This window comes from Peromyscus californicus, unplaced genomic scaffold, assembly GCF_007827085.1.
Source record: "Peromyscus californicus insignis strain IS unplaced genomic scaffold, ASM782708v3 Scaffold_13__1_contigs__length_99412109, whole genome shotgun sequence".
In the NCBI taxonomy this organism is placed as follows: Eukaryota; Metazoa; Chordata; class Mammalia; order Rodentia; family Cricetidae; genus Peromyscus; species Peromyscus californicus.
The window spans coordinates 7,782,324-8,031,926 of NW_026294424.1; the positions used below are offsets into that span (position 1 = coordinate 7,782,324).

The window sequence follows — 249,603 nt, forward strand, 5'->3', positions numbered from 1 at the left end:
TGTTGGGTCCTATACGGTGATCAAGCCTGTAATCCTAACATTTACTTGAGGCAGGAGGATTATGAATTCAAGTCCAGCCTAAACTGCATAAAAAGCATAATAAGACCCCATTAAAAAAAAAAGAAAAAAGAAAAAAGAAAAAAGAAAAGAAAGCCAGGTGATGGTGGCACTCCGGAGGCAGAGGTAGGTGGATCTCTGAGTTTGAGACCGGCATGGTCCACAGAGCGAGTTCCACGACAGCCGGGGATATACAGAGAAACTCTGCAGAAAAAAAAAAAAAAAAAAAAAAGAGAAGGAGGAGGAGGAAGAGGAGGAGGAGGAAGAGGAGGAGGAGGAGGAGGAGGAGGAGGAGGAGGAGGAGGAGGAAGAGGAGGAGGAGAAATGAAACTGAGCTATGTTTGGAGAAATTAGGTTATTTCACCCCTGATTTTTGTTGTTGTTGAGACCTGCACCTAGACCTTGAACTCCACCACCGAACCATACCTACAGTCCCAAGTTGGGTATTTCATTGGATGGGTTTTGTCTGTCTATCATTGTAGTATGTAGTTCCAAGATGTCAGTGATTTGAGCATGTTTGTACTCATAGGAAAAGATGAAAACAGTACATTAATTTCCCCCAGAAGTCCTAACTTAAATGTTCCTTGTACCAAAGGCAGGTACACATGATTTCCTCCTAACCAATCACCAAAATACAGACCAGATTTCCTTTGTGCCAAACATGTATGTTGACAAAAAAAAACAAGACAGTCCTTTCCATGACAACAGAAGATTAGATTGACTAAAATACGACAATGGTAGCCGGGCGGTGGTGGCGCACGCCTTTAATCCCAGCACTCGGGAGGCAGAGCCAGGCGGATCTCTGTGAGTTCGAGGCCAGCCTGGTCTCCAAAGCGAGTTCCAGGAAAGGCGCAAAGCTACACAGAGAAACCCTGTCTCGAAAAACCAAAAAAAAAAAAAAAAAAAAAAAAAATACGACAATGGTACGGGAAGTACACATTATCCTGACACAGTCTGTGGCATTTGGTCACAGAGTTTTTTACTAGACGTGAGATTCCTCTAAACTTAGCTCTTGAGCCTTAGGAAGGCCCTTGGCAAGAAGGTCACGGAGATAGGTTCTGGAGCCATACAGGGATAATTATATCTCCATTGTACTCTCTTACTAGCTCTAGGACTCTGATTTAGTCTCTAAACTTCTCTACAAAATGACCTGGAACTTGCTATATAAGTCAGGCTAGCCTTGAACTGGTTATCCTCTTGTCTCAGGCACCCAAGAACTGGGATTATAGGTATGTATCACTACAACTGCTTTCTACTTCTTACAATTTTTGTAGTCAAGGAAATAATATATATGAAATTCACAATCCATTATCTGGACTAAAACAAGGTTATAACAAATATTTTCATTATATTATAACTACCTCTACTGTGTCCTCCAACCCAGGGTAGATGGGTGATTTCTACTTGGCAGGCCAACTCTAAGATGGTTCTTTCTGATCCCCATATCCTGGTGCTCATGCCCTTGGCAGGAGTTGTGACTTGCTTCTAACCAGCAGACACAGTAAAAGAGAAATCACCTTTGTGATATGGTGAGATTATTTCTGTCTCCCTAGACGCCTTCTCAGTTTTCATTCTTTGAAGCAAGCTACTCTTTTTTTTTTAAAGACTTTTTTTAATGTACATTGGGTTTTTGCCTGCATGTATGATTGTGTGAGGATGCTAGATCCCTTCGAACTGGTGTTACAGATAGTTGTGAGCTGCCCTGTGGGTGCCGGGAATTGAACCTGGGTTCTTTGGAAGAGTAGCCAGTACTTCTGATCGCTGAGTCATCTCTTCATCCCTGTCTAGATTCTTAACCCACAGAAAATGTGGGCTGTGTTATTATATGCTGCAAAGTCTATGAGAATTTGTTACATAGTAAAATATAACCAATTAGCAAACCCTTCTCATCCCATTTCTGGTTTAAAGCCCATCTCCCCACTTCTTCAGCGACTTAACATCTATCACGTTACTTCATAGTTATTAGTTTTCTTGTTTCTCCTACAGTGTGAGCTCTTCCAGGGTATAGCCTTGGCTGGCCTGGAATTCTCAGACATACTAATACTACTAGCACTGGAAATCTCCCAAGTGCTAGTATTACAGGCAGAACCACCAACAGCAGCAGATGAGTATTATCAACTAGTTTTCTGTGATGATTCTTATCCAGGCTTGTGAGCTTTGCATCATCTGAGACATTTCCATGGAAAAATTGCATCCTGCTCTTAAGATAGCTTTACTCAGCCTTTCCGATTTAAACAACTCGTTGTACTGATGGTAGACACTTGTAATTCCAGCACCTGGGAGGCTGAGGCAGGAAGATAACCACCAGTTCCAAGCTACACTGAGTTCCATAGTAAATTCTGTGTCAACCTGCCTACAGTGCACCCGTCTAAATAATTTTGTATTGCGTACATATAGAAAAGTGGAAAAATCTTCAGTTTACAATTTGCTAAGTTTTCCTAAGTAAATTCATGTGTATATAGCCACCACCAAGATGAAGACCTCCATCTTCATTTGTGGGACCTTCTTCTTCAACAACCTGAGATGTAACTATCAAAATCCTCTCCTACTTGCTACTCTACACTAGCTCGTCTACCTTCTTCCGCTCTCTTAAAATCACGTTTGTGATTTTGACTCATTAAAACTTCTCTGGATTAAATTTGTAAAATGGTAACTGAGAAAGTGGAAGCCTGGGATTCTGAGAGCTTCCCAAACTGGAGAGAATACCTTAACCCAAGGGTAGCCACGGAGAGGGAAGGAGCAAGAGTCAACCCTGGGTACCTCCAGGGGGCGGGGTCGTATCGTAGGGGCGTGGCCCGGCATCCTCCGGGAATGTTGGCTCCGGGGGCGGGGCCGGGTAGAGCGGGGCAGGGCTTCCTGTCTGCGCCTGCGGTATTGCCGTTTGACCCCGGAAGTGTTGGTTCCGTGGAAGCTGTCACCGTGTACGGCGGCTGCACGTCGCGGGTGTGGAGCCTGGAGGTGAGTGCGTGCCCATTCCCCACCGGTGGAGCTCGGCAGGACCCAGGGCCGTGCTTCGGGCACCCTCGGCACCCCCAGTCCACCGGCTTCACGGCGGGGCCAGGCTTATATTGCCCCAGGGGCCGTGAGTCGCCACCACAAGGCCAGGAGAATCCACACCTGGAGTTCCAGTTCGGTTTAAGGCTTGGTCCCAGAGTGACCTGGGACGAACCCCAGTCCCCACCTCCTCCTCCTAAGCTTTAGTTTCTTCGGCATTCATTCGTTCAGCATGTGTTTGTTGACCGGCTCCCATGTGCTTGGTACAGAACTAGGCGCCGGGGGTACAAACAGCAGGACAGACAAGGCTCTTGTGCTGTGGAACTTACAGTCTAGAGGAAGGAGACAGTCATCAAGTAAATGCATAAAGCAATTAAAGATATGACAGTGAGTAACAAGGAGAGAGATTGCTTCAGGGAGGACCTGGGAAGGTTTCTAAGTAGAGTGATGTTGAACCAAGACCAGCAAAGTAATGGATGACAGTCAGAGAAACTGAGGCAGTAGTAGCCCTGGAGATGCTCACTGGCCATATAACAGTTGTTAATTGTATCAAGCCCTGTCCCTGGAAAACACTTTAACTTTTGGCCTTTGCTGCCCTGCCCAGAAGAGGAGGTATAGTGGTTCACAGCTGTCCTGGTTTTTTGCAACTCAAAGTCTAGTCTTTGCTTTATTTTCTACCCATGCCTTAAGTGAAAACTTAACTCCTCTGTGATGCTCCCTCACATAGGTCATTTCTCTTGGTTAAATGCTTCGTGAAACTTGCATATTCGGCAAACATGGCACTGATAATTTTTTGTTTGGCAATTGGCTTTGTATCTGTTGTTCTCAGGAAGGCTAAGCTTTGTGAATGGCACCGCCAGGTCAGTTCTTTGCCCATGTTGGTATTTTCTGAACATCATTATCTGCTACATAGTAGGGGCCAAAGTATCTAGAGCCAGGTGTGGTAATCCCAGCACTCAGGAGGCTGAGTCAGGAGGATTGGTTCAAAACCAGCTTAAGCTACGTGAGACCCTATCTGCCCTGTCTGAAAATTTAAAAAATAAGATACAATAAAAAGAGAAGAAAAGAGTGAACCAGATGTAATGTTGCATGTTGTGGTGTATACCAGTACTCAAGAGACTGAAGCAGGAGATTGCTGGAGTTAAGAACCAGCCTATATCACAAGACCTTGTCTCATAAATATCTTAAAAGGTAGATTAAAGTGCCAAGAAAAACACTTAGAAGAGCACTCAGTATCTAACAAGCATGTTGCTATTGTCTTGTCAATATGTCTCATCACCAGGGCTGGGCCAGATATCTGAAGTATGGGGCACCAGGTAACAAATGACTGATTATATCCTCAATTTTTATTTGTGAGGACTACTGGCATGTCTTTTGAAAGGCTTAATTGACCTCCATTCCATGATTCAACCAATACATGTGTCCTTCCTGAGAATAAGGTCAAGTGGTGTTATAAAAAGGGAACACAGAAGAGCTGGTCTGCTAGTTTGGCTTTGTGAACTATGTTTACATATACGTGGGTACAAATGTATATGCATGGAGGTCAAAGAGCAACCTCAGGAGTTGGAATTGTTCCTCAGAAGTCATCCACTTTTTTTTTTTTTGTTTGTTTTTGTTTTTTTGAGACAGGGTCTCTCATTGGCCTGGAGTGTGCCTAGTGGACTATGCTGACTGCCAAGGAAGCTTTTGCCTTCCGCTTTCTCAATGCTGAGATTAGAAGCATGTACCATCACTTCCCACTTTTTTTTAATGTGGTTTTGGGAATTGAACTCAGATTCTCATGCTTATACAGTCTGGACAACAATGACTGAGCTATCTCCACATCCACTTTGTGACCATTTTATCATTTTATTTTGTTTTATTTTATTGTTTTGTTTTATTTTTATTTTTATTTTTTTTATTTTTTTTTGTGGCTGGAGAGACAGCCGTGGGTGCTGGGAACCGAACTCTTATATTTTTGGTTGTGAGCCTAGCCTTTAACGGCTGAGCCATCTCTCCAGCCCTATTGTTTTGTTTTTTGAGACAGGGTTTCTCTGTGTAATTTTGATACCTTTTATCTTTATTTATTTATTTATTTATTTATTTATTTATTTATTTATTTATTTATTTATTTATTTTTCTTTTTTCAGACACAGGGTTTCTCTGTGTAGCTTTGTAGCCTGTCCTGATCTCACTCTGTAGCCCAGGCTGGCCTCAAACTCACAGAGATCCGCCTGCCTCTGCCTCCCTGGGATTAAAGGCATTAACCACCACCACCCAGCTGTTATCATTTTATTTTTGTTTGAGATTGAACCCAGGGATTTGCATGTGATAAGCACATATTCTATCACTGAGCTGTGTGGAGCTGACCAACTCCTGGCTTTGAATCCAGCTTGGCCCCTCAGTGGAAGGAACATGTGTTGGCAGATTTCTGTGGATTTTCTCTTCCCTCCTCTGAAGCCTGGAGAAGTTGTTAAGTCTTAACATACTCTACAAATGAGGAAATGTCCACTGTTCCAACCCCAAAGAGACCTAAGATCACGTGAGAATTGAGAAGACTATTTTTGTTCTGAAGAATAGAGCTCAGAAGCAGAGTTAGCCTATCGTTCATGATTGGTTCTAGCCCCATCACAGCAAAGAAGATCTCTCTTCATACTCATTCATCAAACATTTGGTGAGGCCTGTGCTGGTTATAAGAAAGACAGCAAGAAAAAGAACTGTGGGTAGTGTCTTCCCAGTGCCCACAGGCTGCTTGAGTACAGCTTGAAGTCCTGGGTTCCACCCCAGCACTATAAAAACAAAACACGAAAGACAGTCTGGGTACTTTAGCTAGGACTTCCTTCTTATAGTGAGTGGGGGTTATCTGGAAGGTATTTCCTTCAGAGGTGAGAACTAGTTTAAGCAAAAATTATCATTTTAGGTCAGCAAATGCATACCAGGTCTTGAAAGCCCACATTAGGATTTCACTGTGGCTAGGGGTTGGTGCCGGTGCTGGGATCAGTCCCAGAGTAGGCCCTGCCCCTAGGAGTCTGTGTGTCTGCTCCCTTCTTCCCGTCCATATTCCTTTCAGGAGGGTCACACAGCACAATGCCAGCTCTGCCTTTGGATCAACTCCAGATCACCCACAAAGACCCGAAGACAGGAAAGCCGAGGACTTCACCAGCGCTGGTGAGCCCATGTTTTGATGATGTTTAGCCTGATAGGAATCAGCATTGCAATTTCAGGAGCAAAAAGTAAAGTCCTTCCTTTTCTGTTCCAAGAATGACCCTAGGGCCAGTGGCTACTGTTGAGTAGTTGAGACACTGCTAGGCCCTGGCAAGCCTAGTATAGAATTTGCTTCTGAGCAGCAGTGCAAATTTGAGTAGTCAAGTCCCCTCCCCAAAGCATTTAATTTCCAACCAATCTGAAGGCAGTTCTGACTTAGCCTAAGCTGGACTGGAAATGGTTCCAAGTCCTGTTTTGGTGATTTGTGGGGGACTTAAGGTTTGATGTATATATATGTGTATATGTATGTGTGTATGTGTGTGTGTGTGTGTGTGTGTGTGTGTGTGTGTGTGTGTGTGTGTGCATGTATGTTTAAATCTGAACTGCTGCTCATACCTCTGTTGGATCACTGATTTTCAGAGGTTGGGCCGGACTCTCTTAGTTGGGCCGGTCTCTCTTATCTGGGACAAGAAATGAGACATTCAGAGACTCTGACAGGACCTGTGAGACCGAAAACTAAGGAGGCTGTGAACCTGCCAGTTCCCAGCATCAGAGAGAGATTAGAGCCATGGAGAGGTGCCAGGCTGCTAAAGAAAGAGACAGAAGTGGGGATTTGAGTCCTTGTACCCTCTTGTAGATTTCCCAAGAATATGAGCTTACTTGCACAAGGTGGGAAGAAGTAGTTTCTGGAGGCCTGAGTAAAGTTGTGGGAAATGGGAGCTAAGTGTTTTATTTCCTGCAATTTGGTTGTCTTTTATTCCTATTCAGTCTCTAATAATAGAACTTGACAAGTACAGGGTACCTCATGTGGGCCAAGCCATTCTGAACAAGTCACCCAGATTAACTTTTCTTCTTCCTTTTCCCCCTCATTTTAAACTAGTTCTTTGAGAATTGTGTGCAGATTCCTTGCCCAGCTAACTTTGTGTTCTCTTGTTTTGTGAAGCCTATCAAGTCTAGTTGGTGCTACCCGTATGCTTTTGGATGTGTGGCCTTTCTTGAAAAGTGCTCAACCCACCAGCGCCTGTGCCCTTAGAGAGAACTGATTTTACCTTCCCTCAGCTATCAGTTACCAACAGTTCCATCGCTAGGGATGGGACTTCGTGCCCACCTCCCCAGGTTGTCTTATTTCAGCTGCATCACAGCCCTAGGAGTGGATGCTTTGATTGTCACTATTTGACAGAGTTCAAGGTCACAAAACCAGGAAACTCGGAGAGCCAGGCTAGTCCCAGAATATCCCATAGTCTTAACCTTTCTGCTGTAAAGCTACTTGCTTTCCTGTTAGTATTTGTCAGAAAAGCTAGAACTGTACTGTGAAGTGCAGTGGCCATCTAGTAGGTAGCGTGTAGTAACAGTTGTAATATGTCTAGGGCTTGAAATGTAGACTCTGGAACAGGATTTTTTTTTTTCTTTTTCTTTTTTTCTTTTTAGAGGGAAGGTTTTTCTTTGTAACCCTGGCTGTCCTGGAACTTGCTCTGTAGACCAGGCTGGCCTCAAACTGCCTCTGTCTCCCAAGTGCTGGAACTAAAGGCATGCACCATCACTCCTGACTTGGAGTCAACGGGATTTTAATTAATCAGAGTAAATGAAGTTCCATCTGTGATGTGCTGCAGTTGTTCAGGCAGATGGTGCAGTCCCGCCGTCACAGACTGTTCCGTTGGCAGGACAGTGCTGGTGAGGACTTGAGTGCTTAGGTCTGCTTTTCAACCTCAGTCCTTCCCACGTGCTGAATGAACACCTGGATTGTTAGTTGTGGGGACTGGGAGAGCAGGGGTCTGCTCCCTTTCTTTCCTCTCTGGCTTCTCAGTGACAAGTACACAGTACGCTCTCTGGAAACATTCCTTAAGTCAGAAAGCACAATCAGATCTAGCGCTTGAAGTTAGAGCTACAAAGAGAAAATATGTAGTCCTGTCCTTGTGGGGTCCACAGCATGAGCCCAGTAGCTTTAGCAGTGTGGTGACATGAAGGAGGAAGGCCAGGTCCTGACATTATGACAGCTGATTCAGAGCAGAGGCTTGGAGTGCCGAGACGGAAGTAGGAGGGCTATGCAGCTGGGGATGGCTTCCTGGAGGAGAGAGATCCTGAACTGGGTGTTGAAAGGTGAATTAGCTCTATCTAGACAAAGCAGGAGGAGAAGGCAGGCCCTGGTTGGAGAACTCAGGAATGCTTGAGGGAGCCTGACTCTGAGATCAAGCACAGATCCATCCCTGAGGGGGCACCATAGCAGAGCTAGTGAACACAGGCTTTGTACATATTTAGCAAGTTATTTAAGCTCACGAGGGCTCAGGATCCACAAAAGATAACGATGGGCCAGACGTGGTGGGGTGGCTGCGAGAATTAAATGAAACATCTGTGAGTTAGTACTCTGCCTGGAACAGCAGGCACGCAATAGATTGCAATTATGATGGTAATGACAAGTAGCAGCTGTGAATCGAATAGGGGCTAGGGTGGGGAGCGAGATTAGCTGGAGACAGTTGCCTAGTTGAAGACAGTCTTGTTGGTCATACTGAGGAACATTAAGCTCCTGAAACACTGTTCTGAGATAAGTAAGTATAGGGTTTTGTTTTTGGAGTCTCAGCTTGGGACAAAAAGATCTCTGCCCTAGGAGCAGTCATTACAGTGCCTCTGCACAGTGATAGGTGGAGCTTATTGGTGTTTATTGAGTAGTTACTGTTCAAGGAGCATGCACTTGAAAACCTATGAGAGGTAGTGTTGGACCCTTAGGCCATTCCTTGAAGGACAATAAGAAAACGAGTTCCTCTCAAGATACAGAGAGGCCTGAAGGGCAGGGAGTGTTTTCCTAGTTTTCCAGAGCAGATAGGCCCTAAGCTAGTCTTGTAGAAAGGTGGGATTAGATTTGGTAGGATAGACACACCTGGGGCCTGCTACGCTCCTCTTCTGAAACCATCTATGGTTACTCGTTATGGAGTAGAGTTCCCTTTTACAAAGCTTGCCATTTTAAGCCCTTCAGAGGCAGGATCTGGCCCTTCATTCCTTTGTCCAGCTAATGAATGTGCAGAGTGTCCTCTCAGTGTCAAGCACTGTGGAAGTAGCATTGAAAGACAATAAACTGCATATTTAAAGTCAACAATCTGATTGTTTTTGACACTGGTAATATATCAATGTAACTGTCACCAATGGTCAAGACAGTGGACATTTTTACCTTCTCTGAAAGTCCCCTGTGTCCTTCTATAATCCATTCCTTTTTTTCCCCTTGTACCCAACAACTGATCCAAAAATGACTTTGATGCAGTTTAGCAAGTGCGAGAGTCAGGTAAGCACAATGCAGGTGCTGGGCAGAGCTGTGGGAAACCCCTAGTCCAGGAGGCAGTAATGTCAGAAGGACAAGCACTGAGATCAAGGTAGCACATGTGTGCCGTAGGTCAGTTGGTCTGCATCATAAGCTTTGCTTCAAATCCTGCCTCAGCACCTATTTAACCCCAAGGCCTTTAGGAAAGTTCCTGGACCTTACTGAGTGTTTGTTTTCTTCTCTGACAAACAAAAGGAATACTGTCTCCCTTTTAGCTAATTGTAGATGAAAAAAAGCAATAGGGAGTTGACATACCTGCTCCTCCGCAGCTGGCGCAGGGTGGGTCCTCAATAAGTGGTAGATTTCTTGTCATCGTTCTGCCACCCTCTAAACTCATTCCCCAGTGCCCAGTTCTGTCTGTGCACTTTGTGTGACTGCTTTTATGACTCTGTAAGACCAATTTCTTCCACCAATTGTGGTACACAATTCAATCCCAGAGGCAGGCACATCTGTAAGTCTGAGCCCAGCCTAGTCTAGTTCATAGCACATTCCAGGTCTGCCAGGGCTATATAGTAAGAACATGTGAGAAAGAGAGAGGGAGGGAGGGCAAGGTAACTTTCCTCCACCTAAAAATCCTTTTCCTCCAGGGCCCAGTTTAGGTATGGCCTCACTGGAGAAGCATCCCTTTTCCAGGGGCTGCTAAAATTGTCACTTCATCTGTTTAGGGCTCCCTTGGTGGCTTAGATGTGCATCCTCTCCTGTGGAACGTGAACCTTGTGACTTGGAGAAAACTTGAGACTGAGCTGAGACGTTCAGCACACAGATGCTTTTATTCATGTGCCCCAACACCCAGCACAGTAGGGACCCCATGAAGAGTGTCAGCAGGGCAAGGAGGAAGTAAACTTGGAATGCAGGGAGATGAACTCTTTTCAACAGATTAGTGGCTGGAATGCTGCCACTAAATAAATGGGATTTAAATGGGAGAGGGTCCCACAGACCTACATGCTAAATGACTGCAGTGAATCATTATGGATCCTGCATACTCCTGCAAAGGCCCACAAGGTTCTTAAGGAGCCTAATCATCAGTCTTGATTGTTCTAGAGCCGGCTCTGGAAGTGGGAGGCTGTGCTTGATAACAGCTGAGGCCTGGCCCTCCTCCTATTACAACTGGCCCCTGAGAAAGCCACTCTCCCGTAGACTGGGGTGAAAACTGAGCCACTGAGCCCATCAGCTCTTCATTATGGTGAACAAAGTGGGGTTTGTTCAGGGCTGGAAGAGAGAACTTGGGACTCTAAGCTGAGATCTGCAGCTACTTGATTAGAATCTTCAAAAAAAATGAGTAGAGGGTTTTTGTTTTGTTTTATTTTTTTCTGGTTATATAAAGGAAAGTAGTGATGTATAGAGTGTGATGCTGTTTATATCAGAAAGGAAAAACATACTCAAACAAATCCTTGATGTGCATACACTACATTCTAAAGTAAATACCTAGAGAGGTGACCAGGAGAGCATACGGTCAGTGGTTTCCCCTGGGAGGTCATGGAGACTAGGAATGTGCTTCCCCTCTCCCTCCCTCCCTCTCTCCTCTCCCTCCCTCTCTCCTTTTCTTTTCTCTCTTCCCTCTCCTGCCCCCACCATGCTGAGGGCCTCGTTTATATACTCTGCCACTGAGCTATACCCTCAGCCCACATAGTAAAAAGAGATGCTTGTGCGTTACTTGGATAATTACATATTAACTTAAAAAATACATGTCCACTGTTTTAAAATGGGAAATAGGTCAAACATGGTGGTTATACCTTTATCCCAGCATTTGGGAGGCAGAGGCAGGCAGATCTCTAAGTTTGATGCCAGCTGGCTACAGAGTGAGCCCTTGTCTCAAGAAAAAATACTGAAAATATATTGAAGTCATAATTCCCTAGCCCCAAGATAACCAGTGTAAATTTTAGGGATTCTCTCTCTCTCTCTCTCTTTTTTTTTTTTTTTTGCATTGGTGTTTTGCTTGCATGTATGTCTGTGTGAAGATGCCAGATCCCCTGGAACTGGAGTTACAGACAGTTGTGAGCTGTCATGTGATGCTGGGAATTGAACCTGGATTCTCTGGAAGAGCAGCCAGTGCTCTTAACCGCTAAGCCATCTCTTGTCTCCCCGACTCCCCCATACTTCTTTTTTAAAAATCTGTACCAATATGTGAATACATAGACTTTAAAAAACATTCCAAACCTGGTTTATTAAAGTTTTGTGTCCTTTCTCTTCCCTTAATCTGTCCCCACACCACTAAAAATTCTCCAAAAACATGTTTTTTAACAGCCACCTGTGTTCCCTGCAAACGACCATAACACCTCTGTTACATACACTGGGTTCTTTATACTTACAAGCTCCTTGGAGGGTCTCTGGTTGGAACAGTCAAGTACTGTCATTGCTGTGGGTTGGCAAATGGGCCCTCGCTGACTAACCTCTGCCACGTTAACACGTGGTTTTTGGATCCGTAGCACCCTGAGCAGAAGGCAGACCGGTATTTTGTGTTGTACAAACCGCCCCCTAAAGACAACATTCCCGCCCTAGTGGAGGAGTACCTGGAACGCGCCACCTTCGTAGCCAATGACCTCGACTGGCTCCTGGCCTTGCCTCACGATCAATTCTGGTGCCAGGTAACAGTCTATCAAAGTTAACCCTAAGAGAAAGCACATGACATGCCTTTGGTTGGTTGCTGGTTTTCTCTCCCCTAAGAGTTGCTTTTTTGTCTCCTTTCCTTCGATCCTTAGCAGCAAATAGTGGTTTGGATTGCTGTCTCATATTGCAACCTTCCTAATGTTTACACACTGCCTGCCATCTTGAGAAACTTGTATTTAGCCCTGGGCTCATTCATACCTCCTTGGTCCCTTGGGTTGGAGTGTTTGCTGATGGGCCGTGTACACCTGTGTAGTCTACCTCAGGAATCCATCCTTGATCTCCTCTCTCCTGGCCTAGGTTGTTTTTGATGAGACCCTGCAGAAGTGCCTGGACTCCTACCTGCGCTATGTGCCCCGAAAGTTTGATGAGTGGGTGGCCCCGACCCCTGAGGTGGCCGACATGCAGAAGCGCCTACACCGGAGCATTTTCCTCACCTTCCTCCGAATGTCCACTCACAAGGAGTCCAAAGTGAGCCCCATCCTGTGACAAGTCTCCCCTCGACACCCAGGAGAGTGTCAGCTCTCCTCTTTGTCTCCCTCTTCATTCTCATCTTTGGGAAAAACCTGTGCCACTTACATCCTTTATCCTCTAACCCACCAGTCTGACCACAGCACCCAGTGTTTTCCTCAGCAGGAACCTGGGTCCTCGGCACAGTTGACAGTGCCTATTCATGTGACAGAGGGTAAAGACATTGATTCTGACTTTTCAAAGAACTCATAGTGTCCTTTTTTTTTTTTTTAAAGATTTATTTATCTGGGGAGTGGTACTGCGTGCCTTTAATCCCAGCACAGAAGCAGCGGCACACAGATCTCTGAGTTCGAGGCCAGCCTGGTGTACAGAGCAAGTTCCAGGACAGCCAGGACTGTTATATAGAGAAACCTTGTCTCAGGGGAAAAAAAAAAAAAAAAGATTTATTTATTTATGTATGAGTGCCTTGTCTTCATTCGTACCAGAAGAAGAAATCTGATCCCATTACAGATGGTTGTGAACCACCATGTGGTCACTGGGAATTGAACTCAAGACCTCTGGAAGAGCAGTTGAGTGCTCTTAACCACTGAGCCATCTCTCCAGCCCTCATATGTTTACTTTTAAAAATATTTATTTTATTTTTAATTAATTTATATATGTGTGTATTTCTCCATATACATATATGCACATGTGTGTGGGTGCCAGAAAGGGCATAAGATTTCTTGGAGCTGTAGTTATAGGTAGTTGTGAACCACCCATGTAGGTGCCGGGAACTCTAGGATTCTGTAAGAGCCATAATCATGCTTAACCACTGAATCATCTCTCTAGCCCCTCATGTATGCACTTAAAAAAAATCATGCCGGGCGGTGGTGGCGCACGCCTTTAATCCCAGCACTCGGGAGGCAGAGCCAGGCGGATCTCTGTGAGTTCGAGGCCAGCCTGGGCTACAGAGTGAGATCCAGGAAAGGTGCAGAACTACAGAGAAACCCTGTCTCGAAAAACCAAAAAAAAAAAAAAAAAAAAATCATTACTTGGGCTGGGAGTTTGGCATAGTGGTAGAGCCTGGCATGATGGAAGATTCATCTCCAATACTGAAAAAACATCGTCAAATGCTATCAATTTAATCATCCAATGTTATAGAAATATTAGAAAGATAATGAGTGCCACTCACAAAAATCTCCTGTCTTAAAGTTATTACTGTTTTTTTTTTTAATTGTATTTCTTTACTTATTTGTGTATGTATGTGTAGGTGCCGGGGTCAGGGGACAACTTGCAGGAATTGGTTCTCTGTTTTTACCATGTGGGTCCAGAGGGTAGAATCCAGGTCATCAGACATGGCTACAAGTGCCTTCACCCACTGAGACACCTTGTCAGCACTCAGTATCACTACTGTTTGTACATGTTCCTTCAGGGACTTTTTGTCCATTGAGTGTATGTGCACGTGTGGAGGTCAGGGGACAAACTTGTGGGAGTGACTTCTACTTCTACCCTGTAGGTTCTGGGAATTGAACTCAGGTCATCAGACTTGTTGGCAGGTCCCTTTACATACTGAGCCATCACACCAGCCTTCGAAGTCACTACTGTTAATGTGCATGTTCCTTCGTGGAATCTAAAAATTTTTTAAATATCTGTTTTGTGAGGAATAATGGTGCACACCTTTAATCTCAGTAATTTAGGAAGCAGAGGCAGGCAGATTTCTGTGAGTTTAAGTCCAGCCTGGTCTACTTAGTGAAACTCTGTTTTAAAAAATATATATTTTTTTATTATTGTAACTATTCTTTTTTTTTTTTTTTTTTTTTTTTTTTTGGTTTTTCGAGACAGGGTTTCTCTGTGTAGCTTTGAGCCTTTCCTGGAACTCACTTGGTAGCCCAGGCTGGCCTCGAACTCACAGTGATCCGCCTGACTCTGCCTCCCGAGTGCTGGGATTAAAGGCGTGCGCCACCACCGCCCGGCTATTGTAACTATTCTTATTTTGGTTTTTTGAGATTGGATTTCTCTGCGTAGCCCTGGCTGTCCTGGAACTCACTCTGTAAACCAGGCTGGCCTCAAACTCAGAGATCCTCCTGCCTCCACCTCCCAAGTGATGGGATTAAAGGCCTGCATTATCATGCCAGGCTCTGAATACTGATTTTTACAGGCATTCACCAACAAACCCAATGGATCTTGATTTTTAAATCATATTTTCATTATAATTAAATTTCAAATATATGCATATACTTGAGTGAAAGTTTCGTGTCTACATAATAATGAATCCCATGTCCCCTCACACCACTTGTGTACTTACCAATGTTTTGTTAGTCTTGTTTAATCTCTCTTGAGTTTGCTTATTTTGTTGATATATAACCCCAGACACTGCTGATTTACCCATAAATACTTAAAAACAAACCCCAGCTGACCCATTCATGGTGTTTCTGTTTTTGTTTACATGAAAATGCAGAATCACTGTAATTTTGGGTCTTTTCATAAAGCTCAGACACACACACACACACACACACACACACACACAGACATGACACATGCACACGCGCACACACACAGTATAGGCATGCTACCGTCAGTTAGCCTGTCCCCAGCTGATGAGCCTCAAGGTGGTTTCTTAGGAGTTTGCTATTGCAGTGTCTGCACACTCAGCCTCCATCCTCTCTCTGTAATTTCCCCTTAGGATCACTTCATTTCTCCGTCTGCATTTGGAGAAATCCTCTACAATAACTTCCTCTTTGACATCCCAAAGATCCTGGACCTCTGTGTGCTCTTTGGAAAAGGCAACTCACCACTGCTCCAGAAAATGATAGGTACGTAGGATGTAGGACTCGGAGGTGCACAAAGATGGCCACCATATGCCAAACCAGAGGTCACAAATACTTGTGCTTCCATAGCACAGGAGTATTAGAGGTAGGTGATGCTGGGAAAATATTGCACAGATGTAATATATACGTATGTACATAATACACCCATAGATGCATCAGCTCTGAAATAAATGCCTGGGGAGTTGAAACAAAACCTAAACAGTGTGCCAGGCAGTGCCTCAAGAATCTGCAGGTCTTGCTGGGTGGTTCATAACCACAATCCCAGCACTCAGGAGGCTGTGAGTTTGAGGCCAGCTTGGGCTACATGCCGCACTGGCTATTAAATTGGAACCTTGTCTTAAAACAACAGCCAAAACAAATTGTCTGGCTTTCTTAGTGTTAGGACAGGTGTCAGTCAGTGACAAGAATGAGAAATTTGCTTTGGCAATGAAAGTCAGATTGCAGTGACATTAGCCTTCATTGGAATGTGGCCTGGACTCTGTCATGACATGCATATCCTATTTGTTATCTCCACTGGATGCACATCACTGTCTAAGATCAGTACTGTCATTGTCCCCATTTATAGATGAAAAGACTGAGGTTGAACTGAAAGTCTGTAGTACTCACGTAGCCACACTGGAGTTATGGACAAGTGACCCTGGAACCCTTGCTCTGTTTGCTCCCTGCTTCAGGGTAATGGGGGTGCCTCCAAAATGTGCAGCATTGCTGAGGGCAGATGGGTTCATAGTGTGGAGACTCTGTGATTGTGAAAAGAGCAAGCACTAAGTTGGATTCCTAACACAGAAGTGGGCTGTAGGTTCACTCAGAAATGGAAGTGGCGGGGTTGCTGCAGAGGGTGTCTCAGTTGATCCCTTCTTGAATTGTAGTTCATAGTATTGGGCCTGGAACAGGGCGATGTTCATTGGAGCACTCCTGCCAGCCTTCCTCATCTTCAGACTGTAGGGTGTAGTCTTCTAAATATCTGAATGCAAAACTGGGTAGCACTTGGAGCCTGAAGTAAGAGCCTCATGAGTTCAAGTCCAGCCTAGACTACATAGTGAATCCTGGCTTTAAAAAAAAACAACCCAGACAACTATCCCTTGGGATGGTCCTCTCTCCCTCCCTTCATTCCTCCCCCCTTGTTTTCTTTTACCTAACAGAGTTTATATACATATATATGTAGATAGTTATATATATATATAGCTACAAACTTTATATATAATTTTATAAGTATATAAAGCAAATACAAATAGTTGTATATATATATATGTAAAGTTATGTGTGAAAACCTGAATTTTACATATAACTATAAATATGTAACTGTTTTAGTAGATATTTACAAGAGTCTACTACTTATTTACTTCATGTCATTTCTCTATATATGATTTTTTGTTTTTTGTTTTTTTAGCTTCTGGAGGATCTGGGTCAATACCCAATGGCTCAGAACTTTATTCAAAAGGGCTATTTATTTATTTATTTATTTATTTATTTATTTATTTTAATGCTGAATGCTGTTTATTGAAGGAGGGAGGAGGTCTTTGTTTTGTTTTGTTTTTTGTTTTTTCAAGACAGGGTTTCTCTGTGTAGTTTTGGTGCCTGTCCTGATCTCACTCTGCAGACCAGGCTGACCTCGAACTCACAGGGATCCGCCTGGTTCTGCCTCCCGAGTGCTGAGATTAAAGGCGTGCGCCACCACCGCCTGGTGGGAGGAGGTCTTAAATACAGGCTTACAGCACAATGGGAGAACCCTGGAGGGCAGAAGTTCGCTACCTACCGATATTTTACAATCTTGCATCTAAGCTGTTAATGCCCATTATGCAGGATACACAGACAAGGAACTTCCCTTAAGCATTCAGGAGGGTGGAACCCGGCAGGGAATTATCATAGGGAGGATATCAAGGTCAAGGTCAGCAAGCAAGGCAACAGTTACCCAAAACGGGGGCCAGGACCCTACAGGTCCCCCTTTTGCTAGAAAATGAGCTTCTGACTTAGGTTGTGTGGGACGTCAGCCGGTCCTAGGCCACACAGGCACTCTGTCTTAAGTTGGTGAGCGCCCCCCAGGCATTACCCATCTCTGAATACTCATTATCATACAGCCTCAATCGTGTGTGAGGTGCTGAGTTAACTGCTGCCAAAGATCTCAAAGTGGTGCTGGGTTTGCAATCTGTGTGTTCGACACACAGATTACTTATTTACTTCATGTCATTTCTCTGTATATGGGTTTTTTTTTATAATTTTATTTAACTTTATTTTATGTGCATTGGTGTGAAGGTGTCAGATCTCCTAGAACTGAAGTAACAGACAGTTGTGAGCTGCCATGTGGATGCTGGGATTTGAACCTGGTCCTCTGGAAGAGCAGCCAGTGCTCTTATCCGCTGAGCCATCTCTCCAGCCCCTGTGTATGTTTTTAATATATTAGATCATAATATATGTGAAATTTTACACCTGTCATTTTCATTGAAACACTCTGGTTTTTTTATTCGAGTCTAATTATTGCCTGAGTATGGGTTAATCTTGTTTATTTTCCAAGAGGGACACCCTTCCTAAATTCACTGTAGACTTAGAGGATGGGGTGAGTAAGCAACAGAAAGCAGAGTGAGTTAGGGAAATAGTTTCAGGCCATTTTGGTTAGAGTGGAAGGATCCGAGAGAGCGGCAGCAAGAGCTCGGGAGAGGCACTGGAAGGGCTCCGTTCTGCTTTCTGAGGAGTGATGCTGCCCAGTGGTGGAGATGACAGGTCCTCCCCTGAACACCCCATCTACACTCAGCTCTCTTTTTGGGTCTATCAGCTTCACCAAGTCAGTGAGCCTTTCTGAGTCTCAAGTGTAGAGGAAGGAAAGGCTGATGGTCTGCCTTCTCTGAGTTGGTGTGGGATTGGATCGGAAAAAAGTGAACAGCACACATAAAACTGGGCCTGGCAGGACACATGCACTTGGCAAACGTAAGCTCTTCCTGTGATGAGGCTGTGGAGCCTCCAGGAGCTTGGAGCAGGAGGTTAATCTATTAAGGCAGTATGCATGCGGGAAAAGTGGAAACAGTAAGCAATTGGAAAGCAGGGACATCATCTGGCAGTGAAGATGGTTCCTGGTTGGCTACTGGAACAGAAGGGGACATTTGAGAGGCAGAGTAGAACCCAGAGAAATCTTAACAGTTCTGGAGAAAATGGGGAGAGAGAATGGTATGGAAAAAACAGGCTTTAGGACCCAGTGGTGTGGGTTGTTAGAAGCAAGCACATCTTTGAGTGTTGGTACAAGATTGCTGTGAGGAGGTGCTAGGAGAGGAAGTGGTAAGGACAGACCAAGAAAGCTCTGCCTGCTGCCTAGGCTTTAATCATTTGAGCCACCGATTCCTTTAAGAATCATAGATTTTGAGAGTTGTTTCTTTTTTGTTTGAACTTTTAAATTACATTTCAAATTTTTACTTTGTGTGGGAGTAGGTTCTATCCATCCTGGAGATCAAACTTAAACTAAGGTCACTAAGCATGGTGAAAGGTGCATATACTTGTTGAGCTGTCTTGCTGACTATCTTAGTTAGATTTCTATTGCTGTGATAAACACCATGACCAGAAGTAAGCTGGGGAGATAAGGGTTTATTCAGCTTACAGTTCCATACCACAGTGCATCATTGAAGAAGTCAGGGCAGGAACTCAAGGCAGAAATGGAAGCAGAAGCCATGAAGGAATGCTGCTTACTGCTGTCCATGGCTTGCTCAGCCTGATTTCTTGTACCATTCAGGACCACCTGCCTGGAGGTGGCACCACATGCAACCCTCCTACATCAGTCATCGGCTCAGAAAATGTCCCACAAGCTTGGCTACAGGCCAATCTGGTGGTGGCATTTTCTGAATTGAGGTTCCCCCCAAATTACTCTACCTTGTGTCTGGTTGACATTAAACTAGCCAGCATACCATGCTTTTGTTTGTTTTCATTTTTAACACATTTGTTTATTTATTTAGTTTGGTTTTTAGAAGTAGGGTTTCTCTGTGCATCCCTGGCTATCCTGGAACTGGTTCTGTAGACCAGGCTTGCCCTGAATTCAGAGATTTGCCTGCTTCTGCCTTTGGAGTGGTGGGATTAAAGTTCAGTGACACCACTGCAAGATTTTTTCTTTTCTTTCTTTTTTTTTTTTCCGAGACAGGGCTTTTCTGTGTAGTTTTGGTGCCTGTCCTGGATCTCGCTCTGTAGACCAGGCTGGCCTCGAACTCAAAGAGATCCGCCTGGCTCTGCCCCCCAAGTGCTGGGATTAAAGGTGTGTACCACCACCACCCGGCCCGCAAGATTTTTGGTTTTTCTTACTAATGATATGAAGCCCAGGTTGGAACTGCTAACCTCTGCCTCACAAGTGCTGAGATTACAGATGTGGGCCACCATGCCTAGCTTTTTTCCCCCCTTTTGTTTTTTGGGGTTGTTTCTTACTATGTAGCCCAGATCAGCCTGGAAGTTGCTACATAGCCCAGGCTGGCCTTAAAGACAGGCTCCTCCTGCCTCTGCTTCCCAAATGCTGGGGTGTACATCACTGTGCCTGGCTCCATGTTCTTTTAAACCATGAGATTGAGGATTCTAAACTGACTTATTAAGGAGAGTCTCATTTTTGGCTTCTAGAAGGTGGTTGATTCAAAAAAGGTTCAGACCAGGCATCTGGATCCTCTATGTGTGTGTCTGTCTGTTTGTTTGTGTGTGTGTGTGTGTGTGTGTGTGTGTGTGTGTGTGTGTGTGTGTGTGTCTGTCTGTCTGTCTGTCTGTCTGTCTGTCTCTGTGTGTGTCTGTCTGCCTGTGTCTGTGTCTCTGTGTCTGTATGTGTGCATGTGCGTTCGTGAGTGTGTGTGGTGGCAGATGTAGAGAAGGAGCCTACAGAGGCACCCCCCACCTCAGAGCAGCTCTCTTTTTAATCCTTAAGGAGAAGGCACAAGGGCAGCCTTCACTTTGAATACACGGAGTCTCTTGGGCAAAGCAGTTACTTGTAGGAAGACTGATGAGGACGAAAAGCTGAGATAGGATGAGCTGCCCTGCGGGCACAAACACAGTCCTTACTCTAGCCTTTTTAGTAAACTGGCAAGACTGGCGTTGAGTATCAGCCATCAGCTTTTGAAAGCAGGGCTCATCAGTCCGTCTCTCTTGAGCTCCTTTGCACATTAGGAGAAAATGAAGTCATTGCTCCCTCGTAGGTTGATGATCTGTGTGGCGGTGTCTGCTGCTCACCATGGGCTTGTCTGGGAAGAGGGAACTCAGAGGACGACGCCACTGCTTGTTTCTTGCCTTTTAGTATTTCTTTTTTTATTTTCAAGACAGGGTTTCTCTGTGTAGTTTCGGTGCTTGTCCAAGATCTTGCTCTGTAGACCAGGCTGGCCTGGAACTCACAGAGATCCTCCTGACTCTACCTCCCAAGTGCTGGGATTAAAGGCGTGCGCCACCACCGCCCAGTAAATTGGTTTATCTTAATAATCATTTTTCAATTTTATTTGCTTTTTATATGTATGAGTGCTTTGCCTGCATGTATGTGTGCTCACGTGCATGCAGTGTCTGCAAGGGCCAGAAGAGAGCATTAGATCCCCTAGCACTGGAGTTATAAGTGGTTGTTAGACACCATATGGGTCCTGAGAATCTAACCCAGGTCCTCTGGAAGAGCAACCAGTGCCCTTAACCAATGAACCATCTCTCCAGCCCCAAGATGTATCTATTTTAATTGGGTTTTTTTTTTTTTTTTTTTTTTTGGTTTTTCAAGACAGGCTATTTTAATTTTATATGTATAGGTGTTTTGCCTCCACAGATATTTGTGCACTCTGTGTATGCTAGACACCCATGTAGGCCAGAAGAGGGCATCTGGTCTCCTAGAACAGAGTTACAGATGGTTGTGAGCCATACCATTTGAGTCCTGGAAACTGAACCTGAATCCTCTGCAAGGGCAGCAAGTGCTCTTAACTGTTGAGCCATCTCTCTGGGCCTGCTTTGGTTTTGGTTTGGGGGGACTTTGTGTTTTTTGTGTTTTGGTGGTGGTGGTTTTTTTGGGTTTTTTTTTGTTTTTTAGTCAAAAGCAAAGGAGATCTTTGTTGTCCCCCAAGGATAGATTGTGAAATTTGAGTTATCTTTCTAGACTTAGTGTTACACGCCTTTTTTGTTGTTGTTGTTTCGGGGCGGGGTTTCTCTGTGAGGTTTGGTGCCTGTTCTGGATCTCACTCTGTATAGACCAGGCTGGCCTCAAACTCACAGAAATCTGCCTGGCTCTGCCTCCCGAGTGCTGGGATCAAAGGCATGCACCACCACCACTACCACCACCACCACCTGGCCTGGTACACGCCTTTAATCCTAGCACTTGGTAGGCAGGCGGATCTCTGAGTTTGAGGCCAGCCTGGTCTACAAAGAGAGTTCTAGGACATCCAGGGCTTTTACACAGAGAAACCTTTGTCTTGGAAAAAATTGACAAAATTTGAGTTTTCTTGATGCTAGCAAAAAAAAAAAAAAAAAAAAAAGAAGCAGCTCTATTTTTCTGGCGAGCAATGAGAAAATGTTCTGCGTGGTCAAGGTAAGAGGAGTATGCCAGGGCTCTGGGAGTGCCTGTGTCAGAGTACTACCTGAGGAGGAGACACATGTCTTATGGTGCGGTGAGCTCTGGATGGTCATTTTAGGCAGAAGGAAGAGACAGGACTTGTTATCTGAGGTTAAGGATGGTTCAGGGGAGGGCTCCATTGCAGGGACTGGAAGCAGGGTGACCTAGGATGCCAGCAGGGACTAGATGTCTCAGGGCTTTTTGAATCAGGAGTTTAGACTTGCCCTAGAGGATCAGGACAAGAGGAACAAGGAGGAGCAAAGATTGGTGAGGGGCTGGCTCAGACATTCCTTGCCTATGTGGAGGAGGAGGATGTAGATGGTCCAGGCACACCTTCGTAGATTATAGGGTCAGCACCTGTGGGAGGTAGGAGCCCTGAGCTGAGGAGGCCAGGCTAGGAAAAAACAAACAAAACAGAAAAACAACTCAGCTTTTTGGAATCAAGGAGTAAACGCCATCCCGGACTGTACTGATGAAAAGCCCGCTACTTGCTTGTTCATCAGCCTCACCTGGCATCTGATTGCCTTCCTGTTTAGATGCCCTGGAATCAGACTAGGGCTACAGAATTATCGATAGTGTATGCTCTGGCCATTATACACAGTGCAGGAGAGAGACAGAGAGAGGCAGAAAGAAAAACTTCTTTCTCCCTAGATGGTTTCTTTGTGCTGCTCTTGGCCATGACCCTTTGAATTCACCCTTTGCCCTTCTCAAACAGTAGTAAAATCTAAGCATTGTCTGCACTTAATTAAAAACCAGACCTCAGGCCGGGCGGTGGTGGCGGCGCACGCCTTTAATCCCAGCACTCGGGAGGCAAAGCCAGGCGGATCTCTGTGAGTTCGAGGCCAGCCTGGGCTACCAAGTGAGTCCCAGGAAAGGCGCAAAGCTGCACAGAGAAACCCTGTCTCGAAAACCAAAAAAAAAAAAAAAAAAAAAAAAAACCAGACCTCCACAGAAACAGCGGGGCTCAAAGCTGACTACCATCCTGAGGGGTAAAGCTATAATGAACTGAGGCATCTCAGACTCTTCAGGGCACTGGCCTTCCTCACCGTCATGTCCCCAGCTAGAGTTCTTTCCCGGGTCTTCCTCTTGCTCTAATTAACAAGGCAATTCCACGTAGTTTATCTGGTGATTAAAAGAGGTTTATTTCAGGGGTAACTTAACGACCAGTAAGGGGTCGATTACAGGATCCAGGAGAGATGAGGTACAATCCAGTGTAGTTCTCTGGAGAACTCTGACTTGGTCTGCAAATCCAGCCTCCAGGACCATGAAGAGCTAAGAGAGTGAACACGTACGCATCTTGGGTCTTAAGGGGTCTCCTCTTGGCCACACCCCAGGGGCCGGTCATAGGCAGTGTGGCAGCGTTTCAAGGTTGAAGCTGGAACAGCTGCCCACTACATCCCTCCCTCGACATTTAGATGGAGAAACACTGGGTTCTGTCCCAGCCACCATATGCTCTGAGCACGCACATGTTGCAGCAGGTAGAGCGTAGTAAACATCGGAAATGGCTTCCATCTGAACAGAACAACTACAGATGTGTGCCAAGTCCATCTCCGTGCGTCACTCCTGCCTCCTGTTCACAGGAGGCTGAATTGATATGGTAGCACGTTCAAAAGCAACGACTTCCAGACATTTCTCCCTGGCGGCTCCTCACACTTTCTAAGGTGTGGCTTGGCAAGCATCCTGAGTTATTGTAGGTTTATTGAATAAAGGGATTATAGTTCCCAACTTTCCAGGATAATGCAACTCCCAGTACCACAGTGCTGTCATGGGAGGCATGGTGGCCAAGTTTCTCTCTCTGGGGACATCAGAGACCAGGGCTGCTCTTTGTTTGATATAGTTCAGAGGTACTTAAAAAGTTAAATTGTACTGAATAACTTCCTTTCGCAGCCCTGGGGAGGGTTCTCAGTGAGGACAAAGCTCTGTGCCACCTGGGCCTGAAACAAGACTCATCCTCCATCCTCCCCACAGTGGCTTAGGGAACAGGAGAGGGTCACAGAACATGCTGATGATCAATTAATGTGTCCTCTCTACCCCTCTTGACCTCCCCACTTCTGCCCTTTCTCTTCTCTTTTAGGAAACATATTTATCCAACAGCCAAGTTATTATACTGACCTGGATGAAACCATTCCCACCATACTTCAGGTACCATCTCTTAGCCCTGCCCAGGGGAAATAAGCTGAGTGGGAGGAGACAAGTCTCTGGACTTTTCTTAAAGAATCTGGAGAAATGTTTGCTTTCCACTCCTTTTCCAGACACATTTTGAAGTGGCACAGTGGTAGAGCACTTACCTAGCATGCCAAGCCCCAGATTCCATCCTCAGCAGGAGAGAGAGAGGGAAAGAGGAGGGGGAGAAAGAGCTCATCTCTCAGATTTTCTCTTTGTCCTTCTCTTTTTTTTGGTTTTTCCAGACAGGGTTTCTCTGTGTAGTTTTCATGCCTGTCCTGGGTGTCGCTCTATAGACCAGGCTGGCCTCGAACTCACAGAGATCCGCCAGGCTCTGCCTCTTGAGTGCTGGGATTAAAGGCATGCGCCACCACCGCCCAGCCCTTTCTCCTACTCTTGGCTACAAGCCTTATAATTCAACCTTTGCCCTTCTTGAACAAGATGAAGTCTAAAGATTATCTGGCACTCACACAGAAGGATTTGGTTCGCAGTTTATGTTTTCTGACAGCCCTATACCTCCAAAAGTTACTCCTTTTAGAGACCTGCATTTCTCAAATAGGAACTGTGAAGGGTTATGAAACGATTTCATGAAAGAATAATGTGTATTGTAGAAAATATGAGGAATAAGGGCTGGAGAAGAGCACTGGCTGCTCTTCCGGAAGACCTGGGTTCAATTCCCAGCACCCACATGGCATCTGTAACTATACATACATGCAGGCAAAACACCAATGTACAGAAAATAAAAATAAGTTATTTTTAAAAAAGAAAATATGCCGGGCGGTGGTGGCGCACGCCTTTAATCCCAGCACTCGGGAGGCAGAGCCAGGCGGATCTCTGTGAGTTCGAGGCCAGCCTGGGCTACAGAGTGAGTTCCAGGAAAGGCGCAAAGCTACACAGAGAAACCCTGTCTTGAAAAACCAAAAAAAAAAAAAAAAAAAAAAAAAAGAAAATATGAGGAATGTAAAAAGCTGCAAGGAGCTAGGCATGGTGACTCCTGTCTGTAACCCCAGCTCTTGGGGGGCTAAGGCAGGAAATTGTCTTGAGTTCAAAGCCTGTCTAAGCTATATAGTAAGTAAAACCCTGTCTCAAAAAAAAATACAAAAAGTAAACAATAATGTTATTATTATTATTATTATTATTATTCCCCCATAATCCCACTATAAAGAGATCCCTATACGTACATCTGTTTCAAGTAACTTTTGGAATAGTTATATGGTAGTCTGTTTAATGATAACATGGTAGCACTCAGAAGGCAGAGGCAGGAGGATCCCTGTGAGTTGGAGGCCAGCCTGGTCTACATATTAAGTTCTAGGACAGCCAAGGCTATATAGCAAGACTTTGTCTCAAAAAAAAAAAAAAAAAAAATTTAGCCAGGCGGTGGTGGCACATGCCTTTAATCCCAGCACTCAGAAGGCAGAGGTGGACGGTCCGATCTCTTTGTCTACAAAGCAAGTTCCAGGACAGACTCCAAAGCTACACAGAGAAACCCTGTCTCAAAAAAACAAAAAGAAAAAACAAAAAAATTTTTTCTTTTTAATTATAAAAATAAAGATAACTGGGCGGTGGTGGTGCACACCTTTAATCCCAGCACTCGGGAGGTAGAGGCAGGCGGATCTCTGTGAGTTCGAGGCCAGCCTGGTCTACAGAGCGAGTTCCAGGACAGGCACCAAAACTACACAGAGAAACCCTGTCTCAGAAAAAAATAAATAAATAAAAAATAAAATAAAAATTAATTAATTAAAAAAGTAAAGATAATATGCCCTGGCAAGATGGCTTAGTGGGTAAAGGTGCCTGCCACCAAGCCTGAGAACCTGATTTTGATCTGCAGAACCCACACAGTGGAAGGAAATAATGGGCTTCCACCGTTGTCCCCTGACCTTCACACACATGCACACACACACACAAGAAAGACAGCCCTACCAATTCAGTCTTGCTTGATTTTATGACAGGTTCTGTTTTCAACTCTCTGTTAATTTGTCTTTTGTTTTAATAAAGCTCTGATAATCACTGAATGTGATGGCACACATCTGTAATCCCTGCACTTGGGAAGTAGAGATAGGAGGATTAGGGGTTCGAGGTCATCCTTATCTGCATAATGAGATCAAAGGCATCCTGGCCTACATGAGACCCTATTCAAAACAACAAACAAAACATACATATATGCACATATATAACATCATCCTATAAGTAGTCATCTACAAAGGAGTCTAGACATTTCTTAAATGTTGCTGAAGGTATTTCTCAGGTGTTACATATTGTTGAGTCTATCCAGTCAAGTCATGGGTACAGAATTCTTGGGGCTTTATATTTATATGCATGCTATATGTGTGTTACTAAAGGTCGAACTCAGGGTCCTGTTTGTTTTTTGAAGCAGAGTCTCATTCTGTAGCCTTGGCTGGCCTAGAACTGGCTATGTAGACCAGGCTGGCTTTGAAGAGATCCACCCTTCTCTGCCTTCTGAGAGCTGGGATTAAAGGTGTGGAATACCACACCTGGCCTGGAGCCCAGGGTCTTCCATGTACTTAGCCTGCACACTGTCACCGAGTGACAGTATCAGCCCTGCACGGTTTTCATTTAGTCCTAGTCAGCATCCCATTGGATGGCCTGTCCCTAGGTTCCAAGGCAGTTCGTGGGTCACCTCTCACTGGTTGTATGGTGGAGCTCCTAGGTGCCCATTCAGGATGTGGAAGAGAGCCCTCTTTTTCCCTGTCTTAGGTCTTCAGCAATATCCTCCAGCACTGTGGCTTGCAAGGGGATGGGACCAGCACCACACCCCAGAAACTCGGGGAGAAGGGTCGGTTGACCCCCAGTGACATGCCTCTCTTGGTAAGGTTGCCCCTCAGCCTGGCTTCTTCTGGCTGGGGTCCTTAAGCCTGGCTCTTCTGGGGCTGAGAAGATTGCCAGTGCTGCAGGGCACAGTGGTTTCTTCCCCTGCCTTTGACCTCTTCCTTTGATTTAATCCAGTTTCTACCTGCCCGATGGGTTAGACTTTTCAGCAGGTTTTGTTCCTCCTGGGGAACCTTTGTGGAGTACCAGAAAGGACAAGGCACTAGGGTTTGAGACTGGGTCTACTCCTCAGTTAGTTTTGCTCAGCAGGCCCACTCTTTGAGCCCGTCATTGATTCCATGAGTCTATGCTGAGGGACTGTGTGCCAGGTCCTGTGTGGAGCCTGGGGGATAAAGCAGCAAGCAGAAGCAGACATGGTGCCCATCTCATGGCACTTAGAACTTCAGTGAGGATGCCATACAGAAAGTAAACTTTAAGGAGCCTGGGTGCTGTGCTAAGCACTCCAGACAGCTGGAATGTGGCAGCTGTGAGCTCCCGTCGTGGCATTTGTTTGCCATGTGGTGGGAAAATATCCATTGAGCAAATGTTTCAGAAGAGTCATGCCAGGAGCGGCGGGAGCAAATCATCTTAGCACTCTGAGCCTCAGTTTCCTTATCTGTAACATGAAGAGCCACCCAGTCTGCTCCTTCGAGTTGTCATGAGAATAAGCAGAGCAGATGAGCAAACATCCTGTGTTCTATGTACCATCTTCAAAATGTGAGCAAAGGGTGGGCTTGCTACTCCTTCTCACCAGGCCGGGTGATCTCTCTCAACAGCGTTCACTTTCCTGCAGCACAGGAGAGAGACTTTCTCAGCGTTACAGGGGACCTTAGCTGTCCTTGAGTGTAGGCCACTAATGGTGAACTCTGAGAAGGATGGCTAAGTGGCGCAGGTTGCCCTCCAAGAGAGAGAGAGAGACAGACAGACAGACAGACAGAGACAGAGAGACAGAGACCATTCAGGCTGTCTCTAGGGCCTCTACTTCCCTGTTCCTCTCAAGCAACTTCCTGCCTTCTGGGGACTCTGGCTTTGTCAGTTATGATTCAGGCCTCTGCAGAGCTGTCTTGTGGGGCTTGAAAATAATGCTGTGTCTTCTCTTGACAACAGGAATTAAAGGACATTGTTCTCTACCTATGTGATACCTGCACCACACTCTGGGCCTTTCTGGATATCTTCCCTTTGGCCTGCCAAACCTTCCAGAAACATGACTTTTGTTACAGGTACATTGGGACTTCTGACTGTTAAAGCAGGGGCTCTGGTCCATGCATCACTCAAACGCATATTGGCTTGGTCCTTAGAAGATTGACCAGTCCAGGGGCATGATGACCCAGCAGTTAAGAGCACTAGCCCAAGTTCAATTCCCAGCATCCACATGACAGTTCACAGCTGTCTGTAATTCCAACTCTAGGGGATCTGACATCCTTACACAGACATCCATGCAGGCAAAACACTAATGCATATGAAATTAACAGAAAAAGAATAGACCAGTCCATCTTCCAGCCTGGGGATACACAATGAGGAACACAGGTAAAACTAATGCTGGAGGAGCCCTTCCAGTTCCGGCTGAGAGGAAGACAAGGTGGGGCAAAACCCACAGCAGGAAGATGACTGTTTCAAGTCTGCCTTCTTTCTCGTGCCTTATCCTGGAGCACAGAGTAACAGCTAGTAAGAACTGGCATGAGGAAGCAGCAGAGGTGTTCCTTCTTTGCTGCAGGGGTGTGCAGGAGAAAGACTCCTAAAAACAGCCTTAGGTACTGAGCTAGAAGCCTGGCACACTGGCTGTTCCTTCCATCCCAACTCTCAGGAGGCTAAGGCAAGAGGGTCACTCAAGCTCCAGGATTTGAGGCTAGCCTAGTCAACGTATCTAAGAAGAAAAGGAATCAGAATGTTCTAGACAGAAAGGTTATGGTGACAGGAAGGGTGTTGAAGCAGGTGTGAAATGTACAAAAAGTTCAGACTAACTGCCAGATGTGGTGGCACACGCCGTTAATCCCAGAACTTGGGAGGCAGAGGCAGGTGGATCTCTGTGAGTTCAAGGCCAATCTGGTCTACAGAGCAAGTTCCAGGACCTCCAGGGCTACATAAAGAGACCCTGTTTCAGAAAAAAACAAAAACAAACAAACAAAAAAAACGAACAACAGGGAAAGGAGTTGATAATAAAAACTGAGGAGTCCACTGCTTGGTGCCAGCGTGGTGAAATAGTGGCGGAGAGTGGCCTCGATCTGTGGGAGTGGAAACCACTGGAGAGGCCTTAGGAAGATTGTGCTGAGGTGGAGAAGAGCTCGGAGGAACTTACGGCAAGGAGGGAGACTGCCCGGTTAACATCAGGAGAGCTTTCTGTGCGGTGAGAAGGTGGGGAGCATGGGCTTGGGCATTCCCAGGCTGGTGTGAAAGGACCAGCAGCCTGCTTATTGCCTGGCAACAAAAAGTACTGGCCCATTCCCAGTGGCCTCTAACTGTTGCTCTTGCCGGGCATCTCTCCCAGCCATTTGCAGCAGCTTCTGGGAGCTGCCCAACTCCATTTACCCACCCATCTATCCGTCCATTCTGTCATTTACTCACCCATTCAACAAAACATTTATCTAGCTCTGACATGTGCCAGAGATGGCAGCTGGTCCCTGACTCCTCTTTGGTCTCCCCTGCTTGTGAGAGTCAGATATTAGGGTTGATCAGCTTCCCAGGGATCATTAGAATAAAATGCTGACCAGTATTCTCCAGAGAAGAAAGGGCTTGGGCTAGGACTGTAGCTGTCCACTTTAGGGAGGAAAGGTATTTCAGTGTGATAGAAGAGCATGTGGAAATGTAGAAAAGGTAGAAAGCCAGAAACTGAAATCACTCTTAGGAATACGCTGCTCTCGGCATGTTCTCCTCTGCCTGTTTTCATTCACTTTAAGCAGTTTTGTCCAAGTGTCTCCCCCAGTCAGCACAGATGGCTTCTGAGGGTGGAAGCTTTGGGAGAGCAGGTTTTTCCTGCATGAGAGTGGAAACAGAGTCCCACCCATCTTGGAATATGGGAAGAAAGGGTTGCACTTTGGAAGTGACGCTTGCTGCCTTTGACTCACGTTCAACCTGCAGCTGGCCCAGCCTGGTCCAGCCTGTGCTGCAAGCTAGGAAATCCTTTGCTAGCTACACCCACATATACACACAACCCCAGCTCCCACAGCTCTTCGTTAGGGGTCACACTTACCCAAAGAGCTCTTTGACTTGGCCCTCTCAAAACAGCTTCCTCCGTTCTCCACTCCCATCCACTTACCCAGTTTGCAGCTTCTGCTCTTGGGTCATGAGTCAGTAGTACTTTCACTTTTGACAGAACTCAGAAAGTATAAAATAGGGGCTGGAGAGACGGCTTAGTAAAGAGCAGGTTCTTCCTTCCAAAGGACAGAGTTCATTTCCCAGCACCTGTGTCTGAGGCTCACAACTGCCAGTAACACCAGCTCCAGGTCTTCTGGCCTCTGTGGGCACCCTCACATGTGACACACACAGAGACACAAAAAACAACCTTTAAAAATGTAAACTATATGGGGACCTCTCTCCCTCCCCTCTTTGTAGTTCTTTTTCTCACTTGTCAATGCTGTCGTAGTTCAGAGGGATTTTCCAGAGATATGCAGTATAGGGAAACATACACATTATACATTCCCCTCCCTTTGCTTTTGCAGTGATGAGAATGGAACCCAGGGTTTTATAAATGCTCAGTAGGAACTCTACCACTGAGCTATACTCTCAACCCCACCCCCCTTTGTTAAAATTGAAAAGCTGGGGCTCGGGGAGATGGCTCAGTGTCTTAGAATGACTGGGCAGCACTGTGCATCTGGTGCACTGGACACCAGAGATAGATTTTTTATTTTTATATTTTCCTTATGGCTTTTTCAGTTATTTGCTATTTCAAAATAAATAACATCATACACACATGACTTTGTACCTTTGCAAGCATATTTGAGGATTAATTCCTAGAAGTAGAAATGCAGGGACAGATGGTGTGTGCATCTTTAATTCTCACATATCTTGCCAAATCACCTTCCATGGGGGCTGTTCCAGTTTACCCAACAACAACACAGCCTGGCAAGTGTTGAATCAGCTTGGGCCAAACTGCCCTCTCCGGCCTCTGCTGAGGCTGTGTCTAGTAGGGCCTGTTCTGTTCGGCTTAGCTCTTCTTTGCCACTAGCTTGCTGCTGTGAGATGGACGGTGCAGAAAGCCAGGCAGAGGATGGGCATGCGCTTGCCGAACACCTGCAAGCACTAGTCAGCACTACACTGGGCACTTGAGTGCATCTCTGACCCTGGGAAACAAGATGTTTGGAGGAGGAGTTACATCACAGAAGAGCAGCAGCTGCTCTGTCAGTTGCCAGGGCAGTATGTTCTGGGTGCAGTGAATCTGGCCCCTGGAAGGAAGAGCCCTGTGGTTAAGGATAGCCAGGAAGGACACAGTGAGGAGGTAGGCTGCCCAGTTTGAGAAGGACGAGGGGAGGAGGAGATGCAGGAGGAAAAGGACAGCTGCCTCCTGGGTTGCTCACCCATGCTAATCTCAAACTCCTGGCTCAAGCTGTCTTCCTGCCTCAGCCTCCCAGCTAGCTACAAGTATAGTCATATGTAACTGTGCTGAAACTCCTAATGTGTGTGTGTATAGTTTTTTGAGAAAAATTTTACATTTATTTAATTTATGTGTATGAGTGTTTTGTCTGAATGCATGTGTATGCAACATGAGCATGCCTAATGCCCGTGGAGTTCAGAAGAGGGCATCAGATCCTCTGGACCTAGAGTTACAGATGGTGTGAGTCACCATGTGAGAGCTGGGAACCGAACCCAGGTTCTCTGAAAGAGCAACAAGTGTTCCTAACTACTGAGCCACCTCTCCAACCCTGTGTGTGTGTGTGTGTGTGTATAATTTTTAATTGTTTTGCTATTGAGACAGTGTCTCTCTGTATAGTTCAGTCTGGTTTCCAGCTTGCGATCTTCCTGCCTCAGTTTCCCAAATGCTAGAATTACAAGCATGGACCATCACATCTAACTTATAACTTTTTATTAAGAGTTGTAGAAAACAGGCTGGAGAGTCTCAGCACTCATATCAGGTGGCTCACAACCATCTGTAACTCCAGCTACAAGGGATGGCACCTTCTTTTGACTTCTGTGAGCATCTGTACTCATGTCCACACCAACTGACAGACAGACACACACACATAATTAAAATAAATCTTTTTTAAAAAAGAGTTATAGTTAAGCTAACTGGCTTAGTTCATAAAACAAATATAGAGTGCATGATACATGTAAGTCCTGGGCACATTTAGCCTGTTCTGAATAAATACATTGTGTTGACATTGTCACATGTTAACAATATGTAGAGATTTCAAATCATGTAAAAAAAACAAAACTTCATATCTTAGAACCAAAATGAGAAAGATTATTGGTAACTGCATTTCAGAGCTCCTAGAACTGGCAAATTTTGAGCAAGAAAAAAGATAATCTGTCTGTTTCATAAACCCAGAGAATCCTGTGTAGCCCTCTGATCACTTTGTTAGAATAGACACAGCTGGGGCTGGAGAGATGGCTCGGTGGTTAAGAACATTGACTTTTCTTCCAGAGGACCTGGGTTCAATTCCCAGCACCCACATGGCTGCTTACTGCCTGTAACTCCAGTTGCAGGGGATCCAACACCCTCACACAGACCTACATGCAAGCAAAACACCAATGCACATAAAATTAAAAAAAAAGAATAGACATACTATGGTCACTTTCCATGATGGGGCAGCACAGTATATCATTCCGGGGTAGGCTCAGGAAAGCCCCTGGGTACCCCAGAAACTAGGTTTAGGATGGGATGGGGGCAGGGGGTTGATTCAGTAAAGCCAAGTGAGGCCCTGAGTTTGATCTCTTCAGAACCCATGTGAAAATGTAGAGTGCGGTGTTACTCTGTGTGCAGTACCAGTGCTGAGGAGGCAGAGACAGGAAGATCCTGGTGCTCTGACCAGTTCTGATTGGTGAGCATCAGGACTGCTTTCCTGGACTAACACTGAAGTTAGCCTGTGGCTTCCACACACACACACACACACACACACACACACACACACACACAACACCACCCACATTGTGGATTTATGGGAGAAAGAAATGAACCTTCCTGCTCCTTTGGGTTGGCTTTTGTTTTCCATCAAAATGTGGTATTTGGGAATTAATCTGGCCTTTTACCTGTGTTTGCTTCTGTAGACTAGCTTCCTTTTATGAGACGGCAATTCCTGAAATGGAGACTGCAATTAAGAAGAGGAGGCTCGAAGACAGCAAGTGAGTGGGAAGGGGAGCCTGAGGACAGGCTGTGGCACCCTCACTCTGAGGACAAAGGGCGACCAAGGACTGTGGTAGCTTGGGCTCCTAGTCCTGGACTTGGTGATCTTCTCGCCCTACTTTTTTTTTTTTATAACTCCTGAAGTTTTAGTGTAACTTTTTATTAAAAAAATAAGGATTGAGGATTGAACCCTTGGCCTTGTGCATGCTGAGCACATGTTCTTTTACCACAGACCTTAAAGATTGTTGTTGTTTTCTTTTTCTTTTTTTTTTTTTTTTTTTGGTTTTTCGAGACAGGGTTTCTCTGTGTAGCTTTGCGCCTTTCCTGGAACTCACTTGGTAGCCCAGGCTGGCCTCGAACTCACAGAGATCCGCCTGGCTCTGCCTCCCGAGTGCTGGGATTAAAGGCGTGCGCCACCACCGCCCGGCTTCTTTTTTTTTTTTTTAGTGGGGAGAGTGGGAGGCTCAAGACAAAGATTCTCTTTGTAGCCCTAGCTGTCCTGGACCTCAATTTGTAGCCCAGGCTGGCCTTAAACTCACTGCCGCTGCCTCCTGAGTGCTGGGATTAAAGGCATGGGCCACCACTGCCATCCAGGGAAGATTGTTTTTTTGGGGTTTTTTTTTTTTTTGGTTTTTCGAGACAGGGTTTCTCTGTGTAGCTTTGCGCCTCTCCTGGAACTCACTTGGTAGCCCAGGCTGGCCTCGAACTCACAGAGATCCGCCTGGCTCTGCCTCCCGAGTGCTGGGATTAAAGGCGTGCGCCACCACCGCCCGGCTGTTTTTTTTATATATGCTTTGTGAGGACCTAATGAGAAATACTTTGGCAAGTAGAGATTTATTGTTTACTTGCTTTATTTTTTTTAATTTTTTTTTTTTTTTTTTGGTTTTTCGAGACAGGGTTTCTCTGTGTAGCTTTGTGCCTTTCCTGGATTTTTTAATTTTTATTGAGCTCTTTGAGAACTTCATACAATTTATTTTGACCGTATTTGTCCTTCCTCCAGCTCCTCCCTGATTCTCCCCCGTCCTCTACCTACCCAGCTTTATCTCCTCTTTTTTCTTTCCTTCCTTCTTTCTTTCTTTCTTTTCTTAGCATGACAAGTCAAATCTGTGCTGTCCATGTACTCTTGGACATGTAGCCTTCCACTGTGGTGTGCTCACCCTACCAGGGGCCACACCTTTAAAGAAGACTGACTCTCCCCCAATAGCTATCAGTTGCCAATAGCTCCTCAGCTGGGGTAGGACTTTGTGCCCCCCACCCATACTGAGATTTGGTCTGGTTTGAGTTTGCGCATGTCTTGCTCATTTTTCCACAAGTGCTGTGAATTTATGTGTGCACTGTCCTGCTGTGTCCAGAAAACAGTCTCCTTGTAGCCCCCCACAGCCTCTGGCTCTAATGGTCTTCCACCCCTTCTTCCGTAATGATCCCTGACCTTGGGAGAAGGGGGTTTGATGGAGATGTACCATTTAGGCTTAGCTTTCTGTAGTCTGTCGTTCTCTGCACACTGACCAGTTAGTCTGCATTAGTCTCCATATACTGCACAAATAGAGACTCAGATATTAATTGGACACTGTCTTGCTACAGGCTACCTTGTGAGAATTGTCTTGAGAGTCCTCCTTGTCCACCAAATCCATTAATTCAGTGTCCCCCAAATCCTGGCAGATAATGGCTGGTCCCTGCATGTAAGCTCAGCTGTGGCTTCAAGCTCTTGGTAACTGACCTTGCTATTCCTGACCCTCTGTTTAACTGAGACCCAGTGGTCTGAAGCTGGCTACCCAGTATTTGTAGCTTTTTGTCGGCTGCCCCATTACTGACCTTGAGGATCACCTCAGCTCTAGCTGGGGAAGCGGTTGCAACTGCTAGGAAGAAGTTCCCACAGTTCCTTTCATCTCTTAAGTCTACTGCTCTTCTCTCTGGCCATCAAAGGCTGCTAGGTGACTTGTGGCAGAGGCTTTCCCATTCCAAGAAAAAGCTAATGGAGGTGTTTCACATCATCCTGAACCAGATCTGCCTCCTTCCCATTCTAGAGAGCAGGTAAGCTCCTAGGAGCCTCTCCACATAGCAGGTGCTTCTCATCACTCCTCCACTCCTTTCTTCCTCTCTGCCAGACATAATGGGAAACTCCAAAAAAGCCTTTCTCCAACTGGCCAGAGACTGCAGGGGGGTAGGGTGAACACCCAAGGGACCTGCAGGTCATCTTACATTGCCTGAGCTCATCTTCCCTCATGTCCTGTCCTAGCGGTGACAACATTCAAGGCTTCATTGAAGAATTCCTTCAGATCTTCAGCTCCTTGCTGCAGGAAAAGAGGTGAATGGGGCTGAATGGGGACCAGCTATGGGACAGGCCCATGTCCCTCTCTCCAGTCCCATGAGGCCTTGCACAGTGCAGTCACTAATACATACTTACCTGGAACATAGGCTCTGGATCCTGTGGTTGGGTAGCAGACACAAGGTGAGCTGCCAGAGAATATTCCCGTGTTCCCAACCCCGACCCTCCTTTCTGTGCTCTGCCCCACAGATTCCTCCGGGACTATGACTCATTCTTCCCTGTAGCCGAAGACATCAGCCTGCTACAGCAGGCTTCATCAGCCTTGTATCCTACTATAGCTCACTGGGCCAAGGTCTGCCTAGGTCAGACATGGCATTCTGGGACCCAGGGGGGCAGAAGGTAACCCCCAAAACACTTACATCAAGAAGTCCACCAAGGCCCCAGTTCTCCTTTTCCTAGAAGTGACACCTGCTCTGATGTTGGGACAAGGGAGAGTCTGCTCTCTCTAGATGTGTTGTGAGTCTGGGTCTGAGTGCTCAAGTTGTATTCGAGAAACCTTGAACCCCGTTGTAGGAGATGAGAAGTGAATGGTCAATTAGCGAGTGTCACATGAGAAGTAGGACTACATCTCACATAGCAGAGCTCAGAGGACTAGGAAAGAGCCGGCCTTTGGGCCATTTCTGTTGCTGGGTCAGGTCCAGTCCTGCCTCAGGGACCCCCAGTGGGCCCTCAGCCTTTAAAGAATACCCTCAGCTTGGTGGACAGGAAGTCCTGAATATCCGAGCAGAAGAGTAGCTGTCAGACCATCTCGTCTGGGACACTGATGGTAATCCCCAGCCCTGTCTGCCCAGAGTTGCTCTGCCTAGCAGCAGGTGCTCGGGTTCAGTACGGCAGTATTCTGGCCTGCTCTTCCACATGACACCCACTGGACAGGCGAGCAAGCCCTTGGAAAAAGCATGGTGCATGGTCAGATACTGGACAGGGACTGAGACGTCATACTACCCAGAGCTGGGGAGATGGATCCTGAGCAAGAGAGTCCTTAACACTGCCTCATAGGGATGAGACCCGGACTGCCTACATCCTACAGGCTGTGGAAGGTGCATGGGAAGGGGTGGACAGACAGAAAATCAAGGACATTAAAGACCCATCAGGGCCCAAGGATCCTAATAATGAAGTCACCATGACAGCAAAGCCAGTTAGTGAAATGCCGTCACAGCTGGAGAACTCAGAGGAGGATGAGGAGGTGTGTATCTGGGAGTTCCTGCCCCGATCCCTGATTCCTTAGCCTTCCTGGCCACCCTTTGAGAGATAGGCAAGTGCCCAAGCTCCCTTCCTTGTTTTTACTTTAGAGAAGTGTCTTTTCGGATTGGTAGCCTCAAGCACTGGGGCTGCTTGTAATACCTGGGTACAGAAGAGAACACAGCCCTGAAGCCTTTGAACTTGCTCATGCTCTCTCTCTCTCTCTCTCTCTCTCTCTCTCTCTCTCTCTCTCTCTCTCTCTCTCTCTCTCTCTCTCTCTCTCTCTCTCTCTCATTTTGAAACAAGAATCTTGCTCTGTGGTCCAGGCTAGCCTTGAACTCACAGCAATCCTCCTGTTTTTACCTCCAACTGCTGGGATTACAGGCATGTACTACCATGCCCAGTCCTGTTTCCCTCTATAAAATGAAGAGGTAAAGCTTTTGCTGGTGGACTCCTTCCCCAGCCCTTCCCCTCACTGGGTAAGGTGGAACTCCTTTGGTGGCAGCTGAGCGGGTGCCTGACCCACCTCCCAGGAATCACAGGACTCCACTGAACAAGGTGGGAAGTCCTGGACCTAGTGCTTGCTCTCCTGGCTTTTTCAAGGTCAGCCAAGTCTGTATGGAAGGGCCACGGAGCCCAAGACTTCTCCCTGTGTGGTAGGAGACCACACGCTCTCGACAGGCTGCTCAGTGGTAACCTGACGTACTGCTTGCCAGTTGTGTGTGGCATAGCTCTTGTGCTGAGTGTAATTGCTCCTCTGGACATAGAGATAGGTGCAGTGCCTGCTTCTATGAGGTTGTTGGGGTTCCTGGGGCTGCTATGTGGAGCACGTTCATTCTAGTTGCTCCTCAATGCCCAGTTAGCAAATGCTACTGTTCTTCCTGTTAGATCCCTGATCCTTTCTTCCCTGTTCTGCAGCTTCTCTGAGCCATGGAAGTTTTTGTCATCATCATGATCATTTGTGATGTTCTAGTGCTGGGCCTGGACCCAGGGCCTTGCTGGTGCTAGGCAAGCATTCTACCACCAAGCTGTATCTCCAGCCCTTTATTGTTTTTATTACCCATCTCCTTAAAAGGCATTTTAAAATGAAGCCACATTGGGCAGTATGTGAAATGAAGTCTCCTTACTGAAAAGAATGTTACTTAAGGGAGCATTTCCACATGGCCTCACTGGTAGCTGCTATTGTCCTTCAAAGGCTGTCACCTTGGTAGAGTTGGGCAAGGACTTGGTCACTAACACATGACTGTCTGTGGAGACCCTCCTGCATACCAGGTGCTCTTCTTTATGGGTAATGTGCATCTCTTCATTGAACCATTTGAGATAACCCCATGAGATCAATGATATCTTGTCCATTTCATAAGGAGGGGACAGTTCAAAGAGGACGTACAGTGCTCCAAATCACACAGACAGGGGTAACTCACCTAGGAAAAAATAGGCCCCTCTTTTCACAAATGAAAAAAATAGGGGCTCAGATTTAAGTCACTTGGCGAAAGTCCTCCAACGAGGAGGGGCAAGGCCAGGGCCGATGACCAGTGCACTGCTGTTTGGAGACTGACCTGTTCACTTGGGCAGTCAGCCTTTCCTCCAGCACTCTGGCTTTCATTGCAGTGCGTGGGGGCAGCAGCTGCCCCGGGCCCAACCGTGTGTGGTGTGGAACTAGACTCACTTATCTCCCAAGTGAAAGACCTGCTGCCAGACCTCGGGGAGGGCTTTATCCTGGCCTGCCTGGAGCACTACAGCTATGACACAGAGCAGGTGATCAACAACATCCTGGAGGATCGGCTGGCCCCTGAACTCAGCCAGCTGGACCGCAGCCTAGAAAGGTGAGAGATGGATGGGAAGAGGTCCTCAAGGCAGGGGCCCCTTTCACTGCCTCTCACTCTCTTCCCCTAGACTAGAGGACACAATTTCCTACTTTGTCACAGCAGTGTTTCCAGCATTTGAACTAGTGCCCTCTTTAAAGAAGGCAAGCTGGGGGCCTGTAAGGTTCTCAGCATACAGCTGCCTGTCCCTGCAGGGCCTGATAGGAAGACTTACTAGAGACCAGCAGTGTGGCAAAGGGCACTGACACACCCCAGCTCCAGATCGGCCTCATTCTTGGCTTATTTCCAGTTTCTGAGCTAGGCCAGCCAAAGCTACTCTCTGTCCTGAACCACATGGTTTTGGCCACTGCTGTCCTGAGAGCCTCAGGAGCCAGCAAGAACAAGGACACAAGTGGATGCTGCTTCCATGAACAAAGGATGCTCGCCAAATGAATGGATGAAGTTCGCTTTGTGCCTTTAGACACGTTCCTCTGCCCTGTTTGTGTCCCATTTTACAGATGGCAGTGAGGAGACACAAGGAGGAGCTGAGGGTGTAGCTCAGTGGTAGAGCTTAGCTTGTGTGAGGTTATACATTACATTCCTAGTACCAAAAGCAAACGCAACTGCCCTCCACCACCCCACCACCACCCCCAAAAAAAGAGGTTGAGTGACCTATAACTCCCTGTCTCATAGGGCCATTGTGGGCATTTAAATGAGGGGCAGAGCTTTGAAGAAATAGAAAACTGGTATGCATGGCACACAGAGAATGAGGGTGAGGTGTGGTTGTGGGCTCTTGAAGGGGCCAGGTTAAGTAAAGCCTAATTAAAGACTCCCTATTAAAGGACTTATGTCCTAGGCATGGCTTTTGGAATGGAGTGAAGAGTATGATGCGGGGAACACAGTGGGACTTGGGACACGAGTAGATGTCAGCCAGTAGGGCTCTTTCAGTTGGTTTCTGTGCTGTGGCCCCCAGACAGGTGAAGCCAGACCCTACACCCCTGCTGACATCTCGTCACAACGTCTTCCAGAACGATGAGTTTGATGTGTTCAGCAGGGACTCAGTGGACCTGAGCAGAGTGCACAAGGGCAGGAGGTGAGTGTGGCAGAACCCGGGGCTCTGCAGCCAGTTCTGGTATGGAGAGAAAGCAAAGGCCTTTCTTGAGAGAACTAGCCCTGAGTTTTCCCCGTTTTCATTTATTTTTATTTTATGTTTGTCTCCATGTATGTGTGTGCACCATGTGCATGCCTGGTGGCCATAGAGGCGCCCAGAAAAGTGCAGGGACTGGAATTTCAGACAACTGTAAGCTGCCATGTGGATGCTGGGAATCAAACCTGGGTCCTCTGTAAGAGCAGACTGTGCTCTTAACTGCTAAGCCATCTCTCCAGCCCCTCAGGGGTCCCTCTGAAGCCTGGCCTTACGCACTGGCAGCCTACAAGATCAGGTTCTTTAACAATGTGCTTTAAGTCCAGCTTTGTGTGGGGTGACTGTTAGTGATCCACCTCCTTGTAGGTGGTAAAAGCCAGAGGGCCAGATCTGTCCCCTTGTTTCTTCTCTTATGTCTTTTGATGTGTGGACTGCTGGCTCTGGGGGTGTAGAGCTAGACAGCACTTCCTAGAAGCCATTTTTGACCTGATCTGTCTCCAGGCTGCGACAAAACAAGAAAATCAAGTTGCGTGAGTAAGTTTTTTCCAAAGATGAAAGAATTCTGTTTCAAGGTTCCTTGTAGTTTTAGTTTATCTTCTGCCTACTTTTTCAGCATTATAATCCATTTCATGACCTATCATTCAGTCAACAAACAATTGCCTGGTCCTTATTGTCCTGGATTACTTCAGGGCCGGAGCTGTAGTGGGAAGTAAGGCAGACACTGCCTACATCCATGTGAAATTTGCATTATTCAGCTCATCAAACAGTCACGATATGGGCAGCCTCCTGGGCCCTTGCTAGGGCCATCAGTCTAGACAGGAGGGCTCCCCTGAGAAAGTGACAGAGAGCTAAAGGATGTGTAGGGGTGGCTCTGCAGAGCAGGGAGGAACCTTCCCAAGCTGAGTGAGCAAAAGCAACAGTGGCTTCCAGGCCCGTGGGAGTGTGACCAAGGTCCCTTCAACTCGGGAGCTTTGTGTTATAAACGTCACCCAAGCTGGGCAATAGCTCACACCTCTAACTTACACACTTGGGAACCTGAGAGGACTTTCACGATTGCAGAGTGACTTCCAATCTAATCTAAGAGACCCTGTCTCACAGATAAGTAAAAAGAATCTGCTGGGCTCTTGAATGGCTTCCCCTGGAAGAAACTGAAATCAGTGGTGATGGCAGGGAGACTGACAGCCAGGGAAGGGATGGAGTGGGGAGAGTTAAGAATTCTGCTGCAGAGTTCTGTAATCACACTGATTCATAGAACCCAGAAACCCATGGGTTCAAGTGCTGTCTGTGCTGTCCCCATCATAATAGTGAGGACAAGAGGGTCTAGAAAGAGAGGAGACTGCCCATCCTGTGGCCTTGTTCTGGTAAGAGCCCCGAGCAGAAACATGTGTTGCTGCTTCAGTTAGAGCCCAGGGCTACTCCCCTCCCTGGGGCTGTGTGCTGCCAGAAGCTTGCTGGCTGAAGGCTCAGCAGGCACAGGGCAACTCCGAAGCCATCTGGCTCACTGCACAGGAAGCTCTGACACACTGCTTCATCAGTCACATTGTGACACCCCTGGATCCCAGGCAGAGCTGTTATTACTATTGGTGACTGCTGTGTGGTCCCCCAGGCCAGCAGAAGGCATGGGGAGCCCGACTGGTAGATCCCTCCACAGAGCTTAGACTCTCTGGACCCAGGTTTCCCCTTGCCGTTCATCTGTAGATTCACCTAGGTCACTCCTCATCCTCACCCAGTTGGAGGTAACCTTTGAGCATTTGCTAGTGGGCTGCTCTCAGCTGTCAGGGTCATCAGAAGGGCTGAAGCAGCCAGGTGTCCTGAAGGCTGTGTCCCAATTCTGTGACACTCTGGCTGCCAGCAGAGACTGGGTGAGCAGTGTTTACCAATCCTACTCTGCTGGGCAGCCCAGGGGCAAGGATTGTAAAGAGGTAAAGCCTTCATTCATGGTTCAGTATTTATCCACTCAGCAAATATTTATTAAGTCCTTTACTAGCACAAGATCCTGTGTGGGCACCAGGAAAACAAGGTGAGCAGGGTACTCTGGCTTTGCCCATAAAGGGCAGAGACCGTGGGAAAGACAGATCGTCAAATAAGCAAGTGCACGAGGAGTTTACCAGGGACACCTGCCTAGTCAGGGCAAGGTGGAAGGGCAAGGGCCCTGCCTTCAGGTAGCAGGTGGAGAATTAAGTAGCACAAAGCAAATCACACCTGTGTACATACGCATTGACTCTGAGGAACATGCTTGGCAGCTTTAGGAACAAGTAGGGTCTGGTCTGTTCCCTTACACACGAAGAGCTACAGGGGGCAGAGGTGGGGCTTGGTTACCCTGTGGTTTGTATTTGGTAACAAGCACAAGATGGGGCTTTTCTGTCTTCTGGGACCCTGGCTTAGGGGTCCCTAGAGGGCTAGAGGGGGCTTCAGCTATTTGAACTCTGGCTACTAGAAACAATAATGCCAGAGGGAGTCTAGACAGGTATTGCCTCTCTTTTATCTTTTGTTTATTTTTGTTTGTTGGTTTGTTTTGTTTTTTGATAATGCTAGGGACCAAACCCAGGGCCTTGCCCATGCCAGGCAAGTGCTCTACCATTGTGCACTACCCCAGCCCCATCTCTTTTTTAGAGAATTGCAAAGCGTGCTCAGAAACTTCCCTATTTTTCTCATATGTCATCAACAGCACTGGGCCAGATTTGGGGGCTCCTAACATGGAGAGCGATCTGAACCCGAGTCCAAGCTAGGCCTGGCTCACACAGTACCAGCACATGGGAGGTTTTAGAGCTTGAGGCCAACCTGGACTACACCAGGAGACCCTGTCAAAATAAGAAAAAAAAAAAAAGGTCTGTTAGGAGCGTATCCAGACTGGAGGGTAGCTTTGGTTGAACACCAAGCACCTGTGTACACAAAACGTGGTCCTCTGACTCCTTTGGATACTCTATAGAACCCTGGAAGATAACAAGAGCTCCCCTCAACAAAGGTCCTGTGGCCAGATATGTCTGTGTGTTTTGTCTGCCTCTTGGAGAATCACAGAGTACACTAGCATGTAAGACTGACAGAAGAAACGAGTCATTTTGTTGAGCCCAGCAGATGCTGGTCTGGGTCTGTATCTTTTCTGTCTTCTTTTTCCTTTGGTTTTGTTATTGTTGTTTGTTTTGTTTTCTGTTTGAGACAGAGTCTAGTGTAACTCCAGCTAGCCTTAGACTCACTAAGCAGCCAAAGCTGACCCTGAACTCATAGTCTTCCTGTCCCTACATCCCAAGCCCTGGGATTACAGCAGTGCACAGTGCACCACAGTGTATCATAGCATTCTCAGCTCATCCCTGAGAAGCGAATACTGTAAGCAGGAACTGGAGGGGGGCGGTTGTATTGCTTTGAGATAGGGTCTCACTGTGTTGCTCTAGCTGTCCTGGAACTCACTGTGTAAACCAGGCTGACCTGAAACTCACAAAAATCCTCTTGTCTCTGCCGCCTTACAGCTGGGTTAACCACCCCTTGTTTATTTTTTTAGTTACAGGTGGTTGTGAGCCCCCATGTGAGTGGTGGAAATTGAGCCTGAGATCTTTACAAGAGCAGCCAGTGCTCTAACCCACCGAACCACCTCTCCAGTCCCACTAGTGCTAGGTTAAAGGCAAGCACCCCCACACCATGCACGCCAGCCACTGTGATTCAGTGAGGCTAGCTAGAGACTTGCTGTGATCACACAGCTTAGGAAGTGCAGCGCTAACCAAGTCCTTTTTTCCTGAACCTTTTTACCAGCTCTGTGACTCTGGGCGGGTTTCTCTCTCTTTCTTTGTCCCAGAACTTTCACCTGGGATGTTTATTGACTCTGTAGGCCACTAGGGACCTGTTTGAATCGGTCTTTACAGAACAGGGTTGAGTGCCTGAGAAGAGGAAAGGTGACCAGCTTCAGGAGGGCAGGCATGTTCCTGGCCTTGCTGCCACTTTGTAGGAGGCCAAGACTCCAAAACACTCTGGGAAGCCTCTGTTGGCTGTTTCTAGAGGAGGCTGAAGGCCGGGCTTATGAATGCATCTTTCCCAGATGCTTGTGTGGGATCTTCCTTCTTCGTGGCTCCAGATCCATCAAGGAAGCAAAGTGCAGTGCCCTAGACAGGCTGCCCAGGCCCCTGGCTCTGCTGCCTGGCCTCTCCCAAGGCCCAAGTGGGGTCCATAAAGGGCAACTTCTCCATCTGGCCCTACAGAAAGCCACATAGCTGGACACTCTCCACCTTCACTGCCCAGAACCTGGGATGACAGGAACCAGGAGTCTCAGGGAGCTGCCAGACGATGATGACACCTCTCCCACTTCACGGGCCCCTGGCCCAGCACAGAACCTGGCATCCCGGAAAGCACAGCTGAGTGCGTGAATGAATGTGTTCTCACCAGCGGTACCAGCCACCTGGAGAGGCTTGGATCCCTTTCACTTTTCTCCCTCTTTACCAGCTTGGCAAAGAGAGCCAGGTGCAGCACCAAGGCCATGGTCACAGATCCACAGCCCAATCCTGGCAGCTGGGAAAGATTCCTGCATTGGTCTTTCTGTTTGTTTGTTTGTTTGTTTGTTTTAAGATAAGGGCTCCTGTAGCCTAAGCTGGCCTCCAGCTCACCGTGTAGCTGAGGCTGACCTTGAACTCCTCATCCTCCTGCTTCTTTCTCAAGTGCTGGGATCATATACTTTTGCTACCATGCTCAGCTTTGTTTTTTTTTTTTTTTTTAAGGTAGGGGTCTCTGTAGCCCAGGTTAGCCTTTAACTCTTGGCAGTCCTCCTACCCCAGCCTCTCAAATACTAGGAGTAGGACTATAGGCAGGCATGAGTCACTGCAGCGAGCTAAGATTCCTATTTGCCTAAGGTATCTCTCAAATCCAAATCAAATGCAACATCCTTTGTGTCCCACTGAGGGCTCCTGGTGCAATCAAATACCTTCCTGTTATGGGTTTCCTCCAGACCATGCTGGCACCCTCCGTCCTGTCTGGCGGGTGGTAGCCCACCTCATTCAGCATGTTCTGTGCCTTTCACCCCCAGCTCTCCTGTGAGTGCAGATACATGTCTGACCCATTTCTGAATCTCCTCCCTCCTCAGCCTTAGAGTATAGCCTGACATATAGGAAGCTCTTAATAAAGATTGTCCCATGGCAGCAAAGCTTTCCTGACCATACTAAGGCTGCAGTCCCAACCTATCCCAGGCTCCCAGACAACCCTGCAGACCCAGACGCCTGCCACCCACCCAGAGCCAGTCATTAGAAGATCTGCATAGAATCTGCATGGCTCTGTGTCTCGCTTTTTTTTTTTTTTCTTCTCAGACCCCTTCCTTTTGATACATTCCAGAGATCAGATCTCATCATTAAGCTAGATTTCTTGCCTGGCATCTCTAACTGATTTTCCCCTGCAGGGCCAAAAAACCCACATTCCATGAGTCTGTGTTTGTGGCTGCCAAGCCAAGATTCTCTACAAGTTTGCAAAGCCATGGTCAAAAGACCTGAGGCCCTGCTGACACTGTGATGCTGTTCAGTGTGAGCCAGGTGTGTCCCTTCCCCCTCCTGCTCCATCTGTCCTCACTTTGGACAACTGACATTGGCAGTTGTGCTCCCAGACTTTCCTCCTCCCATGGTGCTCTCACATGGAAGCTGGCGCTGCAAAACAGGCATGGGAGCTGCTGGAGGGGCCCCTCCCGCCTCCCCCAAGAGTGCCTGGGCCGTTCCTGAGCTTAGGACAAAAACTGCATGTGGCCTCAGCAGGGGCTGCAGTATCAAGAAGTGAACCCAGCGTCTCTCTGGACCTTTTGCCCAGATTGCCTCCGCAGTCTTCCAGACCTGATGGTGTCCTCCCTCTCTCCCTGCTGTCCCTGGCTCCAGGAAGGAGGAGAACGTGAGGAGCCTGGTGAACGACAAGCGGGCTGTGGTGGCACAGCGGCATCGCTGCCAGCAGTACAGCGTGGTAGTGGAGGAGGTAGGCTGCCCGGCCGGGCCTCTGCTGGGTGTGGGAAGTCCAGCACCCCAGTTCTCTGACCCGCGAGTCTACTGTTGCAGGTCCCACTGCGGCCAGGAGAATACCAGGTCGATGACTACGAGGACGAGTACGATGACACGTATGATGGCAACCAGGTGGGCGCCAATGACGCGGACTCTGACGATGAGCTCATCAGCCGCAGGTGAGGAAGCCGGGACCCACCCCCACCCTCTGCTGCTCCACCCAGCCCACACCAAATCATGAAGCTTTTTTTTTTTTTTTGTCTTAGCAAGTCATGTTTTTTCCTAAGTGCAGAACATTTTTCTCAGCAGAATTTTGTAGGGATTCCCCTGTGCAGATCAAAGCAGGGCTTCCCTGGTGAAGAAAAAGACTGGAGATCCCTTAGCTACCCCCTGCTCTCTCCACATCAGACCATGGGACCTTTAAAGAATCTGGAGACTAAAGCAAAGCCTGCTTGAAGACCCCTGTGGGGTTCCCTGGCCTCCTGAGCAGTGCCCCTCCCCAGCCTTCTCCAAGCCAGCCTTTGATCTCACTTTCTTTTCCAACCCTCAGGCCCTTCACCATCCCTCAGGTGCTGAGAACCAGAGCGCCTGGAGAAGGACTGGAGGAAGAAGATGATGAAGTGGAGGAGGTTGAAGAGGAGGCCCCCAAGGTACGTCCTGGGCAGGTGCCAGTAAAAGAGATGCAGCTCTGAAGGGCCAGTTAGAGGCCCTGTGCCTGACTTTCCTGCCTCTGACCTGCTGGTTTGGGGAAGGTTCTTTCAAGCACACGCTGTTGGAGAGCTGCTGGCTTTGATCTCACTCCACTGCCCAGGGGGCCCCCAGGGGACAGGTCTGGGAACAGCTGAGTCATTAAGAGTTAGGGTCTGGCCGGGCGGTGGTGGCGCACGCCTTTAATCCCAGCACTCGGGAGGCAGAGCCAGGCGGATCTCTGTGAGTTCGAGGCCAGCCTGGGCTACCAAGTGAGTTCCAGGAAAAGGCGCAAAGCTACACAGAGAAACCCTGTCTCGAAAAACCAAAAAAAAAAAAAAAAAAAAAAAAAAAAAAAAGAGAGTTAGGGTCTGGAAGAAGGAAGGGTAGCTGTAGGCTGTTGTGCCCAGGCTGACCTTCTTAAAATCAGAGAAGACTTGGAGCCCTGAGGCTCTGGAGGGTCAGCTAGACCTCATAAGTCTGAAAATTCAGTTTTAGCAGCTAAACTTTTCCTTCAGCTGAAATCTTAACTTGAAACTCAACATAGAAAACAGATGAAAGGTGATTTTGCTCCATTTGAGGATAGTAGCCAGGCATTCTGCAGTCCCAAGCAGCCCCCAACAGGGACAAAGGCAGATGTTCCTAGGGCTGGCTGTGTGGAGGGCCTGGCAGGAGTTAGCATTAAGTGATGGGAAGTAGCTGACCTGCCACAGGGCTCTCAGTCGCTTGGCTCCATCCCTCCTCTTCGCCTAACCAGGGGCAAGTCCAGATTTGCATTTGAAGTATACCATCTTCCCATGTCACTAATTCTACTCCTCCGGACTGTTTGAAGATACACTGTGTGTCAAAGCCCCCTTATTTCCTGAGGTCCCAGCTTTCCCCTCCGTAGGTCCACCACACACTGAGCACGGAAAGCTGTCCTCAAGAGCTCTTACACTGCCCTCTGCTGTGGCACCAGAGTGCAGGGGCCTGCCTTCGTCAGCTTTCATGGCCTTTTGTGTCCTTTCTGTTGGCCATCTTGGCCAAACCCATACACTCCCATTGATGTGCCTGCTGTGGTCCTTTCACCCCACCAGCCTGCCCCACGTCCCTTCAGCTCCCTCCTCCCTAAAGGAAGCTCCCGGTGGCGACCAGCCGGCTCAGTCCCGAAGATCGCCTACCCTGCTTGCTGTAGCAGTCCCCACGAAGGTGCATCAAGATTATTCCTTCCAGGAGGGCTCCACACAGCCTAGGGAAACGGAATGCAGATTTTCTCTTCTTTTCCTTCCACAGCTGGACCATTTCATCCAGGATCCTGCAGTACTGAGAGAAAAGGCTGAAGCCAGGCGCATGACCTTCCTCGCCAGGAAGGGGTGAGCATTGGAGGGGTTAATTCACCTGGAGGAGACCCATGGGGGAGCCCAGCTGGCCATGCAGAAAATCCTGGGGGCTTTTTGTTTTTTCTTCCAAGACAGAGTTTCTCTGTGTAGTCCTGGCTATCCTGGAACTCACTCTGTAGACCAGGTGGCCTCTGTAGACCAGGCTGGCCTCAAACTCAGAACTCTGAGTTTGACCCTGAGACATTAAATAACTTAGTAAAGGTCATACAGCATTAAATGTCAGTCACATAAAGATCGAAGCCAATCAAAGTGTGTGCCTATAGTCTTAGCTATTTGGGAGGCTGAAGCAGGAGAATCATTTAAAACCAGAATTTCAAAATCAATCTGGGCAACATAGCAAAACCCTGTCCCACATGAGAGCCTCACCTCACAAGGTGAGCCCAGCACTCAGGTGACAAAGGCAGAGGGTGTGATCATACAGAGAGCTGGTTTCCTGTGAACGCCCACCTTAGTGTGGCGTACTTCCAGCCAGCCTTCCTTACCTAATTATCCTGTCTGCCTTGTCTGGGCTTTTACCTCTTTATTTCTGCACATCATTCCTTCCTTCCTTCTTATTTTTCGTGTGTGGCTGCCCCCACCCCCCCCACCACCCCACCTCCCTCTTTTCTTTTCTCCTCCTGTTTATTCTCTCTGTCTGCCAGCCATACCTATCCTGTCTCCTGCCTAGCAGTTGGCAGTTCAGCCCTTTATTAGACCAATCAGGTGTTTTAGGCAGGCACAGTAACACAGCTTCACAGAGTTAAACAAATGCAACATAAAAAAATATAACACATCTTTACATTATTAAACAAATGTTCCACAGCATAAACAACTGTAACATATCTTCAACTAATATTCCACAACAAGAGGGCCTCTGGTTCCGAGGGTACATAGTGAGAGCCTGTCTCAGAAACAAGTAAATAAACAGGGTTGAGCCCAGATGGCTCAGCTTTGTGTTCCACACTCATAATCAGTGTAAATCTGTCACTCAGCATGGGGTTGTGTTCAAGGCTCGCTGGTATCAGCAGAATAAGCCCAGGCAGAAGACACATCCTTAGTGGTTTAGAGTCATGGTAAGGGACACAGATGCACTTGAACTAAGTAAGCCCTTAGGGTAGAAAGGGTGTGGAAGAGTTTTGTTTTGTTTTTCCAGACAGGGTTTCTCTGTGTAGCCTTGGCTGTCCTGGAACTTACTAGTCCAGACTAGCCTCAAACTCAGAGATCTGCCTGCCTCTGCCTCCCGGGTACTCAGGTTAAAGGCGTGCACCACTGCCCAGCTGTGGGGGAGTTTTATCAGGGTAAAAGTCAAGGAATTACAAGTCTGTCAGAGAGAGAGAGTCTTAGCAAGGATCCCTGAGGCAACTGTCACGTTCCTTCTTTTGCTAGTGAAGAAACTGGCCAAATGGGCCAAGAGCAGAAGCATAGGCCAGGGGTGGAAGTCTAGTCCCAACCTAGGCTCTGGGGGTAGGTGACCTCGCCAAGAGACATTGGATTTCTGAAGGCAATAGGGAGTCACAGGTTGTTGATCAGGAAGCAAAACTGTTGTGATTTTCTTCCATCCAACACCCTGAAGGAATGCTTTGAGTAGACTCCAGAGGTTGGTGGGCTGAAGGGACCAAGTTAGTGCCTGTTGTGAAAAAGTAGAGCATTGCCCCATGTGGCTGAGGGAAGGAGCCTGCCATCCAGCCCCCTAACAGTTCATGCTCACAGATAGGTGATGGGCCCATCTGCAGGGGCTAGGAGAAAATCAGACCCAGGGCTAGGGCTCCATTTCCCTTCCTATCCAGACCTGGGCCAGGGTGTGACTTCAGTGGTACTCCCCAGGGTGGACTGTGGAGGTCTTCCCATCAGAGCCTCTTCCAACTGATGTCCCTCATCATGGGGTGGGTGTTGCTCCTTCAGGTACCGGCCTGAGAATTCCGCAGCAGTGTCGGGCAGCCCCCGGGGCCATGGGCAAAGCCGAGAAACCACCCAGGAGCGCAGGAAGAAAGAAGCTAAGAAGGCAACCAGAGCCAACCACAGCCGTAGAACCATGGCTGACCGAAAGAGAAACAAAGGCATGATCCCATCCTGAGGCCACAAAGCTGCCTGGGTGAGGGAGTCCCCTCAAGGCCACCACCACACCTCACCTGCCAGCCAGCGGTGAGCGCCTTCTTGTTGAACACAAAGTGCCTTATCCCTTGGTGCAGGAACCCAGTGCCATCAAGCAGGCTGTCTCCCAGCTGTGCTGGCGGAAAAGGATGGGGCTGCAAAAGTAAGGTGTCCTTATCTTGTGCAACAAGACACCGTCTCACGGGAGTCCTGGATGGCAGGAGACCTGTGTATTCAGAAGCAGAAACAAGCCCGTGAATAAAGTTTCTGACCTTCCACGGTGTCCATGACAGGCTCCAGCCCTTTCCCTCCATCATTCCTCAGTGACACCGCCACCCGAAAGACAAGAAGGCACAGTGCTCCCCGTTCGTTCGTTCGTTCGTTCTGTCTGTTGACTCCGTGCGTGCCCTCAGCGCTCTTCCTTGCTGTGTGGCCTTTTCTCTGTGCCGGTGGAAGGAAGTCACCAGTGGGAGACCTAAGGTCCCTTCTACTGCTACCTCATGCACCTCCTCCCCAGGAGGTGGCGCTGTTTCCAGTTCACAGTACAGACTGGGGAAGTGAGCCGTGGAGGGCTGAGAGTGTGCTCCTAGGCTGCAGGCAGGCAGTGGCAGAGCAGGTCTTAGAAACTCAGTCTGATCCCTGGCTGTACAGGTTACAGATCCATGTAGATGATGTCAACCCCTATGTCACAGCTGGAACAAGGACACTTAGCCAGTTACAGAGCCTTGTAGTTATAAATATACTGTTAGCCCCCAACCCTCCCAAACTAGAGATTGGAAGCTACTAAAAAGAAGTGAAGGTATTCTTTCTGCCAAGCCCTGTTGAATCCAGTGGGACTTGGCTGATTTCCAGAGCCCTGTGCAGGTGTGGCCCATTCTGCAGTGGGCATCAACTAACAGGACCCCTGGGTTTTAACTGATGTGCAGGGGAGCTACAGTGAGGTCTTTGCTGGGCTGATCCTGACCCAGCAGATCCTGGAGTCTTATCTGCAGACCTTTGGATGCCAGGGACATTGATTTGATTGCAGTTAGGAGGAACGGGCAGACAGACACTTGATGAATTATTTTGTTAGGCCAGCCTGCACAAGTGAAAATCAATGGCAGTCCCTGTGCCTTGCTGGCCTAGGGGAGCATTTGAGATGCAGAGCGGGTATGGGATGGTGTCTTCCCCAAGGGATGCTGAATTAGCTGAGATCTGGCAGAGTTAGCCATTCTGACAGACAGCCGGAAAGGAGTTTCCTCCTGGAAGCACTTACCAGTGGCCCAGCTCAGTGGCAGGGTCATTTCTCCCTGACTGAGCTCAGACCGAGCTGCTGTCAACAAGGCAAACGGGCTTTGGGAGCTTTGCCTGCGGTTGCTCCCTGCAGCCGCCCAGAGCAGCGCCCAGGTGTCCTGGGAGCAGTCTGGCTGGAAGACTAGACCGGCACCACCTTTCTGTTTCCCAGCGTGGCAGGCCAGATCAAACATAGTCCCTAAGGAGCGACATGTTACTTGCACTTGTGCATCAGGACAGCCTTTCATGGCACTTTGAAACCAGTCTGGAGCATTCCTGTCACCCCTTCCCCTCGGCCTGAATGAGAGCATTGGACCAGATGGAACGGCACTGTTTGATATTGGTGAAGTCCCTAGAGATGGAGACTGAGACTGTCGCTCAGTGGTAGAACACTTACCTAACATGCACAAGGTTTTCCCCTGTACTACATACACATGAGAAGTCCCCAAGGGGAGAGATTCCGAGTTTAAGATTGGCAGCCCAAGAACGTTGGGTGGGTGTGGGTGGACCATTTGGTCCCTGTACCCACCCCCCATCCCCACTGATCTCCTATTCGGGTATTTTCTAAGTGCCTTTCCTGTGCCCTACAGCGAGTGTGACCATCATAGATGTTTCTGAAGAAACTTAAAACCTTGAAAGGACACAAGACTCAAGTGTCTTTAATAGTCTGTGAATGACTGCAAGAGCTTCTGTGCCCTGGGAGGCAAAGCCAGAGATGGATTATAGGAGACCTAAGAGCCTGTGGAAAGGGCCTGAGCAAGGAATCTGCACACAGTGACTTAGTCGTGGCTGCATGTCCTTGCCAGCTTGCTCCAGCTGCAGCCTGGAGGAGAAAACAGTTGGCATAAGTCTGCATGTCACTGCCCCTCCAGGAGCCCAGAGTCAATAATATGAGCAGAAAAACAAAATCAGAATCAATCAGAGTTAGACATGGTGGCACACACTTATTTCTTGGGAGGTAGAGGCAGAGTTCAAGGTTAGCCCAAACTACATGTGACTCTGTTCATAAATGGATAAAAACTAAATCTGAAGAACAGACTTTTAAAAGCAGACTCCATGAACATAGTGTCGAGCATTGTTTGTGAGAATGTTAAAACTCCTTTTGCACACTGACCAAATGTGGACGGGAATGCTGGGTGATGCTGGTGGCGGCCATGATTACTTCTATTGGGAATAAACACATTTCCTGAGCCTCACTCAGGCCAGAGTTTCTCCTCTGTCTTTTCCTGGAGTTGTCTTTTCCCTTGCTTAATCTTGCAATGTTGGGTCTGATGAGAAAATTGAGGTGTAGGGAGACCCAAGGTCGTCACGCAGCAAGGGACCCCGGTTAGGGTCAGCCCTAGGAGTGTCTCCTGAAACCTTTCTCTTAGCTTCAAGCCATATTGTTCCCTCTCAGGGAAGACAGGCAAATACTGAGAGCACCGGGTGCTTGGACACACTAGGCTGCTGGGACTCCTAAGTACATGGGATGCTGTCCCACAGAGCTGGGTTTCTTTTTTCTTTCTGTTTTCCACCTTCAAGAGGTTTGTCTAGTTTACTGTTCAGCCTACTGAATAATGCTTTGATTTTGTGGGTGTGTTTGGTTTTTCAGACAGGGTTTGTCTGTGTAGCCCTGGCTGTTCTGGAACTCACTCTGTAGATAGACCAGGCTAGTCTCAAACTCACAGAGATCCACCTGCCTCTGCCTCTCAAATGCTGGAGCTAAAGTCCTGCGCCACCACTGCCCAGCCATGTGTGTTTGTCTTTAAAGAAGGAACTATTTTAAAGCTTTGTTTTGTATTTTGTATTGTGTCTGTGTGTGTGTGTGCATGTATGAGTTTATATTACGTGTGTGCAGGTGCCCGCGCAGACCAGAGGAAGTTGGATCCCCTGGACTAGAGTTCAATGCAATTGCAAGCCCCCTGACATGGGTGCTGGCAGCTGGACCTGGGTCATCCACAAGAGCAGTGCACACCCCGACCTCTGAACTCTCTCTCTGGTCCTTATATGGTTTTGTGGGACAGGCTCTTGTTATGTAGCCCAGGCTGACCTCAGGCTCCAGTGTGGTGGAATTCTAGGCATGAGACCTCTCCTCAGGATAGAAGAGGGAAAGATGGTGGTGTCCTGACCAGAGCCTGAATGGCACTGACGCCCTGGAGAGTTCTGGCCAAGGCCAGCCTGTCCAGGGACCAGCCCCAAATAGCCAACATCCACATTTGCTGCCTGTCCTAAGGGTCAGCCGATTGGGAAGGCAGGAGTGGAGGACTCGGACCCCCATTTGGTGCTTGTGTTCCGAAGCCCTCCTGGGTATCAGCAGGTGTACATAAGGCCCCCCTCTGCCCTCCTGGAAGTCAGTGCAAAGGGCATGTGGACATGAAATGTTTCAGAAAAGCAGACAGACTGAAGAAGCCAAGGGTGCTTATGCATTGGGCAGAAGCAGACTGTGGTCACCAGAGACTGTGGAGCTCAGCCTGGCTTGGCTAATGGGGGGGTGGGGGGGACCAGTCAGTGGCTGCAGGAGAGCTGGCTCTGGGACTCAGCATTGCAGAAGAGGAAGAGGAAGCTCAAGGTAAACAAGGTAGGTTAACACAACCCCACCTTTAACTTTCTAGAAGGAGCTGGAGGTCCAGGGACCCATTGGGAAAAAAGCTGGGCTGGAAGCCATGCCAGGCTGCTAAGCCATCTCTGGCCTCTGCTCTGGATATGGAGCAACCAGGGAGGAGCCTGGCAGAGGCCAGAGGTGCCTGTTGCAACTCTGCAGCCCTAACCAAGGTTGATAAGTTGATTCTGAGGCTGGAGCAATGTATCTTCTAAAGGACCCTGGTTCAATCCCCAGCACCCAGATGGCAGGGCTCTGTAATTCCAGTCTTGAGGGATCAGAAGCCCTCTCCGGCCTTGGGGGTCACTGCCTACATGGGGTGCCCAGGCATACATGCAGGCAAAGCACACACACACACACACACACACACACACACACACACACACACACACACCAATAAAATTGAAAAGGTCAATGCTGATGACAGTACCATCTGCAACCCTATGTGTGAACAGGGTGTGAGTGAGGGATGAGTCCTGAAAACAACCATGAGATTTTGCCTTCATACCACACAGAAGAATCTCTACCACCAATTAATAAGAGGGTTTTACCCAAGTGTCAACAGGCCCTTAGCATTATCAGCTCATTAAACCCGTGTCTTCCCCTGCGCCCCTAACACATTGTCCTGAGGATTTGTGAGTTGCTGTGGGGCTCTCCCATACACAGTTTCTGTCAGTTTACTTGCTGTGGTCTAAATGACAAAGGTGACAGGCACTGAGTTCTAGTTTTCCAAAAATGACATTATGACACCAACTGTTTTTCCAGTTGCAAGACACCGCCCACCAATCTCTTAAGTGACATATCTAAGTGTTCTGCCATCCCAAGGAGGTAATTATGACTCACACCCCTCCCCAAAAAAAGTGGTGGAAGCGAAGCCACGAGAGTCTGTTGAAGGGTATCAAGGATTTATTAAGATATAAAATGGGTAGAAATGCACTCACAGATACAGAACAAAGTAAACAGCCGCCATGATCCTCCATTCCACCCAGGGGCGAATGGAACCAGCAGTACAATCTCCGACCACCACAAGAGACAGCAAGCACGTGCCCTCTCCTCAGTTTTAAGCAGTCACATACCCAGGGAAAACGACGCCTCTATGAAGCCAGATACCCCAAGGTCATTGGCAGAGTGAATTCCCACAACAAAGTGATTTTCACCCAAAAGACAAGCTGAACCCCGATTCCTGTAACCTCCAGCATGCTCTTCAAAGTGTTTGTGCACAGGCTCCAGGCCTGCCTCCCATCTCACATTCTCATCTCTGCTCAGCATTCTGTCACCCAGACTCTCAGGCCTGCTCATGCCTGTTCTTTTTATTGCTAATCCATCCATAAAGGAGGATGGGGGAGGGGGGGAGTCAACAGAGCACTGGCCCAAAGGCCAGCAGCCAGGAGGTGGGGAAGTGGCTCAGCTGGCTAAGAGTCTGCGGCCCAAGCATGAAGATCTGAGTTCTGATCCCCAGCATCCAAGTAGAAGCAGGTGCAATAGGCCAGGAATAGTGGCTCGAACCCTCAATCCCAGCACTTGAGAGGCAGAGGCTGGTGGATCTCTGTGAGTTCCAGGCCAGCCTGATCTACAGAGAGAGTTCAAGCAGCGACAGCATCAGCCACTGCAGCAGCTCAGTTCTTTGCTTAAGGATGCAAAGTGGCCACGGTAGAGTTCAAACAGATCAGACAGCCTCCAAAGTCCTCGTCCTCAAACCCCAGCTCTCCTGCTTCTCTCTAGTTTGGTACTTGAGCTGGGGGGCAGGGGGGAAAAAATGTATTCCATGTATGTTTGGCTTAACATGGACCAGGGAGGGTCATCACCTCCTTGATTCTTGATTCTAAACATGGTACTTCTGCTGATGCAACTTATAATTCAAGTTGTTCTGTTCTGTAAGGGGCAGAGGAAGGGAAAGATAGGAAGCTGGGCAGAATACATTTTTATAATTTCCACTTTACCACAGCCTCTATCAATGGCACGCGCGCCCGGGGTGGGGGGGGTGTTCCCTACAAGGGCCCAGTTGGAAAGGCTTCATTAGGCAATCAGACATTGCATGGAATTGCCGCCAGAGGCTGGTAGTGGCTCTCACTGCTGGAGGCCTGCACAAGAGAGACAGATCTGTGCAGACATCAAGGACAGGAAAGGGGAGAGGATTCAGTTCCACAGGGTAAGGTGTGGGGTGAGATAAAGGCTGCTCCAGGAGTGCACAAGGCTGTGGGTTTAAATAGTGTTGGAGATGCGGGATTGTCAGGGACACGGGGGGCCATCAAGAGAACATGATCAGACCTCCGAGGGAACAGCAAGCAAGGGACGCTTGGATGATTCAACTGCACAGTCATCCTCAAAATTCTCAACCTGCACCCAGTGGATCCAATATGCTAATTTATGCTGCTCCCTGAAGACCGAAGAAGAAGTCCCCATTTGAATTTTTTAAATCTGTTTAGATTTATTTTATATGTATAACTGTTTTGCCTGCATGTGTGTCTGTGCACCCCATGTATACCTGGTGCCCACAGAGGCCAAAAGAGGATGTTGGATCCCTTGGAACTGGAATTACAGGTGAGTCACCATGTGGATGCTGGGAATCAAACCTGAGTCCTCTGCAAGAGCAACACGTGCTTTTAACACCTGAGCCATCTCTCCAGCCTGTGCCTGTTAATCTCTTTGTTATTGAAGTTATAGCAAAATCAGCCTGGTGGGCCTGGGCTAAGCATATAGTAAACACTGTGACATAACTTCCTTACCACCACCACCACCACCACCACCACCACCACACCACCACCTCCTCACCACCACCACCACCACCACCACCACCACCTCCTCACCACCACCACCACCACCACCACCACACCACCACACCACCCTCCACCACCTCCTCACCACCACCACCACCACCACACCACCACACCACCACCACCACCACCACCACCACCACCACCACCACCACCACCACCACCACACCACCACCTCCTCACCACCACCACCACCACCACCACCACCACCACCACCACCACACCACCACCTCCTCACCACCACCACCACCACCACCACCTCCTCACCACCACCACCACCACCACACCACCACACCACCACCACCACCACCACCACCACCTCCTCACCACCACCACCACCACCACACCACCACACCACCCTCCACCACCCCACCACCACCACCACCACCACCACCACCACACCACCACACCACCACCACCACCACACCACCCTCCACCACCACACCACCACCACCACCACCACACCACCACACCACCCTCCCACCCCACCCCCGCACTGCAATCCTTGTCATCCATTTCCAGAGAGGAGACAGGCCTCAAAAGAGGAAGCAGCCTTCCAGGTATCCCAGGTGGAGACTGGAAAGGGCTAGGATGCTTTTCTTTTTGAACACTTTGTGTGGGGGTGAGGGGGTTGGGGGGGTGCGTGCGCATGTGAAGCTCAGAGGACACCTTTTAAGAGTTGGTCCTTTCTCCCTTACTGAGGTGGCGTGTCTCTTCTTGGTTCTGCCTTGAGGTGTTCTCCAGGCTAGCTGGCTACGAGCTCACTCTCCTCTCCACTTTCCATCTCACTGTAGGAGGGCTGATGTTACAGATGTGCCTCACTCACACTGGTTGTTTTGGTTTTTTTGTTTGTTTGTTTTTAGTTTTATGTGTGTGAATGTTTTGCCTGTATGTATGTCTATACAGTATATCTTTGCCTGGTTCCCAAAGAGACCAGAAAAGGACATTGGATTCCCTGGGATTGGAGTGATGGACAGTTATGACTGCCATCTGGGTGCTGGGACTTGAACTTAAGTCATCTGGAAGAACAGCCAGTCTTTGAATGGCTGAGCCAGCTCTCCAGTCCCTGTAGGAGGCCAGCTCCTACCTTTTTCAAGGGTTCCTATGAGGAGAGAGGAATAAGAAACTTTTAGATAGGAAGAGAGCAGAGAGGAGATAGACAGAAGAAATACAGGATAGCTTTGGGAAGACATGGATCAAAATCCACCGACTGCTTCTGTCTCGTCAAAAGGGCTTTTTATAACAATGCTAAGGGATGGGACAAAAGATCTCCCCTTTGCTAGATCAAAGCACACCACACAGCCAAGTGCAGCCCCTTCCAAACACCTGGTAACCATGCCCATGGTCCAATCATCCCCTTATGCCACCCTGCTGGGTAAAGCAAGCTCAGATCTCACTAGGAAACCTCTGTGGGTCTCCACAAATCCCCACATTCAGCTTTTTCCATGGGTTCTGGGGATTGAGTATGAATCAACAGGCTTGTGTGGCTAGCGTACTTCCCTGCTGAGCCAGTGCTCTGGTTTAGAGGGACAGGATTTTAGTTCAGCCATTCTTTTGTTTGTTTCCATAACCTATGACTGGCACAGACTGCAGAGCAGAGGGAAGCTCAGCACGGATGCTAGTTGACAGGTTCACAAGAGAGAGGTGTGAGGAAGCCTGGGTCTGCAGAGCAGGCAGCGGAGAGGGAGCCTTAGAAGATATTTGAGCAGGAGAGTTGACCTGGGAAAGGAAGGGGCCAGACAGGCTTCGAAGGCTCTTTGCAAGAGTTTGGGAACAGAGCCCAGAGGTGGTGGCACACACCTTTAATTCCAGCACTGTGGAGATAGAGGCAGTCGGATCTCTGAGTTCGAGGCCAGTCAACAGAGTGAGTGCCAGGACAGCCAGGGCTACACAGAGAAACCCTGTCTCAAAAACAAAACAGAAAAGTTTGGAACCAAAGCTAGGCCAGGGAGCCACAGGGAGGCTGCCAGCACAGACCTACCGACTGAGTGGCTCCTAGCCAGCACTGTCTACGCTCTATCCTTGCTCTGTCCTTGAGGCCAGCTGGCATCTGCCCTTAGCATCCAGTCTCTATGTAAATCCAAGGGTGTCAGGCCAAGGCCCTGATGAAAAAAGAAAAATGAGTTTTCCATGGCTTAAAATAGTAGATATGAAGCTGGATGTGGTGGCGCACGCCTTTAATCGGGAGGCAGAGGCAAGTGGATCTCTGTGAGTTCGAGGCCAGCCTGGTCTACAGAGTGAGTTAGTGAGTTCCGGGACAGCCAAGGCTGCACAGAGAAACCCTGTCTTAGAAAGAAAGAAAGAAAGAAAGAAAGAAAGAAAGAAAGAAAGAAAGAAAGAAAGAAAGGTAAGAAAGAAAGAAAGAAAGAAAGAAAGAAAGAAAGAAAGGTAAGAAAGAAAGAAAGAAAGAAAGAAAGAAAGGTAAGAAAGAAAGAAAGAAAGAAAGAAAGAAAGAAAGAAAGGTAAGAAAGAAAGGTAAGAAAGAAAGAAAGAAAGAAAGAAAGGTAAGAAAGAAAGAAAAAGAAAGAAAGAGAGAGAGAGAGAGAGAGAGAAAGAAAGAAAGAAAGAAAGAAAGAAAGAAAGAAAGAAAGAAAGAAAGAAAGAAAGAAAAATGAACTTCCCCTATGCAGCCAGCTGTCCTGCCTGTCATCTTACTGCCCATGTCACCCTGGCAAGACAACCTCTCTGAGCTTCATTTCCACTTACAGTGAAGTAGAGAGCAGGGGCTCTCTCCAAATGCGGGTTTCCAGCAGCTGACCAAGCCTGGCTGTGGGGAGCCCAAAGAAGCCAGCAACTGTGTGTGTGTGTGTGTGTGTGTGTGTGTGTGTGTGTGTGTGTGTGTGTGTGTGTACTAGTAGCTCACCCCATACAGCATGTTCATCCTCTGCTATCACTCAAGCAGCTTCCTTCAGCTTCGACTCACCCAAGAAATTTGTATTCCACCCCGACTTTGCCCATCGCTCAGACATTTACAATGCATTGATTTCTGCCCGTCCTCAGAAGACTTTGAAGCTCATTTGGAGGGCAACCCCCGTTCCGTGTTTGGGGAAGGGCTGGCTGTGTGCCAGGGATGGACTCTATTTCTTTTAAATAACTTACATGGTTTTCCGCTCTTACTACAAGGCGATGACATGCTCAGTATGGTTCCCACAACTCAGCAGAGAACAAAACGATAATCCCCCATGTGGAAAGAATTGCTGTTGGCTCTGGACTTCTTGGAGCAGTTTTTAGGTTTCAAAAGAGAAATACATGCCTTCCTTGGTTTTTAGCAAAAATAGGATCATGCTGAACACACTGTTAAGGCTGAGTATTCATTGTGCTGTCTGTGAACACTGTTTCTTCTCACTTTGTGTTCAGTGGCCACTCACACCCCACCACAGGCTGCTTCAGTCTGGCTGCCCCCTACAGTGTACACTTGGGCTATTTCTAATTATATCCTCTTAAGAGATGATGAAGAGCCTCCTGCCTAAGTGTCTGCCTGCATTCACGATAAGTTTCTCAGGATACAGCTTCAAGAATAAAATAGTGGGGTCACATTTTCATTTTATTTTATTATTTTTAATTTTTGCCAATTGTGCCTAAGCATTCAGGAGGCTGAGACAGGAGGATTGCCATGAATTCTAGGTCAGCCTGACCATATGTAGAAACCCTACCACCTTGACCCCCCAAATTATTTTTCTTTAAAATATCCTAAGCAAGTGCTATATCCTTGGTCTTACCTTTTTAAAAACCTTTTTTATTTATTCATTTTATGTGTGAATAGTTTGCCTGCCTCTGTGCATATGCACCACGTGTACGCTTGGTGTCCCTAGAAGTCAGATGAAGACATAGGATCTCCTGGAACTGGAATTACACATGGCTGTGACCTCCATGTGTTGTTTTGGTTTTTAAGACAAGGTTTCTCTGTGTAGCCCTGGCTGTCCTGAAACTTGCTCTGTAGACCAGGCTGGCCTCAAACTCACAGGCTCTGCCTCCTGAGTGCTGGGACTAAAGGTGTGCACCACCACTGCACAACATGACTCTCCATGTGTATATTGGGAATTGAACCCAGGTCCTCTGTAAGTGCAGCAAGTATTCTTACTCACTAAGCTGTTTCTCTAGCCCCTAAGCTTTTTTTTTTTAAGACTTATTTTTATTTTTTATTTATTTATTTTTTTAAAGATTTATTTATTTATTATGTATACGGAAGAGGGTGCCAGATCTCATTACAGATGGTTGGGAGCCACCATGTGGTTGCTGGGAATTGAACTCAGGACCTCTGGAAGAACAGCCAGTGCTCTTAACCTCTGAGCCATCTCTCCAGCCCTATTTTTATTTTTTTAAATTATGTACATATTGAAGGTGTATGTGCATGTGAGTGCAGGTGTCACAGGAAGTCAAAAGAGTGTTGGGTTCTCTGGAGCTGGAGTCACAGGTAGCTGTGAGCCTCCTAGTGTGGGTGCTGGGAATCAAACTCAGGTCCTCTGCAAGAGCAGTTCTGAACCACTGAGCAATCTCTCCAGCCTTTATTTATTTATTTGTTTGTTTGTTTGTTTGTTTAGAGACAGGGTTTCTCTGTGTAGCCCTGGCTGGCCTGGAACTCATAAAGACCTGCCTGCCTCTGCCTCCTGAGTGCTGGAATTAAAGTCATGTGCCACCACCACCTGGCCCAGGGCTCCTACTTTTTAATCCTTGAGATGGTCTTCCTAAATTGCCCAGGCCAGCCTTGAACTTACTTATATGTCAGGCTGGTCTCTCATCTGAGATCTTTGTGTTAACTTCCGAATTAGCTAAGATCAAAAGTGTGCGCCCTCCGCCCTATCCCCCACAACCCCAACCCCCAGCCCAGCTCTCCATCTACATTTTGGCCTGGCTTGTCTTTCTGTCTGTACTTCTTCCCCTCCATTGCTAGGCTCCCATCCCAAGGATGCTGCTTAATGAATGTCCTGCACCAAGCTCCCAGCATGCAGTTCATTTCCTGAACCCTCCTGGACTCAGACAGTGAGTAGGGAGCATCCATGTGTCTGTCTTCCAGTAGTGAATTCAAGATGCACTCTGTGTGCAGGCCTAAAATGCTCTGAAGATTCCTGGGGGGCAGATTTCATCTGGTTGCCAAGGAAGATGGGCTATACAGAGCTACCCTTCCCAGATGGCCAGAAATAGCCAGGATCATTGGACAATATCAGATACAGGAAGTGACTCAGAGAAGGTAAGCAACTGGCTGATGTTCACACAGCCGGTTGGTCAGGTTTGGAGTCTAACTGAAGACCATCCATATGCCATTAGAGCTGTTCAGGGGACTGAAATGCATGCTTCTGAATTGTTCACATTAAACGCCAGTGACACTCTAAAGCAATCAAGTGAGTATCTGACTCAAAGGAAATGGTCCATAAAGAGTTCTTAAACAGAAAAGCTCCAGGGCCAGGTGAGGTGGCTTCTGTGGAACGGAGGAAGCCCTGAGTGTGTGAGGTCCTGAGTGAATGTGTGCTGTTGACATGAGCACAGCCGTGTCAAAGACCCAAAAGCCTCAGACCCGTGGAGAAACAGCAGTCTTCCCAGGCTAGCCCCAGGGAGATGGCAAAGTCTTCCTCAGGTCCGAGTGGGGACACTGATGGTGTGTGCAGAAAACATCTACCAGAGCTTTCTCCCCCAGGGTGTTTACAGCCTGAAGACTGCTCCCCTGAGATCAGCTAAACCTGCCTCCTTGTTCAGCTGTATACCATAAACCCTGCCACTTAGTTTATCTGCATGTAATAACCCCCTCCTTGTATGCATGTATTAACCCTCCTCTCTGTCAACACTATGTGCTAAACACGCGGCACCCCTGGGTGCTGTGCTTTCTCCAGCAGAGCCCAGACCATCCGGTCCTCTTTCTCTTCCTGTGTCCTTCTGTCTATTTTTCTTCATTCCCTCATTGCCCCAAACAGGTCTGTTCCTGGAGCTGTGCTGATCAAGGCCATGACTCACACCTGTAATCCAACATTTGGTAGGTTAAGGCAGGAGCATTGCCACAAGTAAGGCCACTCTGGGCAACATGTGAGGTCGAGGCCAGCCTGGGTTGGTACACAGTCAAACCCTGTTTCAAAAGAGAAAAGGTACAAGGAAGAAGGGAAGGAGGAAGCAAAACCCTTCAGGCTTCTTTTTCCTTCTCTCTTTCCCCCCCCCCCCCCCCAAGACAGGGTTTCTCTGTGTAGCCCTGGCTGTCCTAGAACTTGCTCTGTAGCCCAGGCTGGCCTTGAACTCAGAGATTTGACTACCTCTGCCTCCCAAGTGCTGCGATTAAAGGTGTGTAGCACCACACCCGCCTCCCTTTTCTTTTTAAAATGAATTCTAAACTCATTTCTTTGATTTGAATGGTATTAAGCTTGTGCCCACCTCAGGGTCTTACATGTGCTGTCCTTATTCCTGAAGTTCTGATGCTTTTGATTCCTCCCCAGCAAAGATTTCCATCCACGTCTCAGCTCTGATATCATTTCTATGAATTCCCTGACTTCCTGCCTCAGTGTGGCTTTCAAACTCATGTCACCCCTGACAGCACTCAGTTTTAGTGTACTTTATTTAAGTATTTATTCCTTTGTTGAGACAGGGTCTTACTATGTAGACTATGCTGGCCTCAAACTCCCAGAGAGCCACCTCGCCTCTACCTCTTGAAAGCATGTGACAACACTGTGGCTCAGTTGTATTTTTTTTTCATACCTAGGGCTGGGCATGGTGACACACACCTTCAATCCCAGCACTTGGGAGACAGAGGCAGGTGGATCTCTGTGAGTTCGAGGCCAGCCTGGTCTAAAGAGCAAGATCCAGGACAGACACCAAAACTACAAATAGAAACCCTGTCTCGAAAAAACAAACAAACAAAACAACAACAACAACAACAACAACACACACACATACACACACACACACATACAAAAAAAATCCCTCTTACCTTATTTCCTCTCTCTCTCTCCTATCTGTCTGTCACCCTTATATCAGCTTCAAGAGATAGGGGACCCGTCTTGTCTCTACTGTGTACCCACGATCTAGGATGGTGCCATACAGAAAAGGCATTCACTAAAGATGCCCTGGCCTTGGGAGATGGCTCAGTAGGAAGTGTTCGATAAATATTTTTGAATCCCTGGTATTAGGTTTCTCTGCCGATGCAGTAAGCCAAATCAAGCCGAATTAAAAGTCCAGATTTAATGAGCAAAGCTTGGTGGTGCACACCTGTAGTCTTGGCTACCAGGGAGGGCTTTCCAAAAGGGCAGGGTTTGGGGGTGGGTGGCTGAGGTAAAGCTTCCAACAGAAGAGTGTTTGCCGTGCATGCACAAGGACCCAAGGACCCAAGGACCATGTCTAGATCCCCAGCACTCTGCAAAAATCAAGGCAAGACAGCACACGCCTTTAGTCCCAGCACTCGGGAGGCAGAGGCAGGCAGGGCTCTGTAAGTTTGTGGCCAGCCTGGTCTACAGAGTGGATTCCACGCCAGCCAGGGCTACACAGAGATCCTTTCTCAAAAAAAAACAAGACAAATAAATTTTAAGAATCAATTGTAGTGCCTAGCTGTTCCAGCTTTGACCTTGAAGCACTGTCCCAGTGAGGCAGTCAGTAACTGCCTATGACCTGCCCCTGGGGTATGGCCAAGACAGGAATCCTTAAGATCCTGGCTCTCAAGATCCCGGCTCTCTTTGCTCCTTAGGATCCTGGATGCTGGGTTGCATCCAGAGAACCCTGCTGAATTGCACCTCACCTCTCCCAGATCCTGTAACCAACTCCTTTACTGGCTGTAAGTTACCCCAAAATAAACTTCCTTCTAATTACCAGATAAACTATGTGGAGTTGCCTTGTTAAATCCCTGCATTAATCAATTAAAAAAGATAAGTAAAGAATAATTGAAAAAGACACCTGAGGCTGACTTCTGGCCTCCATGCACACATAAACACATACATACACACATACATATGTACATGCATACACACACACATGACAACTAGTTCTAGCTCAGGATAGCTGAATGGATGATGCTCATTATTTAAAAGTCTGTGGTGCTGGGACTGAAACCCAGGGTCTCATGCATGTTAGACAGCTAACTGCTCTACCATGGAGCTACATTTCCAGTTCCATCCAAATTTGTGTGTTTGCATTTGGCTTATTGGTTATTTAATGGGCATTTTTTTTTGTTTTGTGTTTGTTTTTTGAAATGGAATATCTCTACTGCCCAGGCTGGCCTTGAACATCTGGACTCTACTGTCACAGCCTCCCTGGTAGCCAAGACTCCAGGTGTGCACCACCAAGCCCCAGTGGAGAGACCTTTCTGAGTAGGAGAGAAACTAGGGGGCTGGGGAGGAGGAGCTCAACTCTTCTCAGTCCAGAGGACAGTCCTGCTTGCCTAAAGCTATTTTCTAATATTATATCTAATAATATAATATAATATAATATATCTAAAATTAATTCAAAGACCTTCTAGAATTTGATTTATGTAGCTTTGCTGGGTTTAAGCAATCCTCCTGCCTCAGCTCAGCTTCCCAGATAACATAGCATTCTCTCTCTCTCTCTGTCTCTCTCTCTGTCTGTCTCTGTCTCTGTCTCTGTCTCTGTCTCTCTCTCTCTGTCTTTCTCTCTCTCAGGTCTTACTATGTAGCCCAGTTTGAGTTGGAATGCTACTGTCTCAGTCTCCCAAGAACTGAAAATACAAGTATGCACCACTACACCCAGCTTCCTTTTTCCGTGAGTGTGTGTGTGTGTGTGTGTGTGTGTGTGTGTGTGTGTGTGTGTGTGTGTGCCGGAAGTAGATGCAGGGTGTCTTCTTCAATCATTCTTTACTTTTTTTTTTTTTTTTGGTTTTTCGAGACAGGGTTTCTCTGTGTAGCTTTGTGCCTTTCCTGGAACTCACTTGGTAGTCCAGGCTGGCCTCGAACTCACAGAGATCCGCCTGGCTCTGTCTCCCGAGTGCTGGGATTAAAGGCGTGTGCCACCACCACCCGGCCTACTTTATTTTTTGACACAGGGTCTGTCACAGAACTTGGCACTCTGGTTTGGCTGGCCTGGGTGAGCAGCCAGCACCCGGGATCCTCCAGCCCTTGTCTCAGAGTTGGGATCACAGATGTATGCTGATGCACTGAGCACCTCTCCACACAATGCCAAGCAGAATCTGACCCAGAGACCCAGACAGCAAAGGCGACAAGGAAATCTGAAGGCCAAGTTGCCAACTTCTATCCCATTTTAGCCCCCGTCAGACATCGGTAGGCTCCGGTGAAGGCTAGGCATGTTAGCAAGGACAGCCTGCAAGATTGTAGGAAGTAACCCAGACAACTGTATCACACAAACATCAGAGGTGTGATCTGCAGAGAAGCCCCTGGGCAGTTGATAATGTCCTGCTTGACCCGGTGACCTCCAAAATGAATGATTTTGACGTCGTCAACGAAGAACAAACGCTTGTGGTTTTGCTCTGGCAGGCTGCCTGGCATCTAGGTTTCTGGAGCTTACAGGGGGAGTCTATTGATTGAGGCTTTTCTTTAGCAACAGCTCCCCCTGTCCTTGTCATGAATGTAGCCTTCTCAAACCCTACTAGTTGTACCTGGGGTGTGCCTAAGGGGTTCCAGGTCCGGGAACATTCCAGCCTTGTGGCTCACCTGAGGTTGATGACAAAGCTGTTGAAAGCGTGTGAAAGTCCTATTCAGTCCCAGCCCTGAGAGCTAACCACTTGTGTGCATATCCCACAGCGCCATATCTGCTGGCATCAATGTATAGCTTTATGCCCATAGGAGTCAAACTGAACTATTATACCTTGATTCCCCTCCCCCATTTAATCTTCCTTCATCACCATACACCTTGTGCTGGCTAGTCTTTATTGTCAGTGTGCTACAACCTAGAGTCACCTGGGAAGAAGGAACCTCAATTGGAGAATTGTCTCGATCATCTTGGCCTGCAGCCATGTCTGTGAGGAACTATCTTAATGGCCCACTGTGAGCAGCATCATCCCTATGCAGGCTGTATAAGACAGTTAGCTGAGCCGGGCGGTGGTGGCGCACGCCTTTAATCCCAGCACTCGGGAGGCAGAGCCAGGCGGATCTCTGTGAGTTCGAGGCCAGCCTGGGCTACCAAGTGAGTTCCAGGAGGGGCGCAAAGCTACACAGAGAAACCCTGTCTCGAAAAACAAAAAAAAAAAAAAAAAAAAAAAAAAAAAAAAAAAAAAGACAGTTAGCTGAGCCAGGTGTGGAGGCACATGCCTTTAATCCCAGCACCAGGAGGTAGAGGTAGGTGGATTTCTGTGAATTGAAGGCTAGCCTGCTCTACATAGCAAGCTCCAGGCCAGCCAGGGCTATATAGAGAAACCTTGTTTCAAGAAAAAGAAAATGAGCTGAGCCTGAGCTAGCCAGTAAGCTGTGTTCTTCCATGGTGTCTTCTTGAGCTCCTGCCCTGACCTCACAGACATGGACTGTGACTTGGAAGTGTAAGCCAAATAGAGCAGTTCCTCTCCAAGCTGCTTTCGGGCAGTGTTGATTTTTTTTAATTTTTTTTCTTTTCTTTTTTTTTTTTTTTTTTTAGAGAGGGTTTCTGTGTGTCTTGGTTGTCCTGGAACTTTCTTTGTAGACTAGGCTGGTCTCAAACTCACTGAGATCCACAAGCCTCTGCCTCCCAAATGCTAGGATAAAAAGCATGCACCACCACTGCCTGGCATATTTAATTTTTTTTGTATTTAATAAAAGACATATTTATTTATTTTATGTGTATTGGTGTATCCCTGCATGTGTGTCTGTGCACCATGTGTGTACAGTGCCCACAGAGGCCAGAAGAGGGCTCAGATCTCCTGGGACTGGAGTTACACAGTTATGATTCACCATGTGGGTGACAGAAATTGAACCAGGGACCTTTTAAAGAGCACCCAGACCTCTTAACATCTCTCCAGACTCCAAGAATGTTCTAACACAGCAATAGGAAACTAACTAGAACACACCAGATCTTTGTAATGTCTACATAGGTCTAACATCTACATAGGTCTAACATCTACATAGGTCTAATGTCTACATAGGTCTAATGTCTACATAGGTCTGTCTACACTGATTTCTCCAGTGTGACTTTTTTTTCAGTGCTAAGAATGGAACATAGAGCCTTGCACATAGTGGGCAGGAATTCTAAGGCAGACTACACCCGCATCCCTGAATCTACTTCTTTGGTTGGCCACTTCCTACGGACCAGGGATGCTGTTCAGTGGTGGAGCCCTTACTAACAGATGCTAGGGCTCAGCGGTGAAGGGAAGCAAGCAAATGAAAGGAAAAGCATAGTCAGTATCGTTAGTCATTGAGGGGTCTGCTTTTTCTTCTTTTAATCCCAAACAGTGTTCCAGTGGGGTGTGTGTGTGTGTGTGTGTGTAAGACAGAGAAAGAGATTTGGGGTGGCTATTACCCAGGGGCTGCATTCTCTTATTCAAACATTGAAATAAAGGTTCACAGAGGTTGCAAAGTAACAAGGAGACTTTATGCAAAAGCAAGGCCATGGTACATGGAGGGAGCTGCGGGATGACAGAGGCCACATGAACAAGGGTGCTTGAGGGCCCCGGTTACTATCTGAGGCTTCCTTATGTGGGTTACAGAGGAGGAGGAGTCTGGTTGCTAAGGAGTGTATTGAGGGTGGTTCCCTGTTTTGATGATAGATTCTATAACAGTTTTCTATTATGTGTCTGATTTTAATCCAATTATGCATAGGCATTAGATAGGGGATTCTCTCTAAACATTCACTGACAGAATACAGTGTGCCTACTGCACTTGTATTTTGGTGTCCCATGTGAGGAATATCTCATGTGTTTAATAGAGGCCACAGTTTGCCTTACTGTACACATACTCCGAAGTATTAGGCCAGATCAACCCATTTCTGTTGTCATCTGTTTTTTATTATCTACAGCGGCTGCCCTTTAAGCAATGGCTATCCTAGTCAGAGATTGCAACTCCACTGCTACCAGCAGTGGTTTGGCCACAAGGGCCGCAGCCTGAGGAGATTCTGTTCCCTCAGGCACCGACTCTTTCAAAGCTACTAAGGGAGAATTTATCTGAATCTAAAGAACTCACAACTCAATGGTTTATGTGGAATTCTGCTCTCTCAGAGAGGCTGTATAAATAGCAAGTAGCTAACCTTGTCCCTTTGCTGGCGTCTTCCAGAAAACCCAGCGTCCTTCTCTCAGCCCTCACTTAAAAAACCCTTGCTACACGTGGTTCCTCCTTGACACTTCCGGTCAACTACTTGCTGACCCTGCCTCCTGCTCACAGGTTAATTTTTAATCAAATACATCTTTGAATCGTTAACAAAAGCAGTAGGAAAAAATGCAACACACTTTTTAAAATAATATTCCCCAACCCATTTCCCTTGGTTTTAGAATGTATTCCAGTATGTTCGATAGAAATTGGGCATTATCAAAAGGTGTTTAAGGGGAGTAACTTATTTCCAGCTTAATAACTAGAAATAATTATATGTACATCCTAATGAAGTTAGGGGCCCCAGCATGGCAACTTATTGCTAGGAGCATTATTTGGAGATGGGTATGTATATAGCCCAAGCCAAGTGGAGTACCAGGTTTCAAAGCTATTCAGTTTGCCTGCCTCAAAGTTGCTCATCTTTTTTCACCCTTGTCAGCCCAGTAGGCAAGAAATTAGATTTCCACTGGGCACGGTGATGCATGCCTATTATGTGAGCACTCAGGAGATAATACAGAACTACCACTATGAATTGGAGGCTAGCCTGGATTACATCATGTTTTACAAGAACAAATATCCCGGTGTAGTGGCAAACACCTGTAATTCCAGGGTGGCCTCAAACTTGTAATCCTCCTGTGGCCAGAAGTTTCTCTAGTCCTGCTGGGCCCCGTGGTCTGGACGAATTTTTTCCATCTGGGGTCTCATAGTGTCAGGGACCAAACATGAACCATGGAAAAGTACTAGCTAGGCCAGAGAACAAGCCACAGGCCCTAAACCAGATGCCCCCAAAGATAAAGAACATCCTGTGGTCAGGTAGCATAGCAACAGAACAATGGGCCCTGACCAGTGACCTTGTCACCTAGCACAACATCCTGCAGCCTCACAACTTGCATGTCCTCCTTCACTTGCATGTCTCCCCTCAGCTGCACATCTGGCACGTCGTGCACCCCTTCCTGCCCCCTCCCCCTCCCATGCTATATAAGCCTTGCTGAGAATAAAATTTGCAGCTTGATCAGAACCCTGTCTTGCTGTCTTCCTTCATGTCTCCCCGTCCCTTTCATTCTCTCCCACAGGTGGGTCGCCCCGGTTGAGACCCTGCTGGCCGGGGCACCATAGCCGCTTATAAAATAATTATTCAGAGGCTTAATGTTAATTGCAAACTGTATGGCCTATGGCAGGCTTCTTGCTAGCTAGCTCATATAACTTAACTCAGCCCATTATTATTAATCTATGTATCGCCATGTGTTCCGTGGCTTTACCTGTGTCCCATTACATGTTGCTCCTTGGACAGTGGCTGGCATCGTCTCCGACTTTGCCCTTCTTCTCTCTGTATCTCCACTTGAATTTCTTGCCTGCCTCTAAGCTGCCTTGCCATAGGCCAAAGCTTCTTTATTTATTAGTCAATGAGAGCAACACATATATTCACAGTGTACAGAAAGACATCCCGGAGCATCTTCCTGCCTCAGCTTCCACTTTGAAGAAATTATTCCTGAAAGTCTAATCCACCTCTGCTTCATGAATTCATGCATTTACAATACAGTTGGCAGAATGTAATTTCCTAGGCCCTGACTTTATAAGGATACACCACAAGTAGACAAACCAGCTGATTCCTAGGGTCTCTCTCACATCTGCATGGCTTTCCTGATCTGAATCATCCACCAGAGAAGATTCTGGATTGTCTATCAGGCTAACTCACAGCAGGTTCTAGGGGACTGGCTGCAGGTAGGTGAGTGTTTTATCTTCCTAGGCTGGGAACCTCCCCAGCTACAAGCCAGCTCTTCTACTCTTGTGTTTCCCAGTGCTTCCTGCTGCTGTCCCTGGCAGGCGGTCCTGTTTCCAGGGTGATCAGCTCTAGCTGCAGCATCCAGTGTTTTTCAGGAGTGCTTACTTCTAAGGGTAGCACTAACACTCTGAGGTTGATCTCCTTGTTCCTCAAACATAACAAATTTAGGGCCTTGCAGTCCACTTCCTCAGCTTTGTTTCCAAGGTGCAACCCAAATGGCTAAATTCTGTCACCTCTAGGTCTCAGCTATTTGGAGGCTTCCAACTTCCCTGTGGCTGTTTCCTCTCCTTGTACTGTTCCCCAGAGCTCATGACCCAGAATGTAATCACATCATGGTATCTGGTGTCTCCCCTTAAGAGTTCAAGACCCACATGCAATTTTCCTCCAATATGGCCTCCAAGCAGGGACCACCCACTTTTTTTTTTAATCCCTCTTCCTTACATTCCTACTGCTCCAGCCTTCCAGAATGCTCAGATTGCTTCACCCCACCCCCACCGAGCCTGCTCATTGGCTAGTTGAGGGGAGCCACTATGCTCCACATCACATGGCTTGCCACAGCCTGAAGGCACGAGAGCCATAGTGCCCTTTTTCTGGGTCCTCGTCATCCATGCCTCTGTGCCTGCAGTGGCCTCCCTGTGACAGGATCTGCGATTTAAAGGAAGATTTATTGGTGTGGGCAAGTGTGTCTGTGTCTGAGAATGAACAGTGCCCATGGGGGCCAGAGCAGTGTGTGATCCTCTTATAGCTGGAGTTCCAGGCAGTTGTGACCCACCCAAGACGGGTGCTTGGTTTCAAACCCCAATCCTCTGCAGGAACAGCAAGCGCTCTTAGTCACTGTGCCTTTTCTCCAGCCTCCTAAATGTAGTTTTTAACATGCACGAAGCTCTCTGTGCAAATAGGTTCTATTAACCCCACCTTACGGGTAAGGAATCTCAAGTTCAGCAAGGCTGGGTGTTTCCCTTGGTACATACAGTTAAGAACTGTTAGGTTTAGGATTTAAATTCACCAATACTCTCATAAACTGACCCTGGCAGGAGGCTGTGGCCCAGAGAGACATGGAGATCACTGATAATCACTCATGGAGTTAAAAGGCAAAAGACAGACTTCAGCCTGAGAAAGGGATTGGGACAAAACTCCCAGAGCAAGGTTTTTTCCTAGCCAAGACCACAGTGCTTCCCAATGGCCAAGAGAATAATCACTCTGTGATTGAAAAATTGGAGGGGGCTGAAGAGATCCTCAACGATTTAGAGCACTGGCTGCTCTCCCAGATCTGGGTTCAATTCCCAGCATCCACACGGCAGCTCACAACCTTTTGTAACTCCAGTTGCAGGGATCCAGTGCGTCCTTGGGCACCACAACACCCATTCATATTAAATAAAACCAAAAAACTAACTAATGGTTTAAAGGTAACGTCTATCAGGCCTATGTGTTGAAACCAAAATTCTTTGGAAGTTAATGGTGGTGTCTTCAGGTGTTTGCATGAGGCTTGGACATGGTCTCAACTTAGGAAGTTAGTAAGTGCAAAAGCAGGACTAGAGAGATGGCTCAAGCTGTTTAGAGCACTGGCTGCTCTTCCAAAGGACCTGGGTTCAAATCCCAGCACTTACCCTCACACATGCATGCAGGCAAAACCCCAAAGTACATTAAATAAATAAATCTTAAAAAATAAAATAAAGTGCAAAAGTAGGTCTCATGAACAATTTACATTTATTTGCTGCTAACTGTCGTCAAATACACTTCAAACACAGCAGAAGCTAGAGTCTGTCTGTGGGGTGGTGGCAGTGCTTGCCAATATACAGATGGTCCATGAAGAGTAACTTCAAACTCATCCTCAGGCTGAGGCCCAGCTCCAGGCAAACAGCTGATGGGCGCAACCATTCCTTCTGGCTGTCAGGAATTACTCCTTGTTCTCATACTTGTGCTTTATGTGTTTCCACAGCTTCTGTATTTAAAACACAACAACAGTTATTTATAACCTTTGCCCTCACACTTTACAACTACTTTCGTTGTCCAAAACAAAGAATATTGAGAAATCGGTGTCAAACTCTGAGTAAAAGTGTACAGTTAGGCCGGGTGGTAGTGGTGCACGCCTTTAATCCCAGCACTTGGGAGGCAGAGGCAGGCAGATCTCTGAGTTCGAGGCCAGCCTGGTCTATAGAGACAGAGAAACCCTGTCTCGAAAAACAAAACCAAACAAACAAATAAAAAAGAAAACCAGTTGAGGAACAGGCTGGCCATCTGTACCAGGCCTTTCCCAGTACAGCCACAATCTCACGACATAAAACATGCACAGAACCTGAAATGGTTAAGACAAAAAGGACTTGCCATTTCCTACTTTATGCCACTTTTAACCATCAGAACAAAGCTGCCTGCGTGGGGGAGGCCTTGGGAACTGAAACATCAATATATAAGGTCAGCCACGTTGTCTACGGAGACGTACTTTAATGACTGGCCTGCTGCCCTTGAAACCAGCAAGGGAGGCAGTAGTCGGAGTTCTAACCCACTTGCCACCGACTTATGGGGTAGTTCGGACCGTTAAAGTCTCAGGCGTTAGCTTTTGCAAATGAACATGTGGAAATGTGTGGTAGGCCACACCGATACTCCCCACCCCTGCAATGTGGGGTCAGTGTGAGGTTCAGGACTCACACCAGGTCAAGCGAACTGAAGGTACAGTCTCAAGACAGGGGACATAGTTCAGCGGGGTCCTGGTAAGGGAAGACTTGAGTTTCGTCCTCCTTCCCTCCCTCCCAGTCACCCCTCAGGCGGGCCCAAGGTCAGGACGGCCCAGGCCCTCACCCCCTCGTTGAGGTTCTCGTAGATCGCGTCTGCGCCCTGGTCGAAGGCGCGCTCGAAGAAAAGGGCGCCCACTACTATGGTGAGGGCGAAGGTTGAATTCCTGCGGAACAGCAGGGAGTACAAACGCGAAGTGATCGGCGGCGCCATGTCGCCTCGCTACTGAATTTGCTCTACTGAGTCTGCGTAGAGGCCGACTTCTCATTCCGACCAAAAGTTTCGACGCGCACTGCCTTATGGGAATTGTAGTTCCTCCTCTGTATCTTAGCGTGGACGTTTTGAATCACACAGAAAGTCATAGTGTGCATAGGATAACAGATTCTTACTATGTTCATATCCACACAGCCAACATTTGGTAAAATTTATTACCCAGTCTTTCTCTTCAATTATTTCTTGCTGTTTGACTATTTTGAACTACAACTCCCAAAAAAACCTTCGTTTTTCCCCATCTTGCCCCGCGCTGTCCCGCCTTAGCGGTCAGTCTTCTCGTGTACTTTAGAAAGGACTACGAATCCCAGCGAGCAGAGCGCCACCCGAGAACGCAAGAGGAGGAGCTCGGAGCCGTCCAGCCAGGTATTTTTGGCCAGACGTCCTGGGCCGAGTTCTATGCTACTTCTTTACCCAGAATAACGAGCTCTTCGTTCAAAATCCGTGCTGTCAGCATTTTCTGGCATAGGGAGTGGCTAGAGAGGCGAGGGGGACCCCGGCTTCCGTGCCTTCATCTCGCCCCTCTGCCTCTGTCTTCTGTGAACCTACTCCAGGTGTAGGTTTGGAGGTAGCAAAGATCGGGTCCTAGAGGTTTAACCCTTCAGTCACGCCTCAGGAGAAAAAGGTGGCTTTGCCTTTTCTTCCTGTCCTCCAGCTCGTAGGCTTTGAAGCCAAGAACCCTGGCCTCGAAGGCAGGCGACCTGGTTGGAAAAGGCACCCTACAAATGCTTTTCTGAGGATTCCCCACTCGGTCTTGAGCTGGTCCCCAGCAGATGAAAGGTCCCAGCCCTGGTGGAGTGCTCGGGCTGTTATGTGGGTAATGAAGAGGGCCAGCGCTTCTGGAAACTAGGACTCTAGAAGAAAAAACTGACTGCTTGGACAGGTTGATGGTGCTCCTTAAGCCTGGTAGCCACTCAACAGAGGACTGAATATATAGCAGCAGGGTAAAGTTTTAGAGGCAGTTGTAGTGCTGGGGTGCTTCAGAAAATGTAGCATGGACTCTTAGGTGGTCTAAGTCATTTCTAGTCTGGCCTTGTACCTGTGATAAGGAGTCTTTATTTTTTTCCTAATTGCAGGAGGGAGACACTGAATGGTTTTAAACTGGAATGTGACAAGATCTAATTTATATTTTAACGCTATCTTTCTGGCTTCTTGGTAGAAAATAGACTGAAGAAGGGAAATTACAGAGGAAGGTGATTTAGAGAAGAGTGGATTAGAATAATCATCAGATTTGAGATGCATTTTGGGAGGTAGGGTAGACCAAACAAACTAGCAGATTTGTGCAAAAAAGAGGAATCAGAAGCCGGGCAGTGGTGGTTCAGGCCTTTAATCCCAGCATTTGGGATGCAGAGGCAAGCAGATCTCTGTGAGTTCGAGGCCAGCCTGGGCTACACAATGAGTTCCAGGATTCCAGGATAGGCTCCAAAGCTACACAGAGCAACCTTGTCTCGAAAAACAAACAAACAAACAAACAAAAACCCTACAAAAACAAAAAAACAAAACACAAACAAACAAAAACCCCGGAGTTTAATTGTGCAGGCCTTTAGTACCAACACTCTGGAGAGACAGGTGAGTCTCTGAGTTCAAGGCCAGCCTGGTTTACAGATTCCAGAACACCCAGGGCTGCATAGACAAACCCTGTCCTAAACAATACAAAAACAAACAAAAAGAATTAATATGTAGGGTTAAATCAAAGTTTGACCTCAAGGACTAAATTGTTTTTGTCTAATTGTTTATTTTGAGACCAGTTTTCACACTAGCTCTGGCTGGCCTAGAACCAGCTACATGGACTAGCCTGACTCTGAACTCCTGGTGATCCTCCTGTCTCTGTCTCTGGAAGGCTGAAATTATAGACATGCACCACTGTGCCTGGCCTGTAAATTGTATGTGTGTTTAAAGATTTATTTTTTGTTATGGTAGATTATGCATATGTATAAGGTGGGTGGAGGGGTTGATACGTGCTCCTGAATGGCAGTGCCCACAGAATCCAGGAAAGGGTATTGGATCCCCTGGAGCTAGAGTTAGAGCTGGTTTGTGAGCTATCCTACGTGGGTGCCAGGTACCAAACTTGGGCCCTCTGTTAGAGCAGTACATGCTTTTAACAGGCTCTCCAGCTCTGTAAATTGTGTTTCATGTGAGTTGTCTCTTAGCTATGAGTGGAAACATCTAGGGCAAATGGGGCTATGATTCTGAAGTTTAGAGGGCTGGTCTGAGACTGGAATAAGGACTGAAGACTGGCACAGGATTATAATCCCAGCACTTGGGAGGTGGAGGCAGGAGAAACAGAAGTTCAGAGTTATCCTTCTCAACGTATTGTTTGAGCCCAGCCTGGACTACATTGGACTCTTTCTCTAAAAGAATAAATTGATAGATTAAACCGAGGACTGATCATAACTCACCTTCTGACACATGTGACCTTCCTTGTTCAGTCCTGACTTTCTATGACCTGAAGAGAGCAGCAGTGAAGTCTGGTTAGGGACTTGAAGGGGAAGAGGACAATACTGAGGATGAGCTCCTCTCAGCATGCCTGTTTACTACTTGGAAAGCATCCTGGTAACTCCTGGCAGGAAGTTGTGAGCATGCAGGGAAAGACTACTTAGGTTTTGCTCATCACCTGCAAGAGACCTACAACAAATGTGGTTGACTGCAAGTTCAGAGGACAGGAAAACATTTTATGTGGGATGAGAAGGCTGACTAAAGGGCGTTAAAGGTGTGGCTTATTTGATTTGATTTAATTTCTACTTTGTGTTATTTTTAAACATTTATTATTTTTATCTTATATGTGTGAGTGTTTTGCCTGAATGTATGTGTGTATGTGCACCATATTTGTGCTTGGATTCCTTAGGACGGGAATTATGAATACCTGTGACCTCCATGTGGGCACCAGAGACTAAATCCAGGTCCTCCACAATCACAAGAGTTCCAGGCAACCTGACACCCTCACTCAGATGTACATGCACTCAAAAAACACCAATGCACATAAAAGAAACTTTAAAAAAAAATAAAGAAAATAAACATTAAATTTTTTTTTCAGTTTTTTAGTAAAATTTTTAAATGTTGGGCATGGTGGCACATTCCTTTAATCCCAATAGTTGGGAGATAGAAGAGGAAGATCTCTGTAAATTTGAGGCTAGTCTGAGCAACATAGTAAGTTCTAGACCAACCAGGACTACATAGTAAGACCCAGTCTTAATTTTTTTTTTAAAGCTGGGTGGTGATGGCACATACCTTTAATCTAGCACTTTGGGAGGCAGAGGCAGGCAGATCTCTGAATGCAAGGCCAGCCTGGTCTACAGAGTGAGTTCCAGAAAAACCCTGTCTTGAAAAAAAAGGAGGGGGGGGGGGGCAGTTGTGCACGCCTTTAATCCCAGCACTTGGTAGGCAGAGCCAGGTAGATCTCTGTGAGTTTGAGGCTGGCCTGGTCTACAGAGGGAGATCCAGGACAGGCACCAAAACTACACAGAGAAACCCTGTCTCGAAAAACCAAAACTAATAAAGTTTTGTTTTGTTTTTCCAAGAGGGTTTTTCTGTGTAGCCCTGGCTGTCCTGGAACTCCCTTTGTAGACCAGGCTGGCCTTGAACTCACAGAGATCCTCCTGCCTCTGCCTCCCAAGTGCTGGGATTAAAGGCGTGAGCAATCACCATCCAGGAAAAAAAAATTGTTTTTTTCTTTTGTAAAAATATAATTGTTGAGTCAGGCATAGTGGTGCTTAGCTATAATCCCAGCACTCTGGGAGGCTAAGGCAGAAATATTGAAAGTTTGAGGCCAGCCCTAGGCTATGAAGTGAGACTGTCTCAGTGGGGGGAAAAATCTTCAATGTTCTACACAAAAATCTAGGGAAATGAGAAAAACAACCTTTACTTTTTTTTTGATTAATATTTGAACTCAAGTTGAACAAACTAAATTCCTCTAGACACTCAGCTCTACTTACAGTTTAATTGCATTCCCTCAAACATTTAACTCCATTTATAATTTTAATATATTTGATTTTCTTTTTAAGTACTTGGGATGCATAACCTAACAAGCTCAATTTCCCCAAGGATACTTAGTTACTAGCAAATTTAATTAATTAAGTTTATGCTGAATTTAAATTTCTTACAAACAATTCAATACTTTTTAAAATTGATTGTGTATAGGAGTGGAATTCATAAACACATTTCCATACAAATTTATTATGTACTTTGGCCCTTTCCCATTATTATTTCCAAACATTCCCACACATAGTTTTGCTTCTATTTCTGTATCTCATATGCATTTATGATTTTTATGTATCGGTATAGAATCTAGGATCTACAGATGGAATATGATAATTGTTTTTCTGAGTCTGACTCATTTCCCTTAATATGACGTTCTCCAGTTGCACCCGTTTCCCGTAAATGATATAATTTTGTTCTTTATGGTTAGGTAAAATTCCATTGTGTATATATGTCCCATTTCCTTAATCCATTTGTCTGTTGATGGACACCTACACTGCCCCCATAACGTGGCTGTTATGAACACGTGCAGGTTCTATGTTGTGCGGATCTGAGTCCTTCAGGTATTCCCCAAGAGTGGTCTGGCTGAGTGTATGCTAAATGTGTGTTGAGGAGCCATCATACTGATTTCCACAGTGGCTGTACCAGCAAACACTGCCACCAGCAGTGTATGGGAAGGGTTCTGTTTCCCGAAGTATCCTCCCAGCATGTGTTTTCTTACTGATAGCTGTTCTGAAGGGGATGAGATGGAGCCATGTAGTACTTTTGTTGTTTTGAGAAAGGGTCTCTGTGTAGCCCTGGTTGTCCTGGAACTCACTATGTAAACCAAACTGGCCTTGAGCTCACAGTGATCTGCCTTGCTCAGCCTCCTCAGTGCCGGGGTTAAAAGCATGCACTACTACACCCAGTTTACTAATTTTTTGATAGAAAGTTTTTTTCATATAATTTGTATATGTATATATGGTTTTTGTGGGGTTTTTTGTTATTTTGTTTTTGTTTTGTTTTTTTTTTTTTTTTTTTGGTTTTTCGAGACAGGGTTTCTCTGTGTAGCTTTGCGCCTTTCCTGGATCTCGCTCTGTAGACCAGGCTGGCCTCGAACTCACAGAGATCCGCCTGCCTCTGCCTCCCGAGTGCTGGGATTAAAGGCGTGCGCCACCACCGCCCGGCCCGTTATTTTGTTTTTTTGATACAGGATTTCTCTAGGTAGCCCTGGCTGGCCTGGAACTCACTATGTAGACCAGGGTGGCCTCAAACTATAGTATATATTGATCATGTTTTAACCCTCTCCCAGTTCCTCCCAGATCCTCCCCTACCTCCCTACCTACACAACTTTATGTTCTTTGTCTCTCTTTCTTTATAGTTCAGTACTTTTTATTTTTATTTATTTATTTATTTATTTATTTTTTTTGGTTTTTCGAGACAGGGTTTCTCTGTGTAGCTTTGCGCCTCTCCTGAAACTCAGTTGGTAGCCCAGGCTGACCTCGAACTCACAGAGATCCGCCTGGCTCTGCCTCCCGAGTGCTGGGATTAAAGGCGTGCGCCACCACCGCCCGGCTATAGTTCAGTACTTTTCAAAAACTTAGAACCATGACAACAAATTACAGGCTCTGGGGTTGGGAGTTAACTCAGTTGGTGGAGTACTTTACTTAATACAAACAAGAGCTTGGGTTTGGGCTTCAGCATGGTGTATCCTAGGAGTGAGTGGTATGCACTTAACCGGTAATCCCAGCACTAGGAAGGTGGAGGCAGGAAGATCAGAAGTTCAAGGTTCTCCTTAACTGTATAAAGAGGTTGAGACCAGTTTGAGCTACGTAAGACCCTGCCTTAGCTCAACACAACACACACACACACTCACACACTAGACTTTATCCCTCACATGATATAAGAATATAGGGGAAGAGGGGGTGGACCCTAAAATGACATTTTTTAGCACCCTGGGTCATTCTAACACACAGAGTTTCTAATCACTCACTGATAATCTCTCAACCTAAAACCATAAATCTAATATTGATTACTGATGTATGTCTTATCAGTTACCTGATATTTTAATCTTAGATCTTAAATCAGAATCCCAGTGATCATCTGTCAGATATATAATATATCAAAATTATTTTAATGTTAAGAATGCTTTTAAACTGGGTGGTGGTGGCACATGCCTTTAATCCTTGCACTCAGGAGGCAGAGGCAGGTGGATCTCTGAGTTCCAAGCCTTGTATATAGATCAAGTTCTGGGACAGCCAAGGCTAAACAGAGAAGCCTTGTCTAAAACAAAATAAGAGCATGCTTTTTTAAATACCAGTTACACAGGTTTGTGTGTGTTGTGTTTTGAGACATGGTCTGAGTGTTTAGTCCGAGCTGGCCTGCGAAGTGAGACGCTTCTACCTCAGCTACCTGAATGCTGGGGTGTGAAAAGACAGATGTTCAGTAGGAATTTACCCATTCTACAAACTCTGCTCTGTGTCAAGTTGGGACTAGCACTTCAGTGAGCTGAAGTGTTCGTGTCAGTGTCTTTCTGACTGGAACTCAAGTCCAGCAGCCTCTGCTTAGTCAGAATGTCCCCATAAAGGCTGCCTGTAGGGTGTAGGATAATGTTTATTCCTCTGGGTTCTGTTCTTTGGGGGCATCTAGAATCACTGGTTCAAATAAAGATCCCTGGGTCACTTTCTAGAGCTGCTAAGTCAGAATTTCTGAGACTTGGCCCAGGACACGTTTTTTTGGACAGGGAGAGTAGTAGGTGTTGAACCCAGAGCCACACTGTCGTAGCTAAGTGATTTGCTATTGCGCCCCACACTGCCCCAGGAGGCTATTGCTATTTCTTTCTGTCTTTGGTTCTTTTCATGTGTGTGTGTGTGTGTGTGTGTGTGTGTGTGTGTGTGTGTGTGTGTGTGAGAGAGAGAGAGAGAGAGAGAGAGAGAGAGAGAGAGAGAGAGAGAGAGAGAGAGGTGGTGTGTGTATGAGCACATGCCAAGGCACAGCTATGGAGGCAAAGGACAGCTTTGTGGATCCATTCTCTCTACCTGATCATGGAAGTCAGGTCGTCAGGCTTTGATGAAATTGCCTTTAGCCAGTGAACCATCTCACCAGCTCAAGATTTCATTTTCGACAAGGTTCTCATGTGGGAGCCATAGACATTTTGAGCAGGGCTGAGTTTAGGAGGGCTGGTAGGATGCACAATGCTGGCCAGGCAGCAGAGGGGCCTTGGCTACAAAGTGCAGTCTGGCTGGAGCAGCACAGCACTGGTGACAGGAAGGAGGAGGAGGCAGACATGGTTTGGAGTCTAGTATTTAGTTCAGGAGTCTCCTTCAGACTATTTTTGTCTCCTGATTGGAAACTCCAGCCTCCCGAGACCTGTAACCATCTGATGAGAAATTATCTTCAGCGTGTGGGCTGGAGCCCAGAACCAGGTGCAGCCAACCTTCACTTGGGGTTGTTAGGCCAGGTCTGGTTAGAACCAGGGTTTCCTTGGTGCTCACCTAAGGGGAGCTGAAGGAAATATTTATTCTGTCCTTTTTAACTTCCACCCAAGCTGATTTATCCAGGTGAACAAAGTCCTTGGAACCATCTATGGCAGCCTCCTAAGGGGAAAGAGTAAAACTTATCCTTGTCTGACAGATCTAAGCCCAGAGCCTCACGTGTGCCAAATAAATGCTCTACTACTGAGCCACATCTCAGTTCCTACTTAAAAGTTTAAAAAACATTTGTGTGTGTGTGTGTGTGTTTTGCCTTCATGTATGTTATGTATATAGGTATGTGTACCACATGCATGCCTGGTGCCAGTGGAGGTCTAAAGAGGACATTGAATCCCCAGGATCTGGAGATAGGGATTGTTGTGTCTCTCATAACGTGTGGATGCTGGGAACTGAACACTGGTCCTCTGAAAGAGCAACAAGTGCTCTAAACCACTGAGCCTTCTCTCCAGCCAAGAGGAAGAGTCTTTTGCCTTGAGAAATGCTATCCTTGTTGTGATGATAAACTGTTTTCCACTTAACATTAAGAGCAGTTGTTCAAGAATTTCCTTTGACTTTATTTGTATTTTTGCTATTTATTTAGAGACAAGATCTGTGTGTCCCTGGCTGGCCTCAAATTCATTATGTAGCCAAGGTCAGTTGGAGCTCCTGATCCTCTTGTCTCCACCTACTATGACTGGGATTACAGGCATGACTCACCACACCTAGGATTTCTAGGGTGTGTGTGTGTGTGTGTGTGTGTGTGTGTGTGTGTGTGTGTGTGTGTGTGTGTGTGTGTGTGTGGTCTTGCTGTTGCTCAAGCTTGCCTTACACTGCTGAGATCAAGTGACCCTCTTACCTCAGTCACCTGCAGAGTAGTTTAGTGACTGTGGTACCATCTGTTGAACTGTGGCTCATGTCCTGTTTCTACTGTTTTCAACAGTGGTTTCTCTGTGGACTGTTGGGGACCGACATGAGGGGTGTGGTAGAGCTGACACCTCAGACTTTGTGAGCTATGCCATTGAGCTCCCACCCGACCCCACATGGAATTCTGAGCAGCTTGCTTGGCATGTAGCTAGCAGTGGGTACCACCAGCTGTTCTAGGTGTTGCAGTTAGATTTTAGTATCTGGATCAGCTACACTGCAGTCACAAAATGCCTAGGAAGCCAGATGTGGCTCACACCTTTAATTCCAGAACTCAGGAGGCAGAGGCTAGCAGATCTCTGAATTCTAGGCCAGCCAGGGCTACATAGTGAGAGCCTGTCTCAGAACAAATACCCTCCTACAACCAAAAGTGCTTCAGATTTTCAATCTGAAAAGATGAGTTCGACTTTCTGAGCATCATGAAGTTTTAGATTTTTAGCATTTTGGATTTTCACATTAGGTTGTTCAACTGTGCTCTATAACTTCGTGGTTTTCTGTGTCTTTTCCTTGGAGGAATTTCCTGTGGGATACAGTCACCCATTGGGGTTCTAGGGCACAAAGCTTGTCACTTTGTACAATGGCAGATCTGTCAGCACATATCCAGTAGTCCTTGTGAGAGCAGAAACTGGGTGATAAGGCATGAATCCCTCCCCGGGAGGAAGGAAATGTTCATCACATGCTTGGCTGGTGAACAAACAGTGAATAAGTGAATGAGGAAACCTTAGGGTTGTACATGTGGGAGGAGGGGCTTCCGATGACATGGCTCAGGAATGTTTTGGGTTAGGGATTCTGTGTACCCGTGACTATCACAGATTGTTAAATGCTTTTTGTTGTTGTTGTTTTTAAAGATTTATTTATTTAGAAGAGGGCATCAGATCTCATTACAGATGGTTGTGAGCCACCATGTGGTTGCTGGGAATTGAACTCAGGACCTCCGAAAGAGCAGCCAATGCTCTTAACCTCTGAGCCGTCTCTCCAGTCCATTGTTTTGTTTTTTTGTTTGATTGGCTTTTGGTTTTTAAGACAGGGTCTCTACATAGCCCAGGCTGTCCTGGAATTCTCTATGAAGACCAGGTTGGCCTTGCACTTACAGAGATCCACCTGCCTCTACCTCCCCAGTACTGGGATTAAAGGTGTGCACTACAACACTCAGCTGTTAGGTGGGTTTAAAATTCATTTATTCCGCCAGGCGGTGGTGGCGCACGCCTTTAATCCCAGCACTCGGGAGGCAGAGCCAGGCGGATCTCTGTGAGTTCGAGGCCAGCCTGGGCTACCAAGTGAGTTCCAGGAAAAGACACAAAGCTACACAGAGAAACCCTGTCTCGAAAAACCAAAAAAAAAAAAAAAAAATTCATTTATTCCATTGTATTAGTTGTCTTTGATACATAATAAATTACTTTGTTCTAGCTTGCTTTGAACTCACTATGTAGACCAGGCTGGCTTTGAACTTCCATAGATCCACCTGCCTTTGCCTCCAGCATGTGCTACTGGGCATACCCACAACAAGCATTTATTATTATTATCTCATATTGTTCTTGAGGGGCAGGAATTTGGTTGTGGCTTAGTTGGATGATTCTAGTTAGACTGTCAGCCAGAGTATAGTCATCGGAGATCAGCTTGAACTGGAAGGAGGCACTTAGGAGTGGGCAGGTGGGATGTCAGGGTCTCAACCCCTGACCCTGTGGCCTTCACTGCCGACACTGTTCAGTGTGTGGTAGCTAGCTACCCACAGACTAAATGATTGGTTAGAGAAAGAGAGCCAAGTTATACATTGAGTTATAACTTGTCCTTGGAAGTAGCATGTAGCTACATATAGATCAACTCTGACACAGCTTGAGAAGGGACTGTACTAGTTGGAAAAGCCAGGAGGAAGAATCGCTGGGGTGTAGAGGCTGGCCGTTCCTTCCATAAAAGGGCACTGAGTACATTGGTGTGCCCGAGCACTCAGCATGTGTGAGTGGTCCTCAGAAGCATCTTGGAAGTCATGTCATCGGCCCACCTCCCAGATGAAGTATGGAGGAAAATGCACAGCCACAGGCAGTGGGGATGGAATTCAGACCTGGGCCAAGGGGTTGCAGGTGCTTCTCAATTATTTCATTTTGTGGTCATGGGACCAAAGGGCTACTGTGTCCTGCTCCTGATGCCCAGTATCCTGCTGTGTGTTCCTAGCTTGGAGAAGATCAGCATTTAGTATTTTAAGTACAGTTTCTATGGAAAGTGTGTGCACCTTAAGTTAGAAACTCTGTGCTTAGGAAAAACTAGCTTCCAGGGGTCAGTCCGAGTTGCCTGTGATTCTGCAGGCCCCTGCTCTCTCTGCTTCACTCCATCATCTCCCACACTAGACTATCGCTCTGAGGACTTGGAAGCAGCGCCTGCTTAGATCCTAGACCATGGAATTGGGAGGCCCCCGACAGCCTCAGCTTGCTGGGAATGAGGTGATGCGGTTCATCCCAGGGTGGCTAGGAGGCAAGCACAGGACTGAGGCTGGATGAGAGCTGTGCAGCATCACCTACAGGTGCTCCTACATACAAGGCCTGCCTGCGTTTCCTTCAGAGCAGGGTCCTGAGCAGGTCACCTTGGACCATCCCCACAGACCAGTTCTGATCCCATCAGTTCCTGACAGCAGGCATGGCACTGGGGTGCTGCTGTGCTGTGAGGGCTTGTGATAAAGCTATGCTTTACTCTTTACCTGGGCTCCGATAGTGCCATAATTAGAAGAAATGGCAGGTGAGCTTGAGGGCAGCATGTGGTGAGCACAAGTCAGGATAATTGCAGTGTACATTCCAGCCCCTGGCCAAGGCCAAGCTGGTGGCTTATTTTAGCCCTGTGCATGGCAGGGAAGGGCCACAAGATGAGGTGTGGGGCTCTCAGTACTACTAGTTCAGAGCCTTCAGGATGAGATGTTGTTTTTGCTAGCAGTAATTGTTGCCATTATTGTCAACTCGGCCAGCTGTGAACAGATGACAAGTACTGAGAAGCTGGTCCTCATGGGCAGAACAGACCCCACCTCAAGAAGGCCCTCTGTGAAGGCGAAATCAGAGTAAAATTGAGGGTTGCAGATCTGTAGCTCAGTGTCGGGCACTTGCCGAGTGTGTAAAGGCTCTGTGTTCAGTCTCCGAAACCCTTTGGGTGCTGGAGAGATGGATCAGCTGTTAAGAGCACTAACTGCTCCTCCAGAGGACCCAGGTTCAGTTCCTAGCATCCAAATGGCGGCTCAAAGTCACCTGTAACTCCAGTTCCAGGGGATCCAACACCTCCTTTTGGCCTCTGTGGGCACTGCACATGTGAGATTTTGTGTGTGTGTGTGTGTGTGTGTGTGTGTGTGTGTGTGTGTGTGTATGCAGACAAAGCCCTCACACACATAAAAATAGGAAAGTTCTTAAAGAATGAAAGTGAGACACCAGCATGCATGAATCAAATCTGAAGATGTTTCCCTTCACCCCACTCCCCCCCCCACACTCCCCATCTCTTCTTCCCTCTGTGGGTAGAGGTTGGTCATTGAGTCTGGAGGATTGTCAGGTGCAGTGAGTTAGCCAGGACCGGTTAAGTTCTATGGGCAGCTGCAAGAGTCAGGTATCCTGTGTGGCAGGAGCTGGTGCAGTGAGAGACACACCTGCTTGGCTTTTCCAAAAAGGGCCTGGGAGCTAATGGCATGGAGCAAGGTGGAGGGAGGGCTTGGCTCTGCAAGCCCCTCATTTATTATGCAGGCAGTGTGTTCCTGGCAATTGGGAGCAATGGTGGCCTAGACCGAGTTCTTTGCCCTTGAGCCTGTGTTCTAGAGGGGAAGGAGGCCCACAAGAGAATAAGCCTGCATGCAAAGTGAGATATCAGGGTCCTGTTTGACTGCAGTTTTCAAAAAGGAGCCTGAGTGGTGGCACATACCTTTAATCTCAGTGCTCAGGAGGCAGAGGCAGGTGGATCTCTGAGTTCGAGGCTAACCTGGTGTACAGAACAGCCAGGGCTACACAGAGAAACAAAAAGTACTGAATATGTATAGATATTTTTGTCATTATTCCCTAAGCAATACAATAAAACAACTGTTTCCATAACATTTATATTTACTGGGTATTATAAATGCTCTAGAGATGATTTAAAATATACAAGAGGCTGTATGTGGGTTAGATGCAAATTCTGTGACATTTTATATAAAGGATGAGCTGGGGGAGGTGCTATCCATGAGGGTCCTGGAACCCATCCCTTGTGGATGCTGAAGAGCCATGTGCTATCAGCTGTGAGACCCTGGTTTTATAGCTAAGGACACACTCAGTACTTGAAATCACTTTGCAGAGGGCATTGGCATTAGAATCTGCTGTGTGGTCCCAGAGGACTTTAAGTCTCACCAGCTTAAGTATTGTCCCTTGGCCATGAATAGCCAGCCCTGGCATCTGGTGAAGCTCTGGGGAACCAGCAGATAGTGTTGTAGCCATGGACCTGGTCCCTAGGAGTGGGTCGGTGGTACCACCTGTGTTCTTGGTGAGGCGTGGGGCTGGATCATTCTGTGTTCCGGACAGAGCCTACCTAGCTCACACTGCTGAAGATGGGGATGAATCATGGTGGAGAAGGCCAGCTTAGTCAGCACCCCATACTGCTGTCTGGGACCCATGCATAGACACTCCAGCTGTCTCCCTTCTGCCAACTCAGGGTCAAGGAGCACAGTGGTGCAGGGTGTGCTTTGTGCAAAGACGCCTGACTGTGGCACGAATGATTCTGTTTACAGTGTGGCAAGGTGCTGTACCTGGCTAGGAAGTTCTGCAGGCTGCCCCTTAATATGTGTCCAAGCGCTTACTGGGAGGCAGTTGGATCAGGTGCCTGGAACTTCTTGTCTGGAGAGGTCACCTTGCTAGAGGCCAGCTCCTGCCAAGGCATGGCTTTGAGCACCTGGCTATGGAGACAAGCCTGGGGAGAGGTGAAAAGCACTGAGCCTCTGCTGTTATCCCTGGGCACTGGAGGCTGTGGAGCCATCATGCAATGTGGGAGTCTGGTCTGTGGTGCTGGGGGTCCAGTCCCACTTCTGCCTTTTGTGCTGTGGACTTTGGTTGCTCCGTGGTCCTCTCTTAGACTCACTTGCCTTATCTGCAATGTAAACTGGGTAATTTCAGGGGTCGTTTGAACACTGACATCCAGTTTCATCAGGCCTCTAATAATGATAGTATTGATAGCTAGGGTTTCATGGGCCTCGTGCTGTGTTAGGGCAAACATGAATGCTCTGATGCTCACAGCCACCCACAGGCCACTCTTAACGTCCCTGCTTTCATGGGAAACAGTCAGAGTCAAAGGACTGTTAAGACTAGAGTTAGTCTGCAGCTCACACACAGGATTGAGCCTGTATGATAATGAGTATTCAAAGACGGGTAATACCTAGGGTGCGCTCACCAACCTAAGACAGAGCGCCGGTGTGTCCTGGGCAGGCGTCTCCATGACGGGTAAGGTGACCTGCTGATGTCCCATGCAACCTAAGTCAGAAGCTCATTTATTAGTAAAAGGAGGACCTGTAGGGTCCTGGCCCCCGTTTTGGGTAACTGTTGCCTTGCTTGCTGACCTTGACCTTGATATCCTCCCTATGATAATTCCCTCCCTCCCGGGTTCCACCCTCCTGAATGCTTAAGGGAAGTTCCTTGTCTGTGTATCCTGCATAATGGGCGTTAACAGCTTAGATGCAAGATTGTAAAACATCGGTAGCGTAGCGAACTTCTGCCCTCCCAGGTTCTCCCATTGTGCTGTAAGCCTGTATTTAAGACCTCCTCCCTCCTTCAATTCAGCATTAAAAAAAAATTAAATTAAATTTAAAAAAAAAAAGACTAGAGTTAGAAAGCAGTAGCCCTGGGTTTAAATTTAGACTTGAGGGCTGTGGTTAAGAGCACTGGCCGCTCTTCTAGAGGTCCTGAGTTCAATTCCCAGCAACCATATGGTGGCTTATAACCATCTATAATGAGATCTGGTGCCCTCTTCTGGCATGCAGGCAGACATACAGACAAAACACTGTATACATAATAAATAAATAAATAAAACTTAAAAAAAAATCTTTTAAATTTAGACTTGAACTCTAGAGCCCAGTTCTTACCCCTTACTCCACATGACCTCCCTAGAAACCAGAGCAGGTGATAACAGGGCCTGGGACTCAGTGCCATCCTAACAGTGACCGTTGAATGAAGTGGTCACCTTCCTTTTTTTGTTGTTTTTTGTTTTTTGAGACAGGGTTTCTCTGTGTAACAACCCTGGCTGTCCTGTAACTTACTTTGTAGGCCAGGCTGGCCTCAAACTCACAGAGATCCACCTGCCTCTGCCTCCCAAGTGCTGGGATTAAAGACATGTGCCACCACTGCCTGGCCTTGTGGTCACCTTCTTATCTCACCAACAGACATACAGGGGTCCTTAGAGATCTCCTGGTTTGACCCTCCTCCGGCCACTGTACAATGAGGCCCCTAGAGGGCAAGTGATAGCCCCGGCTTCTCCTGACAGACCTGTGGACTTGTCTGGGGTAGCCAGAGGAGGTTATGGGTGGGCAGCTGTGGCTCTTAGCTGAGGTTCATAAAGGAGGTTTGCCACCATGTATGTGTGCACGGGGGAGGAGCTCATTTGGTTTCTGGTGTGATCGAGCAGATGGACAGAGAGGCATGTGGCCTTGATTTCCTAGTGGGCTAGTGTTTCCAATGGTGTGACTAGAGGCTTCCCTTATTCTGAAACCTGTTCTGTGACCAAGGCACTTCATAGTACCTCTCTGATCCTCATCTTTCCCATTCATAAGTAGGTTTTAATGCATACACTTTGGGTTTCAAAGGGACCAGCATGGTACTGGGGTGAATGAATAGTTAAGTGTCAATATGATTTGTTGGAGACTTGTGGTTAGTGTAGTGCAGACATCCTACCTGGGTTCTAAGCCCACCTCAGCTGCCTTCTAGTAGTGTGACCTTGACTCAGTTTTTTTGCCTCTTGGGGTCTCATTGCCCTTACCCTGAAGTCTCATGGGCATCCCTTGCAGGTTATGATGAGGCTTGTGTGGGATGATGCATGCAAAGCCAGTGTATGATAGATGCTTCAGAACCACGACTCCAATAATGTTTCCTGAGCACTTGATGCTAAACATGAGTTAGTCTCAGTTCCTAGTCTTTTTTATTTGTGGTACTAGAGATTGAACCCATCGCCACGTGCGTGCTGGGCAAGTGTCCTGCCCCTGACCTGTAGCCTCGCCTTAATCTATAACTTTGTATTAGCATATTTGTCTGTATTACTCCTGAAACAACAGCTGATCGTTCAGATCCACTGTCTCGTGTTCACACAGTAAAATCTAGGTGTCAGGAAGGGACAGTGACTTGCATAAGGTCACACAGCTGGTTTCTGTGCTCTGGGTGGTTTTGTCCACCTCAGTCTGTTGCAGAGCCACTGCTCCACTTCCTGTCAGTCTCCAGAGGGACACCTTCCTCCGCCCCTCCTTTTCCCATTACTCTCCCGAGCCAGCAGCTCCTTGGAGCTTCAAGCTTCGTGAATGGCTTGGTTAAGCACTTGGCCGTTAAGCGTTCATCTCTTACAATTTCAATCCAATTCCTATAAGTTTATTGGCAAGACGGGGTGCATTAGAGCTGCCAAATTTAATAGATCAAGTCCTCGTGTCTGGGATGCAGTTTCTCGGAAGTAATGAGAGAAGAGAGGTTTTATACGTTTTCATTTGGAATGACTAGCTGTTCCTGATCCCATTACAGCCCCTGACTTAATGGCTGCCATCCCTGTCTGCTGCAAGAGCAGCTTTCTCCATCAGCCTGCTTGGCTGCCTGAACCAGCCGTGGCAACCGTTTGTCTCCTCGTCTCTCCCAGGGCCTTCTTCCTGAGGAGTGTCCCCATCTGCTTGCTCTGTGGGTTCAGTCCCAGAGCCAGCCTAGTTTGCCAGGTGTGTGGCAGTCTGGGGCTTCGGCTGCCACTTTAGATAGCTACCTTGTAACCTCAGGGAAGTCATTTCCATCTTCCTCTGGGCCTCTGGAGCCTGCTCTTGTCATCGGAGGGGCTGCACGACCCAGGGAGGACTTGGCTGTGAGACTGATGGAATCACTGTCCGCCTTGGCATGGGACATGGTGGCTGAGGGAGCTGTTGCTGAAGGGCCTGGAGACACTGCAGTGTTCTCATTTCCATCTGATGCTGCCTGGGAACCTCCTCCCCCAAGATGCAGCCGTCTCCTCAGGAAGCTGTCGGCACCTGCTGTGGGGCTCTCTGGCTTCCCTGAGCACTGAGCTAGCTGTAGGAGGGGGAACACTTGGCAGCAGAATTTTAGGGGACCTGTATTTGCTTTCTGCTTACCAGCTGTGTGACATTAGGCAAATCGCTTCCTCCCTCTGAACCCCAGTTGTCCCAAAGGGAGCATGGTGATTCATTAATTTATTCTGCAAATGCCTGATTGCCTACCTACTCTGTTCTAAGTACTATTTAGGGGCTGGGGCCTCTAAGAAAAGGCAAAATATACTTGCCTTCATGGATTTATATTCTTGTTGGAAAAGAAAGACAGTAATATAACAAGTAATTTATTGCTTTAAAGGAGGTAAGTGCTCTGAGGAAAAATAAAGCAGAAAGTGGTGAGAACTCGAGAGGATCCTGTGTGTTCAGGTCGAGTGGTCGAGTTCAGACCCACTGATCGTGGGAGCATTTGAGCAAAGGACTGAGTGAGCGGCGAGTGTGACAGGTGTCTGAGAGACAGTCTCCAGGCCCAGGCTCAGCAAGAACAAACCCAAGATGGCAGCCACATGCCTGGCATGTGTGAGGAGCAGGGGGAGGCCTGAACAGAGAGAACACGGAGGTTGGAGGCCCACCAGGGACAAAGGAGGTGAGCCAGAGGGTTTAAGGTAGTGGTCCTCCAGCCTGTCCACATTAGAATTACCTAGAAGTTTAAAAAATAAATCTCCAGCAGGGTGGTGGTGGCGCATGCCTTTAATTCCAGCACTTGGGAGTCAGAGGCAGGCGGATCTCTGTGAGTTCGAGGCCAGCCTGGTCTATAGAGCGAGATCCAGGACAGCCAGGGGGTTACACAGAGAGACTATCTCGAAAAACCAAAATCAATAGATAAATCAATAGATAAATATCTCCAAACTTGGGCCTCGTACCCTGAAGTTCTGGCTCGGTCAGCCAGTGTTGAACTGGATGGCAGAAGAGTAAGGCCCCTCTGGGGGATTGTCAGCTAGTTGTCAACTCTGCAAACTCCAGAGGCAGCGGGCCTGTAAGCAAAGCCTTGGCCCGAGCCTGGCTCTCCGTGCTCGGTTGAGGACCCCGTGTGTGCCCAGAGCTTCAGCACAGGATCTTTTCTTCAGTGGTCTGACCAAATGCTTTGTGGCTTTGCAGGGGCCCTCGCATTTGGTGGAGGTGGCCATGGGGAAGCGATACTTCTGTGATTACTGTGACCGCTCCTTCCAGGACAACCTGCACAACCGAAAGAAGCACCTCAATGGGCTGCAGCACCTCAAGGCCAAGAAGGTGTGGTACGACATGTTCCGAGGTGGGTGCTGCAGGCTCAAGGCTGCCTCCTGCGGGCACACTCCGCCTTAACTGCCCACCAGACAAGGACTCCTGAGGGACAGGCTGGGATGGAAGACGACTACTGCTACTACTACTACTACTACTTCTTCTTCTTCTTCTTCTTCTTCTTCTTCTTCTTCTTCTTCTTCTTCTTCTTCTTCTTCTTCTTCTTCTTCTTCTTCTTCTTCTTCTTCTTCTTCTTTTGAGACAGGGTTTCTCTGTGTAGTTTTGGCTGTCCTGGATCTCACTCTGTAGCCCAGGCTGGCCTTGAACTCACAGAGATCCGCCTGGCTCTGCCTCCCGAGTGCTGGGATTAAAGGCGTGCGCCACCAACACCTGGCTGACTTTTTTTTAACATTTATTTTTATTGTATGTATGTATTTGCCTGCACATATGTAAGTACATGTATGCTTGGTGTGCAGGTCAGAAGAAGGCATCAGATGCCCTGCAACTGGAGTTATGGATGGTTATGAACCACCATGTAGGTGCTGTAAACTGAACCCAGATCCTCTTCAATTGCATGTGGACAAATGCATGCACACATTTGCCCAGAGTCAATGTATGTGGAGGTCAAAGAATAACTTGTGGGGATGAACACCTTTATTTCAAGCACTGAGGAGGCAGAGGCAGGTGAATCTCTAGGAGTCTGAGACAAGGCTAGCCTGGTCTACACAGTGAGTTCCAGGCTATCTAGGCCCCGTGTTAAAAAAAAAACTAACAAAGCCAAGGGCTGAGGCTATAACTCAGGGTTGGATTGTTTGCCTAGCATGCAGAAGACCTTGTGTTTGATTCCCAGTGCTGCAAAGGTAGGATGGCAAAAACAACATCAACAACAAAGAGTAGAGAGAGGTAGGCCAGAGTGGAGCCTCCTTTTCCGGACACCTTGACCAAGGCCTCTGGGTTTGCCTACCATGGACTACCTAAGGGACACTGTGAGTTGGAAGAGCCCTCTTTGAGGAGTTAGTCTTTGAGCCACTGGCTGAAATATGGACTTCAGACATACTTCTGGGAGCAGGGGGAGAGGATGCAGCCTGTAAGAGAAGCATGGAGGAGCGGAAGCTGACTGTGGGCGGGGCTGGATCTTCCAGAGCAACCTTATGAAGAATACTGCTGGTTAGCAATAGGGTGTGGGAAATGGCTGTTCAATGATGGGCACAGAGGGTGCTGTTCATCTGCCAGAGAAGGGTGGGCCCTTTAGAAAGGGCTTCTCGGCCCTAGAGTAACCTGATGATGGGCTGAGGTGGGAAGCATCCAGCACAGGGCCTGTCTTGATAGGTAGGAGCTCGATCCAGCCAGCCGAAAGGTACGGGAGATTGGCATTGTGGCTGCAATGGCCCGGGAGTACCTGGACTGAGATGGGGTCGTGTTGGTGCACTACAGGCTCAAAGCAGGTGAAGGAGAGAGCCAGATCTGAGAAGCTAAAAACTGAGTCTTAGCAGCCAAGGAGACAGGAGAAAGGAAGCCATTTCTTTCTCTGGGTGACTCTGTATGGTAGTGGTTCTCAACCCTGACTATGTGTCAGGATTACCTAGGAACCTTTAAGGAAAAGTGCTAGCTAAGCTTAGTAGCCTGGTGGTGTTACTTGGGAAGCTGAGGCAAGATCACCTGAGGCCAGCAGTTTGTTGTTCTTATTTTTAAAACAGGATCTTACTCTAGCACAAGGTGACCTGGAACCTGGAACTCATTATGTAGCCCAGGCTGGCCTTGACCTTGCAGCAATTCTCCTGCCTCAGCCTCCACAGGCATGAGTCACCAAGCCTGACATGTCCAGGAGTTTGAAGCCAGCCTAGGTATACTGCAAGACCTCATCTCAATCAAAATGAAACCTTGATCCCTTGATACCATCTCCAGATGCAGGGTGCGGGCTGAGGGGTTGGGACCAGCCATGGTTTTGTTTGTTTGTTTGTTTAAAGACGGAGTCTCACTATGCAGCCTGGTTGTCCTGGAACTCACTGTGTAGACCAGGATGGCCTTGAGATCCTCCTGCCTCTGCCTCCCAAGTGCTGGAATTAAAGGCGTGTGCTTCCGTCTAGCTAGCTGTGGTATTTTAAAGCTCTCCCGTTTCAGGAGAGGAAAGTGAGGCTCGGAGACTTGACGCAGGGAGCGTGGCCCACCAGCGAGGTGGTGGTGGTGAGGGGGCAGTGGCTGAGAGAGAACAGGGGTAGGTTGGGGATTCAGAGACAGTGGGGCTCCTCAGAAACCTGGCATCAGGCAAGGCCTCCTGTCCCCCAAATCCAGTGGAGACTGTGATCTGGCATCAGCTGGGCCAAGATCATCTCCTAGTCGCAGGTCCTGGGTTCAGGGCTGAGCAGCAGACTCTTCGTATTACAGAAAGGTGAAAAGGCGGATGCCGTGAGCCCTCTCCTCAGGACCCCTCACATCTTCAGCCACATCCAGGCCTTTGATCAGCTCTGTGAGGAAGGCTGGTGGCCAGGAGTCCCCACTTAGAGATGATCGCTTTAAATACAAAGCACCCGGGGGGATCTAGCTTTGGTGGCTGAGTTGGCACGTGAGCTCTTTCCACTTCGTCAGGAGGCTTCCCTTTGGCTTACCCCAGCCACTCTGCAGACCCTGGGAGGCACTGTGCGTGTGTGTGTGTGCGTGTGTGTGCGTGCGTGCGTGCGTGCGTGCGTGCGTGCGTGTGTGTGTGTGTGTGTGTGTGTGTATGTGAGAGAGAGAGAGAGAGAGAGAGAGAGAGAGAGAGAGAGAGAGAGAGAGAGAGTCACCTGGAGCTTCACTTAGCACCGCTTTGTCCCTCCAGACAAGTCCATGAGCCCTCAGCCACTGGTGTTCCACAGGCCATGGTCAGGACAAGCGCGGGCCCTGAAGACTAGCTGCCTGTCAGTCACTACAATGTGACCCTAACTTCGTTGTATGTAAACCAGACATAACAATAGCGAACGGGGCTCAGTAGTCCCATGGTAACTAGACACAAGGGTATAGTGAGTAGGGATGATGTCTCGGTGTCCCCAAAAGGATTGACCTCAGGCCCTTTGTCTCTTGGACTCATTTATTCAGCCATTGCTCAGTGAGTACTTAGCAGTACTTAGCTCACAGCCAGCCTCTGAAGAGTCAAAGGTGGATAAAGTAGGGCCCTTCTTTTATGCTGCAAGCCGCAGGAATATATCATAAGAACTCAGCTGGTTATGGCAAAGTCACTACCTGGAGGAATCAGGGAATTCCTCCAGAGGAAGCCAAATCCCAAGGAGTTTTGATGTTACTTGGCTTGTTATATATCAGCTGTCTTCTGTTATGAAAATCATGTGTGCCTTCATAGTCTTCCCAATTGACTTTTCCCTAAGAAGGGCTAACAGTGTGGACTGATCACTCTCTGGACATACACATTCCAGGTATTTGGAGAACAGCCTCAGGAAAGGCTTTCTCTGGAATCAGATATCTCCCTTGGCCACTTTCAAGGACTAGCAGTAATAACAGTCCACATGCAAGTCTCCTGATTTAAGGTAAATTCCACAAGGAGACACCACCTAGGTCAGGTGGACGTTAAGTAATAGCTTTACACAATTCAGCTCGGACCCTCCTTTCTTAACAGCCTTACTAACTTTATAGACCTCTAACTCCTTACCTAACCACTTCTAGGAATATTTAGATAACCTCCTGCACTGACAGCTATGCTTAGCCAGAACCCCAGTTCAAGCCTCCCTGTAATTATTATCATTAGCAGCATCGGGCCAGGTCCATCCCCAGATAGAGAAGAGTACTTTATCAGAGATACCTCTGTATTCTCTAAGAACAGACTTAACCATCCAGGCTACCTGTCTGAGAAGCCTGGCGGATGTGCCAGTTAAGCTTTACTTCCTCTTTTCCCAAACCTTACCTCCAGTTCCAGATCTCCCTTTAACTATCACCAGAGGCATCCAGCTGTACACAGGTTGCCTAGCGACTGAGCACACTTTCCCCCACCCTGCAGAAAAAACGGCAGATAGCTTGGACAGATAGGAGCCACAGGAAAAAAGAAGACAGTTTTATTTTCTCCCATTGACCTAGCAACTTATAGATTCTTAACATTTTCTACCAATCACGTTTAAGATTATAGTTGAGCACATAAGAGCCCTCTTCTTAGATATTACCTGAATTCAGCCTTTAGTTAATTCATTTCCCCATTGGTCACTTCCCTTTGGGGTTGCAAATGATAATTAATGGTTATTGGCTCCCTATGTGATTCTTATCACCCCTCCATTTGACCCTGAAAACCTGGCTTTATATACCAGGACTTCCAGGGCACTGGAGGACGGAGAAGAGAAAAGAGAATGGAAGAACTAGATGGGTAAGAACTTGAGAGGAACAAACTGAGATGGGGAAGAACTAGATTAAAGGGCTAGAAGAGAGGACTAGAGGAACGAGATGGAAGATGAGGATGAGCCAGATGGGGAAGAACAAGATGAGGAAGAACGAGATGAGGAGAGAGAAAGAGATGGGAGAAAAGATGATATGGGAAGGAACAAGATGGATGAGAACCTAGAAGGGGCAGAACAAGATGAAGGAATTAAGATAGAACCCAGAGGGGACCGCGGACAAGTGTAGAGAGAAATCAGGCAAGAAAAGACCTAAATATGAGAGCAGAATATAAGCTTGTAACTGACACAGAATAATAAAGTATATGAACTAAGGAGTTTCGTGTACATAGATTCATTTCTTCTCATCAAAGATTAATTATCAGCTGGTTGTAGATTCTTCCCGGACCCTGGGAGGGGACTATCGAGGGGCTGGACCCCCTTAGTCCCCGATACTTTTACATAGGTTTGCCCAGGTTATTTATTACATTTATTTATTTGGGGCGTGTGTGTGTGTGTGTGTGTGTGTGTGTGTGTGTGTGTGTGTGTGTAAGTGTGTGTGTAATGGCTCGCATGTGAAACTCAGAGGAGAGCTTATGAAGATCAGTCTTTCTCCCATGGGGGCTCTCTAGGTATAGAGCTCAAATCGTCAGGAAGCACCGTTATCTGCTGAGCCATCTCAAGGGCCTGCAGGCACTTATGCAAGGTGCTTTGGGCAAAGTCCCAGGCTTGTGCTGGCTTCTGTGTTCTGCTGGCCTTTCACTCCTGGCCCTGGCCACACTCCCTGCATATCTTCTCTGTGGACATGCCCTTCCTGCCGTCCTCCTCCATGAGGACAGTCCCTGAATCTCAGAACTCAAGTCAGACAGCAAATCCTCCGGAATGCCTCCCCATCCCCAGGGCCAGGCCAGGTCATCCGGTGACAGGTTCAGTGCTTACTGCATCGACGTCCATGTAGACTAGAGCGGTTGTAGGGCTGGAAGGAAGGACAGGGTCTCACTTGCTCTGTACTTAAACATGCAAACTGGCACAGTGCCTGGTCCACAGGAAGGATACGCTTAGTGGACGTTTGAGAGATGAAGGGCTAATTGAGCAAACAAGCGCGGGGCACCGGGGGCAGCTGGGTACTGAGGAAGGTGGAGCTTGAGGGATTGATAGTTCAGGTCACAGAGAGCATTACATATTATGTAGGGGAGCAAGGCCCCTCTGAGCAGAGCCTGGGCGGAAGGTTCTCAGTGTGGCATCCTTCAGGGGCACTGAGGAATTTTTAGCAATTATAATGACTCTCTCTCTCAGAGGAATTAAAGCAGAACCTAGAAAAAGTGCATACCTATAATCCTACCACTCAGGAAACTGAGGCAGGAGGATGAAGAGCTTGAGATATCCAGGGCAACACAGTGAGTTCCAGGCCAGCCAGGGCTACATAGTGAGATCCTGTCCAAAGGAGAAAAATGCAAGTGGAACCTGAGAACCACCCCTGGTGATGGAGGCCTGTAATCCCAGTCTGAAGCAGGAGGATCCTAAATTCAAGACCTAGCTGGACTACTGGGAATCTGAGAGGAGTGGATTGATTGTCCATAGCTGCCCCATGCTTCTAAAGTGAGTTGGGTGGAGAGATACCAGCCAGAGGCTAGGTAGTATGGAATTCTCCCACACTCGGCTAGTCACTCAGGGCCCCTTGTCTGGGATCCAGGCTCAGCCCTCGGGCCAGCCGTAGTGGTACTAGGCCCAGAAGAATCCTGAGAAGGTAGGCCATTAGTGTCTGTAGTCCCAGCTGGGTCTGACAGATGGGTGCTTCTCTAGCCTAGGAGCCTCCTCACTGGAATAAATTCTCTGACAGCCAGGTCCAATCCCAGAGGACTAGCTGCTCTGCACGGAAGCGTCCCCACGGCAATGGCCACTCAGCCACCTGAAAGCAGAGCAGGGCTCTCCACTCACCACAGTGCAGGCTAGGTGCTGCTCCTTCCCGACCACATGTCCTTGGGCAGCCCATTCCCTGTCTCAGGCTCAGTCCCTACCCCTAAGGATGGAGCTGTTAGCGCTGTCCAGCAAGCTTGTCAGGAGGGAATAACTGTGGCTGCTTTACAGTGCTGTCGGGTGCTAGGAAGAGGATGCTGAGGCTGCCCAAGTCCTGTGACTCTAAGGTACCGGCAGGATTGCAACCACGACTCCCCATTTCTTGTTCTATTACACCTTCACAGCAGCCCCGCCAAGGGGGAACTTTTCTCCCCATTACATGGGGAGAAACAACCCTGGAAAGACAGCAGCTTCCTGTGGCCATGTGCAGCTGGGGTTTGAGCTCAGGTCTTCTGGACTCAAGAGCCCATGGCCTTTGGGAAGGTGTAGGCAAATGTCCAGCCCTACCTCTCGTCTTGTCTAGGGATCACCTTCTCTACCTTACTCAGACTTTTGTATGTATGTTTGGAAACAGGATCTAGCTGTCTGGCCTAAGCTGGCCTTGAATTCTTTTTTTCTTCTTCTTCTTCTTTTCCTTTTTTTTTTTTGACAAGGTTTTTCTGTGTAGCCCTGGCTGTCCTGGAACTCGCTCTGTGATCTGCCTGCCTCTGCCTTCCAAGTGCTGAGATCAAAGGCATGCGCCAGCACTGCCCTGCCTGGCCTTGAACTTATGCTCGAACGGTCCTCCTGTGTCACCTTCCAAGTAGTGAGGACTGTAGGTACGCACCCCCATGCCTTGTTTACTCACCGAGTTTTGACTGATACCTTTCCTGCTGAGAAGCACACCAATTTAAAACCAAAACTGGGGGCTGGAGAGATGGCTCAGAGGTTAAGAGTACTGGCTGCTCTTCCAGAGATCCTGAGTTCAATTCTCAGCATCCACCTGGCGGCTCACAACCATCTAGAATGAGATCTGATGCCCTCTTCTAGCATGCAGGCACACATGCAGGCAGAACACTGTATACATGATAAATAAATAAATCTCAAAAAAAAAAAAATAGAGTGACATAGAGATAACGTCAACCTAACAACAATAGCGCCAGTATTTGGGAACTTTAAGAAAAAAAACGAAACCGTAACTGTATGATGAGAATAAAGAGGAGAAATGGGAAGCCAGGGTTAAAACGGGCATCCAGAATGATCGCTGGGATGTCCCGTACAGAGTAGTGGCTGCTGTGGCTCTGAGTACCCACCACTGGTGCCAGGGAAGATGAAAAGCGTGCTCATCACAGTCTGGCACTGGGAGCCTTCCCTGGTCCCTGGTGGGGTCAGAAGGGAGCACAGTCCTGTACATCAAGACTTTCTGGAAAGTTTTTCATGTTGAAATATCATGTGCCGCTTAATAACAGGGAGACATTGTTGTGTGGATATCACAGACTAAAACAACCATGACATCACTAGGCAGAAGATCACCACTGAACATGTGGCCTGCCATGGAGCAGAACATCTGTGTGTAGTCTTTGACTGTCTCAGGACAGACAGGAAGTTAGGAAGGTAGTTCACAGAGGTCCCAATGGAGCCAGAGTTTTAAAATAACCTCCTCCATCCAAACCCACTGGCAGACAACTTGGAGAGCCTCTAGCCTCAAACTGCCTCACAGTTTTAGCTAGTCCTGAGGGAGTGTGAGGAGTGGAGGTCCCCTTAGTGTGGCTCCCTGTATCCACCATCTCTACCCACTGTGGCCAGCTTCCACCCCTCCGTGGACGGAGAGCTCTCTTCTTTCCTGATGACTATTTTATACCTCTGACGCATGCCTGCAGGCTCCTCCCTCGGTGGAGTCATCTGAATCCAGACTTCCCTTGCAGATGCAGCTGCCATCCTGCTAGATGAACAGAACAAGAGACCCTGCAGGAAATTCCTGCTGACAGGTGAGTACTCTGTTCAGCTCTGTCCTTACAGAAAAGCCACATCTTGTCTGGCCTGCATGGCACCCTGCAGTGTCTCCTCCGGTCCCTGCCACCATCCTGGACCTCTTTGTAGTCTTGGCTTTAGCTGAGTTGAGGCATCTCCAGGAACTTGTTCTCACCTGGAGACCCTTCAGGCATAGGCTGTGGTTTTATTGGCTCATTTAGAATAAGAAGTGCTGGGGAATGTGAGCCAGAGAACACTACTGAAGTCATAGACCGGCTGGTTGGGTTAGCCAGGGGGCCTGATCTCCTGCATCCTCCTTCCCAGCAAGGGGAGGCAGAGACTGGGATGGATCTAGTAATCCCAAATTCAGAGTAAGAACCTTGGGTGCTATGTGTTCCTTTGAGTACTTAATCCTCAGCTCATAAAAGTGAGTATAGGATGGTGTAGTGGTACCTGCCCCTCATCCTAGCACTGGGGAGGTGAAGGCATGCCCAGCCAAGGCTATGTAGCAAGCCTTGCCTTTAGAAAAAAATAATACACACATACATGCACGCACGCACACACGCATGCACGCACGCACGTGCACACAATGAAGATAGCAGTAAGGAAGGAAGCAAAGACAGTTAAGGCTAGGAAGTCAGGTGATCCAGGAATCACTAGTTTCCATGCCCGTCCTTGAGGGCCTGTGTACTCTTCTAAGGGTTTAGCCCTGAGCTTCCTGGCAATCAAAGCAAGGCTGAAAATCACGGGATTCCCGTAGTTTAGACAGGAGCTTAGCTCTGGAGAGGGCACTGCTGCTGGACCAGGGAAGCTGGGTAAATGGCCAGACTCCCCTCAGGAGACGGTGCTGCCTGATGAGTGGCCACCAGGCCTGCAGGTCAGGGGTCCCCCACAGCCTCAGCCTTGGCGTGTGTCTGCTCTGGTAGGTTGTGCTAGCTGAGGACGCCACTGATCTATAATTTTGAAAGCCATACTTCAGATTCCTTGATTGATAATGGGAAAGCCATCCAGACATTGACTTCTCCTTGGCAAAGTTGCCCCCAGGTTCTCTGAGGAGCAGTCTAGCTGCTTGTACAGGCTAACTGAGCAGGCAGAGCACCAGGTAGGGCCGCAGCACATGCAGTGAGCTGGTCTAGAGAGGAAGGGTGAGCCTCTCAGGAATCCACGTGGAGCTCGTTGAGCCTCATGGCATGGGCTGGTGAGAAGGATGGCCAGCTCAGGCCTGTGTGGGCCAACACTGACAGGCTTCGGGGGATACTCATGGAGGCTCCCAGCAGAGCATCAGGAATAGGGCATGATGGGCCAGGGTGGCACCTCAGGCTGGTGAGTGCGAGCAGTGCCAGAGTCCTGTTTTTTATTCCAGACTGGGGCTGCGACTCTAGATCCTAAAATCCTGCCCCCAACACTAGGGGACCTGTCTGCCAGAGTGCTTTCAGCTGTGGTAGAACCCTTCCTGAGCGGAGAGTAACCGTCTTCCCATTGCAGGCCAGTGCGACTTTGGCTCCAACTGCAGATTTTCCCACATGTCAGAACGAGATCTGCAGGAACTGAGCATCCAGGTGGAGGGTACGTGGGGGTGAAGCAGAATTGAGGGGTGGAAATGGGAGAGGCTGTAATACCAGGAAACTGCTCTGTGCCACCCCACTTTCTCCCTTACTGGCGTGTACTATGTGAATAAGCCTAGGACCGCCCAGGCTGGTGGGGAATCCCTGAGCCGTTCCACTGGGTGTATGTCAGGAGCAGGGCTGTGCTCCTTGGGAATGAAGCATCTGTGGCTGCTTCCCAGGACCCTGAGGGTACGCCCTCACTCACCTTCTGCTAGTCTCTGTTGTTCCTGGATGATTTCCTCCTCTCTCCCTCCCCTCCTTCCTGTAGTCAGGAAACACAAGAGTCCCCATTCAGCACCAGCAAATGCCCTGCAACCTCTGAGGACAAGTCTGCAGGAAACACTTCCCTACTGGGCTTGGTGACACACCTGTAATCTCAGACTTGAAAGGCGGAAGCAGGAGGATCAAGAGTGTAAGGTTGTCTTCCTGAACTTGAACTACATAGCTAGTTCAAGCCTGAATATATGAGACCTGTTTAAAAGTGTGTTCAGGTCCCTCACAGCCTGGTGACTGTGGCTTCCATGAGAGCTGGCTTGTCTGCCTTTGGGATTCTCTGCTCGTCCCATTACAGATCCAGGAAGGGCCACCTGGATGATTGTCCCCATCTCCTGTAGCACCTGACTGAACAGGTGGAGAAAATGAGCCAGCACTCAGGCAGAAGGACCCGGAGGCTGGCATCACGCAGGGTTTCTGGGAGCTTTCCCAGGGCAGAAGTGAGGCCTCATGGGGCTCTTCACTGGACATGTGTCGTCGGGGAATGGTTGGCTCACGGTGGAGGGAACATAGGCCGTGGAGCCTGAGCAGGAGGCAGGGTTTAGTGGCAAGAAAGCTAGGCTAAGGCAGTTGAAATGGCACTGGCTCTGTCAGCACCCTGTGACCTTGGCCCGGGGACGGATTCTTGGAGGCAGTAATGGTTGTGAGGGTGAGTGAGATGATGCGGACTCAGTGACAGTGTAGAGCCTGGGCCTGAGCGAGTGGATCCTAGCACAAGGCCCCATCCCACAGTAGCGAGAGCCTCACTCCCTAGCTCTCACCAGCTTGTTTGAATTCTTTCCATTCACTGGTTGTCTTTTAGTATAGTGAGCACCATTTTTATGGGACATTGGATGAGGAAAAAAACCAGGGGACTGAGGCGTATTACCTTGCCTAGGGTCAGAGACCTGGCAGGTGCCAGAGCTGCGATTCCACCCCATTCTACAGTCCACGGTGCCTCCTGCATCCCACATTTAGACCCCTCTTGAGAATTAAGCTCTGCATTCATTGTCCTGCTTCTAGCTCCCCAAGGCTTGGAGACAGACAGCATGTCTCTGTTTGACAGAGAGCAGAGCAAGGCTTACATCACTGAGTCATTGTGGACAGAGGATCTGGGGAGCCAGTGGAATGGAGGGGACAAACCTGATCCTGACCTACTGGCCCACTTCCCCCTGACAGACCAGTACGTCATCCCCAAGTTTGCCCAGTACTTGCTGTTTTGTGGAAGAATGAGATTCAGGCCAACGGGGTTGTGTCCCTTACCCTTCCTTGTCATTCTGTCCCCCACAGAGGAGAGGCGGGCCAGAGAGTGGCCACTGGAGACTGCTGAACTTCCTGAGGGCCACCTGGAGGACTGGCTGGAGAAGAGAGCTAAGAGGCTGAGCTCAGCCCCAAGGAGCAGGTACAGGCCCCAGGATTATCCCTCCTTTCTTTCTGGGAGCTGCCTGAGCCAGCCTGACCTTTGGGGAAGCTGAGGCATCCATATGAACTGCCCAGGCCCAGGGACCAAGCATGAACCCCCACAACAGCCTCCTGGAGGTGGGGCCCACTGGAAGATCTTGGGTTCTCAAACCCCAGCTAGAGGGAGTTGTACTGGAGAAATTGCCTGGTCCCTTGGTCCCTTCTTTTAGTACTCACCCCACAGGGCTGAAGGAGAGGCCAGTGGCCAAACAGATGTGACTCCACACCTGGCACTGTAAAAAGTCAGGGCCTTACCTATGGCAGCTAAGCCCCCTGTGTACCCAGGGCTCACTGTCCCCTGTAGGGCCCTGGAGAAGGGGAAGCTGAAACTCACAAACACTGGTGGAAGAAGCAGAGCAAGGGGGTGCCAACAAGGTCATTGTCCCACCGCATCCCTGAGGACCCAGGATGCTCTGAAATGGACATAAGGAACTGTGCTGAGCCGGGCACTATTAGAGCATGGCTGTGCGCTCCTCCCTCTAGAGGGTCAGGATGCAGCCCACACTTCCCCTCAGCAGACAGCTGCACAGCGGAGGGGCAGGGGCTTCTGGAGCCACATGATGTCACAGCCGAGGCAAAGCCAGGGCTCCCAGGCCCTCCAGGTGTTAAAGATGGAGCAGGAGGAAGGGCTAAAGCTGAGCTGGAGAGCTGAGTGTGGCTTTGTACAGATGTCTCTGGTTTTCAGACCCCATATCTCTATGCTGTGGCCTCAAGGGACAGTGGCTTGGCTGTGTTAAGGATGTCTGTCAGACATTCTGTGGAGTGAAAACTCTCCTCCAGGCTCTGCCACAGGGTAAAGATTGAGCTTCTTGTCCCAGTGGAAAGGGATTAATATTGTATTTAAAACTGTGTTTTTTACATTTATTTGGGAGGAGGTGTGCACATGCGCGCACACATGGAGTCAGTTCTCTCCAGCATGTGGGTTCCAGGCCAGCAGCACCTGCACCAACTGAGCTCTTTCTCCAGCCCCTGCTGTGGCATTTAAAAATCACCTTGGTGTTCTACCTTTTCAAAAAAAAGTGCTTTAATTTTTATGTGTTTGTCTGCACATTTATCTGTGCACCATGTGTGTGCAGAGCCTGTGGAGTCCAGAGGAGGACACTGGACCCCCTGGAACTGGAGTTATAGGTGGTTGTGGTGGGTGCTGGAAATCAAAGCTGAGTCCTCTGCAAGAGTAGCCAGTGCTCTTAACTGCTGAACCTCCTCTACAGCCTCATTTTACTTTTAGTTTAAACCTGGACCCTGTGTCTGTACCCCCACTTTAAAGACACATAGTACAGGTACAGCCTAAGCAGACGGCTGTACACCTCAGAAGGGACACCCATTTCTTCTGGACCCATTTGAAGGGGTGTAATTTTGGACATTGTCCAGGAGTCTAGGCTCCGTCAGCTGTGTCAGAGAGCCGCAGGGCGCTCATTCTGAGCCCACCACAAGGGTTTCCCAGAGCTTCCCACTTGTTAACTGTGATGTGTCGGCTGCTTCCTCCACTGTCCTGCCTCAGCAGTCTCCTTCCATGGGAGTGAGTGACAGCCTGGGCACACTGGGGCAGTGAGAGGGTTCAGGAAGACCCTGTCTCTGGACTTCAGTGGCAAGTAAGTAGAGATAACATACCCAAAGTCCCTGCCTGAGTACAGACAGACATGCCCAGTGTGAATATGGGAGCTAGGGGGTGATATGGGGAAACAGGATGAATGAGTAGCCCAAGTCACGGCTGGAGTAGTATTCATGGTGTGTCCTGTACATGGTCCCAGGCATCCAGGGGCCTGGCACACTGTTGTGCAACTCTGGAGTTGGCTCTTCCTGGTCAGGTAACTGAGGCCCTGCTGCTTCGGCCGCTGGCTCCTCTGTTACTGTGTTGAGTGCTGCCCAAGGGCCCAGCAGCCCACATCTGAAGTGACAGCGGCAGCGACTGGGTCAGGAAGATGCCCGCATCTGGGCCACCCTAGGTTCTTAGAAGTTGGAACCCGGGCCACTCTCCTGGCCACTTGCGGGGAATTGCTTTTCTCTGCAGCTACCTGCTGTCTGTCTCTGCCCCGCCACTCTCCTCCTGAGGGCTCCAGGCAAGATGGCTTCTTTTCTGGGCCGAGCAAACTGGTGTAGCCTTGAAAGGAGAGGGGTGATGGTTTACTCTGACATGCGTCCCCATTCCGTCCCAATCGCTCCAGTTTGGGGTTCCGCACTGTGGGTTTCCCTGTTCTGTCCCGCATCCCTGAGAGGAGTCCTGTGGGAGCAGTGTCTTCTTAGCCCCGGCTGTCCTCTGCAGCCTTGCAGCCCCTCCCCACATTGCAGCCCCACTACTTTGGAAAGGTACCTTGGCCCCAGGCCATCCCTCCTGAGACCTCCAGATGTCCATTATGGTGTCTTCTTACTGAGACTCCAAGCTTAGTCCCCAGGGACAGGGCCTGGGGACAGCACCTACTACCCATCTCTTAACCTTGCTTGGGTCACACTGGATGCTGCCTCCTTATCTCTTCTCCTGGCAAAACCCTACTCAGCCTGCAAGCCTTAGTAGAAACGGTGGCCAGGACATGGTGACTATCAAGACACATTTGGGGGATCAGGGACCCTAGCCTGAATGACATCACTGAGGACCCCGTGTGGGGACTCCTCCCCCTTTCAGGATGTATGCTCTCTCCCCTGGGACACAGATACCACCTGGCTCACCTAGCACCCCCAGACCTGTGGGCTCCAGCATCCATAAGCTGAGAACCCCCAGGGAAGCCAGGCTGACTCTCCTTCTTAGTGGGGGACACAGGCTTCCCAAAGGCATAGACTGTCAATGTCTGCTCATCTCCTCAGCCCTGACCCTGAGGGACCAGCCAAGAGCAGACAGCAGCCGCAGGAGGGAGCGACTGGCCTCAGACCCGGGACGGACGCACAGGCTAATCCCTGGCTGGCCAGGCGGCCTATCCAGGCTTCCTATTGTTGGCTCTTCTGATTGTCCCTTTATCCTTCTTAATCTCCCACGTGCACCCCTCTCCGGGCCAGCGCTCTGTCCTGCACATTCACCCCTGTAAGACTAGTTCCTTCTGATAAGGACCAGAGCTGGGGACATGCCAGGCTCCTGCTGTGCCCTTGTACACAGAGCAAGCAGGCCATGAAGAGCATTGCCCACCTGTGACCCTGTGCTCTGCAGGAGTGGGCTCCGAGGCCGGGTCCCGGCAAGGTGTCAGTGTCCACGAGTGGACATGAATGATGCCCTTCTCCTGGTGGGGGCCTCGGAGCAGGCAGGGCACTGACTGAGCCACTTGTTAAAGGAAAGGTCTGAAGCTTGGGGGCAGGAACTCCCCAAGACCACCCCTCACTGGGGGGCCCACCATTACCGTGGCCCCACAGGAATCCCCAGGTTGGCTGACATCTGGGGCACTCCCTTCAGACTTGTGGAGTCTCTCCTACAGCGTCTTCACTGTGGTTGGTGGAGTCTATAGAATCCCCCAGCATCATCAGTCATGTCAGGGCTGCTTTCTGCGCTTTCAGCAGGCTTCAGGCCACTGTGCAGGGGTGTCCCTGTCCTCTGCCTTTGAGCAGGCAGCAGGCCACCAGGCAGGGGATCTCCCTGTCCTCTCAGTGGGAGTTTTGGAAGCTGCATTCAGGGCTCTCAGCAAGACCTCCACTCTAGGCACTGCTGCTGTGGGTCTGGCCCTAAGGGCAAGCTGGATGGATGTGGCCAAGCAAATTGAGGTGGTCCCCAGAAGCACCTCTCAGTCCTGAGTCATGTCCAGACACCTCCCAGGAGGCTCAGGTCCCTCTTTCTGCAGAGGGCTAGTTGCTAGGTACCCAAGAAGGTCAGGAGCTGCCAGGGCCTCTCCTTTCTGAAAGTTGAGGCAGAAGGAACTGAAGGGTCAGGGAACAGGGTGAACTGCTGCACCCACCCCTGTGTCAAAGGCTTGTGTGCTTGTAAAACCTTGGACATGCAGCTGACCCCTTCATTGTACTTCAGCTGCCTTACCTGAATAAAGGGGTTTGCATGAGAATTCCAGAACTTGTCTAGGCCATGGTGTCTCTTCTCATGAGAGCTCTTAGTCTGGCATAACTGTGTGTCATTGGATGGCCTTCTAGTGCCAGGCCCAGGGTATAGATGCCATCCTTATCACTAGTCTCCACCCCGAGACATCAGGCAGGTGGGCCTAGGTGTGCAGGGTCTGGGTGTGGGACAGGGGCAGGCTGCTTGCATGCTTCTCCCTGCATGCTTCTCTGGGCCTGGATATTGCAGGTTGCACCCAAGGGTTCTTCCTAAGGATCACTTCAGATGGGCCCTGACTTTAGGGAGGTGAATAGTGAGGAGGAGAGTGAATAGTGTAAGAGATAAGGCTTTTTTTTTTTTTTTTTCCTATTTTAAATTAGATTTTTTTTTTCTGGTTTCAAAGGCTTATGTGCTTGTAAAACTTTTGAGAAGTTTAAAGAGGTTAAAAAAAAAAACCCAAAACAAAAAACTCCACCCACTCTTTCATAACTACACCCCTGTGTAGATAGAACCACCGTTGACATGTTCCGTGACTTCCAGGATTGTTTTTATGCATTTATATATGTTATATATTTTTAAACAAAAATAGTATCATGCTATATACATTATTTTATAAGCTTTTCCTTATTACTCACATAGTATATCTTTCCTCATCAGTGCATATAGGCCTTGATTTTTACACAGGCTACATAGATAGCATTCTCTGCTGTTGGCGTGCATGTATGTTTAACCGGTCCCCACAGGTGGACACTAAGAGTACTTCCGTATTGCCCAGGGCCATTCCTGTCATTCAGTCTCTGCTTAGAGCCCCACATGGACTCAGTTCCAAGAAGAGGTGGTGGCTCTGAGGGTCTGCATGTTATCAAGGCTCTGCTTCCAGATGGGTCATGCAGGTGACCACCATTCCCACAGCCAGTGTGGTGGGGGAGCAGGATGGATCCGGGAGGCGCCCCACTCTGACCCTCTACCTTTCTTCCCTCTAGGACCGAACCCATCAGAACCACTGTCTTCCAGTACCCCGTGGGCTGGCCGCCAATGCAGGAGCTGCCCCCCTCCCTGCGGGCACCCCCTCCTGGAGGATGGTCCCTACAGTCCAGAGTCCAGTGGGGCTGAGCTCTTCCCCTGATTTCTCCGCCTGACTTCTCCTGGTCACCAGTCATAGTAAAGACAGTTGCTCAACCTAGGAAGTGGAGCTGCCTTCCCACTGTCCCCCTGGAGCCTCTGAGACTATGAGCTTGGCCTCTCCACCCACCCACCATCCCTCAGGGCATATCTTGAAGATGGGTGAGAAACATCCAAATGTTTATAAAGAAAGTCTATCCTCGATGGTTTTGCTGGCACTCATGTTCTTGGCTGCGTCCTCCTGCCTCCGTCAGGGGACAGGTGGGCTGGATGAGACAAAATCCCCTCCAGGGTGTCCTTTGCTTACAGCCCTTCTTGCTGAGGGATCAGTAGAGGCTCAGCCAGGCCGGGCACAGAGCATGCCAATGTGGCTGTGGCCCAGATAGTAAGTGGCCCCAGGCTAGGGAAGGGAGCCCAAGGACTCTGCCAACCGTCTCAGCCCCTGAAGAGCTGCAGCCCTGCATCTGCCCGGGCTGTGCCTGTGCCAAGAAATGGCATGGCACACGTGGAACAGGGATGAGAGCTGGAGCTCCGGCCCTGAGGGTGCAGAGAAGTGGGACCCCCGAGAAGGCAGAGCCTGGACTTGGAAGAGTGGTCCTCTGGGGAGTCAGATCATCCCTCAGGAGCAGCCCAAGGCCTTCCAAGGTTGCACCCTGGCCAGTGGGGGTATCACACCGGCTCCAGGAGCTCTGCTTTCCTCCTCAGTTGGATTTCTAGGTTCTGTGCTGGGGGACAACTTGGCCCTTAGTCTCTAGGACTTTGGTGGAAGGCTCAGAAATTCGTGGGCCTTAGAGCTACCTCTGATGCCCGTCTTGTGTGAGCATTTGCCTTTCCTGAAAAGCCCTGTGGAAGAAGAATCTGAAACCAGATCTTAGCCCCTCAAGCCTCAGGCTCCTCAGCTGTGAAATGGGCAGACACAGGTGGATGGGAAGACTGGCTTTGGGTCTAAGGAGGGTCAGAGGACGGGACCCAGGACCCCAGTCTTGTGCCCACCTCCACCCCATCCACAGCTCTGGACATGAGTTTCTCGCCTGCCTAAAAGATCACAGCACTAACTGGATCCCAGGGACTCCTGTGAAGGCCCTCCTTTCCCAGGAGCTCCTGGGTGGTGGGAAGTTAACGCTACATACAGGCCAGGTGAGGGCACAGGCAGGGGATAGGGGCTAGCGCTGTCCTCAGAGCTACCACCACGTCCTCCACAGCCGGGCCATGGCTCCATGCAAGGCCTGTGGGGTGAGGATTGGGGTGGTCAGTGTCCAGGCTTGAAGTGCCTGTGGGTAGTGGCCCAAGGAGTAAGCTGGGGGGAAGGGCTGCAGGCAGCGGTCAGTGTGGAGTGAGCCTGGGCACTGCATGTGCCAGGCGGGCACTCAGTGGTGCCTATTTCATGCCACTGCGCAGCACCTGGTTGGCCGCGATGAGCATGACGCTGATGATGAAGGCGATGGCGAAGGCGCAGATCAGGCTCTTGCGCACGCACGTCTGGCGGATCTGCTGGTTGGAACAGGCTGCAGCCGCCCACCAGGAACACCAGGGAGAGACAGAAGAGGACAGCGAAGGGATGGAATCAGGTCTGCACTTTGGCACATGGACTTGACTTGGGGCAAACAAGGACACAAGGCTGGGGACCAGGAGCCCCCGTGCAAACCCCTGGAATGTCCCTCTGCTGAGCACTGGAACCCACCCACAGAGTCCCAAGGCAGGCCACTCACTCTCCACGTCCACAGGACACTCCTCGGCAGTGCCCAGGTGGCTCTCCTCTTCTGTCATGATGATGTTCTCGATGTCCTTCATGGACAGGTGCTCGCAGAAGGTGTCATAGAGGAGTCGCTTCAGCTCGTCCACCGTCAGCTTCTGCATGTCACACTTGGGTGGCAAAAGGGACAAGCGCTCTGGCCTCTACCCGCCACAGTCCCCACCCAGCACCCCAGAGGTACACAAGCCCAAAGGCAGGCCTCCAGATCCCATAAGACTAGAACCACCTAGTCCATTCCCCCAAGGAGGAGCCCAGGCCTCCAGGAGCAGGTCGTCACGTGGACAGTGGTCACCCCCCCTCATCACAGTGTGGGTCTAACACTCAGGCCCCTCAACACCTCCACACTTACATCGCAGAGTCCCCGGCAGCCAGGGCATACCTTCCAGAAGACAGTGTCAAAGTCAGTGCCGTGGAACTTCTCTGGGATCCCCGAGGTGGAAAGCTTGGGGCCCAGGAGTGTTACAAACTCCTCAAAGTCCACTTGGCCATCACCTAGAGTGGGCACAGGGCTAATGAATGGGTCATACTGAAAGCAGGATCAGGCATCCCAGAGTTCAAAAGACATGAACTGGAGTATTGGCCTGCCTCAGACCTTCCATGGCACCTCAGCCCCTTCCCTGAGCCTCAGTCAATTTCAGGGATGCCTAATAGGCCAGGCTCTGAGCTGGTGTTGAGGCTACCACATGTGATGGGGTCCTACTGGAGACTGGGGGAGGCGAGCAGCAGATGGTCCCCAGATGTGGGAGACTCCTAGTACACTCAGAACTAACTCTCCATGGCTCCTCAGCACAGTGCTGGTCACCCTTTCCGCCATCCCCATGGGAAATGAGACTCAGCATGAAGCCGGCTGCCCAGACTAGTGCCTGCTCCCTGGAGGGAGAGGAAAGGGGAAGAGATAACAGGTGGACTGAAGCAGGGGGGACTAATCATTCTTAGGAGTTTTTCTGCAATAAAATACCAGATGGCAAATACAGCCACCATTTGTTGGCGTGGTGGGAGCTTAGATATTTATTCCACCCTCTTTTTCCATGCTTAAATCTTTCTCAGACCACAGAGTGGGTGGGGCAGTCTTGGGCCCTGTGTGTAGCTGGGACTGTCACACCTCCTCTGGCCTCTACTTTCTAAGCTGAGGAGAGCTAGTAGATCATGACCACCCAGGAAGCAGGGGTCCAGAGTGCACTCAGCCTCCGTGGCTCAGACCCAGGGCCTAGGTGATGGTGGGCAAGTAAATCAAGGCAGGGCGTCTCACCATCCATGTCTAGCCGCTGGATGATAACCTCCAGCTCCACCTCGTTGGGCATGTAACCCAGGGAGCGCATGGCCGTTCCCAGCTCCTGCTTAGAGATGAAGCCATTGCCATCACGGTCAAACACCTTGAAGGCTTCTCGGATCTCTGTGGAGGAACAGAAGGCTAAAACCTCAGCCCTGTCCCCAAGAGCCCCTTGCCCAGATTTCTGGGATCGGACAGTCCCACTCAGAACCTAGAGCTCTGTTGAGAACCAGTCACAAAGTGTCCAGGACACACTCTTGGGGGCCCTGGACAGGCCAGGCAGAGGAGACAGGTGCACCTGGCCCGAGTCAGTGGCCACCATGGGTCTGGCAGGCCTCCTGGTATGCTCAGGACTACACCATGTGGTGCGCGCAGGGAGAAGACCAGATTGACCGGCCAGGTTAGCCGCTGGAGGCTCCCCACTTGGCATTATCTTGCCTCATCTTCCTGCTGGGCTTCCGCTCCCAGTTCAGACTCTTGCCTTCAGGCAGCACATGGTGGGATGGCCACATGACTCTAGCTAGTGAGTGATGGCTAGAATTCACGGGCCTCCTGGTTTAGACAAAATAGGTATAAAGGCTGATCCCACCAGGCCCAGGCATGTTCTCTGAGCTTCATGCTGTCCGTAGTACAGTAGGGAAGACTGAGGACCTGAGGGATTCTGGGAGGAACGATACATTTGACTGGGACCTTGGGACCAAGCAACTCAACATATGTTCTCAGGCCAGCCTTAGTCTCATCCACAGCAAATGGGTGCAATATGTGAGCATCATTGAAACAAAAACAGCAGGGAACATGGGAACCCTAACTGCTCACCTTTGCCTGCCTCCCACCCCCACCCCACCCCCCACCCCGTCTCTCTGTCTCTCTGCTGCTGTCCCTTGATTATCACACCCAGCAGGGTCCTAAAGAACATTTTCCCAGAGGAACAGACTTCAATCCATGAGACCCAGCTCCCAGAGGGCTCCTTGTTCACTTGGCAGCCTCCTGGCCGCTTTGTCTATGTTGTTCCCCTGGGTAGAATTTCACTCAGCAGGCAAAGTGAAGTCGTGTGTGTATGTGTGTGTGTGTGTGTGTGTGTGTGTGTGTGTGTGTGTGTGTGTGTGTGAGAATAAAGACACTGCAGACCTAGAATGGTTTATGGAGGCCAGGAGGTCAGCCTAGCTCGGTGTGGATTCAAGGCTACTACACTATCCTGCTAGTTACACTATCACAGGCCTGACGACTTCATAAGCCCTGAAATGGCTGTAAAAGCTCATACTTTCCCTGGCCTTAGGAGAACAGGGAGTGCAGGCCAGTCTGTTGGCCCCACCACAGAGCAGAAATCATGGCCCACAGAAAGGTGGCTTGGCCTCAGGTCCCGGTCCTCATCTGGCTCTTCCATGTGGGATTACATGAAATCTAGAGGTCAGAGTCTCACAGGCAGGCTGAGGTAAACATTGCCCCCCGCCCCACACACCTTAGGCAAGTCTTGGGGACTGGTTTCTGCATCAAGAGCTTTAGAGCCAAGAAAGTGGCTGGGCTGGTAGATCTGAGCCAGATCCAGGGGGTACTGACAACCCTGGACCCTAGTAACTCCAGGCCAAGTACCACCAACATTTTCCTGGGCCCTGAAGGAGGCAATGTGCCCCTTGTGGCCAGAGATGACCTGGCAGCAGCCAGGGCTGCTGCAGATGGGCTGCTGCGGAGAGTCCAGTTAATGGGGAGTGTCTGGATAGCTTGCGTTCCCCCCCCCCCATTTCTAACCACGCTGTCACCTTTCTGGACCGGTGTCCTGGACTCAGTCCCCGGGGAGCCTCTCAAGCTTGGGGACACCAAGACTGCTTTGAACCTGCAGCATGTTTCTGTTCCCATATCAAACTCAGATGTAGCCTAGATTCCCAGCTAGCATGATTCAGTCTCTCTGCCCCAAGCTGGCCTTGCCTTTTCTCCGGTTGCCCACCCCTCCACACATCTGCTCTTTCCCTAAACTGGATTGTTCTGGGACAGGTGGGTCTTGTCCACAGTGTCCCCATTACCTGGAACAGGGCCTGCCACTGAAGCATAGACATGCTGGGTGATGAAACTGACGTGGGAGCCGTCTCCTCGAGCACTCGGAGAGAGACTCAAGTAGAGGTTTATGCACCTCGGTACACGGTCTCTGGGCCACCCACAGAAGAGAGAAATAAAGCTGAAAGTGAGGGAACCAGGCACGGGTTGGTTTGGGGAACCTCAAAGTCAGAAATTGTACCCCTTGGAGAATGATGCCCATTAGGGAGCTCAAGGAAGCATGCCAAAGTCCTAGATCCAGTGGGGGCCGCTGTGGAAGCCACCCTCTGCTGTGAGCTGAGGTCTGAGCTATACTTCCCACCTTGGCAGGGTTCAAGGTGACTCCTCAATTGCAGGGATGCCTCCGTGCCCTTTTCTGAGGCCCCCGAGGAAAATGCACCAGACAGGAGAGACAATAACGAGCAAGTGACTCTCCAGGCATATGCTCAGGGGACAGGCTCTGAGACAACCGTGTGGGTACCAAAGACATCCCGGGCAGGGCTGACCTCCCAAGGCTACTGGGTAAACTCCCAGCTGTCCACTCTCCATCCACTGTGCATCACCCCCCACACACACAGCACACACACACACACACACACACACACACACACACACACACACACAGAGCACACCTAGCTCACACTAATGTTTTAGAGCACCAACCCAGCCCAGTCCACCTCCATCTGCCTACAGAGGCCCAGTTCAGGCATCATCTTCTCAGTCAGAGTATTCTGATGTGACAGACCCAGGTTTGAGTCCCAGCTCTGGCCCATCGTTGCTGTTTCCCTGTTCAATGGGACTTTCTGCAATGATGAAATGAGAAATCGTATGTGCAAGTGTTTGACCAAACCTGGCTTTGACGTGGCCATTGTAAAGCAGATCATCCCAGATGGCAGTGTGGAAAGGGAAAGGTCTGGGTGAACCTGGGATGCCAGGCTGGCCTGCCTGCTGCCTGGGACCAACACCCAAAGCCTGAGTTTGAATTCTAATTCTCCTGCTCAGCAGCCAAGACCTGGGCAAGGCACTTACTTCCCTCCGAGTCTCAGATGCCTCCTCCGCTGTGAGACCGGGGGGGGGGGGGGGGGGGGGGGGGGGGGTTCTTGTCCCATGGCTGGGGCCTGGCCTCTGCGAAGGACTCCCTCAAGGGGTGGGTGTCCGGGTGCCTGTCACTGTATGCCATGGACAATCACTGCATTCCCCGAAAGCCTTGCTCCTTCCCTACGCTGTGAGGCCAGGCAAAACTCATTGTACTCCATCTTGGCATGGGGATGTCTGGCCCGGAAATGGGCTGGCAGGACCTCTAGGTTTCCAGGCTGATATTGTCTCCTCCTTGCCATTTTGAACCTGACATCTCAGACCCTCCCCAACCTGTGGAGCTGCACAGGGGCCCGAGACTCCAGCAAACCCAAAAGGAAGCCAGCCCTCTGCCAGAGAGTTTGAGTCTAGATAGCTAGGGAACACTGGCAGGGGCAGTAGTCATCCTCTGTGGTGCCTGCCGTTCTCCGTGGCGTTGGCCCTGCGCCCCAACTCTCCATCCTCCCTGAATTTTTGGCCTGTGCAGAGGCAGCTGATGAGCTTGGCTTCAGGAGGCAAGGGCAAAAAGGGGGGTGGCCCTACACCAGTGCCCCCAATTGGCCACCCTCAACACAGGCTCAACAGTCAAGTGCCCGCCTCAGAACCCAGCTGCGTGGTCACTTGCCCCTCCCCTCTTTCTGGCCAGTCACTCCCAGGCCTGCCCTTCAATGCTGGACCCCACTGTCTCAGTGACCAGTCTGTCTTGGTGTTCCTGGAGGTCCCTGCTTGGATGCATTTCAGAACAGGGGTATGTTCCAACTATGGTGGGGTATTCAGGACAAATGTGGGAGCACACTTGCCTCTCTCACGGGCTGGGTGGGCCTCCAAGTTAACTCTGTCCATTCCTTTCCTCCTCTTGCCATAGCCATGCTCAGCTCCCAGGGCCACAGGCCCCCAGTCCTTGCCCCCAGCTTGCCCTCTTGGTCCAATGCTCATGCCCCTTGCTGCCTTGCCTCGTGGGCACTACATACTCCAAGCTCGGAAGGTGCTCTTCCTCAGCCTCCTCTGTTGTTACATTTGGGTCCTCAGCCCCCACTGCCAGGCCCTGTGCTGAGTACTCCCACGGCATTCTCTGCCACCATCCATCCTGGAAATGCCAATGCCAACCCCCTTTTATAGATGGGGAAACCAGGCCTCAGAGGCAAATGATTGTCCAAGTTCACTCCATGAGCCAAGTGTGGAGACTCGAACCTAGTGCCACCTGGCTGTTCTCATCTCACTGCCACATTCCCCTCCTCCCTTCCTGCTCCGGGTCCTCCTCCCCACGCAGGTCGACTGCCCCCCTGGATTTCTGCGGCAGGCAGGCACAAGGTGTCTGCAGCATTTCACTCCAGGCCACCAACTTCCCTACCTAGTCCGTGTGGCTCCCTCACTTCTAACGATGGGCCTGGGTCTTCCCCTGACTGCTCTGGGACAGGAATGCTAGTGTGTCCTGGAGAGGTGGAGGGGACAAAAGTAGCATCTGTACGAAGGACAGCCACTCTGCACCCAGCCCTGGCATTCAAGCCCGCTGCAAGGAGCCCAGGGCCTGGAGAGGGCCTTCAGGCTTTCAGCAGCCAAGAAGAATCATGGAGAACTTTCTGTCTTCATGTGTAGATTCCCACAGGCGTCTGCTGGCTCTGTGCCCTCTACCTGCCAGCCACGGGGATGGCCCTGTCCTTCAGGTGCCCCTGCACCAGGGCCCCTCTGCTAGCTCTGAAGGGGATCAGAGAGAAGCAGGGAGTGTGTCTGGTGCGTTGGTGACTAACGCCACTGGGCTTCTGCCAGCATGCCCGCTGGATGGCTCGGACGGATTGAGCCTCCCTGCCCTTGCACTGCCCACCCCTGCATGCCAGTCTCTCAGCTTCTCCCTATCCTGAGTGTGCACTCTAGGACCAAGGGATCAGGAGTGGAGGAACCTAGTGAGACCTGGAACTGTGGAGTCAGGGGCATGGTGGGGGTGCTGGGAGCAAACCTGCCCGGGGTCTGGGAAGACATGTTGCCTCTGTCCCAGGAATGAGGAGGAAGGGATGGATGAAGGCTTCTGTGTGGCCCAGAATAAAAGACAATAAAGTAAAGGAAAACTGGCCTGTGCCCTGTGCCCCTCCTGGCCCCTACCACCTCCCTCCTCGACCTGAAGGAGGCTCTGCTTTGGTTCAGACAGGACAGGACCTGGGTTTCACAGGGTGAGTGCTAAGGTCAGGTCAGGGACAGCATCCTTCCGTCTGTCTGTGCCTGTGATGAGACTGAGACCCCCTCTACGGCTTTTCCTGTACCTGAGTTCGTGGGGGCTGGCCGTGGGAAGCAGGTGTCTGGTGGCCTGTGGTGCAGTGAGCATGGTAGTTGCTTTCTCTTTCCACAGTCTACTCGCCCCAAATTTGCCCCAGACCAGGCCTGGGCTGAGGAAGGACTTTCCGAATGCCTCCCTACTGGGCTCTCACTACTGTCTTTTCCTGTGTCGCTCCCTCCAACGCACTCCTATGGGCTCAGATGAGACCCCAGAGTTGAAACCCCTCGACTCCAGGGATCGGGATCGGAGACAGGTCCATTCTCTGGGTATTATCAGCCCCTCCCCCAGCAGCCGACAAACATCCTAAGGGACCAAGATTCCCATCAGCTCAGAGTCCCCGACTCCACTCCATATGGGGCCTCAAGAGGCCTGGGGGAGGGGAATCATGAGCACACCCCCGCCCCCAATCTCAGCAGAGAAAGAGCTAGGGAGGCCCCAGGGGTCTCACTGCGCCCCAGGACACTCAGTCCCGGAACCCCAGCCCCTGCCTGCTGCGCCGATCTTCACTAGCCAACTGCCTGCGGTCCCTGTTCCCGAAAGGCAAAGGACTAGGGTCGGGGGAGGCTTGGGTTCCGGCCTCTGCCTTTCCCTTCCAGGCTTCGCTATCGAGACTGAGCCTCCCAATCCGGCCACTTGTTGTCGCCACCGCCTCCCGGCCGCTTCGGCAGCGCACGGGTGGGGGGTCCCTCGCAGGGCCGCAGAAGGGGATGAGGGCAACCCCGCACGCGGCAGGAGCGGGGCAGGAGCGGGGCAGTCGCCCTCTCCCCTTCTGCCGCTGCCGAAGCAGATTGGATTCTGAACGCGACACGAGCGGAATGTCAATAGGAGCGCAGAGCCACGGGCGGGCGCCGTGGAAGGGATCAGGATGCGGGCGCTCCGGCGGCGGGCGCGGGGGGCACAGTTCGGACTCCCCACTTCAGCCCCCGCCGCCTTGCCGCACCGTCACCGCGGGCCACGCGGCCCAGTGACCCCGCTGCGGGGCCCCGCAAGTTTCCGCAGCGCCGGGGGCCACGCGGGCAGGGGCCGCGCTGTCCCCCGCGCCGCGGCGACCCCTACCGCGGAGCCCGGAGCTACCGGGCCGTCCCGCCTCCCGCGCAGCCGCTCATCCGAGTCGCGCAGCAGGGTCCCCGGCGCCCCCCGGCCAGCCAGCGCGGCACCTGGGCGCACAGGTAGGAGGGCGCGTGGCGGGGGTCCCGGCGGGGCACTCACCCTCCAGCTCGTCCTCAGGGATATCCACCGGGCGCTGCTCTGACAGCAGGTTGGGCACGGTGTAGATGCCCCGGTACATCAACGCCGCCGTCACCGGGTGGAACGGCATCTTGGAGGCTCCGCGCCCGCCCGCCCGCCGCAAACTTTGAGGCCGGGGCTCATGGGCCGCCGGCGGCCCCGGGGGCGGCTGGAGCGGGCGGGGCGCGCGGGGCGGCGCGCGGTGGCGGCGGCGAGGTACGGGACACCCGCCCGGGACCTAGCGCCCCCGCGCCCCGGGCCGCCGGGCCATGCCGCCAGCTCCCTCGTCGGGCTCCCGGCTGGGGCCTCGCAGGGACAGCGGGGGCGGCGTCGCTCCGGCCTCTTGGCTCCGACCGCCCCGCGCTGCGCTCCCTCCGCGCTGCCCCGCGCGCTCCGCGCTGCTCGCCCGCTTGCTGGTGCGGCCGCCCGGCCCGCCGCTCCGGCTCCCGCCGCCGCCGCCGCCGCCGCCGCCTGCACTCTCGCTCGCTCGCTCGCTCGCTCTGTGCGGCGCTCGCCGCGCTCCCTCCTCCCCCGCCCGCCCCTCCCGCCCCCGCCCCTTCCCGCCGCCGGCCCCTGAGCGGCCGCCCCGAGGCTGCCCCGGCGCCTTCTCTCCCGTTCGCCCCGATTCTGCTTTCCCCCCAGTCTGCTTCGGATTGCTGTCTCCCGCACCCCACGTTCTCAGCCAGCGGGACCAGGGTGGTGTGGACTGGGGGTGGAGCTGTTCCTTGTACCCACTGTCCCACCTGCCCCCTCTAACCCTCCCCCAGCCAGCGCCGAGAGATGAGAACTAACGGCTAGAGACCCAGAAAGGTGAGGTTGCCCCAGGCGCGGGGTCCTCAAAACCAGTAATCCTCATGTTGGTGCCGGGTGAGGCTCCAAGGTAGGGAAACTGAGGCTTAGAAAAGGACGTTGGCCAAGGTCACCAAGCAGGGCCAAGCACAGATCTGCAGGAGACTCTACCGGCCTGTGGCTGACACCAGCAGTTGACTGGATCCCACACAGGGCTCTAGTCCTGGATCCTTTCTGAGCCCTTGCCACTCAGCTTGCAGAGCAGAAGCCAAGGTCTATCTCATGTCCCCAGGGGCAGTGAGGAGGAGACAGACGACCCAGAGCCTGTTGGTCACATGGCTGCAGGTTAGACCATCCTCGGGACTTGAGCATGTGTGCTACGGGGGTGGGAGCAAGTGTCTGAGGGTAGCATGTGCATGTGTTTATCTTTATCCTTCGTCCAGGACACTGTGTACATGCATTTTCAAATCCACATGCAGATGAGTGTCTGAAGTACGCATGACCACCTACATGTGCCAGGACAGTGAGCTGGCAGGGAAGGGCATAAGCCTGGAGGCAGGTGTGTGCAGGTGTGAAGGCCCTTGAGCTGGGAGTGGCATGTATATATGAGCAGAGATGCGTGTGTACATGTACAATTATGGGAGATGGTGACCCTCTGGCCTGGGTGGGCCTCAGCTGGCCTCAGTCTTTCTTGGAACCCCCGTCTGAACTATCTCCCTGCCCCCTTGGGTCCAATCAGCCAAAGGCCCCAGCAGGGGAGCTGATTGCCACCGCCCAGCCCGGCCATGCCCTTCTCAAGCTGATTACATTTTTCTGCTTGTTTCTGCTTTTGTTGATGATTAATCATAGCCCTGTCTTGGGCCCGGAGAGAGGGGGTTCAGTGAGAGACACCAGCCCCAGGCACCCTAGGCCAAGGCAGGCTTGAGTCTTTCAGCACTTGGACACGCTCTGAATCTCTCAGAGGCATATGAAACCTGTAGAGAAGCCAGGCAAACCCCAGCTGTCACCTGAGTGTCCGCCCCAGGCCTCTGGACCAGCTTGCTGCCTGCTCAGACCTGGGGTTGGAGCTGTAAGTACGCCCAGAAAAGCCCCCACCCCCACCCCTTGTCCACTTGCCCACCCACCAGTCAGCTGAATCCTCGAGACCCTTTAGGATTTCTAACGGAGCAGAGCCGTGACGCAGGAAGTACCAGCCACAGACTCAGCAGACGCTGGGCTCCTACATCTAACACCTTCTTTCTGTGGGACTTCAGTCATGTCCCTTAACCTCCCAGGGCCTCAGTTTCCCCACATGTGAGGTAAACGTGGCAAGGCTACTTCTCAGGCAAGGGTAAAAATAAAATGATTTAATGTGAATCATTTTTGACGATGTTCCCCAAATCTCTTGAAGTTTTCCCATTAGCACAAAAATCCCCCCCATGGGAACACGAACTAATCATCATAGTGTGAAGGATTGATTGAGGGGTATTCTGTAAGCGCCTCACTTGCTAAGCTTTCCCAGACAGTTTGCTACTGGGCTAAGGGAGAGGGTTGGAGCCTGCTGACAGACTAGCAGGAAGCAGACCTCTTCGTGCTTTCTTGGGAGACTGCCACAGTGGGACAAGGCAGCTCCCTCCGGTTCCCTGAAGCCCCTGGCCTCGCTGTCCAGCCAGGGAAATCTCAAAAGAGGCAGAAAGGAATCAAGAAAAAAATCAAGTGGACATCCTCCATACAGCCGGGCCCTGCAAGTCTGTGCTGAAGGTGCAGGTGGCCATGGATACAGGGGCTGACCCCCAGACATTGACCTTGGTCTGCATCCAAGGGATCAAGCTGTCCAGTCATGTGACCAGGGTACTCCCCAGAACAAGCACCCTCCCTGTCTACGTGGCAGGCACTCTGAGATGATAGCTTTAGCATCATAGTGTACCACCCTCTCTTGGGCAATCTTTGACATTTCAGTCCCCTGGTGACTCAAGCTGGTCCCTCCAACTCTCCCCTGATGCAAAGCCACAGTCCAGGACCCTCTAGCTGCTGACTCAGTGGGCTGCCCCTTAGCACTACACTTTCTGGACTAGTAGCTGTACCTGTTCCCCTTTGCCTGCTGGCTGGGGACATAGGACATACCTGGGCTATGCATGCAAACTGCCTGGTCCCTCTCCTCAATCCCTTGCTCCCAATCATAGGCAGGGGCGTGCCTGCTGAGGGAGCTGTAGAGACCAAATCCAGCTGTAGAGCCATTTGAGGCCGAGGCAGGGGCTCCCGAGGCCAGGCTCTGGGATGTGCTGGCCTCCCTGCTCTTCTAGACTCTGGGAACTCCTGTCAACCTCCTCCCCCCTCCAGTGCTGTGTATGACATTCAATAGACAGACCCCATGTGCCCAGACCCTGCATTTGATGCCAGTATGACGGCAAGGAACTGCTCGTGCCAAGGGCCCACAGAGCAAGGGCCACAGGCTGCAGGGTGTGCCCGAGGCTGAAATCTGCTGTCTGATGTAGGTGGGTAAAGCTTTTACAGAGGGGCATGGAAGCAAGACTTCAAAAATCTCAGGGCATGGGGGCAGGAGCAGGATGTGTTGAATAGTCAGAATTCTAGGAGGCAGCGCTCACCAGCAGGGGTCCTCCTTGAGCCTCAGCTTCCTCATCTATTAAATGGGAGCACATCGAAGTGTAGAACGGCAAGATTCTCGTTTCATCAAGCCAGGAGAAGTCTGGTGTGGAGTGAGGAGGTTAGAGGTGTGAGGTTACTCTTAGCTTTAGAAGGCAGGCTCTGGGGGCTGGAGAGAAGGCTCAGCGGTTGAGAGCACTGTCTGCTCTTCCAGAGGATCCGGGTTCAATTCCCAGCACCCACATGGCAGCTCACGCCTGTCTGTAACTCCAGTTCCAGGGGACCTGACACCCTCACACAGACACACATGCAGGCAAAACACCAATGCACGTAAAATAAACACAAAAAAGGCAGGTTTGAGTCTGCATCCCTCAGGTTCCCCGTGTGTGGGCTGGGGCTGGGCTGGACTCGGGCAGAGGAACATGAACACCTGTGAAGTGAATAAGAGAGTGGATGGATGAACGACAGTCACCCAGCTGCCCTGTCCTCTCTTCACATCAAGGGAGCAGACGGTGCGGTGCGATCACAGGGTGTGAATTATGTCTGTCGCTCCCAGCTGGGGGAAGGAGTTACTGCCATCACACTGCGTTCCTTCAGGGCCCACTGGGAGATGCATGGGCCCCAGGCCTGCCCAAGGGGGTCTCCTGGACCTCAGGGCTTAGCCTCCGCCAAAGAGGCTGGGGAGTGCGGAAAGGTGATTCACTCACTGAAAGCTGAAACCAACCGTTGGTTTTCTCAACAGCCCTCCAGCGAGAGAGGAGGAGCCAGGGTTCACCAAGTCCAGACGCTGACCCCTTCCTCCCAAGGGCAGCAGAGTTCCTGCCCTGCCTAAGCCAGGGCCCTTCCTTCTGGGCAGTGGAGGCCTCTCTTTTCAAGATAACACACTCCCTGGCTGGACCTGCACTCTGCCGCCCGCTGCCGCTTGCCACCCACGTTCAGCACCAGGGAGAGCGCCCAGCAGAGCTTTGGCAGGCCCTGAGCTGAAAGGAAATGGTGTAGGACCCAGGAGAGCCTGCCAAGACAACCTGAACCAGTGACCAGAGGAAGCCAAACTTGAAGGAAGGTAAGCACCAAGGTCATGTCTGCACCATTGGCCACAGTCAAAGGCCTGACTGGAGAGAAGCTGTGGGATAGAGAGGCACAGGTTGGGGAAAGGGGGTGTCTAGGGACAGCAAAGGCTCTGGCCTCTGCTCCTTGGCTAGAGAACAACGTTGTTCCAAGAACCCAGTGGGGACAGTGTCTGGAGGTGACTAAAATATTCATTGTCCAGGCACTCACTTGATGAATAATGGCGTTTATAAGCTTGCAGACTCAGGCTGGGCCAGGAGAGGGTGCAGTCCGGAACCTGTGGGCCCCGTTTTCTCTGATCCCTGTCCTGTACGGAACACCCCTCTGAGCCTTCAGTCCAGCTCCTGAAGGTGATAGGATCAAACATGACCGCATGAGGGACACCAGAGAGGGCAGTCCTTAAATCTGTTGCTTTTCCAGAAGCAACTTGAGGATGGAAAAGCACCTGGAGGTGTGGGATTCAGGGTGACTGTGATGAACCCTGACTGCAGGTTGTCACTGGCTTTGTGCCCTGATGATGGCAACTGTCTTGGCCTCAGTTTCCTGTCCTGTGAAATGGGCTCATGCTGCTAGCACACAGAGTAATGAAGGTGAGGGTAGCTGATGCCCCATCCCTGGCTCTAGACTTCCTGAGCCTATTCTCTGGCTCCCATGATCCTTTGGGCCTAGGAGTGGCCTCACCTAGCTGTACTGAGACAAGCTAAATGACAGAAGAGATGTGATCACAGATGGAGAGACACTTACGACCCTCAGGGCGAGGTTGGCCCTCAGTAACCATAGAAACCTAGCCCACCAGACACACGTTCAGGCATTCAGCCCCTTAGCCTGAAAAACGCTGCTTGCACTGGGTGTACTTTTAAGGCTCAGTGGAGCCTCCCGGGGAATGGAAAGAAGACTGGAGGGGAAAACGGGAAAATGATTAGAGGTGGAAGAGTTTGGGGTGTCTTGCCCAGAAAGCAACAGGGACCCCAGGCCTCAGTATTCCCCTCAGGAAAGTGGGAGCCTCTGGTTGGGGACTGGTAGAACTACAGGCTGTGAGGCAGCATGGGAACCAGGACTTTGGAAGGAGGGGAGGGAACCATGGTGTCACCAGATGGGCCTTTGCTCTGAGTTCCCTTCCAAAGAGAAAGCTGTATCTAGGGGAGATGAGGCACAAGGTGGGTGCTAACAGCTCTGGGCCTCCCAGACTCCTGCTTCAGTCTGTTGCTTATAAGTGCAACCAACTGTCTGAGGTACCTGATGGGTCCATCTCAGGCCAATCTGGTGCCACAGCTGCACCCGGGTGACATGTCAGTGGAAGTTACCTCTTCTGGACAGCCCTCCTCTCCTCTTCCGGTTTTCATGTGACAATAAGGCTTATCTGGGTGCTGAGGTGTGCAGACCTATGAGGTGAGGATCTGCACCCTGGAGCTGTAGAGTTTGGCCTCATCCTCTGGGGGCATCTATAGAGCAAATCATTGGATCTCTAAGGGTCTGGGTACCTCCCCTGGGAAAAAGGGGGAGTCCAGAAAAAATAAGATATGAAGGGATTGATCCTAGGGTCCAGGACAGCATAAACATTTCCATGGCAGTCCTCGATGTCAGGGACCTCAGGTAGACCTGCCTTCACTGCCTGGCTGCATACCTCCAGGGACAGGGCTTTCTGCCCAGAGGAAGTGGCCAGCATGTGCCTATTCCTGGACTCTGCCTTTGTATGCAAAGACCTCTCCTGTTTCCACACAAAGCACTGAGGGCCCTAAAGGAAGACCTGTGTGTTCCCTGGGATAGGCACAGTGCTAAAGTGTGAACACCCATCAGAGTGGCGTTCTCTCCTCATGCGAGCCTGTGGGCAGAGAAAGAAGTCAAAAGGGCTCAGAGCAGACGCAGCGAGGCCAGAGTGGAGATGAGTTCCCTGTCCCTCATTCCATGGCTCGGTTACTGAGATTAGCCTGGCATCAACCCAGGGCACAGAAGAGAGAAATGCTTTGTTCACAGGGAGTGTGTGAGAGGTGAAGATGAGACATTGCCTCTGGAGGAGCTGGGCTCGGGAGTCCCTCAGCTTCTGCCGCCACCAGATCTGCGTGACACTAGGTTACAATCCTATGGAGTTCCCAGTGAAGGGAACTGGGGTAGCTGGAGGTGTTGGGGATGGTAGGTGGAAAAACTTCTTCCAGGGCCAAGCTAGGTCTCTGTCCCTCACGGCCCACAGCACCTCATCATGTTGAGCCTAAGTGATGATAAACCAGCTGCAGTTTAACTGGTAATTAATCCTGGACAGGGCAGCAATGGCGTTACTAATTGGATCGTTAGAGATTTCTGCTTTATGGCTGCGTAATTAGAGAAGCTGTAGGGGGCCAGGGTGAACTGGAGGGGGGCATGTGAGGTTGGGGGCAGGGCACAGCAGACAGCACCCCTTACCAGGCCATAGCTGGCTCACCGCAGGGCCTCTGGTCTGCTCACCTTCCATGGTGGGGCTCTAGGTGTCTGAGTAGGGGGGCTGGCAGTAGCCCTACATGCCACCTCTCTGAAGTCTCGACTCCATCACGTTGGCAGGTAAAGATTTTTGCAAAGTACAACTTAAGAGGAACTCCCTAATCTCATAGCCCAGTTCTGTAGGGGCAGAGGGACACTTCTTTATATCCTCCAGACTCACAGGGCTAGCTACAAAAGGTCCTCATCTGATTGCTTATTGTTACTTTTTGTACAGTGCTAGGAAGGGAGCCCAGGGCCTTTCACACACTGGACATGCTAGCTACCACACATTCCCAGTCCCCAAAGGAAGATTTTAGAATAGGGAGGGCTCTTATGTCCACTCTCTGGGTCAGTCCTCAGCAGAAGACATCCTTAGGTGTGCTCTATGATTAATTTCTCATACACGCGTGTGACACATGCTGACCAGCCCTGGATACCACCATGTGGTCAGTTTTCATGCACACATGTGAACCATGTGTGGGGGCCCTGGCTCCTGGCCCAGGCTGATGGGATAGACATTGTAAAATGCATTGTGGGAAATAGAAAAGGGGTGTTCCTTAGATTGAACTCACAAAAAAATCTAAAACAGTACCTGGCACTCAACAAATATTTGCTGGATTAACTGATGAAAAAAAGGAGAAAGAAGGGGAGCCTAGAAGACAGACCATTGGGCCCCTGTCCTCCAGGCCCTACCCCTTGGGCCCCTGTCCTCCAGGCCCTACCCCTTGGGCCCCTGTCCTCCAGGCCCCGCCCCTTGGGCCCCTGTCCTCCAGGCCCCGCCCCTTGGGCCCCTGTCCTCCAGGCCCCGCCCCTTGGGCCCCTGTCCTCCAGGCCCCGCCCCTTGGGCCCCTGTCCTCCAGGCCCCGCCCATTGCTCCTTCAAACTCCCACCTGTCCAAGTTGAAGTGCTCACAAGGCCAGCAGCGCCTCTTTCCTCACCCTCATCCTCTCACTGTCCTCTACAGACTCCCGACCCTTACCTGTTCATGACAGAATTCCAGGTACTCTCCTGCCTCAGGGCCTTTGCACGTATTGGGTCATCTGCTGGAAATGCTCTCTCTTTGGACCCTTTATGGCTCACTCTTTCAGGTCTTAACTCAAAAGTCAAGGTTCTTTCTTCCTTCCTTCCTTCCTTCCTTCCTTCCTTTCTTCCTTCCCTTTCTCTCCTCCTCTTCTTTTTCTTTAAAGATTTAAAAAATTTTGTATTTATGTGTGTGTTGGGGTATGTGCGTCACATGTGCGCAGTGCCTGCAGAGGTCAGAAGAGGGCATCAGATTTCATGGAGCTGGAGTTACAGGTGGTTGTGAGGTGCACAGTGTAGGTACTGGGAACCAGGCTCTGGTCTTCTGAGGAGTGATCTCAACTGCTGAGCCATCTCTCCAGGCCCCAAAGTCACCTTTCAGATGGTCCTTCTCTTTAAGCTAACCAAGCAACCAAACAGACAAGTGATGCTTGTCCTCATCCTGATCAGAGCACATCTATCAGTGTGACCCACAGCAGACACACGGACCTTTCTTGTCTGGTCTGATTTTGTTCACTGCTCTAATGATTGTTGAATAAAATGAAGGACTTGAGGCTGCTTACAGAAGTGTCCCGGGGAGGTGAAGTCGTGTTGTGGGGACTTGGGGGCTGAGCAAGGGCTAGAGTTTGACATGGGACAGGGTGGTTAGGATACCCCTGCCTGGGGTCTGTTCCCACTCCTCAACCCCCAACAGCACCGTGGCAGGAGACGGTGCCCCAGCACCCTATGTCAGCAAATTACTTGGGAGAAAGGGTTTGGGAGATAAAAATCCTGCCCTGCCAAATAGGGCAGCTGCCACCTTCAGCCAGGTCACCCTGTGGGATCCACCTGACTTTATTTTTCATTTATTTATTTATTTTTTCCTGAGACAAGGTTTCTCTATATAATAGTCCTGGCTGTCCTGGAACTCACTCTGTAGACCAGGCCCCCTCGAACTCCCAGAGATCCACCTGCCTCTGCCTCCTGAGTGCTGTACCCCCTCCACCTGACTCCTTTACCTCCTCCCATAAACAGCCGCATCTGGATTAGGCCTTGGGGCCCCAGGATGGCCCCTCCTTGGCAGACACTAGACCTTAGGTTGCAGGGAGGAACCGTAGTGGCTGAATACCCTCCTGAACACAGGTGAGTAGTGCTGAGCCCAGCAACACGCTGCCCACCTGCCTGGTCTGGCCGCCTCAGCGTGGCCAGGTGATGTACGACCCACTGCCCTGCCAGGAAGCGACAGCAGATGAATGGGCAGTGCTGGGGAGCAGGCTCAGAGCCAGGTGCTGTGAACAGTAGGAGGCAGGCGCCTGGCTCGGGAGAAATCATTCCGGGAACGTCACCTCCCTGACCCAGGGCAAGATGGGAGGCAGGGACTGTCTTGGGCATGATGCCCATTCACTCGTCTTTAATGTGGGCCAGTGCAGGGAGTGAGTGTTGCAGGGGGGTCTTGGCCCCAATTTCCTTGTCTATAAAATGGCCAACAAGGAACCACGAGGAGACGTGGACTGTCCACTGAGAGACAGCCCCCAGACTCAGGTCTGCTGCAATCCAACACTCCTGGCCCCTAAAAAACACTGCTTCTTCCTCTCTACACCTCCAAATCTGAATCCCTCCCTGGGCTTATGGAGAATCAGGCCTGGATATTCCCTAATCCCCTCCCTCCCATCTTTCAAATGGGAAACCTGAGAAGAGGACTTGGCAAGGTCAGGGCCAGACCTTAGGAGACTCCTCGAGGTGGGTTTTGAAAGGATCCCTCTCCACACTGTGGTCCCTGGGTGCTAAGTGCCAGCTGCCTTTGCTGCCCAGCAGGGGTAGGGAACAATCAGGGCATCACTGGGTACAGGGAAGGGGGCTGGGGGCCAGTGCAGCTGCTGTGACCGAGTTGTGATGCGCCAGACGCCTCTGTGAGCTCTGTCTGCATCCAAGGAGACCAGGACATCCAGCGGACGATGTGTCCTTGCAGGCAGGGCCTGGAAAGGGATGAGGAGGGGGGTCATTCTGGGGACCCAGGCTGCTTGTAGGGCCAGGCAGTGTCTCCTGCCATCTGTCCCTTACCTTGTTCCCCAGAGTATTCTGGACACTATGGAGCCTCCAGTGACTGTGGACATGTGACACAGGTGTACACAGATGGGCCTAGGTGGTACAGACACAACTTGGTGGCTGGGATTGCCCACAAACATGCAGCCACTGGACATTTGATGGGGGTGTATGCATGAAGAGTCTGACATCTGGATCCCAAGAACCAAGGTGTTGGCAGAACAGGTGTGGATATGTGCACCAGGGTGAGTGTGCATGCTCCATTCACACCTGGATGGGTCATGTTTGTTGCACACATATGTGTGAGTACACACTCAACATGCACTAACGGGCTGCTGAAACAGCCCCAGGCGAGATAAAGAAGGCCAGCCCCCATTGTCAGATAGGGAAACTGAGGGCAGAGGCCTGGCTCAGGTTGCTGGGATTCTGCGTAGATGTCTAGGTAAGTGAGCCCTGCTCTGTCCTTTGCACAAGGTGGCAGTCAGGCTAGAAAGTGTCCCTCCCGTGAGGGCTGGGGAGATGACTCATCGCTAAAGAGCACTGGCTGCTTTTCCAGAGGACCCAGGTTCAATGCCCCGACCCCACATGGTGGCTCACAACCATGTGTAACTCTGGTTCCAGGGGATCTGACATCCTCTCCTGGCCTCCATGGGTACCAGGCAGACATGTGGTGCACACACATACATGTAGGCACCAAGGTAGGAAGACAGGTCCTACAGGAAGGCTTTGGCATTAGAGTTGGGCAGGGTTGCTTGAGTCCCCTGCCTGAGACCACCTTTGAAAAGGGGACAGCTCACTCGGTCCCCAGTCTCTTCATTTGTGGAATGGAGTCCCCATCCCTCCCAGCCTCTTGATGGACAGAATTGGTGAGGTCTTAAATACCACATCCTTCCGTGAGTCAGGGCTGGGGACCGAAGGTCACCTTAGGGACAAGGCGATGGTCCAGAGCCGTATCCTAGGCTGCACCCTGCACAGGCTCTCCTGCTGGACTGACATCTGGGAGAGGAGAGGAGCTTGAGGCGGGGGATGAGGACACTAAAGGGATGTGAGGCTGGGCGGCAGGCCTTCTGGTTCAGTTAGTGAAAGGATTTGTCATTTTAATGATGTGATATTTCTTGCCTGGCTCCTGTCAGTGGTAGCAAGAGGGGGGACAGCTGCCTCTACAAGTGAGAAGGTGCTGGACTGGTGGGGGCAGGCTTGATACCCACGTCTGTCCAGGCGGAGGTGGATGAGGCTGGAACTGAGGGGGTGGAAGGACCAAGAGCTTTAACTTCCAGCCCAACTCTGCATGTTGCTGTGCGACCTTGGGCGAGTCCTTCTCCATCTCCAAGCCTGCTTCATCTAGACCGGGACTGGTACCCCAGCTCCCGGCACAACCACTGTTGATTCCAGGCAGATCCCCCATCTCCTGATCCCTGCTCCATCTCACTACCATGGTCTGGCATTCGTCATGTCCTTCCTCATTTCTAGGACTTCGTAAGATCTGCTCATCTACCTGGTCTCCTGTCAGATCCGAGGAGGTGTTCAGTCAGCCCGTCTCCTGGTCACTTGGTGACTGCTAATGTCCTACTCTGTTGGGCTTAGCACTGTGTTCCAGCACACAGTAGGGCCTGGATAAGTATGTTCCTTGAATGATTGAATGAGCAGCCCCAGACCTGCCCTCCCGATCCGCTAGTGCGGCTTCATGAATGCAGGTGGCAGTGAGGGTGGCCTGGTGGGCGGCCTATCCATCAGCCTGGCAGTGTGCCTGACCAGATGGAGCTGAGCCCCTGGGGGGAGGGAGAGGAGAGGATTCATCACCCACAGTAGGTGGCAGGCGTGTGGGCGTGCCTATCCAGCCTCTGGTGGGATCCCCATCCATCATGCTGTACCAGGGACTCTCTGCGGAGGTGAACAGGCTAAAGAAGGCTTCTTAGGGTGGGTCCTCCAGTGGATTTCAGCTCTGTGGTACAAGGGGAAACTGAGACCTAGAAGGTAACAGAACTTCACAACAGGGGCTCTAGGGTGAGACCAATGAACATGTGAGTGACATCTCCGAGACTCATTTGTTTGACCCTTGGGGAGTTTCTGAGAGTTGGGGGCCCCCCTCTCTGTGGGAAGCAGTTTTATGGAGAAAAATGTAGCGCCTGGCACACAGTGTTCAGGCCAGGTCATGCCCCCGGGCTAGAGGAGGAAGAGGTAGGTGACTTCAGTGGTGGGGCCAGTGGATCCAGGCAGGGCCACCACCAAGGGGAAGGAGACTTTGATGGATGCTCTTCCTGCCAGTGAGGCTGGGGGAGGGTCAGCTAGTGCTGACCAGGCCCTCAGTGACCACAGCTCAGCTGGCTGACCAGCTGGCCTTGCCCAGCCCCCATGCCCATTTTCTGGGAACTCACTGTCTCCTCCTCAGCCTTTCGGAGCCACTGTTTCCCGTGCTGCTCAACGACCCTCCAGCCTGAGATCCTCATTCCGCCGGCCAGGACTTACCAGCCAATAGGTACCAGACACTCCCATGTGCGGGACTTTGTGCTGGGCCAGGGGGCTCAACAAGGCAGCAGGCCTGGGCCGCTTGCTTGCCCTGAGCACTGGGGCGGTTACAGGTGGGTCTGAGCTGTGCATCAAGCATAGGCCCGACAGATTAAGGAGAGTGTTAGGAGACATTAACCCTTTGGTGAGACAAGCTCCCTGGCAGTTACGGGCATTGCTCAACACCAGGCGCCATGCATGCACTTTGTGGGCATTATTTCATTTACTCATCCATGACAGACTTTGATGGTTCTGGTTTCCAGCTGAGCAAACCCAACTTCAAGGAGATAACATGACTTTTGGGGGACCCTGCAGCTGGAGGGGAGCAACATTTGAGCTTACACCTTGTGTTCTTTTCTTCCTACCAGGGCGTCCCGAGACCACTGCTGCTGAGAGCAGGGCAGGCCTGGGACTGTCCCTCCAGAACCCGATGCTCCCTGGACAGTGCGGGTCGTCCTGGACCTGTCCCCGGCTGCTGAGTCCCCAAGAGGATTGTTGTCCACATCTGGGTAACTCAGAGAAAGAACTCCTGCCCTGTGGGGATAGAGTGGTTTTCCTCTGAGGCTGAGTGCAGGATGAACCCAGGCATGGGAGGTAATGGGGCTCAAAACAGCTGTGAGAAGTCACATGGGCCCCGAGCCTATTCCCTCCCATAATACAAATGAGCAGAACACACAGGACCCTTCGGGGTCTCCCATGATGCCTCAGAGGATCGAAGCAGGTGCTGCTGCAGCCTTTGGGCTACCGTGTACACAGTGTCCAGGCCTCTCCTGGGACTGCCACAAGGATTAAAGCTTGATGAAGAATGCAAAGGCTGCTGGACACAGTGGTGCGTGCCTGTAACCCTAGTATTGAGATCAATCCATGTGCGTCTATTTAATAGGTGATAGGGATTTATTAAGACATAAATTGAGGAAATACACTCACGAATACAGAACGGAGTAGACAGCTGAAGTTGCCCTCTAGTCTGACCAGGAGCGAATCCACCTCGCAGGCAGGTAACATTCCCCTTCTCCCTCTCCTTTTAAGAAATCCCATACAATGGCAGGAAGCACTGTCTCCCATATAGTCCAAGATCATGGGCAGAGCAAATACCACTACACCTTAGCACTAGGGAGGCAGAGGCTCTGCGTGTTCGAGGCCAGCCTGGTCTACATGGTGAGTTCCAGGACAGCCAGGGCTGCCTAGTGAGACCTTGTCTTAGTGCAGAGGCTGGCCATCAAGGTAACTCAGTGGGCAAAAATGCTTGCCAAGCATGCTTAATGACATGAGTTTGATTCCTGGAACCCACATAAAAATAGAACTAACTCCACAAAGCATACTGTGGCATGGGCAGCCCCCTCAGCCACACATACACTAATGATAGTAATAATAATTCATAATGACAAATTAAAATATTATAATACAGAGTCTAGGTATGTGTGATGCACACCTATAATCTGAACACTTGGGAGGGCATTTGAGTCTGAGGCAGTCTCGCTACATACTGAGTTCTGGGCCAGCTGGGGCTACATGGGGACACCCTATCTCAAACAAGCAAGCAAGCAAACAAACTGTATTACGCTGAATGAATGATATGAATTTGTAATCCCAGCACTGTGGAGGCAGAGACAAGAGATCAGGAGTCTGAGGTCATCCTGTCCATTGCAAGTTTGAGGCCAGCCTGGGATATATGAAATACTCCCTAAAAATAAAACTTAAAAAATGCCAAGGGAAGCCGGGCGGTGGTGGCACACGCCTTTAATCCTAGCACTCGGGAGGCAGAGGCAGGCGGATCTCTGTGAGTTCGAGGCCAGCCTGGTCTACAAAGCGAGTTCCAGGAAAGGCACAAAGCTACACAGAGAAACCCTGTCTCGAAAAACCAAAAACAAAACAAAACAAAAAAAAAAAAGCTAAGGGCAACACAGGCTACTATTGTCATTAATTACTCTTACATTTCTCAGGCCTGACCAGAGCGGGTGTTTAGGAGACAATGGTCTTGATCGCATGAACACAGGGTCTGTGCTAGGATGCGGAGGAGGCTTGGGTGGTGTCTGGATGGGCTGTGAGGAACTGGGGGAGCCTGAGGAGGGGCTTTGCTGTCCAGCTAGTGGAGCAGGGAGACTCTAATGAAGTGAGTTAGCTCCGGGCCACACTGATTTCACGTCTCGATGGCCACTTCTCAGCTGGTAAATGTCACTGGAGAGCAGCAGACACTCCTGGCTGCAGATGGGGGTGGGTCGGCTGCCAGAGGGGTTGAGGATGCCCTGGGAATGCTGATGCAGAACCAGGGTCCCCGTCCCTGTGGCTTCCAGGACGGCTGCACCCTCTAGGCTGTAGTTCTGTCACCAACTCGGGGATGCTTGTAACTGCGGTACTGATTCTGACCCTCCACAGCGCGAACGAACTCCAGGCTGCTTCTTGGCTGGCCAGATTTACCGCTTTCTTTGCCTTGCAGAGGTTCCAAAAGGGGGGCCCAGCTGCCTTGGGCTTCTGAGTGGGAAGGAGAAGCATGCGGAGCTCTCTGGGCCCATGCTCCGTCTTGAGCTGTCACCCTCGATGACTGATCCAGGACACGCAAACAGTACACAGCCATAACCACACAGCAGCCAGCTTCACTTAATACACTCTCGCTGCAGCAGGCGTTGGCTCAGAACCAAGGCTCCCTGATCTAATGTAGCCCCAGGAAGAGCCTGTAGTGGGCTCAGAAGTGACTCCTGTTGGAAAGGGATGTGTAGCTGAGGGGCCAAACAGCAATATGGGCCAGAGCATCCTCACACGGTCCTTGTGGGCCCCAGCCTTCCATCCAGCCCCTACTCAGTATATCTCAAAACAGCCTCCTGGGGTGGGAGTTTGCTCTGGAGGTCGGGTTGTTGTTTCTTCATGGCTCATTGGCCTATCCTGGATAGGGAAGCTGCAGGGGAAAATGGGGTTCCCTGAAGATTTGGAGGCACAAGACCACCCATCTCAGATAAAAGCAGAGGGGAGGCATTCACTTGCCACTGTACCCCTTTTCTCTTCTTCCAGAAACCCAGTCTCCAGGTCTAAAACCTGCAAAGTTCAGCCCAACTCATACCTGTCCCAGACCCAACATTTCCTATGCACATGCCTGGGTTTCTCCCAGAGGAGCTGGGAGCAGTGGCCTTGGGACTGACATGAGGCAGCCAGCCAGGTCCCCCCAGAAAGCTGTGATTTCCACATGGAGAGCTCACTGGGGGTTCAGCCAGTGAGCACCCTCCCTGAGTTAGTGGTAGGCAGTTCCTACCTCCTGGCATCCCCCACCCCAACTCTCTTCCTTTCCCTTCTAAACTTGCTCTTTAAGGGGCTGGGCCCCAACTATGGATGAACCAGCCACAGCAAGGCCCACTGAACATTGCTGGTAAAGTTGCACCAAGACCCCAGAGAGACAGCAGCATGCAGCTGTTTTCCCCAGGAAAACGCAGTTCCCTTGGGAGCTGCTCCCGGGCCCCTCATTCTTGGCATCCCCACGTGGAGAGGGGAGCCCTGGAATCCCCTGCCACTCTTCCCCTTCCTTGGGAAAAGAAGGAGGAGGAGAGAAAAGCCGTATTAATAAAAGAATAGAATGCTGCAACTAACTCCTTGCTGGTGTGTGCAGCCCAGAATAGCAATGGGCTTTCTCAAGGCAAACAGAACTCCCCAGGTGTTAATGCAAATTCACTCGCTTAAGATGAAAGAGGGTTGTTTCCCCCTTCGCTGGTTAATATGAAGGACTTAATAGATTCAGCCTAGGGAACTGGGGATCTCAGCCTGGGAGCTGAAGGCAGGGAGGAGGGAGGGAGGGGAGGGATCGGGCGTGGTCCCCCGTGGGTTTCAAAGCAGAGCAACTGTCATAGCAGGGCAGGCTGAGGACTCAGCGCCTGCCACCCCCATCCTCCATCCTGACTGACAGGAAGGACCTGGGACTCGAGAGGCAGAGCACTGGGAAAGTCTGGAGTGGCCATGCCAACCTTCTGTCTCCATTAATCTGGGGGCCTCTAAGGCCCCTTCCCAAGCGGTGCCAAGAGAGTGTAGGGCTAGGAGAGAAAACGGGGTGAGGTGAGTATTCTTAACACAGGCCAAGCTGGCTGGGTCTAGTCCAGCTCTATCGTTCTTTTATTTCCCCAATGGTGACACTCTTGACAGAGCTGAGGAAAACCAGGCTGTGAAACTGAAACTTAGGGGATCCCAGAGTTCATGACCTTGTACAGCTAAGGCTCAGGAGCCCAGACAGGAGACAAGACTTCCTCAAGTCTATACAGCTAAAGCAGCGAGCTGGAGGGATCAGAGCCCAGCCTGCAGCAGCTCCCTGGGGCTTTCTCTGTCAATCTCTCCTCCCAGCCTGGAGACCCTCAGGCCTGGACTAAGCCACACAGCCCAGAGCATTCGAGCTTTTCCTGCAGCCTTCCCAGGGCATCACTCTCCACGAAAACTACTCACTCACTCAGGACCTCCAGAGAGGAAAGAGTGAAGCGGCGCCGAGCGATGCTTGGCTCCCATAGGTGAGTGCCCGGAGCCCTAGAGGGGTGTCACTTGGACTCAGCTGGGGATACAGAGAAACTTGGAGAGAGCCCAGCTGTGCTGACCCAGTGTCGGTTAGAACCTGACTCTGGTCTCTCGGGTAAATGGCACAGCAGGTACCTGTCACAAGACACCACAGCCCGCTCTTGCTTTTGTTTACTGACTTAATTCCTTCAGATCAAAGGCTGCCCCCTTCCTCCTCAATGGGGGGTGGAGGGGGCGAATTACATTATTTATATTGGAAATGGGCAAGGCTCTGTGGGGACTACTCCCTTATGCCTGATAAGAGAAAATTAGGTCACTGCCACTTCTCTCCAGTGTCTGCGGCAAGATTCTTTCAACCTAGGTGCCTTGGAGAGGAGTGAGATCCATATGCAGAGCCGATCCTGGTCCATCCAGAGCCTCCTATCCTGAACCTCCAGTAAATTATTGACCCAAGTGGAGAGTATTAATGTGGCACAATAACGTCCTTCCCGGGCAGCTCAAGCCAGGCTATCTATCATTCCGTGGGCTCTGCAGCTGGCACTGGGCAAACACTGAGGACAAATAGGCCAGATGCAAGGTCATTAAGCTCCAGGTGCAGGGGGTGGGATGGGGCCCACATGGGGCAGTGGGTAGGCCTGGTGCCTCTGGGCTGTGACTTCCTCTGGGTCACCCTGGTCCTTTTCTCTGCTTCCTCCTGCCTCAGCCCTCCAGAAGGCACTATTCTGAGAAAGCCAGCACCCTGGAGTGACCACATGTCTAGGTCCTAGGCTTCGGGCCTTCTAGGCATCATTAATCTCTATAAAACCCTTGAAAGTCCCATTGACAGTACTAAAAAGTGAAACCACCTGCGGAGGTTAGAATGGCTAGTAAGTGGCTGAGCAGGTGTGGGACCCTAGGCTTATTGGGCCAAGTCAAGAAGGGCTTAAGTCCCTCTGCTAGGACAAGACTTGTCCCCAGCGCCCCAAGGCTGGTGATAAAGAAGATTCCAGATGCCAATGATGGCCCATACCTGCTATCTCAGCACTTGGGAGGTGAGGTGGGAGGATTTTCTTGAGTTCAAGGCCACCCTGGAATAGAGGAAGAGCCTGTCTAAAAACAAAAACATTGTTTCTTCATGCTGTTCCTGATGTTACATGCCCATACCACATTTTTCTGAGAAATTGGAATACCTTATTTATCTAGGTTTTTCAACACTCTGTAGACCAGGTTGGCCCCAAACTCACAGAGATCTGCCTGCCTGAGTGCTGGGATTAAAGGCGTGTGCCACCACTGCCTGGCATTTAAATTTTTATTAGTGTCTTGGAATATTTAAATTTTTTATTACAAATGTTTATTGGGGGGTGGCATGCACGTGGCATGGCTGTGGTGCTTGGGTAGAGGTCAGAGAACAACTTGTGGGAGTCAATACCTCGTGGGTCCTGGGATTGACTTTAACAGCAGGTGTCTACCCACTGAGCCCTCTCGTGGCTGTGGAGTACTTTTTGTTTCCATTCTTCATCTGCCCGAGGCCCCTAGAGGTATCACGTCAATCACTTTTACAGAAGTGACAGACGACCCTGCCCAGAGGATGAGGACAGTGCTATGGCTAGCCAGAGGTGGTAAGTGACGGCTGGAGTTTCCGGTTTTTGTGGCTCCCACCTCAGGGTTCTCAGGCGGCCCTGAAGTCTACCTGGCAGCAGCAGGCAAGGTGCTATTCTGGGGTCACCACTCCAGTGAGAACAGGAGAGCGAGCAGCGGGGCTCCTCTCTGAGCCAAATAAGAGACCTTGCTGTGCTGATAAACGGTCCCATAATTTGCTAGCACTGCCCTGCCACCGCGCTGATGGCTGAAGGAGCTTTCTCCCTACAGGGCTGGAACTGCAGCCTCGGGATCCTGCCATAATGCAGTAATGACAGACTGCCAGGGAGCCCCGCACGGCAGGGGGGCGGGGGAGAGCCCTCTTGCTGGAGAGGATGTCTGGGCTGTCTGCAGGGAGACACAGAGGTGAAGGCAGTGACTTTATCTTCTCCAGACTGCAAGGGATTGGACCAGACAAGGTTGCAGCAATATTCTGTCAGAACCTTCTGCCCTTCTAGACCTGGGCTCCCAGCTCTTCATTACACGTGGGTGACTCCTAATCTGATCCCCCCCATGAAGGCTTCTGGGACACACAGCCCTGGGGGACAGCTGCCAGGCACTCCCCACTCAAGAAGCATAAGGCACAGGAAGAAGTGCTGGCAGGGAGGCCACAATGAAGCACCAAGGTCCAAGCTACCTGAAGACACCAGAACTCACGCAGTCTGTTCACACTCCGATGCCAGACAGAGCCTGGCGTCCCAGCATTCAGTGAGTGAGGCAGGACAGGGAGATGGGGGCCAGCCTGGACTACATAATGTTTCAAAATAATGAAACTATTAGCCAATACTGTCAGTTCCAGCTCCGCTTGACGAAGATGTTAGGTTGTCACTTTGGGCTATTGGGGTGTCTTTAAAAAGTCAGGTAAGCTGGGCGGTGGTGGCACACGCCTTTAATCCCAGCACTCGGGAGGCAGAGGCAGGAGGATCTCTGTGAGTTCGAGGCCAGCCTGGGCTACAAAGTGAGTTCCAGGAAAGGCACAAAACTACAGAGAAACCCTGTCTCGAAAAACCAAAAAGAAAAGTCAGGTAAAAATACGACTTAAAACGACCAGTATATACAGAGCAGTATCTCTGCTTTGACTGTCCAGGAAGTCAGGCTCCTCCAGTTATTAGGATGCTGTGGGATGCTCTGTATGGCAAATGTGTTGCTCTGATTGGTTAGTAAATAAAACACTGATTGGCCAGTAGTCAGGCAGGAGGAAGTATAGGTGGGACAAGGAGGAAAATAAAGCTGGGAAGTGGAAGGCTGAGTCAGAGACACCGCCAGCCGCCACGATGACAAACAGCATGTGAAGATGCCGGTAAGCCACGAGCCATGTGGCAAGGTATAGATTAATGGAAATGGATTAATTTAAGCTGTAAGAACAGTTAGCAAGAAGCCTGCCACGGCCATACAGTTTGTAACCAATATAAGTCTCTGTGTTTATTTGGTCGGATCTGAGTGGCTGTGGGACTGGCGGGTGAGAGAGATTTGTCCTGACTGTAGGCCAGGCAGGAAAACTCGAGCTACATTAGGACTAACAGTCTATATGTAGAAGCTTGTATTTAAGTTGATCCAATACAAAATAGCATGCCTGACGCCCTGGGTATGACCCCAGCAGCACGTACATCAAGAGTGGTGCTGCATGACTGCAGTCCCAGCACGGGGCTGGGGGTGGAGACAGGGGAGACAGGAGTTCAAGGTCATCTTCAGCTGTGCAGTGAGACTGAGAGTAGCTTGGGCTACATGAGACAATATCTTAAAAAACAAACTGTCTGCCAGGCATAGTGGGCGCACGCCTTTAATCCCAGCATCCAGGAAGCAGAGGCAGGGGGATCTCTGTGAGTTTGAGGACAGCCAAGGCTACACAAGGAAACCGTCTTGAAAAGTCAAAACAAAACAAAACAACACCCCCCAAAACAGCGTGATTTAATCAGTTATGGACTCTATATTCAAAGCTAACAAAACATTGCCAAAACTTTTATAAGCGTTACAACATCATTCCAAAATATATAAAACAGTATTTAACTCAAACCCTGGGAAATATGTATCCAACTATGCACACTCAGTGACGGGGACAGATTCTGAAATACACTGTTATGTGATTTCATTGTCTCACAAATGCCATAGCGTACTCACACAGACCGCCAGTCACTAGGCTGCGCGGCCTACAGAACCACTGCATAGAACGGTAGCATCACGAGGGAGCATAACTTAGTTTCTATTTTTGGAGACAGGCTGGCCTCAAACTCGAAATCCTCTTGCCTCTGCCTCCTGAGAGCTACATAGGTGTATGCCATGGAGTATTTTAATTTATTTGTGTATGGGTGTCCTGCCTGCATGCATGTGGCTCAGAAGTTAAGAGCATTTGTTGTTCCAGAAGACCCAGGTTCAGTTCCCAGCAACCACATAGTGACACACAACCATCCCTAACTCCAGTTCCAGGGGTTCTGATGTCTTCTGACCTCCGTGGGCAACAGACATCCATGTGGTACACATATTTACATGCAGGCAAAATATACAGTAAAGAAAAACAAATCTAAAAAAGTTAAGACAATAATGACAGACTCTAGCAGCTTAGAATTTTTATTAAAACAATCACTTAAATTACAATCCCCCCACCCCAAACAGAAAACAGCTTCATGTTCTGGGCCCAACAGGAAGAGCTGTTTAATAAGAGAACAGAGGAATGGAAGCCCATGAGCGCTGGCTTGGTCTCAGGCCCCTGGGGGAGGCTGGATCCTCCCAACACACGCACACACACACCATGAAGGCTGCTTGCACCGGGGCTTTGAGGCTCTGGCCCTGTTGGCAAGGGCAGTTAGTCACTGCTGCTGGCTGTCAGCCTCTGGACTTTTTTGAAAGTGAGGAAACAAGAGAAACCTGTCTACAAGATGATAAAACAGTAACTCAAGTAGTGTTATATACATCCACGGGTGTTATTTAGCAAGGCCTGACAGGTAAACCAATAACTGACCCCAATAACTTGGGTCAGAGTGCTGCTGTGGCCGAGGTATGACCTCAGTCAGGATGTATGACCGGCCACAGGCCAACAGCAAGGCCTCAGTGTCCTGCACTGAGCAGTGACTGTCTGAGTAGCATGGTACCTCTGCACAAGAGCTGTTGCAGCTAGAAAGGCAATAGCCAGGGCTGGAGCCCACTTCCCCTGGACTTCAGAGATGTCCATCTCTCCCACAAAGACCTCAGTCCTCCTACTTCTGGGACTGAAGACACCCTGGGGACCCCAGCCTCTCTTCAGAGGAGCTGATGTACTCCTGACTGAGTGGGTTTGGGCCCCACCTACCAGGCAATGGTTATACCTGCCACTGCTCAAATACCAGGGCTCCCACGTCGTTATGCAGCTTGGCATTCCCCAAACTTGAGATACAAACAGTAGTTAAATTAAAAAACAAGGCCTGACATCACTTTTAGAAGCCAGCTTCATGCTCCTGTGCCCCACAGCCATTGTCAAAGATTAAATTTACAGAGGAAGAAACTCAATCCTGGAAGAAATTCAGGGATGGGTTTCAGGCCCAAGGAGACAGCTCAACATCAGAGCCAGGGCAGACTTGGCAAACGCCAGTGTGTCAATTCTGGAGGACTTTCCCGCAGCCTTAGGTTCCAGACTAGAGTCCTAACCTAGGTGCCCAGGGAGGCCGGGTGACACTCAGGGGTGGCTAACGATGGCAAAGTGGCCAAATGGGCAGCCAGCCAGTGGGAACAAGGTAGAGTACCACCTCAGTTTCTCAAAACCAAACTGTTTTGTGGAGTGTACCTTCGTTCCCAGCCCCTCAGCTCAGCTGTCTTCAGTTAATATACGTCTTTTCATGGATTGAGACATATCACCTGTTCTGCTAGGACCTGAAGGGCCACAGTAGTGACACCCAATACAGAGAAGGTAGACCCAACCATGGAGTGTGTGAGCCACATGGTATGCATCTGCTGCCCTGCACAGAGGCAACCCATAGGGTTAACCTGTGAGTGGATACCTCTGTCAGGCTCAGGAACGGAGGGACAAGAGGGACACTGCTGGGCCCTCAGGGAGGACAAGGGCAACGAGGCCTAGGTATTAGACAGAGCTGGGGAGAGGATGATGGGATGGGCAGCAGGGCTCTGGAGTTCCATGTGCCGAATGGGATGATGAAGGGAGGCCCTGGTCACAGCTGGGTCCCAGGCACTGATGGGACTGTGACCAGGAAACCCCTGGCATACCACAGGCAAGTGACTGAGCCTGAAGGGAGTCGTGTACACACTATACTATCAGATCCCCGCATGGGCTCCACTCGCCTCCCAGACCTTCAGCTAGCCACCAGCCTTTCATCACAACTTCTATCTTAAGCCCGCTTCCTGCCATCAGACAGCTACAACACTGTCTCAGAGGAGCCTGGCCATGCTTCTGCACTGTGTCAGGTTCTCACTGTGGAGGGGAGGCACAGCTCAGAACCCTGGTGGGGAGCGGGTAGCACCAGCATGGTCGAATTTAGGCAGCCTCCACACTGGACTCCTAAAGTCACTTCCCAAACCAGGTTCTGGAGTCAGCAGCAGGCACTGGGACACTTACACCACAGTGCCTAGAACGTAGGAAGGATGGCATCCATGCACAACAACAAATACTTCTCAAAGGAAAAAGAAAAAAGAAAAGAAAGAGAAGGCCAGGTGAACTAGAACACCTTGAGAGATCTCTACAAGGCCAGAGTTCAAAACCAACTGCACACGAAGGGGATTGGGCCCTCTACTCAGAGTTCCCAAACAAGCCAGCCCTCTACTGATGGTTCCCATGGGGTCAGGCCCATCCTGTCGCTGTCAGGAACAGAAGTAGCAGATCCTGAGGTGGCCGGTCACTGCTAGAGTTCTTCAAAGAAGGCCACTCGGGACTTGGCGCTCTGCAGAGTGAGCTGTAAGAAAGAAGAGAGAAGCTGAAGGGACTTGGGCTTCACTGCATAGCCCATGGTACTGCAGGGAACGACCTCAAAGATAATAGAGCAACGGAGAAGCACGTCCAAATAGATGTTCAAGATACTGGTGGTCAAGCCCAGATAAGGGTCTAGATATACCCCAGGATTCAAACGTAGAATGACACATGCATGCCAGAAAGGATGGTGTGGGCAGACGCATCACAGCAGGTGCATGTCTATCATATAACCTTTTCCCAGAGGAGAGAGTCTAGTTTGTGACTCTCATGTTTCTTCTGGCTCCGAAACACCAACTCTCATCCTGTGCTATCTGTAGTACACCAGCCTTTCTGGGCTGAGGCCCAGGTTGGCACTACAAGCCTTTCTTACACCTAAGGCAAGGCGCATGGCTTCGGGCAAGGAGGGCCCGTGTCAGATCAAAGAGTGCTCTCTCTGCTCCCTGTTCAGGGTGACTTCAAAGCACACTTGCCCATGGCCTGGAAGCCAAGAGGCAACAGATTCTCCTTCTCTGCAGGACAGGTGTACTGGGCAGTGCCTGAGCAGTCACCCCAATACGTTCCAGGAAGATACCACCAAAGAAAACGGAGAAAAGGAGCAGAGGCAGACATGCCTCCCCACTCCGACTCTGGGGCTGCCTCCCAGCCTCTCTGTAGACACAAGCATCTGGCATAGGCACCTATTTCAAGCTATTTCTGAAATGGAGCCCTTGGGGGCTAGATTATATGCTCTAGGTGCAGCCCAGGGTTTCCCAGAAAGGAGTGTGTCAGCAACTTCACACTGTCTTTATCCCCCAAAATGTCTACCTTAGAGCTTGGCTCCAAGTGGGAGAATAGATTGTTTACTGAGTGGATGGAATGGGATATGGGCCACAGTTGTAACTAAATGGGAGACACAAGGCTGACTGTTTCCATTCCAGCTCACTGTGTGGCCTTAGTAAACACCCTTGACAACTCTGAACCTCACTCCTCTGGAGGTAAGCCATGGGGAAGGCTAGCTGGTCTGGTCCTTCCCTGGGCCTTGGGTAGTCTGAGTCTGAAGACTCTGCAGTACTCCCCAAAGCTCTACAAAGGGCAGGAGAGGGAGACTGTGACCCACCTTACCATCAAAAGACAGGCAGCATTAGTGTGCTCAAAACGAGACAGCTTGAGAGCCGCCTCTTTAAATCCTGCCAAATCTTTTGGCCTTGAAGTTCCCGACTAACAAGCTGAATGCAAGGAGGCATCCGAGCTGTTTTCTGAGCGGAACCAATCCCAGAAGCTCTATGGAAGCCCAGTCTGCCAGGAATGGAGAGGGCTTTTCTTTGCTGAGGCAAACACCCTCCAGACGGGAACTGCATTTGGCTGGGTTTCTCCCATAGCGCCAGCAGAGAGGGGACAGTGTGTGTGTGCCCTGTGATAATGGGGACCAGGGCGGTAAAGGAGCCGATGGTGCCAGAGATCTCGGACGAAAATCCTCCCCGGGGAGGGCTTAAATCAAAAGGTATCCCTACACTTCTGGGGCAACCTCAGGAGGTTTCTTGGGAATGAGGAGCCTGTAGGCAGGGACAGGACATACTCACAACCACTTCCAGTGAAATCTAAGCATAGTGAGACCCAAGAATCTGTCCGTGTAGTAACCAGGTCCCAAACCCACTGGCCTCAGTTCCCCACAGTGACACAGAGTAATGCAGCCCCTTCTCAGGGTGGCAGAGAAAACACTCAGCACCCACCTGGTTCATACTAAGAACTCATCAGCTGTCATTCCTAATTGTGGTGTGAAACCCTTCTAGGTTAGCAGAGCCCTGGTTAGATGAGCTGCAGGCAGAAGGGCCACAAACTGTGCCAGCCTCTGAGCCAGGACAGACACTGTCCTGAGAGGCCTGGCTACTTCCCCAGGCAGGACGCCCAGGCTGTGGGGGCCTCTGAAAGTCTCTTGCCTGTTTCCACAATGTTGGCTCCAAGAATTCCTGGATCCACTATCCAAGTATGCTGGCTGTCCCCTCAAGGTGCTTGGGGAGGGTTCTGGCAGCATCCGATTCCAGGTACTCAAGCATGTACTCGTTAGGATGCAAAGCTCTCTTTTCGGGAAGCTGTCCCTACCAGACCCCCACCAGTGCTGCACTGCAGGGTGAAATGACCTCCTCCCTGGCCAGGAGGGTCTGTCCTTAGTACACAGGAAAGTACAGGCGGAGAGTACAGTCAACACTGCAATGTCATGCAGATGAGTGGCCTTTCAGGAGCCCTAGGGCTGAAAAGTCCACAGTAAGGGTAGCTGAGCGCCTCCTGTGGTCACCGCCCAGTACCAAGGGAGGCCTGACTGTACTGCCCCACCCTCTACCCTTACCCTACAGTTCCTGGCACTTGTAATTCCATCAGGAAACCCAAAGTCTGAAGAATTTACAGTGTGTGCTCACTCCCGCTGCTGGAATGCTTCCAGTGGCCACCTCTGCCTGCTTCTCCCTCAGCAGTATCCTTTATCTTAAGACATCAAATGCCCTCCTCCTGGCAGGACCGGAGGGCAGAGCTCATGCAGGAAGGAGGCAGTGGTTCAAGGGTATTTGGAGAGAAGCCTTGAGCTTCCTTCTTTAGTCTGCACTCAAGGGACCCATGAAGGAGCCATTCCAGAGCCCAAGAAGCCCTTGTTTGGGGGCACTGCCACCTGTTTCTGCCGACTGTGCTCCTGGCTAGGCACTCTGTGGGCAAGCTACCCCGTGGGATCTGCTGTTAGCTGCTCTCTCTGACACAGGCAGAGCTCACCTAGAAAGCTGGTCACCACACTACAAGCAGGAGGTCCTCATGAAAGGAAAAGCTCAGGCTCAGAGGAAGTGGAACATGGTCTAAGTCCTTCATAATACCAGCCAACCAATTTCCTGGGGTTCTTGTGAGACTTTCTTCACATCCCAAAGTCCATGAACCCACAGCAACACTTGGGCTGTCTTGTCGCTCAGTGATAGGATTGGATCTCTATGCACAGCACAGCAACATCTCTGCTTGTAAGATCCAGAGAGTGCCCACTAAGATTCCAGCCTCAGCAGGGCATGGTGGCGCAGAGGCAGGTGGATCTCTGAGTTCCAGGCTGGCCTGGATTACAGAGAGAATTCCAGGACAGCCAGGGCCACACAGAGAAACCCTGTCTTGAAAAAACCAAACCAAAGATTCCAGCCTTACTTCCTTTCACAAGAGCCTGATACCATGTCACACTGAGCTGAGAACTGAACCCAGCCAAGTCCCAGCCACCAGCAGAATCCCAGCCACAATGTTCACATACACGCTTTGGCTGTGGAGGTGGGGGTGCAGAATCCCAGCTATAGAGTTTAATATGTACCCTTTGGCTGTGGAGGCAGACCCCTTGAATATGGGGTACAGGCTCTGCTTGGACCACTCAGATACCTGGGAGACTGGGCACAGAGAGTTCTCTATTTCATCAGGCAGTGAAGCTGAGATGCTCAAGACATGGATATGCCACTAGGTCCAATGCTCCAGGCTGGGACCTGCCTTCTGTGAACAAGCTAGCTGAGCTTGTCCTGACCAGTGACCATTCTGCTATGCATAGTCCTTCAAAACTCACACTGGATGCAGACAAGGTCAACCACAGGCATCTGGACAATCAGACCTTGCTCCTCTGGGAAGGCTGGAAACCACGAGGAACCAGCTCCCTGAAGATGACTAAAGACATGCAGCCTCCTCACCAGGCACTAGGCTGACCTGCTGCTCTATAGCTGTCTTCACATCTGATTGGAATCAGCCCTGTGAATAACACAGAAGGAATTAAGTTCTCTCCTGACGGAACTGGGTCTTAGTCTGTCACTAATCCAATTCCAATCTGAAGAGACCAACTTCCTTTCCCTTCTCTGTGGCAGATCTATGTGGCTTTGTTTTTATCATATGGGTCCCTGGTCTTCCTTCCTACCTCAGTACACACAGACAGGCCCTGGAAGAAGCAGTTTTCCTCCTGCCCACCAAATGACCAGGCTGTGGAAAGGAAGGAGAGGAAGCCACTTAGCAAAGCAAGGTCCCTTTGTGTTGCGTGACAAAAATGGACATATCATCAACTCTAAACAAGTCTGGATTTGGGAGATACAGTTGTCTCTTTAAAAAGACAGGAGTGTCCAGCACAGTATGCCCGCCTGTGATCCCAGCACTTGGAAGGTAGAGACAGGATTATTATAGCAGGTTTGAGGCCAGACCAGCCAGAACTACACAGCAAACAAATGAACAAAAGACAAGAAGCACACTGGCACATGCCTGTAATCCCAGGATTCAGGAGGTTGAGACAGGAGCACTCTAAATAGTAAGTTCAAGGCTAGCCTGCACAACAAAGACCCTGTCCTGGGGGGGAAAAAAAAGAAAAACTGGCCAGATATGCTGGTGTTAATCTTTAAATATCAGCACTAGAGAGGCAGAGGGTGGAGAACCTCTGAGTTTGAGGCCACCCTGGATTAGAGAGTGAGTTCCAGACCAGCCAAGGCTACAGAGAGACCCTGTCTAAAAAAAAACAACAACAAAAGAAGACTGGTTTTTCCCACCTTCAAAAATGACCTGCTACCCAGCTGGTTTCCTCTAATCCATGCATGGATCTGCAGACACAGCTGTCTCCTGCTCACCGTATGTATGACATGGACTTCATCAAGGTGCTCTGGAGAAACAGCTCTGCTCCAGGGCTGGCAGACACCAAGCCTGGAGGTACCTGTAACCAGTGTTGCCCTGCTGAGGAGGGAGGAGACTAACCAATGTTCTTCTAACATTGACCCAAAGAGCGCCCCCTGCTGGAAACCCACTGTGAGAAGGCAGACTGCCAACTCTGCCCATCTCTCCTCTAAAAGTCCTTTTGGGGGACCATTTCCCAGAGTGACAGGGGGGTAACTAAATGTATTCCAGCATGAAACCCGCAGCAGCAAGGCTGCTTGATTAAGAATGAATTACACTTTCATCAGCACAGAAAGAAAATTGATTCACAAGGCTGCATTGTGACAATCTTGTCCTAATACAAAAGGGAGCAGAGAGGCAGACAGGACAGAGGCACTCTGGCTATCAGTGGGTGGAAAGGAAGCTCCACAATTAAGCGGAAAGAAGAAAACTAATCAGGGCACCAGGATTCCTTAAACTAGTCTCTGGGGGCCTTGCCTCAATCCACTTACCCCCAGGGAGAAGAGGAAGGTGGGAGGGGGCTGTCTAATTCATTTTAAATAATAAGACCCACAGTGCCGAACTCATTTTAGATACTAACCTAATAACTCCCAGTGCTGAGACTCAGCTCGTCCCATAAAAATGCAAGCCCTAAAATCATGTTAGACTTCCTCTCTGCCACTACATATTGAAAATGAAGGAGCGGGGGAGGGCGGAGATAGAAAAGGACATGCAGATTCTCTGGCATGAGGATGCACAGGGAACAAGCAGACTCGAGCAGAAAGGTGACAGTCAGAGCCAGCACCAGCAGATTCAACATGATCTTCGTTTGGGTAAGATAAACATTCCCCTTTCAAAACTGGAGCCAAGGTGGGAGGGGGCACTGCTATAAACTGGGTACACTAAACTCTTTTGCAGTCTTGCTCATGACAGCTCACACTCAAATGCCTTCTTCACCATGTCTGCATGGAGAGAGCTGTCCACATGCTTACGCTAAACAGAGGTGGAACGAGAGGCCACATCCATCCCGATAAACAAATCCAATTCCTTTACAGAGAAATCTGCCCAGGAAATCCCTGGGGAATCTGCTCTGTACTAATCCGTAGGGACATAAAGCAGCAGCAACGTCTGGAAATGCCTGCCTGTGTCTCTGCTGCCCTGTGATGCTGGAAGGGCCTTTTGCTACTCTGTTCTTCCACCTAACAAATGAACTCATCGGCCTGATTCACCTCACTGGGCAGGTGGAGGCTAAATGCGCTCTACCAAGCACTCTGGGCAAAAACCTTAGGAAAGAGGTCCAGATATACTGATGTCACTTTTAAATTGCCAATCTCCAAAGAGAAATCATGGCAAGGCTCATAAGAACAGAACCCCGAGCCTGCAGAATGAGTTTGCATCCCGGTTTTTCCCTCCCACCGTTGCAGCAACAAATCAGGTGCCCTGGGAGCGCTGTGCTGAAACGAAACACATCTTCAGAGCCAAGGGGCCAAATGGAATGTTTTACTGCATCAAATAAGGCCCAATAATGGCCACAGGCACTTTCATATAGTCATAAAACATTCTAGGCCACAAGGCAGGGTTTGTAGGCTCAACGCTTCCCGAAGGAAACTCCTTTACAGGGTAAAGCTTCCCAACCAAAACCAGGATCAGGCTATAGCCTGAGATAGAGGCTGGCTGACTCTTCTATGTGGACCTACCAGAAACAAACAAGAAAACCACAGCCCTCAGCAGCCACAGGACTCTTGGAAACCGTGTGTTGAGTGGCTTTCAGGAGTGAGCCCACAGGGTGACAACCAAGAAGAGCACGCTTTTTAAAAATCTTATTTTATATGTATAAGTGTCTATCCTGTATGTGTGCCTGTACTTGGGGCCCAAGAAGGTCAGAAGAGGATGTCAGATCCTTGAGCTGGAGTTACAGATGGTTGTGAGCGTGGGGTGCTGGGAACTCAACCTGGGTCCTCTGTAACTAACAGCAGTCAGTACTCTGAAATGCTGAGCCATCACTACGGCCCCAGAAAGAGCTCTTTCACGACCAGCCCTCAAGCCAGGATGGGTGATGTATGCCTTTAATCCCAGCACTCAGGAAATAAGAGGCAGGCAGATCTCTTTGAGTTTGAAGCCAGCTGGTCTATATAGTGAGCTCCAGGACAGCCAGGCTATGCAGGAAGAGCCTGTCTCAAAAAACAAAAACAAAATCAAGAAGACTGGCTCTTAAGGCCTTCTGTGTGCAGGTTCTTCTGGGTCTTCTGGGGTCACATCTAGCCTTGCTGCTGTTCCCACCCCACTTTTCTTTCCCTTCTTCCATGAATACAAAAATAAAGGAAGATTCTGGAGCCCGAGGAGCCAGTATGCTGGCTTTATGTCATGACTGAGGATGTTCTACCAGACAATGCCCCATTTCTAAAGCAATTAGGGTCACTCAGCCCACAGGTTTACAGTGAAGGATAAACGTATGAACCGTGCATTAAACTTCTCAGCAGCAATCTTTGAGGATATCCATGCATACCAGAGGTAACCAGGGAGGCCCTGGTTGCTTGTTTTAATTGTGGGAGATGCCTTTCACGCATATTCAATTTCTCCATGTGATTTATCACTTCTCCAGGTGCCTGAAGTGTTCTACTTCATTTCCCAAACCCTGCATCTCCAAGGAGACTTTGCAAAAATTGAAGATGACATTGGACTTTTTTGTCTTCCTGATCCAGGAGAGGCAGCTGGGCTTCCCACAAATGTCAAAGCTTTTCCTGCTCCTCCTCCACAGTGGGAAATACAGTCCGACACTGACAATATAACCATCTACAAATAAAGCAAGCTTTTTCAGCTCCACGACCCCCATAATTCCTCATCTGTCGACTTCCTTTGAAACCCTCTGCTCTATTGGAGGTTATGGGCATGAACGATGATTTGTTTGCTGGCTCTTGGAACAACTCCAGAGCAGAAGACGGAAATAAGAGTCTTGAGAGAATGACAGGATGGCCCTGAATGGTACCTGCTTCAAGATGTTTTCACCTCCAGAGTATGGTGGCTGAGCTAGCCCACACCTGGCTACCTCTGTCATCAGCACTGGAGCTCTGAAGCCCGAACACTCAGGCCTAAGGTGGCCTGTGTACCCACTCAGCTGGATTGCTAGGTTCACTCTGTAACTCAGGGCTCAGATGCCAGGAACATGTGTCTCTCCCTCTGAGAGTGAAATGAATCCTGGTCCCGCAGGGCAGCTTGCTGACTCAGATGCAAATGCCACACCAGTTGCATTGATCATCAATCGAGAAAAGTGGAAGATGTAGGGACATAAGATTAGGAGGAGGAGAAAAACTCGTAACCTTGCAGACCCAAAACAAACTGGAAAAGGAGCCAGAAAAGCCAACGCTGGCTCTGGGAGTTTTTCATCTTCATCACATGTCAGTTAACACACCTAGTGCTCCCCACCAGTGTAGATGTAAATGTGGCAGTACAACCCATGGTTCCTCCTTCCTCCGTCATCGCTGGTCCACAAGCAGATGTCCCTTTTCCCGCTGTTAAACCCTCACTGTGCACTAAGTACCTCATGTGACTTCTCTCATTTAACCTGAAAACAATCCTGGGGATCGGGGGAAGGAGGATGATGATGAGGAGGATGAGGAGGATGAGGATGATGAGGATGATGATTTGAGGCAGGGTCTCACTGTGGAGTCCTGCTTGGCTCTCACTTACTATGAAACTTACTATGTAGACCAGCTAGCCTTAAACTAAGATCTGCCTACCTGGGATGAAAGGTGTTTTAGACCTGGCAGATTGTTTTTGAGATCTCTCTGCTACTGGGATCTAAAACAGGGCCTCCTGCATGCTACCAAGTGCTCTTCCATTGGCCCTTATCTTTGAGACAATATCTTCTTTGTTACTGACTGAAGCTGTCCTTGAACTTGTGATTCTCCTGCTTCAGTCTCCTAAGAAGCTGGTTTATAGGTGTGAACCACTGCCAGGCTTCATTTGTCTTTTACAGATAAGGATTCTATCTCTTAAAAAAGCAAATGTGGCCGGGCGGTGGTGGCGCACGCCTTTAATCCCAGCACTCGGGAGGCAGAGCCAGGCGGATCTCTGTGAGTTCGAGGCCAGCCTGGGCTACCAAGCGAGTCCCAGGAAAGGCGCAAAGCTACAAGAGAAACCCTGTCTCGAAAAACCAAAAAAAAAAAAAAAAAAAAAGCAAATGTGGGCTGGTGGTGGTGGTGGTACATGCCTTTAATCCCAGCACTCAGGAGGCAGAGGCAGGCGGATCTCTGTGAGTTCGAGGCCAGCCTGGACTATCAAGTGAGTTCCAGGAAAGGCGCAAAGCTACACAGAGAAACCCTGTCTCGAAAAAAACAAACAAACAAAACAAAACAAAACAAAAGCAAATGTGGGGGCTAGAGAGATGGCTCAGTGGTTAAGAGCACTGGCTGCTCTTCCAGAGGACCTGGATTCAATTCCCAGCAACCACATGGTGGCTCACAACCACCTGCAACTCCAGTTCCAGAGAATCTGAATGTCTTCTTCTGGCCTCCGTGGACACCAGGCTTGCACATACTATACAGACATACATGCAGGCAAAATATTTATACACATAGAAAAATTTAAAAAGAATGCAAAAGTTACTGAGAAAGGATGAGAGCCCACTTCTGGACATTCTAATGGCTAACTGTGGTGACTATTAGCACAACAAAGCACAAGCTGGCCTGCAGGACCGCTTAGTACCTGTGGCTCTTCTCAGCTTTTCTCATCCACCTCCCTACCCTAAACCTCTCCAGCTCATGGGCTTCCCTTCCCCCAACTTCTGGTTCCTAGAGACCCCTGACATTTCAGCCATGTGCTCTCTTGGTCTCCTTTACCTGCACTCCCTTCCTTCCTCTCTTGCTCTCCCCCCACCTCCTCTCATGGCCCAGTCTAGTCTGCTGGCCATGTTCAGTCTCCTGCTTTCTTTCCCTGCTCTGGACCCTTCCAGATGCCCTGGCTGCACTCTCCCTCACGTCTACAATACAAACCTCCTCAACTATACCTTGGAGTAGTCATGTCCTCACTGTATACAATGAGAATCCAAGCCCTTGCGTCAGCCACTATGGAACCTGCTGAGACCTGCTGAGACCATGTCCACACAGCTTCTTGGTGAGGTAGAGCAGTGAAAGGAAGAACAGGACCCCTGGATTCCAGTGAGAGACCTGTTCCTTGAAGAACCTATGACCAAACCTCATGAAAGCAGAACAAAAGCTAATGTTGACTAGTTTGGACACAGGGTAATAGGCTCTCCTAGTCACTATCAGCCTTTATATCTCTGTGGTGATTTGAATGGGAACAGCTTCCATAGGCTCATATATTTGGATGCTTGGTCATTTGGGAGTGGCACTACTTGACAGGGATTAGGAGGTGTGGCCTTGTTGGAGGAAGTGTGGCCTTGTTGGAGGAAATCCGGCCTTGTTAAAGGAAGTGTGTCACTGAGGGTGGGCTTTGGGGTTTCAAATGCTCAAGCAAAGCCGGTCTCTCTCTCTTCTACTGCCTGTCAAGATGTAGAACTCTCAGCTACCTGTCCAGCACCATGTCTGCCTATATGCTGCCATGCTTCTGCTACGATAATGGACTGAACGAAACCTCTAAAGGTAAAAGCCAGCTCCAATTAAATGCTTTCTAAGAGTTGCCATGGTCACGGCATCTCTTCACAGCAATAGAAATCCTCACTAAGACAGTCTCTCAACCCCAGTGTCAAAACAGAGCTCTTCCCTTGACATGTAGGTACTCACACGTCCAAAGCAAGAAGGCTCGCTTTTCTGTTAGGCTAGCGTTGGTTCAGACACTGATGGGAATGACTTGTGAGTCACCTCTACACAAGGTGACCATCATGAGCCCTGGCCACTAGCCGCAGGGACTGCCAATACCTAGTAAATGAAACATTCCTCAGACTTCCTGTACAGTGAAACCCACCAGCATTTAGTCTAGAATTACTCAAAGAACTTATATAATATTGGAAGTCAAGTTCTTGCTTTTAGGAGCCCCTGGTTAATCAGAATTCTCAATTAAATAGAGCCTAGTGAATTGTTTTGAAAACAACTTCATATTAAGACATTCGTGTGAATGAATGAATGAATGTTCCCATATACAGTCGCTTGCTGCTTGATGACTGGGTCATGCTGTGAGAAATGTGCCATTAGATGATCTTATCACTAAGGGAAAAATCATAGAATGTGCTTTTTACACAGTCCAAAATGGCTGCAACGTCACTGGGTAATACAAACTTACAGAATCACCACTGTGTACTCGGTCTGTCATTGGCCAAATGTCATTTTGGGGCCATGGCTATATGTTTAAAATTAATACAAGCTGACTAAAAAGGAAACTTCCTTTGTCTATAACAACTCAGTGAGAACTGATGCACAAAATTAGGACCCTGAAGAATGTAAATATTCTGTATCACACACAGAAAGATGACCCCACATTCACATGAAACTGTCTAATTATATCCAGGGAACATCTGATGCTCCGGGTAAAACAAATCAGGATTTTCTGCTCACCCTGTGTTAACCAGAGTTCATGAACCACCACAGATCCACTTGGGTACCCGGTGCCATGGGGTCACCACTTGGGCAGAGATCCACCTGCCGGCCTGTTCTGATGGCCTGCTCAAAGCACACACTGTGGAGTCAGGGTAACACCACCAAAGTGGCGATGAAGCTGAAAAAATAGAAGTCCATGCACTGTCAGGCTCCAGAGTTTCCTCCACTTGACTACAGTGAGGATGGTAAGGGACATGGCCTCTACTCCTGTCAGAAAGTGTCAGAGGTACAGTGGCAAAGGTATGACCAGGATGACTGGGGATTAGGCAGTAACAGAGGTAGGGTGGCATTTTAATACTGGGCAAAATAAATTCCTTCTATTGCCTGGGCATGTTGAAAGAATAATCTGCCATGCTTTAATTAATTGACTCGTCTCCTGGGCATCTGCAATGGGACTGCTGCAGATGAGACTGTCCATGCACAGCTCCCTCCCTCCATGCTGTAGGGTGGAAACCAAAGTGGCCTTTAGAGTGGCCATGGGACAGCCAGCTCACTGCAACTGGGCTCAAAGATGCACCAGTGCTCTGGGTTTGCTGCCCTAGAGAAGAAAAGGGGTGTGCAGAGGATGGGAAGCTTGAGAGGAAGATGAGAAGGGGTGACCCACACCCAGAAGCCACCAGCTGTGATAAGTCTGCAGAGTGCACCACCACAGGGTAGGAGCCATCTTGTACAGACATCAGTCTTAAAAGCATCAGAACTGACCCCATTTCCATGCTAGAGTTATCTGTCAAAGGAGTACACCACCAAGAAGACAAAGGACTTGGAGACAGATCTGACCGGACAGGAAGCCATGACCTTCCGCAGCCCAACAGTGACATGAGATAGGCACAGCAACCGGTCCTGCAGCCCCGTGACATGCTCTTCAGAATGAGGCAGCCTTCTGGGCCCTGGAGGTGGGTCTGGGCCCCCCAGGGTGGACACCTGCTCTCACCCTTAAAGCATGCTGTGGCCAGGCCCCAGGCTTCACCTGCCCTTGGGAGGGCTCCATGTGGCCCGAGGACAGAGACAGGCAAGCTCATGCATGGGTTAGTATCACAGACGGCAGGACCATCACCACAGACAGAATACCTGGGAATAACCTACTTTGAGGACTCAAATGCAGATAGGTCTTCTGCCTTGGGCTTGAGGCTAAACCAGCAAAATAAAATGAAAAAACAAAGACATACCCTGTGAAATCAAAATGCCACATGTGCCATTTACAAACCTCAGAAATTGAGACAAGTGACTTCATGTACTTTCATGGCTTGAACACTGGCCTCTCCGGTTTTCAGCACTCCAGGCTTTTGTGGCTCAGAGCCCAGTTCACCACAGAGCAGCAGCATAGGCTCAGGGTGTCCAGATGACAAGGAGGCAGGATGAGGGGTCTGAAGTTGCTCCCTCTGGGCTGTTTTGGCTTAAGGGTAGAGACCCCCTTTTATCCCCCTCCCTTTATGAGACAGGGTCTTATATAGCACAGGCTGGACATGAATTTTCTATGTAGCCAAAAATGACCTTCAATCTTCCTGCCTCCGTCTCCTGAGTTCTGTGGGCCACCATGCCTGGTTTTAACTCCCCTTTGACGTTTAATAATTTTGTTTGAAAGGAAAAACCCAGAAAACAGCAGGAGCTGGAGAAAAGGTGTAGAGCATGGCGATGCCTCCCCTGGTAGGTTATGCTACTGGGAGCAGTTCTCCACTGGGTGTCCACTGCAACATGGTAAGAAGAAGCAGTGCTCCCGACTATGTATGTATGTACACACACACACACACACACACACACACACACACACACACACACACACGCATGCACCCCAGTGATGGTGGGGAGACATAGGTTTCTCTGGACTTTCAGTGACAACTTAATCATTGAAAACAGAGACAGTCCTTAAACTGGAGACTACTTTACTGACTGAAATAAAGAATGAAACTTAGCCACATCAGTTATCATCCAAACTCAAGGATAAGGAGACAGGGTCTTATTCTGTAGCCCAGGCTGGCCTTGAACTTACAGTTCTCCTGTCTCTCCCTCCTAAATACTAGGGCTACAATTGTGTGTTTTACAGGGGCAAATAGGTAAAAGCAGAGCATTAACTTCCCAGAGAACCTTTCTGCTTTGCCCAAATAAGAGATCTGTACACTCTTGGGCTGATAGCGGGGACTGAGTAACTTCTAAATCCCTAAAATGATGAGCACTCTGAATATCAGGAGAGACAGACGGGACTCTGTGAGCCTCATAAGTGAAGTCTCATCCTCTTAAACATTAAGGCTCTCCTATACACTTCCTTTTAAGTATGAAAAAAGTTGGAGATTCAGAACATGGTCTTACACAAAGACTAGGGGGACTCCATTCAACAGCCTTTAATTCATTGTGCTTTCTCATTAAGTAAGGCAGCTCCTTGGGCATAAGTCCCACTGGCTTTAAAGACAGAATCACTTTAGTGCTCAGTGACAGATCAAAACCCATCCTCAAACAGGGACTCATCTCATCAGAGCTTTTAACACAAGCTCTACTTCCATCAAGCCAATGGGCTCCATGGGTTCATGGTCATTGGCAGATTAAATTCTCTTTCTGTCAGGAGCTGAAAAATTCCCTCAACTAAGTACATGTTTAAAAAGAAAGAAAGAAAGAAAAAAGAAAGAAAGAAAGAAAGAAAGAAAGAAAGAAAGAAAGAAAGAAAGAAAGAAAGAAAGAAAGAAAGAAAAGAAAGAAGGCAACAGTCTAATGACTGGGCTCCTGAGGAAACTAGATGCCAACCTCCCATTTCATTAATAAGTATCCTGTTCATTAATAAGTAACCCAGGAGACTCCGGTACCTTCTTAATGGTATTGTGCTTGCTACTGGTGCCGCCCCTGTCTGAGTTCTCGTTGTGCAGGATGTCCAAGGCTGTCTCCCGCTCTTTGAGTTTCAAGGCCTCGATTTCCGTCTTGAGTTCATTGAGCTGCTCTTGCAGATGCTTGCTCTTCTCCATGTACTCTACTCTGTGGCAGGAGGAAACCAAGCTTCAGAACTGGGGAGACACTGAGGCATGGAGGAGGTGCGCCATGACTTACAAGCTGTTCAATATGGCAGCCAGGAGCAGCCTGGGGTTCACATCTGAACCTGGCCACTCAGCAGCCAAGGGAGCTTGGGCTACCCATTTAGCTGCTATTAATCTCCTCCACATCAGTGCAGCTGGGATACTAATCACAGGGCCTCTGGTCAGGAAGAAATAAAGTGTAGGAAGAAAGCCCTGTATAAACTTTCGGAGTGCTCTGCAAATAACCCCTGCCACAGACAGTTTTCACTTCTGTGAGAACTCACATCAAACAAGCCTCCTGAACCCCAAACCCTCTTCTGCTTCCGCCCTTCCTGAAGCAGTCAGCCAAGCGACCTTGTCCAGTAGGCCACATCTACTCTCCCACTCATCCTCAGACCTTGAGAAAAAGATGGCAGACATTCACTCAGCCAACACCGAGAAGAAACAGATCTCCACTTTCGTTAAAGTGTTTCAGTACAAGAGCATGAACAGAAAACTATGTAACACAAACATAGGGAAACATTCTGAATGGATTACTGCAGCCAGTCAATGGGCTCTGCCAGCCTGGGTAGGAAATAAGTGCTACGGGCTGAATGTAGTGTTGTCCTATTCATATGCTGTGGCCAGCTCACCAATGTGTTAGGAGGTGAGGCCCTGGGAAGTGATTAGCTCATCAGGCTCATGATGGCATTTATGTCCCGATCCTGACACATATGAGCACACAGGAAGGTACCACCTAGGAACCAGGAAGAGACTCTCACTGAACTCTGATTCGACAACACCTTCATCTTGGATTTCTAAGCCTCCAGAACTATGAGAAGTAAATTTCTGTTGTTTATATGCTTTCTAGCCTCTGGTATTTTGTTATAACAGCCAAACACACTAAGACAGTAAGAAAATACAAACTATAAAAAACCAAGGCACAGGACAGGATGTGGCCTTATGCTAATCACAACCACATAAACACGTACATCTGGACAATAAGAAAGGGACTCAGTCTGATGCTAACAGCAGCAGCTCTGGATCATAGCTCCTTAGCTGTTCTCAGTAGAGGGATTGAGGGAGGATAGCCTGGTTCATGATGGTTCATGCTGGACTGCAGAGCGCTCCTCTGAGAGCACCACAGTGAGGAAGGGGTTTCAATTCTTGTCCTGTTCCTCATCAGCTATGTGATGCTGGGTGACTCATTAAACTAAGTCTATTCTCTTTTATACAAGTGGAACACTAACACTGTTTTTTGGAGATAGGGTCTCATGTAGCCCAGACCAGACTTGAATTTGCTATGTAGCCAAAGACAATCTTACAGTTCTGATCCTCCTATCTCTACTTCCTGAGTACTAAGATTACTGGTGTGGGCCACCATGCCTGACTTGTACTGTGTTGGAGACTGAACTCAGGTCTTTGTGTGTGTTAGGCAAGCACTCTACCAACTAAACCATACACCCCGTCCCTAAATCCTTTTGGCCTTTGATGTCAGTGGGATGTTCGTTAATTAGTGTGAATTAAATGAGACCAACACTAAAAAGCCCAGACTCACAGGTGCTCAATCCATAGGGCCTCTGTGACCGTCCTCTGCCAGCTGTGGCACTATTAACCAACTAACTTCTGGCTCAAGGACTGCGAGGAATCTTATCTAGATTTCGTCTACACTGGGACTCCTCTCCATCTCTGCTCTACTTCCACTGACCACAGAGGAGGTGGAGGACACCTGACAGAAGTGGCCGTGATCTGGTGGGTTACCAGCACAGGGGTACTGGTTCCACCTGGGCCCAGGCTTTGCTCAGCCGAGAAACATGTTTTGTTTCGTTTTCTTCACCTTTGTTCCTGACACAGGGCCTCCGCTGAAGAACAGGACTGGTAGAAACCGAGTTCAGTACTATGTGAACAACAGTCTGACGCAGGACTCACCAGGGCCCAGTCCTAGTCTTCAGTCAAGGTTTGAACCACTATAATTCCAGGCCCCCGTCAAGTGTTATTTTATCCTGGTACACTGACTGCTGTCCTGATCTTCTGTCTTTAATTTCTAATTAGGAAATTTGTTCTCTAGTGGGTGCAGGGGTAAATGACTGGCTGCGGGTGACCGCTGTGTCCCCAGGCCAAATCCACTCTCTCATGTTCATGACTGCCCCAAGCAGGCCACAGAGGGCACATCATACTTTTCCTTCTCTATCTCCATGGAGAGTCGCTTCATGTCAGTGTCCTTGAAGTCGAATGACAGGCCGTCACCACCGACGTTGAAGCTTGGTATATCAGGAGGCAGTGGCGCTGGGACTGGGTTCATGGGCTGCCCGAAAGAAAGTCAGATTAGGAGTTGAAATCACACAGGATAAAGCCCTCTGTACTCAGTACTGCCAGGTAAGTGGTCCCAAAGCACCCACATTCAGACAAGCTACTCTCTTCTCCTCAAACCTCATCATTTCCACGATCACTTGAATCAAATACAAACTTACACTCAGCTTGTCATGTAGGAAACCCCCAGGGATGGGGCTACGAGCTGGACACAGAGAAGACAGGCTCCCTGGCTCTAAGCACATGAAAGTCTTGTTCAGGAAGCAGATGTCTGCAAATCCTCACAGTTTAGTAAGGTGAACACTAGCCAGGGCAGGAACAGAGGCTTAGGAGGCTGGAGGGGGTCGCTAGGGTACTGCTTCCATGGGGATCAGTGAATAAGCCAAAGAAAGGTACCAGGCAAGAGGCAGAGTGGTAGGTGGAGTGGGTCCAACAAGAGCACTGGGCATCTGTAGTGCCCTGTGGGGAGGCTGGTAAGAGACTGGCTTTGGACCAGAAAGGCTTTGCTTGGATGTTAGGGGCTTAGATTCAGAAGACAGAGCCAGAGGAAGGCTTGAAATAAAGTAAGGAGAAGTCATTAGACTTGTTTTCAGGACCTTTTCATCCCAGAACAAAAGGTCACCTCTCATACATACAGCCCCTATCTACCTCTCCAGTGTCCCCCATTATCTGTCCTGCTAAATCATAAAGAGTACAGCTTTGTCCCTGGGGCCATGCCAATTTCCCATTTGTGTACTTCTGCATGTGTCCTCCTTTCTTTCCCTGCCTGCTGCTCTCCTCTCTCTTCCTCCTTCCGTGTCATTTTCCGTGGCCCTAGGGACGCACGCGCGTGTTAGGTAAACACTCTACACTAAGCCACAGCCCCGGCCTTCTGTTGTTGTTTCTGAGATAGGACCTCACCACACAGCCCAAGCTGGTCTCAAACCGGTGAGCCTTCTGTCCCAGCCTCCTGAGCACTAGGATTACAGGTGTATGTCATCATGTCTAGCAAGTTCTCCATTCCTCGTTCAAGGCTCTCAACTCCTTCAGTCTCTCACCAAAGCCCTTCAAGACTCGTCTTGGCAAAATGGCTGCTCTTTCCCTTTGCAGTTCTTTAGTGTGGTGTGCACAGTGCTGCAACAGGTCTGTCCCTCAATCCCATACTGCAAAGCTCCCTCGTGGTTATGTTTTTTCTTTCTACGTCTACAAACTTCCTGAAGGCACTCTGTCTTTTTCATCCTTGGATCTTTTACCGGGTCTGGAATAGTGTTTGGGAAGGAACAGAATCTCGGAACTTTCATTTATGGTGATGAGGTCGAAGGCAGGACATGTGGAGGGTGTCAAATGTAGCTCTGAGCAGGGACATCTGGGCCCTACATATACTCTGTTTTCAGGGCCAAATGCTGGGTATATGAGAGTCTGGTCTGTGAAAATTCATCAGGCTGGATAGTTATAATTTAGGCACATCTACTTATCTTATACTTCAAAAAAATTCCCAGAAAGGAAGAACACTAGCTGTTACCCTTCTGGGGAGAGCAGAAACTAGCATAACCTCTTTGGCGAGTATCACAATTGAACATCTGACCTCAGGGTTCTACTTACGAGAACTGATTCTACCAATATTGTCACATATGTGTGCAAAGATGTGTGTTCAGGGATGTTCAGTGCAGTTGTGTTCAAAATTGCTACAGAAAGCATACTAAATACCTATCTACAGGGACTGGCTAGCTGCATTACAATCCACCCACAGGGCGTGATGTGATTAAGGAACTGGTGTGTTCTCCTGCAGGACACACTAAAGGAAAGAGCAAAGGGAGAGCAATTTATAGTTTCCTCCAATAGATGTTTTAAACACATGTACTTCAGGTACACAGCCCAGCTGAGCCCTCAGACTATCACAGTCCCAGCTGTCACCTGAATGTGACCATCTGAGAGATCTTGAGAGAAGACATGAGCCTGGTTAACACATCATGCCCCAGAGACAAATAAATGGTTGGTTGGGGTTATCTGTTACTCAGGAATAGATAACAAGGACACATGGCAATAACAAACTGCTCGAGGGCTGGAGAGGTGGCTCAGCGGTTAAGAGCACTGGCTGCTCTTCCAGAGGTCCTCAGTTCAATTCCCAGCACCCACCTGGTGGCTCACAACCACCTGTAATGAGATCTGGTGCCCTCTTCTGGCCTGCAGGCAAAACATGCAGGCAGAATATTGTATACATAATAAATAAATCTTTAAACAAAACAAAACAAAAAACTGCTCGAATTTCCCCAGCTCAAACCCTGGGCACTTATGTCTCTGTGTCCTGAATGCATCTGTGCAATATGTGAATGTGCCACGTGCACAAATGTACAGTGTTTGTCATGCACACAACTGTGCAGTGTGTGTTGTTGCGCATGTGTGAATGGATTATATGTTTGTGCTGTGAATACACTGTGTCCTTGCCTAGAATATCCCATCGTCTCTTCCCTGCTCAGCAGGGAATCTGGCTCCTCTGCTAAATGCGGCCACACTGAGCCCTTCCTGTCTCCAGAGCTGAGTTGTGATCTGGGCACCAGTGCATATCTGTCAGATAGAGATTTCCAATTGATGATATTCTATGGGTAGAGAACAAAATCTTTGCAGAGGAGAATGAGCAGAGGAAGGAAGAGAAGTGATGTTTACTTATCTTGTGACCCCGTTTAGGACAAGTCACTCTCCCAGTCCCCAAACTGAGGTGGGCGGCTGGTTCTGGCACAGCAGTGTTTCATTCTGAGGTACAGAGTTAGTCCCTTCACAGAACTATGTTATGGCACATAGCATATACTGACAGCTGAAGATTACATTTAGCTTGACATTAGGGATCTAGACAGCAAGTTCTCTTGAGCGTAGAGACTATAATAGTCATAAACATTGCAGAGCTGGAAACAGCTCTATGGTCTGTTATCTAAGAACAAGAGAGGCAACTGACTAGTCAGTCCAAGGCTAAATGGCAGACTAGGAGGGTCCTATCCAGGCTATTTGCTTTGCTCTGTCACCCTGAAGGCACTGTGAGGTGAACTAAAGGGCTGGGAGGCTTGGGGAAGTTGCTAGACCAAGCAGCCAAAGGCTGCTAGACAGAGCCCAGGCTCACTGGATATGTGGGCTTGGTGGCGATTTCCAAGAGCTTCTGCTTGGCTCTTCGCTCTGCTTCTCGGGCTTCCTGAAGGTCTTGCTTTAGCTGATCGGCCTCTTTGGCCCTGCAAAGAAAGACAGAGATGTCAGCTCCACAGAAGGGGACAGAGAGAGTGAGTAGACAATTACCTTACCTCCAGAGCGATGATCTGAATTAACCCTGTACATGGCACCTAACAAAGCAAACAAGGACAATGTGACAGGGACATTTACAGGAAGCCAGCACTTCTAAAGTAAGAATAGTATTCCTGGGTACTGTTCATCTCAATGGTAAAGTCAGACTGGAATATTGGGTAGCTGGTGGGAAACAACCAAAGCGCAGCTCTGCAAGTCAGCAAAATGCAGCGGTTTGTGCCTGTGGTGCCAGCTACCCCAGAGGCTGAGGCAGGGGAAATGTGTTAAGTCCAGGAGCTGGAGGCCAGCCTGGGCAACACAGGCAGATGCATTCTCAAAATAAGAAAAACATCTAGTATGGTAGCCCATGCTTTAAACTCCAGCACTATGAGGCAGAGGCACACAGATCTCTGAGTTTGAGGCTAGCCTAGTCTATATAGTAAGTTCCAGAACAGCCAGGGCTACATAGTGACACCCTGTCTCAAAGAAACAAACAAACAACAATAACCAACCCACCTCTGAAGCAGGTTGAGAGGAGGGAGGGGAGGGAGGACCCAGAGACACTATGCTTGTTTCTGGGTGAAGAGTGGGCTGGGCCAAGGAGAGCATCACAAGCCTTACACTGGGCCACAGAGGGCAGAACATGGAAGAACTGTTTCTTCATGTCCCCATAAAACACTTGTAGATCAACTGTCCACTTCTCTTGGGCAGGAAGAAGTCCCACCACTGAAGGCATTTGTGTCTTGGTGCAGAACTCTGCTCTGAGTTAGGTATAGCATGGAAGGCTTGTACAGGAGTCCAGCCCCAGAGATATGATCCATACACAGAAAGGGGCCAGGGGTGGACAGGCATCAAGGGACCATACACTCAGAATGACATGCGAAAAGTGGTGAAAAGGACCGGAGAGATGGATCAGTGGTTAAGAGCACTGGCTGCTCTTCCAGAGGACCCGGGTTCAATTCCCAGCAACCACATGGCGGCTCACAACTCTAACTCCAAGATCTGATACCCTCACACAGACATACATGTAGGCAAAACACCAATTCACATTAAAAAAAAGAAAAAGTGGTGAGAAAAAACTGTAGTGAATGTACCTTAGTAGCTAAGAGTCAAATTCAAGTGCTCTAAATCAATAGAGCCAGATGCTGTGGGGAATGTGCCAGTGTTTATCTGAAGGCTACAGGACTAGAACAATCCAGAGCCTAGAATAGTCTAAAGAGTACAGACAACAGTTCTATTCTTCAACCTGGTCACAACCTGGGGCAATCTGGTCAAAAAACACAAGCTGCACTGCTCCCCTAACTACCTGAAAAACTTCTGAAGTAAATAATTGCCATCGATCTGCATCAAAAGGGAAAGAAGCAGGTTGATTTTGTGGATGTGCGTGGGTGAGCAGGTGCAGAGGTCAATGTGGGGTATAATCCTCTATTGCTCTCCACCTTAGTGGAGGGCCTCTCACTAAATGAGTAGATCATGAATTCAACTAGACTGGCGGTCAGTGAGTTCCATGGACTTGCTTTGACCCCCAACTCCTGAGTGAAGGCTATAATACACACCACTGTGCTTAGGTCTTACATGGGTGCCAGGGATACGAACCCAGGTCTCCTCATGCTTGTGCAGCAGGCACTTTACTGATTAGGCCATCTCCCTGGTCCTACTTCCCCTTTAAGAAAGTTATTTTATTGTATGTATGGGTGTTCTGCCTGCATGTATGTTTCTGTACCATGTGCATGCCTGGTGCTTATGGAGGCCACAGAGGGGGTTGCATCCCCCTGGAACTGGAATTATAAGTGGTTTTAAGTCACCATGTGGGTGCTGGCTGGGAATCAAATCCAGGTTCTCTGGAGAGTAGCCAGTGCTCTTAACCTGTAAGCCATCTCTCCAGCACACTGCTTCCCCGTCTCTTAAATACAAAAAGGCCTCTTCTCCTTTCTTTGGCTGAAAGCAGTCTATGTATACCCTGAAGTGTTCTTCTCCTGCAAACTTCACTGTTAGAAGAATGGGATGTGCTGTGGAGGAGGCATGACAGAAAGGTTCCCTGGGCAAGAGAACTAAGTTCTACGCCTTCCCAGTACCTCCCATCCCACCAGCCTGTCCAGGAAGGAGGAGTCTGACAGTCCTGTTCCCACAACAGAGAAGAAGTTTGAGGATGCTGCAACCAGCTCTGGAAGGGCTGGAACCAAACAAGCAACGCTTTACCAGGCTCCAGTGCCCAGGACAGCCGCTCACCTCCTCTCCGACTCCTCGGCCATCTTCAGCGCCAGCACTTCAGCCTCCAGCACCTTCTGCTCCATCAGGCGCTTCTCCTCCTCTGTCCGAATGGCTGTGGCCTTGATTCGCTGCATCTCTTGCTCAGCCTCTGCAGCCTTTTGTGCCAGAAGCTTGGCCTCCTCCTCCGTGATCTGTGCCTTTTCAGCCAGCAGGTCAGCTGTTTCCTCAGACCGCATCTGGGATGGAAAGTACCCTCGGATAGTGTTCGTGCCTATCTCCCCACATCTGGCCTCCCCAACATGGCAGTAAGAACCAGTCTTTTTTTTAACTTTCGTTTTTATGTGTATAGGTGTTTTGCCTGCATCTGTGCACCTGTACCTGTGCCTTCAGAAGCCAGAAGAGGGCATTGGATTCTCTGGGGCTAGAGTTACAGAAGGTTGTGAGCTGCCGTGTGGGTACTGGGAATCAAACCCAGGTCCAATGGAAGAGCAGCCAGTGCTGCTAACCACTGAGCCATCTCTCTAGCCTCCAGGCCAGTCTTAATCTCTCTGTGCCTTCCCACTGAGAGACTCCCAGTCTGTCTGACAACAGATGACATGCTATACACTAACTATTCAGCCCTGCAGATGCCACCATAGGAAAAAGAAAAAAACATTTTACATAGAGAATGCATTTCAGCAGAAGCTTATGTTTGTGGGGGAATAAGCAATTTAAACTCTGTTCTGTCCCTTTAAGTCAGTGATTCAAAAGCAGGAGTCATGCCCACTGCCCACTCCTGTACAAATGTCTGGAGACTATTTTCCTGCAGTGCTGGAGAATCAAATGCAAGGTAGGCTGGGCATGATGGGTATGCCTCTCCTCCAATCAGGATCAAGAGTACACGGTTTTCCTTGCCTATATAATAAATTCAAATTCAGGACACCTGAAACCTGTCTTCCCACTCACCACGCCCCCAAACTGAATACGTAAAAATGAATAAAAACATAGAGCCTTGGGCATGCTAGAAAAGAGCTCTGTCCCTGAGCCACATCCCAGTCCTAGGATATTTTTGAGGTTGGAGTAACATTACTGGCAGCTAGTAGGTAGAGGTAAAGACATTACAAGCATCCTTCAATGCAGAGAACTACTCCCTTAGTAGTACCAGATCATGGCTTGTACTACTTCCCAAGAGTTGATAGGGCCAAGGCCAAGACCCCTGATTCAAAGACAACTCAGTTATGAAAGTGGAGTTTGGCTTCAAATGAATTGAACCTAAATGTTCCAAAAAGAAAAGGTACTGGTGTTTCAAAAAGTGAAAAAAGTTCATGGGCCACAGGAGGCCTAACTCCACAAGTCCCCACGTCACCTCCAAGAGCCCTAACCCTCAGAAATCACCAGAGCTTCGTTGGCCATCGTTGCCTCTTCTTTCATCTGCAGGAGCCTCCTCTCCAACTCGTCCCTCGTGCGCTCGGCCTCCTCCCGCATCTGCTTCTCTCGAGCCAGCCGCTGACGCTCCATCTGGGGAAAGAACAGCTCAAGTCACGGTGCCGCAGAAACCAACCGGCCAGCTTCTGGAGCCCCGCGCTCCTCTGGGGATCTTTCCAGTGTCTGCTGCACTCTGTCCTAAACTAACTGCAGAATGAAAAGCTGTACTCCTTGAAACCAATTCCAGTAGGGAATACAAATTACAAGACCAAATTCAGTCTCCACGTGCAGAGAAAAGAACATTCTTGCACACAATGTGATCGGACCGTACAGATCTCTGTTATCTGGGAAACCTCACAGGGCTCTGCTCTGTGACTGGCAGTTCTCCACATAGGTTTCCCCTCTCCAAAACAGTGGCCCAGAAAAAAACAGCTCTCTTATCTGTTCAGACGAGCCACCTTGACATTTTCAGTCCCTACGGCCCCTTCACACAATTTCATCCACAATCGCGCCTCTCCTCCCTCTGCTTACAGAGGAGGAGAGTTCCTACTCAGAATTTCACAGCAGGAAGCTGCAGTGGCCTTGCACAGTCTTGTACAGCCCCATGTGGAGGCAACTCCGAGCCAGGCAGGAACACAGACCTCACCCTTACAGAAACAGAACAAAGCCTCTCTGCCACCCCCTAGCCTTCTGGATCACAGTGTTAATTGGGCCACCTGCCAAGCTTAACAAGGGGACCGAGACTAAAGACAGCACAGTTCTCTATGACTCCAAGGCAGAGTTCAGAAAGCAGAAGCCAAAAGTGACCAATGTACTATTTTCTGCCTTAGATAAAATCATGTTTAATTACTCCTTCTAGCTTCAACCTCACCCAAACTCTAGTGCTACAAGGCCATCCTTTCTAAACATGAAGTCCCCTAATCGCCCTGTAATTGAAAGAATCATGCAAACAGATAAGCAATAGGGTAAGTTTTTTGATTTTCCTCTTGACCTCAGTGAACAGTTGGCAATCTGTTCTTCAATTTCCACTAAAACACAATTTCTATTTCCATTATTCTCCTTTTGAGAAAAAAAAAAAAAGGACCAGGCCGTCCCCAGTTCCCAGTCCTTGTACTTTTCATGAGACCTTCACCCTAAATAAAAAAGGACTTCATGTTTTCAAAGCAGGTCATGACTTATGTAGATTTTCAGGTTCAATCTGAAACAGGCATCCCCAGCTAGCACTTGACAGATGAGAAAACTGAGCCACATAGACAAGATTTGGCTGCAAGGCTGCCATGTCCCATTGGGCGGCATTTGCACTATTCCCTTCCAGGGCCCAAGGGCCTTCACTCTCCTTGATGCTTTCAGATCTCTAACTTCTAAACTTCCCTTTGCTGAAAGTGAGGTCAAAGAGTGCGCGCGCGCGCGCTTCTTCCTTTCTTTCTTTTTTCTTTTTTTTTTTTTGGTTTTTCGAGACAGGGTTTCTCTGTAGCTTTGGAACCTGTCCTGGACTAGCTCTGTAGACCAGGCTGGCCTCAAACTCACAGAGATCCACCTGCCTCTGCCTCCCGAGTGCTGGGATTACAGGTGTGCGCCGCCACCACCACCCGGCAAGAGCGCGCTTCTTAAAGTCATCACTACACCTCCACGCAAGCTTAGTAGCACTTTTTTGTTCAACAGAACCTATACCATCATCCCTAAAACATCCAAAAGAAGACACTGATGGTCCACTGTCCCAGGAAGCAAACAGAGGGCAAGCTCACAGCTCACTGGCTCAAACTGGGCATTTCTCTCTAAAGTCTGGGGCCAGGAGCCAGCCTCTCTGGGCTTCCCAAATCAGAGAACCCCACACAGACTAATTATTACACCTCTGAGCTTGCAAGTCCTGAGGGGAGCCAACTGCAGCTGTAGCTACTCTATCAAACAGTTCATCCCAAACCACAATTGATATTCTCAGCAGCAAGGCTCAAATTAGCTGTGGGTTTCAGTGAGCAGAGAAGGTCTGTGAGTAGAAAGCATCGATGCAGCTAGTCCAGTCTGCTGATAGGTGCTGCCAGTACCTCCTGCAGAGGGCTAGCCATGTGTGCCCAGGCTGACCTGCAGTGAGGAAGTGCAGCGGGAGCCTAATTAACATTCCACAACAGGCACTGAAATGCCGTCTTGTATTCTGTCACCATCTAATTAGAAAGGGCACTGACCTGGCAGAGGAGACAGACATAAAGGACAGCTAGATAGACAGAGAGACAAAACCACTCCTGGCTACCTTGTCCCAAGTCTGTGATAAGGATAAAAATGACTAAAGATCTTGGTGGGTGGGTGGGTGTGTGTGTTTTAAAGATAGGCTATCAGAACTTACTATGAATTTCCTTTAAAATTTTTATGTTTATTTATTTGTGTATGTAAGTGTGCATGTGGCAGTTAGAGGACAACTTGTAGAAGTCAAGTTTTCTCCTTCTATCATGTGACTCCTGGGTATCAAACCCAGGTCGTCAGGTTTACCCACTGAGCCATCTTGCCAGCCCAAGTGCTAATTTCTATAGCTGACACCCCATTATCTGGGCATTACCGAAAAAAAGATCCAACAGGAAGGAAGGAAGAGCAGGTACATCTATAACCAGACTGGTAACAGTCACCCCTTATCTCGTAGGCCAAGACTGACCAAAAGCAGTATCATCAATTAAAACAAGGTTTTTAGGCCGAGTGTGGTGGCACACACCTTTAATCCCAGCTCTCAGGAGGCAGAGGCAGGTGGACCTCTGTGAGTTTGAGGCCAGTTGGGTCTACAGAGCAAGTTCTGGACAGCCAGAGCTGTTACACAGAGAAACCCTGTCTGGAAAAAACAAAACAAAACAAAAAACTAAAGCAAACCAAACAACCCACGATCTTTAATTATTACTACTCATTATTGTGTGTATGAGTGAGTGCATGAAATGTGTGGCACGTGTCCTGTGGTACCAGTGTGGCTGTCAGAGGGCAACTCTGTGGAGTCCGTTCTCTTTCCATCTTTCCATGGGTTTCAGGTATTACATGAACAATGGTAGGCATGCACATCAAGAGCCTTTCCCTGATGAGTCACCTTGCTAGCCCTAAACCACATCTTAGCTGGGCATGGTGGTACACGTCTGTGATCCCAGGGTTAGGGAGGCTGAGGCAAGAAAACTGTTTTGAGTTTGAGGCTGACTTGGCTCCACAGAGTGTACCAGGCCAGGCAGGACTACATAGTAAGAGTGTTCCTCAAACAAACAAACTAGGGACTGGAGGGATAACTCAGTTAATAAAGGGCTGGCTATGCAAACACGAGTACCTGAGTTTGATCCTAGCACCTACAAAAAAGGCTGGGCATGGTAGCATACTAGGGAGGTGGAGACAGCCAGAGCCCAAGGGCTTGCTGTTTTAGCTTTATCAGTGAGTCCCTGGCCACTGAGAGTCCCTGCCTCAAAAGACAAAGTAGATGTCCTTGAGGAATGATACCCAAGGTTGACCTGTGGCCTCCAAAATCAAGTGCACAAATACATATATACACAAACCAAATGCAAGGAACAAAACCTGAAATCTTACTCACCTGCTTTCTAGCCTTCTCCTCCCTAGCCTGGGCTTTCATCTGCTGAACTTCTAAAGAGTCAGCCTTCCTTCTCCTCATAAATAGGTCATGGTTCCCAATACACAGCTGGAGAATCTGTGGCCACACAAACAGAAAACATGTTAAGTGTATAAATTCACTTTGCTGCCTACCAGCCTGCCATGCCACAGCCTCTTGGGCTCTGTGGGCAGCAGTAAACCTGAGGAAGAAAGAATGGAATAAAACACAAAAGCCTTGCTAAGGTCTTCTAATGTTCTCAGTTCTAGAAACATGTACAAGGAAGGTACCTCAGATAATCCAGGAGATAAAAATCACAAGTGAACAGAGGACACTCCATTAGTCACCCAAATGTATCAGTCTCCTAAATCAAGATGTGGCAAGACAGATAGGGGGACAGGAAGACCAACCAGGAAGTTGGGTTGGGTCAAAGGTTATTCATGTGGAAAGAAATAAGCTGGCTCTCTCCCTCATACCAAAAAGCTGATTCCAGTCTCAAAGGTAACTTTTATTTGAAAATACAGAGTGTTTTTTAAATCAGGAAAAGGAGAGCTGTCAAGTAAGAAGACACAGAAGAACAAATGGTTGGGGATGTTTTTGGGAGGTAGGGGTGGGGTCTGAGACAGGGTTTCTCTGTGTAGCCCTGGCTGTCCTGGAACTTGCTCTGTAGACTAGGCTGACCTCAAACTCAGAGAGATCCGCCTGCCTCTGCCTCCCGAGTGCTGAGACTAAAGGCGTGCGCCACCACCACCCACCCGGCTATGACAGAGAATTTTATGTGTTGACATGCAAGGTGAAGATTTTTATTTGTCATAGCATCATAAGAAGGAAAATGAGCCTTAGGAGGATAATAATTAATAAAGAAAACAAACAACCCAAGAGGAATGTGGCCAAAAGACATGAAACAAATTTAACTGAACAGGAAATTAGATTTGGTCAAACAAATATAAAGATGTAACTTCATTAGTAATTATAAAATGCAAATCAATATGGCAAGTGAAGGGCTGAGATATACCTCAGATAGAGTGTTCCTGACATGCACAAAGCCCTAGATCTTATCTCCACTCCCCACCCGACCCCCCTCAAAAAGGTTAACTGTATAGGTTAAACTAAAGAGAAAAGTATCTACCAAATCAAATATTATTTTATACCTCTTAGCAAGAGAAACTAGGGCTAGATTCCTGGCAGAGAAGCTAATAATATATAAAATCATTAAATTCCTCAGAAACGTTAGTTCTCTGTCAGAAAAGCAGGATCTCAACTTACCAGCTTATTAACACGAAGCTTTGAGGAGTTAAATTTGAAGACATCAATTTTCTTATCCAGTGGCTTAATAGTAAACTGAAAGAAAGGAGTACAGTTTCATGACACCAACTGGGAATCCACTAAAGTAGCAACCACACTGCCCCTCGTCCTGTCCTCCCAGTGCCCAGGAATAAAGCCGTGGTGAGTTGGAGGCATACAGGGACCAAGATTGGGCTGTAGAAGTTCATGACCCTAACCATCTGTGAAGAACTGACAGTGGCAGCCTGAAGTTGGAACCCATGATGGGCCTGCTCCAGAGGTCACACTGGCATAGCTCTTTGCCTTCATAAAGCCCAGTCTAGTAGGACTTAGTCCAACAACAGCCAAATACTCAAAAGATAACACCATATATCCCAGTGTAGGGAGGACATGTCACAGATATCCTAGAGGTTTAGAGCAGATCTGGCACAAATGGGAGGTATGATAGCTGGTCTTAGAAATAAATGACAGAATAGCTAAAAGATAGGTGGAGGGGCATTCCAGACAAGTCAAGTAATAAGAATAAATTCAATATCCATCACTGAAAATTAAGAAGAGGAGGAGATGGTGAATAGGGATATTGACCATATTAGCTCCTTAGTAACTGCAATGATACAGTAGGCTTGGACAGATAGGAAGGCTGATGGGTGGTGAAGAATAAAAAGTCAGGGGGTGATTGTTGTGGAATATTACTTTAACTAGGCAAAGACCTGTTACATTTGTTTATGCTGTGGAATATTACTTTAACTGTAAAGATGTGTTGTTACATTTGTTTATGCTGTGGACTATTACTTTAACTGTAAAGGTGTGTTACATTTGTTTATGCTGTATTTGCTTAATTACCAAAAGATGTGTTGCTGTTTCACATTGCCTGCCTAAGACATCTGATTGGTCTAATAAAAAGCTGAATGGCCAATAGCTAGGCAAGAGAGGTATAGACGAGGCTGGCAGGCATAGAGAATAAAAAGGAGGAGAAATCTAGGTTGAGAAGAAAAGAAGAGGAGAGAATGAAGGAGAAAGAGAGGAAGACGCCAGCCAGTAGACACAGAGTAGAACATACATAAGGGTAAAAATCTGTGAGATTAAAAGGTAGATAAACAGGTTAATTTAAGTTAAAAGAGCTAGCCAGGGGTTGGGGATTTAGCTCAGTGGTAGAGCACTTGCCTAACAAGCGCAAGGCCCTGGGTTCGGTCCTCAGCTCCAGAAAAAAAAAAAAAAAAAAAAAAAGAGTTAGCCAGAAATAAGCCTAAGCTAGGCCAAGCATTCATGACTAATAATAAGTCTCTGTGTCATGATTTGGGAGCTGGTTGGTGGCCCAAAAAAGACAGCCTGGTACAGGTGATATTTGATGTGGTAAGATACAGCAAGCTACTATGGGTTTCTGAACATGGTCAGTAGGTAAAAGATGCTAAGAGAAGAAATACAGTGTGAAGAAAAATGGATTGCTGTAAAAGAGAAAAATACAGTTCCTGAAATCAAAAAGGATAGGTGACAACTTAAAAAGAGATATTTAAATCACACACACACAGACAACTATTACTATGAACCACTGAGGAGACCAGAGAGCTCCCAGATGTCAAGGATGCCCCTGGAAATGTGTCTCTCAGCTGGACATGATAACACACACCTGTCATGCTGGCACTCAAGCAGAAGGAGGAAGATCACAAGTTCGAAGCCAGCCTGTTCCATATAAAGAGTTCCAGGCCAGCCAGGACAACATAGCAATACTCACTTCAAAACCAAAACAAGCCAGGCAGTGGTGGTGCAAGCCTTTAATCCCAGCACTCGGGAGGCAGAGGCAGGCGGATCTCTGTGAGTTCGAGGCCAACCTGGGCTACAGAGTGAGTTCCAGGAAAGGCACAAAGCTACACAGAGAAATCCTGTCTTGAAAAACAAAAATAAACAAACAAACAAACAAAAAACCCCAAACCAAAAGCATATTTAGATCAAAGCATTTTATATGCATATATGAAAATATCTTCCTGACACCCATTACTCTGTACAATTAACATATGCTAAGAAATACTGTAAAAGTGCATACGCATTCCCAAGAGAAACTTGTACAGCCACTCCCCAGAAAAGCAGGAAAAGATAAATGACTGAGCCAGGGGGCAGCTCTTGCCTGCATGGGTTTCCTTCCTCAGGACCACTAAATATGAAACAGAAAAGAAAACAAGAAGAACGAGTTGCTCAGCAAATAAACTTACTGGGAAGGCAAATTCTTGGGTATTTCTTTTCTTCTTTTCAAATTTTATTTAAATAACATTTTTTTCATTTATTTTACATAGCAACCACAATTTCCCCCCTCCTCTCCTCCACACCCTGATATTTCTTTACATGTTTATATTGTCCAATGAGAAATGAGCATACACAGAACAACAACAAAATTCTTTGTTTAAAGTTCAGCCAAGTTAATTTGTCATAGTATGCTCTGGTATAGAATATTATTTATGAACTTCATAAGCTTATTTCTAGCCTTGCTAATGAACCCTAGAGCATGAGTGGGAAGTCACAAAAAGTATGGAAACCACAGGCTCTGTGTCACGCCAGGCCATACACAAAGAATCAACCTGAATCAAATCAACTGTTTTAGCAGGATGACTGCCATACATAACTCTCAAAAGTACTTCCCATTATGGCATGCCAAAGTATTGGGGTCTGCTTGCTGTGTAAGGTACTGATATGATGGAATATGATGGTACCTTGCCCCTAGAGAAGGTACATTAGAGTTGGTTGTGTCAGGATAGACTAGGGGACCTTAATCCTTGAGCTCTCTGAAAAACAAGTATCTGAGGAACCTTTAGTGTACAAACTAAAGATTTAGTGATGTGTAGTGAACAGCCTCTGTGAAATTGGGAGGTGAAGGACTATTTACACAGTGGAACATTCACTACTTTAAGTCACATGGTGCTTCCAATTTAAGGACCTGAAAAAAAAGAACTGCCTACTGCTCACTTCTCAGGATAATTAGCTACAAAACCAACCGTCAGAATGTCTAGATTAAGAAATGCAATTGGCCTGGCAAATGGCTCAGCAGGTAAAGGTGATTGTCACCAAACCTTAAGAACGGAGTGTGATCCCTGGTACCAACATGGTTAAGTGCTGTGGGATGGTCTCTATGTCAAGTGTGTTGTTGATTGGTCAATAAATAAATCACTGATTGGCCAGTGGCCAGGCAGGAAGTATAGGCGGGACAAGGAGGAGAATAAAGCTGGGAAGTGGAAGGCGGAGTCAGAGAGACACTGCCAGCCGCCATGATGACAAACAGCATGTGAAGATGCCGGTAAGCCACGAGCCACGTGGCAAGCTATAGATTTACAGAAATGGATTAATTTAAGCTGTAAGAACAGTTAGCAAGAAGCCTGCCACGGCCATACAGTTTGTAACCAATATAAGTCTCTGTGTTTACTTGGTTGGATCTGAGCGGGTGTGGGACTGGCAGGTGAGAGAGATTTGTCCTGACTGTGGGCCAGGCAGGAAAACTCTAGCTACAGTTAAGAAGAGAAAAGACTCCTACAAGTTGTTCCCTGAGCTCTCCACATGCTGGCACAAGCCACACCCCTTTCTCCAGTAAATAAATAGATCAATGTAAAACAAGCAGCTCATTTTGAGTTTGGTATGACGATGCACACCTGTAACCCCAGCATTTAGGAAGAAAAGACAAGAGGACTGTAAGTTCTAGCCATGTAGAAGGACCCTGTCAGGGAGACAGAGATAGAGGGAGAGGAGGAGGAAGAAGAAGAGGAAGGAGAGAGGCAAGTTTAATTTGCCTCAGCAAGCATGGTTGAGTAATTTAAACCACAGATTGGAAACAAGGGCCTAGTATTCCTTTACTTGAGTTGCAGAAAAGAAAGGGAAAGGGAAAGAGAAAGGGAAAAGGAAAGGGAAAAAAGGGAAAAAGGGAAAGGGAAAAGGAAAGGAAAGAAAAGAAAAGCAAACAGGAAATTTGCTCCAAGACCTGCAGACAACATAAGCTATCACTGTTACTCACTGCCTGCCTACTCTGCCTCGGATGTGCACAGGTCTAGCCTCTGGACCTCCCTGATAAGCAGGGAGCACTCTAGCTACTAGTCCTGGCCACTCCACTCATCAGACACCAGGTCTCAATGTATCGGTTTTCTGGTGACATGGACACCAAACATGTCCCTGCCTTTACAGTAAGTTTCTTCTGAGGACTCATCCAGCCAGGGCTCATGCACTTGTAATTAGAGGCCCTTCACAACAAAAAGAATGAACACATAAATCATAGGACTGCTGCATTTGGAGAAAGCCATCATCTTATAGAAATACATGAATCAACTCTGGGCATAGTGGCTCATGCCTGTAATCTCAGAATTTAGGAGGTTGAGGCAGGAGCACTGCTGTCAGTGCAAGCCATCTTGGGCTACAGAGAAATATTTGAACCCAATGAACGTCATCTAAGTTCCTCAAACTATATCCTCTAAATATGGCAGCCTGCTATCTTCACTCATGTCATTGCTGAAATGACATGAGACCCACTGATGGCTAATCTTGGCTGTCATTTTGAGACTGCACCTAGAATCAAGTAAAACACAAGATGCCAGACACTCCTGTGAGGGATTTTCTTTCTTTCTTTTTTTGTTTTTGTTTTTCTAGACAGGGTTTCTCTCTGTAACAGTTCTAACTGTCCTAAAACTCACTTTGTAGACCAGGCTGGCCTCAAACTCATAGAGATCCGCCTGCCTCTGCCTCCTGAGTGTTGGGATTAAAGGTGTGAGGGGTTTTCTTTTTTTTTTTCTTTTTTTTTTCTTTTTTTTTTTTTCAAGACAGGGTTTCTCTGTGTAGCTTTGCGCCTTTCCTGGAACTCACTTGGTAGACCAGGCTGGCCTCGAACTCACAGAGATCCACCTGCCTCTGCCTCCCGAGTGCTGGGATTAAAGGCGTGCGCCACCACCGCCCGGCAATGAGGGGTTTTCTTAATCAGATTATGAAGCAGGAAGACCCACCCTAAATCTGGGCCATGTTTTCTGGCGGTAGCCCACATAAAAGGACACAGAAGAAGGAACTTTGCTCTTGCTAGCAAGCTCGTATGTCCTGTTGCGGCAGCACTCCTTTAGCAGCATTAGAACTGACTTCACTGGGGTTACAACACAGACTAAAGACCAGAAGCTCTTCAGGAATCCCCAGGCCTTCAACACAGACCGAGACTGCAGAGACATCCAGCCTTGTGGAAGGAACAACTACTCGACTCTCAGTCCCTCCAATGGGAGACAGCCACTGTTGGACTACTTGGACTGTGTGCTGTAAGCCAATCCAATGAATACCTTTTTAATAGACATATTCATCCTATCAGTTCTGTTTCTTTAGAGAATCTTGACTAATACACCTCCTACAGACTATGTAACTATCAACCTGGCATGGTGGTTCATGCCTTTAATCCCAACATTCAGGAAACAAAGGCAGATCTCTGAGAGTTGAAGGAGGCCTGGTCTACATAGCAAATTCAAGGTCAGCCAGGACTACACAATGAGACCTTGTTAAAAATAATAATAATAATAATAAAGCACCCTCCCAAAAAGTCACCTACACATACACACTTTTCCACTACACGTATCAAACACAGTACATAGGGGGAAGCATAACATAGACCACACTTAAAATACAAAGAAACAGCCGGGCGGTGGTGGCGCATGCCTTTAATCTCAGCACTTGGGAGGCAGAGCCAGGCGGATCTCTGTGAGTTCAAGGCCAGCCTGGGCTACCAATTGAGTTCCAGGAAAGACACAAAGCTACACAGAGAAACCCTGTCTCGAAAAAACAAAAAACAACAACAACAACAAAAAAGAAACAGAAAGCCAAGTAATCAGAAATGTTCCTTTTTCCTTCTTCTGTTCTTTGGGGTTTAGTCCTGACAGGCTAAGCTGCTCACTCTCTTGTTAGTCAATAGTAGGTTTTAGCCATGCCCTTTGAAGAAAGGATGCCAAAACTGTTCCGTAAGTACTTTAAAAATCAACAAAATGGGAAAGGACCTTTGGCAGGACCACTGCACCACAAGTGGCACCTCCAGGACAGACACGTCCTACCTCCTTGTCGCTGTAGGAGATGTTTCGGATTTCATTCCATGGGAAGGAGATCTTGGGGGTCAGCCTGTTCTCAGGGTCATAGATATGAAGTCCCAGAGCATCCACTCCAAGCAGCAACTCTGTACCCTTTTTATTCTGCAGAGCCAATAAAGAGCAGCCGTTGTCAGCTTCCGGCTGGGGATTATGTCTAACATTCTAAAGAATCTGGCACACACTGTTACATTTGACAAGTTTCAACAAGTCTCAACAGAAATCACAGCTCTCTTGTAACCCAGGAGGTTTCCAGCTTCTGGATTTAGGGAAGCAGAGGCAAAACAATACTATTTTTGTGACTGGTGTGTCCTCTGGGTCACTGTGGACTCAGGCTCCTGTTACTGGCTTGGCAGCTGAAGAGACGGTAATTTAAATGTTGTGAGTACTAGTTAGCTAACCAGATGATCAGAGGGAGAGCCTGATCCCCGCGTTTGAACACTTCTCCCATCACAGGAAACGGCGGCTTCATGGGGTCACTGTTGCTCTGTGGTAGTGTTCTCATCGGCACGTACAAGGCCCTAGATCTGATCTTCATCTCACACACACATACAAGTTGTTGGACTGCTAGAAGGAAAACTTTAGGTCTAGGAGCTAGATGATCTTATTTTAGGTTAAATGCAGTTTCAATGTAGTTTTACTATACCATACCCCAATATGGTAAAATGTTATTTGTATTTTAGGAGTAGCTAGGTGGTTGGTATATATGGCATTCATCGAAAACTTAATTTTCCTATGTTTCAAATGCTTGATAATTAAATGATGGAAGAAATATATACAAATTATATTTCAATGAAGCTGTTTAAAATACCAGTTAACTATATGAATGTTATACTCATTCCCCGAGGGGAGTCCTGGTCAGCAGTTAGTACAACCAGAGGCCTAGTGCCTTGTGCCCCAAGTTACTGACCCAGCTGTGAAGCCACTGGCTCCAACCTCACAGGCAGACCAACTTGCCAGTGCTGTAGTTTAGCCTTTGTTGTGGAAAGAAACTCCCCCCTACCACACGAGGACACTCCAGCTCCTGACCCCTTGCTGACAACAAGGAAATTGAGCCAAGACTCAAGGGTAGACCAGCAGATCTGCACACTGAGAAGGTGCCTGGGCTGTGACAAGAAGTACCAATCTAACAGCAGGTGTTAGATGTGTGCTCTAAGACGATCTCTCTACTCTTTCTAACACCTGAAACCAGGTGCTGCCACCCAGGCGTTAAGAGTGTTGTCCTTGTCTGAAAGCTTTTAAAAGGGATGTGCTGACAGAAGTGAGGCTTGTGTTATTACATCTGTACCCTATCTTGGAAAATAAGGTATTTCCTTATGTTTCTGATGATTTAAATAAAAAAGAAAGGATTCTACCGTCTGCTATCATTATGACTATGACACTTCTAGAGACCAGAGAGGGTAGCACAAATAACTCCTCTGAAACTGTTTTAATCACCTAGTACCCCATTAATACATGCAAGTGTATATTTATCAGTTAAAATCAAATGTTTTAAGCATTTATCTTCCCTAATTAATGACAGAATTTAAGATCTCTAACATAAAATTACTCAAATGTCTTTAACTTTGTCTATTGCTCAACATAAAAAAACATACAAGAAGTAGTTCATGCTCATCTGATTCATGTAGAAATATTCCTATGAAGAAGAGAAGGAGGAGGAGGAAGAAGAGGAAGAGGAGGAGGCTGGGTTTTGGGACTGCTGAATAACTTAGTGAGTCAAAATGCCTACTGCCACACCTGATGACTGAGTTTGACCCCAGGACGCACATGGTAGAAGAGAACTCTATAGCATACTGTCCTCTGCATACCACCAGGAATAAATAAATAAACAAGTAAATGTAATATATTATATATACATAATTTTTCTCTTCTAAGTAAAACAAATTTGTAAGAACACTAGTGGTGTTTTTGTTTTTGTTTGTTTGTTTTGTTTTCTTGAGACAGGGTTTCTCTGTGTAGCCTGGCTATCCTGGAACTCACTCTGTAGACCAGGCTGGCCTCAAACTAAGGAGATCTACCTGCTTCTGCCTCCCGAATGCTGGGATTAAAGGTGTTCACTACCACCACCCAAGCTAAAAGTTTTTTGTTTGTTTGTTTATTTTTAAGATTTATTTATTTATTATGTATACAGTGTTCTGTCTGCATGTATGCTTGCAGGCCAGAAGAGGGCACCAGATCACATTACATATGGTTGTAAGCCACCATGAGGTTGCTGGGAATTGAACTCAGGACCTCTAGAAGAACAGCCAGTGCTCTTAACCACTGAGCCATCTCTCCAGCCCCCTAACAGGTTTTTTGTTGTTGTTTGTTTTTTTGAGACAGGGTTTCTCTGTGTAGTTTTGGTGCCTGTCCTGGATCTCGCTCTGTAGACCAGGCTGGCCTTGAACTCCCAGAGATCCACCTGGCTCTACCTCCAGAGTGCTGGGATTAAAGGCGTGCACCACCACTGCCCAGCCCCTAACAGGTTTTTTAAGGATTGCAAAATGCTTTCTTTCTTTTTCTTTTTTTTATTTAATACAATTAATGTTGGTGGTGGGCAAGAGAAGTCAGTTGGGTTGACAAAACCACAGAAGCTCACTAAATTGGTCTAACCTCAAAGAAATGGATGTTAGATACAAATTAATGAAACTTTTAATTATTTAATATTTACTTATGTGTGTTGTGTCTGTGCATGCATGTTTATGCCACAGCACACATGTGAAGGTCATAGGACAATGTGTGGGAATCAGCTCTCTGCTTTCACCACGTGGATTTCATGGACTGAACTCAGGATGTCAGGCCAGGCAGCAAGTGCCTCATCTACTATTCCATCTCACCAGTCCTCATGAAACATTACAAACTACCTTCTACATTTTTTTAAAGAGTTTTTTTTATTATTTTTTATTATTATTATTTTTAGTTATATATGCCCTTGGAGGCCAGAGGCATCAGATCCCTCTGGAGCTGGAGTTTCAGGCAGTATGAGCCTCCCAAGCTGGGGGCTGGTAACTGAACTCAGTACGTGCTCTCTCTCAACTGCTGAGCCATCCATCGTTCCAGCCCTACAACTTTCTGCACTCCTATAAAATACATTTTGAGGCACCTGCTTATTAGAGCTGAACATTTCAATGTGCCCTGTTTTTTATGCAAAGAAATCCACAAAAACCTGTATTTAGAAAACAAATTAAGCAGAAAGCTATCCTAGAATACTGGAGATGTACTTAATTCAATTTACTCAAAGTTAACACAAAGATGTAGGAACCTACAGAAAGGCAGAGAGTAACTGGAATCACAAAGGTAGATGACTGCAGCTGATCTACTCATCTGTGGCCAAGCATCCTAACAACCCCTCATCTACCAGTGAAGAAAAGCATGGGTACATCACATGGACTCCTTTGGAAGAAGCCATGGACAGACACACTGCAAACAGCAGCCAAATCCCCAACAGGAGAAATGAACGCTCTAGGGCCAGACCTGAGCAGAACACAAATGCCTTTCTCTGCAGAAACCCTGGTTCCCAGAGGCCTGGGGACCATTAATGGTCTGAATAGAAAACTAATTAGCCTCACAGTGAGAATAAGAGTTCTACCCAAACAAATTAGAAATCTATAAGAGCAGCCTTACTTTCAGTGGGCCCCAGGGAAAGATACTATTTCCAGGTGCTCCCTGGATCTCACAAGAGGCCAGAATAATCAAACATCAAATGGCCAGCATTCCAACAGGTTTCTGCTGAGAAGAGAACCAGGCCTACATCCCTGAAGGTACCACTGACAATTTCCTCTGATCTAGTTTGAAGTCCCCAAATAAAAGACCAGGCTCTAGATTCCTATCTTCCTCTTTTCTTCTTTACCACCAAACCATAAAAGACTCTAACTGCCCTGGGATGAGGAAGTAACCCATCTGGCTGTGTGGTCCTAGTCAGTCTATCTGGTAGCCAGGGAACTTGGGGAGGAGTCAACACACCCGGATTGCAAAGTAGTTCACACCATACATCTCCAGGTCCTGAGCTATCTTCAAATATTCCATTTCAGCTTCATCCCTGTAAGGAGAATGGAAGAACACCGTCACTGGGGCTAAGTGACAAGGGTGGAGGAAGACACTTGCCAAGCCAAGTATTCTGAGCATGCCTATCCTATGGTCTTATGACACCTGCAGAAGATATGACACAGACCAGACACCAGCAAAGCTTCTCCCAATCCAGAGTCTATTAAACAGAAGCAGAATTGCCCATCCCCGTGAAAATAAGAAAACAGATTCATTACACTGTCTCTTGGCTTCAATTTCACACTCTGCCCTTGGTAAATAGTGACATCTGTCTCAAGTGATTAAAAAAAAAAAGAATGTGGGGGCTGGGAGTGTAGCTTAGTGGTACAGCACTCACTTAGCACGTGCAAAGCTCTGGGTCCCATCCCTAGCAATAGCAAAAAGAAAAACCCAAACCATACTGTGTTATTTTCAACCTCCAATGAATTAAGTTGTTGCCTTATTTCTGTGCACTTTCTTAACCTAGAGGCTTTAGTAGTGAACAAGATTTTCTACACACTATGACAGCATCTACTTTCCTGATTTTTGTCTCTTGGGGCACTGTTGAAGGTTAAGGCAAGAACTATCTGAGCCATAAAACCCAGGCTAGTGGGTGAATATTTGTGTGTTGTAACTCAAACTTAAAGCAAGCTCTGGAAGCAGCAGTGACTTGCAGAAAACTCCCCAATAAGTAAATGTATTGAAGTAATTCAACTCAAGCTTCCCTATGACCTTGTCCTTGTCCTCTCTCTCATCTCAAAATGCTCAGATGGATTTTAAAAATTCACCCTGAGAGAATGCCAAGTGTTGGCAAGCAGGTGGAAGAACCAGAAATCACACATACTGCTGATGTAAATGGATTCAATTACTTTGGGAAACTGTTCAACATTACCTATAACAGCAAAAACCAAGAAACAACCCAACAACCCAAGAGTCCTTCAATGGTAGAATGGATAATAATAATCTGTTATACTAATATACTGGAATTCTGCACAGCCATGAAAATGAGAAAATTATTGCTACATGCCAAATCTGACAAATGATCTTCAGAAAAAGAAAGCACTTTGGGATACCATCTTACAAGGACTCCAATTTGCAGTAAGGCTTGTTAAGGAAGGGAATGGCTCAGTTTCCTTTAGCCTATTGGCTATGGGTGGGATAGGACCTCTGTTGGTCTTTTCTGTGTCAAACACACAGACTGTAAGCCCAGTGCCACTTTGAGATCTTTGGCAGCAGTTAACTCTGCAACTCACACACGATTGAGCATGTATGATAATGAGTATTCAGAGACGGGTAATGCCTGGGGGGCGCTCACCAACCTAAGACAGAGCGCCTGTGTGTCCTGGGCAGGAGTCTCCATGACGGGTAAGGTGACTTGCTGACTTCCCACACAACCTAAGTCAGAAGCTCATTTTTTAGTAAAAGGGGGACCTGTGGGTTCCTAGCCCCCGTTTTGGGTAACTGTTGCCTTGCTTGCTGACCTTGACCTTGACATCCTCCCTATGCTAATTCCCTGCCGGGTTCTACCCTCACTAAATGCTTAAGGAAGTTCCTTGTCTGTGTATCCTGCATAATGGGCGTTAACAGCTTAGATGCATCTGCCCTCCGGGGTTCTCCCATTGTGCTGTAAGCCTGTATTTAAGACCTCTTCCCTCCTTCAATAAACAGCATTCGGCATTTAAAAAAAAAAAAAAGAATAATGAGTGACCACTATTCTGGGCTGAGTAGCAAGACTCCACCTCAAAAAAAGAAAATCTGTGCATCAGTGCCCAACTCCTATCACAACATCAAATCTGAAGCATGTAAGTATAAAAGGTGGGCTACACACTGGCTTCCATTGAGCCTCAGCTACAGAGTCAGAAAAAAAAAAAAAGAATCACAAAGAGGGGCAATAATTGTTAACTGTCATTTGCAACCCAAAAGGGAGGTGACTAACGGGGAAATGAATTAACTAAAGGCTAAATTCAGGTAATATCTAAGAAGATATTATATGCTCAACTATAATCTTAAATGTGATTGGTGGAAAATGTTAAGAATCTATAAATTGCTAGGTCAATGACAGAAAGTAAAACTGCCTTTTTTCCTGTGGCTCCTAAAAAAAAAGAAAAGAAAAGAAAAAGAAAGCACTTAATATAGAATTTAGTTGCATTTATCTAAAGTTTAAAATGGGTGATAGTGGGCTAGGGATGTAGTTCAGTGATATAATAGTTGCTTAGCATATGAGAAACCTTGTATTTGATCCTCAGCACTACAAACTAGTAATATAATAATGGTAAACAAAAATCAGTGGGCAACACTAGCCTATGGGAACACAATTAGAAGTTGGGAAACTGGATTGGGCAGGATGGCATAAGCCTTTAATCCTAATACTGAGCAGAGGCAGGCAGATTTCTATGAGCATAGGCCAGCTGGGAATACATAGGAAGTTCCAGGACTCTAGGAGCTACATCGTGAGACTTTGACCCAAAAAATAAAAAGAAAGAAACTGGAAAACTAGTTATCTTTGGGAAAAAGGAAGCTGAGAAGTCATGGGCTTATCTTTTTGTGGTAAATGATAGAGCAGTGTACTTATGATCTGTCCATTTTGTGGGTATAAACAAAAAAGAAAAAAGATACAGAAGCTGGAGAAATGCCTCAGTGGTTAAGAGCATTGACTGCTCTTCCAGGGGATCTGGGTTTAAATCCTAGTACCCACATAGTGCCCCACAACCATCTGTAACTCTAGTTCTGATGCCTTCTTCTATGTCCTCAGGCACCAGACAAGCACATGGTACACGGACACGCATATAGGAAAAACATCCACATACATAAAACAAACAACAAAGATATAGTAGGAAGCTGATATGAAGGATTGGGGTGAGGGGCCGAGTTCAAAGATGATCAACATCTAAAGCTACCAAGGGAATACTTACAACAAACTATAAATTTTTGTGTGTGTGTGTTTTTTGTTTTTTTTTTTAAGATTTAGCTATTTATTATAAGCGCCAGATCTCATTACAGATGGTTGAGAGCCACCATGTGGTTGCTGGGAGTTGAACTCAGGACCTCTGGAAGAACAGTCAGTGCTCTTAACCACTGAGCCATCTCTCCAGCCCCAAATTTTTGTGTTTTAATTTTAATTTAGTAAAACTGTAGACTGATTAAAAACAAATGTTGAAAGAAACCTAGGGTGGTAGGAACATTCTACTAACACTGGTGATGGACATGTGCCAAAAGGCACAGATTTTTATTTATTTATTTATATTATGATTTTGTTGTTTGTTTGTTTTTTGAGACAGGGTTTCTCCGTTGTAATAGCACTGTCCATCCTGGAACTAGCTCTGTAGACCAGGCTGGCTGGACTCAGAGATCCGCCTGCCTCTGCCTTCAGAGTGCTGGGATTAAAGGTGTGCACCACCACCACCGCCTGGCTACAAATTATTTCAGAGAGCAATTTAGTTTCACCTGTCAAAACACAAAATGTTCATGTCCTTTGACCACTAACTCTCTTCCTAGAATCTACCCTCTAGTCTTGTGCAACTATGTAACAACACGAAATTGTACACTGCAGAGCTTTCTGTAAAAGTGAAAAGCATTCAGATATTCTAGATGCCATCAATATAGGCCTGAATGTAAAAACAAAGGGCCTTCGGACAGAATTTAAACTGCCACCAGGTTTGTGTATCTTGATAGGCAGAATACAAGACCACTTTTAATTAATTAATTTATGAATTTGGTTTTCAACCCAGAGTCTTACACATTCTAGGCAAGCGCTGTACCACTGAGCTACATGCCCAGATTGTCACATGCTCCTTTTATAACAACACACTACAATAAGGATGCACATGAAACTGGAGACCAACATTATTCCCAGTTCTCACTTTTCCTTTTGTATACTTCAGGACTGCATTTTGTCTACAAGCATGCCCTAGTTTTATAGTTCTTTAAGGGCGGGGGAGGGACATAAAGAAACGTAAACAAGGATGGAGCAGCCTCACCTGGCTCTGCCCCGGTGCTCCGCGTACCAAGCAGTAATTCTCTCCTCCCACATTTCCGGAGTCATCTGATAGAGATTTATCACCTACCAAAAAGACAGCAAAAGAAAATCCACATGCAAAGCAAGTCTGAGTATTGTTTGCCATTTTTATAATTATGGTTCATTTTTACAAAACAGCAAAGCTATTTTTATAAAGCTGCATGCAGGGAGAGTCACACACAAAGGTGGGTGTGTAAACAAGTCCCATGCCACTAGAGGATCGACCTGCAAGCTGCAGCATTCCTCAATCCTAACTACACTCCTGGGCTGGGAGGATCCACCTCTGCTGCTAGGGCTGCTCATCTCAGGGACCACCTCTGACAGAAAAGCGGTGCTTGCTTACTCGAAGCCATCAAAGCACAGGTAAAGGCAGGAAAGGGTTGAAGAAAGTCTTTATTACCCAGTGACAGATGATAAGTGGGGCTGTAAGAAGGGAAACAGCCAAAGGCTGCTTCTGTGTCTAATAAGTAAGATGAACAAGAGTGAGGACTAAAAGCCTCCCCCACCTCATCTTCTCCACCCCAAACAGCTCAATTCTGCACAGTGAACACAAGATCTCATGGCTCCCTTAAGTCAATGCCACTCAACCATCTTTAGAGATTGCCACACCAGAAAAATATCTACGGGCCACACACTTCCTAGCATTTGGCATCAATTCCACAAATCTTACATTTTGTTGTTTTGAGACCGAATCTCACTCTGTAGCCCAGGCTAGCCTTAACCTCATGATCCACTTGCCTCTGCCTCTTGACTACTGGGAGTTCAGACACAAACCACTATGTGCGGCATCTTTGCTTTTCAGGTGCTTGACCAAGAAAACTGGGTGCAGTGGTATACACCTGTAATTCCAGCACTCGGGAGACTGAGGCAAGAGGATAGGGAGTTCAAGGCCAGCCTAGACCGCAGAGCAAGAGTCTGTCTCAGAAATTAATAACCGGCGCTAGAAAGAAGCTCAGTAGGTAAAAGCACTTGCTCCACAAACATGAGGACTTGAGTTTGAACCCCAGTAGTGACAGGCATGAGGAGACACAGGAGGGATTTTCTTCAAATGGTGACCACAGTTACGTCAGGTACACCCCAGGCAGCACACTCAGGAGTAGTTGGCCAACACAAATGCCTCCATTACTGTTGGTGGTTTTGTTGTTGTTTAAGAGAGAGAAAGAACATAAAGCTGGGTGGACAGTGAGGTAGAGGGGGATCTGGGAGGAGGTGGGGAAGGTGAAAGAACATGATCAAAATATACTGCATAAAATGTTCAAGAAATAATCTGGGTGGTGGTGGCGCACACCTTTAGTCCCAGCACTGGGGAGGCAGAGGTAGGCGGATCTCTGTGAGTTCAAGGCCAACTTGGTCGACAGAGCGAGTTCCAGGACAGCCAGAACTATTGCACAGAGAAACCCTGTCTTGAAACAAACACACAAACAAACAAACAAACACCCTCAAAGAATAAATAAAAACATAAAAATAAGGCAAGCATGACTGTACATACATGCCTGTAACCACAGCATTGAGGGGTACAGACAGGCAGATCTGGAGTGCTCACTGGCTGGCCAGCCTAGCCCAAATGGAAGCTTCCAGCTGAGAGACCCTGTCTCATGGCATAAGGAAGAAAGAATACAGTCTCTGCATGTGTGAAAGGGCACACATACCTGCACACTCACAGGCACGTACAACACAACACACACAGTACAAGTAAGTAAATGTGCTTAACCAAGATTCCATACTCTTCTCAAGGTTATGAACTATGCAAATGTGCCTGCTCTGTACTTCCAACACTCCTTCAGATCAGTCAGTGGCTTTCCTTCAGCCATATTACTGTTTTCCCAAATAGAGAATTTGATTTCTTACCCTTTTTGGAAGTAATTCTTCTTGGGCTAAAAATCCCCGCTTGTGCACAGAGGGGTCATAGTCACCATACTGGAAGAAAAAGAAAAGAGATCGGGTGATTGAGATTCTAAAGACTACTGTCATTTCTGAACAAGGCTCAGCTCAGTTGGTCCCTCCTCCCAGTTCCAGCAATTCAATTCTGATGACAAGATTTCAACCTTGCCAGTTTGTTATCCTTGAATGAAAATACAAAGCTGATTACATCTATGAGCAGAGTTGTAAAATCCCATAAGGGATGGATGGGTGATGTGCTAATAAGAATGTGACATGTGTATGGAAATGTGGTCTGTTTCCTAACCCTCAAAGAAAGCAGTCATTTCCAAACATTAGCTTTGGAATGGAAACAACAAAACACAACTGTGGAAGTTGTGATTAGCAAAGTGTGATAAGAGCTTTACCTACAAATGCCTCTAAGTGGCTGGTAATTGGAGCCAATTGCTAGGTGGGACCAGGGAATAATGCAGGCAATATTTTTAGTACCTTTTGCTCAAGGCTCTGAAAATTGCTTTTGGAAGATCTGATATCAATACTCTGTCATTCCTACTGCACAAAGAAACAAATAAAAGGTTAACGGATAGAGCCGGAGCTGTAGAACCGAGCACTAGTGGGGCCTGCAATCTAAGTTTGCAGGGGCAACAACTCAGATATTTATTCTCTTATTCTTAAAAACAATACTCCTTTCTTTCCTAGAAAACTTAGGTCAGACCAGAGAATTACCCCACATCAAAGAACGGGGCAGATGACGCTTGGTGGCATAGCACTTGCCTAGCGTACATAAAGCCCTAGGTTCAAGCCTCAGCCCTAGGTATAAAAAGAGACTGTTGGCTAAGCATGGTGGTGCATACCTTTAGTCCCAGTCCTTGGGAGGCAGAGGCAGCTATGATTTGAGGTCAGTCAGAGTTACATAGTGAGACTTTGTCTCAAAGTAAAATAAAAATAAATAGGTGAGAGAGACAGAAAAAAGAATATAAGCACAAAACCTATCTCTTGGCAGTCAGCAGTCAATGGTTTTTCTCTCTTTTACATTTACTTATTTGGGGGGAGGGGTGCAATGCCACAGTGCTTATGTGGACTCAGTTCTTCCCTTCTATCATGTGGCTTCCAGGGATCCAGCTTAGGTTGGAAGGCTTGGCAGCAAGTGCCTTTACCCACTGAGCCATCTAAGCAGCCCAGGGGTTTATCTCTCCCTTTTCTTTTTTTTTTTTTTTTTTTGGTTTTTCGAGACAGAGTTTCTCTATGTAGCTTTGTGCCTCTCCTGGAACTCACTTGGTAGCCCAGGCTGGCCTCGAACTCACAGAGATCCGCCTGCCTCTGCCTCCCGAGTGCTGGGATTAAAGGCGTGCGCCACCACCGCCCGGCTTTCCTTTTCTTTAATTGAAAGTTTTATTTCATTTTATGTATATGAGTGTTTTACCTGCATGTTGTATGTCTATGTCCCATGTGTGTGCCTGCTGCCCTTGGAGGCCAGAAGAAGACATCAGTTCCCTGGGAACTGGAGTTACAGATGATTGTGAGCCACCACATGGGTGCAGAGACTCAAGCCTGGTCCATCTGTAACTACAGTTCCAGGGAAGCCAGCTCCCTATTCTGGCCTCTGTGGGCAACAGGCATGCACAAAATGCACACACATACACAAGGTAAAATATTCATACACATAAAATAAGATCAAATAATTTTTTAAAAATTTAAAAGAAGATTAAATTTCTCCAAGTCTAAGTTCTCTTAAATGAGAGCACTGGCCCTAGAGGATGCTGAAGGGACCTCTAGAGTGCTGCTGTGGAGGTCTTTAAATAAGGTACCCCCTCTTAAGCCACAGTGTCCTCACCTGTAAAACAAGGAACAAACTGTAAAGAAATTCAGGCAAGCATTTTGGGGTGGTGCTGGTGAAAGTCAGGCATGACCGTTACGGTGTCCTTTGCATTACTGAGGACTTCACAGGACATGACGAAAAGCCATGTTAGTTGCATTTGCAAGCCTTTCAACACTTGCCAACCAGATTTTAATGCAAAAGTAAGCAGATATGCAAAGTTAAAGTTGTAAATTCAGGTCTCAAAAGCTTGCAAGATTAACGAGCCCCATTATTAAATTATTCCGAGCTCCCAGCTCCTACACTGATCAAATACATTACATCTAAGCCATGCAGAAGTGAAGATTCTGCTGAAAGAGCTTCTTCACTGAACTAACTCCACTCAACATTAAAGCTACCTTGATGTCTACTTAAATGTCTATTAAAAACAAAGGGAAAAAAGCTGGTGTTGTGGCAGTAAATAAAAAGAAAGCCATACCACACTATAGATGGAAATGACTAGTCCTCATCTTTTTATATAACAGAAGCATTCTGAGAAGATCAAGGTGAATTTACTGTGAAGGTAAGAAAGCTGGAGTCTCAAAGCTCTGCAGCTTTCTGGGCCTATGCTTAATCTTATAGTCATCATTTTGGTATTCCTGTATTAAAGAAAAACCTGTAAATTGCCTAAATTTCAGAGCCCACAAGACCTGATCTTATACTGCCCTACAAACATCTTGAATTTAAATTCAAGAAGGGGAAGACCGGGGATGCAGACCAGTGATGTAGCTTAGCATGCAAGAGATCCATGTGCAATTTTTAGAATTAAAACCAAGTAAATATCATTATCACTTTGAGGAACTGACAATTAATATAAAATTCTTGGGGGTGGTGGGGTAGGCTGGAGACATGGCTTAGCAGTTAAGAGCACTTGCTGGGAGCCCCCATGGTACTGTACCAGGCCTCTGAATAAATGAGACAGTTCTTTAGCTTGAACTGTTTAGGGGGCCCAGGCAGTGGGATCGGGACCTGTCCTAGTGCATGAGCCTGCTTTTTGAATCCTAGTGCCTATGCTGAGACACTTTGCACAGAGGCTGTGCCGGGAGGAGGGGCTTGGACCTGCCTCAGTTGAATGTACCAGGCTCTGCTGACTCCTCAGGGGAGACCTTGCCTTGGAGGAGGGAGGACAGGGGAATCTGTGGTTGATATGTAAAATGAATAGAAAATCTCTTAATAAAAAATAAAATAAAATAAAATACAAGGAAAAAAAAAGCACTTGCTGTTCTTACAGAAGACCTGGGTTTGATTCCTAGCACCCACATGACAGATCACAATCATCTGTAACTCCAGTTCCAGGATAGCTGATGCCCTCTTCTGCCTCCTTGGACATTGCATGCACATGGTACACAGGCATACATGCAAGCAAAACACTAATACACATAAAAAATCATTTAAAAAAACTTTTTGTGGGGGCTTGTGATATAGCTCAGCAGTTAAAGGTCCTTGCTGCCAAGTCTAATGACCTGAGTTCTATCCCAGGAACTCATGATGGAAGGAGAGAACTAACTCATGGAAGTTGTCCTCTGACCTCTACATCCCATCCCACCCCACCCTACCCCTGCCAAACAAAATACATAAATGTAATTTTTAAATATTAAAAAACCAAACAGACAAAAAACAAAACCCATGATGCTTCTGTGAGATGCCTCAGCAGGTAAACATGCCAGTTGTTAAGTCAAGTCTAATGATCTGAGTTCAATCCCCAGGACCCACATGGCCCAGGGGAGAGAACTGACTCCTTTAAGTAGTCCTCTGACCGTCACATGCGTGCTATGGCAGGCACACACACAATATAAATAAATATGTAATTAATTTTTTTAAAGATCAACTTCTGCCAGGCAGTAGTTAGCACTCACCTTTAATCCCAGGACTCAGGAGGCAGGGACAGGCGGATTTCTAAGTTTAAGGCCAGCCCAGTCTACAGAGCAAGTCCAGGACAGTCAGGGCTACACAGAGAAACTGTGTCTCAAAAAACAAAAACAAAAACAAAAAAATTGCTCTTTGCTGCTCTGGGGCTGGGGGTAGAGCTCAGTGGCAGAGTGCTTATGGACCTGAGTCTGACCTCCAGTACTACAAAATCAAAAGCTCAGCATTTATTTATACAACTCTGTCTTTCTGTCTGTCTGTCTTCCTATTTTCAGGAGGACAGATGTGTGGATATCTCCTATGTTGCCCAGGCTAGTCTCAAACTCCTAGGCTTGAGTAATTCTCCTGCCTCAGACTCCCAAGGAGCAAGGCCTAGCCACTTGAAATGTGTAAGCTAAAAAGGAGTCTCTTTCTGGGAATTAAGTTCCTCTCTGTATATGCAATGGAAAAATCAGACCAAATGTTCTAAATGAGTTCTAATAAACCAAAGTTTGTCTGTCTGTCTGTCTTTCCTTTTCTTTTCTATTTTGGTTTTTCGAGACATGGTTTCTCTGTGTAGCCCTGGCTGACCTGGAACTCACTCTGTGGACCAGGCTGACCTCAAACTCACAGAGATCTACCTACCTCTGCCTTCCGAGTGCTGGGATTAAGGGTATGCACCCCCACCACCTGGCTGATCTGTTCTTTACAGAGCCACCAAAGGTTCTGTGCAAAACATAAAACCTTCACTGGCTCAGCAGCACCCGTAGACTAATGGTAAGACCTTTCATGACCTGCTCCCTAAAGGGCTTTCACCTTCAGCTCTTGCCACTGTGCCTGTTTTTATATGTACTCAATTTCTTACTGAATTACATTTAGCCACTGTCCCTGACACTTTAGAGTACTAAGAAACACTAAGCTTCTCCCACTCTTTTTGTGTTTGTTTTGTTTTTGAGACAAGGTCTCTGTATGTAGTCCTGGCTGTCCTGAAACTAGGCAAGTGGACCAGGCTGGCCTCAACACTCAGATCCTCCTGCCTCTGCTTCCCAAGTGCTGGGATTAAAGGCATGCACCATAAAGCCTGGACAGACTCATTCATTTTTAATTTATGTGTGTGTGTGTGATCCTTTGTGAGTGAGTGTGTATTGCACACGTGTGCAGGAGCCCTCAGAGACCAGAAGAGGGCACTGAATCCCCAAAACTGGAGTGACAGGCAGTTGTAAGCTGCCATGTAGGTGCTCAGATTCAAGAACAGTAAACACTCTCAGTGGCTGACCATCTCTGTAGCCCCATCTTCCACTATCCTTTTCTTCCTTCTGAAAGAGCCTACAGGCAGCACCAAGATTCATGAATGACATCCTATTCTCTCCTATTAATTTTCAGTACAAACACATTTAAGAAAGAAAGAAAAACACGTTTGAAACACCAAATTGTCCATACAAAATCCAACAGGTGGCTTAAAAATTGCAAGATGGTTTCATTTGTCATGTGACTGATCTGTTCTTTTGATTCTAGCATAACTCAAACAAGAACCAAGAAATATGGTTCATGTTGACTGAACCATGTGATTAATATTTGTATTTATACTTTGAAGTTAACTGTTTCTTTATGCTTTGGAATTAAGTGTGTCTGTATCATTCCAACAGCTGAAATACTGTAATGAATACATTTGCACATAATTTTGTTCCATGTGTTAATGAGCTCGATTCCACTTCCCCTCCATGTTTTTACAGTTCCTTTCTGTTTTAGAAAGGCTAGGAAGAAAACAAACTGCACATAATGGAAGGAGCCAGTATGGCTTATTGAAAAGTTCAGGTTGTCTTTATTTGTTTATTTATACTTTATGTGCACTGGTACTTTGCCGTCATGCATGTCTGTGGTAAGGTGTAAGACCCCTGGAGCTGGAGCTACAGACAGTAGTGAGCTGTATGCAATTGTGGAAATTGAACCTTGGTCCTCTGGAAGAGCAGCCAGTGCTTTTTAACTACTGAGCTATCTCTCCAGCCCGAGGTTGTTTCATCTTGTAAATGAAACTAGAATTTAGTGAAAATTAATGCCTGACCTCCACACATCTCACTAGACAGTATGGGGCAGGAACAAGGTGCTGGGGCAGGAACAAGGTGCTGGGTCAGGTGGCCCAGACAGCGGCGGGGTTTCCAGTCTGGCTCCACCCTCCCTCCACTGCTTCAATCCTCATGGAGAGGCAGGTAACTATATGGTAGAGCACTTGCCTCACATGTGCAGGGCTTTGGGTTCCAACCCCGATACCATGAAAACAAAACACAACAAAACAAGTAGCTTGTACATTTCACAAGTACAGAAATAACATATAAGTATTGTGATTTTGAACAAACTTTTAACTTTTTTTTTTTTTTGAGATAGGGTTTCTCTGTGTAGGCCTGGCTGTCCTGGAACTCACTCTACAGACCAGGCTAGCCTCAAACTCACAGAGATCCGCCTGCTTCCACCTCCCAAATGATGGGATTAAAGGCGTGCACCACTACGCCCAGCTCATTCATCTTCTCTAACCTTTAATTTTGTCATCAGGAAAACAAACACAAGCCTTGGCTTCCAAACTATACTACATGGACTATCTTGTGAACAGTCTGTTGAGCACTTTGTAAACATCATGGATATAGCTCATCCTAAATATCTTCTCACTAATAACCAGTAGTTATTAAACTGGTAACATTGTTAAGAGTAAGCCCTGTTTTCCTGAATGCAAACAGGGCCTCACTTTACAACCCTTGCTAGCCTGGAACTCACAGGGATCTGACTGCCCTGCCTAGTATTAAAGGTGTGCACTACCATGCCCGGCCTGAATACAGACTTTAAAAGTTAGAGATTACCTACCTTTATTTGTAAGATTCCTAAATTTAACACCAGAAAAAATAGTTAAGAGCACCCACCCCCATATGAACCACATATGTCGTCTGTGAATCACTTTCATCTCCAAATTGGCAGAAGCCAAATAAGTAGGGTTTTCCTGCAGTGGAATCTGTTCAAGCAAACATCTGCTGGTCCCTTGAAAAATGACCCCCACCCTCTGCCCCCACAGGTAGCCTGTGAATCTGTGACCCCAAACCCATAGCCTCTGAGACTGAGATAATATCCTTGAGTGCTTGGGTCTCAAGCAGGAGAAAGCACGCACAAAGGAACTCAGTCTGAGCCCAAAGTGCATGGGTTTAATGAGAGTAATGATGACAGCTTTGTCCTGTTAGGACGGAAAGGATACATTTTCCCATTACTAATATTCTTGATCAAAGCATCAAAGGAGCATATGCTTTACATGAACCACAGCCCATTTTCTCTTTTCTCAATTACTCCTTTTTCAAGGAAGGCACAAAATACCTTTCTAAAACCATAGACTCTGTCTCTACCTTTACTCATGAAGGTACCAACGACCTGGGAGAACCACTGAGGGCAGAGCTTGCTCTAGTGCCTGCATCTGACAGTTAACAAGCCTCACATCCCATGCCTTGTGACTACTCAGCAGACACTAATGCGTCATCAAATGATTAAACTGACTCTGTGCTTCTACTAGCCTGACCAGCATACATACTTCGAAGCCCTTTTCCCAACTCAAATGGCAAACAAGTCATTCCTGGCTTTGAACTGAAGTTGTATTGAAAATGTGATTGAGGTGGGAAATCCAAGGGTCATGAAACACTCTAGATGGCCTTACACAATGGGACAAAAACCTAATACTCAATGATGTTCCTCTCCCACCACCCCTGGTCTGCCGTCTAAATAAGAGTGAATGACTTTAGGCTAATGAGATAGCACTAATGGATGAAGCAGGCTCAACAGACCCAGCTCCTAGCCACACGCACAAAGTATGCCCACTGGGACCTCACCAGGAGTGCAGCTTCTAAGCATGTAGTCTCTGGAAAGATAGGTTTGGATGGAGAATCTGGGTCTTACTGACCTAAAGGCCTCATTTGATCATAATTAGAGACCATAAACGCACTTTTCCTGACTAATAAAACAAAGCTGATGTGATGAATGTAATGAACCACATGTGCATAATGAGATTACACAGAAAATTCATCTTTTTGAATGAATTCACTTAGAATGAATTGTAAGTCATTAGAATGATATGCTTGTCACTTGTATACACAACACATACATACACACACACACACACACACACACACACACACACACACACACACACACACACATCCAAAATACAACTCTCATGACATCTCATTTTGGAGGGTAAGTTGTTCTGAAGTCCTTAAAATCCAAAGAAATGGAAGATTGGAGCCAGGCTGTGATAAGTTAATGTTGAGGAAGAATTCATTTTTCTTTCTTTGCACCCACCTTGGCCTGGACAGCGTAGGAAGCCAAGAGCACTGAAGCCTCAGGAGGGCAGTAGATCTTTTCATCCAAAATCTGTTTCTTCACCTGAAAGGGCAGTGAACGAGAGAGATGAGACGGCACGTGGGGAAGACAGCAGTGCCGCCTGGTCACAGCAGATGGCTGCAGGGTACCCTAAATGAGGGTTGCCAGAGCAGCCTGTTAATGATTTTCGGACAAAGGGGACTTTTTAAAAAAAGTGTTGCAGACCAGTTGAGAGTTCAGCCACTGAGAAGTTATCGGTAAGATAGCTGCACAAAAGCCCTCATCTCTTCTCCTCAGAGTCACGGCTGAAGAGTAAAATAGGATCTGCTTGATTACAGCAGGCACTGACGGGGGCTCTGACTCAGTCTTGGCCCCTGTGGAGCACTCACAGCACTAGAGGAGATGGAGTCTACTTTCAAATCTTCATACAAGACAAAAGTCTTCAAGGCCACTGAATTATGACTGGAGAAAAAGTCATTACTTCCAATGTGCTGCTCTAAGGAAAAAGGAAGTAATAAAATTTGATCGATTCAACTTTTAAGTACACATGAGGTTCAGGAAATACAATTCCTAAGCCATAATGTTGAATTAACATATCTCATTGCACCTAATTCCATACAGTGGTGCAGTGTATGATGTTCCAGACACAAGGACAAGAGAACCACATGAAGTGGGGGTACATTAAGCAAATCTAACTCTTTTCACAGATTCCTATTAGTAAATGTTGCCTTGCTTACTCACAAAAACAATCTAACATCTCAGTATGAAGGAAGATCAAGCAAAGTCACAGTGGGACAGGTGCTGCCTCAAGTCCTCACAGGAAAGCCATTTCTATAGTACTAAAATATTCTGGCCTCATGTAGCTTGAGGTGGTCTTGAACTCTCTACGTAACTAAAGATGACTCTGAACTTCTGATCCTCCTGTGGATTACAAAAGTACACTATGCTCTATTTATACAGCACTGGGGTTGGAACCCAAGGCTTCATAAATACAAGGCAAGCATTCTATAGACAGCTACATCCCCAAGCCCCAAAGACTCTTCATGTGGCTTCATTCACACATACACTATCCCCCCCCCAGCCCCCCGCCCCCAGGTTTTAAAACTAAGAGAAAATGAAAGCTGAGATGTTCTGAAGCAATGAAACCTTCACATCTCCTAGTTTCTTTACAAAGAGAAAAGAAGTCATAACACAAAAAATCTGAAAGGGTTACCTTTTGACCTAAAACACGTACACACGCACACATGTGTGGAACTCCTTTGTAAAAGAAACTATTTAGCCAGGCATGGGGCACACATCCCAGCATTCCAGAGGCTGAGGCAAAAAGATCTCAAGTTCAAGGTCAGCCTTATCTATGGAGTGAGAGCCTCTTAACAACACAACACAACACAGCATTATATGGAGAGTAATATCATATTTCACGTACTATATCATGAACACAATACACAGAAGCTTCATATTACAAGGATTGTGTGAAAAATCACAGATGTACTTCTGGGAAATCAATGTATTCAATGCCCTGTTACAGTCTTTTACATCATGGACAAAGGGGCACTCTGGGACACATAAGCAGCTTCAGCATCAGTCACACCACAGATAGCCATGAAACTGGGAAGGCTCTCTGACAATGACAAAACAAGGTTTCCATCCTTAAAGGAAGCAGCTCCCTGTGCTCCTAGATGGTCAACCTGTAATTCTGGAATGCCTAACTTCTTCAGTTTGGTTAAGAATGACTTAAGAACACCATCTGCATATTCAACGAGCCTGTCTCTAAGGAGCTTGCACTCCAGTGAAGGGGGAAATGACAATATACACCCAGAGTAGTGCAGAACGGGCTGTCTGAAATACCTTCGGCATGGGTCAGACCAAGAGTCACTGCCATTCCGAAGAACTGCCTTGATGATGGCAGATCTTGAACTTTAAAGAAACTTCCTGCTAACCCTCTGAAGCTTTTCTTTATAACCTCAGAGAACTTTCAAGTTAGCTAGAGGAAACTGGGATGTATGTTCACAGAGGTTTATATATTGGGTAACCGCTTCTACTGTTCTTCATCATCACACCTCTGCAATTTCATCTGACATCAATTCTCACCACATGGGCAAAGTTCTATTCTCAAGATTTTTTTTCCCCATTACTGAACTAAAAGGACTGACTATTTGGAGGCAAAACATTTTCTGCAGTGTAGAAGCCTTTGCGACCAACTCTAAGGGGTTCACCTGGGCTGCTTTTGCAACCAAACTCAGATTGGTCCTCTTAGAACTGGGGGAGATAGCATGGGCCGGTGTACCTGTAAAAAAAATAAGTGCTGCGTGATCTCTTGAACTAGTTCCTCCTCAGCATTCTCAGGATAAAATTTGGCCAGGAAGTGAAAGGTAACCGGTTCTTCTTTCGAAACATCATGATCCAACACCTGCAGAATTTCAGAGCAAACAAAAGACATGCTGTGCTGGTTCCTCTTCATGGACTACTATCAAAGCACGCTGTGCAGGGAAGGTATAAATCCCTTCCCTGGTTGCATTCATCCCATTTCCCAAAGGCTGTGTTTCTACAATTGGAAGCATTCACAAAGCCATCCATAGCAGGAGATAATATCCACTTTGCACAGGGGGTTCTGAACTAAACCAATCAATAAACCCAAGGGGTGAGCAGAGCTACGGTGACAGCATCAGTGTTCTCAAAGCCATGGAAAATAGTTACAAACCAGAATGTATAACTCAAAGATCTTGGGCATTATCCTTTATGGAAGACTGAAGATTTAAAAAGGTTTGTTTTTTTGTTTTGTTTTTCTGAAATAGTAACATCTTCCTTTATTCTTTTTTCTTACTGCCCACTCTAATAGGTTCCACTGGAATATAGCTTAAACTAGATTTTTGTGACATCATTTATATGTTATGAATACTAGAAGTGAAACATGGCCATCATGGCAATGCTTTGTTCCTGGAATCTTTCCGAGATGGCCACAAAATGCTTGCAGTGCAGTGAGTAAACCACTGTCTTTAATCTTCTAACAATCCCACCCACCCCCTGAAAAGCTTGGACATCTGCTCTCCAGAGTGAATTTCATTTCAGGACATAAACATACTACCAGGCTCCATTAACATGTGTCATAATTTATTTCCCTTGAGCAGCAGGTTCTATGACTCCTGATGCCCCCAATCTAATATCCATTTGGCTAACATTCAGGTATGATTTAAAATTCACTTTGCTGAGAATCATAAAAAGATACAGAAAGCTTTGCTGTGTCTGATATATAACTCTCCATATGCTTGCCCAAATTCCAGTGGCAGTCCCCAAGGGACTCAAAATAAGTCTAATCTAGTTGCCTTCCTCGGCACTGGCTCTTTGTGGCATTTAGAGTTTCTAGTCATTGGGAATGACCATTGAAATGGACAACCAAAGGAGTTCTAAGCACGAAGGAGATCAGCATATACATGTTGTGAACACAATTTGTACATCTCACTTAACATTAGTAAGAGGAGACTCTTGTTGGTTACCACATTATGCAGTAGATAACTTCAGGGGCAATTGACAGGAGCACCATTTAGGGTCAGAATTAGACATAGGCTGGGCAGTAGTGGTGCACGCCTTTAATCCCAGCACTCGGGAGGCAGAGCCAGGCGAATCTTTGTGAGTTCGAGGCCAGCCTGATCTACAAAGTAAGATCCAGGACAGGCTCCAAAGCTACACAGAGAAACCCTGTCTCGAAAAAACTAAAAAAAAAAAAAAAAAAAAAGAATTAGAGAGTTACTTTGGGACTCAGGAGTCTTTTGGCCCTGTTCTCCAGCTGTCTTCACTGTTAAGTGGCCAGGAAAACAGATAGGCATGCCTTTGTGTGAATATATATGAACCCATAAATGGGCAGCTTCCCTAAGCTTCCAAGCCACCTTCAAATTACTAGAAACCTAGATTTCATGTGCTTAAGAAACCCCAGAGAATCCTGAGGAGGAAACAGGCATTGCTCTTTCATCTCAGGCTTTTATTCCTTAGGTTTCATTAATGATTAAGTCGTGGTGTTCTCAAAGACTTATTAAAAAATAAAAAAAGAACATGAGCCCCAGGAGAATCTCTCAAAGACATAAATTGTTGAGTTTTTTGTTTTTGTTTTTTGAAGCATACAAAGATAACAGTAATGCCATCCCTAAAACCTGACTATTGGTTCAATAAACTGATACCAAAAAGCAAACGGTGGTGACAACGGGCAGGACAAACTGGTCAAGGTTTAGGCCTGGCGAATCCTGCTTGTCTGGAGTCTGTGGAGAGCAGAAATGCCTGTAGGACCTGTTTCCTACATACATGACTTAATATTAAGAAGTGCCCCCTTCTTTACCATATCCTTGTGTTACTCCAACAATGAGCAAATAAGCTAAGTGCAGGCTTAGGGAAAAAAAAAACAAAACCAAAACCAAAACCAAAAAACCAGAAAGCATGAGCCTCCCCCACTGGTTTCATGGAGATTGAGCCCAACCTTCTTGTCCATTTTGAGCCAAGCCACGGTGTCCTTGATTGTGTACTGCAGTCCAAAAAACCAGGTCTCCCGAAGCCCCAGCGTCCGACACACCAAATCAAACAGGTCTTTCCCTTTCCATTTCATCTGCAATATAACAAACCAACAGGGAAGGATGATGTGAGCAAAAATCATAATCAGCTCACACACAAAACTGTTCTCAGCACTCTCTACTATCACCAAAATGTCCAATGAGCACTGAATTCCTAAATAATTTTAAAGCTTCCCACACAAAACCATGAGTGGGAAAATACCAATTAGAGCTTAATGGCTCAATCTCTGCGGAGCACACACAATACCTCCTTGGACAGTTCCTACAGAGCTCAGGATCCCCGAAGCTGCTAATTTTGGAAACCTGGTAAATAGGCAGCCTCATTTAGGAAAGTCAAGCCTCCTAAATTAGCCCAGGAAGATGGCTAGTTTGTGAGACACTAACTCCCTTGAGATGTTGTTGGGTTTTTTATTTGTTGTTGTTGTTTTTAAGTCATTACTGCCTTTTGATAAAAGGTAAGTATTCTCTTTTTAACTTAAAGACTACTTTTACTAGGAAAAATATTAAATATATGGTTGCAAGCCACAAATTGCAGAGGAGAAGAACAATGAGAGACCAAATAGGCCAGTTGCAGGTCTCTATCAGGATGCCTGGTTGGGCCCAAACAGAAGCAACTTGCCCACAGGTACAACAAGCAATTCTAAATGCTCAGTGTCCAAACCCAAGCAACGAATATACAAATTAACTATGGCATGTTTATTCCATAGCCTCACTTTCCAAAGCACCTGAATCACTGCTAACCCTTTTTCTTTTTCTCTGCTATTCAATGGTGTAGCTGGAAACAGCCGGGCGGTGGTGGCGCACGCCCTTAATCCCAGCACTCGGGAGGCAGAGGCAGGCGGATCTTTGTGAGTTCGAGGCCAGCCTGGTCTACAGAGCGAGATCCAGGAAAGGCGCAAAGCTACACAGAGAAACCCTGTCTCGAAAAAAAACAAAACAAAAAAACAAACGAAAACCAATGGTGTAGCTGGAAAAAGCAAGCTCAAACATCTCCATAGGGAAAGAGGATGTAGGGCAGCTGAGTAAATGCTGCCATCTAGTGGCTTTCAGTCAATAGGTTTTTCCTGTATTACCTCTTAGCTCCTGCTTGCCAGATATCCACCCCAGCTACCCCATGTATCAAATAAACACTTGAATACAGTTATGATCATATGAACCATATGCTTGGGTGATCCTGAGATGCAAATGTAAGGGAATGATAAGGCCACCTGATTGCAGAAGTAACTGCTCTTCTCCCGCCCCCCCATTAGGAAACCACCACCCTCCAGGAGACAGCTCAGGAAAGTGTTTGTCACTTAAGCCTGAGAACCTGAGTTTGAGCCCAGCACTCATGTAAAAAGTTGGCTGTGAGCCCGGCTGCTGTGGCACACGCCTTTAATTCGGGCACTCAGGAGGCATATCTCTGTGAGTTTGAGGCCAGCCTGGTCTACAGAATGAGTTCCAAGACAGCCAAGGCTACACAGTGAAACCCTCTTGAAACAGCCCCCCACACACACACACACAAAAAGAAGTTGGTTGTGGTGGCCCATACTTGTAATCCCAGCACTGGAGGGGTGTGGGGTGCCAACCAGCCTAGCCTAATAAAGGAACCCAGGTCCCAGTGGGTATCTGGTTTAAAAAAAAAAAAAAAAAAAAAAAGCCAGAAGCAGGGGCAGGAAGATCTCCAAGTTTGAGGCCAGCCTGGTCTACAGAGCAAGTTCCAGGACAGTCAGGGGTACACAGAGAAACCCTGTCTCCCTCTAACCACACACCATTGCATTCACACTACACACACACCTCCAATAAATAAATAAAATTAAAAACATGAACAAGGTGAATGGCTCCTGAGAATCAGAGGTTGACCTCAATGTTTGTGTTGGGTGTGTGCCATGAATATATGGAGCTCAGAGGACAATGTGGTGAAGTTGGTTCTCTCTTTAGACCTTTATATGGCTCTGGGGATCACTCTTGTAGACAGGCTTGTACAGTTAGTGCCTTCAACCACTAGCCATCTTGCCCACCCCTTTACCTTTTCCCCCACCCCAAGTATTAGGGATCAAACTGGGGTCTTGCACTTCTTAGGCAAGTATCCCACTATTGAACCATACTCCTAGCTTTAATAGATGTGAATGAACAGAGTCCTCTTCAGGTACTCAACAGGAGAAGCCATGTCTCTCTGTGTTTGCAGCCAGAGTCAGCAACTCAAATGGTAGGACACCAAGATCACAGCACACAAGTGGCATATTGGCTTTGGTCCTTTGCCAAGCAAGGCATTTCCCCTATCTGTCCTGCAACCTTGACCCCACACCCTCTGACTACAGTCAGGCCCCTGGAATACGGCAAAGAGAAATCTTTAGAGATTTTTGAGTAGGAAAAACTGAGTTTTATTTTAAAAATATAATTGCTTTCCCCCTTTTATAAGGCTAGATAATAAGCACACCCATTTGACAACTGGACAGAGGGTTTTTTTAATTCTTTGAAGGTCTTAATTCCTACAGGCAGACTTAACTGAAGAAATGTGATTTTGAAGAACTGGAAGCTTCAGGATGCTGATTCTCCTCTTGTCTCTATTTTAAGCAGCACACAGTATATAAATTATAAATGCCTACCTTGCCACAAGATAATGTGCCACTAAAGAACAGGCATTAACTCGGAGAAGTTAAACATCCGAGGGCCAAGAGGATCAGGACATCACTCCCAATCCACCATAACTCACAGCCACAGTCAGGTCAGGCCTTGGCACAAAGGACTGCTAGCAAGCAGGATGAGTAGACCTGGAAGGAAAGCTTCCAAGGGACAATGAGTGAGCTTCCACACTGGGGAGCTGAAAACCTCAACGTAATACTGTATTATTGCAGCTTTCCTGTACCCTTCTATTTCTTGGTTTTTAAAATGCAGGCCTACTTTTTGTTAACTGCAAAAGACAATGTCACTGTCCCATGGAGCTTGCAATAAAGTGAAGAAACAATTCTCAGAACAATCCAGAATGCCCTACTTACATTATTTTCCCTACTTATACCTAACATTGGTGCAAAGAATCACTGACTACTGGAGCTGGAAATGAGCCTCAGGAGTCACCCACTGTGAATCCATGCTCTTTTTGTAAAACTAAGTAAACTGAGTCACCAATTATTTGGCAGTGTATCAAAATAAACACTGGTCTGTTTTTTCATGGTGATCCAAGGCAGGCAAATCCCTTGTCTCACAAACACCCTTTTCCAGTTCTGTGATCATCAGATCTTTTTACCTTGGCCAGTAAGCGACCAATACTGAAAGAGAACCCTTCTGAGAAGAGTCAGACACAGCTCATTCACAGCTCTCTGTGGACAGAGCCCGTTTTCCAACAAGTACTGTAGAGCATACCAAGTGTCACACACTGAAGCTATACAATGGCGAAAGCAGGGTGTCTGTGGGAGAAAAAGGCAAGAACTCAGGTCAGAGGAGACTTGAAGAACAAGTAAGGGTTCAGTGATCGAGGGAAGGAACACTGTCTTAGAAACAAAACACCATGATCATTCCAGGGAACTGCAAGGCTATGTGCTGTGACCGGCACTGACAGCCAACCTCTGGAGTCGGGTGGTGGACGACACTGGAGGCTGGAGCAGGTGGCTCGCTTCAGCAGAAAGCCTTAGGCTTTGAGGACTAGTCTGCCTTATGCCAACAGGGTGAAGAGTAAGTTGCAGGGAAGGAACAGTTGCAGGACAGACAAGAGCACAGAGCAGGTGATCGATCCCTCCTGTCATCAAGAAGGCAGAAGGAGAGAGAGGCTGGGAAGCGGAAGGAGGCAGTCCCAGAACCAGCACTTGAACAGGCTAGAGGGAGCAAAGCTCAAGGACACCTACCTGCATTTCCGGCTTGAGCTCCTGGTATCCCACTAAAAAAGAGAAGGAATACAGAAAAAGCAGCAAGGTTGGCGAAAACAGATGAGCAATTAAGTTTTAGACAAGATTAGTTAAACCAAAGAAAGCAAGTGGCCTGGTGGCGCACACCTTTAATCCCAGCACTCAGGAGGCAGAGGCAGGCGGATCTCCATGTCAAGACTAGCCTGGTCTAGATAGATAGTAAGTTCCAGGTCAACCAAGTCTACCCCGTCTCAATTTTAAAAAAAAAAAAGGAGGAGGAGAGAAGGAAGGAAGCAAAGTAGAGATGTCCTAAATGTATTTAAGCTTCCAGCCCTCTGAGCTGGAGAGCTGGCTCAGCTGCACATGCCACAAAGAAGTCTAAGAACCCAAGTTCATTCTCTGGGACCCATGTGGTAGGAGAGAGCTGACCCCTACAACAGGTCATCCTCTGACCTTCATATATGTGCCCCCACACAGACACAAAGTAAATAAATGTAAGTATTTTTTAAAAGACTTAAAGACTTTCATTTATAAAATAAAACATTCTAAGGTGAGACAGGAAGATTGGTTGAGCCTAGGAGTCCATGATAACGCAATATAATACAGTGGGACCTCATTCCAAAACAAAAGAAACATTTGTCTCTGTCTTTAAGCAATTAATAAGTTTTTTGACCAAACATGTTGGCCTTACACCTAGAATCCTAGCAATTGAGAGGTTGAGGCAGGGGGCCAGCTTTGTCTATACAGAGAGATTCAAAAACCAACCAAACAAGCAAGCAAAAAAACCAACAATCAGGGCTGGAGAAATGACTCAGAGGTTAAGAGCACTGGCTACTCTTCCAGAGGACCCGGGTTCAATTCCCAGCACCCATATGGCAGCTCACAACTGTCTGTAACTCCAGTTCTTGGGGATCTGACACTCTCACACCAATGCACATAAAATAAAGTTAAGTAAATTATTAAAAAAAAAATCAAAGAAACAAAAAATCAGCTTTCTGTTGGGTTAAATTTAATCTTCACATGTTACCTATAAAAAGTTATGCTTTCCAACATGTTCTTCCTCAAATGCATGAGGCTTCCTTTGTCTTCCTTATTTGAGTTTCTGCTTCTATATAAACAAGAACTGTTGGCCATGGGTGCTCTAGAGAGTTCTCAAGTTCCTGTGGAAGGGAGGCTGGGCTTTCTTGGTACAAGATGGCTAGCCTGACCACGATTGTTCTATGTTAATTTGATGCTTTGAAGTGACTCATTGTCATCTGAAGGTCTCTCTAGACTGTAGGCACCTCTAACTAGAAGCAGCATTAGTCATCATCCCCAGTGACCAATGGAGAGTATACAGAGTACACAAGACACACTCAGCAGCTATCTAATATGACTGACTAGATGACTTTAAAACCCAAGGCTCTCGGGCAGTGGTGGCACACGCCTTTAGTCCCAGCACTCGGCAAGCAGAGGCAGGCTGATCTCTGAGTTCAAGGTCAGTCTGGTCTACAGAGCTAGTTCCAGGACATAGAGCTGTTACACAGAGAAATCCTGTCTTGAAAAACCAACAAAACAAACAAACAAAAACTCCAAAAATACATGATATTGTATGAAAAAAAATTAAGTAAAACCCAAGGCTCAGAGGCTTAGAGCACAGTTAGTGAATACACATTGTGTTCAAGTACAGACCAAGGTACAGGGGGGCTCATTGGGGGACAAGGGACAAGTCTTCACATTTATAAGTTTTGAACAGAAGTCAGCCAAGAACAGACGATCATCACAGGTGAGGGTTTCAGCATGGAAACACTTGTGTTACGACAGGGATACCCAGGAACTGTGGGAACTCCTAAGAAAACAAGCCCCCTTCTCACAGAAATGACATCTAAATTGTCTCCTGGTGGAAAAGAGAAGCCAAGTGAAGATTGGGTTTGGAGGAGACTGCAGGGAGAGGTGGTGCAGGCAGCGAGAATACTGTAGGCCAAGGTCTAGAGCAAAAGGGTTCCTTAGGGGACTTGAGATATTTTAGTTTGATTGGAAAATATGTCTGAATTTACAAAAGAACCAAATTGAGCCTGTGACATGGTTCAAAGGTAAAGGCACCCTGCCACCAAGACTGACTACCTGAGTTTGATCCTCAGGACCCATTGGTGGAAAAGAAATTTCCCATTTTCTCAGCACACGTGAGCCTAGGAGACTTGGGGAAAGGGGCTACACTGAGGAGACACTGGCTGAGCTGGGTCTTGTGGAGAAGGCTGACAAAAGGAAGGTCATGCCAGCCTGAAGGAACAACATGTCTGCACTTGGGTCCAAGCAGTTGCAAAAGAAATGTTCTTTGCACTTTTCTAAATTTCTCTGATCTACACAGCTACACAAGCTCACACAAGTGTGCGCTCTCAAAAAAACTCGAGAACCAAATTATGGCCACACATGGTGGCACACACCTGTAATCCTAGCATGAAGCAGGATGAATGAGAAGTTCAATGTCAGCCTGAGTTATATAGTAAGACTCTCTCAAAAAACAAAACAAGGGACAGTATGCTGATCTATTGTGTCCCCCAATAGATTGTGCACCCTAATAAACTTATGTGGGATCAGAGAACAGAACAGTCACTATATTAAACATAGAAGTCAGGCAATGGTAGCACACTCCTTTAATCCTAGCATTCCAGAGGCAGAGATCCGTTTGGATCTCCGTGAGTTCAAGGCCACACTGGAAACAGAGCCAGGCATGGTGGCACATACCTTTAATCCCAGCATTTGAGATCTTATATCTTTGCTTGGGAAGGACACACGCCTTTAATCCCAGGAAGTGATGGCAGGAAGCAGAAAGGTATATAAGGTGTGAGGACTAGAAACTAGAGGCTTTTAAACAGTTCAGTGGAGATCCAACCCATTCAGGTGAGGACTCAGAGGCTTTCAGTCTGAGGAAACAAGATCAGCTGAGGAGTAGACAAGGTGGCTGTGGCTTGTTCTGCTTCTCTGATCTTTTAGAATTTACCCCAATATCTGGCTCCAGGTTTTCTATTAATAAGACCTTTTAAGATTCGTGTTACAGGACAGGCACTGGGTGTAGCAGTCCACAACTTTAATCCCAGCACTCGGGAGGCAGAGGCAGGTGGATTTCTGAGTTTGAGGCCAGCCTGGTCTACAGAGTGAATTCCAGTCCAGCCAAGACTACATAATGAGACCCTGTCTCAAAAGCCAACAAAACAACAATAAAATCTCCAGCATCTAAACACATTGTTTTGTCAACTGTCTAATTCTACTTCTGGCATCTAAACACAGAACCCAGAAAGTAATCTAGTGACTATTTTCTCCAGTCTCCTAAGAATGGAACAAAACTGGTTCCACTCTAGACACACAGAAGGCAAGTTTAATCATTACACAAGATGGACACCTCAAGATATCAGGGCTTCTTTCCAGGAACCATCCCAAAAGGCATAGGTACTGACCTATGACAGTGAGTTATCTGCCGCCAGTATATCTCAGTACTGTTATTGTGTGACCTTGGGCAAGTTATTGAACTTCCTCATGCTTTAACAAGGATAATGAACAGAACCTGTCTCAACAGATTGATCTAAGGATTAAGTGAATTAAAACACTTGAAAAAGGCTAGGACAGTGCTGGGCCCAGAGCAAACAAGGGGTAGTTATTGTTAATTCCCACTCCGCCTCCCTGCCTTGGTTTTCAAGTGGTGCTGCTTAAACCCTCCCAGCCCCACTTCGTACCACAATGATGAATGACAGATGGGAAAGGGCACCATCAATTCTCATCGAGCTAACCATCCTATCACTCATTTGACACACATTTATTGAGCACCCACTATGTCCTAGTCTTTGTGCTCAGCACGGGAGATAAATGATGAATTCTGGACAACACATGGTCCCTGTGCGTGTCTGACAGGGAAGACAGGTAAATGGATAAGGAAAAACAAACCGCTAAGTTGCTAACGGGAACAGGCTGTTGCTCAGGAGACTTTAGTGAAAGGCGCTACACTGAGGAGACACTGGCTGAGCTGGGTCTTGTGGAGAAGGCTGACAAAAGGAAGGTCATGCCAACCTGAAGGAACAGCATGTCTGCACTTGGGTCCAAGCTGTTGCAAAGTAAAGGAATGTTCTCTGCACTTTTCTAGGATCTGACAACAGCATGATTTTCAATCTGCAGTACTGAATGTTCAATGCAGGACTGAATATGTAGCTTTGGCCTGGTACATGTGATAATTCTCATTCTGCACAATCGGTCTGAAGCCAGGCTGTGTCAGGGCACTGGATCAAAGCAGAGATGCACCCTACAATAGTATCTGTAGGAACAGAAGCCAGGATGAATGGGATGGGTCTATTTATTTTCCTATTAAAACATTCCTAGCCAGGCCTTGATGGCACAAGCCTCTAATTGAGACACTTTGAAGGATGGACACAAATTCTGAGCTAGCCTGAACTGTGGAGCAAGATCTTGCCTAAGGAAAAAAAAAAAAAGTGTTTCTGACACTTAGGTTTCAGACCTACATTTACACTATGATACACCTTCAACATTTTTGTTCTATTTTTGTTTGTCTGAGTATATGTGTGTGTGAATGCATGTGGTCAGAGGACAATTTATGAAAGTTAGTGCTCTCCTTCTACCATATGAGTGAGTCACAGAGCTTTTGAATTGAAGTCATCATGATTGGTAGCAACTGCCAAATCATCTTGATGGCACAAGATGGCCCTACAGACCTTTAAAATAATCTTTAAAATTACATTTATTGGTGGGGGGCGGGGTGTGCGCACACACAAATGAGGGAGTTGGTTCTCTCCTCACCTTGTGGATCCTGCAGATCAAATTCAGGTCATCAGGGGACTTGCTGCTTTCACAGAGCATATAGGTTCTGTTATCAGCAACCACATGTCAGTTCGCAACTGTCCTTAACTCCAATTCCAAGAGATCCTGACACCCTTTTCTGGCTCTGTGGACACCATACACACATTCAGTGCACATACAACACATGCAAGCAAAACATGCATACACACACAATAAAAATTAATAAATCTTTAAAAAAAAATTCAGGTTATCAAGCACCTGTACCCACTGAGTCATCTGGCTAGCCCTGTATGTGGGGAGCCAAGGAAGCCTGAATTGAGTGAATATGTAAATAGCAGCTGACGTCCTGAGTGAGTATATATTGTTGACATGTCCATGCCCATGTCAAGGATCAATGCCTCAGACCCACTGGAGTTTAGCAAAGTCTTCCCACTGTGGTGAGGCTTAGAATTGCAAAGCCTTCACCTAGTCCACAGCCAGTGTTTACAAATGATTGACCAGCATGTGCAAACCTAGCAACTGCAGTTTCCTCCTGGATACTGACAGACTGAGACTTCTTGTCTCCAGGCACCTCCTCCCAAGAGTAGTCAGCAACCCTGTGCTGTACACAGTAAACATGCAGAGTTTGCTGCACTTAGTGCAGCTCCATCAGAGCACACACAGCTTTTCTGTGTATGTTGGTTGTTTCTTTAGTGCCTGTCCATTCCTCATCCCTCACTGCCCCGAGTCAAGTCAAGGAGACAGCTGTGTAGTACATGGTATCTGTAGGCTTTTTTTAGTTAGGTTTATAGTCTTTTCTGAACAATTTGTCAAAAATAGAACAGTCTCTGTTTTTGATGAAGTGAGCATTTAAACCCATCTCTTTCCATCTGGCCGAAGCATTCAACTGTTCTACTTACTTCTGCAGCCCTCTTCCCTGGTCTTAGCTTGGAGAAGAGGAGAGAGGCTAAGAGGCAGGTGTTCATTTTGCAGAAGGGAAGAGGGTGGTTTGCAGAAAGAAGAAAGGTATGGAGGAGTGGGAATCCAGCCTCCATTAGGTGGAAGCATCCCTCTGCAGGCCTCCTGTCCTCCAAGTGCCCTTCAGGCAGAGAGAGGGGCTGGAGGGCGGACTTCTGGAGGCTGCTCGGCTCTGTGGCTGTGGCTGCTTTCCTGTTACTTTAACAGGCTGCAGTGTGATGTCATGGATCTATACTGTGCCTGTATCAAAGACAGATGCGTATGAACTTTATAAACAGGACTAAGTGCTGTCAGCTTGTTATTTTTTTTATAGCGGCTAGATTTACAAGCTTTACCCAGAGTGAAGTACTTGTCATTTATCAACTTTAGAATGTTTTAAGTAAATAGCACTGAACACTTACCCTCCACCGCAGGAACATAGCTAGAATGCAGCACTTTGTTACAGGAAGCAAATGCCACCAATAACCCGTGGGGTTGACTGGAGTCTATTAGCTTGGACAACCATCTTACCAGTTGGCCAGGGTTACATGAAATCCTGAAACTGCCAGTTGTTTGTTGACTTTGCCAGTCTTCACAATACATTTTTGTTTGGGGTAGCACCATGCAGTCTCTCACAATCAAACCCCTTGTACACGCTGACACTACATTGTTGGGTTAGAGGAAACTGGCCACAGGTTGGGGAAAGGCCACAGCAAGACAAGGTTCACTCTTGAAGAAAGCAAGCCCAACTTTGAAGCTAGATGTAAAATGCCTAAGATGTAGAGCCCACAGAAACACTTAGGCTTTACACACAACTCACTACTGAAAAGAGCCAAGACAGAGGGAGGCTTCTCTCAGAGAGGGAGGTAGGCCCTCAACCGGCGGCTACCCAGTGGTGGTGGTTGACTGTTGATTCCAAAAAGGAGGAGAAGGGGAACCAGAGAACCCCCTTTGCTTATCAGATCCTTCTAATTACCTCACAAGCTGCTCTGGCATTTGCCATCAAAACTGTAGAGAGGTCAGATTCCTTGCAGACAGAGTGACAGAAGGACTGTGCTTCCCTAGCTCAGGGCCTGTGCCCCATGAGTACTATTATTCAAAAATTCAAGATGACTGAGATTTCCCTGCTCAACATTTATCCACAACTGATATTTATAGTCATAGCTGGTCTATGAGAACAAATTTACAGAAGACTTGTGAATTTAAGATGTTCGTATAAAAGACTCAAACCTAAATACAACTTTTATTTATTTACATGTTTTGAAAAAGGAGATATTGACAGGCATGTTGGCACACAACTTTAATCTCAGTATACGGAGGCAGAAAGCCAGGCAGATCTTTGTGAGCTTGAGGCAAGCCTGGTCTACATAGTGTTTCAGGCCAGAACATATACACACACACACACACACACACACACACACACACACACACACACACACACACACACACACATATACTCACAGGGGGTGGGTGGGCAGGGAGAGAGATCAAATATTTCCCTGTAATTCTTGTGAGGTAGAGGCAGGAAGATTACCAAAAGTTCAAAGCCTATTTGTTCTACATAGCAGGTTATAGGCTGGCCAAAACAACCCTGTCCCAAAAAATCAAATTCCAAAACAAACAAAAAACACAATGGAAAGAGTTATTAGGGGCTAGGAATGCAACTCGGTGGTATAACATTTTCCTAGTATATTCAATCCCCAGCAACCTGCTCCCAAACATTTATATACATAACTTTGCTGTGCAGTAAGTGAATAATGAACTCCATTAAAATCTGACTAATCAAAGAAAATTTAAGAAGTAAGGACTAAGACTTAACCAGCAAAGCAGGCTTTTCTATCTCTTGAACTTAAACTGCAAAATCAGCCAGCCTTTTGGTCTTGCAATTAAGGGATATACCCCTTCCTTGCATGTGGGCATTACTGCTCAGGAAATGAGGGAAATAGGGAAAAGGGATCCTCCAAATAGAAACAAAAACATAGCAGAAAATTCTATTCGTCTAATCACAAGCTGAAGCTACTTCTTTGCAGAAAAAAATAATAATTTAAAAAAATCCTCCAATCTCCTGCCTGTCAGTTTCTGCCATAATCAACTACAGCAATTAATTTTCCCCTGCCAGTCCTCCAATCATCTCTGTTATTGCACCCAATCTATATAAGTTATTAGTTTCAAGGCTTTCCACCAATTGCTTCTTCTCTCCTTCAACCAATTACCCGACCTTATTACAACTCAGCCTACACACTCAGCAGAGGTACGTGCTTCTAGACCTTTCTCAGAACTATTCCTTCAACACCTCACTATTCACCCAATATCATGCAAGAATCAGTATGTACTTCACGTCTATGGAAAACTGAGTTTATCTTCCCCAAGATTCCTGTCTTTTCTCCAGTGCTACAGATCACCATTCCTTGAAGCTAAGGACACACACACACACACACACACACACACACACACACACACACACACACACACAGTCTCTCAGAATACAGGCAAGTGCTGCACAATCTGTGGCCACTCCACTAAGTACTTGTGGTTGGCTGGGGATGCTGATGATAATGATGATGATAACTAGACGAGGCTTCTGAGTAGAACACTCCTAAGTAATGATTGCAATGAAGCAAGAATTTATGACACTCCTTATTAAAATTCTAATTGCATAACTAGGCCTTAAGATACATATTTCCCCCTTTGGTGACACATACTGATTCTAAAAATATCTTGGCAAAGAAATCTAAACCTCAAAGAACCAAAGAAGAAAATTTTCCACAGAACAAAAGACACTAGGAAGAAAGAAATCACAGCACTTTGGGAAGCCACCAAATGGAGGTTTCAAACTCTGGTTGAGCCTTTCAAAGCAAAATAAGCTACTGTTTTTTAGAGAGCAAACGTCCTGATGATTGCAGCTTCTGGCATCTTCCCTACTGAAGTGGAGAGTGACTATGGGACCAACAGTGAATCCAGAGAAGAGATCAATATTCCAGACCCTCCTTCATGCCCCAGGAACAAGCCTGAGACTTCAGAGAACCAGAGTTCAGGCAAGCCCCAGTGTTTTCATCCCTAATTCCCCCATGTCCTGTGGGACCTCCAGATTTGTGCTAGAGCAAAGAGGATGTACTTGTTTCAAAGTCAGCTGATAGATGACAAAGCAAAAAAGAAACAATTACAGTGTTAGAAAAGCAAGATAGAGTCTGTCCTCCAAAAGCCAAGAAGACAGTAGCTATCTGCGGAATTTAGCTCACAACATGCGAGCAATCACAGCTCTGTCAAAGAGCCATAAGCACCTCAACCTGCTGTGTTGGGTAAGTCACTTAACTTCCTCGGGGCTCTTCTGCAGTCATCAAGTGGTCACCCTCTGAGTCCGTGAGCTTGAGCTGGTTTGTATAAATCATATAGTACTTTTTTCATTGCTGTAGCAATTTTCTGTCCATCCTTTAACAACCCATTCTGTTATCTTAAAATCATTTCTAGGAATGTAACTAATACTTACTCCTTTATTTATGTGTACTTTGTACAATGTTTTCCCTTATTCTGGGCTCTGCTAGTATGGTCCTTATGCCTCACAATCATAAGTGGACTATGTAACCAGAATAGTGTTGTACACCTGTAATCCCAGCACTTGGAAAGTACAGACAATCGAATCAAGAGTTCTAGTCAACCTTTATTACATTATGAGATCAAGGCCAGCCTGGGATACATGAGACATGTTCTTAAAAGAAAAAAGTTGATTGCATAGATGTATTATGAACTCTCTAATGCAAAAAAAAAAAAAAGGTAATTATAAATACTGCTGAAAAGTAAGATTTTAGCAAATAGCATGCTGTGGATAATATGCAATTAGCAATGATTACAATACTTGACATACCGAAAATAACTATTCCCCAGAAACAATAGTAAGGATTGTTTGGTAGGGATAAGACATGAGGCTAAGTCAGAAGTAGTGGCTGATGCCTGTACCCCCAGCACTCAGGAGCCTGAGGTAAGAGGATAGCTGAATTTGAAGCCAGCCTGAGCTATTCAGAGATTGTCTCAAAAAATAAACAGAAAAAAAAGATAATAAAGCTGAATTTTTTTACATTAAATTTAATTTTAAAAAAAATTGGAAGGCAGGGGCAGGCAGATTTCTGAGTTTGAGGCCAGCCTGGTCTACAGAGAGAGTTCCAAGACAGCTAGAGCTGTTACACAGAGAAACCCTGTCTCGAAAAAACAAAATAAAAACAAATAAAAAATTATGTGTATTGGGCTGGAGAGGTGGCTCAGAAGTTAAGAGCACTGGCTGTTCTTCCAGAGGTCCTGAGTTCAATCCCCAGCAACCACATGGTGGCTCACAACCATCTATAATGAGATCTGGTGCCCTCTTCTGGCATGTAGACAGAACACTGTATGTGTAATAAATAAACAAATCTTTTTTTAAAAAAAAATTATGTATATTGTTCAAGCTCTCCCCTGCAGATGAAAAAAGAAAAGAAAAGACAGGCAGTGGTGGTGAATGCCTTTAATCCCAGCACTGGGGAGGTAAGTCAAGCAGATCTCTGTGAGTTTGAGGCTGGCCTGGTCTACAAATCAAGTTCCAGGATAGACAGAGCTGTTACACAGAGAAACTTTGTCGGGGGGTCGGGGGGTGTGGGGGGTGAGAAAAAAGATAATATGTAGGATGTTTTGCCTGCATGTAATCCTGGTGCATCAGATCCCTGGGAAATGGAGTTACAGATGGTTGTAAACTGCCATGTGGCTTCTGGGAATTAAATCAGAGTCCTCTGGAAGAGTAGCCAGCACTCCTAACCACAGAAACATCTCTCCAGATCCAAGAACACTAAATTTCAAGCCTCAACATTAGGCAAAACTAGCAGCAGATTTTTCAAATACAACCCATCGCAGAATATTATTTAAATGATTATTTATGTCTTGGATATTTTTTTTAAAGCTCCTAAACCAGACCTAGTAACACAGGCTTACGATATATTCTGGGAGTCTGAGGCAGGAAGATTATAAGTTTAAGGCTATCTTGGACAACCTATTGACACCTTTGTCTCCCAATAAAAAGTAAAATAAGTAAATAATGGGCTAGAGATACAGCTCAGTGGTAGAGCACTTACCTAGCACACCCAAGGTCCTGGGCTCAATCTCTAGTGCCTAAACAAACCAACCTCTCAGTGGTACTGGGGACAAACTCAGTAGTAAAGCACAAGCTAGGTAAGCATGGTCCAATCCCAGCATTGCCTCCTCAAAAAACTCCTGTATTGTAAACCAGTTCATGCAGCACCCAGAAGATATAAACATTCTGCCGGGCAGTGGTGACTCACACCTTTGATCCTAGCACTCAGGAGGCAGAGCCAGGCAGATCTCTGAGTTCGAGGCCACTCTGGTCTACAGAGCAAGATCCAGGACAGGCACCAAAACTGCACAGAGAAATCCTGTCCCAAATAACTAAATAAAGAGAGAGAGAGAGAGAGAGAGAGAGAGAGAGAGAGAGAGAGAGAGAGAGAGAGAGAGAGAACATTCTGTCTCTGTTTAAGATTTAACACTGATTTTGGCAACACTGAAGAAACAGGAAGTTACAGGAGTGGGTAGAATTGGTAAAAAGTTCTGTGGACGGATAAGAACTACTGAGGTCTGAAGACTTTTTAAAAAGCATATTTATGAGACTGACTTAATCTGAGAATCAACAAGAGTAAGAGAGTAGATAAAGGCACTGCTGAGGAATTTAAAACCACAGATCAGTCCAGATAAGTTCTGCAATTACTCTAGATTCAGTTTTATCTGAAAGTCAAACGAACAAACTACTGAAACCAGACAACCATAAGCAACAAAATGAACAAAGACTTTCTGTGAATTTCCCAAATCTAAGCCCAAATTTGGCAAAGGAGAAAAATGGGAATTGGAGTTAAAGAGCCAAAGAGGAAAAAAAGCCCAGTAACTTAGAAAATACTGTGCTCTGTCGCCACCTAGTGGTGCCCGTGAACAGGCCGCTTTAAGATCTGGAGATGCCCCTCAGTGAAAGGGGGCTTGCCTGTGGCCATAGATTCCATCTCCAGCACAATAAAAACAGACTTTCTCCTTGATGCCCGCACTGCTTACTGACAATTTTCTGCATGCTGAACGTATCCTACGACATGTGGATTTAGACTCTAAATTAGCAAAGCACACACAGGATAGAATGTGTCCTTCTGTAACAAACCAGAGAAGCCTTGTCACCAGCTAGCTAGAGCTATCAGTAGCTCTGAGAAAACGCAGTTCTGGGTTTTCTAAGTCTCAAATGCTTTAAATTCTCAAATTAAAACTAAGAAAGTGCCAAAAATGTTCTCAGACTAGCACAAATCACTGGGGGAGTCATCAAAACCAAGACAAAAGCTGGGGGGGGGGTGATTGTATGCCTGTAATTCCAGCACACAGGAAGGAGTCTGAGGTAGAAGGATCTAGAAAGAAGCCAGCTGAGACTACACATCGAGGCCATGTCTCACAAAAAAATGGAAGGTGGGAATCGGTCTCCTAAGGCAGATGCTGAAGCTGAAGACCATGAAATGTGACTTCTTCCCTTCATTGTACAGATGAACAACGAGGGAAAGGTGTTTAACATGCCCCAAGGAGCTCAGCCTAGAAACCAGATGTTCAGAGCCCAGCTTGGGCTCTCAGTGATTGTATACAAGTGACAGGGAACCACATACAGAGAAGGTGTGTAGACCAGAGCCCAACTCTAGCCAAGCCTGCCCAGTGAACTCTCTCCCACTCAGCAGGCCTGGGTACTCACCCTTAATCTCGGGACCTGTTCACATCTGGTAGGAAGGCCCTTGTTCTTACATTCACTAGGCCCTTACTGCCCAGTTTTCTTCCAGCACCCTCTGCTATACATGTTTCTAAGAAAGTTTGGCTTTGGTTTGGTTTGGTTTTGTTTCTGAGCCAGGGTTTCTTTATGTAGCCTTGGCTGTCCTAGAATTAGCTCTGTAGACCAGGCTGGCCTCAAACTCACAAGGATCCACCTGCCTCTGCCTCCTAATTGCTGGGATCAAAGGTGTGCACCGCCACCGCCACCGCCACCGCCGCCGCCGCCGCCGCCGCCGCCACCACCACCACCACCTGGCTTTGCTTGGTTTTTTGGTGGTGGTGGTGTTTTGGTTGTTGTTTTGGTTTGGTTTTTGTTTTTTGTTTTTTTGTTTTGTTTTGTTTTGTTTTTTTAAGGGACAAAATCTCATTATGTTGCTCAGGATGGTCCTAAACTCTTGGGCTCAAGTAACTCTCCCACCTCAGCCTCCTAAGTATCTGAGACTACAGGCACACATGCCACAGTGCATGGCTTCTATCCCAGTTTCAGTAGGATTCCAAGTTCAAATGTTTGAGATGTGTGTGTATATATATATATGTGTGTGTGTGTGTGTGTATATATATATATACACACACACACACACACACACATATATATCCATTTTTTACAATATCTTTTCATATATGTTTTACATCTCCAACTAGGACATGAACACTTTGGAAAGTTAGTACCTTTCCTTGGTTCCCCCACCCCCCATTCCCACACCCCCAATAGGAGTTACTTTGAAACTCAAAAAAGAGCCATGCATTTACAAAATGCCTGTGGTCCCTTTCCTCTTACTGTACAGAAACTGTACTCTGATGATCTTAATTTGGGCTCCTCTAAAACTGACCTATAGAGACACTTGGAGGGAAGGAAGAGGTGAACTTCTAAAAAGTTAAAAAAAAAATTAAAACAAAGCCGGGGATTAGCTCCTTGAGGGAGCTTGTCTGGCATGCTCCAAGCACACAGAGAAAAAGAAACAAGGTAACCAGCTGATATCTTTGTGGGCACACCAAATGTCTTGGAAGGACACAGGTTGAATACAGAAGAAGAGCCACTCGGACCCTAAGGAATGTGAAACATGCAACTAGAAAATACTTAACTCTTGTGAAATAAGCTTTACTTTAGGCCAAAAGCTTGAATTCCAAGCTGATCATGGGCAGCTGAAAAAGATTCACTTATAAAACTGTTCAGGATCCAAAGGACAAACTGAACATCAAGGAAATACAGCAGGGACTGTTAGTCATGTCATTACCCAGCAAAATCTAAACCCACTGGCAAGTTCACAAAATGGTTTTGAGATAGAATCTTACACCAAGTGCAATAAATAAAACAATGAAAAAGACAAATAAGTTGTCACAGCAGAAAGTTCTTCAGTTGGGTGGTGGCACATGCCTTTAATCCCAGGCAGAGGGAGGGGATCTCTGAGTTTGAGGCCAGCCTGGTCTACAGCGTTCCAGGACCGCTAGCAGGGCTACTCAAATAAATCTTGTCTTGAAAAACAAACAAAACAACAAAAAAAGAAAGTTTATTTCCACTTTTTCCTATTTACTAACTACTTAAACTCTCAGGGGGTGGGGGGGTGTCAAAATTTCCTTCTTTCTGTGTGGAAATTCCTACTGAGTATCATACACGGTGGAGAGAGGGCTGGCCTGGAAGACTAAATCCCAGGCCCACCTTTTAGCAGAGTATGACACCCAGCACAAAAAGCAAGCTTGAACAGCATCTAAGTTAATAATATTTAGAATTAATTTTAGAATTAGTAATATCTCTGTGCCAGGCAACAAGTGAGGGAGGCATTCCAGGCACTAGGCTGGCCTATACAAAGGCTCTGTGACCAGAGGTTGGGAAAGTAAATGGGACAATCAGCTCAAGCCAAGAAAGTGTGTGACAAAGCATGGAGAAGCTGAAAGGAGCAGGGAAACGCTAAGGGCTCAGGACACACTTCCATTTATGCAAACAGCTTGATACAGTCTTACATTGGGCCAGGTGGGTTGGTCTAAGTATTTTGCCAATAACGCTACAAGAAGAGTCATGACAACTCCTATCTTACAGATGATGCAAGTGAGAGATGTAAGAACTCAGTTCCTCAGAGGCAGCACTAGGGACCAAGCCCCCTAAGTCTATGACTCAAGGTCATCCTCTGCTACATAGCAAGTTCAAGGCTAGCTTAGGACATCTGAGTTCCATCCCCAGGACCCATATAAAGGTGGAAGGAAAGAGCTGAGTCCACAAAAGTAGTCCTCTGGCCTCCACACGTGAGCTGTGGCATGCACAAGCCCTTTCACCCCTATAATGTTTTTTTTTGTTGTTGTTTGTTTCTTGTTTTTGTTTTGTTTTAAGTTTAATTAAAATAAAAAACTATCCAGGTGGTGCACACCTTTAACCCCAGCACTTGGGAGCAGAGGCAAGTGGATCTCTGAGTTCGAGGCCAGCCTGGGCTACAAAGTGAGTTTCAGGACAACCAAGGCTACAGAGGGAAACCCTGTCTCAAAAATATAAAACAAAACAAAAAATTAAAATAAAATAAAACTAAACAAAAAATGCTAGGTGATAGGAATTTTCCAGCTCTGTTATAAGCTATGGGATATCACATGGCTGGTGATTTTAACGATGTGCCCATCCTTCTCTTCTTGAATGGACAGTGGTTCCACTGAGACATCAAGTAAGCTATTTACTCTGCTGAATCCCTTCCCTCCTGGAAACAAGGGAAACAACACTCATGTCACTATCTGGTGACACCAGCTGCCTCACACATGTGGGAACTCAGCATCTCCTGCATCAGTCCAGGAAGCCCTGCTGTACCGACTGGAGCTCTGCACCTAGAGCACCGACACAGCACACATCACAGTCACGGCTATCCCTTGCCCTTCATGGGGTCCGGAACAACAGCACTAACCAGCAGCTCCCTGCCTTTCCACCAGCTCATCCTTCACCCTGGCCTGTCCACATACCAGAATTATTCCTTCTGCCCTCCCCTGGAAGGTTCTGTTATGGAAAAACTACATCTACTTGCTATACGGTGTAATGACCTGTAATGTTGGCATTCAATTGATCATAACCCCATTTGGTTGTGGTGAAAACATTTAAAATGCCAACTAACATGAGAAGGCTTTGTTTTCTGTGTAATACAGTATTAGAATCTTCCAAACTCAATCTTGAGAAATTTTTCATATTTGGCTATTTTACTGATAGACTGAATTATCAGAGAAAATTCCAGCCTCGATAAGAAATAATATAACCGTTTAGCCTCCTGGCAAATTCTATTCAGCACCCACTTTCTCAAGATGACAAATATCAAATCTCTCAAGTGGAAAAATCTTCTAGCGCATCAAGCCAATTGTGCAATGCAGCAAACAGCAAGAGGGAGAGTCCACCCCCACCTCTGCAGCAAAACCTGAACGTACTGCCATAGGAAACCTGACTCATATGCCAGTTCCCACTGGCTCTAAAATCGAGTCCTTCTTGGAAGGCCACTACCATCTGACCTTAAAGCCAAGAGTTCCACAAGTACTGGCTTTCATTTTTCACTGAAGGCATCTGCCATTTCCTTGCATAAGCCTGGCTCAAAAACATGGCAGAGAGTGAGACTATTTGCTTCTCTTAGCTCTCTCTACCACCATAAAACAAACTATTATTACTTTTAATGAATATTCAGTCATCATTTATAAACAGGGTTTCCTTTATAATTTGGAGTCTAGGAAGATGCAATGACTTAACAAAAACCACAAGAGGACAGTGCCCAAGGTGATGCAAGACTCCTATGTAGGCCAGTTATAGCCCTTTCTGCCCCTCTTTCTGAGGCACTCAGCATCACATAGCCTTGTAACAAGAGTGCAGGGCCAGCACTATTGGTCCCACTTTCCTGGTGTGGAAACTGAGGTCCACAGAGCGTAAGTATCACATCCCAAGCAGAAGTGGACAGGAAAGAGCAGAGCTTTAAGCCTCAGTCTGCCTATTTCACAGTCCATGTGCTTTCCCCTCTGTTCTGCTACTCAAACTGTGGTCACTGGGCCAGCAGCATTGGCATCACCTGACAGCTAATTAGAAACAGATTTCTGAGTTCCACTGAACTCCTAGATCAGAATCCACCCAGGCTTTACTAAGATCTCCACGCCATTGTGTACTCAGTAAAGTTTAGAAACTGTCCTATACCACCGTGCCTCTCTGACTGCCACTACTACTATCCCTTTCTACAGATCTGCACTGGGTTCTTAATGTCACGACTGGAGATAGGTAGATGAATACTGCTAAGATCAGGGACTGGACAACTTGATAAATACCCTACAATGCCTCTAAGCCTGGTAGCCCAAGTCTATAATCTACACATGGGCCGGGCGGTGGTGGCACACGCCTTTAATCCCAGAACTCGGGAGGCAGAGCCAGGCGGATCTCTGTGAGTTCGAGGACAGCCTGGGCTACCAAGTGAGTTCCAGGAAAGGCGCAAAGCTACACAGAGAAACCCTGTCTCGAAAAAAAAAAAAAAAAAAAAAAAAATCTACACATGGAGTAAGATCATTACAAGTTTGAGGCTACAAGTTTGTAGTCTAGACTACATAGTAAGTTCCAGGGTAGCCAGACCTACATAGAAAACTCTTTCAAAAAACAAAACAACAACAAATCCTACCATGCACAAGACTACTACCCATACAAAAAAAATCACCCAGCCCAAACATCAGCAGTGCCAAAGCTGAGAAACTACATCCTAGTGTTGATAATACAATCCATTATTTTTGGATCTACAGGTGATTTTTTTAAAGATTTATTTTTACTATTTTTGTTGTTTTGTTTTGTTTTGTTTTTCGAGACAGGGTTTCTCTGTAGTTTTGGAGCCTCTCCTGGACTAGCTCTGTAGACCAGGCTGGCCTCGAACTCACAGAGATCCACCTGGCTCTGCCTCCCGAGAGCTGGGATTACAGGCGTGCGCCACCACCGCCCGGCTTATTTTTACTATTTTTAATTATGTGTATGTGTAGGAGTCTGTGTATAAGTATGTGCATGTATGTGAACCAAGTGCACATTGAAGCAAGAGGTATAAGATCTCTCTGGAGCTGGAGTTACAGATGATCCTGAGCTGCCTAACATGGATGCTTGGAACCAAACTCAGGTCTTCTGCCAAGTTGCAGTAGTATGTGCTCTGATTTTGCTTGGTTTTGTTGTTGTTTTTTGTTTTTGCTTTTGCTTTTAAGACAGGGTCTCTATATGTAGCTCTGGCTGTCCTGGAACTTACCATGTAGACCAGGCTGTTTCTCAAACTCACAGAGATGCACTCTGCCTCCTGAGTGCTCGGGTTAAAGGTGTGTGCCACTGTGCCCAGCCAGTACATGGTCTTAACCACTGAGCCATCTCTCCAGCTGGGCATGAAGACATATGTCTATAATCCAAGCACTTGAGAAACAGAGGCAGGAAATTGGTAATTCAGGGTCATTCACAGTTACATACCCAAGTTCAAGGCCAACCTGGGCTATATGAAACCTTGGCCTGCTTCCCTCCCCTTAAAGAAAGACCAGTTCAGTGGTATAGCACTTGCCTGCTGGGCATGAAGTTCAATCCTCAGTACCACATACCCTAAAAAGAAGTTTTTCCTGTCAAAATTATGGCTGAATAAATGTCAAACAAACTTCTTTTTCCTACTGGCTAGTCGATCAGACTCTCATAACATTCAGCAAAAAATTGTTAGAGGTCATCAAACTATGGTCCACAGGACAGATCAAACTCTCCTTATTCTATGTAGAGCTAAGAATTTTTTTTTTTATTTTATAAAACTTTTTTAAAGATTTATTATATTTTATGAGTATTCTGCCTGCATGTATGTCTCAACACCATGGGCATGCCTATTGCCCTTAGAGGTCAGAAGAGGGCATCAAATCTCCTAGAACTGAAGTTATTGGCAGTTGTAAGCCACATGGGTGCTGGGAATCAAACCCAGGTCCTCTGCAAGAACAAGTGCTCTTAACTGCTGAGCCATCCCTCCAGCCCAAAAAATTATATTTTAATTTTTATCATTCATGTATTTCAAATTTCTGTGTCCATAACGTTTTATGAATAACAACAGTAATAGCCACTGCTTAGATTTGGTGTAAGGTGGCTTTTATAAAAGTTTTTTTTTTTTAAATGTAATTCACACACTTTTATACCTTTTTTTTTTTTTTTTCCCCGAGACACGGTTTCTCTGTGTAGCTTTGGAGCCCCTCCTGGAACTCTCTCTGTAGCCCAAGCTGGCCTCGAACTCACAGAGATCTGCCTGGCTCTGCCTCCCGAGTGCTAGGATTAAAGGCATGCGCTACCACCGCCCGGCTATACCTTTTTTTGTAATTCACATACTTTTAGAATCCATCGATCTAAATTGTATAGTTCAATTTTTTTTTAGCATATTCATAAAGTTGTAGCCATCGTGTAAGGCCCTCAAGCCAGGCCAGGCCCCTCCCTTGAGGCGGTCTATTGGATTCCACCCACAGAATACTCTGCCCCCACCCTACAGAGTAAAAAACCCAATCTCTGGATGTGAAATCCCACCAATCTCCAACCTGGAAAGCTCCACCCTGAAAAGTTCCACCCCCTTCCCAAGAAACTCTATATAAGCCCAGTATCCTGTTCAGTGTGCTGCTGTTTCTCACCCGAGCAGAGGCAGCCTGTTGTGAAATTTTAAGATGTGTTACATTGGTTTATGCTGTGAAACATTTGTTTTAATGATGCAAAAGATGTGTTGCATTCCTTTATGTTGCCTTTGTTTAACTCTGTAAAGTTGTTTATTGTGCCTGTCTAAAGCACCTGATTGGTCTAATAAAGAACTGAACGGCCAATAGCTAGTCAGGAGAAAGGATAGGCGGGACTGTCAGGCAGAGAGAATAAACAAAAGGAGAAAAAGAAAGAAGGGACAAGAAAAGGAGAGGAGGACTCGAGGGGCCAGCCACCCAACCACCCAGCCAGACACTGAATAAGAAGAAAAGATATACAGAAATAGAGAAAGATAAAAGTCCAGAGGCAAAAGGTAGATGGGCTAATTTAAGTTAAGAAAAGCAGGCTAAAAACAAGCCATGCTAAGGTCAGGCATTTATAAGAAAGAATAAGCCTCTGTGTGTATTTATTTGGGAGTTGGGGGGCGAGCCCCCCAAAAGAGTAAAAACAACCAACAACAGCAACCACCCTCCTAGTTTTTTCCCTCCCAATGAATTTCTTGTGTGAGGTTTGTTGTGTGGTGTGACTTTGTAGTATTCCTTGGCTCCCAGCTGCCAGGATACCTTTCCATCCGAGCTGTAATGCTTACACATCACCCATAGTAATTTTGAAATCTTGTTGTTTTTCAGCACTGGGTATGGAATCCAGGGTCTCACACATGCTGAGTACACACCTTAACCTTCAGCTCAAAGAACATTTTCATCACTTCAAAAAGAAACTTCGTATCCTAAAGCTAAAATACTCTTAAACTCCTGTTCACTTTCTGAGCCGTGAGCAATCTACGGTCTGTCTCCGTTAACATCCTATTCTGGATTTTCCATGGATGGAATTATATGTTCTTCTGTGACTCCTGTTTTAAAGGTCTGTTGAATCATCTATTGATACTTCATTCCACTTCATTGCCAAATCATATCCCACGGAATGCATAAGCCATCTGTTAGTGGACAGCAGAGCTGTTTTCGTTTCTTGGATATTGTGAATAATTCAGCTGCATGAGGTTCTCTGTAAACACATTATTTCTGTCTGATGGGTGTCTGTGAGTAGAAATGATAGGTTATATAGAAACTAGGCTTAGAGTGAGGAACTGCCACATAATTTTTCACAGTGGCTTTCTCTACATTCACAGTGACACTACGTAACTTTTTCATTCCAGGAATCTTACTGGTTGCCTTTCTTTGTAGTAAAGTCCTCATTATGCTTTTGATTTACACTTTCTTGATGATTAATGACACTGAGTATCTCTTCTTGTGTTTATTGGCTATATATCTTCATTAGAAAATGTCTATTCAGGGGGCTGGAGAGATGGCTCAGAGGTTAAGAGCACTAGCTGCTGTTGGGGCTGGAGAGATGGCTCAGAGGTTAAGAGCACTGACTGTTCTTCCAGAGGTCCTGAGTTCAATTCCCAGCAACCACATGGTGGCTCACAACCATCTGTAATGAGATCTGGTGCCCTCTTCTGGCCTGCAGTCATACATGCTGTATACGTAATAAATAAATAAATAAATCTTTTAAAAAAAAAAAAAAAAAAAAAAAAAAAAAAAGAGCACTAGCTGCTCTTCCAGAGGTCCTGAGTTCAATTCCCAGCAACCACATGGTGGTTCACAACCACCTGTAATGAGATCTGGTGCCCTCTTCTGGCCTGCAGTCATGCATGCTGTATACATAATAAATAAATAAATCTTTAAAAAAAAAGAAAAAAGAAAATGTCTGTTCAGATCTTATGTCCATTTATTAAATGGATTGTCTTTTGATTATTTAATTATAAGAATTATTTATGAGGCTAGAGAGATGACTCAGTGGTTAAGAGAACTGCCTGTTCTTGCAGAGGCCTAGGGTTCAATTCCCAGCACCCACATGGCAGCTCACAACTGTCTGTAACTCTAGTTCCAGGAGTTCCAACACTTTCACACAGATACACATGCAGGCAAAACACCAATGCATATAAAATAAAACAAAGAAGTATGTGCCGGGTGGTGGCGGCGGCGGCGGCGGCGGCGGCGGCGGCGGCGGCGGCAGTGGACGCCTTTAATCCCAGCAGAGGCAGAGGCAGGCGGATCTCCGTGAGTTCGAGGCCAGCCTGGGCTACAGAGTGAGTTCCAGGAAAGGCTCCAAAGCTACATAGAGAAATCCTGTCTCAAAAAAAAAAAAAAAAAAAAAAAAAGTATGTTTTAGATGTAAGTCTGAATTAGTTTTCTTGTTGCTGTGATAAAAAGCAACTCAGAGTTTATTCTGACCCACAGTTTGAAAGGATAGTCTACTATGGCAGGGAAGGCATGGCATCAAGGACATTAGGCAGCTGCTCACATTATATACACATAGTCAGGAAGCAAAGAGAGATTAATCCTTATATTCAGCTTGCTTTATCCTTTTATTCAGCCTGACCCAGCCTATGGGATGATACCACTCACATTCACAGTGTGTCTTTCCTCCTTAATTAAAATGTTCTAGAAACATGCTCAGACATATCAGATATTTCAGAGGGAGGAGCTAAGGGAGTTAAACAGGGTCTCAGTATGTAACTATGGCTGTCCTGTAGGTCAGACTAGGCTTGAACTCACAGAGAGCCATCTGCCTCTGTGACCGCTGGGATTAAAGGCTCTTCAGGTATGTTTCTATGGTGATTCTAAATCCAATCGTTGACACTGATGAAGAATCATCACAAAGTCCCTCATCATCTACATCGTCTATTACTTTTTCTCTTCATTTAACTCTTTACTTTTTAATGTGGAGGAGTATGTACACTGACCTGTGTGTACACATGCAAAGGTCAAACTGTCTTTTTCTATTAGACTTCACCTTATTTTTTGAGACAGGATCTCTCACTGAACTAGGAGCTCACCGATGGGCTGGTCACAAAACTCCAAGATCTACATGTCTCTACCATCTTCTGACCTCCAAGGGCACTCTTCACATGTGGTACACATATACACCCACATGAAAACCCCTCAGCCCTTTAATTTTCTTAACATTTACTTTTGGGTGTGTATGCACGTTGGTAGATGTGTATATCTGTGTGAAGGCTACAGGATAACTTGGTATGACTCATTCTCTCCTTTCTCTGTGTGAGTTCCAGGATCAAACTCAGGCTTTCAAGCTTGGCAGCCAAGTCTGCTGAGTCATCTCATCTGCCCGTTGATCTTACCTTAAGCAAAAATTTTTAATGAAACATTTAATTTTTTAATGATGCCAGATGTATTGTGGTACATGCCTTTAATTCTAATACTAGGGAGACAGAGGCAGGCAGATCTCTATGAGTCCAAGGCCAGTCATGTCTACATAGCTACATAGTGAGATCTTGTCTTAAAAAAAAAAAATTAAGCCGGGTGGTGGTGGCGCATGCCTTTAATCCCAGCACTCGGGAGGCAGAGGCAGGTGGATCTCTGTGAGTTCGAGGCCAGCCTGGGCTACCAAGTGAGTCCCAGGAAAGGCGCAAAGCTACACAGAGAAACCCTGTCTCGAAAAACCAAAAAAAAAAAAAAATTAAATAAAAAAAAATTAGGGTTTGGGAATTTAGCTCAGTGATAGAGCGCTTGCCTAGCAAGCACAAGGCCCTGGGTTCAGTCCTCAGCTCTGAAAAAAAATAAAAATAAAAATAAATTTAAAAAATTAAAAATAAGTATGGAGTCGCATGCCAATCTCAGCATTCTGGAGTCAGAGGTAGGTGGATCTCTGAGTTCAAGGCCAGCTCCACTGTAGAGCAGCTCCAGGACAGCCAGGGCTACACAGAGAAACCATGTCTCCAGAAAAATCAAAAAACAAAAATAAAAACCAAACCAAATAAATAAATAAAATTTTAATAATTTTTTCTCTTTTTTAAAGATTCATTTTTTGTGTATGAGTATACTGTCTGCATGTAAGAGTGCCACATGAACGCAATGCCCATGGAGGTCAGAAGAGGCCATCAGATCCCCTGGAACTGGGGTTACAGATGGTTATGAGCTGACTTGTGGGTGTGGGAAGCAGCCCTGTGTCCTCTGCAAGAGCAACAAGTGATCTTAACCACTAAGCCATCTCTCTAGCTCCTGTTTTCATATTTTTAGATCTTTATAGTAGCTGCTCTGGAACTTACCATATAATCTTGACTTATCAAAACCAACTTCAGGTTTATATTAGTTTCCTTTAAATGATCCAGCAATGTTCTGCTGTGGTATTAGTATATACATCTATCAAATTTACACTCACAGTAACTCATAGTTACAGCTATTCTTTTACCATCTGTAGTCATTTCCTTAGCCCGTTATGGCTTTGTTTCAACACGTCAATTCTGTTATTGTTACCAAATGTGTTATATGTACAATATATATTATATGTCTAACATTACAAGCACTTAGACAATTTTTTAATCAGTTAAGGAGAAAACTAAGCATTTACAGCATCTATATAATCACCTTTACTGTTCTCTTTGAGGTCTCTTGCTTTCAGCCTGAGGGACCTCGTAACAGTTTTTTGTAAGGCAGGTCTTTTGAGTGATAAATCCTCCCAGTTCTTGGTTATCTGTTGTCTTCATTTCACTACTCTGAAAATGACTACTTAATCTATAATCAACTTTACTAGACCTTAATTCTTAGTGGACTTCCTTCTTTCTTCTGATAGTTCAGATTTGTAACTGGGGCTCCTCTACTGAGTATTTTATTCCAGCTATTAGACTTTTCAACTCTAGAGCTTTCATTTGGTTCTCTTTTATAACTCCTCTCTTTCGTGAGCTCCACTTGATTTGGCAGTATCTTGTGCCTTCCTTTACTACTTTGTGTGTCCCTTAAGTTCTGGGAATACATTTATAATGGCTAATGCGTGTGTGTGTGTGTGTGTGTGTGTGTGTGTGTGTGTGTGTGTGTGTGTGTGTGTGTGTTCGAGAGTTTGTGCATGTGCATGGATGTGTACTTGTGTGGTGCACAGATGCACATGGACATGTGGAAGCCAGTAGACAGTATCAAGTGTCCTCCTCTATTACTCTCTGCCTTATTTTGAATGACCAGGTCTCTCACTGACCCTGGAGCTCAGTGGTTCACTTAGCCTGGCTGGCCAGCAAGCTCCGGAGACCTTCCTGCCTCCATCCTCCAGCACAGCTTTTACATGGTGCTCAGGATCAAAGTGCAGATCCTCATACTTGCATAGCAAGCAGTGTATTGACTGAACAACCTCCCTACAGCCTTTTTTGTTAACTCTGACCCCTGTTCACTCTCACAGGGACTTCTGTAGCTAGCTTTCCCATACCCACCTCTTCTTCCTTCCTTGTACAGGTCATATTTTCCCATTTTTTTTGCATATCTCATAGTTTTTGATGTTTTGGACATTTCAGATAATATGTTTTATTGACTCTGGGTACTGGTGCCCCCTATCCAGGGCTTCTGTTTGGTGGGAGAGGGGCAGCACTCTCTGTCCTTGTATTTTTGAGGCACAGAGCTTACTATGTACTCAAGCTGGCCTTGACCACTCCATTCCCCTTCCCTCAGCCTGGAAAGTGCTAAGATTACAGACACAGACCATCAAATCCAATATCAAGACTTACCATTTACTTGTTTGGTGACCGGCTGGACGATTTTAACAAAATCTACTTCTCCCACAGTGTGAAGGCCTATGACATTTCCCCACAGGGAAATGTTGATTTGGGTAGTTAACCTTGAATGACATGGCTTTAGTCTTCCCTTTCCATGACCATCTAGCTGTTAAACGCTCATTGTGGCTTGTTTTTCTAATATTTGTAACAATGCCCTGGGGCACAACTTGTATACAAACTAGCCTACTGAATTACGGTTACTCTGAGGGAACTGCTGCTGAGGTAAATATTTGATCTTTAGTCTTTCCCTAAGGAGAGTTCCCTAAAACTTTCTTGCAAACTGGAAAACACACAGTCTAGGCTGTATCTTCATAAAATCCAATCTTCTCTCGCTAAAACATAGCATTCTCAAGACTACCTTCAGGCATACACTTTCCCGCTGTGTTTCAGGTGAAGTTGTTTTCTTTGGGGTAAGATCAGGACAATCTGGGTTTTGTTTGTTTTGGGGGTTTGGGGCTAGGGGTTGAATCTTGGGCCACCTACACATGCTTTATCAGAACTATACCCCTAGTCAACAATTCCGTTTTAAGTCCTGCTCCTCTCCATTCCTCACGCAAAAATCTCTGAGCCAGGATTCTAGAAACAGGCAATGGTGAAAATGATGAGCTTTTCTCTAAGCTCTCCCCTTCCCCACCAATTCCAGGACTGAGTCTTTGGTGGAAAAACACACAGTAGGTTGAGGTTTCAACTTGCCTTTCCTGAGGTCAATAACCGCCTCACAAGTCAAAGTTGGGGCAAAAGCAGTCAGGTCCTAAATCATCTCAGTACGTCACACCCCGTTCCACAGGTAGGAATTGAGTAGAAAAAGGAGACCCCACCTTCCTAGGACTCAGCCTCAGCAACAAGGAGTGGAATGTATCTAACTCATCCGAAGGGGGAAAGAAGCATTGACAGTCTTGATTCAAACTACTGCCTCTCACCTTATTAAATTTTCATTGATTTCTTGTTGTAACATTTGCTGTTCATCCTTACAACTATTACCAAAGCTTGTTTTCAAAAGAATTTTCACCAGCTTTGGAGTAGACTATGTCAGGGGAGCACCTGATACTGTCATGCTTAAGTCAATCCTATCTAAAAGCAAAGCTGAAGAGCTGAGAAGTTAGTGCCGACAGGGTCCCGAGGACCTGTAAAGCTGAAATGATGAACTATACAGTTCTGAGTAGAAACAATCTGGTAACCCCTGATCTACTGTCAGGCTCACCAACGCTGCTGGCCGGGAGTCAACACTTTGGGTAGCAAACAATAAATTGCTTAAAGTATCATCCTGGCTAAAAGCGTAGTCGGAAGTTCAAAATCTTGAGGCACTCTTCATATATAAAAAGGAAAAATTAAAGTTTTTTTCCACCCTTTTTTTTTTTTTCTGGTCTTGGTTTTTCGAGACAGGGTTTCTCTGTGTAGCCCTGGCTTTTCTGGACTCTCTTTGTAGATCAGGCTGGCCTCGAACTCACAGAGATCCTCCTGCTGCTGCCTCCCAAGGCATCACCACCACCCCTTATAGAGGCTCTTGCCACATTCAGTAGCCCAGGCTGACCTTGAACGCTCACAATTCTCTGGCTCAGGCTCCTAAGCACTGGATTTACAGGTGTGTGCTGCCACACCTGGCCAAAAGTCTTTCACCAAGATGTTAAAAAATAAAAATAAAAAAATAAGATGGGGGCAACATCAACCAATCAAACAATTCTTTCTTCCATCAGATACCAGTTGAGTATCCTTTCATTCAATTCAATTCTGACACACTCTTCTTGGAATGTTAAATCTCATAGGTAAAAGTGTCAGCCACACAAGACTGCCTTCTGTTTCTGATGCCAATCACATGCTTCTGACTACTGACAAACTGAGGTGCCACAACTCCCTCTTTGGGTTCAGTTAATTTAGTAGAGCACCTCACATAAAGTAGATAAACACTCGTGTTTACCTATTTTTTTATCAGGGATATTACAAGGGGCACAAGATATTACAAGATCTTTTTTTAAATTTATTTATTATGTACACAGAAGAGGGCGCCAGATCTCATTACAGATGGTTGTGAGACACCATGTGGGTGCTGGGAATTGAACTCAAGACCTCTGGAAGAGCAGTCATCTCTCTGAGCCATCTCTCCAGCCTCACAAGATCTTTTTAAATGCATAAGGTAAAGCATGTGGGAAAGGGTGCAGAGCTTGTATACCTACTCCCAGCAAACATGTTCAGCTGGACGTTCTCTAAACCCCATCCTTTTGGGAGTTTATGGAGGCTTAATTATATAGGCATTATTGATTAAATCATTGGCCTTTAGTGATCAATTTAACCATCAGTCCCAGCTTGAGAGAAGAATTGAGAAGTCCCAACCTAAGGATGCCTTTCTGGCAACCAAGCTGAATCCTAAAAACTGAAGCCTGGCAACAACAGTCAACTCATTAGCACACAAGAAAGACACTACTTTGGAGATTTTTAGAAGCAATAGGCCAGGAAACCAGATCAAATATATTGCAGTGTCACGGGTACCTACCAGACTAATTTTTGGTTGTTGTTTTGTTTTTCGAGAGTTAAATGTATAAATATCTGACACTTGGAAAGTGCTCAGGGCTGTGGATATAACCCAGTGATGGAGTGCTTGTATAGCATGCACATGCGCGCGCGCACACACACACACACACACACACACACACACACACACACACGTTTTCAACAAATGATAGCTATTATCACCATGTTAGAAACTATGGAAAGTAAATGTAAGCTACTTTTTCCTCAAAGTTTTCCCTAGAAACTTTAAAAGTTTGGAACTGGGAAAAGTACAAACTTTCAACAAAACTAGATGTAACTTTTTAGACCTAGCGTGCATAATAATACCTAATGAAAATCTCCCTGGAATTTTAAGCGCAAGCCCTACACACCGTAAACCAGTTCGTTACTACGGAAGATTCGTTTTTTTCCAAAAACAAATGAATGAAAATAACCTTCAAGAAGGCCAAAACCAAGAGACCCACGTTTTTGGGTTTTTTTTCTTTTAAAAACAAAAAGCAAAACAAACAAAAAAAACCCGGCAACAACTAGCTTTAACTTGTGATCTGGGCCTAGATAGTCCTTTCCGGTTCTGACCATCTCCACCCTTGCCCAGAGAAGGGTAGATACAGAATCCCTCAAGCTTCCACCTCGACTGTCACCGCAGCGAGGACGCCCCGTGGGTGGGGACGCGCGCCCGGGACGGACAGGCAGGGATTCCGTGGCTCTCCGCTCACAGTCCGTCGGGACTGGCGGCCGGTTACCTCGCAGTTGAACTCCATCTCGGCGTCCATGGTGACGATCCGCACCGTGAATGTCTTGGGCTGCTTCCTCTTGAGCGAGCTGAAGCTCATGCGGGAAGCGATGGCTCCAGCCATGGCGGGGGACTCTGGCCTGGGACCCTCTCACCCCTAGGCCCGCGTCCTGGGTCTATTAGCCCCCCTGGAGGAGCTGCACAGGCCTCAGGGCCACCATGGTGGCCGGCTGGCCGGCCCGAGACGGACTTAGGCTGCGTGGGTCCCCAGCGGCCACCATGGGCCGCGAGGACCCGGCCCTCGGTGCGGAAAGCCGAGTTAAGGGACAGTCTCGGACAGCAGCGAGGACGGGACGCGGGGGCAGGAGCGGGCGCGGCCCGGCGCTCGGAGACTCGGGCTGGGGACGCCGGGGACGCCCCTGGACTGGAACCCTAGACGGCTGCGGCGCGGACGCCGCGCGCCTCTCAGCGGCCCGACGGGGGTCGCGGGGCCGCGCAGGAGTCGGGAGCGCACGCGCGCGTGCGTGTCTGTCACCCGCTCGGCTCCGCGCGCCCTCGGGAAGCGTCCTCCACCAACCCCCTCCTCAGCGACCCGCCGGGCCCCCGCGCCCCGCCCTCAAGCCGCTCAGAACGCTACAGAACGGATGCAACCTAACCGGTCATCTCCCCGACACTGTGATTGGCTAGAACGCCAAAGGAAGCGGGACTTCCTCTCCGTCCCGCCTCCTCTAGGACCACTCCACCAATTGGAAGTTGCACTGAGCCAGGGGCGCGGGTCTGTGCTCGGCGTTGAGTGGCTATAGGGGCGGTCACTCCGAACGCTTTTGTTCGTAAAGAATACGCCTACTCTAGCAAGACTGGTTGAGAAGGCGCAGGCGGCGCCTTTCCCGGGAAACCTGTAGAGGCCCCGGTGGCACCGCACACGAGGTACATCGCCGTCAGAGACCGCCTTTCCAGAAGTGCGTTACCCCAGAGCTTAAGTCGCATTTGGGGCACCGGCCGCAATTCCTTTTTGGCACCTAATTACATGTATTGACCTGTATTTCTCAAACTTTAAAAACACGTAAAGAGGCTTCTTAAGTGGCTCCCACTTTCCTGCCTGATCCTCCAGCTTCTCTTTAAGAGAATTACAATTACCAAGTGGATGGTGACGGCCTTTCCTGACTAACTGAAGCTTGTTTAATACATACAGAAAGGTTTAGAAAGGTGTCTGACTAAGTTGAATCCTATGAAAATGAGCTACATCAAAAAGGATGGGAAAATTAAAAGCATTTTCATTTTGTCCTCTGCATTTTATTTATTTATTTTTCTCCAAACTGCATATGTTGTGCCTAGGTCGCAAGACCCCCAAGCAAGACCACCACAGAGCCATTATCCGATGCAAGCACACAGAGGTTTTTATAACAAAACCAGCAAGCTTGGTCAGCCATCCAACATCCGACACAGCGGGTGGAGGAGGAGAACGCCCCGAGCACTCACTTGAAGGGGTGTATATAGGAAAGGTTTACAGGCAGCTTGGGATTGGACGAGGGGGCTAGGGGTGAGGTAGTTCTTTTTTTGTTTGTTTGTTTGTTTGTTTGTTTGTTTTTGGAGATAGGGTTTCTCTGTGTAGCTTTGGAGCCTGTCCTGGATCCCGCTCTATAGCCCAGGCTGGCCTCGAACTCACAGAGATCCACCTGCCTCTGCCTCCGAGTGCTGGGATTAAAGGCGTGCACCACCATCGCCCGGCTGTGAGGTAGTTCTTTGAAGTTACTGGCTGAACTATAAGCATGAACTGATGGCTAACAGGATTTAGGGTATCTACAGAGACATACATTTTTTACTCTCTATATCTTGCTTTTGTTGAACCCAGGATATATACATTCAGATTTATTGTTCCAGTCCTACTCTCCTCTAAGGTCAACTTCTGGTCAGTTGAGTCCATTACTCCCCATATCTTGTTTTGCCAAGTCCAGGATACATAGATTGATTGTCCCAGCCTTATAAGTTCAACTTCTGGTCACTTTTAAAACTGCTGATCAGCAAATACCTTTGGAGGAGTGTGGGAGCCCGTTTTCAGATTCCTCGTGGCTTTACCCAGAAGGTCCACATAGAGGATGATTAGGACCATGGGCTTGAGTGCAGGTGTCAGATGGTCTGCACTTGGCTGTGCTGGGGGAGGAGGTCTTTTGCTCCACCCCTTGGTGTCTCTATAAATACCCTGAGGCAGAGACAGTCAGGGCCTGTTGGAAAAGGTTCCAGGCCCTCTCGAGGCTATCCTTTATTTTCTATCTGTTTATCTCTGCAATATTCTCCGCAATAAATCCTTCTATCTAATATTTCCTGCTGCTCACACTCAAGAAAACTCTGGGGAGCTGTGGGGTTGGTGGGTAAATGCCCCACAGAGGAGGGGAGGGGGAAGCGCCTCTCAAGATGGCTACTGATTTTTCCCTTTCACATACATGTAGTACTTGTACCTTAATTTCAAGTGCTATATACAGGAGAATTTCCGCTTTCTAGGGGAGTTGTAGAGTTTTATTTTAAAGATATATGTCCCAGTCACTGTCCTATTGCTGTGAAGAGACACCATAACCAAGACAACTCTTTGTTTGTTTGTTTGTTTGTTTTTCGAGACAGGATTTCTCTGTGTAGCTTTGGTGCCTATACTGGAGCTCGCTCTGTAGACCAGGCTGCCTCGAACTCACAGAGATCCTCCTGACTCTGCCTCCGGAGTGCTGGTATTAAAGGCATACGCCACCACTGCCCGGCTAAGACAACTATTATAAAAGAGAGCATTTAATTGGGTGCTTGCTTACAGTTTCAGAGGTTTAATCCATTATGTGGGGATCATGGTGGTATGCATGGTGCTGGAACAGTAGCTGAGAGTTATATACTGATCTGTAGGCTTAGGAAAAAACTGAGGCGATAGAGTCTCATGCTTGACTCAGATCTAGAGAGACAGGCTAGATAGAAATGGGACCTCGGTCTGCTCTTAACAGTGTGCTACAGAGGCTTCTAATGTCTCACTTCTAATGAGTGCTGTGGATATCACTCTGTATAAATACTGATTGGCCAGTAGCCAAACAGGAAGTATAGGCGGGACTAACAGAAAAATTGAGGGAACAAAAAGGAGAGGGGAAGACTGCTGGAGCTGCCACCAGGACCAAAAAAATATAAGGTACCGATAAGCCACGAGCCACGTGACAAAGTATAGATTAATAGAAATGGGCTAAATATAAGAGTAAGAGATAGACAATGATAGGCCTGAGCTAATGACCAAACAGTTTAAATAATGTAAGAGTCTGTGTGTTTATTTTATAAATGGGCTCCGGGACTTGGCGGGAGCGGGAGAGAAATTCTCCAGCTACAGTTGAAGCTTCAAAAAATGAGACTAACAAGAACAAAATTTAAGGATGTATATGTATGACAATGTCATAATGAAACCCATTTTTGTTTGCACAGAAAGTTTAAAAAGCATTACATGAATAACATGATTGGAATCCTGTAGTATTCAGACATTGTTGTTAGAACTATACTTGTATGGTGACCCCAGGAAGCACCAGTCGGGAAGGGAACTGTTGCCTGGACCCACCAGAGAGGATACCACCAAAGTGATCCTTCAGAGTACTGTGGGCTTGGTGTGGGATTCTCTTCATTTTTATTGCTTCAGTTCTTCTCTGCTGGTGGGAAAACCAAGTTGGACTCTTCCCTGGGCTTCCTGCAGAGACAACAAATAAGCCAGGACCAAAGACACTGCCAGCAAATGAGTGATGTGGGCAAGCCACAGAGGAGAAGCAAAAGGAAGCAGATCACACAGCAGGAGCTAAAATAGAACGTTGATGATCAGTAACAATTCATTTTTATAGAAGACTTCCTAGGTACTAGGCTCAGGGCTAATCTGCAAAATACTCTATTTAAAGTTCCTGGGAAGATGTCCAGGTAAGATAGGTGGTTCTGAATCTCAAAAGAAAGAGCCAGAAATGAAAATAGGTATCATAGGGGTTGGAGATAGCTCAGTGATTAAGAGCATTTAGTGCTGTTACACAGGCCCTGAGTTCAATCCCCAGCACCCAAGTGGGACAGCTCACAACAGCCTGTAATTCCAGCTCCAGGGGATCTGATGCCCTCTTGCTGGGCTCCTCAGGCACCTGCACTCACATGCAGGTTACAACACACACAATTAAAAAAATAAAGTGGGGGGGCTGGAGAGATGGCTTAGAGGTTAAGAGCACTGACTGCTCTTCCAGAGGTCCTGAGTTCAATTTCCAGCAACCACATGGTGGCTCACAACCATCTGTAATGAGATCTGGCGCCTTCTTCTGTATACATAATAAATAAATAAATCAAAAAAAAAAAAAGTGGGTGAGGTGGCTGAAGAGATGGCTCTGTGGTTAAGAGCACTGGCTCCTCTTCCAGAGGATCTGGGTTCAATTCCCGGCACCTACTGTAGCTCCTAACCATCTGTAACTCTAGTTCCAGGGCATCTAAATGTGGTGCATAGATAAACTTGCAGTCAAAACACCCACACACATAAAATAAAAAATAGCATAGGAGCTGGAGAGATGACACAGAAGTTAAGAGCATTTTTTTTTTTTTTTTTGAGACAGGGTTTCTCTGTGTAGCTTTGTGCCTTTCCTGGAACTCACTTGGTAGCCCAGGCTGGCCTCGAATTCACAGAGATCCGCCTGCCTCTGCCTCCCAGTGCTGGGATTAAAGGCGTGCGCTATCATACTTGGTACAGTCAATGCTCTTAACTTTCTGAGCCAGGCGATGGTGGCACACGCCTTTAATCCCAGCACTGGGAAGAGGAGACAGGAGGATCTTTAAGTGTGAGGCCATGCCAGCTAGACTGTAAGTTCCAGGACAGCCAGGGATACATAGAGAGGCCCTGTCTCAAACAAACAAACAAAAAACAGTAATAACAACCAAAAAGCACTGGCTGCTCTTCCAGAGTACCCAGGCTTGCTTTCCAGCACCTATATAGTGGCTCACAACTGTCTGTACCTGGATCCAGTGCCCTCTTCTCACTCACACAGGCACCAGGCACACAAGCAGTGCAAATAAAAAAACCACATGCATAAAAAAAAATAATTATAAAATATCTTTAAGGGAGAGATGGCTCAGCAGTTACTGCTCTTCCAGATGACCCAGGTTCAATTCCCAGACCCCACATGGCAGCTCACAACTGTCTGTAACTCCAAGATCTGACACCTTCACATAGATATACATGCAGGCAAAACACCAATGCACATAAAATTTAAAAAATACATTAATTTAAAAATCTTAAAAAAAATAGATTATGGCCATTTGTTGTGGATTATTTTAACTATGTAAAGATGTGTTACATTTGTTTATTGCAGAATATTACTTTAACTGGGTAAAGGTGTGTTACATTTGTTTATGCTGCATTTGTTTAATGATGTAAGGATGTGCGTTTAATTATATAAAGATATGTTATATCTGTTTCATCTTGCCTGCCTAAAGTACCTGAGTGGTCTAATAAAAAGCTGAACAACCAATAGCTAGGTAGAGAAAGGATAGGTGGGGCTGGCAGGCAGAGAGAATAAATAGGAGGAATCTTGGCTCAGAAAGAAAAAGAAAAGAAAGAGAGGAGAGGAGAGACTGAGGGACACACCCAGGACAAGAAGCCAGGCAGCCACCAGACAGACAGACACAGGAAGCAGTGAAAGTAAGATACACAGAAGGAAAGAAAAGTAAAATGCCCCGAGGCAAAAGGTAAATAAAGAGAAACAGGTTACTTTAACTTAAAAGAGCTTGCCAGAAATGAGCCTAGCAGAAGCTAGGCCAAGCAAAGCATGTAGAACTAATAAGAATTCTCAGTGTCATGATTTGGGAGCTGGTTGGGAGCCTAAAAGAAAAAGCCTGGCCGGGTGGTGGTGGTGCACACCTGTAATCCCAGCACTCGGGAGGCAGAGCCAGGCGGATCTCTGTGAGTTCGAGGCCAGCCTGGTCTACAGAGCTAGTCCAGGACAGGCTCCAAAACTACAGGAGAAACCCTGTCTCAAAAAAACCAAAAAAAAAAAAAAAAAAAAAAAAAGCCTGGTACAGCCATTCTTTCCGGTGACACAGGCCTTTAATTCCAGTACTCCGGAGGCAGAGGCAGGTAGATCTTAAGAGTTCCAGGCCAGTCAAGGCTACATAATGAGACTGAGCTAACACAAAGGTTCACTCGGAATCCTTCCAGTTGAAACTCATAAAAGAAATTTTTTTTTATGAGGCTGGTAATGTAACTCAGTTAATCCTGTGCTTGCCTAGCATGCACAAAGTCCTGGGCCCATGGTGGTACAACCCTATGATCCTAGCACTCGAGGTGGAAACAGGAGGTTCACAAGTCCAGGGTCATCCTCAGTCATGTGGGGAATTTGATGTATTCCAGTAGTTGTATTTCTAATGACCAGTTTGCCTTTTTTTTTTTTTTTTTGGTTTTTTGAGACAGGGTTCAGGGTTTCTCTGTGTAGTTTTGGTGCCTGTTCTGGATCTTGCTCTGTAGACCAGGCTAGCCTTGAACTCACAGAGATCCACCTGGCTCTGCCTCCTGAGTGCTGGGATCAAAGGTGTGCGCCACCACTGCCCGGCTGCATTTTTTTTTAATGACATGTTGTGGTTTACACCTTTTTGAAAGTAATCTATATACATCTTTTAAAAACTGAAGCCAGGTTTGGCGGTCCACACATGTAGTTCTGTCAGTTCTATCACTCAAAAGGCTGAGTGAGACACTAAAGATGGCAGGAGCTTTGAGGCAAGCCTGTACTACATAGCAAGAAATTGTCTCCAAAAAGGGAGTGGAAAGGGAATGTGTTGGGGAAGTCTGGGGAGAGGAGTGAGGAGTTGGGGCTGGATATGGTCAAATACATTGTTTACATGTATGAAATTGTCAAAAAATAAATGTAAAAAGAATCTTTAGAAAGATCCCACTTTTGGAAACAGAGCCAGGCGGATCTCTGTGAGTTCGAGGCCAGCCTGGTCTGCAGAGCAAGATCCAGGAAAGGCTCAAAACTACACAGAGAAACCCTGTCTCGAAAAACTAGGGAAAAAAAAAAGAGATACTTTATTGATATTTCAACAGTTTTTCTACTACTGTTCCTGGATCCAATGTAGGATCCAATGTAGCATTTAGTTATTTAGTTATTTCTCCTTCCTCTCCTACATCCCATAATACTCCCACAGTCTTTCCTTACATCTTATGACCTTGACACTTTTTTTTTTTTTTGGAGAGTCAACTAAATATTTGCAAATGTCTCTCAGTGTGGCTTTGTCTACTGTTTTCTAATGTTCAGGGATTTTGCTTTGGTTTTGGAAACAGAGTCTAAACAAATAGCCCATCCTGGGCTGGAATTCAGTATCCGACCCCTCAGCCTCCCAATAACACACACTGAGTTCTGGGTGTTTCTGTGAGCCGAGCCACATTCCTTTATGATAGCATGAAAAGAGAAGCCACATAAGGAGGTTCTTGCTTACTAGCAATCTGGGAGGTGACCTGACCCATTAACCATACCGGGCCCTGGTGATCTTTCTGTCGTGGGGATGCTTTTCCTAAGTGCCATTCTGAGGCACTGAGTTGGCTTTTGTTTTGTTTGAAATAAAATCTCACTGTGAGCAGGGCGGTGGTGGCGCACGCCTTTAATCCCAGCACTCGGGAGGCAGAGCCAGGCGGATCTCTGTGAGTTCGAGGCCAGTCTGGGCTACCAAGTGAGTCCCAGGAAAGTCCCAGCAAAGCTACACAGAGAAACCCTGTCTCGAAAAACCAAAAAAAAAAAAAAAAAAAAAAAAAAGAATCTCACTGTGTAACCCTGCCTGGCCTAGATCTGCCTGCCTCTGCCTCAAGAGTGCTGGGATTAGGTAAAGGCTTGCACCCCCATCACTGAGGCACTGAGTTTCAATGGGAGCAAGCTGCAGATAATAACTTCCATGTGAGAAAGCAATGGTAGGCAACCATTGTTAGAAATCTAGCTGTCCCTTGCTCAACTGTGATGAGAGAATGTTAAATTTCAGACGTGAAAATCCCTATGTATTCACCTGCATGCTGTTGAATACTGGGAGGAATCTTGCCCTGTCCTGTCCTGCCCTACTCTGATCACCTGGAAGGTGAATCATCCCTTGGTTCCATTTATCCTGTCCTGGCTCTGGGCCCACAGTTTTTTAAGGATAGCGTACTACTGGAAGAAAAGGACCTTGTCTATAGAAGCCACTGTCTAATCCACAATTTACTGCTGTTTCTTTGTTCCATATATTGATACTTTGGGTGTTTTGTTTGGTTGGTTGGTTTTTGGTTTTTCGAGACAGGGTTTCTCTGTGTAGTTTTGGTGCCTGTCCTGGATCTCGCTCTGTAGACCAGGCTGGCCTGGAACTTATAGAGATCAGCCTGGCTCTGCCTCCCGAGTGCTGGGATTACAAACATGGGCCACCACCGCCCTGCTGTTGTTTGTTTTTAAGGCAGGGTCTCACTATCTGAAACAAGATGGCCTTGAATTTGAGATCTTTCTGCCTCAGGCTCCTGAGTGCTGAGATTATAGGCATTCACACTGAAGAGGCCTAAAAACATCCGTGCAGCCATGACAGGCAACAATACCAGAACTAGACCTCACCCTTACAATAACCAGGAAAAGCCACAAACTGTACCCTGCAGGGGACCAATCAGAATTGAGACAAACAAGTACTAGATGCTCCAGAACATTAAGGATTTCCTTGCAGCAACGCCAGTACCAATCCCTGCTTGACAAGACTTCTGCTGCCCCACTCCTGCCCAATCAGGAGTTCAACCCCCATCTGAATCCGGAATTCCCCTACCGCCCCCATCTTTCACTCCTTAAAAACCTTGGCTCAACTGAGCTTGATACTCTCCCTGATTCACCCCACCTGCTGTGTCAGAACAGACAGAAAGCCCAAGCTTGAGCTTGCAACAAAGGCTCTTTGCTTTTGCGTACGAACTCAGACTCCTGGTGGTCTCTGGGGGGCTCACGATGCAGGCATAACAACACCAGGCTGATACTTTTTGAGTCTTAAGCTGATATTCTATTAGTTTTCTAGGGCCACTTTTACCAAAGCACCCTAAAATGGGTCACCTAGAAAAACGGAAGTTTCAAGCAGGGGAAATGGTCCAGTGGGTAGCACACTTGCCCTACAGCATAGTGACCTGAGTTGGAATCCCGCCGCCTCCCCCCCAACCCCCCACCCCGCCGCCGCCGCCCATGTAAAAGTCAGGCAACAGCGGTGCACAGACCTGTGATCCCAGTGCTCCTGTGGAGACACAGGGACAAAGAGGAGAATCCCCGGAGGTCTGAGGGCCTCGAGAAATATTTGGTGTCTGAAGCACCAAACAGCAAAGAGACACTGCCTCAAACAAGGTAGAAGGCAAGGGCTGACACCCAGGGTTGCCCCTGACCTCCACTATGTTTCAGTGTTTGAGTAAAACCAAAACTTATTATAAGCCACAGTCATCCTAGGGTCCCCCCTGCTAGGTAGCCTCCCTGGTTCTGTGGGTTGCAGTCTGATTGTCCTTTGCTTTATATCTAGTATCCACTTACGAGTGAGTACGTACCATGTTTGTCCTTCTGGGTTTGGGTTACCTCCCTCAGGATGATATTTTCTAGTTCCAACCATTTGCCTGAAAATGTCATGCTGTCATTGTTTTTCTCTGCTGAGTAGTTACTCCATTGTGTATACGGACCACATTTTCTTAATCCATTCTTCAGTTGATGGGCATCTAGGTTGTTTCCAGGTTCTGGCTATTACGAATAGTGCTGCTATGAACATAGTTGAGCATGTATCTTTGTGGTATGATTGAGCATTCCTTGGGTATATGCCCAAGAGTGGTATGGCTGGGTCTTGGGGTAGATTGATTCCCAATTTTCTGAGAAACTGCCATACTGATTTCCACAGTGGTTGTACAAGTTTGCACTCCCACCAACAGTGGAGGAGTGTTCCCTTTGCTCTGCATCCTCTCCAACATAGACTGTCATTAGTGTTTTTGATCATAGCCATTCTGACAGGTGTAAGGTGGTATCTCAGAGTGGTTTTGATTGAGCAAGCCAATTTATAAGAAAGAAAGCATTTAATTGGGCCTAGAGTTTCAGAGGGTTAGGGTCCGTGATGGCCGAGCACGGTGGCAGGAATGGCTGAGAGCTCACACCTTAACCCACAAGCAGGAGATAAGGGGAGGCACCCTGGGAATGCTTCAAGTCTTTCAAAACCTCAAAGCCCACCCCCGTGGCATCCTTCCACCATCAAGACCACAGCTCCTAATCCTTCCTGAGCAGTTCTACCAAGTGGGGACCAAATAGTCAAACACGTGATCCCATGGGGGGCATTCTCATTCAAGCCCCCACAAGGCCCATTCTGATGACCTCATTTTAACTTGATTACCTTAAAAAAAAAAACAAAAACCTTTTATTAAGTGAATGTGCCTGTGTCTGTGTAGGTAAGTGTGGGTACCGGTGGAAGCCAGTGGCGTCAGAGCTCATGGAGTTGCAGCCAGTGGGAGAGCAGCACGAACTCTTAACTGCTGAGCCATCTCTCTAGCTCCTCATCCTTTTTTTTTTTTTTTTCTGGTTTTTCGAGACAGGGTTTCTCTGTGTGGTTTTGCGCCTTTCCTGGGACTCCCTTGGTAGCCCAGGCTGGTCTCGAACTCACAGAGATCCGCCTGGCTCTGCCTCCCGAGTGCTGGGATTAAAGGCGTGCGCCACCCCCCCCACCCCCCCCCCACCCCCCCCCCACCCCCCCACCCCCGCTATCCTTTTCTTTTTTAGAGACAGGGTTTTACTCTGTAGCCGAGGCTGCTCTGGAACTCACCATGTAACCTAAGCAGGCTGGCCTCAAACTTGGGTCAAATGCCCTGGACCAGCTTCCCAATCATTTGATTACCTCTAGCCAGGCATGATGGTATATGCCTATAGAGTACTCAGGAAGCTGAGGCAGGAGGATCATAAGTTTGAGGCCAGTCAAGGCTACATGGCAAGACTATGTCTTAAGAGAATCCAAACCGGGCTGGAGAGATGGCTCAGCGGTTAAGAGCACTGGCTGTTCTTCCAGAGGTCCTGAGTTCAATTCCCAGCAACCACATGGTGGCTCACAACCATCCGTAATGAGATCTGGTGCCCTCTTCTGGCCTGCAGGTGTATATGCAACCAGAACACTGTATACATAAATAAATAAATCTTTAAAAAAAAAAAAAAAAAAAGAGAATCCAAACCAAGCCTGGTGGTGGTGGCACACGCCTTTAATTCCAGCACTCAGGAGGCAGAGGCAGAAGAATCTATGAGTTCAAGTCCAGCCTGGTCTACAGAGAGAGTTTCAGGACAGCCAAGGCTACACACAGAAACCTTGTCTCCAAAAACAAACAATTAAAAATAAGAAGATCCGCCGGGCGGTGGTGGCGCACTCGGGAGGCAGAGGCAGGCGGATCTCTGTGAGTTCGAGGCCAGCCTGGTCTACAGCGCGAGATCCAGGAAAGGCGCAAAGCTACACAGAGAAACCCTGTCTCGAAAAACCAAAAAAAAAAAAAAAAAAAAAGAAGATCCAAATGAAAACAAACAAAGCCCAAACAAGCAAACAGACAGGCTAGGGAGATGGTTCAGCAGACAAAAGCCCAGGACACAAAAACCTGACAACCTAGCTTGAGCCCTAGAACCCATGGCAGAAGGAGAAAACTGACTTCCTGAAAGTTGTCATCTAACCCCCAAATGCATGCCATGGCACATCCATGTCCACATGACATCCATGTTACACACACACACACACACACACACACACACACACTAAACATTTTAAAAAACAACCCTGCCGGGTGTTGGTAACACACACCTTTAATCCCAGCACAGGGGAGTCAGACGCAGGCAGATCTCTGTGAGTTCGAGGCCAGCTTGGTCTACAGAGTGAGTTCCAGGACATTCAGAGCTGTTACACAGAGAAACCCTGTCTCCAAAAAAACTAAAAACAAAACAACCCCCAAAGAAATGATATTTCCAAATAAGGCCACATTTCATGGTACCAGGGTTAAAAGATCCAGATCTATAGGAACATAACTCTGCTGGTATGACTGAGCCTCTCTAGAAATAGGCTTCAGAAACGTTTTTGTTTTGTTTTTTTTGGTTTTTCAAGACTAGGTTTCACTGTGCAGCCTTGGCTGTCCTGGAACTCACCCTGTAGACCAAGCTGGCCTCAAACTCACAGAGATCTGCCTTCTTTTGACTCACAAGTGCTGGGATTAAAGGCATGCACCACCACCACCTGGCTTCAGCAGCCATTTTTATGCTAGGGTAGCTGGGGAGGCCTGGGGAAATCATATTTAACAAGGATGCTTCCTGTAAACCTCACAATTTACAACTTTGCATTCCAAGACCTGTTTTCCCTCTACAGAAAAGAATGTAAAGACAAAGTAAGTTGTGCTCACATCACTCTCAAATCTATACAACCACCTTACCACAGTTTTGCCTGTGATGGTGCTGTGTGCCTTTGCAGTAATATTTCCGTCCATGGACACACTCTAGATAAATAGTAGTACAGGTCACATGGGTGGCTCAGTCTTCATCTCAGTTCCCTTCCTTCCTTCTTTTTTTCTTTTTTTTTTTTTTATTTGAGGCAGGGTCTCTGCAAAGCTCTGGCTGTCCTGGAACTGGCTCTGTAGACCAGGCTGGTCTCGAACTCACAGAGATCCACTTGCCCCTGTCTCCCGAGTGCTGGGATTCAAGGTGTGCACTACCACCACCCCTGGCTTCATCTTAGTTTCTTTATCATATCCAATACCTCCTCTGCTTGTGCTCAGATGATGCTGCTGTCGCTCTTCAGATTAAACCAAGTCAATGGCCAGAAGACAGCTCCAATAGCCACAAAAAGCAGTTGCTACAGTCCAAACAAACTACAGTAACAGTCAGATTTACTCAGCAGAGCCCATCTTCGAGCTTGAATTTCCAGGCTAAGATGGTGCCATCTTGTGGCAATAGTTTGTGCACACTGTTTATAATTCATTCCATGCCAGCCGCTTTGAAATTGTTCAATAGCTGAGATAAGTTTGGGGGAGCACTTGTACTATTTGTCACTTACACACAGACTGGATTTTATTAATATGCTTATGCAGTACTGTGTCAAAGTCACATCTTTCATATCTGCATATCATGTCTAGGACCCAAGGGCCGGGACTTAGTCTTGTGGCTCATGCCCCAGCAGAGGCATGAATGCTTTCTAGTCTCTAGCTCTCCTGTTTGGGGTCCCATAGGAGCTGGAGGATTCAGTTCTCTGGGAGCAGTTGGGCCTGAGCATAAAAGCCCATCAATAAGGAGCAGGTGACAGTGCCACAGCTGGGTAATTTGTCTCTTTGCTCTTCTGCAGCCTATTCGCTGATGATCTATTTGTCCCAGGGAATAGATGGTGGCAGGTTTGTCCATATTTCACACTTGTGAACCTGCCTGCTCCTCTCAGCCCAATGCTGCTCATCTGTCAATGTCCCTGGCTCCTCTCATTTCATTCCATGAGTGGACAGCAGGCCTTGGCAAAGAGTTCTGAAGGTGGATTCTAAGAGGGTGGGTTGGGAAGGGAATGAAGAAAGGAGGGGAGGAGGGAGGGAGGGAAGCCGAGAGCAGGGGCCTGTTCCCTGCAGAGAGGGAAGGGATGGTTGGGAGACACACTCAGGAGAGAGACAGAGAGATGCCCCAGACTTAGAGTGGACAGGAGGGGATCTAAGAGCAAGGGGATGGAGGGGAAGGTAGAGGAAGGGGGTGTGAGACAGGAGGCTTTGGGGATGCTGGGGAGGCTTGCTTGTGGAAGATAGGTTGAAAGGACTAGAGGTAAAATTCTTGCTTAGCATTCTTATTACTCTGAGTTCTGCCTTCAGGCCTGAAAAGGGAGGCTATGCTGAGCTTGAGGACTGAGTCCAATTCAAATCATGAAGTTGGACCTCCTGCAAAACCTAAAGGTAGTAACCAGCTTCCAATATGCCCTTGACATTCTTGGATGTTGGTGTTCGCACACTCGGTACAAGGAATTGAACCTAGGGTCTTTGTATCCTAGGCAAGTGTTCTACTGATGAACTAGATCCTCAACCCTCTTTTTAACATTTTAGTTTGAGATATGGCCTCACTAAATTGTATAAGCCGGCCTCGAACTCGCTCTGCAGCCCAGACATCCTATGCACTTGGGATCCTCCCAACACAGCCTCCTCATAGCTGGGATTAGAGGCCCAGCTGGTATTCATACTCTTGTATGGCCCACTCCCACACTGATCAAGCTTCAATGTGTAACCAAGAGGATGGGTAAAAATGACAGAGTGCAACCTACTTCTAAGTCCTTGAAGGTATCTGCTTACTCCCTTTGATCTATTAGTCTGGAGGAAGCCAGTTTCCATGAGAGAATACCCAAACAGCATCCTGGAGAAAGAAGTGAGACCTCCTGCTAGGAACTAACATTAAATTATATGATTCATCACAATTGGTATTCTCCAGCCTCAGTGAGGTCTTCAGGTGACCATAGCTTAAGCCAGCATCATGATTGCACCCTTTTAAGTATCCCTAAGCTGGCCTCACCCTCACTAACCCATGTAGCTAGAGTTTTCCTGCCTGGCCCACCTGTCACCCGCCAGTCCCACAGCCGCTCAGACCCAACCAAGTAAACACAGAGACTTATATTGCTTATAAACTGTATGGCCGTGGCAGGCTTCTTGCTAACTGTTCTTATATCTTAAATTAACCCATTTCTATAAATCTATACTTTGCCACGTGGCTCATGGCTTACCGGTATCTTCACATGCTGCTTGTCATGGCGGCAGCTTGCAGTGTCTCCTTCTGCCTTCCTGTTCTCTCAATTCTCTTCTTTTTTAGTCCTGCCTATACTTCCTGCCTGGCCACTGGCCAATCAGTGTTTATTTATACAGAGCGATATCCACAGAAAACCCCTTGCTCTGGAATTCTGCTTCCACAAGGCCCTGAGAAATAATCAGTGTTTACTGTTTGAGGCTAGGGTTTGGGATAATCTATTCCACCATCATTGGGAATGGTCTAAATTTTTATTTGTGGATTTTTTTTTGTCCCACTATGTTGGTCTGAATGCACTGTCACTGGGCAAGACCAGGTTCACAGTAGATGTTCCTCCAGCAGCACTGCATATAATAGAGGAGCTCAGCAAGCTGGGTGTGGAGCAAGGAGGAGATTCTGGGACAGGGTTTTGCATCCCGGATAGTAAATCCATAACTGGGATAACTTTACCTTCTGGTTTCTGAGACTGAGTGGATTCCTGGGACAAGGGACTTTCTGTGCAAAAACAGAGACATTCCAGTATAAACTGGATTATTTTGGTCATTCTAACTTGGGTAGAGGAATAGGCATTGAGGCTACCTCTCTAGTTAGCTGCCATGTATCATGGTTCATATGAGTCTGTTGTCCATTGCTATAATAAAGTAATTGAAGATAAGTAATTGAAAAAGCAAAGAAATTTATTTATTATAGTTCTGAAGACTGGGAAGTTCAAGGGTGAGGGGCTGCATCTGGAGAGGTCCTTCTTGCTAGCCAGGACTCTACAGAGTCAAGAGATGACATAGAATATCATATAATAGCAAGAGAAAGCCAAGACAGGCAAACTTGTTTTATATTTATATTCTATCTTGGGACAGAATCGAGGCTTCATATATGATGTAACACTGGGCTACACCTTAGTCTTACAATACATCCACTCTCATGACCTGCTTCCTCAATAACCCACTGATCCATTAATTCATGAATTGATTAACCATTCATAAGGTCAGCATCCTTACGACCCCATCACCTTCCAAAAGTTCCATTTCCAATTGCCATTAATGTATAACTTTAAGAACCAGGTTTTTAACACATGAAATCTGGGGGACAAATACTCAAAACATTTCACACAAAATAGGGAGTAAAACCTGTCTTCCATCTCTCCTAGTCAACAGTGGAATGTTCCAGAGCCAATCTATTTCATCTTCCTGCCTGCCCATCCCCAGCTTAGGTTGAGGGAGGAGGGAAAAATCCTTTTTAGAAATGCACCGGTGTGACTGATCATGTCCTTTGCCTTACAGAAGCTTCTCAGTTTCAGGAGGTCTCATTTATTAATTGTCGATCTCAGTTTCTGTTCTACTGGTGTTATATTCAGGAAGTAATCTCCTGTGCCAATGCGTTCAAAGCTACTTCCCACTTTCTATTCTATCAGATTCAGTGTAACTGGATTTATGCTTAGGTCTTTGACCTATTTGGACTTGAATTGTGTGCATGTCGATAGATATGAATCTATTTGCATTCTTCTACATGTTGATATCAAGTTATGCCAGCACCATTTGTTGAAGATGCTTTCTTTCTCCCACTGTACTATTTTGGCTTCTTTGTCCAAAACCAGGTGATCATAAGTGTGTAGATTTATGTCAGGGTCTTCAATTCAATTCCATTGATCCACGTGTCTGTTTTTATGTCGATACCAAGCTGTTTTTATTACTATAGCTCTACAGTAAAGCTTGAAGTTAGGGATGGTGGTGCTTCTGGAAGCTCCTTTATTGTACAGGGTTGTTTCAGCTATCCTGGGTTTTTTGTTTTTCCATATGAAGCTGAGTGTTATTCTTTCAAGGTCTGTGAAGAATTGTATTGGGATTTTGATGGGGATTACCTTGAATCTGTAGATTGCTTTTGGTAAACTTGTTAGTTTTACTATGTTAATTCTACCTATCCAAGAGCATGGCAGCCTACAGAATGGAAAAAAAATTATCACCAACCCCACATCTGACAGAGGGCTGATCTCCAAATATATAAAGAACTAAAGAAACTAGACATCAGGTTGGAGAGATGGCTCAGTGGTTAAGAGCACCGACTGCTCTTCCAGAGGTCCTGAGTTCAATTCCCAGCAACCACATGGTGGCTCACAACCACTTGTAATGAGATCTGGTGCCCTCTTCTGGCCTGCAGGGACACATGCAGGCAGAATACTGTATACATAATAAATAAATAAATCTTTAAAAAAAAAAAAAGAAACTAGACATCAAAATACCAAATAATCCAATTCAAAATGGGGTACAGTCTAAACAGAGAATTCTCGACAGAAGAATCTCAAATGTCTGAAAGACATTTAAGGAATTGCTCAATCCTTAGTCATCAGGGAAATGCAAATCAAAATGACTCTGAGATACCATCTTACACCTGTCAGAATGGCTAAGATCAAAAACAGTAATGACAACCTATGTTGGAGAGGATGTGGAGTAAGGGGAATACTCTTCCACTGTTGGTGGGAATGCAAACTTGTATATCCACTTCGGAAACCAGTATGGCAGTTTCTCAGAAAATTGGGAATCAAGCTACCTCAAGACCCAGCAATACCACTCTTGGGCAAATACCCAAAGTATGCTCAATCATACCACAAGGACACTTGCTCAACTATGTTTATAGCAGCATTATTCGTAATAGCCAGAATCTGGAAACAGCCTAGATGCCCCTCAACCGAAGAATGGATAAAGAAAATGTGGTACATCTACACAATGGAGTATTACTCAGAGGTAAAAAAAGCAATGAAACTTGCAGGCAAATGGATGGAACTAGAAAAAAATCTTCCTAAGTGAGGTAACCCAGACCCAGAAAGACAAACATGGTATGTACTCACTCATAAGTGGATATTAAGATGTAAAGCAATCCATAACCAGGCTACAATCCACAGCCCCAGAGAAACTAGGTAGCAAGGAGGATTGCCCTGGGAAGGGGAAATAGATGAGATCTTCTGGGTAAACTGGGCAGGGGTAGAAGAGAGGGGTTGGGGGTGGGAACATGAGGGATTGGGATGGCTGAGTTGGGGGAGGGACAGAGAGGGAGAGCAATGAAAGAGATACATTGATACAGGGGTTTAGGGAGAAACCTGGTGCCAGGGAAACTCTCAGGAATCCACAAGGATGACCCCAGCTAAGACTCCTAGTAGTAGTGGAGGGGGTGCCTGAACTGGCCTTCCCCTGTAATCAGATTGGTAACCACCCTAACCGTCATCACAGAACCTTCATCCAGTAACTGATGGAAACAGATACAGAGATCCACAGCCAAGCACTGGGCCAAGCCCCGGGAGTCAAGTTGAAGAGAGGAAAGAGGGAACATACGAGCAAGAGAGGGGGGTCAAGATCATGATGGGGAAACCCACAGGGACAGCTGACCTGAACTCGTGGGAGCTCGCAGACTCAAGACCGGCAGCTAAGGAGCCTGCATGGGACCGACGTGAGCCCTCTGCATGTGGGTGATAGTTGTGTAGCTTGGTCTGTTTGTGGCCCCTAGCAGTGGGACCAAGATTTGTCCCTGGTGCATGAGCTGGTTTTTTGCAACCTATTCTCTATGGTGGGAGGCCTTGCTCAGCCTTGACGGAGTGGGGAGGAGCTTGGTCCTACCTCAACTTGGTAAGCCATGCTTTGTTGACTCCGTGGGAGGACTTACCCTTTCTGAGGAGTGGATGGGGGCAGGTAGAAAGGAGGTGGGGGGAGGGAATTGGATGAGAGGAGGGAGGGAAACTATGGTTGTATGTAAAATAAATGAAAAAAAATTTAATAAAAAAAGTGAGAGGTCTCGCTGTAGTGGTACACACCTTTAACCCCAGCACTCAGCAGTGAGTTTGAGGCCAGCCTGGTCTACAGAGTGAGTTCCAGGATAGTCAGGAATGTTACACAGATAAATCCGGTCTCAAAACAAAACAAAGACAAGAAAGAAAGGAAAGAAACAGGGAAGGAAGGAAGGAAGGAAGGAAGAAAGGCAAGCAAGCAGACAGACAAAGATTTGTAAGAAAGCTGCAAGTCACCCCCTTTTCTGTTCTCTTGAAAATTATTGTGGACCAGCCTTAATAATCATCTTCCCAGGGTTCCAGAAAAGAAACTACGAACATCGAGAATTATTTTCGGGAAAAGAATCTAAGTACACCAGGCTCTTAGTCCATCTACTTCATTCCTCTGGGATAAAATCCTATCTACAGCCGGGCGGTGGTGGCGCACGCTTTTAATCCCAGCACTCGGGAGGCAGAGGCAGGCGGATCTCTGTGAGTTCGAGGCCAGCCTGGACTACCAAGTGAGTTCCAGGAAAGACGCAAAGCTACACAGAGAAACCCTGTCTCGAAAAACCAAAAAAAAAAAAAAAAAAAAAATCCTATCTACACAGCTTCAGTTCTTTTCTCATGCCTAGCTCCTTTCTTGTCTGATTTCTCTACATTTATCTGCCGCCCCCTCTAAGTTCTAGCTTAATTCATTCTTAGTTCTTAGAACTTGTCTTAGTTCTGCCCCTTGGTCTTTCTCATCTAATTCTTTTTTTTTTTTTTTTTTTTTTTTTTTTTTTTGGTTTTTCGAGACAGGGTTTCTCTGTGTAGTGTTGCACCTTTCCTGGAACTCACTCTGTAGTCCAGGCTGGCCTCGAACTCACAGAGATCCGCCTGGCTCTGCCTCCTGAGTGCTGGGATTAAAGGCGTGCGCCGCCACCGCCCGGCTCATCTAATTCTTACCCACTAGTTCTTCCCCATCTGGCTCTTCCTCATTTTCCATCTCATTCTTCTAGTTCTCCTGTGCCTTACAGCACCATTTCTCTTTCCTTTCCTTCCTCTCTCCCACCTCAGCAGACGACGACGGAGGCATTCAGAAGCTCCAGGCTCCATGCCAAGTATGGTGGTTCATGCTGTGATGTCAGTACTTGGGAGGGGGAGGCAAGAAGATTGCCGAGTCCAAGGCCAGCCTGGGCTTCAGAGTGAGTTCCATATCAGTCTGGGCTACAGAGTGAGATCTTGTCTCATAAAACAATATGAAATCCTGGAGTTGAGTGACATTGTTACATTAGGCTGGCAGAGCCAGAAATTCCTGTCCATGCATCTTATTCTTGTGGCTTGATTCTCAAGAGCTTCTATTGGTTACATGGTCAAAAGGTCAAGGTCATCAAGACTACCCATTTCGATTTTGTTTTTGTTTTTGTTTTTTTGTTTTTCAAGACAGGGTTTCTCTGTTTTGTTGGTGCCTTTCCTGGATCTCACTCTGTAGACCAGGTTGGCCTCAAACTCACAGAGATCCACCTGGATCTGCCTCCTGAGTGCTGGGATTAAAGGCATGCAGCACCACTGCCTGGCTTTCAATTTTTTATTAAAAGATGATCCCTTGTAATTAGTGAAACAATATTGCTGGCGATCTCCACCCTTTAATTATTTTGTGATTGGATTGCACTTTCATTCTGGAAGTTCCTTCATAATCAGCCCTTTGTATTCATGGGTTCTGCAGTGGTGCACTCAACTAATTGTGGGTTAGAAACATTTGGGGAAAAACACACATGTACTGAACATGTACAGACCTTATTCTTGTCATTGTTCCCAATATAGCATGGCAATTATTTCTATAGATTTCACTGTGTCACAGGTATGAGTAATCTAAAACTGACAACTGATTTAGTGGTATAGGCCTGTAATTCAG

General features: G+C 47.5%; 5 protein-coding genes and 1 long non-coding RNA gene across 25 annotated transcripts; 3 read left to right on the forward strand and 3 right to left on the reverse strand.

Moving 5' to 3' along the window:
- The first annotated feature begins 2,912 nt into the window (after window positions 1-2,912).
- On the forward strand, window positions 2,913-52,212 carry Ascc2 (activating signal cointegrator 1 complex subunit 2). Of its 3 annotated transcripts, XM_052736366.1 has the most exons (20): window positions 2,913-3,015; window positions 6,101-6,198; window positions 11,968-12,126; window positions 12,446-12,616; window positions 15,279-15,408; window positions 24,018-24,085; window positions 26,822-26,932; window positions 28,040-28,152; window positions 33,131-33,205; window positions 35,130-35,237; window positions 35,443-35,511; window positions 35,722-35,796; window positions 36,529-36,715; window positions 38,320-38,534; window positions 39,487-39,606; window positions 45,492-45,585; window positions 45,666-45,787; window positions 46,159-46,258; window positions 47,568-47,647; window positions 49,556-52,212. In XM_052736366.1, the coding sequence occupies exons 2-20, from the start codon at window positions 6,118-6,120 to the stop codon at window positions 49,725-49,727; spliced, it is 2,250 nt and encodes a 749-aa protein (XP_052592326.1). In that variant the 5' UTR covers window positions 2,913-3,015; window positions 6,101-6,117; the 3' UTR covers window positions 49,728-52,212. The 3 variants fall into 3 exon arrangements, with proteins under 3 accessions (XP_052592326.1, XP_052592327.1, XP_052592325.1); XM_052736365.1 differs by lacking the exon at window positions 2,913-3,015 and having other exon boundaries at window positions 6,009-6,198; XM_052736367.1 differs by lacking the exons at window positions 11,968-12,126; window positions 12,446-12,616; window positions 15,279-15,408 and having other exon boundaries at window positions 2,919-3,015.
- Window positions 52,213-71,985: 19,773 nt separating this feature from the next.
- On the reverse strand, window positions 71,986-73,274 carry LOC128109162 (cytochrome b-c1 complex subunit 9). Its single transcript, XM_052736380.1, has 2 exons — window positions 73,094-73,274; window positions 71,986-72,239 (listed from the first exon to the last, which is right to left on the reverse strand). Exons 1-2 carry the CDS (start codon window positions 73,238-73,240, stop codon window positions 72,195-72,197), a joined length of 192 nt encoding a protein of 63 aa, XP_052592340.1. The 5' UTR covers window positions 73,241-73,274; the 3' UTR covers window positions 71,986-72,194.
- Window positions 73,275-73,530: 256 nt separating this feature from the next.
- Zmat5 (zinc finger matrin-type 5) lies at window positions 73,531-107,844 on the forward strand. Its single transcript, XM_052736379.1, has 6 exons — window positions 73,531-73,663; window positions 90,962-91,115; window positions 99,189-99,251; window positions 100,720-100,800; window positions 102,384-102,495; window positions 107,502-107,844. Exons 2-6 carry the CDS (start codon window positions 90,989-90,991, stop codon window positions 107,629-107,631), a joined length of 513 nt encoding a protein of 170 aa, XP_052592339.1. The 5' UTR covers window positions 73,531-73,663; window positions 90,962-90,988; the 3' UTR covers window positions 107,632-107,844.
- Window positions 107,845-107,965: 121 nt separating this feature from the next.
- Cabp7 (calcium binding protein 7) lies at window positions 107,966-117,693 on the reverse strand. Its single transcript, XM_052736378.1, has 5 exons — window positions 117,244-117,693; window positions 110,643-110,786; window positions 109,773-109,885; window positions 109,350-109,503; window positions 107,966-109,145 (listed from the first exon to the last, which is right to left on the reverse strand). Exons 1-5 carry the CDS (start codon window positions 117,350-117,352, stop codon window positions 109,018-109,020), a joined length of 648 nt encoding a protein of 215 aa, XP_052592338.1. The 5' UTR covers window positions 117,353-117,693; the 3' UTR covers window positions 107,966-109,017.
- On the forward strand, window positions 113,797-140,418 carry LOC128109163 (uncharacterized). Of its 9 annotated transcripts, none has more exons than XR_008217701.1 (6): window positions 113,797-117,203; window positions 118,343-118,395; window positions 121,376-121,696; window positions 128,665-129,670; window positions 130,068-130,528; window positions 132,137-134,009. It is a non-coding gene; the product is annotated as an uncharacterized LOC128109163 (long non-coding RNA). The 9 variants fall into 9 exon arrangements; XR_008217702.1 differs by lacking the exons at window positions 113,797-117,203; window positions 132,137-134,009 and adding exons at window positions 134,017-134,177; window positions 136,030-140,418 and having other exon boundaries at window positions 117,818-118,395; window positions 130,068-130,208; XR_008217704.1 differs by lacking the exon at window positions 113,797-117,203 and having other exon boundaries at window positions 117,818-118,395; window positions 128,665-128,812; window positions 129,584-129,670.
- Nf2 (NF2, moesin-ezrin-radixin like (MERLIN) tumor suppressor) lies at window positions 138,348-229,820 on the reverse strand. Of its 10 annotated transcripts, none has more exons than XM_052736370.1 (17): window positions 229,228-229,818; window positions 197,316-197,441; window positions 195,138-195,260; window positions 192,830-192,913; window positions 184,774-184,842; window positions 182,888-182,970; window positions 178,851-178,926; window positions 174,879-175,013; window positions 168,817-168,891; window positions 167,536-167,649; window positions 163,962-164,084; window positions 162,606-162,823; window positions 160,222-160,327; window positions 156,998-157,125; window positions 154,638-154,803; window positions 152,914-152,973; window positions 138,348-140,672 (listed from the first exon to the last, which is right to left on the reverse strand). In XM_052736370.1, exons 1-16 carry the CDS (start codon window positions 229,339-229,341, stop codon window positions 152,938-152,940), a joined length of 1,776 nt encoding a protein of 591 aa, XP_052592330.1. In that variant the 5' UTR covers window positions 229,342-229,818; the 3' UTR covers window positions 138,348-140,672; window positions 152,914-152,937. The 10 variants fall into 10 exon arrangements, with proteins under 10 accessions (XP_052592330.1, XP_052592329.1, XP_052592334.1 ...); XM_052736369.1 differs by having other exon boundaries at window positions 152,929-152,973; window positions 229,228-229,817; XM_052736374.1 differs by lacking the exon at window positions 174,879-175,013 and having other exon boundaries at window positions 152,929-152,973; window positions 229,228-229,819.
- Window positions 229,821-249,603: the final 19,783 nt, after the last annotated feature.

Excerpts from the sequence above, each read along its gene's own strand:
- Ascc2 (XM_052736366.1), top strand. The coding sequence starts at position 6,118 with ATGCCAGCTCTGCCTTTGGATCAACTCCAGATCACCCACAAAGACCCG. Across the intron at positions 12,127-12,445 it reads ACGATCAATTCTGGTGCCAG|GTTGTTTTTGATGAGACCCT; the intron begins GTAACAGTCTAT and ends CTCCTGGCCTAG. Across the intron at positions 47,648-49,555 it reads ACCTTCCTCGCCAGGAAGGG|GTACCGGCCTGAGAATTCCG; the intron begins GTGAGCATTGGA and ends TTGCTCCTTCAG.
- LOC128109162 (XM_052736380.1), bottom strand. The coding sequence starts at position 73,240 with ATGGCGCCGCCGATCACTTCGCGTTTGTACTCCCTGCTGTTCCGCAGG. Across the intron at positions 72,240-73,093 it reads ACGAGAACCTCAACGAGGGG|AAGCTGTGGAAACACATAAA; the intron begins GTGAGGGCCTGG and ends TTTTAAATACAG.
- Zmat5 (XM_052736379.1), top strand. The coding sequence starts at position 90,989 with ATGGGGAAGCGATACTTCTGTGATTACTGTGACCGCTCCTTCCAGGAC. Across the intron at positions 99,252-100,719 it reads CAGGAAATTCCTGCTGACAG|GCCAGTGCGACTTTGGCTCC; the intron begins GTGAGTACTCTG and ends TTCCCATTGCAG. Across the intron at positions 100,801-102,383 it reads ACTGAGCATCCAGGTGGAGG|AGGAGAGGCGGGCCAGAGAG; the intron begins GTACGTGGGGGT and ends TGTCCCCCACAG.
- Cabp7 (XM_052736378.1), bottom strand. The coding sequence starts at position 117,352 with ATGCCGTTCCACCCGGTGACGGCGGCGTTGATGTACCGGGGCATCTAC. Across the intron at positions 110,787-117,243 it reads CCCTGAGGACGAGCTGGAGG|AGATCCGAGAAGCCTTCAAG; the intron begins GTGAGTGCCCCG and ends GTTCCTCCACAG. Across the intron at positions 109,504-109,772 it reads TTGACACTGTCTTCTGGAAG|TGTGACATGCAGAAGCTGAC; the intron begins GTATGCCCTGGC and ends TTGCCACCCAAG.
- Nf2 (XM_052736377.1), bottom strand. The coding sequence starts at position 229,341 with ATGGCTGGAGCCATCGCTTCCCGCATGAGCTTCAGCTCGCTCAAGAGG. Across the intron at positions 164,085-167,535 it reads AGGAGAAGGCTAGAAAGCAG|ATGGAGCGTCAGCGGCTGGC; the intron begins GTGAGTAAGATT and ends TTCTTTCCCCAG. Across the intron at positions 157,126-160,221 it reads CCACCAAGCCCACATATCCA|CCCATGAACCCAGTCCCAGC; the intron begins GTGAGCCTGGGC and ends TCTTTCGGGCAG.